Genomic DNA, 285,562 nt, shown 5'->3' with positions numbered 1-285,562 from the left:
CGAGGGGAAGCGTGGGCATGAGACTTTAGTGCGGTTTCCATTGGGGGGGAAAAGGCAGGCATGGGAAGCAGTCTCAGGATTGGCTAGTTTGAATAATTTTGGTGGGCTCTGGGCTTTAGAGGTGGTCCCTAGTCATCTGGCATCTGACCCTGGGTGATTTAGGGCAAGCAGATAGCATCCCAGACTGCAGGATTCTGATAAGAGGAGGGTATGAACTCGGGACTTGTTGGTTTGCATATCAAAGGCACCTTCCCTTTCTCCAGTAATCAGCCAACACTGGGAGAGGCAGTCTCTCCCTGGGTCCACAAAGCCCTGAGATGTCAAAGCATCATAAAATACAGAAAAATTAAAAAACATGATTCAGGGAATTCCCTGGCAATCCAGTGGTTAGGACTCCATGCTTTCACTGCCGTGCACCTGGGTTCGATCCCTGGTCGGGGAACTAAGATCCCACAAGCCATGTGGCACAGCCAAAAATAAGTAAATATAAGTTTAAAAATTTAAAAACGTGATTCATACAGTTACATACCGTATGATTCCATTTATATAACATTCATGAAATGACGAAATTACAGAAATGGGAACAGAATAATGGTTGCTGTGTTAAGGAGAGGATCAGGCTGGAGGGAAGTGGGTGTGGCTGTAAAAAGGTAACAGTGGGGTCCTTGTGCTAATGGAGATGTTCTTTTTTAAATTAATTAATTAATTAATCATTTTTTAAAACTGTATTGGGTCTTTGTTGCTGCACGCAGCTTTCTCTAGTTGTGGCTAGCAGGGGCTACTCTTCGTTGTGGTGCGCGGGCTTCTCACTGCAGTGGCTTCTCTTGTTGTGGAGCACGGGCTCTAGGCGCAGGGGCTTCAGTAGTTGTGGCTCTCGGGCTCTAGAGCGCAGGCTCAGTAGTTGTGGTGCACGGACTTAGCTGCTCCGCGGCGTGTGGGATCTTCCCGGACCAGGGCTCGAACCCGTGTCCGCTGCACTGGCAGGCGGATTCTTAACCACTGTGCCACCAGGGAAGGGAAGCCCCCTGGAGATGTTCTGTACCTTGACCTTATCAACTGTGAGATGGTTCTAGAGTTCTGTAAGGGTGTTACCGTTAGGGAAACCTGGCTACAGGTTACACAGGATCTCTCTGCATCGTGTTTTACAACTGTGAACCTACAATTATCTCAAAATTAAAAGTTTAATTTAAAAAATATACGGTAAAAGTGAACGGCCCCCTCTCCTGTCTTCTGAACCCCAGCCCCACCCCTTACCAAAGCCACTTGTATTAACATCTTCTGTGTAAATCCTTCCAGACCTTTCTTTGCATTTATTTATACACACAGGCACGAACTTAGCAGAGTGTTTCATAAATGGGATTAACGGACTGTCCCATGACTTGTGTAATAAGGCTAGTTGGCAATGAAGAAGTGACAGAAACCTTGAGAAAATGACTCTAACCACTTCATTTCAAGATGGCAAGCAAAGGAACTGGTGTGGACCACCCTGTCCCCCCCAGCTGAAGGAAAACAGATTCTAAAGAGAGACAGAGGCCCGCGGTCGGAGGCTCTCCCGAGATGCATGACTCCTGGAACATTTCTGTACATGATATCTGGCCTTGCACCTGTAAATCTGCTTTGGGGAGAGATGGGAGCCATAGGTACAGAAATAGATGAGGCTATAGGAGGCGCCTACCTGTAAACGATGACCCAGACAAATGAATAAAGAAAATGTGGTTGTACACATACAGTGGAATATTACTTAGCCTTAAAAGAGAAGACAACCCTGCCATTGGTGGCAACATGTATGAATCTGGCTCATAGAAGCAGAGATTAGAAGGGTAGTTGTCAGGGGCTGGGGGAGAGGGAAACGGGGCACACAGATCTGGGTATGCAAGAGAGTAAGTCCTAAGATCTACTGTACAGCATAGAGTTAATAACACTGTGTTGTTGACTTCAACGTTTGCTGAGACGGTCGATCTTAAGTGTTCTAATAATAATAACAATAACAATAATAAAGAAGGTGGGAGGAAACTTTTGGAGAGGATGGATATGTTTATGGCATAGACTGTGGTGATGGTTTCACAGTGCACACTTATCTCCAAGCTCATCAAGTTGTATACATTAAAAATGTACAGGGCTTCCCTGGTGGCTCAGTGGTTGGGAGTCCGCCCGCCGATGCAGGGGACACGGGTTCGTGCCCCGGTCCGGGAAGATCCCACATGCCGCGGAGCGGCTGGGCCCGTGAGCCATGGCCGCCGGGTCTGCGCGTCAGGAGCCTGTGCTCCGCAACGGGAGAGGCCACAGCAGTGAGAGGCCCGTGTACCGCAAAAAAAAAAAAAAAAAAAAAAGTACAGCTTTTTGTATGTCAATCATACCTCAATAAAGTGATTTTTAAAAAATAAACCCAAAGAGCTGGAGGGAAGAGAAGAGGGTATGAACTTGATGACAAGCACCAGAGAGCTGGGAACAACCTGGAACCTTCAAAGTACTAACACACGACACACAAATACACAATACACACCCTCTAAAGCAGGGGTCCCCAACCCCCCACTCCCCAGGGCCACACAGCAGGAGGTGAGCGGTGGGCAAGTGAGCGGAGCTTCATCTGCCACTCCCCACCGCCCCCGTCTGTGGAAAAACTGTCTTCCACAAAACCGGTCCCTGGTGCTTAAAAGTTGGGGCCCACTGCTCTAAAGCAAACTTCAGATCAAAGTGAACAAGGACACCCAAGGTCTCCCCTCAAGAAGAGAGAGAAGGTAGAAAAGCTCAATTCTCATCTTGTTTCTGCCTGTTCCAGTAAAAAGAATGGTCTTCAAACTGGCAAGGTTAACAATGCCCAATGCCAGGCATGTCACAGGAGCTGGGAACTGCTCGTCGAATTAAATGCAGAGAGGGGATTACAGCAGACCCGGGTGAAGAGAGAAACACAGCAACCTGAGGTGCTAGAAATGCGTTCTTTCCCCAGAGCCCGATGAACCACATCCCAGTGTGTTTAAGCAGCCAGCAGCCATCATCTCAGAGCTGCTGTTGGTAATTTCTAGAAATTATGAAGGGCAAGGGAGGTGTCGGAAAACTGGCCATGAACCACGCCTGACCTGATTCTCAAAAAGAAAGGAATAAAAGAAAATTCTAGAAATAATAGGCCAGTGAACGTGATGTAAATCTTTAGAAAAGGATAAGACTATTATAGAGTTTGTTCATGAATGCAGAAGGAGACACAACACAATACTGGAAACGCTCTGCAACTAAAACACACCCCACGAATCTCATTTCCATTTTCAATGAGTTATCAGACTGACGGATGCAAAGAATGTCTTAGGCAATACACTGATTTGCATAAACATGTGTAAATTAGGTGGTCATACAAGGACTAGATGATGGAACCGTAGGGAAATCCATAGCTTGTTGAACACTGCACTGAATGAGTGAGCCCGGAAGCAGAGCCATAGTGGAGGGCCACAGGGCTCTGCTCTGTTCTGGAGCCAGTCAGCACTTCTACAGAACCTTGGATAGAAGCAGAGGTATGCTCTTCAAATTTGGAAATGGTATAAACCTGGGAGGGATGCTTAACATGAATGACCATGAAGTCCCAGAACCAGTGGGTCAAACATTGCTAAAATCATTCACATTTCTTGTTGCCTCATTACAAGCCGGGGAGGCCCGACCTGGCAGAAGGAAGTTGCTGACGATGTACAGAGGTGGCAGCCTTCACAGGGGTCACTGGAGACACTGATGGGAAGAGAAGCCAGCACAGCCTGGGTTGTATTACTAACACATGGAACCAGCTCCTAGGAACTCCGTGCACCCGGCAGATTGCAGCTGGAAGTCAGCATTGCTGAAGGACAGGAGCAAGCCATAGCGCATTCCAGGGAGAGGACCTGGAAGGTGAAGGGTCTGCAAGCAGGAGGGATGAAGAGGCAACGTCAGCTGGACCTGGAGGAGGGATGGCCCAGGTGGGACTTTACCACAGGCTGCGAGTACATCAAGGGCTGCAGAGAGAAAACAAATGGTTATTGAAAACCCAACGTGACTGTGGCTGGACCTGCCTCCCAGGGAGGGTGGTGTAAACCCTGTTGGTGGGAAAATAAATCCCACCTGAGGCAGGGCTCCAGCATAGGAAGAGGGACACAGGTGCTCGGGCCACCGTGTGTGGGGGGCAGTTGGGGTGGGAGGGGGCCCTTGTTCGGAGGGAGGCCATAGGAGGATTAGGAACTGGCTCAGTAAGCTTGAATCTGGGTTGAGTCCAGGCGGTGCTGTGCTGTGGACTCTGCCTGCCTTCCTCACTGGCACACAGATGCTCCTGTGATAATGTTTGGAGGAAACGCCCTGTGTTTCTGGGTCACGGGGCTGTATGGGGACAATGTGCGGGATGCGGAGACGGTCGGTACCCAGGGCCCGGCCAGCCAAGGCAGGATGGAAGGGGAAACAGATGCTACTCCCTCCCCTCCCCCCACCATGTCCCCAGGAAGTTCCGGAGGAAGGTGGGGTCCCACCACGTGCCGAAGGGAGTTTGAGGCAAGTTTTTCCAAAGTTCAGCTGACAAAGAGGTTTGATCCAAGTTTGGTGCCGTTCCCTAGAGAGAATTAGGATGCAGAAGGAGGCCGCGGCGGGGAAAGCCTCTGACACCAGGCGCAGGGATCCAATGATGGGTTGGACCACCTGTGAGCAGCCATCCATCCCTGCGCGGTTTCAGCAGAAGACAGCCGCCACCTGATGCAGGTGTTGGAGGGGATGCTTGATGAGGAAGGACCAAAGACCAGCTTAATTGGCTGAAGTTAAAAAAAAAAAAAAAAAAAGGACGAGGAGGCTTTGGCTTGCATAACTGAAAGTCCCAAATGTTCCACACGGCTGGATCAAATGCGCAAAACATGTCTTCAAGAACCGTTATCTGTCTCTCACCTCTGCTTCCCTCTGTGCCAGCCTCAATCCAGGCAGCCCCTACCCAAGTAGTAGTAGAAACAGTGGCCCCAGGCTTCCATCCCACCGACCCAGCAAGCCCATGAGAGGGACCAAGGCTTTCCTCTTCATTTCCACGGAGGTCCCAGGACCAACCCATGTTAGACTGATGCCTCTACCTCGAATACATCAGGAGGACGGGGCTCTCTGATTGGCCAGGCCTGTGCCAGGTGACCGTCTCTGGAGCAGGTGTGAGTATGAGGGCAGAGAACAGCCCCCTGCACCTGGGGCTTGACCAGATGACGTGAGACAACTTTCCATCTCAGAGTCAAGGACTCTGTACCTCTGGGGTGTTCCAAGACCCAAAAGAGAGCCAAAGACCTAGCAAAAACTGAGCAAATCATGGGTTAGTTGACTTAGAGACACATTACCAATAAAGCAGAAACTAACACACCATTGTAAAGCAATTATACTCCAATAAAGATGTTAAAAAAAAAAACAACACACATTACCAGATTTTCTGTAGTCCCTGTTCACATTCTTATCAGACTTGATATTCAAATTAGTTAGGGTCTCTTGTGCATAATTAAATACTGCCCCTCTCCACTTTAAGAACAATTTTACTAAGATGAGGCCAGAACTTTCTTGCTTGGCGCTCAATTTTCAAAACTCCTGGCACACAGAACTAGCACAAAGTACCCTTCAGAAGAGTCTTAAGGTTTCAGACAGGGCAGAGCTAGACAAAGGTTTCAGACTATACAACAGAGGGCGTTTCAGAGGAAGGTGAAGAAACGGATCGTTATTGTGCCACAGCTGCTTGACTGTGCCGAAATGATTCCAGCTCTGATGCTGGAGGCCAAGGTAAGGGAGACTCAGAAATTACATGTGTGTCTATGTTGGTTGCTAAAGATCTAACCTTTCCAAGAACCGCTCTCAAGGTCATACCTTTTAAAACCAATGAGCATCTCAGAAAGGGTGTGAATATCTCTTGCTCTGCCCCAGGCCAGAGCAGAGCAGGGCAGGTGGTCCTGTTACAGGTGGGGCGTGAACCCTTGGGGTACACAGGATAAAGGCTTGACATGGAGCAGACAGTAAGGTCCATCAGGTAAAGCTTTTCACTAGGTCTGTTTCAATTTACACCCCATTGGGAAAAAATGTAATCCTAGTGAAGTCGGCCTGCCTGAAGAAAGGTATTCCTTAATCAATCACCAATATATACCCATTGAAGCCCCTAAGTATTCTTAACACCATCCTTTCCCTACAACCCTCCCCTGGTGCCAGCCTCACTGTTTCTTGGGTGAGCAGTCTAATGTCCCTACAGCTCCCCGGCCCCCAGAACCTGTCACCCACACTGCCACTTGCGTGAGCTTTCTCAAAGTCAAATGTGGCCACCCCTCCTCTTCTGAAAACTCTTCCATGGCTTCACCGCACTTTTTTTAAAATCTAAATTTATTTATTTATTTATTTTTGGCTGTGTTGGATCTTCGTTGCTATGCGCGGGCTTTCTCTAGTTGCGGCGAGCGGGGGCTATGCTTCGTTGTGGTGCCTAGGCTTCTCACTGCAGTGGCTTCTCTTGTTGCGGAGCACGGGCTCTAGGCACACGGGCCTCAGTAGTTGTGGTACGTGGGCTCAGTAGTTGTGGCACATGGGCTCAGTAGTTGTGGCACGCAGGCTCAGTAGTTGTGGTTCGCGGGCTGTAGAGCTCAGTAGTTGTGGCACGCAGGCTCAGTAGCTGTGGTGCACGGGCTTTGTTGCTCCGCGGCATGTGGGATCGAACCTGTGTCCCCTGCACTGGCAGGCAGATTCTTAACCACCGCGCCACCAGGGAAGTCCCCCACCTTCTTTTGAAAATTGAGATGAAATGCATATAACATAAGATTAACCATTTTAATGTGTACAGTTCAGGGGCATTAAGTACAATTCAGTGGCATTAAGTAATGTTGTGCGACCATCACCACCACCTAGTTCCAAAACGTTTTCACCATCCCAGATGGAAACCCTATACCGCTAGCAGCTGCTTTCCAGTTTTTGTTCCCCCAAGCCCCAGGCAACCACCCATTTGCTTTACTATTTCTATGCATTTACCTACTCTGGACTTTTCACGTAAAGGGGATCTTACGATATATGGCCTTTTGTGTCTGGCTTCTTTCATTTTGCGTAATATTTTCAGGTCCATCCACGCTGAAGCACGTGTCAGTATTTTATTCCTTTTTAAGGCTGAATGACATTCTATCGTGTGTCCACCACAATGCGTTCATCCATTTATCCATTTATGGCTCCACCTCATCTTACAGGACAATCCAAGCTTCCCTTGACTTGTCTCCTGATACGCCTGCCCCTGACTCGAAGCTCCTGTATTCTGAAATGTCCTATGTTTGCTGTTTCATTCCTCTCTGCTTTTACTGTCCCCTCAGCTCACTTTCATCCAGCCAAGCCCCCTTGCCCTTTAGACCCTCCAAGACGACCCCTAGCCTCCTATCTGAGCCAGGGGTCCACGCTCCGTGTTCCCAGGGCTCTGCGTGCACAACTCTTACCAGACCAAACTGAAATTATTATTCAGGGTCCGTGTCCCTAGCCTCACCCTCCACATGACAAGGAGGCTGCAGCCCTTCTGTGGTGGGGACTCGTGTCTGCTTCCCTCTGAACTCCCACGTTGTACCCACTGCCTGGTGCACAGTGGATGCTGCCCCGATCTGAAAATCCATCCCATCACAGAGAGGTGTCCAGCTTGAAACAAGACTCATTAGTCTATTGGGCCGAGGTACAGGCAGTCTATTTTAGTGACTTTTTTAAAAAAATTTATTTATTTATTCATTTTTGGCTGCGTTGGGTCTTCATTGCTGTGCTCAGGCTTTCTCTAGTTGCGGCGAGCGGGGGCTACTCTTCGTTGCGGTGCGTGGACTTCTCATTGTGGTGGCTTCTCTTGTTGTGGAGCATGGGCTCCAGCAGTTGTGGCTCGCGGGCTCTGGAGCACAGGCTCAGTAGTTGTGGCGCGTGGCCTTAGCTGCTCTTCGGCACGTGGGATCTTCCTGGACCAGGGCTTGAATCCGTGTCCCCTGCGTTGGCAGGCGGATTCTTAACCACTGCGCCATCAGGGAAGCCCTATTTTAGTGACTTTTAATTCTGAAGCACAGTGTCATACAACCTTGACAGGAAGGTCTCAGGGAACCATGTTTTTAGAAAAAACATGTTTTTGGAATTTCATTATGGACACATGAACTCAAGCTCTAACTTCTTTCAGAACACAGCGCTTGGCCTTTGAAGTAGCCTCATTACAAGATCTCCGTTATTGTCTCTGCAGGGCGCTTGGGACCCTGCTTCTGCCAGCTGCCAGCTGGCTCAGGGACACCTCCTTACAAGAGTCAGGACGGGTAACGACAAGCGGGGTAAGAGTGTATCACCTGCTTAAGCAGGTGTGTTGCTCTATAATGAAGAATTGGCTGGCCTTTGTTCCTGGGAGGCGACATTTAAATCCTTGGAATTCCCTGAGTGAGAGGCATGCCTTCGTTATTCATGGAGGGGCCATGGAGAGGACAGACCAAGCCAGAAAGACCAACCATGTGATTCGAGGGAAACTGAGTTCAATCAATCCTGCCTATGTAATGAGGCCCCAGGAGAAGCTCTGGACATTGGGTGAGTTTCCTGGTCGGTGATCACACAACCACGTGCCTGGAGGACACAGAAGCTTTGTGTCTGGGACTCTCCCAGACCTCATGCTGAGTGTCTCTTTTTGCGGCTGGCTCAGATTTGTAATAAAATTGCAGTCATCCATGTAGTACTTTCCCGAGTTCTGAACCTGAGGGAATACATCTCAGATTTGGGAGGCGGGGTGGCCTGAGACCCCTGAGACTTGTGGCTGGTGTCCTAGGGGGGCAGTCTTGTAGGACTGACCCCTTGACCTGGGAAGTCGATGCTAACTGCGGGAAGTCGGGGTCAGCATCGCACTACAGGTATCACCCCAGATGACCTCTTCCTGGGGCCTTTGATATAGAGCTGCACAGAAGTAGGTGAGATGGGCAGGGGGTGCAGGGGAAGATACTCATGCTTTATGCCTATTGGCCCTTTTGAGAAATCCTTCCTTGTTTGCTAAAAAGCAAACTCCTGGCTAGGATTGAGGGGGAAATCCAGATAAAGATGGACATTGAAGCCTTTGAACTTGGGCCAAGTCATTAGGAGGAATTTTGTACGCATTTACCTCCTTAGGTCAGAATTCAGAACCCGAGGGTGGGCAAACCAGTGTCACCATCACGTCCCCCCTTCCCCCCCCCCACCCCGGGCTGGTCTCCCCCGGAGCAGTTTATCAATGAAGGGAATTTAATGAGCAGGTGATGAGGTCCTGGTCCGCTCTTGGGTGTGTGTAGGAGGGTGTGAAAGAGAATGGGTGCTGAAAAGAGAACGGGGCGTGCAGGAAGCCAATGAAAAACACCCTGGCGCTAATCTTTGCAGTTTGCAGTGGTAGCTCGGGATGGAAGGCTGCCCAGTGAAGTCATCTGGGAAGGTGTCAGAGGCCAGGTGGGGCTGCAGATGGAGGAGGAAGTCAGAGAGAAGGGGGGGCTGCGGACGGCCCAGGAGGGAGGGACCGGCTTGAGCAAAGCACCCCTGGGAGGGTGCAGGCACCCCTGGGAGGGTGCAGGCACAGGCTGGCCTGAGGCCTGGAGCACTGGCTCTCAGAGCCCTGGGCTCAGGAGTTATTCCCATTTAACAGATGGGGAAACCGAGGCCCAGGGATGTCAAAGGAAGGCTCCTACGCTAGGCATTCACTCCCTGGGCTCCTGATGGATTTAACCACCCAAGCAGCCAAGGTCTTCCCCTTCAACCCACGACAGAGGGCCAGCCGATCAGTCTCAAAGCCTGAACATCAAGACAATTTCTAGAGCAGAAGGCATGACTCACCTTAGCAGCACCTCCTATGTGAAGAAGCTCTTCCAGGGCAACGTAAACTGCCGGAGAAGCGGCCAAGTTCTGGAAATCAGACGTGGAGAAAAGGAAACTTCCAATGACACGTGAGACCACAGGAGGTTCTCCAAAGCCCCAAACCCAGCAGGACCCAAGACACTTCCTGGATGTCAGGGTGGGACTTGTGAGCCCACCTGATTGAGGGGTGAATTGAACACCGCCTGGGCTGCTAATTCCTCGTTAGCTCGATCCTGCTGTAAGCACGGCGCTGGCCCAAGAGGGCTGCTCAGATGCCTCAACCGGGGCTACGTGGAGAGTAACTTAAAAGCTTTCTGGACCTGGAGCTGCTCTTACAAAACAACATTTTTAGGAATGAAGCAATTAATCCAAACACACATGGGTTCAATTTCCTTGAAACAGAAATGGCTTCAAAAGCAAGGGAGAAAAATGCCGAGGGACGAATCGCCTCTGAGTTTTGTGATTCCCCAAGCCTGTGGGAAGGAAGGCAGAGCTATTTCACGGCTCCCCATGGTGCCAGAGCCCTCCCCCACCCCCCCAGGGCTTGGCGGAGGGGGAGGGCTCTGGGGTAATCGCGTGCTAACCCACTGCCTTGCACCTGGGGTTGAGAAGGAAAGAGCTCATTTCCGAGGGGACGGGCGGGGACACAGGCCCCGGCTTTCATGTGGACTGTCTTTGGGCAAAAAGGGACATAAACAAAGAAATGGAACAGACAAGTCCACTGGATCCTGGGGCTCTTTCTCTGCAGAAAGCTCTCTTCCTTCTCGTTTTCCCTGAGGCGAAGGAAGGGATTTCAAAGCAAATGTCCGTTTCCCCCTTGCAAAGTTTTATGACTTGGCCTCAACGATTCACTCAGGAGACAAATGTTTTAATAGAATTATGCTGAGACCTTTAATTGACCTCCCCAAACAAAGGAAATTAAACACAAGACAATGTTTATATAAAAATTCTAAGGTCCAATGGGAAACAAGCCATCAGCTCCAAGCGCAGAAGGAAACGAGGAGTTCAAGGCTGTCCTCCATAGTGTCCCACGTTCTGGCGAGAGGGAGGGGCGCAGGCTGCGGTGCCCTCCAGGCTCAGCCACTCACGGGCCTGTTCCCAGGCAAACTGCAGTCACTCAGTTCCCATCTGGAATGTTGGGGAAGAGAAGGTGAAATAATATTGAGTTTAGAAAGCTAAATGTATATGAAAGCGTTATTTATTTTTAATGATTAAACACCGTGCAAATGTTCGTTATTGTTACCTGCCGAGGGTGTGTCGCCCACGTGCTCCGACGCCCCCGGTGATGACAGCCATGATTTATTTATTTTTCATCTGTTCCTTCCTCATTCCACTCCAACTTCTTTCCCTCCTCTGGAGAAGATAAGCTCAGAGGGTTTCCATGACATGCTCCAGCTTCACAGCTGTGAAGGACAGGACCCAGGGCAAGGCTGCAGCCCCGCTTTCCACAAAAATGAACCCACCAGGAGCACTTCCCACGTTGTATATCTGCCACTCGTACTCTCCCCACACATCCCAGCTCCCCCCATCCAACTCTGTCCTCAACATTTTCACTTGGATGCTTGAGGGCTGTTTTATTTAATTAATTAATTTATTTATTTTAACATCTTTATTGGAGTATAATTGCTTTACAATGGTGTGTTAGTTTCTCCTTTATAACAAAGTGAATCAGTTATACATACACATATGTTCCCATATCTCTTCCCTCTTGCATCTCCCTCCCTCTCACCCTCCCTATCCCACCCCTCTAGGCGGTCACAAAGCACCGAGCTGATCTCCCTGTGCTATGCGGCTGCTTCCCACTCGCTATCTACCTTACGTTTGGTACTGTATATATGTCCATGCCACTCTCTCACTTTGTCACAGCTCACCCTTCGCCCTCCCCATATCCTCAAATCCATTCTCTAGTAGGTCTGTGTCTTTATTCCTGTCTTGCCCCTAGGTTCTTCATGACATTTTTTTTCTTAAATTCCATATATATGTATTAGCGTACGGTATTTGTCTTTCTCTTTCTGACTTACTTTACTCTGTATGACAGACTCTAGGTCCATCCACCTCACTACAAATAACTCAATTTCGTTTCTTTTTATGGCTGAGTAATATTCTATTGTATATATGTGCCACATCTTCTTTATCCATTCATCTGTCGATGGACACTTAGGTTGCTTCCATCTCCTGGCTATTGTAAATAGAGCTGCAATGAACATTTTGGTACATGACTCTTTTTGAATTATGGTTTTCTCAGGGTATATGCCCAGGAGTGGGACTGTTTTAGACTTAACACATGCACACTCCTACCTGCCGCTGGTCCCCCCGGCGCTCCAGCCCGCTCCACCCAGGTCTTCCCGTCTGGATTAACAGCCGCTCCTTCTTGCTCCGGCCGGAAGGCTTGGCCTTCTCCTTGACTGCTCTGTGTAGCTCACACTCCACAGCCTATCTGCTGGCTCCCTCTCCCCTCCCACACCCGCCCCCCAGAATCCAGCCCTTCCCACCCTGGTGTAGCCTCCACCACCTCCCCCCGGATGCTCTTAGAGGCCTCCTGTGGGTCTCCTTGCCACCCTGTAGGCTCTTCTCTGACCTCGCAGCCAGTTACATCAGACCACATCATTCACCCTCCAATGGGGACCCAAGGCCTCACCCAGACCTGCCCATTCACCAAGCCCTCACCCCCTCCTCCATCTCCCCGGGCCAGGCAGTTTCCTGCCTCTGAGCCTTTGTGCTTGCAGTTCCCACTACCTTGAACTTCTTCTCCAAGACATCCCACAGCAACTCCCCCATCTCCATCCTGTGTCGGTTCAAACCTCCTTGGTAGGCTCCCCTCGATGCCCACCTCAACACTGCATTCCTTCCCCCATCCCCGGCCCCCTCTGCTCTCTCTCTGAGAGAGGGACTTGTCTGCACAGAGACTCTCACCTTCTGAGATGTACTGTATTTATGGAGTTTCTCCCCAGCTCCATGGGAGCAGGGGTTTTTTTGATCCTTATTCACTGTGGTACCTCATTTGCGTCTAGAACAGTCACTGGTTAGCATAGGCGTCTGCTGAGTAAAGGTTAAATGGATGAATGAGTGAACGAATGAGTGAATTAATGAATGAAGACAACACTGGCAAAGACCTCCTACTCTGCTAGCTAGGCGAAATGCTCAGCTGGGCTCCTTCGGCCTGTGGGGTCCTGCGTCTGCCCCTCGTGAGGGTGCTGCAAGGGCACAGAGCTCACCTGGTGCAAGCTCCCATCTGACCCAACCATCTCCTCCCCTGCTCAGCGGTCCGTGCCTGTTCACACCCCACCGAGTGACCTGGAGCGATGGGCCCAACCACCTGGGCCATGGCTGTCCACCCCTACCCACATCCCTGGGAGTCCCTTCCCCATTTCCGTGTACCTGGCCTCTTCCTGGGAGGGTTGTCTTCCAGCTATCGGGGGCTGAATTGCAGGAGGACTGGGAACTTGTCTCCCTCAGCCCCTGACTGACAGGGTGAGCTAGACCTCCTCAGCTCCCGAGCCCCTGATGGGGACCACTCTTGGCCGTGACCGTCACCTCCAAATGGTGGGCCTGGCCTGACCCCACGCCCTCACGTGGCCCCGTTCCCCTTGGTCTCACTTTGTACTCCACAGCTCTGTTTCCGGGAACACCTCCTAACAAACCCTTTGTGTGTGGATTCTCCTCCCAGGACCTGCTCCTGGGATCTCAGTCGAGGACACAACTTCCAGGGTCGTGAGAATTCAAGTTAGACTGAGGGCACGTACACACCAGGCATTACGCTGTGTGCCTTCACCTACAGAGTCCTCACAATGTTCCAAGGAAAGGACACCATGACACCCATTTAAAAGATGAGAAAACCGAGGCCCACGGTCCCATGGTCAAGGACAGCACCAAACACTCAAATATGAGTGCTTTCCCGACGTGCATGTCCGTGACTTTTACCACTCTGTACGATGCTCCCTACAAAAGGTAGCAGTGATGAAATGCCACTCTACTTACCGGAAGGCATTGGTTCAGACTATGAACACAGGTGTGCACATTCCTTTCCAACCAACACTTTTTTTTTTTTTTGGCTGCTCCACACGACAGGTGGGATCTTAGTTCCTGACCAGGGATTGAACCCATACCCCTGCAGTGGAAGCTCGGAGTCTTAAGCAGTGGACCACCAGGGAAATCCCATCCAATCAACACATTTTTAAAAACTTGGATGTATTTCCCCTTTTCACAATGAAATGGACTCAAAGTTGTGTCCCATCCCATCCCTGAAGAATTTACTACATGAGAAGAAGAAAAAGTATATCATTGCGTCGTATTTTTAACTGATCGCTCGCGTGTGCCTGTTTGGTGAGATTTATTCTCTCATTAATCACTGCCCTCCCTTCATTCACGTTAAATATAAAATTGATTAGGAAAGATCCCCATCATGGTTAAAAAAAATAATTAGCTGCTACATCATGTTGCCTGCAGTGCGACAGAAAGGAGTGATTAAATTAGGAATATTAAAACCCCATTAATCTGCGCTCAGCTTAAGCTCTGCTTGTTCATCTCACGGTGGTGCTTATTATTTCTGACACTGAAAGATATTTGAATTACCAGCTGCAACAAGGTCACTCACTGAAAGATATCAGGTCAGCCATTAGTCAAAGGCGGGAGAGGCGACCAGAAGTGAGGGCTGCCCGCATGTCAAGGAGGCCCGCCCTCACGGGTGTCACTCTGAAAAGTGGGTGACACCTCACTTCCAAGCTGGCCAGGGGTACGGGTGACCCCAGAGCCTTGACGCACTCCTGCTCTCTGTCAGCCTCCGTGGGACACCTGTGACTCTAGGGACCTGCTGGGCATCCTCTGGGCTGGCATGCTCTGCCCCTGCTTCACCAGGACCTCTGCCTCTTGTCTGTAGGTGCTTGAGAGCCCCACCCCCATGACAGCCATTTACTAAGCTGGCAAATGTCGCCTACTGGATGCTTGTACATGCCCAGCCTGTGCTGGACAGTTTCCACCTTTCATCTCATTTAGTCCATCCACAGCCCTGCACTGTGGCCACCTCTGTCGCCACTAATCAGGAGAGGGGCTAAGGTCACACAGCTGGCAAATGGCAGAACTGGCATTCAGCCCCCTAAGGGGGCACATTTAGCCGCTTTCTAGATAATTCTGCAACCTAACAGGGACTGGAGTCCACTGGGCTCCTTTTGAGAGGATGCTACAGTGCAATGGTGAATGACTGCGGTCCGGCGTACCGTCCTTGTTTTGCGGGATTCAACCATTACATCCACAGCAGTCACACGTCGCCTACCACTGCCAAGCAGCAAGCTGGGTGACAGGGAGCCTCTCCCAGAGGCCGGCTGAGGCCCTGCAGAGCCGGAGCCTGGGGAACTGGGGACAGGTCACCAACAAGGGAGGAGACCTTCTTCAGAGTAAAAATTGGGCTTATCTCAGCCTCTAGCTGTCTGCGTCTGAATTTATTTCTTCTTCCCCTTTAATATCACTTGCTGCTCTGCTACACAACCCACGTGACCCCAAAACCATTCATTCCCCTGGTCCCAGAGGGAGAGATAGGGAAGATCACTGTCCTGTCGGCAGCCTGCGTTGCCGTCTGCTGGGCCCGCTCTGCACTCAGCTGCTCCCGTGGGACCGGACCAGACCAAGAAGGGGTCTCCCCATGGAACTGGCTGCGTCAAAAGGGCAAAGGTGAGCGCGGCTCGGGGAGGGACGCCAGGGTCATCACTGGGTTTGGGGGTGGGCATTGAGGTCCAGGTCGAGGATGAACAGGGAGTGGGAATCACTGGGGAGATACTTACTGAGTGGACAGGTGAATGAATGAATGAATGAGTGGATGAGTGAATGAATGAATGAGTGAATGAATGAACGAATGAATGAAGCCAAGGAACAAGGGCTGGGAGATCAGGACTAGTTCAAGGCAGAGAGTGAGAGAGATTCAGGGCCAGAGTCTCAGAGTCAGGAATGGTACGCGGGGTGCGCCGGCCTTTCCCACCGAGTCATGGCCCCAGGGCTCCAAGGTGCAGGCCCCCGTCTTTGTCTGACCTTCCAGGCCCCAAGTCCTTGTCTGACCTTTGCACTCTTCTCGGATGCAAAACTCTGCTGTCCTGACCCTCTGCTCAGGCTGGGAGGGTCTCGTCTTCTCACTTCCCTCGAAGTCTTCCTCTCCAGGGCCAGCCAGCACTCGCTCACAAGAGAGCAGACTTCCTTCTCCTTTGAGAGGTACAGCCCTGCCCTGAGCACCCCTGACCTTCCGTCTGCAGGGCCTAGAGGACCCCACTCCTGGTCCCGGCTCCCGGCTGGCTGGTGCCCGGAGCAAGGCTATTGAATTGAATCCAAGTAGGACTGGAGACCCCCTGGGGTGCATCCCTGTTTCTCTGTGGAGGAAAGGAACCCCGGTGAGTCACTGTTTTTGCCCAAATCCCACAGCTGGCTGGCAACCGGCTGCTTAAAAGAAATTCACACAGTTTATTTAAGAGCAGAATTCCGACTTGGTAGAAAGGGTTTTCTCATAAGGGATGCCTGGAAGGGCCCAGGGCTGGTTCCTGTTACACAGTGTTCTCTGTCTCATTGTGATGCTTACCAGATGTATCAGCAAGGGACAGGCCCAGGGGAAGATGCATGTGGACTTGGGGACCAAGGCTTGTCCCATATAACCACGGTCACGTGCTGGCCACAGCGCCAAAGACAGTCCAGGACCCGTGAGCCAACAGCAGCCCTGGCCTCCAATTTTCCCTCCTAAAAGGCGGGGAAAGAGCTTCCCTTTCCCCCCTTGTTGTCTGCCTGTGACAGAGGTGGGGTTGTCCCTACCCCGGCTGTGGCCCAGGAGCGCTCAGCCAGATTGCTGGAAAAACAAAGACGCAAACCTGGAAAAACAGCCAATACTCCTAGTTGACTCCTGAACCTGGCTATTTGTAGAGGCGGTCTGCAGCAGCCTGGGGCCCTCCCCATAGGTCTCCTCGGAACCACCGCGGAATCTACACGTGGAGCATGTGACAGCTGGACAAAAAGTTTACTTGGCACGCAGGCTCTGAAACCCAGAGCCAAGGCTGCCTGGCGGAGCGGAGGATCTGATTTTGTTTTATTTGCCGCTGGCCCACCACGGTTAAGGGCACAGAGCGCATGTGTGTCGGCACCCGTTCTCCAGGATGAAGTTCAGAGCACGGCCAGACCTCAGACCTCTCGGAAAGCTGGCATCGTCCAGACTCGGGAACAGGCCAGGCCGCATTTCAGAAAAGCAAGTTTAGGGCCTTTCATCTCCAGCACAAGGAACAGAAAGAGAATTTAAAATGATCTGAGGGCACTCGGTCTGATAGGTTTGTTAGTGGCATAAAAGATCCTGGAGAAAAGGTATGTCATGGGTGACATCTGGGAAAAGGACATTACAAGAATAAGAGAAACCTCTCAGAGGCTCGGTGTAGGGCCCAGTGGGAGGAGACCAACCACGTGCAGCCCAGCTACCCCTCCATCCCCACCCGCCGCCCACCCCTCCCCGGGAGCACAAGGCCGGTCTTGTTTTCTGGCCCTGAGACCGCACAGAGCATCACATCGTGGGAAGCATGAGGTGGCCAGAAAGAAACGGCAAAGAAGCGCGGAGAGCCTCAGAGCAGGAACCCGCCCTCCCCGACGGCGGCCCGAGGCCCCTGCATGGAGCCTGAACGAGGAGTAAAAGAAAATCGATGTGTAGCTTGCTCCTGGCTAATGATACTTGATGAGGATGGAGAAGCTGATGCTTCCATGTTCTTGGCAGGGGACGAGACCTGGCTGGGCAGGGGCAGCCCTAGAAGGTGACGCTTGGGGTTTGAGAGGGGAAGGGAAGGATGATGCTGTCGAGTGGTAAAACGGGGACAGAGCTGCGGGAGGACTGGCGGCTTTGAGAGGACCCTTCACACGGGGGGTCCAAGGGGGCAGCGAGCGGGGCAGGGGAAGAGCTGTCAACACATCTGCCACTGAGGGAGCCTCACGCCAGCAGGGACTTCGGGACAGGGGAGTCTGTGCCTATACAGGGAGATATGTCTGCTGCTCGGGGATCTCGTAGCCCAGCCTGATGCTGGAAAGTCCAGGGGAAGGGAAGTGACCAGTGCTGGATAGAAAGTCCAGTCTGGACTGGAGGAGACCAAGGGACGCTTCACATGGGTCCAGTGCAGCGAGGGAGCTCAGGCCCAGCAGATCCAGAACAAGGGCCTGCACTTCCAGGTAGAGGACCCAGACCCCAGTCCCTACCCTGCCATTTACCAGCTGGGTGACCTCCTTACACTCCGGGCCTCTGTTTCTGTATCTAGAAAATGGGGTCATTGTGAGGAGTGAGGGAGCCTGGCACAGAGCAGATGCTCCACAAAAGCTGGACGAGCCCAACTCATTTACATACCGGGGGGCGTGCCCAACTCATTTACATACCGGGGGGGGCGTGCCATGCACCCTGCCTGGGGCTTTACATTTGGTTACAGTTAAAATTATATTTGAAAGTTGCAGAAAGATGAAAAACAAGATCCCCAAAGAAAATGGGAGACAGAGATCGACTGGCAATTTGGCCTGCAAGTTATAAACAGCTCTGGGAAGTATGCTGTAGAAGGGTGTGGTAGGTCGAAAAATACCCACCTGCCCCCAAGATGCGTTCACGTTCTAATCCCCAGAACTGGTGATGCTACCCTATTTAGAAGAAGGATCTCTGCGGATGTGATTAAGGGTCTTGAGATAAGGCAGTTACCCTAGACGATCGGGGTCAACCCTGAAAGCCACTGCAAATGTCCTTATAAGAGCGATGCAGAGGGAGGTTTGAAACAGCGACACAGAGGCTCTGTGACCACAGAGGCAGAGAATGGAGTGAGGCAGTCACAAGCCAGGGATGCCTGGAAGCTGGAAGGATCCTCCCTCAGAGGCTCTGGAGGGAGCCTGGTCCTGCCTACGCCTTGATTTCAGACTCTGGCCTCCAGAACTATGAAAGAAGAAGTCTGTGTTGCTCTAAGCCGCCAAGTGGACAGTAATTTGTTACAGCAGCGAGAGGAAACTTACGCAAAGGGGGGAAACAATTTCATCTCAGTTTCATTCCCCAAATGGGACTCAGCAGGAGTCAGCACCCATCCTGAGAAGGGAGAGAGTGGGAGGGGCTCTAGCAGCTATCTTCTCCCAGGTTCACTCCCGCCCCGCCCACATCTCCCAGAGCGCTCCCCAAACTGCAGTTTTAGTAACCCTGGGGAACTGGGGAACTAGAGAGGACCACAAAACACACCCAGACATGGGATAGGTCCAACCTGGGGCTCCCCTTCATTCTTGGGGTTTGGAGGTTAGCGCTTCTAGCTGTGTTCCCTTTCGTGATTCCTGGGAAAAGCCCCTGAAGTGAAAGGCCACGGAAACCTCCTCTGTCCAACCTGTAAACAGGAGAGGCAGCCACGGCCTGCAGAGGTCAGAGTGATCTGGTCTAGAAATGTGGAGGCCAGAGGAAGATGGGACGTGACCCACTCACCCTGGGAGAGACGGGGAGGCCAAGACGGGAACTAACTCAGCTAACATTGGCAGATGGTTGCCCCTGGGAATGTTAACTCCTTTGGGAAAATGCCCTGAGGCAGAAGGGCGGGGCAGGGGGCAGGTGAGACCTGCCTCCACAGCTACACCTGAACTCACAGGTGGGCCAAGAGGATTTGGGCCCAGAAAGCATCTGCTATTCCCTCGCTACCTGCCTGTCCCCACGTGGCCCCATAGGTCAGGCAGGTTCTGTGATCGGTGAAAGTCTCCCCAAAGACCTGTTGGGAAAGAACAGCTGACTTTTGGAAAGGATGGTGGTCCTAGAGGTGGGAGGGTGAAGGTCTGGAGCTGCCAGTTTTCATCATGGGAAAAGAGCCCACCTGGGAATGAAGCTGACACAGAGATCAGAGAGAGACAGACAGCACCGGCTCCTGACCACATTGTTGGAGCACCAGGATCCAGCCGTACCTGAAGCCATTGGAGTCAATGATGATTTTCCTTTTCCTTATTTGAGTTTGGTATTTTGGTTCCTTGCAACCAAAGGCTCCTGATTAGTAACAAGCCCCTGCTGTGTACTAGGAGCTCCATAGGCATCATTTGACTAAATCCCCTGGATAAGAACAGGATGGAGCTGGGGTCAGAACTCAGGCTTGGTCCAATTCAAAAGCTCGTGACCGTTTTTCTCACTCTCCACATGTGGGCTAAGCTGAGAAAATAGCTTATAAGAGAGCAAGGCTGGTGCTGCCTTGCTCTCAGCCTAAGAGGGACTTTCCTAAAATCTTAGCTTTTTCCCACTGTCAGTAAGTGACTGTAGGTGATTACTGTTTATTCGGCATCTCTTTTATTTTAATGGAACACAATTCTGATTAAAAAGCCAAGATCAAGTACAATCTACCTTGAGGTGTTATTATCCCTTGCTGGTGGCTACCCCGACATCTGGGTCTCTAACAGGCACCACTGCATACTTGGGGATAAGGTCCCAGATCCCAACAGAGTTGGCCTCTGGGGACCAGGCAAGTGGCATCAACCTTGCGCAGGAACAGTCCACACCAAGCTGTCTGAGACCCACGCACTTGAATAAGGGAATCCTGCCTTGCTTGGCGGGAAGTGTGGGTGTACCCTGCGGGGGAGAAAGGAAGTTTGCCCCCAGTAGATACAGTCCAAGAGGGAAAGCAATGTCAGGGATACAGCCCTTTAAACCATCCCGGGGCGAATCCTCCCACGACCATCCGGACCAGCAAAGGTGTCTGCAGCAAGAGGCCACCGGAAGCACAAAGGATGTGAGCTCAGCGCCCAGCCTGGCTCCAGCCCCTGCTCTGTCTTGTCATCCACCTCGTCGGTGCCCAGCTCTCCTAGAAGGAGAAGCACATCTTTGGTAACATCTGCCCTCAGCGTGACTCTCTCCTGCAACCAAAATCTGCCTCCGCCCAGCCTGTCCCTGGTTGGCACCGTCTCTGCAGCTCCCTCTGGTCCTAAAGCCCCTGATGACAAGACTCGCTTGCCTGACTTGACAACGCCGGGGCCACAGCTGTGCAGAGAGGCCTCCTGACAGCCATGGAGACAGGTTGGAGCTGGAACTCTGACTCCAGGCACCACACTCGCCTGTGCCCAAGGCCCTGGGGGACGGCGGCCAGATCATCTATTTACTCCGTCACCAGGAGCGGATCCCAGAGGCGCTCAATTAACACCTGTTGACTGGAGCAGCTCCCGGAAGCTGCTTCAGCTTGGGGACCCGAACTGCAGCGCCCACCCTGGGGGTTAGAGCAGCCTCCCTCCAACTCAAGGATACAGGAAGAGACAGCTCCTGATGCTGCATCCTGACAGAGCAGTGGTCCCATCACCGAGGGGGTCATTCTTTGCTGGGGAATGAGAGCCGCATGGTATTGCCCAGAACCGAGACTCACCTGGCCTAGGATACAACAGAGCAGAGGGCGTGGCAGAGCCTCGGGAAAGGTAGAACATACTCTGCGACTCTGGGAAGGTTTGCTCCCAGCAGGTGGAGTCTGAGAGGGAAGCACAGCCCACTCTGCTCCAAAGCAAAAATGATCCCAGCGCACAACCCTGCCGGGAAGCCTCCATCCGGGGCCTCCTGAAGACTGGCTCATTCCAGGGCCACCCACCACTCCTGTTTCTCGTCCAGAGGAGACCACTGGCCCTGCTCTCCTGGGCAGCCTACATCCAGGCTCAATTCATGAAAACTATGCAGCATTTATTTCATGGTTTCCACCAACTGCTCACCTCTGTCTCTACCACCTGTCACCAGGACGCCAGGTCCGACGGCTGGAGGTGTCCCCCAGCTCAGGGAGAAGCAGTCAGAACAATGCCAGGGGACAGAGGGCTTATGTGACCGCCCACCCCGCCTGCCCCCACCACCCGGACCTGAGGACGTGTCCTGGGGACAGGCAGCCGGAGAAAACCACAAATTAAGAGACCTCATCAGCTGTCAGCCTCAGGCCTGAGCCAGCCACAGGATGGACACTTTTATTGTGTGTTCTCTTTGGAGAAAGAGGAGGAGAAAAAAAGTTTTGAGTCTCATGCCTTTTCTATATTTTAAAAACAAAACAAACAAACAAAAACACCTATGCCTTTGCTCTCTTTCTTGCCAGCTAATCTAGCTCCAGCTGGCTTGTTAGGCAGCAGGACTGAAGTCGCAAAAAGGGACCACGAGGGCTTCCCTGGTGGCGCAGTGGTTGGGAGTCCGCCTGCCGATGCAGGGGACGCGGGTTCGTGCCCCGGTCCGGGAAGATCCCACATGCCGCGGAGCGGCTGGGCCCGTGAGCCATGGCCGCTGAGCCTGCGCATCCAGAGCCTATGCTCCGCAACAGGAGAGGCCACAACAGTGAGAGGCCCACATACGGCAAAAAAAAAAAAAAAGAGGACCACGAGCCTCGCCAGCCCTGCAGCAGGCCAGGGGTGCCCAGTTCCCCAGCCCCACGCAGGCTGGCAGCGGGAGCAGGAGATTGTCACGCAGACGCGGCCCGGGCTGCAGGCTGAGGCGTTGATGTGACCGAGGAGGACCTCCTGCACCTCCTCCAGCGACAGACGCAGGTACAGGCTGCTGAGGGCGAGAATATTCAAGGAGGGAGTGAGTCTCCCTAGAGCAGAAAAGGTGACAGGGTAATAATCGTCATCTTTAATCAGTGACAGACAGAGCCAGGGCAGCTGCTTCCGAAATAAATGCTCCCACAGCGTTTATCCAGAGAGCTGGATGCCAAGCTGTTCATTTCGGGGTAAAATCAGTCCACCCCAAACTACAAACAACAGACAGGTTGCCACCACTGTTACTCCAGGCCTCCCCCACCAGGCGCCTGGTGAAACCTCAGCCCAGTGGGGTCAGAGAAACGGTTTTGGGGTTCATCCTGAAACAGCAGGGGCGGCCCTCTTTGCTGGTCCCCTTCTGGGGTCCTAGCTGTGCTGGGTTCACTTTGGCCTGAAATGGAACAGCCAACTCCTTGCCTTGGGGGCGGGGGGATGTTGCTTTTCAGTACTAACTGCGGAAGTCCCACTGCCCGTGTCGTTACCGATGATAATTCTGCAGCTTTAGCTCTTGCTGTACTTAACCCCCTCCTGCGCGGGGCTGGGATGAGAGGCCCTGCAGCCACAAGCAGCTTCTAGGGCTGCCCTGGATTGGGTGGAACAAGAGCGGTCCCTGTGCTGAGTCCCCCCAGGAAGAGTCTCCCCCACGATGCAGGACACTAGAGCTTAATGTGGAGGCTGTGTCTCACCCTCCAGCTGCCCCCATCCTCCCCACCCAGGACAGGCGCAGCCCCCCAGACTTGAACCTGCATTGCCAGCGCCCCTTCTTGCTCAGCCCCTTTGCTGCCCTGACTGCTCAGAAAAGTGTTTCTGGCAGAAGAGGGCATCTTTGTTACTGCAGCTCCGGTCACACTTAGGTTGCTGTTGCAAAGTGCCTGCCATTTCCTTTCATGGCGGTCCCTGTGGAGGGGAGTGGGGAGATGACACTCTCTGCAAAACCAATCCACGCCAAGCCTGGTTTATTTTTTTTACCTTAAAAAGTGCAGCAGGTACACACTACCTTCATGGAGACACAGCGTGACCAGGATTTATTTCTTCCCACTTTGCCACGTAGAACTGGGCAGAGAGACAGAGCAAAAGGAATGTGGGGACAATTGCATTAGGCTCGGCCCCAACTAGGGGAGGCAGGGCAGTGAGGTGTCCACAGCTGGAGGCGCAAGGAAAAGCGGGTGCTGTGGACCCTGAGCGGGTATGGTTGGAAGCAAGCTGAGGTGGCGGGACACCAAAGTAGGACTCAGGCTGCCGCAGCCTGGCTGTGTGGCTTTGTTAAGTCACTTAACTTCTCTGGGCTTCATTTTCCTCTGTCCAATGAGATGGCTGGACTTGACCTCCTGTTTTCTTTCCAGCTCTAAAATCTAATTCGATGACTAGGAATAGACAGAAAATAAGGATTATTAGAAAGAACACATGAGGCTGCCTGCTTATTTCTTTAAATCTTGCTCTCCCAGTGTGATCTCTTCATTCGAATAATTAGGGATATCTGTTTAAGTTATTATGCTGGTCATCATAAACAGCTCAACTTTCAAACAAATTTGTTCTCTTTTTATTATCTTTGATCTAGTAATTCCACTTCAAGGAGTCTGAACAAAGGGTGAGGCATTGAGACAAAGACTCATATACAAAGATGAGCCATTTATCCTGACTAGCAAAGATAAAAAGGCAAAAATAACCCCCCACATGGATATAACCAAGATAAATTATGACATAGCCATTAAAATGTTTTCAATGATATTCTAAAACATTGGAAATTATTCATAATATAAACACAAACACACCCACGTACATGACAGATGCTGCTAATAGTACGCAGCCTTCTTTTCCTCTTGGAGGTTGCATTCAGGCTCAGCATCCTTCTCAACACAGCCCTCTGAACAGCCGCTATCGATTACAGTGGGCATTCAGATGAAATCTACTAGTCATCTCAGTATAAGGTCCTTCCGCTATAAGGATAACAGTCAAGGTCAGGAGGAAAAAGGGAGCTAAATGGAAGTTCAGTAGCTCAAATCAAAGAAGGTCAAATGCAAGGCAGGTGCAGGGTTATGATAGCCCATCAGTGGGGACCAGAGATGGTCTAGGATGAGGATGAGGCTGTTGGAAATTCAATACATTCCCTGCTGTGTTTCTCGGAACCCTAGGAGCAGAAATTTGTGCTTTTGAGACAACAAATTTAAAAGGTTTTGGGTGTCCTTGTTTCCCCACTCCTGTAGGGGGCAGAGTGTCCTTCGAGATATAGCTTCTCGAGAACACCAGGCTCCCAGGGCCAAGTGGATGAAGTGGAGGGCTTTTCTTAGTTGTTTGAGAATTGATAGACTTTTGGGGGAAACTCCTTCAGAAGGTTTGTCCCAGATCTGCAGTCACCACATGACCAAACATCGCTGTGATAACTCAGGGTGATCCCGAGGGTCTCTGGGCTGCCAAATGGGGGACCAATGGTCAGAAAAGGAAGCTAGCAAGAGCAATTTTCCTAGTCCCTCCTCACTGAGGACTGATGCTCTCAGGACGGGGAGATTAAGAGGCTGAGCCGTGGAGATTTACGGAGCTCGCAGGGCAGGCAGAGGTACTCCTGCTGCTGGGGGACCCCTGGGCCCCAACGCCCACATCTCAGATGAAGGAGCAACTTTTCCCTTCCCCCAACAGACACTCTCCACTACCCCTGTGAGACTGTTTGATTCCAAGGGCTGGATTTTCTAGATTAGGTCCTTTATTAACCCCAGGTTGGGAAGGGGGAAATGGGTGGAGACAAGAGGCTGCCTAGCATCTTCATCTCTTCTCTCCTGCCCTCCATAAATCCATTCCAAGTTGATGACATTTGCAGAGTGTATTTTCACGGGTCTCCATAATCCCTTCAGAATATTAAGGCTGCATTACTTTATCTTTGGTTACATTAACTTCAATTTTCCTTATGAGTTAGTATTTGGCTAAAAATTAATATAGTGAAGTTGAAAAGAATCTTATGATAGAAAAAAGACTAATTTCATCTCTGCTGCTCAGATCCCGGAGTACACCAGGGTTAATGTAATTAACTTACAATTTGAGCCCGGGTTGTGTACATACACTGAATCTCCCCGCTAGAAACGAGATTAGATTTTATTACTCTATATATCCTGGTTAACTTCACCGAGCCTGCTCGGTGCTGCAATGAAAACGCAGAACCATCTGGTACTGAGCCCATGCAGTTTATTTAAGGATTTAATTAAATGCTCTAAATGGAGAGCTTCTCTGAATTAACATTTTAAATGTGACTTATTGCAGGTTTAATATTGTCTTAATGCCAACCTGGGAAACTCCATCGTCAAGTTGTTGACGTTCAAATTGAATTCATTTGGGTGGCTCCAGGGGGACCCATTAATTAATCTAAACAACTAATGGGGATTGGTTCTGACTTTTGATGAAGATTATTTACTGAGACAATTTGCAATGAATAAAGAGTCACAGTAGGCAAATGCTTAATTGAATTCAAAAAAGTCTCATTGTGTTTAATATCAGGGATGCATCATGTGAGTAAGCTTTGAAATACCATGAAAGGGGAGATTGCTTCAATCTTCTTAGCTGTGCACTAATAACAAAGCAAACGGGTAATTACATTTTCCTGGGTAATTTGCTGCTTGCAAAAGGACAACAGGTCTGTCTGGCTAATTGCTTCCTTGGAAAGAAATTTCTGAAAGCATAAACTTTGCCCTTGGATGGCACGTGGCCCCACTGGTTGCCCGAAGGCAATGATGCCGACAGGTCTGGGCTGCACACAGCCGGATCCTCACCCTCCAGCTGTGAGGAACCTGCCTGGCTGGAAAAGCCCTCCTCCGCACCGCACCGCGAAGTCCCTAAGTAGCCACCGACTTTCCGCTGCTTTTCTGCCAGACACTTGAGTGTCTCAGGTGATTCCCGATGAACCAAGCAAGGAGGAGCTTGCCCACCCCACCTTGCTCTGGTTTTCACATTCTGGGTCCACACAAGGCAGACCTCTGCTTCCCGGAAATTGCAAGGTTGTCCCAGTACAACCAGTACAACCTCCATCCTGTCCATCCGTCGAGGCCCAGGGCAGCATCTCAAGATCACTCCGCTCACCGTGCTCTTTCCTTCAGTTTCTCAACGTGCAGCTCAGGACCGGCAGCACCGCTCACCGGGCGTGTTGGAAATGCGGACTCCCGGGCCCACCCTGCCCCACTGAATCAGAATCTACCTTAAACAAGAACCCCGGGGGACCATGTGCATGTCCTAATTGAGACCCCTGATCCATAGCGCTTTTTCTCTGGGGGTATATGCTGTCCGGTTGAATGAGCTTTTCTTCTCTCTGGCCCTCCTGGTGTCAGGTCCCTGGGACGAGGGCTCAGGGCTCTGCTTCTCTGGGATCTGCGGTGGCACCAGGGACCACGGAGAGCCAGTGAAAACAATGGAAGCCATTGGTGGTTTCTCCCAAAATCTCTCTTCAACCTGGCCTGGCGGGGGGTCCTGAGAGCTCACTCTATTGCACTGGGCACCACAGAGACCCAATCAGTCAAGGTCAGGGAGCACCTGCCCTCACCATGACCCCCTCTGAGCCCAGGGCTTGAGGGACACTCAGCAAATATCCATTGGGGTGAGCTTGCTGGTCATTACTACGGGATGGTCCTTCACATCCACATCCTAACGGATGCAAAGAGTCCCCGTGGGCCCCAGTTCTAGATGACGGCCTGTCTTCAAGAGAGGGGACTTGTGTCCCTGAGAAGGTCCAGCCACTCCAAGTCTTGCCACTCAGATCTCTCGCCTCCCAAATGCAGGTGTGTTGATGTTTTCATGGAAAGTACACCTGGGTTCTGATTTCATAAAACCTGACCTAAGGTGATCTTTACCAAACAAACCCATGATGCAAAGGTGATCCATGTGACAGAGGTTTTATTTGATGAAATGATGCACCCCTGCCCCCACCAGAAGAAGCCTCCTTCACATGCTTACATTTTGTTTCAGGCCACCAGTGGCTGAACTGAGAGCAGAAGGATATGGGGCATAAAGAGATAAATCAAAAGTGTTAAAAGGCCAACTGACAGCAAAGGAAACAAGAGAGAGAAAAAGCAACCTAAGAATAGGGGAGGATACTTGCAAACCACAGACTGATAAGGGGTTAATTAATATCCATAATACACAAGGAGCTCCTACAACTCAACAGCAAGAAACAAAACAAAACAAAAAACCCACAAATAGGGGCTTCCCTGGTGGCGCAGCGGTTGAGAGTCCGCCTGCCGATGCAGGGGACGCGGGTTCGTGCCCCGGTCCGGGAGGATCCCACATGCCGCGGAGCGGCTGGGCCCGTGAGCCATGGCCGCTGAGCCTGCGCGTCCGGAGCCTGTGCTCCGCAACGGGAGAGGCCACAACAGTGAGAGGCCTGCGTATCGCAAAAAAAAAAAAAAAAAAAAAGAAAACCCCACAAATAGCCCAATTAAAAAAATGGGCAAATGACCTGAACAGACATTTCTTCAATGAAGACATACAAGCAACCAACGGGGACATGAAAAGGTGCTCAACACCACTAATCATCAGGGAAACGCAGATCAAAACCACAATGAGCTACCACATCACACCTGTCAGGATGGCCACTTTAAAAAAGAAAGAATAGATAACAAGTGTTAGTGAGGATGTGGGGAAACTGGAACCCCTGTTCACCGTTGCACCCACCATGGAAAACAGTATGGCGGTTCCTCAAAAAATTAAAAATTAAACTACCAGCAATCCTACTTATGGAAATTAATCTGAAAGAATTGAAATCAGGACCTCGAGGAGATAGTTGCACTCCTGTGTTCACTGCAGCATTGTTCACAATAGTCAAGATGTGGAAGCAACCTAAATGTCCATTGATGTATGAATGGATAAAGAAGATATGGTCTACTTACACAAGAAATATTATCTGTTCAGCCTTAAGAAGAAAGGGAGTTAAGATACATGCTACCACATGGATGAACCTTGAGGACATTAGTTGGAATGAAATAAGCCAGCTTCAGAAGAACAAATACTGTGTGATTCCACTTATATGAGGAACCTACAGTAATCAAGCTCATAGAAGCAGACAGTCGCATGGTGGTTGCCAGGGGCTGAGAAGAGAGGGGGAATGGAGAGTCGCTGATCAAATAGTATAACGGTTCAGTTGTGCAAGATGAAAAAGTTCTAGACATCCACTGTACAGCTACTGTGCTTATAGTTAACAATAATATACAGTACACTTAAAAATTTGTTAAGAGGGTAAAAGAAAGAAGCCAATTGATAATAGTATTGCACCCATGTCAGTTGCTTAGTTTTAGTGAATGCGCCATGGTTACTGTAAGATGTGAACAGGAGGGATGCTGATGAAGGGCGTGTTTTGAACTAGATCATTCTTTGTCGTGGGGGCTGCCCTGTGCACGGCAGGGTGTTGAGCAGCAGCCCTGACTTCTACCCACTAGATGCCAGAAGTACCCCCACCCCCCAGATGTGACAATGAAGAATGTCTCCTTACCCCGCCAAATGCCCCGTGAGGGACATCGCTGGTCAACAGAAACTCTCTGTACTATCTTGACACCATTCTATAAATCTAAAATTATTTCAAAATAAAAAAGTTTATATCATAACACCAGAGGTATGATCCATGAGAGAAATAATTAAGAAGCTGGGTTTCATTACAGTTTAAAACTTCTGCTCTGTGAAAGACAATGTCAAGAGAATGAGAAGACAATCTACAGATTGGGAGAAAAAAATTTGCCAAAGACACATCTGATAAAGGACTGTACTCCAAAGTAAAGAAAGAACACTTAAAATTCAACGATTAAAGAAAACAACAATCCAACTTAAAAAAGGGCCAAAGACCTTAACAGACACCTCATCAAAGGAGATATACATACAGATGGCAAATAAACATATGAAAAGATGCTCCACAACATATTTCATCAGAGGAAGGCAAAAATAACAATGAGGTCTATACACCTATTAGAGTGGCCAAATCCAAAACGCTGACAGCATCAAATGCTGGTAAAGGTGTAGAGCAACAGGAACTCTCATTCATTGCTGGTGGGAATGCAAAACGGTACAACCACTTTGGAAGATGGGCAATTTCTTACAAAACAGAGTATACTCTTACCATCTAGCAATCGTGCTTTTTGGTATTTACCCAAAGGGACTGAAAACTTATGTCCACACACAAACCTGCCCACAGATGTTTGTAACAACGTATTCATAATTGCCAAAACGCGGACGCCATCAAGATGTCCTTCAATAGGTGAATGGCTAAACTGTAGCACAGCCAGACACTGGAATATTATTTGGCACTAAAGAGAAATGAGCCATCAAGCCATGAAAAGACATGGCAGAAACTTACATGCATATTACTAAGTGGAAGAAGCCAATATGAGAAGCCTACATACTGTATGGTTCATTCTGCAAAAGGCAGCTCTTTCTCTATGGAGACAGCAAAAAGGTCGGTGGTTGGCCAGGGTTAGCTCATCTTGGAACCCTGTTTTCCAGAAAATACCTATTGGTATCCCACTGAACTTGGGTTTCACATAGTACATCTTGGGAAACACTGTTCTAGACCAGTAGTTCTGAACCAGGGACGATTTGCCCCCTGGGAACATCTGGCAATATCTGAGGAGCTTTTTGGTTGTCACGGCTGTGGGTGAGGGGGTGCCATGGCACGAAGTGGGAGGGGACCAGGGATGCTCTCAACATCCTACCGTATACAGAGCAATCCCCACTATGCAGAACCATCTGGTCCCAAAGGTCAACAATGCAACCGTTGAGAACCCCTGCCCCGAGGATCAAGGGAGTATTTGCACTTGGGCTGCAATAAATTCTGCTGACATAACTGCTTATAAAGAAGAGTCCCCACGGCCCGAGTGTTGTTTATCCACAGCAACTGGCTTTGGGGGTTCCCTTTTAGCAGAGGTGGCTGTGACGGGCATGATGGAAAGAAGGGGAATCGGCCTGATAGGGCTTTGGAAACCGACGCCAAGTCCAAACTCTTGCAAAGCAGAGCTGCGAAGGGTCCTGAAAAGTTAGAGGCGTGACTGGGGAGCGGAGGGAGAGTCAGCGGGCGGGAAATTTGACTCTGCAGGCTGACACCCATTATTTTGTTTATGAAAGGGATTTCACTTGTCCCACTCTTATTCACAGGTGTATGGACCCAAAATGCCATAGCAGAGGGGAAAGACGGAACAGACGTGAGACCACAGGAAACTCTGAGCAGATCTTTGCTCTCTCCACAGGACCTGCTAGCAGGTCCACGAGAGCCCGGTAGAGAGCCCAGCCGAGGGCCTCCCCGTCCCTGAGGGCGTAGGTGGTCCACGCGCCGCGGAGCGCGGGCCCTGCCAGACGAGCACCTCTCCCATTTCCCTCCTGTGACAGCCCCGTTCCAGTGCATTAAAAGGAAGCTTTGCGTGAACTTCGGTTTTACTACATTTATCTCATTGCCAACCTTCAAAATGCCAAACGCTGCCACTTGCCCCGGGGGAACTAATTTCATCTCTTACCCTGAATGTCACCCCAGAAACTCACTTCAAACGCCACTGACTGATTGGTTTCTCCTCCTTCAGCACCGACTCGAATGCCAGGCGTCAGAGACAAAGGGACTCACCTCTGCCTCTCTGCGCTTTTGGCTTTTCCTTTACTATTAAAATCACGAGCTGCCGCTTCCCCGTCCTGAAAGAGACGTGGAAAATAATTTATTCGCAGAAAAAGCTTAACTATGATACATCCTCATTATAAAATAGTATGCGGCCACTAAAAAAAAAAGCATCGAAGCCTATTTAAGGAAATGGAAAAATGCTCACATTATGATGTTAGCTGAAAAAAAAAAAGCAGAATACGATATGATCTCAAGTTTGTAAAAATAAACAGGGAGAGAGTGAGAAAAAAAAACATAGAACAAAAAAAACAAAAAAACATTATCTCTTATCTCCAGACAGAAAAAGTATAATTTGTTTACTTTTTTGCACTGTTCTACATTTTCCAATTTTTCCACATATGTTACTTGGATAATATGTAACTAAAAGATCATTTTAAAAAGAAAGCTTAACATTGTAAATCAACTGTACCCCAATAAAAATTTAAAAAGAAAAAAAAAAGAAAGCTTAAATCCTCTCTCTCTCTTCAGGCTTAGGGCAATGATGCTTTTATAAGTTATATCCCCACAAGAAGAGCCCAGCTACCTTCTCCCCTAATTTATCTCAAAGAACCTCCCCCAGATTAGCCCACAAAGGACATCTTCACGGGACTTCTTTCTGCTAGCAGGAGTGGGCAGAAGGGGCCACTTGGGAGAACACGCATGGCTCACTGCCGCAAAGCCAGGGGCACAAAAGTACTTTAATGGCACAAACCCATTTCAATGACAGAATAAGAGCCCCATCCCACCAACTTTGACACCTATAGAGTCTTCCAGAACCCAGCCAGCCCTGCAAGATGCTCCCCAGGTCCAGGAGCATGTCCTAGACCTGATACCAGAGCTCAACAGGCAGGGAGAACGTATCTGGGTGTCCCAGTTCACGGAGTCCCCCTGAGAGATAAGTCCCCTGCCCGGGGGGCGGGGGGGGCGGCGGGCAGGGTCGAGGGGGGCGGGGCCTGGCCATGGAGAGCTGGATGAGCCAAAGACGGCCCAGATCAGAAAGAAAGAGGTTGCTGTGAGCCACCTCCCTTCAGTCCCAGATCTTGGACTGAGAGTACCGGAAATCCACCTGCTGTTTGCTCACCACCCTTGTCGCTTCGCACACCCGTTGGGGAGAGGGCGGATTCCAAGAGCGTTTCCCCAGCTCCAATCACCCAGCCCCTACTTATTGGGCACCTACAACCGTGTGGTGCGTACGTGCTGCGTGCTGGTATATGAAATACCCGGTCACTGCCTTTCTTTAACACAGCACTTCTCACACCGGACCGGCCTCAGCATCTCCCAGGGGGCTCGTTAAAACACAGGGGACCGAGCCCACCTCCAGTTTCCCATTCAGCAAGCCTGGAGGGAGGACCCCCAATCTGCATTTGTAACGAGTCCCCAGGCAGTGTGCTGCTGCTGCTGGTCGGGGACCCCACTTGGAGAACCACTGAAGAAATCCCAGTCCTCCAGGAAATCTTAGACTTGGACGGAGCGGGCAGGAGGAGGGCGTGCTCCCAAGCCTTTTTTTCTCGGGGACATGTGTGCCCAGAGCTGGAGAATCTGCCCAGCCCCAGCCGTCTCCTTGGCAGCCAGGTTGGCTGCGACTCATTGGAATTCAGGCTGCTCGTAAACACCTGCAGGTTTTGAGATTTTGCTGAGGTCCAGGGCTTCGGGATTTTGCTTGGGGAGTTTATCAGAGCTAAGTCCGTTGTAGGTAAAAAGAGGTGAGTGTGTGTGGTGGGGAGGCAGCAGGGGATCCGTGAAGATTAGTAAATTATTCACACATCTCTTTCTACCAGGACGAAAGCTCACCTTCCACTCAAGAATGCTTATCAACACCCTTAGATTTTTCATCCATTTTTAACGGAGGTAGAAAAAATATACATAATAATTTTTAATTAAGAAATTAAGCCATCCCCTTCCTAAATATTCAGTTCCGCATTTATGGCCTACAGGAGGGGGGAAGGGAGAGTCCAACCTTCGCAGGAAAATGGTTTTCATCATCCACAAAATCCGATGCCCAAAATAGCCCCACTGTTGCCCTGGCAACTAGCATTTGCCCCCCCTCCTCCTCCCCCACCCCGCCCCATCCCTTTGCATATTGCTGCATATTTCTATCCCTCTTCCCAGGCACAGTTCATAAACAGGATGGCATAATAAAGAATGTTATCACCAATGACTTACAGCCCAGCTGCGCCCAGCGAGATAGGAAGTGGCAAGCAAATACAATTTCATGCAGTGAGAGTAACAGATTGATTGGGTGCCCTTCAAATGCGATGCCGCTTCTTTAAGTCAGTCCAAATTCAGAAATAAAGTTGGTCTCGCCCTGTTCCTGGCCGAGATAGACAATACGCGCAGGGATAATGCCTGGGGGTCTCATTAGGACTGGAACGATCTAGCCCCGAGACAGGGATTATTCCAACAGACTCTCAGCCCCTCTCCCTCGCTTCCCCTCCTCTCTCTGTCAAAGGGCCAAGGCCCGGGAATGTGGGCCTTTCTGAATTAATTATCCTCTCTTGCCACGGATAACTCAGGCTCCGATGCCAGGGGCAGAGGGGGTGGGGCGGGGGCTGCAGCAGATGAAGATAAAGTACGATTTTCCTCCGTATCCGTACCTGGGTCTTCCAGCTTGCGGGGTAGCAGCGTCCATTGTAGCCTCTCTCTCTTCACTGGTTAATGCAGGGAGAGTGGGCTCTTAGCACGACCCTCAAGAGCCACTTCTGTTCTGAGAGGCTTCTTTGAGGCCTGGGAGTTGGGGACCTGCCTCTCCCTCCCGCCACGCAGGGATGTAGTGGAGGAAAGAGGGAGTCCCCAGGGTACCAGGAGCCACTTGAAAAGACTGTAATAGGGGACAGGCAGTCTCGGCAGTCCCGAGATGGGGGTGATGATGGGAGCCAGTGGGGGGGGGGGGAGGGAGTCAGGCATCCAGGGTGGATCAGGGCCTGCAGGTGCCAGCAGTTCAGTGACCTCTGCCTCCTGGACCCGCCCAGCCCCCACTGAGGACCTGCGGTTCCCCCTGGACCCTCAGGCGGAGCTGGCTCAGAACTCCAGGCCATCCTGGGACCAAGCCAGAAGGAGACCTCTGAGGAATGTTCCAAGGGCAGGGGCGATGAGCAGGCGAGAAAACGGCCACCGTCCCTCCAGGAGAGCTTAGGGGCTGCCTGGGACCCAAGCACCATCAAGACACCATTTACGGAGCCTGCCTGTGGGCCAGCCCTGTATCAGCTCCAGGGAGGGAACCAGGTAAAGCGGGCCACCCTCCTGGAGCCCACAGACGGGAAGAGACAGCGGCACTGCAGTCCCCGGCTGGCCGAGCCTGTGTCCCATGTGCCCAGCTTCCTGGAGTCATTCTCCTTGACCCGCTGCCAGCACCCTCACCTTACTGGTTCTCACTGACGGGGTTGGCGGAAAGGTCTGGCAGTGTGGGCAGGTGCTTGTATGTGCGTGGGGTCGTGGGGGGCGATTAGCTGCGCGGGAAATGAGTAGGGTTGGGGAGCTCGTCACTTTGCGTCCCCCTGGGTTCTTGGTTCTGTCCAGCCTGGGTCCCAAGATTCTCCCAAGGGAACGTTTATCTATTACCTGACACCCTCCCCAAACCGCCACTTCTGAGATGCAGGAAGCAAGAAATTCTGGAGGAGAAAACAGCCGACTCTTCGCGCATTCACGGCAGCTCCCCCTGAGTCAGCCTCGCCCTTTGAGGCTACTTCTCAGGGCCCCGCTTGCAATTTTTTATATGTGTATTTTTTGTTTGTTTGTTTGTTTTTGTTTTTTTGCAGTATGCAGGCCTCTCACTGTTGTGGCCTCTCCCGTTGTGGAACACAGGCTCCGGACGCGCAGGCTCAGTGGCCATGGCTCACGGTCCTAGCCGCTCCGCGGCATGTGGGATCTTCCCGGACTGGGGCACGAACCCGTGTCCCCTGCATCAGCAGGCGGACTCTCAACCACTGCGCCACCAGGGAAGCCCTGTGTATTTTTAATTGAGATGAATTTTATGTAACGTAAAGTTAACCGTTTTAAAGTGAACAAGCAATTCAGTGGTTTTTGGTACATTCACAGTGGTGTGCAACCACTACCTCTGTGTAGTTCCAGAACATTTGTATCACCCAAAGGAACTGCACCTACTCATTAAGCAGTTACTTCCCCTCCCCCTCCCCCCCCCCCCCGCCCCCCAGTCGCTGGCAACCACCAACCTGCTTTCTGTCTCTGCGGATTTCCCTGTTCCGGGTATTTCACATAAATGGAATCACACTGATTTCTTTGACTTAGGATAATGTTTCTGAGCTTTACCATGTATCAGAACTTTATCCCTTTTTTATGGCTGGACACCATTCCATTATGTGGATGGACCACTTTTTGTTTATGCATTCATCTGTTGACAGACACTTGGATTGTTTCCACCTTTTTTGGCTTTTGTGAATAGTGATGCTATGAACAGACACATATATGTATTTGTTTGAATACATTTCTTTTGTTCTCTTGGGTATGTATCTAGGAGTGGAATTTCTGGGTCCTAGGGTAATTCTGTGTTAAACTTTGTGAGAAACCACCAAACTATTTTCCAAAGCAGCCGCACCATTTTCCATCCCTGCCAGCAATGTGAAAGTGTTCCAATGTCTCAGCATCCCGGTCAACCCTCGCTATTATCTGTCTTGACTCTAGTCGTCCTAATGGGTGTGAGGTGGGTGGTTTTGATGTGCATTTCTCTGATGATTAATGACGTTGTGCATCTTTTCATGTGCTCACCGGTCCCTACTTGGATGTGATATTGGTTTCTCTTTTTTTCCTCCTTTGTAAAGAAGAAGTGTGGTTTTTCAATAAAGATTTTCACTCACAGGGTTAAGAACTACAAACTGGACCCTGGGGCACATGTGGCCCAGACCAGGGTCCATCGAAGAGAGAGAACTTTCTGCCTCTTTCCTCAGACCTTCCTGATCACAGAACCAGGACAGAGAACTGTAAGAGAAGACCTGAAGGTTTTGGAAAAGACTTAGCATCAAATTCTCTGCTGTTCCAGGAACCTCTTAAACGTCCCACTCATGAGTGTGAGAAGACACATCCTTGTTTTCTTCCAAGCTGAAAGGAAGTTTCTAGAGAGGAAGTTCCTTTTCATCTTTTTTACATGCAGAAGGAGGTTTGTAAATTCTATTTATCTTTCTCACCTTGATTACATTTCTAAGAAAAGCAAAACCAAATCAACTTTGTATTCTACAGATGATGAGGGTCTTTGTAGAACCGAAAGTTCACTATTAATTTTTCCCTCTCCTAAAACCTTACACCCTGACACCATAAAACATCTCCACAGGCCATCGGATGATCGGGCCCCATAATCTATGGGAACATTAAATGGAGGAAAATCGTGCTGAAAAATGACACTGGGTCTCTGCCCCTTCCCCCCTCGGTGAGGGGGGGGCCTTCACTGCTCTGTGTTTTTGTCATCCCAGGTCTGACACCTGCCTCCTCTTTGTCATTCTGCAACGTGAAAAATGCCCCTGCACCTGACACCCAGGGTCTTGCCGGCTGGCCAACACAGCCTCGCGGCTGGGCTTTGTCCCAGGGAAGAGCCTGGTGAGGACAGCTTGTCCCCTCCATCCTGCATCCTATGAAGGCGCATCAGTCAGAGATTTCACTCCAGCCCAGTGTCGGACAGGGGTGAAAGGGCTCATTTGAGTGGGTGGGCCACCCAGCTGCTTCCTGACCTTGGGCCCGTTATTTTTTTTATTTTTATTTTTGGCCACTCCATGCCACGTGGCATGCGGATCTTAGTTCCCCAACCAGGGATCGAACCCGCGCCCCCTACAGTCGTAACCACTGGACCGCCAGGGAAGTCCCCTTGGGCCCGTTATTAAAACAGGCAGGCAGGGGCTTCCCTGGTGGCGCAGTGGTTGAGAGTCCGCCTGCCGATGCAGGGGACACGGGTTCGTGCCCCGGTCCGGGAGGATCCCACATGCCACGGAGCGGCTGGGCCCGTGAGCCATGGCCGCTGAGCCTGCACGTCCGGAGCCTGTGCTCCGCAACGGGAGAGGCCACAGCAGTGAGAGGCCCGCGTACCGAAAAAAAAAAAAAAAAAAAAAAAAAAAACCAGGCAGGCAATCCAAGACACAGTCACATCCCCTCGTTTCTGCTAAAATGAGCCCCTTCACCCCCAGAACCGAGAGCATGTTTCCCTGCCACACTCCCCCGTGGGACACAGAGCTCATTTGCGCTGCTGCTTTGATGACGGGTGAGGGTCCGGGTACTGAGGACGGGGCACAGGAGGAAGAGAGGGTGGCCAGACCAACCCCTCGGCTCCATCACAGAGGACCTACTACACGCCCAGCACCGTGCTAGGTACCAAGGGGAGGCTGTGCCAAGACTCCTGGAAAGCAACAGTAATTTATAAGGTGCCTACTGGGTGCCGGCATGGTTATGCACGTCCCTGTGTGTCCTGATTGAATTTCAGCAAATAGTAATAAGACGCACACGTGAGAAAGCTAGAGAAAAAAAGAGGCGGAGCAGAGAAGCAACGAGCGAAACTGACATCAGAGGCTGGGCTGCCCCATGGTGATGGTCATGGTCGTTATAAGGACAATACTCTTGGATAACATGCACCTTGCACTTGCCGTGTGCCAGGCACGGCTCTGCGGGCTTCGTCTGTGTTGTCTCACTTAAGGCCGACAGAAACCGATCAGATACCACGGTTAACACTGACTGTGTGGGTGACGCCACTGAGCACAGTTTTGAGAATCTGTCCAGAGTCACAGAGATCGCAAGGGAGTGAGCTGAGATTTGAGCTCCAGAGCCTGAGTTTTTAACTATGAAACTACTATTCCTTCTGATGGATTGAGGAGAGGAAGTAGGGAGGGAAGAAGGAAAGAAGGAGTTCGCAGCCCGAGGACCGACCGTTTCCAAGGTGACCTCAGACCACATGGCATCAACAGGCACTGCCGGTCACGGGGTCCCGTCCAGCAGCCGCGGTGGGAGGGACAGGCCTGGCCTTCGAGAAGAGGCTCTGGCTGGTGACGGGGGCCATGGTCATCTCTACGTGGCCACAGCTGGTCCCAAAACCTGTTCTGACAACCCACACTTAGCCTGACGTCAGCATCTCAGGAAAGGAGAGCTGGGAAGGAGGTGGACCAGAGGCCTCCGGAGAAAGGTGGACACGGGCCCGAGCCTCGGACTGCAGCCCCCAGCCGTCATCACTGTGAGTCTCGGACACTGGTCAGCAGGACAGGCTACCCGGAGGAGCCACACGTGAGGGCATGGGGGGTCATGAGGATTCAAATAGACGTGCCTGGTCCCACCAGCCATCCAGGACCTTAGCAGGCACTGCTAGTGATGGCAAACTGTTTTGGGTCCTTAGGGGGTAAAACTAAACGTTAGCAAGGTCCCAGGCTGCAGGACGAGGGCTGTGGTGGCCACAGGGACGGGCCAGCTGCCTGTCCCAGAGACTTTGGCCAAATAGCCGCCTTGCCAGTCCCCGGAAAGGCCACGTGACCATGCAGGGCAGATGTCATCAATGCTGTTGGAAAGGCACACAGTGTCTTGGGGTCAAAGAAGGGAGGGGCTCTCCATGGCGGAGGGGGACGGGAAGGACCCACGGGACAGTGTATTTGCAGAGGGCTGTTGGGAAAGCCCAGGACTTCCACAGACCAAAAGGCAGGGGGTGGAGGATACTGTGAGGGGAAGCCACAGCCTAAGCAAGACCCGGGAGATGGGCACACGTCCGCTACCTTGCCGGGGGGCTCACTGGGCCCTGGCTTCTCGCCAGGGTGTGGGGCGGGCGGAGAAGGGCGGGGGCACCAGATGGAACAGGGGTGGGGCCAGTTCGTGGAAGGGGTAACCTCAAATGCAAGGCGGAGGGGCTAGCACTTGGTTCTGACCTCTGCCTCACACCCGCGGGGGGCCATCAGCCTGACCTGGAAGGAAACCCCTGACCTCTCCCTGCCTCTTGGGCCGGAAGCACAAGACGCCCACACCCGTGACCTGGTGACCAGCAGCCCTGTGGTTGAGGTCAGGTGGCAGGGCTGTCACCCTCCTGTGCCCTGGGGGAGCATTGGACCCCGAGCCCCAGTGCCACGTGGGCTTCCTAGGTTCCCCTGGGTCCTGGGCCTGGAGGTACCCGTCCCCTGGAGGTACCCCGAGCATATGGGTAAACAGCCTCCTGGACGTAATCCTTCGTCTGCCTGGTCTCCTCCTTCCTCGGGCCTGATCCATTTCTGGCTGCATCCAACTCTTTTCCTGGGACGCAAAGGTGCAGTGGTTGCTGGAGGTGGCTCAGACCATTATGAGAGCTGGATCTGTACATCTCTTCCCAACTCCACCATCAGTGAAGTCCTATTCCTAAGCTTGAAATTGGCTGTGGTGGGAGTATTTACACCAGAGGAATTGGCAAACGTCAAGGCTTCCCCCCCAGCCCTGCCGAGAGCCAGTTGTTAGAGACTTAGCAACACGCCACCACACGTACAGGATGCTAGCGAGCTTCCCACTGTGCCAGGCTCAGGGTGAGCAGAGCTGCTGATCTGGCGGGGCAAGGGAGAGACCCTCGGGCTGGGTCAGAGGGTCTTCCCAGAGAAATGGTGTTTTGCAATCAGCCTGCATCTTTTTCATGGAAGAGCTTTGCAGGTTCTGGTAATTCTTTCCTGTATAATATTCTGAGTCCCTGGAAGGCAGAAGGTCCTAACTGTGCCACTTTACTTCCCTGGACCTTCACCCCCATGTCCACAAAAGGGAAGACAGGCAGCTATACGAGTCCTTCTCAAACCTTAGTGTGCATGTGAAACACCTGGGCAACTTGCTAAATAAAAATGCAGATTCCCAGACCAACCTCAACTAACAAAATCCAACTCTTGGGAATTCCCTGGCAGTCCAGTGGTTAGGACTCCGTGCTTCCACTTTAGGGGGCCCGGGTTCCATCCCTGCTTGGAGAACTAAGATCCTGCAAGCCACGCAGCATGGCAAAAAAAAAAAAAAAAAAAAAAAAATCCAACTCTCAGGAGGTGAGGCTGGGAATCTGCATTGAGTCCAAGCCCGGGACTCTCAAAACCACTTTGGGACACGCCAGGCAGCCAGGCCTACGTGTCCCACCCCCCAGATCTCAGGGGAGTGATGACATGACCTGCTAGTTGGGCATCCATGTGCGTATTTGTTTTCTCTGCCCACAGACGCCAAAAGTGCAACAGCTGCCTGCAGGAATTTGAGCATCTTTGGCGTTCAGAGGAGCAATGGCTTCTACGATCCCCTCCAGCCTGCTGCTCAAAGATGTCGTGACTCATTGTCACCATGCCCTTAGGATGCCACTAGCCACTCACGGGGGCTTCATGAGGACTTGTTGGCTCGTGTGCCGTATGTAAAACACTTGGAAGGAACAAATAATTCCCACACAAACAGCAAAAGGGGAGGCAATTTTCATCAGCCAAGACACCATAAATCTTTATATGTTTTATGAATCTCACTTACATTTCTTGTCTGACTTGTGCATAAAACTTCTCCAGATTTATACAGCCAGCTGCATGTCATTCCCTTCCCCAGTGGGCTCTATATCTTGATGACCTTTTAGAAACCAATGACTGCTTTTCTGTTGTTATCCATAATTGGAAAAGCACTGGAGATAAGAAAATTTATGGCAATGAATGATCTACCTGAGCAAAGCTATAAAGAACGCTGGATATCTAAAAGAGGGCAGAGGGGACGGCCCGCTCTCCCTGCTTATCAAGTGTTATCTCCGCCAGCCAGGATCCTCTACAGCCGCGGAACCCACGGCACCCACAGCAGGCTCCGGAAGCCCAATGGGACTCATGCAGGGGTGGTCCAGGCACTCCCGCTAGAGACAGTGGTCCAGGAGCAATTCTATTTTCCGTAAGTGGAAGTCAAGAGATACAGTCTTCCTCCATCCAATTTCACTCCCATTTCCACACTGATATAGACTGTGTTTCCATGGCATTAAGAAATGGGCAAAAAGGGCAGAAACCTAAATAGACATTTCTCCAAAGAAGACCTACAGATGGCTTACAAGCACATGAAAAGATGCTTAATATCGCTAATGATCAGAGAAATGCAAATCAAAATTACAATGAGGTATCACCTCACACCGGTCAGAATGGACATCACCAAAAATCTACAAGTAATAAATACTGGAGAGGGTGTGGAGAAAAGGGAACCCTCCTACACTGTTGGTGAGAATGTAAATTTGTGCAGCCACTATGGAGAACAGTATGGAGGTTCCTTAAAAAACTAAAAACAGAGCTACCATATGATCCAGCAATCCCACTCCTGGGCATATACCCAGAAAAGATGAAAACTGTAATTTGAAAAGATACATGCACCCCAGTGTTCATAGCAGCCCTATTTACAATAGCCAAGACATGGAATCAACCCGTGTCCATCAACAGAGGAATGGATAAAGAAGATGTGGGGTATATATATACATACAATGGAATATTACTCAATCATAGAAAAGAATGAAATAATGCCATTTGCAACAACTTGAATGGACCTAGAGATTATCATACTAAGTGAAGTCTGTCAGAAAAAGACAAATATTATGATATTATTATACGTGGAACCTAAAAAATGATACAGATGTACTTATTTACAAAACAGAAGCAGACTCACAGACATAGAAAACAAATTTATGGTTACCAAAGGGGAAAGGTGGGAGGAGGGATAAATTAGGAGTATGGGATTAACAGATACACACCACTACCTATAAAATAGATAAACAAGGGTTTATTGTATAGCACAGGAATCTATAGTCAGTATCTTATACTAACCTATAATGGGAAAGAATCTGAAAAAAGAATATATATATATATATATATATATATATATATAACTGAATCACTTTGCTGTATATCTGAAACTAACAAAACATTGTAAATCAACTATAATTCGATTCTTAAAAATGGGCAAAAACGGAGGGGTCTGAGAGAGGGGGTGGGAGGATCACATCTCCTTGCTCCCATTAGTTTCCTGTTGGTTTACTGAGGACCTACTATGTGCCTCATGCTGTTCTGCAGGCTGGAGACCTCAGTGAACAGAAAATTCTGACATGTGCTATAACATGGATGAACCTTGAAGACCTTAAGCTAAGTAAAATAAGCCAGTGACAAAAGGGCAAATACTGTATGATTCACTTATATGAGGTGCCCAGAATAATCAAATTCACAGAGACAGAAAGTAGAACAGAGCTTACCGGGGCTGGGGGAGGCGGATAGGGAGGGGAGTCAGTGTTTAATGGGGAGAGAGTTTCCATTTGGGAGATGCAAAGTCCTGGAGATGGATGGGGGTGATGGTCGCATAACAATGTAAATATACTTAATGCCGCTGAACCATACCTTTTTAAATGGTTAAAATAGTAAATTTTATATTATGTGTATTTTACCACAATAAAAAATTAAATAACACAAATTCAATCACATCACTTAGCCCCGTCCTGCAGTGCCTGTCCAGGAGGACACTTGGAAGGAAACCCAAACTCCTTCTGCTGGAGGACAAAACCTCAGAGACCTGGCCCCAACCCCGCCCATTTCCTCTCCTGCTTCTCTCCCCTCCCCCACCTGCTCCACCCCAGAGACTTCTTTTTGTCCCTTGAATGTGCCAAGCTTGTCCCTACCTTGCATTTGCTGTTTTGCATTTGCTGTTCCCTCTACCTGGAAAGTTCTTCACAGGGTTGGCTTCTTGTTACTCAAATTTCAGTTTAAATGTCACCTCCTCAGAGAGGCCCTCCCTGACTACCCTATATAACGTAGTCCCACCCCTGCCACTTTCTAGCCCATCACCCTATTTTAACTGCACAGAACACATTTCTCTACCGGATAGTTTTCTTTTTTTAACTGATTTTTTATTGAGGTATAGTTGATTTACAATATTATGTAAGTTTCAGGTGTACAACATAGTGATTCACAATTTTTAAAGATTATATTCCATTTATAGTTATTATAAAATATTGGCTATAGTCCCTGTTCTGTACAATATATCCTTGTAGTTTGTTTATTTTCTACATAATAGTTTGTACCTCTTAATCCCCATCCCCTATCTTGCCCCTCCTCCTTCCCTCTCTCCACTGGGAATGACTAGTTTGTTCTCTGGGTCTGTGAGTCTGGGTTTTTTTGGTTATATTCACTAGTCTGTTGTATTTTTAGATTTAGATATAAGTGATATCATACAGTATTCATCTTTCTCAGTCTGACTCATCTCACTTAGCATAATACCTTCCAAGTTCATCCATGTTGCTGCAAATGGCATTATTTCATTCTTTTTTATGACAGTAATATTCCATTGTGTATATATATATATATATATATATATATATATATATATATATATATACCACATCTTCTTTATCCATTCATCTGTCGATGGACACTTAGGTTGCTTCTATATCTTGGCTATTGTAAATAATGCTGCTATGAGCATTGGGGTGGGATATTTCTTACTGTGTGTTTCTTTTCTGTCTTCGCCAATCGGCATAGATGCTCCACGAGAGCAGAAACTGTGCCTGTCTGGCTGACAGTGCTTGGCACAAATCCAACAGAATTTGGAAGGGGGATGGAAGGAAAGAAGGTGCTCAGAAATCACACACCTACACGTGGCTGTGGTCAGGGTCACGGTCAGGGTCCGGGAAGCTGGCCGGGAGATGGAGTTTTATGTGCTGGGTCTCGGACCTCGGAGCTTCCCGGCAGCCCTAGTGAAGCCTCAGCCGGCCCTCCATCCTAGAAGCTTGAGCTGGGCGGCCCCCCAGAGTTTCTCAGCTGAGTCAAGGTGGCCTGGACTTTGTTCCCCTATGCTGGCCAGGACTGGGATACAGACTGCCCCAGGTAGGCCCGGGCCTTTGCAGAGGCTACTCTCCAGCTGAAGGCAAGTCCAGGAGAAAGAATCAGCTGAGAGCCTGAGCGGGGGAATGAGCCCCCAGCCCCCCCGGGGCCTGGACCGCAGCATCTACTATACAAACCCACGTTCGCTGCAGTTATCTCCCCATCGTGGGGAGGACAGCCTCTTCCCAAATATTTACTGCTATGGAGGCTTTCTGCCTGAGGCATGCAATGCAGTGAGGGACTGAGGGAGGGGGGCAAGGGATGGGGGGGCAGGGTGGCTGCAGAGACCCCTCCTGTGCAAGTCTCACTGCCTGCCCTCCCCACCAGAGGATGCAGCTCTGGACCAAAGCCCCCAGAGGAGCGGGGATTCTTCCAGAGTCTGACCTGTTTCATCTCCGCACCAGCAGGAGCCATTTTCCCATCCAAGAGCCCATAAACCTCCTCCTCAATCTGCTACCTCAGCAGATGCCAGCCCTGTTTATCTCCCTTCCCTAGGGGGTGGGCATTTCTGACCATCCCTTTGTGGGGTCTGAGCCTGGGGTGGGGATGCACAGGGGGCAGTAGGGAGAGCACGGGGCGGGGGGTGGGGGGGTTGGTCAGTGACAGCTCTCTGTGGCACTTGATTTTCCAGTGGGGAGTGTGTGTGCATGCATGTGTGTGTGCGCGTGCGTGCGTGTGTGTGCACGTGTGTCGCTGCGGAATGCTGCCAGAGCAATTTGGTTTCCAAGGAAACGGTGTGAAGGTGCACAGGCTGTTGCCCACGCTCAGCGAGTGAGAAATGCATTTCTCGGTAGCCCCGGCTCCCAGCTGGAGCCCAGCCAATTACTGCCCACTTGGCGCAGCCGAACATGGAGGGGCTGGCCTATAGCGGAGCTGGAGAGGGGCCAGGGGCCGGGGAGCACTAAACCCCCCCACCCCGGGGAAAGGGCCTGGCTGGGCCCGTGGAGCGGAAGGAGGGCTGGGTCACAGGACAAAGGTTAACCCTCGGCCACCAACCAACCCCCCCCAGTGAAAGCCAGCAGTGCGCTATACCCACTCTCTCCCCGCCCCTCAGCCTCAGGGCTGGGGAGCCAGGCAGGCAGGCAGCAGGCCCCATTCCCCCGCTAATTATTTTCCATGATGAACATGATATTATGTCTTATACTTGAAGTAATCAATTTGGAATCACCACTTTGATGAGTTAATGGGCATTTGGTGGGTGTCATTTGAGGCTCTCTCTGCAAAGTACAATTCTTTTTTTTTTTTTTAATATTTATTTATTTATTTGGTTGCACCGGGTCTTAGTTGCGGCACGCATGTGGGATCTAGTTCCCCGGCCAGGTATCGAACCCAGGCCCCCTGCATTGGGAGCATGGAGTCTTAACCACTGTGCCACCAGGGAAGTCCCTACAATTCTATTTTTAACAGTGGCTGTATCAGGTACACGGGAGGACAGGGTAAGGATGCACGGGTGCCCAGCTCCCAGGGGTTCTCTCTCTCTCTCTCTCTCTCTCTCTCTTTCTCTCCCTCTCTCTTTCTCTCCCTCTCTCTCTCTCCCCCTCCCCCCCCCCCCTCCTTCTGCTTGCCCTGCTCACCCTGCTCCTCTGGGCTGTGGTCCCAGGGACTGGCAGTAGCCAGTGGAGTGGCTCCACTTCCTGTGCTCAAATCATGCCCCCTCCCCCAGCTAAGCCCTTGACATGTGTTATAGAATGAATACTTGTGTCCCCCCTCAAAATTCATAGATTGAATTGTAACCCCCGATGTGGTGGTATCAGGATGTGGGGCCTTCTGGAGGTGAGTAGGTCATGAGGGTGGAGCCCTCATGAATGGGATTAGTGCCTTTATAAAAGAGACCCCCAAAACTTGCCTTGTCCTTTCCACCATCAGAGGACACGATAAGAAGACGGCTACGAAACAGGAAGCAGGCCCTCACCAGACACCGAATCTGCCTGCACCTTTGTCTTGGACTTTCCAGTCTCCAGAAGTATGAGAAATATATTTCCATGATCCATGGTATTCTGTTATAGCAGCCCGTGGCAATGTGCCCACCGAATCCTCCAAACAACCCCAGAGGTAGTTTGGATTGCTAGTTCCATTTCACATGGAGAACACCGAGGCCCTGGGATTTGAAGTCAGAGAGTCTGATCTCATGCCCAGCGGATGTCTGCGTTATCCATCCCAGTATCACGACATGATGCTGATGAAATAAGCGGCAGAGAAATGTCAGCAGGGAGAACATTTTCATTGCAAAGACAGACCATAGGAGAATGAGAGGATAACCGTCAAACATGGTAAAGGAATGTGGAGAGAATTGGGTGGGAGGTGGACAAAAACTCGTCATCCACAGACACGCTTCGGATGTGCGAAGCTTGGCATCCAGTTTGGAACCATGGAGGGAAATATTGAAGAAGTAAATCTTCCAGGTGGGGAGCGCAGGGGGCTGTGCTCTCCTCACGGGCTCCCCCGCACTGGGATTTGTTCCTACTGCTTTGACTAAAAGACACCCTCTCAGCATGGAGAGATGGGACTGCTAGAGGCCACGTTGCCATCGGACGGAACCGTGGATCTGAGTGGCCCAGGAAAAGGAAGTCTCATCTCCCCTTGGGGCACCTTGGATGAGCTCCCTTGAGACAAGCCTGGCTTCCATGTATGTGCTCTCCCTCATCCCACCTGCACAAGGTCACTGGACCAAGGCCATCTTTATGCCGGTATTGAATGGATGATATGCCAGCAGCCCGGGGCCAGGGTACCACCCGCCTCGCACATCACAAGCTCCCCAATGTCCACTCTCCTGAGGTGACCCTTCCCCGACTCCTGTCATCACCTGACTAGCAAACTTTGGTCTCCCTAACCTTAGTAAGACAGACACCTATTGGTTGCCTCCTTGGCACTTATATCCCCTCTCCCCAACAGCCTCCACCTCTCAAGTCAGGGGTCTATGCCAGTCCCAGGAAGCCAACTCCATTCCTGTGTCCAGGGATAAAGCACATGATGTAGGCTAAGCCAACGAGAGTGTTTCCCATCCCTTTGCCACAGCGAGTGGTCCAAATATGGGTTCATTAACCAATGCAGCCTAATTAAAGCAAACTCAGAACCTTTACTTGGAATGTTAGAACAAGAGCCTCGCTCTTCCATACTGGGTACGATCAAGGAAGCATAGGGAGCCCTGAGGAGCTGCCAGCAGCCATCTGGGACCTGCTGACGGAAGCACTTAGAGATGAAAACCCACCTGCACGCACACACCCACGATAGCTGCCATGGTTTTCGTGCATCAGAGGGTCCTGGTTGCAGAACACACAGACCCCCTTGGGGAAAGTGGCCGGCAGATGGCCCCAGTTCAGCCTGCTCCTCAAAGCTGGGCAGCTCCCGGATCCGTTCTCTGTGCTCGAGAGCAGCAGGAGACATCTAGACAGGCCGGAGCAGACAGGCCTCCTGAGGAAGAACTCCCGTCCCCTGGCAAGGAGAGGCCAAAGGCTGCCCCCTCCAAAGCAAATCCCAGCCTCCCGATGGTTCCAGAAGTGGAGAGCCAAGTTCTCTTCATTCCCTGCTTCATTTCTGTGTCCTCTGGCCACACCGCGCCGCTCTCCAGGGTACCTGAGCCGGTAAGCCTGCAGAGCTCGTAAAAGTCCACACTCAAGTGCTTGCTGGACCCTGACAAGTTCACGGGGGTTTGCAGAACTCAGGAGAGCCAGAGTACAGTGAGATCCCCAGGGCGCCTTTCCAAGAACTGAGGTGCTGTCCGAGGGAGGAAAGGATCCAGAGAAAAGCAAGTTTGCACTTGGTGTTGTGAAATCTACTGGCTCCCACCCAAGGGCTGTGAGAAGATGCTGCAAAAGTTTGCAAACCCTCAATTCAGGATGTGACATATAGGAAATCCAGGAGGGTATGTGCAGACCCATCACTCCCATGCTCACAGTTAGGCTCGCTGAGGAGCTCCGTCTCCACTTCCCAGACACCCAGGTGCAGAGGGTGTGGCTCTCAGTGAAGCTGGCCACAGGGGCCACCAGGCTGGAGTGCTCAGAGCTGCCCCTGCGGGACTGATAGCTCTCCGGTGCTTGCTGGGTGAGAGAAAGGGCCTCTGCAGTTGGTACTGCCTGATGCATTTCACTCAGTGCTCAAAGACAGACTCGCTCATGTTCAACAGAGGCTCTAGGGGACCGCAAGGAGGAACAGAGCAGGATTCAGAGAAGCAAGAGCCTCAGGAACACATAGTGTCCCAAGGAAGGAAGAGCAGGGAACCTGGGAGATACAATTGAGGCCATCAGACCCCCAGTCTCCAAATGCGGAGACTCAACCTGCCGTCAACATTTAACAGGTTAGAAAAATAAAAAGGCCATGTGGGGACTTCCCTGGTGGTCCAGTGAGTAAGAGTCCGAGCTCCCAATGCAGGAGGTCCGGGTTCGATCCCTGGTCGGGGAACTAGATCCCGCATGCATGTCACAACTAAGAAGCCACATGCTGCAACGAAAGAGATCCCGTGAGCCACAACTAAGACCCAGCACAGCCTAAATAAATAAATAATTTTTTTTTAAAAGGCCATGTGTTGAATAGAAAATTTAAACGCTACAGGTGTGGAACAGGTTATACTTGTAGAGAACGTAGATATCACTGTTATTGATTAGAGCTCAGGCATTAGCACCTCGCCTTATCCACGTGCTGCATTTCTTGCATGGTCTTGAGTGTTCTGAAGGAAAGGTAGAAAGTCCTCAATAGAGTCAGGCTGACATCATTATTACGAAAGCAATGCATCACCTGTTTAAAAGGTTTTTCATACTTGCATATATGATTATTTCATGCTTGCATATATGACCTGGAAGCAACTTCCTAATACATTTTTAAAAATATTTCATATGAAGAGTTTTGTGGGTTTTGAACTCACTTATTAAAGATATGAAATGTATAACGCTTCCCAAGATTGCAAGAACAACTGGTTGACATAAGGAAAGATAGAAATTAAACCACCAAATTTCAATTTTAAAAAACTTTACACGATTGTCAGATGGGATTGAAAAACAACTGTCTTCGTTTATTAGCTCCAGCCACCAACTCGCTTCTTCTGGTTGGATCTGCACCTTTGTGAGGTGTCATTTTCACCTATGATCACCATGAAATAAGTGTTCAATAAACAATTTCGAAGTAGACCTTCAGGGGATCCCCTGGTGGTCCAGTGGTTAGGACAAGGTGTTTTCACTGCGGGGGGCCTGGGTTCAGTCCCTGGTCGGGGAACTAAGATCCCACAATCTGTAATGGCACTGCCAAAAAAGAAAAAAAAATAAAGTAGACCTTCAAATCACATTCAGCATTAAGCCAACGTTTTCCAAACAAACGAGTTATGGTTTATTTATTGTCCACAGAGGTACGAGGGCATTCCAGTGGAGAAAGGACAGTCTTTTCAAGAAATGGTGCTGTAACAACTGGACATCCATGTGCAAAAAAGACGTATCTCCACTCATACCTCACACCATATATAAAAACTAACTCATAATGGAACACAAGCCAAAACTTCTAGAAAGAAAACATAGGAGAAAATCTTGGATCAGGGGAAGATTTCTTAGATATAAAACAAAACGCACAATTCGTTAAGGAAAAACAGGGATGAACTGGACTTCTTCACAACTAAAATCTTCCACTCTTTGAGAGACATCGTTAAGAAAACAAAACAGACAAACCTCAGACTGGGAGCAAATATTCGCAGAACACGTATCTGCTCAAGGACTCGTATCCAGGCTAGTTAAAGAACTCTCGAAACTTAATAACAGAAAGACAAAGAACCCACCCAATTCGAAAAAAAAGGCAAAAAGTTTGAAAAGACACTGCACTAAAGTAGACACACAGATGGCAAATAAACACACGAAAAGATGTTCGACATTATTAATTATTAAGGAAATGTAAATTAAGATCACAATGTGATATCACAACACAGATACTAGAAAGCCTGGAATTTTTTTTTAATCTGACAATAGCCAAGTGTTGGTGAGGATGTGGAACTCTCACACTGCTTGTGGGGATGCAAAATGGTACAGCCACGCTGGAGGACAGTGCGGAAATTTCTTATAAAGTTAAGCATATACTTATTATGCAATGCATACTGGAAACGTGTGTTCCCACAAAAACCTGTCTGTGAGTGTTTACTTCAGCATTATTCACCATCATCCAAAACCGGAAACATCCCAAAATATCCTTCAGATGTAAAAAACAATAGTACATCCACACGATGGAACACTACTCAGCAATAAAAAGGAACAACCCATAAATGCCCACAACACAGATGACTGATTTTCAAATGTCTTTTTAAGTGAGGGAAGCCAGACTCAAAAGGCTGCATACTATCTAATTCCATTCATAGGACGTTCTGGAAAAGGCAAAATTATAGGGAAAGATAACAGATTATTTGTTTCCAGAGACCAAGAGGAGGGCAGCCCTTGACTACAAAGGAACATGAGGGAATGTTCTGGGCTAAGGGAATTAATGGTTACACATCTTAATTGTGCTGCTGGTTCCAACACATTCATCAAAGCTCACAGGACTGGGCTTCCCTGGTGGCGCAGTGGTTAGGAGTCCGCCAGCCAATGCAGGGGACACGGGTTCAAGCCCTGGCCTGGGAGGATCCCACATGCCGCGGAGCGACTAAGCCCGCGAGCCACAGCTACTGAGCCCGCGTGCCACAACTACTGAAGCCTGCGCGCCTAGAGCCGTGCTCCGCGGATAAGAGAAGCCACCGCAACGGGAGGCCCACGCACCACGGTGAAGAGCGGCCCCCGCTCGCCGCAGCTAGAGAAAGCCCATGCGCAGCAACAAAGACCCAACACAGCCAAAAATAAATTAATTAATTAAAAAAGAAAAAAGCTCACAGGACTGTCTACTAACAAGGGTAAATTTTACTGTATGCAAATTAGACCCCCAATAACCCTGCCAGATTAAAAAAAGAATACAGTAGGTCAGATTGACCACATTAAAATATAAATTTGTAACAGGAATATTACCAAGTTATTATCAATAAATATGGCATGTGATCAGGTCAGGGTGCTAACGCCGAGTCAGATAATTAACCTTAGCGATACTCAGGTTATTTTCAAAACGGTTTACCCTGCAGTTGTACTGTGTGGTCTCTACAGCCTCGCAGGCTTTCTGCTTTCTCACACGTGCAAATGTGGAAGGCAGGCGGGCTCTGCACTTGGGGACGGATGGCGGGGGCCGCAGGCGGATGTCCCAGAGCAGCATCTTTCGTGCCACTCCTGGCGGTGACGGTTTGTGCCAACCACCGAGATGGGGCGAGCAGGGGAGGAAGGGGCGTCTTCGCCTGCCAACATCCTAAAGGTTATCCATCGGGCCAAGAGAGACCCACTGAGGGCTCAGGATTGGTGGAAGCCTAGGTGAACAGGCTGGGGGCCAGATGTGGAGGGACAAGGCAGAGGGGAAGGGGACACTTAAACAAGAGAGACCGTGGCTGAGAAGGGTGCTGGGGGGACAGGTGGAAGCCACCTGAGTGATGCCACTCTGCAGCCCGCCCCGGGTTGTCTCCTCCACCGGGATTTCATGAGCAAAGCGGGCGGAGTTGAGGTCTATCTACCACAAGCCAGTTCCCCCCACTGGGGATCATCCCGGCCCAGGAGCATATAACCTCGTGACCCTGTCACTCCAACTAAAAGGGGTCACCAGCCCTTTGACCTCCGTGTATCTTGACCAAAGACAAATAAGCTCTCCTGTTTGTTTAAGGAAAATCTGCAAAGCCCAGAGCCCTGAAAGAGACCTCCTTCCTTCCACGTAGAGGAGCAGACTCCCCTCTGGCCCAGGTGCCCGGCCAGGGTGCAGGTGCTGGGGGAACAGGCAGGAGGGAGACCCAGATCTCTGTCTGCACTGGGGGCCCATCGTCTCCAAACACGGCATCTTGCTTTTATTAAGCGGATGCACATTCGCCTGGGGAGGATGTCTCTAACACTCACGGGGGTTGCCTGACTCACAGCAACCCTGGGTACAGGTGAGGCTCCAGGAGCCAACAGACAGAATGCCAAGTGGACAGACAAGAGCCCCTCCTGCCAGGTGGATGGACAGGAGCCCCACCCCAGGAACTTGGAACTGACGTTTCCTCCAGGAAACCACCCCACTTCACCCTGGTGGGTGTGGTCTGCTCCCTGCCTAGCTCCCTGCATTGTGTAATTGAGTCAGCATGCCCCAGAAACAAAACAGAATTTCCCTTCTGTGCACGTGTGTCCTGACTTCCCAAGTGAAACGCAAACCCTTCAGGGGCAGGCAGTGTGTCTTGTGCAGCTTGGTTTGGTCCACAGTGTCCAGTACCCAGGTGATGAGCCGTCAATCATTTGTACTTACTTGATTGGATTACCAGCCAGGCATCGTTCTCAGAACGATGTCAGCGTGCAACAGCGTGTTGTAGGTACGTGTATTCACTTTCTATTGTTGCCATGAAAAAAATCACCACAAACTTAAGAGGTTTAAAATAACATGAGTTTATTATCTTACAAATTCTTTAGGTTCTAATTCTGATGTGGGTCTCGCTGAGCTAAATCAAGGTGTCGGCAGGGCTGTGCGCCTTCTGGAGGCTCTGGGGAGAATCCATTTCCTTGCGTTTTCCAGCTTCTCAAGCATTCCTTGGGTCCTGGCCCCTTCCTCCTTCTTCAAAGCCGGCAACGTTGCATGTCTCTGACTCTTCGGTCGCCACATCTCCCTCTGACCACAGACAGGAAAAGGTCTCTGCCTTTAAGGACTCATCATTTGATTAGGGGGCAGGAAAATCCAAATGACCTCCCATCTCAAGGTCCTTAACCACATCTGCAAAGTCCCTTTGGCCATAGGAGGTGACATATTTGCAGGTTCTGGGGAATTAGGATGTGACACGTTCAGAAGGCCTTTATTCCGCCTATCACAGTGTACTACGAACAACAACAAAAGCGGGTGGGGCTGTTTCGGTGCTCATTTAAACGTGACTCACTCTACTAATCCAAGTTAACGCAATTGCAGGACTATTCAGAGCCTTTCCTATGCATATGAGCTTGGGAAATTTCTTTTTTTCTTTTTTGGCTGTACGGGGGCCTCTCACTGTCGTGGCCTCTCCCGTTGCGGAGCACAGGCTCCGGACGCGCAGGCGCAGCGGCCATGGCTCACAGGCCCAGCGGCTCCGCGGCATGTGGGGTCTTCCCGGACCGGGGCACGAACCCGCGTCCCCTGCATCGGCAGGCGGACTCCCAACCACTGCGCCACCAGGGAAGCCCAAATTTCAAAGAAAGACTTACAGTGTATGGCATTGGGCAGATTTATGGCTACACACCGGTGACCCCAGAATCCCTTTTTCTGCCATAACTATTGGCACTCCATGACGGAGCTCTGCAGGTCAGTGGGGTTAGGAACACAGAGTGGGGCGCTCTCACCCGTCCGGTTCCTCCTGTGCTCCCCTCCTGCCAGCCTTCCCAGGCCCAGTGAGATGTCACCCAAGGCCACACAGCAGCCGAGTTCTGGATCAGCCGGGATGGGAACCACGGCTTAGGGTGAAAACAGTAACCTGAACCTTTAATTCTGACTGCCGGTCAGACTTAACGTGGAAGCGGCAGAAACGCTACTGCCTTGTGTTGTAGGCTCTGGCTGGCCCAGATGAGATGGGCTCCCCGCCACAAGCCAGGACCCTGGGCCTCTGTGTCGGTGACTCTGACACAAGGACTGCAGGGCTCCGGGGATTAAGCTCAGCTTCTGTTAAGTCCCTGACCTTCCAGATAACATCATCCAAACTAAACCGACGGGACATCTGTGGTTCTCCGCTGCACACAAATGCTTCTCAGACTCCGCCAAGAAAGCTCTCAGCACAACTTCCCCATCTGCTGTCAGCCACTCTTCCTCTGAGCACCCGTGGGGGGTCCCACCGTCTGGGGACACACTTAGGCACACACACACCTGAAAGGCTGGAGTCAGTGCAGCCGGCTCTCTGAAACACCAGGCTTTTGTCTGAACCAACCACTTCCGACCCTGGGGAATGTTGTAAAGACTGTGTCCTGATAATTTCCTCAAGGCCAGATTCTCATCTCTGTGGGACGCCCAAGGAGATGCTCTAGAACGGGGGTCCCCAACCGGTACCGGTCCACGGCCTGTTAGGAACCAGGCCGCACAGCAGGAGGTGAGCAGCTGGGGAACGAGGGAAGCTTCATCTGCCGCCCCCATCGCTTGCATTACCGCCTGAGCCATCCCCTCCCCCGTCCGTGGAAAAACTCGTCTTCCACGAAATCAGTCCCTGGTGCCAAAAAGGTCGGGGACTGCTGCTCTAGCCATTGAGGAAGCCTTGACCTCTACGTGAGGTCAGGACCACCTACGACCATCTCTACTGCAACTGACCGCCCAGTCTTTTGAGTTCTTAATTGGCTGATACAGTTGTCCATCACCAACCCAGGGAGCCAATAGGGTGACAGTCTGCAGTCCAGGTGTGGCTGCTTTGGCTAATGGCTCCTGGAGCAAGTGCCCAGGACTCTACACAGACGTAGCATCCACACCTCTAGATATATGTTGGCGTGACTGTAATTCCTGGTGGAAGGAAAGTGCACGTTCCCTGACCCTGTTCGCATTCACCAAAGGAGCAAGTAACGTGGCTCCTGTTACGGTCTTGGGATGCACAGGTGGTTTCACTGGCCCGGCCCTCAGTGAAGGGTCCATTTCTTCTCTGATTTTTTTTTTTTTTAATTTTTGGTCACATGACAGGGCATGTGGGATCTTAGTTCCCCAACCAGGGATCAAACCCATGCCCCCTGCAAAGGAAGCACAGAGTCTTAACCACTGGACTGCCAGGGAAGGCCCCAATTCTTCTCTGACTGATGAGGTCTCTGTTCCCACAGAGGGACTGCACAAGACACCTCCTATTTGCTGAGTGTTTGTAGTCACAGTTGGGCAAAGAATGACTGAACCAACACCTCAAACCCAACCTCCTTCCCGGGGGCCAAGGCCAACAGAGTCCGAGTGGGAGAGACCTCACGCCGTCCTCATGGGTGTGGAGACACCTGCTCCAATTTGCACGAGTAGTCTCAACATCAGGAACAAACACAGCATCTCTGTTGCCTCGTCCTTCTCAGAAGCATCTTTCCATTCCCACCACATCCACATCCTGTGCAGTTTGCCTTTCAAAACCCAGGGGAGGTACTTCCTTGGTGGCGCAGTGGTTAAGAATCCGCCTGCCAATGCAGGGGACACGGGTTCAAGCCCTGGTCCGGGAAGATCCCACATGTCACAGAGCAACTAAGCCCGTGCGCCACAACTACTGAAGCCCGTGCACCTAGAGCCCGTGCTCCACAACAAGAGAAGCCAGCACAATGAGAAGCCCGCACACCGCAAGGAAGAGTGGCCCCCGCTCACCGCGACTAGAGAAAGCCCGCGTGTAGCAACGAAGACCCAGCACAGCCATAACTAACTAACTAAATAAATAAAATTATATATATAAAAAAACAACCCAGGGGAGGAGTTCACAGAAACTCCACTGACCTGGGCTCAGGGTCACAGCGCACCCTGACTCAGCCCCAGTAAGCCCGTGACCTAGGGCAAATCCTTACATCTCCCTGAGCCTCTTCTGTGAGGGGAGCGGGGTTAGGCTAGTTGGTTTCCATGGTGTCTCCCAGCTCTGCGGTCTGTGCATCCATGTCTAATACCTCTCTGTATATTCTCCCTGAGTCCAAATCTGGAAGAGAATAATACGCATGCTCGTGTTTTCCAAAGGGACACTCTCTCATTCCCCGGCTTCCTTTTACGCTGCGATTTTCTACCTGTATCTCCTAGCTCCCGGGGAAAGAATTGTTTAATCTCGTTGTATGGCGTGGTGGTTATTAGCCGCACTTTGGCCATTGAAGAAATTCCAGCCATAAATAATAATGATGATTATAGAAATAACAGGCGCAGTCCCTCCCCGTGTCAAAGCGCTGGCTGCCACTTTTTTTTTTTTTTAACGCCACTCTGTGCCAAAGGCCTTCAGAAAAGGAGTTAATTAATATCCCTTGCTGTGGACTAATTCTCATTTCAACATGTGGCTGTCATTTCCCTGTCATCATGGCTGATTTATAACAGGGTTTAATTAAATTCTCAGTACATTATTCAGCATTCTCCAAAGACAACACCAGAGAGGCCCAGGGTATTTAAAATGTCACCTGCTGAGACATATCACCTCTTCTTAAATAAATATGACAGTGATCAAACTTTGGCTAATTACAGTGACTTAGTTATTTGTTTGTATGTTTTAATATTTAATTGCTTTCATGTTCATCCAATTACCAAGCAACAGCAAATAGAAATTAACTTTTTATCAGCGTGTTCCCAGCCCAGAATAAGCACCCGGGAGCCTCTGTACAAGGGCAGCTACCCAGCCTGAGAGGATGGCAGTCACGGTCTCAGCTCAGTGCACAGGTCGATTAAATTAAGGGAGAACCTTCCCGGCTTCTGCCCCAGCTCCCAGCCTGCCTGACTTCAGGAGGGAGCATCTAACTCAAGACAGCAGTGTTATCTCCTGAACACAATCAGGAATTTAGCTCCACACTGCCACCCCATGGCCACTCCGCGCAATTGCCCCAGCTCCTTCAGACGCTTGCTTGGAGCACAAGCCTCAGCTGGTGTCTCCAAGTTCCCACACCGGCAACCTGCGTTCTCCACGCCGTGGGGGCGGTGTCTTCACGCTCCTCCAGTTTAGGGGCGGTTCGCTCCTCGTTAGATGTGCCAGCATCTTCTGCTACGCTCTGGGGACAAAGGCAGCACCTGAGAACATGTCAACTGTGTGCCCTTTATACCACGAATTCCAGCGGCCGGATGCACCATCAGCTAAGAGTCGGGAGCCAGGATGTGCACACAGCTAATCACAAGCCGTGCTCTACCAAATACTTAGACCCCAAGACAGCCCCAACCCCTCTGGCGTTATCTCCAAAGTTCCCACTCGTTCCCTCCAACACATCATTGGACACTTCGACATTTGCTTTTCTCCCAAGCCTAACCTCGGCATCTCAGAATCTCTGCAGAATATATATTTTTTTAATGGATGGAGAATTAAGCCCTTTCTGGAACTCTACAGTGATTCCAAATTGGATAAGCATGGTCTACCTCTAACCTAACCCCACAGTCTCATGGGATGCTGGCTTCAAACGTTCAACTTTCCAAATTAAAAATAATCTTTCCAAGGACTTACATCTTATCTCCCCAGCTCGGCTGTAAGCTCCTTAAGGGGTGGGCCCAGAAACTAGCAGAGAGACTAAACCATGGTAAGAGCTAAAGAAAGTACCGACAAGGCCTTCTGTTGAATGGCCCGAGAGTGGCCCTTGCAGAGCGTCTGACTCACATGGGGACAGACGGGTGTCGTGTAATGAAATCCATGTGTTCTTTGAGCAAATAATGCCTACTATGCACTAGGTGTTGGCTGTATAATGGTGACAACACGATGCAAAGTCCCTGTCCTTGGTGCTGGAGTCTGGAAGTAAACATGAATTATTGAGTGAGTTGAGGTGTTGTTGAGGGCGGAGGGGGTGATGAGTGCAGCCAAACGAGGAGAACCTGGTCTGAGGAGCCAGCGAAAGCTTCCCAGGGAAGCCATGTGTGAGCTGACAGCTAGGGAAAGAGAAAGAACCTTTTTCATTCAGCGAAGAATAGGAGGCCTTCTGGTTTATGCAAATGAACCCAGTCCAGAAGGAAGGATTCTACTTGGTCCCAGCAGGTGTTTCCCTGGTCACGGTCAGCACAACAGTGCGACAGTGAAGCACCCGTGTGAGCATCTCCCTCGGGGTCCCTGAGGCCCACGCTGGCTGTCACACCCACTGTCTTCAGATCCAGGAGATTTTTACCTTAAATTCACATCGAGTCCTTATTTCCCTTTCCTCTCAAACTAATTCCCCTTGACAGGCAAGTCCTTGGAGAAAGCAGCAAGGCTTCAAATCCCATGGCTTGCCTGAGAACTACTGAGAAACCAGGACAGGGAGAGGGCAGAGAACACAGCGCAGTGGATGGAGACGAGGCTGGGCATCAGGGGCAGGTCTGGACCTCAGGTTCACACAACAGCACTTGTTTGTGGGCACCTAGTTAGAGCTCAAGGTCAAATAAGGGCTTCAGGAGCCTAGAAACTCTAGCCTGGCCTTCTCCAGACTCTGAGTGGCCCAGATGATAATCTCCACTGACCCAGAGCGCTTGGCTTTTTTGGAAGGCCGTACAGTGTGGCACATGGGACCAGTTGTCCAATGGGCTGGGCTTTAATCCCAGTTCTCCCACTCCCTAGCTATATGATCTCGGGCACTTACTTAAAATAGACCTCAATTTCCCCATCTGTAAAATGGGAATAATTCTAGGACAAAATGTACAGGGTTGCAGGAGGATGAAATAAGATAACCCATGTAAAGAGTATGATGTAGTGCCTGATACCAGGACTAGTTCTTTGAATCACCCCAACCACCTTGTGTGGTGGCTGTCATTCCAATTTCAAGGTGAGCGATGAGAGATCAGAGCCCATATCAGGCAGCTAGGCAGTGGGAGAGTAGAGTTCAAACCCAGATACGATACCCCCTCAGATGGGCATACGTGCTTTTGTGCACACCAGTGGTTCTTAACACGGCTCTGCCGTGGACCCCTTTGACATCTGGTGAAGCCTATGGACCCATTTAAATGTATAAAATTAAAGACATAGAATTATAATGGTAACCAATGATACTGAATACCAGTTCTTAAAAGATTTTTTAAAAAGCAAGATATTATAATATATGTTCTTCTTTAGTAATGCATTAAATAAGGCATAGCTGCTGGTTTAAAACCACCATAATTTCTTAGTAATGACGAGCGTAAGAATATTTTGAGATATCTGCAACAATTTTAATACAGTGGAGAAATAGCTGTGAACGCCACGGTGCTGTGTTGAATTCCATTTACAATTGACGGAAATGCTCGATTTCAGAAGTTTCCTGAAACTAAAGATGTAAATTTGCCTCACCCAAGCTCCTGGACTTCCTGAATTCTTTCTGCAGACCCTAATAGGTCATGAACTCCAGGTCAGGGACCACAGGTCTCTATTGCTTCTCAGTGAACGTCCCCTACTATTCTTTGGGACGTGGATTCCCTTTGAACTTCTGCTGAAGACGACTGACTTACTTCCTTAGGGGAACATAAATGCTTGTCCATTTGCGTGGACACAACATTTGCCAGACAATTGCATGTGGTCCCCAGACCCTCAGACTCCCCGCTCAGACCCCAGAATAAGGAGCCCTCCTCCTTAAACAGACGTCAGGGTCCTTCTCCACTCAGCAGCTCCCTCCAACAGGAAAATTGTCATGTTATCCCCAAGCATACACAGTACTTCGAAAGAAAAAAAAAAAAGCAGTGAGCAAAACTGACCATTTGGGAGTAGAAAGAAAACATCTTTCTTGGCCATCCAAGTCAGCAGGCAGCTTCGACCCATCACATCCCATTTCCAGGTCTGATTACTTCACAGAAACCAGCTCGCGACAAGACACGGCGGTGAGGTCAGCAAAGGGCTGGATGTGGGAGTGGGGGACATGACAGAGATGCTGTTTGATTACACTAATTACTAATAATGGCCCAAACCAGGAACCCAACCACAGGTCAATTCATTTTTAAAGCCATATAATAATGCTTAGAATCGGGAATTAACTTTTATAGCCACTGGAGCAGCGGAACTTCCACTGTAACACAGATTTATTACAAATTACATTTTCTCCTCAAGTGGTTAATGTAAAGACACAGCAGAAAGGACTCCTCAATCAGACCCCCCCTCAAGCTAGGCTGGAACCCAAGGGTGGGTGTTCAAGGGGCTGCTGCCCCGACCCCCAGACCACGCTCCCCAAACGGTACATGCCACTCGCCCAGCTCAGCACCCGCTGCTCCAGGGGGATGGGAGCAGCAACCTCCTTGCTTCCCGGAGACCAGGGCACCGTGGAGGCCACGGCCCTCTGGTGCTGTGTTCTTGGCCGCCTCATTCAGAGCCTGGAAGGGGGGCGGCCGGGGGTGGTGAGCGGTGCCGACGCCCATGGTTCCCCAGGCTCCGACTTTCAGCCCAAGGAGTTTTGTGTTCAGAGAATAAGTTTTGCGTTCAGAGATAAGAATAATCTCGGCCCACAGACTCCCTACCTTTTCAGACTAGCCATTGTCAGGTGGGGCAGCTATGGAAACCCCCGCATCCTCAGTCAGGTCAGATTTCCCCAGCACCCCCTGGAGAGACCCAAGCAGCGAGTTTCCTGGGAGGATCCCGGGCAGGGTTTGGTATCGGCATCCTCACCCGGTCCAGCTCGCCTTCAGGCCTCCCTGTTAACCACAGCTGTGCACCAGTCAGCAGAGATGCATTCAGGGGCAGCGTCCGGGGCCCTACCTTGCCGTTCGTGTTTAGCAGGCTGGCATCGGGCCCGGGAATCTGCATGTGGAAGCCCTTCTGCTGGTTCTGACGATCAGCCTCTACTGGAAGCCCGTCTCTCTGAAAGGATCTCAGAGCTGCTTCTGCCATGCACTCCCCAGGGTAAGTGTAAATGGTCCACTTTGAACCCTGGGTGAACCGGCTTTTGGTCCTGAGGAACAATGAGCTCTGAGGTACCAGGCACCTGGGAACAGATCGGGGGTGTTGAGTGGGCAGCAGGGTGTCAGGGACTCCTGGGCTTCTGAAACATCAAGGTCATTTCCTTCCGAAGACTACAGGTTCTTAGGGGCAGAGCTGCCAGGCTCCGCTGCCAGGGGCTGGCTCTTGTCCAGACCCTGACCGGCAGCAGGGAGGTAGGGCAAACCCCGTACCCAAGCACAAAGGGTCTCCGGACCCCTGACCTCACTCTCTCCCATCCACCCATCTAGCCACCCCTCCCAGAGATCTCACTAGATCACTGACCTAGGGTTTTTCTTTTCCCTTTTTAAAAAGTTGTGGTAAAATATACATGACATAATATTTAGCACGTTAACCACTCATAAGAGTGCAGTTCAGGGAATTCCCTGGCAGCCCAGTGGTAAGGACTCCGAGCTTCTACTGCAGGGGGTACGGGTTCGATCCCTGGTGGGGGAACTAAGATCCCACAAGCTGTGGGGTGCGGCCCCCCAAAAAAGTGCAATTCATTGGCATTAAATACATTCGCGATGTTGTGTCACCATCACCACTACTAAAATTTTCTCGTTATCCCAACTGAAACTCTGTCCCTGTTAAGCACCACCTCCCCTTCCTCCACCCCAGCCCCGGGAACCTCTACTTTACTTTCTGTCTCTACGATTTTAGCGACTCAGTTCCTTCGTATACGTGAAATCACCCAATATTTGTCCTTCTGTGTCTGCCCTATTTCACTTAGCATAATGTTTTCAAGGTCCATCCATATTGTAAATATGCCAAATTTTCATTCCCTTTTATATTTGAATAGTATTCCATTGTATCTATAGACCACATTTTGTTTATCCATTCATCTGTCAATAGACACTTGGGCTGTTTCTACCGTTTGACTACTGTGAATAACACTGCTACGAACATGGGTGTACACATGTCTATTCAAGTCCCTGTTTTCAATTCTTCGGGGTATATACCTAGGAGTAGAATTGCTGGATCATATGGTAATTCTATATTTAACTTTTTGAGGAACCACCAAACCGTTTTCCACGGCAGCTGCACCATTTTACCTTCCTACCAGCAATGCATGAGGGTTCCAATTTCTCCACATCGCTTCCCACACTTGTCATTTTCTGTTTTGTAAATAGTAAGTCATCCTGGTCCGTGTGAAGTAACATCATATTTTCATTTCGATTCGGACTCTTCCCTAATGACTAATGCTGTTGAGTGACCTGGGTCTCATTGAGATGAGTTTGACTTTGGGAGTATTTGTGAAAGTCCCAGAGGTCCTCAGAGACACCTGGCTGGTGTGATGGTCAGGGAAGGACTTGCTCCCTGGCCTTCGAGATGCTGTCAGCTGAGCCCACCTGTGGGTGCTGGGCAGTCCACTCCCAGCCTAGCCTGCTGCCTGGCCACCTCTCCTGCCCTCCTTGGGACTAGGGCCAGACACTTAGACACGTTCATCTCGTGAGACTTTCCAAACCCGCTCAGGAAGCCTTCAGTTAGATTCCCCCAGGCCCCAAACTGGCTGGAATTTAGATTCCAACTTGAGTGTTTTTCTCCTTTAGCTAAAAACGTCTAGTTAAGAAGTAAAACTTTGGAGGTTTTTTTCCTGCCTGCTTTTGCTGTTAGAGAAAAACACTTCCCCCATTTTCTTTGACTTTAGCATTCCTGGTTCATATCACAATCACTCTGCCTGTGAAAGCCCAGGTAACAGCACCTTACCTGTGCTCCCCCCGACACACACACACACACACACACACACACACAAGCTCAGCTAGCAGGTTGCCAAACGGGAGGGCATTCCCTCCAGCGGGCTGTGTGTGACCTCAGCCATCTAAAGTACATTAAGGAATTCATCCTTCCGAGATATCTTAGAGATACGCTTTCTTAATGGAAGCAGCCATCTCTGACCTACTTGGTAAGCAGATGCGGGCTGAACGTTTTCTTAAAGCAAAGTTTCTTGACACCTATAGCACTAGTGCCTCCCTAGATAGATGACCCCATTGTCAAATGGCTTCATGTCTCAAAATCTCCAACGTGGAATTTTTTGGAAAAGCACCAGATAATATGTGAGATATAAAAATCACAAACGCCTGACCAGGGTCACGTTCCTGAACTCTGCCTCTCTCTCCCCGTCTGTAAAATGGGCATGATATGACCTCTTTCGTTTCCTACAGTAAGCAGGGGTGGAGGGCAGATGTGCTGAACGGCCAGGGCTGCGGAGATAGTGGGATCCGCTTCCCCAACTCTCAGGTGCTCTCGAGTCTAGGGTAAGCGGTAAGGGCACAAGAGCCCGAGTGGTTTGGAAATTTGAAGGAAGGCAAGGGTATCTCTGGATGTGGCACCATCACGGAATCCTCCGTGAGGAAAGGAGGGAGGTTGTGAGGACCAGTTGAGATCATGTGATTCTGAAAGGCTTGGAGACAGGACTCAGGGCCGGCTGCCCCAGGCCCCCAGAGCAGCCACGCCTGGCTGTGTCTCACAGGCCCCCTTCCCTCTCCAGTGACCGCGTGGATGGCAGGGCCACATCCTCTGGTTCCCACACTGGAGGCCCCATCAGGAAGTGGGTCACAGACACAAAAAGCTGCTTGAGGAAGGACATTAACATTCTCAACTGCTCCCCAGGGTTTGGGAAAACAAAACATAGCGTGACGGAGTAAGGGTGGGCAGGAAGCAGGTCTGTCCTCTATCAAATTCATTCCTCTGTCTTTTACTGGAATAACTTCATTCCCATTAGTAGCTAAAACTGAGGGTGATGTGACATTATCATAAAGGTAAATACAGAGCTACAGCAGGCAGCAGGTTTAAAAGCTGATTATTTATGCAACCAACTGGCAACCCCCTCTGACAGGTGGGCAGATGCAGAATTGCTTTTTAAACGTGTATTGAGATGTTGATCTGTTGGGTTGATACCATTTTTTTATTCTTAGATTAATTAATTAATTTTTGGCTGTACCTCGTGGCATGCGGGATCTTAGTTCCCCAACCAGGGATCGAACCCGTGCCCCCTGCAGTGGAAGCGTGGAGTCTTAACCACTGGACCGCTGCCAGGGAAGCCCCTGGGTTGATAACTTTTTAAAAGGCCACATTTTTAAGGAGCCGTCGTTAAGGGGGAGCTTGTTGGTCAGGGGAGTGGGGCAGGGGGCGTGGAAACTGTTCCTAAGAGCATCTTGGTGTCTCCCGGCCACACATTTGTGAAGCGCTTCCCCTCCGATCAGAGCAGAGGTTTTTAGGGACCTGGAATGTGTCTTTAGAAATACATTTTGGATTCATTTTTTTTCAACAGATTCTGCACATGTTGGCTCAGCTGCCATGACAAAGCACCAGGACAGGGCAGCTCAAACAACAGAAAGGTATCGTCTCACTGTCTGGAGGCTGGACCAAGGTCACGGTGCCCTCAGGGTCAGTTCCTCTGAGGCCTCCCCCCTTGGCTTGTTGACTGCCGACTCCTCCTTTTCCATGATCCTCCCCGTGAGTGTGTGTGTGTGTCCTAATCTCCCCTTGTTATCAGGACAGCAGTCCTATTGCCTTAGGGCCCACCCTAAGGACCTCATTTAACCCAATTACCTCTTTAAAGACCCTCTCTCCAAATACCCTCACAGCTGAGGTCCTGGGGGTTACAACATGAATATATGAACTTGGGGGGAACATGGCCCAGCCCGTAACAGAGTCCTTCTGCAAACATGCGTTGCTCAGGGAAGGAAGGGTTTCCTGGGAATGGTGTGGGGCACAGTTCCGAGAGCTCTCCTGGTTTTGACCACTGGCTTTATTTATCTTTAAGGAGAAATATGCCAGAGGGTGATTTTAAAATAATAATAAATAAAATTACTGCCTCAAAGGAAGAAGGAACATTCCAGAAAATCCCCGTCTTGGAGGACTGTCCTGATAAGAGAGGCAAGCAGCTGGTTTCCAGAGTCAACCTTAGATGCCCCACGAGGTGGCCAGGAGGGCGGGGGGAAGGGCATCCCGGACGCAGAGAGCAGGAGGCGGCACCCCCAGGTCAGCCCTCGCCCCCGTGGGCAGCCGTCCCCGCTCCTGGGGGCCGTTCTCCTGCTCTGGGAGAACAGGCGGCTCTTCCCCGCGGGGATGCAGGCAGACCAGTGCCCATCTGACATGTGTCAGGTCAGATCACCAGCTCTCCTGAAAACATCTTCCGCATCTGTCACCCTCGCCTCCAGCCACCCCACACCAGCAGGGGACAGACAGACAGCCCCCCTAATGATGCCAGGCAGGCAGCCCCCATAGCACTGTCCTCCTGGCCCCCCAAAGACCAGAGGAATAGTCACCATGAAGAGCGCGGTCCCTGGGGCCCACACCTCCACTTCAGAACGAAGCGTGGCTAAACGCGGGGCACCCAGAGCGGCGTGGCTGGAGGGGCGAGGACCCTCGCTTTCTAGCCGGCCCATCACTTCCAAGCGGCAGAGAGAAAAGGAGGGGCCCGCTTCCCAGAGGACTGCAACATCGCAGCGTCTCTGAAGCCCCGGTCCACAGCGGCCCCCACCTGTGTGTGCAGCCCACGGCCCTGTTTCCTGTATCATTGTCACTGAATTTATTCTATTATCATCGCTGCCACCTTGGCATTTCAAACTCTGCACCAGGACAGAGACACATGCTCCAGCCCCTGCGTGCCCCCTGCCCACTCCCGAACGCTCTCTGCTATTGTATGAACTGGCTTTTCAGAAGTTTCCTCAGCCGGGCCCTGGCCCTCCCACGGGCAGCTGGAGGGGCAACCAGGTGCTCTGCGTGCTGGCAGCTGCTACGGCAGGGCAGGTGGGCGGGCCTTCCTTCCCAACAGTGGTCCCTCTGCCCCCCATCCCCTCTCTCCTTTGGGGTCCCCGCCCCCTGGGAAGCTGTGGGAAAGAGGATGGTGAAATGAAGGGGCAGAGGGAGGGAAGAAATAACAGCTCATGGGCACCAAGCGTGGCTGCGTGTACAGCGGGTGGAGGAAAGAGGGGCGCCCCGAGTACCCAGGACAGGCAACTTGGAGGCCAGGGCGCTGACACAAAAACTTTGCAAGAAGTTAAAAAGCAGAGGGGAGGGAAGAGGGAAGGGCTTGCAGGGTGGGAAGTGGGGAAAGAAGAGGAGATCCTCTCTGGCCACACTGAGCCCCAGAGAGGAGCAGAGGGGCAAACCAAGGCAGGGCCCTGGCATTGCCCTCCCCACCCCCAGGGAGCTTGCCCACAGCCTGGCGCACCTGCCTCTTGGGCGACGACGGGGCACGCTGCCTGGCCACTGCCACTCAGAGTGCCACCCTCCCAGCTTTTGTTCTTCTCTTCCCAAAGTAGCCGTGCTTTGTTCTAAAGTGGGGACGAGGGCCGCAGGGACCATGCACAGGACAGAGGGTCTTCTGCTTGGAGGACATCGGGAAGAGGCTTGGTTGAAGCAGGAGCCCTTGAATGGCCCCTCGGGTTCCCCCCAGACTGTGCACACACTCACGGGCACGACTCAGGCATTGATGCTCCTGTGCCCAGATGCTGCCCCTGGGCACACAGACGGGACTCGCCGTCCAGTCGCCCTCAACAGCCCAGCCCACACCATGCTGGTCTTCTAAGTTCCTTTGCCTGCAATTAATTATAAAGCAAAATCTAAACCCTGAAGATGCCACCTCTCCTTTTCCCGTTATCCAGTGGAGTGACAGGCACAGAGGAGCCCTCAGGCTGCAGGGGAATGTAAACAGTGGTTAAAAAATACCTGGCACGGGGAGGGTAGGAGCAAGGTGCAGGGCCGCCCCAGCCTCAGAGCAGCTCCACCAGAAACGGCCGCGCCCCTGCCACGCCCGGCATTGCAGCATCCCGGGGCCCGCGGCTGGCTGCCGGCTGGTGACTGCATCCCCAGGAAGGACCCCAGGGTGGCCACGGCTCCAGTGGGAGGCTGTGGTGCTTCTGAACGTGGGAGGCACTCATGGTGGTAAACATTTCCGCGCCCTGGGATGGGGGGGCTTGGGGATGTGAGACTATTATCACAGGGGCTCGTTAGCCTCGAGCCCAGATAGAAAGCCAGAGCCTGTGACTGCTCTCTTGGTAGGATTTCTTTTTAATCCTTGTATATTACAAGAACACGAATTAAGCTCTGATGAATGTGATATTAATTAATTACATGAAAATCCACGTGGGAGAGGGATGCCCCGCAGATCCCGGGGAGGAAGGAAGGCTGCATAAACGTACTTATTGTTTCTCCCTCAAGAACGTGGAGGCCCATCGCCGGCAGCAGATGCGGCTCCTCAGGGTTGAAAGCTTCTGGCTCCGTTACAGAGGAGGAAAGCGGGGGCACCGGGGGTGACACCCACGTGGAGGAGGGGGGAGGGGAGGGAGGACCCTGGCACAGGCTGTCATCTCCTCTCACTGCCAGCATGGGGTCGACATCCACTTCATACGTCCTAAACCAGCTGCTCCCAGCCCTGAGCTCCGCAAGGCTCAAGCAAGTAGGGTCTTCACTGCTTTTTAAGAGCCGTTTAGAAAAATCTGGCTAGAGGAAGATGGTTCTCCAAAATATTTTGCAGGGGCCTCTTAAACCTCCCTCTCCAACTCTGAGTCCCTGGCGTCGGGGCCGCTGCCACAGAAACCTCCCCCCCCACCAAAAAAAAAGACACTTCTGAGGAGAAATGTAAGACTGAACTTGAAAATCAGGAGGGGGACACTGCAGCCTGGCTTTAAACCGTTCGGCTGTCAGCGGCCACTTCCCAGGTGGCTCTTGGATACTGGCACCCCTCCCAGTACCTCCAACTTGAGCACCTACACCTTCAGGAGATTTCTTCAGGGAGCTGAGCAGACCCGCGGGGCGGGGGGCCCCCAGCAGGATCCGGGCCAGATGGGGAGAGACACGGCAGGTGCAGAGAAGGGAGCCAGAGGTCAGGTCCAGAGACCCCCCCCACCAAAGGCATGAGCTGTGGGTGTAGGCAGTGGGGTTAGGTCCGTCTGAATTAGGTCCACCTGGAAGGTGAGGGAAGCAGGGGGCAGCAAGACTTGAGTCCAGGGGAGGGGAGCGCCTGCAGCAAGTACTGCTTTGACACAGCTGGAGAGGTTCCCCGCTTGAAGGGACTCTTGCATTAACGCTGTCACAACCGTCACTGCAGGGGCAGGCCTGCGGCTGCAGGTGGAAACTACTGAGTCACCAGGTGGGGGCAGGGAAGTAAGAGGGAGGAGCAGAGCACACCGGTCCCCTGTAATCCTCCCTCCTCCTCTTCCAGGAAGCCCCCTCGGCTTTCCCTCTCCTTGATATGAACATTGGTCAGATGCTGGAGTCTAACATCATGCTTAGGGACGAGGTTTCTGCTTTATTTAATATTAGGGATTCCCTATAGACGGAATGTCTGTGTTCTCCCCAAATTCATTTGTTAAATTCCAGCGCCCAAGGTGATGGTATTAGAAAGTGGGGCCTCGAGAGAGCACCAGGTCGTGAGGGTAGAGCCTTCCCAGATGGAATTAGTGTTCTGATAAAAAGGACCCCAGAGAGCACCCTTGCCCCTTCTGCCCCGTGAGGACACAAAGAGAAGGTGCGTTCTATGAACAGTAAGCAGCCTCTCACCGGCATCTTGTTGGACGCCCAGCCTCCAGAGCTGCGAGTGGAGTGTCTGTTGTCCATAAGCCACCTAGCCTATGGTATTTTTATTAAAGCAGCCCAAATCCCTAAGAGGGATTCTTTCTGCCAGACGGAACCAAGGCTTAAATGTTCTGCAGCACCAGACGTTGCGTGTGTGTTCACAAGCCATTTCCCTTACCTCACCTGGGCTGGGGACCCAGGGAAACTCAAGACACATCTGGAGGTAAAGCAGATCCTATTATTCTCTCCAAAGACCAAAGGAGAATTTTTCTGCCCATTTGCGCTGGGTATTCTCATTCAGCACCCATTCCTACCACTTTGTGTCAGGGGAGATAGAACGCTAAAAGCCACATCTCCCAGACAGCCTGGCTTTTGTAGAACACCAGATGAGGGTGATTTAGGGGCTGCCAACAGATGCACTCGTGTAATCTTTGAACAGAGAAATCTTAACTCTTTTCTGTGGTGGTGGAGATTCATGAGTGAGTTTCTCGCTCCTGAGCCCACCTTTCACTGCCTGGTCTGAAGCAGTGGTGATGCCAGGACCTCTGGATCACAGCTGCAGTGCACGAGCTTGAAATTAGTGATGCCCCCTCATTCCCACTGTTTCCACCTTCCATTAATCTTATAAGCACCTACTTTCCTATATTCAATCCCTTTTGGCTTGAAACACCCAGAGTGGTTTCTGACTTTAAAGTCACAACTTTTAACAGTTCATCGGTAAGTACACTTGCTGTCAGTTTGGGGTAGACCATCATTATTATTAGATTAAGGCTTCATTATCATGATTCAAAAGTGGGCATTGAACTGTACCATGTACCTTTTCTGTATCTGTTGAGATTGTCTAGTCCTATGGTGTTTAAACCTTAATCTGTTGGAGGTACTTCTGGGCTAGGGTGGGGTTCTGGGCTTTAAGTAGTAAACCGGACAAAATTGTCGAACAATCAACCTTTTGGGGGCACTGGGAATCAAGTAAAGACAAACGATAAGCTGAGAAGCTCTTGTTCTCGGAAAACTGCTAGAGCTTCAGGTGAGAATAGCAAGGACTGTGGTCTTCTTACCTGGGGCTGACCCCACCCTCCCTGCATGAGGTGAGCAATACAGCTGTATCGGGGTGGGGATTGATTCGGGACAAGGGGGAAAACCACAGTTTTGTAATGCATTCTGAGCTGAGACAAGCAGCAAACCAGGCAGAAATTTACCAGGGAGAACCTGGAAAGGAGAAAGCTCTGGGAGCCCTGAAATCAGTTTTCCAAAATACCTGGCTGAATGGGGAACAACGTGCACGCAGGGCACCTGAGGGAGGCCAGAGGGAGGCCGCCATAAAGGACGAGCCAAGGGAGGCTGGGCTTTGAGTCCACTCCAGAGGGAAGAGGCTTGGGGCTCCGGGTGTCCGAGCACGAACTCAAAATCATTGGCTGGGGCTTCCCTGGTGGCGCAGTGGTTGAGAGTCTGCCTGCCGATGCAGGGGACATGGGTTCGTGTCCCTGTCCGGGAAGATCCCACATGCTGCAGAGCGGCTGGGCCCGTGAGCCATGGCCGCTGAGCCTGCACATCCGGAGCCTGTGCTCCGCAACGGGAGAGGTCACAACAGTGAGAGGCCCGCATACCGCAAAAAAAAAAAAAAAAAAAAATCATTGGCAGCCCACTAAGCAATGCAGACTCAGGGGTGACTCTGAGAACGGCAGGCTGAAAAGCCAAAAATGTGAGAACAGACATGAGCGGCCATGCACCTGGGGGAACAGATCCTACAGGTGAGTCAAAAACAAAAACAAAACTCAGAAAAATAAGGAGATCCAGTGGTTAGGACTCTGATTTCACTGCCATGGGCCCAGGTTCAATCCCTGGTTGGGGAACTAAGATCCTACAAGCCTCATGGTGTGTCCAAAAACAAAAAAAGAAGGAGAATCCAGAGTTACTGCACTGTATTATTTTAAATGTCCACTTTTGATAAAAAATTATGAGACCTGCAAACAAACAGGGAAGCACGAGCCACATCCAGGGAAACACAGCAGTGGCTCTGTGCCCTGACGCTGTGGTTAGTTTCCAGGCAGCTCTTAGAAATCTGTTCAAAGAACTAAAGGATAGAGAAACTGTTAAAATGACAAATTATATGTTATGTATCTTTTACCACTATTTTTAACCTGAATATGGGAGGGAAAAAAAAGAACTAAACGAAACTACGTTCAAAGAATTAACGAAAACGTGATGACCGCTCCACAAATAGTTTTAGTAGAGAAATAGGAATGATCATTCTAGAGATTACAGGTAAAATAACTGAAATGAAAAAGTCCCAAGATGGGCTCAACGGCAGATCTGAGATCATAGAAACAACCAATAACTACCTAGAGATGGGACTGCTGATTTACAGAGCAGGCGTATGTTTCACTCCATTAAGGAACTTTCAGGAAATTAGGAGAGTTCTGCTTGTTCCACATCTTTGCCAATACTTACCATGATCAGAGCCTTAATTTTATTGGATGTGAATCAGTATCTCCTTGTGGTTTTCACTTACAATGTGATGGCAAATGAAGTTGCCCAGGTGTTGACGTGCCGACCGACCTGTATCTATAGCCTGTTATCTTCTTTTGTGTAATATTTGCTTTGGTTGCTTCGCCCATTTTTGAATGGATTGTTTTTTAATTGAATTTTAGCAATTCTTTATGTATCCTGGGTTCAAGCCTTTTGTCAGGTGTATGTTTTGCAGATATTTTCTCCCAGTTGGTGACATGCCTTTTCACTTTCTGAATGACATAGCATGGACTGCGTAAAGCAAATATAATTAGAAATTTTCAAAATTGACAAAATCATAATCACAGTGGGAAACTTCAACACACGTCTCAGGAACGGGCAGGTCAAACGTACCAAAAATAAAATAACTCCATAGGGCTTCCCTGGTGGCGCAGTGGTTGGGAATCTGCCTGCCAATGCAGGGGACACGGGGTCGAGCCCTGGTCTGGGAAGATCCCACATGCCGTGGGGCAACTAAGCCCGTGAGCCACAACTACTGAGCCTGTGCTCCGCAACGGCAGAGGCCGTGACGGTGAGAGGCCCGCGCACCGCGATGAAGAGTGGCCCTCGCTCGCCGCAACTGGAGAAAGCCCTCGCACATAAACGAAGACCCAACACAGCCAAAAATAAATAAATAAATAATAAATAAATAAATAAATAAATAATCTGGTTTATACTTAAAAAAAAAATTCAACTTCATGGCAATACACGCTGAAGAGTAACTTTTAAAAAAAAAAATAATAACTCCATAAAGAATTTCAATAGCGGTTATAACCAGTGTGAACATCCCATGGCAGCTGCTCTGATGGGCTTCATGAATTCTCAGTCTATACAGAGGCCAGTCATCCAAGACCCAAGGGCTATTTCTATCCCACAGAATAAATCTCAACGTCAAAATACGAGTTTAAGCCCGGTTTGGCAAATTCTTCTTCTTCTTCTTTTTTTTTTTGGCAAATTACTCTTTAAACGAGACCATCCAGTGCAGTAAGAATATAGGAAGATGATCTGTCCTATCCATCTTTGGCATATATATAGGTCCACCTTTCGGAGGATTACTTGGCAATATACATCAAAATTATACATGCATGCCCTTTGGCCCAGTTATTCCACCATCTGGAACCTATGCTGCTGAAACATTTGAACACCTGTGCAAATATATGCGGTCAAGAATGCTTTTGAGGGCTTCCCTGGTGGCGCAGTGGTTGAGAATCCGCCTGCCAATGCAGGGGACACGGGTTCGAGCCCTGGTCTGGGAAGATCCCACATGCTGCGGAGCAACTAAGCCCGTGCGCCACAACTACTGAGCCTGCGCTCTAGAGCCCGTGCTCCGCAACAAGAGAAGCCACCGTAATGAGAAGCCTGTGCACCGCAACAAAGAGCCCCCGCTCTCTGCAACTAGAGAAAAGCCCGTGTGCAGCAACGAAGACTCACGCAGCCAAAAATAAAACAAAATAAAAATAAATTTGTTAAAAAAAAAAAAAGAATGCTTTTGAAGGTGACATTAGGTGTGGCAATGCAGGTGGCAAAAGTTTTGCAATCTGGCTCCAAGCAAGATGTCTCCCACCCATCTGTGGACCTCCCCGGTGAGCCCCCTGACATTCCCTTATGCCCACTTCCAGGGAAAGGGCAGCCCCAGTCATGGAGACTGGTTTGACTGTTTTGTTAAATGTTCTCTGAGCTGATCGCAGTAGAATCACAAGAAGTACACAGCGCACAAGAAAGGTTCCTTCCGTATCTGTTATGAGCCCTCAAGGCTTTCACAGTATGATCCCTGCCTATGTTCTGCCCCCCGCCCACACCTGCCAGCTTCCAGCCGCCCCTCCAGCTCCATGGAATTCCTAACTCACCTTTGATCCACTTGTGCTGCTTCACGCCTTCAGGTCCTAAGGCTCACCTTCCCCTCAACTGACTGCTCCCACCTCCCCTGCTTCATCTCTTCACCCCCTTTCCATCCTTCACAACCCAGCTCCTGCATCCCCACGTCACTGCTTTGCACAGCACAGCTCCACCTGATTTGGGTGCCATGCCCTCAGCTCCTCAATGCCAACTCCATCTGGAACTGTAGTCATGATACAGTTGCCTGTCTTCCCCACCAGACAACAAAGTCCCATCTTTTATGACTTAGGCTCCCCATAGGGATCATAGTGTCTGGCACATGGAGTTTCCCCCCCAAAAATATTTCTAAGATAAACAGCGGGGCTTCCCTGGTGGCACAGTGGTTAAGAATCTGCCTGCCAATGCAGGGGACATGGGTTCCATCCCTGGTCCGGGAAGACCCCACATGCCACGGAGCAACTAAGCCCGTGTGCCACAACTACTGAGGCCCACGTGCCACAACTACTGAGCCCGAGCGCAGTAAGTACTGGAGCCCGCGCGCCTAGAGCCCGTGCTCAGCGGCAGGAGAGGCCACCACAATGAGAAGCGCCGCAACGAGGAGCGGCCCCCGCTCGCCGCAACTGAAGAAAGCCCGCGTGCAGCAACAAAGACCCAATGCAGCCAAAAATAATAAACAAATCTAAAACAATTTTTTTAAATAAACAAATAAACAGCTAATCACATGAATGCAGAGAGAGGAGCAGGAATTCCCTAGAGGTCCAGTGGTTAGGACTCTGCGCTTTCACTGCCGAGGGTGCAGGTTCAATCCCTGGTTGGGGAACTAAGAACCCGTGGCGCAGCCAAAAAAAAAGAGAGAGAGAGAGAGAGGAACAAAAGTGGGGCACTCAGTGCGTCAGGGAGCAGGAAAGGGACTGGCTGAATAATAGAACCTGGGGAGATGGGCAGATTACACCTTTCAGTGGGCTTCCATCCACACCGATGATCAAACTAGGTGAATTCAGAGCTTCGGAGGAAGGCACGGTTGCAAAGAGCAAGTTCGGTTTCCTTTGGGAGCTGCTGAACATTCAATTAACCTTTCTAATCTCCGAAAAGCAGCACAGACCCCGATCTGCACTTTCGTGTGCTCTGCAGCCGACTGGGGGTGGGGATGGCAAATGCCAGCCTTGGTTCGCAGCGTTAAAGAGAAAACTATTAAAGCAGCATATTTTTTAGAAGAGCGAGTACGAAGAAGAATTACAAGAACCCCCTAAATTACAAGTGTGGGTTACAGTAATTGCTCAATTACAGAGTTCCAACTTTATTAGACACACACCCCCTCAGCTTCCACAGTTTTCCAGGGCTGTCTCGAGCTGACAAAAGCCAAAAAGCTCTGTGGGAAGCCTGGCAGGGAGCTGAGCGGGGCTTCGGGAGCCCCCATTACGGGCAGCGCTGGAATGCAGAGATGGGCCGGGACCCGTGAAGTTTCTGTTCTGTAATAGCAAACTCCTGTGGGGGACAGCGTAGCCTGCGCTGGGGTTTGCAGGCAGAACTGGGATGTTGGCCTTTTTTGACTACAGTAAGTCCCCTGCATACGAACAAGTTCCATTCCGTGAGCTCATTTATAAGTTCAATTTGTTCATAAGTCCAGCAAAGTTAGACTAGGTACCCAACTAACACAATCGGCTATATAGTACTGTACTGTAATAGGTTTACAATACTCTTCACACAAATCATACATAAAAAACAAACACAAAAAATAAAGAGAACATTTTTAATCTCACAGTACAGTACTGTACCTTGAAAAGTACAGTAGTACCAGCTACATCACCACTGCTTTTACGTTTGCTTCCAACATCTTGGGCTTGAAATAAAGATACTGTACTACTGTACTCTATACAGCACTGTACAGTAAGTACACAAAAGCACAACCACTTGTAGAGAATGCCCACAAGTGACAATGCGCACCGGACATGTAAACTAACTTATGTGATTGGACATGCGAAGGCACGTTCGCACCTTTGAAAGTTCGCAACTTGAAGGTTCGTATGTAGCGGACTTCCTGTACGTGGAAGCAGCAGTGGCCTGTAGCCAACTGATTTGGAAATACTGAGAATTTTTCCAGGGTCTTTGAAGGCACTGGATTCAGGCCGGTCTCCATCATTATTTTCAGCATTCCCACCTGTAACATCTAAAGTTTCAAGGAGAAGTTCTCTCCTCCCCTGAGAATTACCACCCATCTCTGCACACCAGCCGTCTCCTGTTGAATATCACGTCCCCCCTCCACATACCATGTTCATATCCTCAGCGGCTCCGGACACACCAGCTGCATACAGGTGTGTCCCACCTACATTGTTCATATAGACACACATTATGCTTTTCATGCTGTCTCCAAGCACTTAAGGGAAAGACCTGATCCCACCTTCAAAACATTTAAAGTGAGTGGGGAGGTGAACCTAAAACTTTGTCAAAGTCCAGTCGCAGCTCACCTGCATATTAGATTGACAGCCCCTCACAGTCATGGCCTGATGGAGGAAGGGGCAGGTTCTTTTTCCAGGGAAAATATATCTATTTTACATACTACTGTTTTTTTACACACGATATATGGAGTAAATAAAAAATGACATACAGGGAAGTCCCTGGCAGTCCTGTGGTTAGGATTCCGCGTTTCCACTGCAGGGGGCATGGGTTCGATCCCCGGCCAGGGAGCTAAGATCCCGCATGCCACCTGGTGTGGCCAAAAATAATAAATGACATGCAAGGAAGCAGGTCACGTGTGGGAGGGTGGGGGAGAGGTTCAGGTCACAGCTGCTCCTGAAGGGCTGCTAAGCGGAGCCCAGCCCCACACTGGGTCCTTGCCTGCTTCTCAAGACTAGCGCCTACACGTCGGCCCCCTCTAAACCATCCTAGCCCCTAAGGAAGTGGCCTTCTAGGCACCTTTAAATGAAATCCTATGACGTTTCCACGGGTCCAACAGGCTTCTGCCCTCATGAGGCTTCTGCTCTAGTGCAGGAGTCTTGGGGCCTATGATGAGTATAGTTGGCCAGTGTCCCCCAAAATTCACGTCTTCCGGAATCTCAGAATGTGACCTTATTTGGAAATAGGGTCATTGCAGATGTACTTAGTTAAGTCAAGAGGAGGTCGTACTGGATTCGGGGGCCCTAAATCCAATGACAGGTGTTCTTATGAGAAGAGGTGAGACACACAGCGTAGACAGATGCAGAGACTGAAGCGGCGCTACCACAAGCCACATGATGCCAGGAGCCACCAGAAGCTGGAAGCAGCAAGGAAGGATCCTCCCCTAGAGCCTTCGGGGCGGGTGGGCTGGGTAGGGACAGGCAGGTGGGGGGCTGGGCCCTTGTCCCCTCCTTCCACCAGGCAGCTCAGTTCTCTTGTTTTTTTTTTTTTTTAATTGAAGTATAGTTGATTTATAATATTGTATTAGTTTCAGGTGTATAGCAAAGTGATTCGGTTATACACACATATATGTGTATATCTATATTCTTTTTTTTCAGTTCTTTTCCATTATAGGTTATTACAAGATAGTGAATATAGTTCCCTGTGCTATACAGTAGGACATTGTTGTTTATCTATTTTATATATAGTAGTGTGTATCTGTTAATCCCATACTCCCAATTTATCCCTCCCCTCCCTTCCCCTTTGGTAACCAGTTTTTCTTTGTCTGTGAGTCTGTTTCTGTTTTGTAAATAAGTTCATTTGTACTATTTTTTAGATTCCACATATAAGTGATATCGTAAGATATTTGTCTTTATCTGACTTACTTCACTTAGTATGATCATCTCTAGGCCTATCCATGTCGCTGCAAATGGCATTATTTCATTCATATTTATGGCCGAGTAATATTCCATTGTATATATATACCACAGCCTCTTCATCAATTCATCTGTTGATGGACACTTAGGTTGCTTCCAGGTCTTGGCTTTTGTAAATAGTGCTGCTATGAACATTGGTGTGCATGTATCTTTTCGAATTAGAGCGTTCGTCTCTTCCAGATACGTGTTATATATGCCCAGGAGTGGGATTGCTGGATCATATGGTAGCTCTATTTTTAGTTTTTTAAGGAAGCTCTGTACTGTTTTCCAGTTCTCTTGTGTGTTATAACCAGGTTTGTGGGTTACATTTTATCTTATTTTATTTTTAACTTTTTAAAATATTTATTTTATTTTTGTTTATTTTATTTTTGGCTGCATTGGGTCTTTGTTGCCACGCGTGGGCTTTTCTCTAGTTGCGGCGAGCGGGGGCTACTCTTCATTGCGGTGCGCAGGCTTCTCATTGTGGTGGCTTCTCTTGTTGCAGAGCACGGGCTCTAGGCACGCAGCTTCAGTAGTTGTGGCACGTGGGCATTAGTAGTTGTGGCTCATGGGCTCTAGAGCGCAGGCTCAGTAGTTGTGGCGCACGGGCTTAGTTGCTCCGCGCCATGTGGGATCTTCCCGGACCAGGGATCGAACCCGTGTCCCCTGCATTGGCAGGCGGATTCTTAACCACTGAGCCACCAGGGAAGCCCCACATTTTATTTTAAAACCCAGCATTAGATACAGCTCAGGACAAGAGAGACTGCCCACACACACCTTAACCCGCACCCAATACATACTGTCTTTCCTGCACATACATGACTTTATAGTCACAAGAGGCCAAATCAGCCAGCTCAGCGTCCCCCAGGAGCCCTCTGTCATGTCAGAACCCAGACCTCCTCACCCCTCTTATCAGAGCTTTTTCACAGAAGTCACACCCAAAACTTGGTTTGCAACACGAGACACAGGACACCCGGTTAAAGTTGAACTTTGTACACATAATGAATAATAGCGTAGTGTAAATCCCCTGCAATATTTGGAACGTACATATACTAAAAAAAATAAATAATAATAATCATGTGTGACTTATCTGAGATTCAGATTTAACTGGGCGTCCTGCATTTCTGTTCACTGAATCTGGCAGCCCTAGGAACTCTGCTGGGAGGTGCCTATTCACCCCCCACCCCTCACACCCCACCCAGTCACCCCTCCCACTCCCTCAATCTCTCTGTGCCTTCCAGGGACCCCGTGGTTTGGCCAGCCCTGCTCTCAGCAGCCTCTCCCAAGGCCCTCATGGATTTGGGCTGCTTCTTACTCCGGGACAGGCCCCCTCTGCTCTCACACCACATCCTGCCGAGGTGCAGGGGCCCCCTCCCTGCACCCCCATCACCCAAGGGGTACACCTGGAGCCACATCCGCCGCTGAGAGACGGGCCTGCTCCAGGCCCAGTGGGGCTGAGACACAGACATTTTGTTTTAACACTCGTTTTGCAAATTGTGGTAAACTACACATAACATAAAATCTACCATTTCAGCCACTTAAAACTGTACAGCTCAGTGGCACTAAGCCCATTTGTGCTGTTGTGCAATCATCACCACCATCCTCCTCCTGAACATTTTCTCTTCCCAAACTGAAGTTCTGTCCCTATTAAACACTCCCCCTTGCCCGCTGCCCCAGCCCCTGGCACCCTAGCCAAGGATGTTCTGAGGGTAAGAAATTCTGAAGATGTCCAGCCAGGACGAGGCTGAGAAGGAGGCCATCTGGTGCGCATCCCCAAACCCCACCCCCCGTGGGGCCCCTGATGGGAGGCAGAGGCTGATTCTAAGTGGTACCCACACTGGCTGGGCCGGTGAAGTCGCCCCTGGGGTTTCCTGAGTATCCTGGCCCTAGACTCAGCCCCTCCTGGATGGCGTCCATGTGGTCACTCCACATGGCTGTGTCCTTCAGGGGACTTAATATTTTTCCATGGAACGGGCTCTGATGACGTTACTAATCAGGGAGGTGGAGAGGCCGTGGCTGTTCTCCATGTGCCGGGACTGTTGCCTGTGCCCCTGCTACCCAAGAGCGGGGAGGGGGAGGGGGAGGGGGGAAGAGGGGGAGTAAAGGGGAGGGGTGGATGGAGAGGAGGCGGCGGCGCTGTGGGCGACCGGCAGCAGCTCCCTGGCAGGGCAGACTCTCCAAGTAATTAGTTTTTAAATCATGCAGACGGTTCAAGACCCACTCACTCTGCAGCTTTAATTATTTACACTCCCTTTTTATTCTCATCATTTACAGTCTTCCTCTCTGAACTGGAAGGAAGATGTTTTCTCCGCCGGCGTCTTGGCATTCCTGCAGCTGTGATTTCTCCAAGGCCCAGCGGAACCCCCTGCTTGCCGGGGAAGCAGCGGCTGCGCAGCTGGACAGCGCTGCCCACAGGACCCTCAAGGGCTGGCCGGGCCCCCGAGCATGGAGGATGGCCTGTAGCAGGCGTGGCCCCGGAGCCAGTCCTGGGAGCGCGGGGCAGAGGCTCTGGCTGGCCGGACCTGTGAGAGGATGAGTCCCACCTCCAGGGGTGCGGGGAGGAGAGCCTGGTGCAGGCGGGCACTCACCCTGCAGTGCTTGGCCTGGGAGAGAATCGGCCCCCATCGTGGCCTGGCCCCCGACCTCTCCCCACCTTCCAGTCTCTCTGGCCTCCTGGTTCCTCCAACTCTGAGCTCCCTCGTGTCTCAGACCTTTGCACAAAGGAGGACCTTCCTGATGCCGCCCCAGAATGGGTTGGGTCCCCCCATTATATGACCCTGCAGCCCCGAAGTTCTCCATCCAGCACTTAGCACCACAGACAATACATAACCATTGGGCCCTTGGGGCCTCCGTGTCTGGCATTTTCCAGATGGCCTATGTTGCACGTGCTAACTCTGTAGTCAGAAAGTAGTGTTTACAAATGGGGGGGCCGCACCCATAAATACAGATCCGAAGGGAGAGCCCCGAGTTGGCTGATTTCTATCTGGCTTCCTCCCCAGGTGGAGCCTACCTGCCTTGGGTCCGCGCCAGATGCACACGAGGCAAAGTAGGTCTGGGCAAACCCAAAGGCTACCTGTTGATTTTCTGACTTGTCCAAACACTGCAGCCCGGAGCAGGGGAGGAGGTGACACAGGACACCTGGGACTTGCAGCCCCATTGGGACATCTCAACCCAACCGCCCCCCACCCCCAAGCAGGTGTTCAGGCCAGCAGGAGGCTGTGGCTCCCCCCCCTGGGACTTATTGGCGACAGCCCAGCCTGGATCTTGAGGTCCTTTAGGAGCTCCTTGGGCCAGAGAGCCTGAGGCCGGGGCTCCAAGGGTCAGGAGAAGGTGGTGCGGGGTCTATGCAGGGACAAACTCGCTTAGTCTTCCCAGGATCTCCCTGGTTTTAGCACGGGAAGTACTGTGTCTTGGAAACCCCTCATTCCCAGGCAAACTGGGACATTCAGTCACCTGGATCTACAGCAGGGGATTTGATTGGTTGGGTAGAAGGCGGGAGAACTCATCACTGGGCCTTCCTGGGCTGCCCTGGGATGGGAGGTGCAGATGAGCTGGGCGGAGATGACGGCCCGGGCCCTTCTTGGTCCAGGAGTCAGGTGGGCTATTGAGGTGACAGCAGTGTAAGGGGCAGGGAGCCGGCTGGACGTGGTAAGCAGGCCCCTCGGAGGAGGCGCAAGGCTTGGAGCCGGTGTCAGCCCCGGAGGGTCAGGGCCACAGAGAGAGAAGCTGCTGGACAGGCATGGCCGGCAGGGGCGGCAACGGGGAGGGTTTTAGTCCGGAGGAGGAATGAGGGCTTCAAGTGTAGGAACTGCCAAGAGCTACAGCCGAGGAATCCAGGGATGGGGCAAAGCCGGCAGAGCCAGGAGCGCCTTCAGATGCTGGCCAGCAGGGTCGCAGCCCCGCGCGGGGGCCAACCCTCCCCTCCCCTCCCCTCCCCTCCTGAGCCCACAGCAGACGTGGGCGTCGATGACATGCCTCGGATCCTGGAAGGAGAGGCTCCGTGTGGCCACTGCCCATCGGCTCATTTGGAGATGAAATCCACTCGTCTTCTCCAGAATGAGCCAACCTGCCTGACAAAAGGGCCCGGGGGGCCCCGAGGGGCTGAGACGATCCTGAGGCCACCTGACTCGCTGGTGGCAGAGCCTCGAGCCCGTCACCAGAGTCCCAACTCAGGGCTTTCCTGCTCCCCACCTCGGCTGCCTGCCTTGTCCTGAAGCCTGAGACGGGGCAGGGGCAGGCATGGCGGGTATCGTGGGTTGAACAGTGACCCCTGACTCCCCCAATTCATGTCCACTTGGAACCTCAGAATGAGGCCTTATTTGGAGACAGGGTCTTTGCAGATGTTAAGATAAGGACGGAGATGAGGTCACCCCGGATTAGGGTGGGCCCGAGATCCAATGAGAGACAGAGAGACACAGAGGTCCCGTGAAGGAGGCAGAGATTGGAGTGACGCAGCCACTGAAGCTGGAAGAGGCAGGAAGGCTCCTCCCTGGACCTTCAGAGGGAGCCCGGCTCTGCCCACACCATGACCTTGGACGTCTGGCCTCCGGACTATGAGAGAATCCATTTCTGTTGCTTTAAGCCCCCCAGGTTGTGGTGATCTGTGACAGCAGCCCCAGGCCACCCTGCCACGAGGGACAAAGGGGCTGGTGAGGCCTGCGCACAGCTAAGAATCCGGACCCGGACCCCCAGCCTCGCTCCCCGGCTCTCGGGATGCAGAGAAAACCTCGTGTGGTAGCCTCTTACAGTCTAGTCTTTTGGGGGCCAAGTTCTCTTGGAGTAAATTGGTATGAAATGATTGTCAAATATCGACCCGCTCATAGAGCTCACTGCAATAGATTTCAATTTTAACAAGAAAAACATTTCCAGGGATACAGTGATAGAAACAGCTCACAGCACTGCCCTGTGGAAACCCTGCAAAGCCTCCTCGTAATGAATACATTAAGATTCTCTGTTCTCTTTTCAATCATCCCCTTAAATCAGTGCTTCTGAGTCCCTGAAACCTTTCTTCCCCCCCCGCCCCGGGAAAGGAGATGAAACAGTTCCCCAGCGATCACTTTCACGCTACGATCGTGCTCATCTGCACTTCCGGGGTCAGAAAAGAGAAAAAAAATCCCCACTCCAGAGCCTCCTGGGTTTGCATTTGGAACATTTATTTCAGGAAATACATTTTCAACACTTTGTTATTTATACAAAAAGAGACGAATTTCTCAAGAGGCACATAGCGAAAGGCCACTGTGGAACAGATCCCAGGGAAACTAACAATGTTTCAAAATCTGGCTACAGACAAGGAAAGCGAAGGCATCCCGGGACAGAGGCTGCGACCCCGACGCTGGAGACAGACACGTCCTTCAACATCTTGGTTTTGGCAAAAATGGCAAGTCGGCAAGTAAACTGTTTCGCTAAGGGGTCCTTCCTCTCTTGGGTGGGGAGGGAGCAAACACGCAAAGCGATGACACTCGCACGCACGCGGACCTGTGCACACACACGCACGTGCGCACATGCCAGGTCAGTCTGCACCCACCCCTCCCACCACATTTCTCACCAAGCCAGGGGTCTGCAGATGGCCGTGCATCTCCCCGTGTCTAAGCTCACAGGCCTGAGCCGTGCAGACGTGAAGCCCGCTCTGCAGCCCAGCAGTGGGCCATGCACACCCGACCCCTGGCCAATCCCTCCTTGGGGTCATTACGATGGGCTCCGGGGTGCGGGGGGGAGGTGAACAGAGGCCCAGGCAAACTTAGGGCAACACAAAGTCAGGCTTCCCTGGCCTCCCACCTCCCCGGAGGCGGCATCAGCACAGCCTGGGCGGGAGGGCTGAGTGTGCATCTGGGGTGCCCAACTGGGCATTCACTTAACCAGAGCATCTTGGGCCCAATGGATGTCTCAACAGACAGACAGACACAGGCTTCCCCAGTCACACGGGGTGGGGCAGGGCAGCCACCAAGGCCACAAGGGCCACTCTGAGCATCCCCAGCCATGGTCCCCGTGGCCCACTTCCTTTGGGCACCTGCCAGTACCTCCTCCCTTGGCTTCTGCTCCAGATTCTCTCACTCGGACCTTCCCCAAAACTCAGGCGGGTGGGGTGCACCTTTCCTCTTCCTTTGAATCCTCAATCAAATCCCAGTGGGGGGGGGGTGGGACATGAGGGGAGATGAAGACACACCTCCCTCTCTCCAACTTGTCCCAATTTCTCGTCCAAGGGGACAGCGGGGGAGAGCTGCTGGCTCGCGAGGACGGCTGAGATAAAGGCACTTCCTGCTCCAGGACAGGGGCGCAGGCAGGTGGGCGGGCAGCAGCCAATGGCCCCGCTGCATCTAAAGCAATTGGCAACTTGGGTCTCGTGGAATGAACTGCTCTCCCCTGGGGGCGGGGTGGGGTGCTCTGAGTTGCGGCCAGGGCCATGTGGGGCGGGGTGGGGTGCTCTGAGTTGCGGCCAGGGCCATGTGGGGAGGCAGGGGCAGGCAGGGGCTCCAGGTCCACGAGGACGGCTCCATCCTCCCACGGGCACCACCCTGCCACGCCGCAGAGGCTGTGTCCGAGGGGCACCAAGAGCTGGAGGCCACTCCTCCGGCCCCGGGGCAGGGTCAGGACTGAGTCAGTGGTCCTCCCGCCCCTCCTGGACCTCAGGACGGCCAGAGAGCCGGCCTCCACTCCGAGGACCACCCCCCAGCCCGGGTCCCCATAGTCAGCGGGCTAATGACAAACATACTCAGAGGGCACTCGTCATCTTGTTACTTGGCAGGTGTAAAGGGGCGGAGATGGAGGACACTTGGAGAAAATTATATAAAATAAAACGGGGCAGGTGGGTGGGGGGAGGGTGGGGGGAGACGGAAAAGACTCGGGGCGGGGACCCGGGACAGGTGGTGTCTACATCCCCTGGGCTTCTGGAGCCTTCTCCTCGACGCCATTGGCCACAGCGCTGCTGCCCTCGTGCAGACGCTTCACGCGATAGGCTTCGAAGTGGATGGTGCTGGTGATGTCCTTGATGTTCTGCATGTGCGTCCTGGGAGGGGCCGGGGGGTGGGTCTCAAGGAGGGCCACGGGCGAGGGCAGGAGGCTGGCCCTGCTCACTCGGCCTGCCCTCCCCACCCCCAATCCCCACTGCTTGGCTCCCCGGGGGTCCCCCAGTGATAGATCAAGATAGACCAAGCCTGGGCAGGGATGTGTGGCGGGGCGGGGGGGTCTCCAGGGCAACCCCAGCTGCTCTCGGGACCATGTGTTCTAACATGTCTCCCTTTCTCTGTGTCAACCCAGTGGCCAGTCCAGGGACAGGGGCTGAGTGCAGAGGCCCCCGGGCAGTGCGCAGGGCTGGAGCGTCCTTGCTCCAGTTTAGAAGAGCCAGGCCGGCAGCCAGGTGTGCTGGCAGGTAAGGGGCAGCGGCTTGCAGCAGGCGGCCGGGGTTGGGGACGCTGGCACCCCGCTAGTCCTGTGTTCAACCTTCCCTTCTCTGCAGCTCAGCAGGAGAGATTTGGAAAGGGCGCGTCAAAGGGGCCCAAGGTGGGCGTCCTTCCTCAGCCAGGCTTTCCAGCATGGCAGGGCTGCTCCTGGAAGCCAGAGCCCCCCAACCTGGAGGCCGCGAGACGGTCCCATCCCTCCTATTGACATTGTCCCTAGCATCCATCCTGCTGGCTGAGAAGCTGGGAGCCCCTGGTACCCTGGTGGGAGCCCCTACCTTCTCTGTTCACCTGCCCAGGCCCAGACCCACCCACCTGGCACCCTCGCGAATGAGCGGAGGACGGGCTACTCCTTGCCTGGGCTCAAGGAAACTGAACAGGGGCCTCCACCAGGTCAGAGGACGCGGGGATGGGAGCTGGGAACCCCCCAACACACGCCCGGCGTACGAGACCTCCGGGGGCCCTGAATCTAATGGGCTCAGGCTGCGGCGATGCAGACTGGACCCTTTCCAAGTAGAAGTAGAAAAGAATTTCACTTCTTGCTTCATTTCCAAGAAGGTGTTTTAGAAAATGGGCCTCCGAGGTCCCTCCCGGGAAGGCAGGCAGGCAGACGCGGGCGGCCATGCCGGCTGCTGCTCAAGACCTCCGCCCGGTCCCACCCCTCCCTCGGCCCCGATGGAGGCCCCTCCGGCGCTCACCTGATGAGGAGGTCCCGCAGGTAAGCAAACTCACAGTGCGTGGTGTTCTCGACTGCGGAGAGACAGAAGGGGCTTTAACGTCAGGCAAAGCCCCGTTCCCCCAGTGCTGGGCAGGCAAGCGGAGGAGGGGTCCACCGCGCACAGGGGAGCCGTGGGCACCTTGGCTTCTGCCCTCCGGAGGGTTCTGCTCTAGCAGGGAGATGGCACAGTAACCCGGCCAAGACGGCCGCGGGGGGGGAGCGCTAGGCTAAGCAGGCGGTGGCGGTGGGGCGGCTGCTATGCTGGGGGGACGGGGCGGGGGGGATGTCCCAGGGGAGACCTGAAGACGAGAGGGGGGCTGGGAACGGAATGAGGCAGGAATCAGGGCTGGGACTTCTCCCCCACATGCTCAGGACGCACACAAGGACAGCCGTGTACAGACCAGGCACCGGGGGTGACTGTTTACACTGAGCTCAAGAACCAGCAGAACTGAGCCGTACGCTGCCTGGGGAAGGTGCGCACGAGGACACACGAGAGCCTCCCAGACCGACAAGCTGCAGAGCAGCGGATAGCTCTGGGGACGCGGGAAGAGGGCAGGGAGGGTCCCCAGGCCCCCACGGGTACCCTGGAGCGTGCAGGTAGTGCCTTGGGGCTGAAGCTCGCGGCAGTCACTGCCACAGTCCAGAACTACGTGGGAACACTCCGGCGCTAGCACACCTTTTAAAGGGTGGTGAGTGGCATCACTTGGACTGAGGGAGGTGGGCAGAGAAGGCAGAAGGAGAGGCTATTCTCTGCTATTCTGTGGAGGCGTCCAGCCCGGAGGACTTAATCCCACCTTCACACACCCTACGGATAGCGACTAAGGTTCCTCTTCTGTGCTTGTAGGGAGATGGGGCTCAGAGAGCAAAAGAGATCTGCCCGGGTTCCACAGCCCGTGAGGCCTGGCTCCCTGGTCCAGGCCTCCCCATCCCAGAGCAGCAGGGCCTTTCTGAAGCTTAAAGGGTTGGTAAGCCGGCAGGCAGGGCCTCCACTGCTCCTATTGGATTTCACTTGCCTCTTGCCTGGGCTCTGCCCTCCATACCCCTGCCCTCCTTTCTCCCCCACCCCCCGCCCCTGCAGGGCTGTTTCCACACTAGAATCTTCTGCCAGCTGACTCTCATTTTTTTTTTTTTTTTTTTTTGCTGTACGCGGGCCTCTCACTGCTGTGGCCTCTCCCGCTGCGGAGCGCAGGCTCCGGACGCGCAGGCTCAGCGGCCATGGCTCACGGGCCCAGCCGCTCCGCGGCATGTGGGATCTTCCCGGACTGGGGCACGAACCCGTGTCCCCTGCGTCGGCAGGCGGACTCTCAACCACTGGGCCACCAGGGGAGGCCCTGACGCAGCCTTTTAATCTAACTTGGAGAACCAGTGAGAGCTGGTGGGAAGAACAGAGCTCTGAACCTGGCGTGAGTGTGTTTCTGCCGCCTCCTGGCTTAGGTAAGTTATTCTGGCTTCTCTGACCCTCAGTTTCCTCATCTGTAAAATGGGGATAATAATGCCACCCACCTCTCAGGGACACGAGAGGATTAAATGAGTTAACTGTGTGCTTTATGACACCTGCCTACCTCTTAAAACATTTCAGGAGGCTTCCAAGGATGAGCAAAGTACCTCAGGACGCTGCTGTACACCAAGTCAGAGGAAGAACAAAGAACTAGGACTGGTGGGGTGGGGATGAGGAGAAGCACTTAATAACTCTGGCTGAGGGCCAGCACAGAGTGGCCAGCTCTCTGGCCAGCTCCCAATTCACAAGGTCCCAGAGATCAAAAAAAAAAAAAAAAAAAAAAGTCCACCAGGCCCTGGGGAAGTTCAACTATTCTAAGATAGGGCAGAAATTCCCTCCAGGGCCTCATGAAGGCTGCTGGGATGTGAGAACCACCACCCCACCACTGTCTTTACAGGTTCCACGGGGCTGTTTCTCATCACCACCCTCAACGTGAGCTGGTGGCACCACGACAACGCACAGGTCATTCAATGCGTGGTATCCCGGCCAGAGCAGGAGAGGGGGACACAGATAACCAGCCTCGCTCATTTCCTGACAATTTCCTTTACCGCCTGCCTGCAGGGCCCTAGCTGGCCGCCAGGGGGCAGCAGAGGCCTGTCAGCTGCCGGGCTGCCCTTCCCTGCCCCTCCCAGGTCCCCATTGGCCCTTTCTTTTTTTTTATTTTTTTGGGGGCTGCCTGCCGGATCTTGGTTCCCCGACCAGGGATCGAACCCGAGCACTCTGCAGTGGAAGCGCAGAGAACTACTGGGCCACCAGGGAAGTCCCCCCCGCCCCCATTGGCCCTTTCTTATCCCGAACTTCTCCACCCTCCAAAACATACCTTCACAAAAAGGTTCCTAAACAGCAAGATTTCAGGAAGACAAGAAACGGAAGAGGTGGGGCCAAGGCGGGATGAGCCCAGGGTGAAGCCTCATTGAGACGGCCCAGGTGGGTCAGGGAGGTAAAGGAACTTAACAATTAACCCAGGTAAAATGAGCCAGGCTGGGAGCGCTCCATTGTACCATTTTCCTTATATCAGTTACTTAAAAGTATCTGCTGCCCCAAAGCTCCAACGGTCCCTGAGACATTCTCTCATTCTATTAAACTCTTGGCACATGGTACCCACTTTACGGAGGGTGAAAACAGGGGCCCTGGGGGATGAAGGGACATGCCCAAGGTCGTGAGCTGGGCATGGGTTGGGGTGGCAGCAGCTGGAGCTGAAAGCAACTGCTGGATTTTCTGCTTCCTTCTCTACGCTGGGCCTTTCAGCCAAGTGAACAAGGAGCAAAGTGGCCTATTTTACTCTGTTCTCAAGAGGGAGAACGGAACGGGGCGGGGGTGGGGGGTAAAGAAATGCCCAGGTCCACCCCACCCAGGGTCATGGCCACCGTAGTGGGTTGGATTGTGTCCCCCGAACAACGTCCAACTCCCAACCCTGGGCACTTGTGAATGGGACCCTATTTGGAAAAAGTCTTTGAAGGTATAATTAAAGTAAGGATCTCAAGAGGGGGTCATCCTGGATTTAGGGTGGGCCCTAAGGCCAGTGACAAGTGTTCTTATAAGAAGAGGGAAAGAAAGACACAGGCACACAGAGGAAGGCTGTGTGAAGACACAGCAGTGATGTGTCTACAAGCCAAGGGATGCCAAGGACAGCGGGCAGCCACCAGGAGGGCGGCAAGGAACAGATTCTCCCTCAGGGCCTCCAAAACTCGGAGGATAAACTTCCGTTTTAAGCCACCCAGACTGTGCTGGTTCGTCAGAGCAGCCCCAGAACACTAAGACGGGGGTCCCAGGAACTTCTGGGGGTGGGAAGTGGGGAGGGCATCTGGCTCTCAGCTGGACAGAGCTATATCCCAGCCCTTTCCTAAGCCCAGAGAGGCGGGGTGATTTGTCCAGGGTCACACAGCACGCCTGTGAAACCCCAGCACCAGGACCTAGAACTTGACAGTGCCCGTCATACCTCCTTCCTCCCTGGATATTTCCCCGCCCATGGGAGATGGGAGTGGAGGTGCAGCTCCGTCAGCTAACGGCTGTGGGCCCCAGACGAGCCACTTGCCCCCTCATTTCCCCCCAGCCGAGCGGTAACCATGGGACCCGTCGCCATGGCTAGGTGGGCAATGCAATAGATGAACGCAGCTCCCAGTCAGCAGAAGCAGCTTTTATTCTGACCTGTCTGGAGGCCCCAGACATCAGCTCAGCGATTACCTTCAATGGTGCCCCATTTGGTTTTCCTTCCAAGGATCCTCTTCCCGTTCACTTGGTACTCATGGTCACTGCCCACCACGGCAAACGGGATCATTTCCTGGGGGAAGGGCAGGCAGCATTGGTCACGCGAGTGTGCAAAGGCCAGTCCACTCCCTGGGCCCCTGGGTGGAGCTGCCTGGAGTCCAGGCCCCCAGCACTAAGACCCTTGCCCTGAGAAGGTTGCATGTGAACACTGGGCACCGACTCCTCCTAGCCCAGAAAATAACGTTCTCATGGCTCAAGGCCTTACCACCCGTTTCCCAGCACACCCTGGATGGGGTGGGAAGACCCCCACCCATGTCCTCTGGCAGGAAGTGAGAGGCCTCTGGGAACAGCATCCTGGTCGGTCCACTCACTCGGAATTTCTCGTTCACCAGCCGGTCCTCTGAGTCCTCGTCAAACTCCTTCTGGGGGTACACGTCGATGCCGTTGGACAGCAGGTCTGCGGTGATCTGGGGGTCCAGAGGGGAGAGATGCGGGCACCGTCCACGCAGCAAGCTGGACAAACCCAGCTTTGGGGGATCTGCTCATGCCACAACCTCCACGAAGTGAGTGGCCCCAGGCTCGGGATCAGGGGTGGGTTCTGGGGGGCTGGTGACACTGCTACTCTCCAGTTCTTGTGCCTCCCGAGTGGAGGAAGGGCAGCTGCAGACCTGCCTGCCAGGAGAGAACGCAGCCGCCCAAGGGACCCGGGTCTCTGTCCCGGGTATCTCCCTGTCCTTGTCCCCCAGCTCATCACACCCCAAAGAAAATCACTCAGGCTTGCCGAATCCTCCCCTCCCTGAGCTCTACCTCTCACTGCAGCTCACCAGCCTGCACAGGTGCACCTGCTTGTGTTAAACCATCACCACCCTTTGCAGCGACAGCTACCCACATGGATGACGTTCAGTGATAACATCCCGGTGAACAACTGTCACTTCTGCCCTGAGCGCAAATGCCTGTGTGCAGCCTTGGGAGCTCTCTCGTTCCTTTTTCCTCCAGACACACCCATTACCAGGACACCGTCCTCCCCTGAGCATGCTGGGAAAATCCCTGGCACCTGGGCTGTGAGCGGAGGCCCGCGGGGCGGTTTGGTGGGGGGGGGGGGGCGGGTGAGGAGGGCGGAGCTTTGGGGATTAGACTGAGGCGGAGGCTCTGCGGGGGCCCAGGCACCTGGGTTTTTCAAGTTCCCCAGGTGGTTCTGACGTGCGGCCCTGTTAGGAAGAAGCGGCCCAGGGCTCACCCTCTTGCTCGGACAGCGGCCCAGAGCGGGACGGTGGCAGAGAAGAAAGCGGCCAGCTGTCCCCTGGCAGAGCCCGTCCCTTCCGGACCATCTCTTCCATCTAATGAAAACCTGGCCTGTTCTGTCTGACTGGCCCTCACCCGCCTCGCTCCCACAGAGGGGCAGGGGGCCAGGGAGCTGGGCAGAGACGGAGCCCTACCCGCTGTTTGAAGTAGACCCTCTCCTCCAGGGTCAGCGTGTCGGCCTTGGCGATGACGGGGACGATGTTGACCACTTTGCTCAGGCGCTTCATGAACTCGATGTCCAGGGGCCTGAGGCTGGAGCAGAGAGACACGGCTGAGGGTGTGGCTGGAGGGACGTGGGAAGTGGGGGGCAGGAACGAGGGACAGAAAAAGGAAAAGGGCTCCTGGGACACACTAAGTCCGGGCAGCAGGGGGCGGAGGGGCAGGCCTGCTCCGAGCACCCTCGTGCATGAGCTCCCAAAGCCCCCAGTGTGTCCACTCGGAGAAGTGCTGCCCCTGCCACCGGCTCAGGTGGCCATCGTGCCGTGGGTCCTCGATACGGGGGAGAGGAAGGAGGGATGGGAGCTCACTCGGCCCCAACTCCCGGGACGGGCTGGGAGGCTGCTCTCTGGGGCGGTCCCAGCCCCCCGCCCACAGGCTCCAGTGCACCTGCGATCTGACGTGGAGAGAGGCTTACCCTCCAGCCCCTCCCTGCCCCCCACCGACGCGAAACCTCTTCTCAGCAGGTGTGTGGGCAGGGCCACAGGACCCCCGAATGGTGGGCAGCACGTCCCCACCATGAGCAGAGCTGCGTCTGCTCTCCTCCCCCCGTCAAGGGTCAGTCAGTCGCAGACATGGGGTGGGGCTGAGGCGGGTTCCGGGAGGGGGTCCGAACGAGGAGGGCGAGGGGCCACCCCAGCCCCACGGACCCGGGACCCGAGGGAGGGGACGGCGCAGCGCCCAGCTGGGTCCCTGCGGAAGCAGCAGTGCCCACCCTCAGCTCGCCGGCCGGCTCTGCTTCCCAGCGTCGGCCTCAGTGGAGCAAAGCCTGGACCAGCTGCCATGGGGCCCGCGGCTGAGCCCGCTGTCCCCCAGAGGGAGAGGCTCGGCCACGGTCCCTGCTCTGGTGCCGGGCCTGCTCACCCCTGAGCTGACCCTCGTTGCGGGCAGCTCGGGGACTCGGCCTGCTTTCCCACAAAGGCCCCGGCCGAGGCCGGCCGCCTCCTGCCGGGCTCCTTCCTGGACGTGCCTGTGGGGCTGAGGCCCCCAACCCCTGGGCTCCCTGCTCCGAGTAGAACCGAGGGTAGAACAGCTAGAAAGAGCCAGAGCCTCAGGCCGTGGCGACCAGCAGGACGCCGGGCCCCAGCTCTCCCTCTCCGTCCACCCACGCTGCCTCCCCACCCCACTGCACCTGCTGCCCGCTGGGTGCTGGGTCCACCTCCTCCCCACGTCCTGACTCAGGACAAGCCCGAGGGTGTCCACCAGCGGGCAGAGAGGCACCAAGGTATCCGGTGCAGACAGAGCCGCAGGGAGCCAAGGACAAAGGGTCTATGAGGCCATCAGGAGCCCAGCTGCCCTACAGGGGAGACCACCCTGCTCACAGGAGGCAAGGAGACCCCCCCACCCCGGCTCCGGGGCACCCAGCGCAGGCCAGCCTCGCTGACCCGTGCGTGCACCTCTAGCTGCAGACAAAACCCGCAGGAGAAAACAGCTCTCACCAAGGTGGCCTTGACCGACAGCCCTCGTCCAGCCCTGCCGGGGGCCAAGCCCATTCTCTGTGCTTTAAACCCTCCTGGTGGTCCCCGCCGGGGACTGTTATCACACCATCATCACCCCCCTTAGGGACCGGCAGCCACCCTGGAAGAGCGGGTAAGTGCTAAGGACACACAGCCAGAGTCTCAACCCGCCTGCCAGGCCTACCCGAATGGCCGGCCTGAGAAGGCAGGTCCCAGGCCCCGAACCATCCTGGGCCCGCCTGGTCCTCCACCCTCCCAGGCAAGCTGGATGGTGGACAAGTGGGTGGGATGTGGTACGGGGGCAGAGGGAGACTGGGGCACACAGGCTGCTGACCACAGCCCACCCAGCCCTTCTGCACGCAGGGCAGCCCAGCCCCGGGCCTCGGCTGTGTGCACCTACGAGTGGCCGGTGGCGGGGATGAAGTACAGGCAGCAGTGGACGCGCGTGTCTGGGATGCGCTTCTTCCGGTTGATGTTGACCTCCTCCTGCAGGTACTTCTCGTACTGGTCATTGATGAACTTCATGATGGGCTGCCAGCTGCATCGAGAGGCCCCAGTCAGCCTGCAGCAGGACACCCACCACCCAAGCTGGGGGGCAGGCCCCCGTCCCCACCCGCAGGTCCGTAATTCCCCAAGTCCCAGCCCAACGCCCGTACACGTGTGGAGGTGTCTGACATTCCAAGCAGAGACCCGCACTAGCCTCCCATGCTGACCTTTGACCTCATGGGTCGGGGGGAGGGGCAAGATTCCCAGCAGCCCCGTTAGAGCTCTTCCACCCGGGGAAGCGGCCCCCAGAGCCCCTCACCAGTTCTCATTGTTGATGTGGTCCCCGAACCCCGGTGTGTCGATGACCGTCAGCTTCATGCGGACGCCCTTCTCCTCGATATCTGCACAGAATCCCAGCCCCACCGAGCTCAGGGGGAGAACCAGGACCCGTACAGACACCCAGCCAGGCTCCCTGACCACCCTGCCCCAAAAAAGCCCACTTGGGGCGCCCGCAGGGTGATGCCAGGGAGATGACAGCCTGCAGCAGTAAAGTCCAGCAGAGCTGATGACACTTATCCTGGGCACCCCCTGCCCATGATTTTTGGTGGAAAACTCAGCTATCTCCGGGGGCTCTGACCAGGGCCTGCAGGGGTCCCGGAGAGCAGCCCCGACCCCTCACCCTTCACCCTTCGTCAACGTGCCCAGAGGTGTTGCCGAGAGTCACCAGCTCAGGGGACCTGAGGTACCCAACTTGGCATCCCTCCGCCCAGCCCCCGCCCAGCACTAACCGTGTGTGATGGACTTGATCTCAATGGTCTTAGGGATGCGTTCCTCCGAGGTGGGCTGCACTGACTTCCGGCTGATTTTGGATTTGAAGAGGGTGTTGATCAAGGTGGACTTTCCCAAGCCACTCTGCCCTGGGGAGAGAACGGGGCTGTTTGGCGTGGCGCTCCAGAGAGGGCAGGTCACGGGCCTGCGATGCAGTGATGCCTGGGCGTCGCCCCCCCAGCACACCTTGGTTGGGGGTGGGTCAGGGGGAGGTCAGGAGGCAGGAGGGTGCCTGGGTGGTGGCCGAGCTCTCACAGTGCGTTGTGGCAGAGCAGGACACGGACCCCTCGCCTTCTGACCACAGGGATGGTCAAACTGCCCCATGCGAGGTCCTGGGGTGCCCGGGAGGAGCTGAGATGCAGAACGGTGTTGGGGAGGCAAAGTGCGGGGCTGGCCCCTCCAGTGCAGATCCACTCTTAGCTGTTGGGCATACTGGGATCGACATGGGGTTTGAAGGAAAAGCCCTACAGAGCCCCCCACCCTGGGACCTCAGGATGGAGGGTCTGCATCCCCCAGGGCCGGGCTGCCCACACTGTGGGGCTCCAGTCCAAAGCCCTGGGGGCCGGGCTCCCCGCCTCCCAGGATCATCTCGGTTGAAGAGTTGGCACACTCAGGACACACAGCCTGCAGCCACGTGACCGCCAGGCTCCGTAAAAGGCCACTGCTGCAGTTCTTCCTGGCACAGGAGGCCTGACCGGGCCCCTGGACGCTGGGCAGCTCTGCCTCACTGCCAAGGGCAGGGACAGCGCTGACCAGTGCCCACATCAACACACCTGGCAGCTGAGGGGCCGAGGGGCCAGTGAGCCCCTGGGGCATCAGCCGCCCCCCGGTGTGGCCCCAGCAGCGATTCTGGCCTGGCTGTGAGCCCAAACCTCACGTCACCCACAGTCCCCTCCTACAGAAAGAGGGACGAGGGCAGAGGGCACAACAGGGAGGGGACCTGGACTCAGTCGTGACTGGAAGGCCCCCCCTCCTGCTCTAAATCACCCTGAACCTAGGGTCCGCCTCGCTGCTGCTGCCCCACGTCTCGCCCACGCAGCCCTCGCTGTGCGCCAGGCACTGTCCTAAGAGCGGCAGTTTAACCCTCACAAGCAGGTGCTGTCATTAGCCCATCAGACAGATGAGAAAAACTAAGGCCAAGTCCAGAATGAGGATTAGAAGCAGCAGTCCAGCCCCAGGGCCCCCGCCAGGACCTTCCACATCGGGGGTTAATAGCGGCAATGGCCACTGACGCTTATAAGATGCCTACTACGCACCGGGCACACACATGCACGCACACGTGCACACGCATGCACGCACCCGCGTGCACACGCATGCACGCACCCGCGTGCACACAGGCTCACACACTCCAGACTGGCAGCCCCATCACTTTGCCTCTGCGCTGAGCTGGCCTTAGGCCATGGTAACCGAAGTTATTTTTTAAAATTAAATCACACTGATTTTCCAACTTTGATAACCTTTCAAGGAAAAGTGTGAATCCCCCAGAGGGTGGCGTCGGGAATCCCTGGCCTGAGCTCTTTACCAGCCCGAGGACTGGCCCTCCTCCTCAACCATCTCCCCTTCTGCCCGATGGTTTTGTGTCCCCACCAAGCTCAGGCCAGGGGCTACATCCAATATTCCAGCCACGGCCCCTGACACCTGGGAGATGCCAACCAGGATATTATAAAGTTTATCCTGTAATTATTATTTTTATTACCACCATCCTCATAATTGCTTCTGAAATCTTCTTGAATGCCCATGACCATGCCAGGGACCGAACACATTCTCCCATGTGCCCCTCCTGGCCCTTGGGGGCCAGGACTATCCCATTTTATGGATGAGGAAACTGAGGCTGAGACAAACCCCAGGGAAGTCTGGGCAAGCATCAGGCAGCTCAGCAGGGGCAAGGCTGGGATTCTCCCCCTGTCTGCAGACCCCCCCACAGGCGCCCTTCCACCCTGGCTGCATCTTCTGCGGGGGCAATGCTGTGGGAAGGAGGGAGGAGCCATGGAGCCCGGATTGTGAGCTGAATGACCTCATCATGCCCACCTGTAAAATGGGCGCTCCCTTCACAGGGTTACTGTGAAGACTGAACAGGACCTGAGAGTCTTCGGGAACAAGGGCTGCCCACTGTTCCCCCAGCCTAGCCCCCTAACCCTGTCTGGGCCGGGCTGATCAATGACCACCCCCTCCCCGTGACCATCCATCCAGCTCTGCAGAGGCCGCAGGGGACCCTCCAGCCAGGCCTGCTGGGTGCGGGGGTCACAGCCCACCCAGGGCTTGAGCCACAGCGATGGGGATGCCTCAGCAGAAGGTAAAAGCAGAAGGTGGAGGCCACTGGTCAGAGAGCTGTCGTCTCCTGAGCCCCTGCCCGGCCCGGGGCCGAGCTGTCTCCGGGGTTCTTAACGTAATGGGCAGAGGCCCTGCTGAGGAGCTGATGGAGGCTGAGACCCTCCTGGCGGGCACGCGTACACACACACAACGCCACTCGCAATCTGTCCTGCAGGCCAGGTCTGTCACCCCCGTTTTACAAGAGAAGATGCCCCGGAGCCTGTGTGGCTGGCCCGGGGGCAGGCTGAGCAGTGGTGGGGACCGGGGACTCACCGACCACCATGATGTTGAACTCGAAGCCCTGCTTCATGGCCTTCCTGCGCATCTGCTCCAGGATAGAGTCGATCCCCACGTAGCCGAAGTCCACGGGGGCCTTCTCATTCCTCTGCGCGGGCGGCTGCTTGAGCCCGGCGTCTCTGGGGGTGTCGGCCATGTCGCCAACGCTGCCGGGAGCTGCCTCGGTGGCTGCGGGACGACGAGCGGGCGCGTTAGGGGGTCACGGGGGGCACGTGCAGGTGTCTTCTAAGCCCCCACGTCCTCAGGCGGGGAAACTGAGGCTCAGCTGCCCGGGAGACCCCTGAGAAATGCCCCGGAGCTGGAGCCGGAGGCCCAGGTTGTCCTGCAGCCACTCAGCTTGGCCCACAGAGCCTCACTCCAGATCTGAAGCCGCCAGCCCTGCCTAGGCTGGGGCCCTCCCCTCCAGGGCAGGGCTGACCCCTGAACCCTCCTCTATCTCACCTGAGCTGCACCCAGGAGAACTAGCCTGCGCACGGCGGGGAGCGCTCTTTGCCCCTCACCCTCCTGCCCTGCCCGGGGCACCCAGGTGGGCCCCCCCCATCTCCTTCACCTTTGGCCCCAACACCTGCTGCAGCCTGACGGCCGAAGGGGCCCTGGGGGTCAAACAGCCAGTGTTTGGGTGAACCCATGAGCCAGGACAAAGGAGAGGACAGCCCTCTGAAGGAAGGTTGGAGGGGGCTGGCACTGGCTCAGTCCCAGGTACCAGCCAATAGCCCTGGAGCGGCAGGAGTGCTGGGACGAGGGGCGTTCTTTTGAGGCAGGAGGGCCTGGATGCAGTGCTAGCTCCTCCAGGCCCAGCGTTCCTGGGAGATGGCAGGAAGGAGAGGGCCCCCGGGCAGCACCTGGGGGCACTGCCCCCCGCCTCCCCCCTCCTGGGACTGGATCCAGGTGGCCGTCTTCTCTCTGGCCGCCCAGCACCTGTGGGCCTCACACCCACAGGCCAGGAGGAGGTTTTGCTTTCATGTCTGCTGACGAGCTGAGCTGCTCGAAATACCTCAAGCTTCTGCGGTCTACAGGTTAGAGCCTTCCTCCTTTCCTCCCGTGCTGCCCTCAAGAATCCACATGCCCAGGCTGGAGGTCTGGGGGTGGGGGGATGCCCCCCAGAAGCCCCCCAGTCGGGACCTGAGGTGCACCCAGCCAGCAGGGCTGGTCAGGGCGCTCAGGACGGTGCAGGGTCCCCACCAGGGTCCGGCTGGAGCACTTTGGCCGCGTCCCACTGAGTCCCCGACGTGGCACATGCCCAGGCCACACCCTCCCCGGCTGGCCCCCCAGCTCCCCTTCCCTGCCCCCTTGGGTCCAAGCTCTTCCCACTAAGAAGCATTTTCGGCTTCATCCTACCTGCCAGGAAGGATCACCGTCTCTCCTCCTGGGGCACCCTGAGCTCACGGGAAGCGACCACACAGCGAGTCCAGATGCCTCCCCTGGCCCCGCGAGCCCCTCCCGCCAGCCCTTGGGGAGAGGCTGTCGGTTCCCTGGGCATCGGCTCCGGGTGCCCCATGCTCCAGGGGGCGTGCCCCACCGCCAGGGTGGGCAAGCAGCCTTCCCAAACAACGTGCCCTCCTGCCCACCCCCTCTGACCCTGCCCCAGGAAGCAGCAGGACACAGGTCACCAGATCAGGAAGGTCACTGCTGGGCTTTCAGATAAACTGCCTTTCCACTTCCCGGGGAAAAAAACGGACTCTACCCCGTCCCCAGGCTCGCACCTCTGCAGCCACATCTGTCTTCAGGAGCCGAGATGGGGGCCAGCACCCTCTCCTCCCACGCCGAGGCCCAGGCCAGTAAGACAGGAAGGATGATGGGCACCGTTTGCTTACAAATCCGAGAAATTGGGGTGTTGCTGGTTCATCCTCAAGTCAGCCAGTAACTTCCCCATCTCCTCTGCCCTTGACCAAGCACAGCCATTCCTGCTTCCCACAATGGGGGTGCTGAGCAAGGAACATAACGCAGATAAAAGCGCCAGGGGTTGCCAGGGGCGCATGCATCTCTCCTAACAACAGGCTGATGCTTGAGGCTTCGGTTCCAGGTCCACCCCCACCACCGCCCTAGGCCAGGGAAAGGCGAAGGGCCCAGGGGGTGTTCGACCGCCATTCGCGGGCCTCCTCCCTGCATGGCCTGGAAGGCCTGTGCCTCTGTTCCCTCTTCAGAAACACTCTGCCCCGGGCTCCGGCATCTTTAAATAAACAAAGACCAGAGCTGCATCTGGCCTGAACGTGTGGCTTTGGGGCTGTTTCCTGGAGACAGACGTGGGGCCTTGTCTTTCAGGACGGCAGTTCAGCCCTGCCCCACGTGACCGAAAATTGCTTCCATCTGTCTGCGGGTCTGGGAGCCATTCTGCCCGGGACTGGGCCAGCCCCCCACCCCACCCCTACATCTCCCTCCATCCCTCACCCCCTCCCGAGCAGCACAGGGGGTGGGGTGGGGGGCGTCCCCTGAACCCCCTCACTTCCCTCCACGGGCCCTGGGAGCAGCAGAGCGAGAGAGACTCCAGCCGGCCCCTCCACAGGCACCAACAACCACTGCAGAAACTCAAACCAAAGCAAACATCCTGCCCACCAGGGCCCTGCTTGAGAAATAATCATAAAAACATGACAAGCACCGTCCCTCCCGCTGAGGGAAAGGCCTGGCCTTTTGCACAGGTGAGGGTACATTCCTGCAAGGTCCCTCCTCCTCTGGGAGGCCCCCTGGTGGGCAACCCCAATTGTGCCCACCCAGATGGCCCACAGACACGGGACCCTCCCTCTATGGCCACCCAGCCAGGAGGCTTTGGGGTCTGCGGGCGAGACTAGAGGCCCTGGCAGGCCAGCTCGCCCAGAGACGCTGTCTGCGTGCGACCCCTTGCAGGCCCCCGGGGCTCCAGCCGGCTGGATGGGACGGCGGAGACCGGCGACTCCAGTACCATCCAGTGTGGCAGCCACGTGTGACTTTTCAAAAATTGTGATAAAATGTACATAACACAACACGTACCATCTTAACCAATTTTAAGTGTGCAGATCAGGAGTGTTGCAAAACTGAAACTGTCCTCATTAAGCACGAAGCCCCCAGTCCCCATCTACCTTCTGTCTCTGTGAGTTTAACTACTCTGGGCGGCCCACGTTAAGTGGAGTCACACAGTATCTGTCTTTTTGCGGCTGGCTTGTCTCACTGAGCTTAATGCCCTCAAGGTTCATCCATGTTGTAGCGCGTGTCAGGATTTCCCTCCTTTTGAAGGCTGCGTAATATTCCACTGTGTGGCTGGACCACAGTTTGCTTCCCCATTCATTCCTTGATGAATACTCGGGTTGCTTCTGTGTTTCAGCTCCTGTGAGTAGTGCTGCTGGGAACGTGGGTGTCCAAATATCTCCTCGAGACCCTGCTTTCAAACCTTTCGGGTGTAAACCCAGAAGTGGGATTGCTGGGTCAAATGGTAATCGTATGTTTAATTTTTTGGAGAATCACCAACTGTTTTCACATGTGACTGGCATGCTTGAAATGCACCTGGTCCAACGGAGGATCACAATTTTTTATTTAATTTTAATTAATTTCAAATAAAGAATGACACAGGGCATATGGCAACTATACTGGACAGCACAGAATTCTTGTCCAACCTACTCATTTTACAAATGAGGAAACTGAGGTCCCCAGAGTGATGTTTTTCTGAAATGCATTGGAAGCGGTCTGGCCAACCTGAGACCTTCACTGAATTTAATCGGCCCTGTAACTTCACATTCACTCCTGCGATATCTGATTAACATCCATGTCCCCCCACAGACCGTGAGCTCCAGTGACTGTGGCAGTGATATGTATGGACCCCCACTGAGCCTCCAGAGACCTACAAGGAGGGGACACTCAACCAATACTCCTGAATGAATGGGGTCTTAGGAGTCTCCCCTCAGCGTGGGGTGGGGAGCACAGGGAGGAGGGCTGTGCTGCCCCAGGCTGCCTGCAGACCCTCCACGAAGGCCAGACACCACCTCCTGACCCGCCCCCCAGACCTGTGTCCAATCCACCTCCTCCAGCGAGCTGCCTGCGGCTGAGGCCTCACCCTCTTCCCCATGGCCCTGTTATCTGTTTTTGTTTCACACCCAAACTTCATCAAATGCTATTAATAGGAAAGGGAAGTTCTTACCAGAAAAATAAGAGGTTTCACATTTATGTCCAAGGTGACTCTCACTTCAGGCAAGTAGAGCAAGAGGGAGCCCTGGTCTTTAAATGTGGAAAACTCACGCTCAGAGAAGTTAAGTAACTTATCCAAGGTCACACAGTACGAGCTGCTGCTACTTTTCACTGCTCCTACTTGGAGCCACACTCTGAGGAGGAAATGTAGGTTTGTGGTGGGGGTGGTGACCCCTGGGGCAGCCTCACCCCTGCTCCACCGGGTCGGCCACTCTGGGTCAGTTGCTCTCTCCCCAGGCTCCCAGGCCCAGGGCAACATCCCTGCCCACCACAGCACCACCCTCCTCTGGGGAAGAAAAGCCCAAGTGACCACCTGGGGTCGGGGTGTGTGTGGTGACCTTAACACGCCAGTTTACGCCTTCCCTCCACTTCCTAATCACTTTCTTTACCACAGTAACAGACACAACGTACAACCTTGACCATTCTGACCATGTTAAGTATTTGAGTCCGCGTCATTAAATACATTCAGGATGGCATGTAACCACCACCACTACCCACCTCCAAACGCCTTCATCATCCTGGACAGCAGCTCTGAGCCCATCAAACACTAACTCCCCCCTCCCCCTAGAGCCTCTGTTCTACGTTCTGTCTCTGTGAATCAGGCTCCACTAGGAACCTCATAAAAGTGGAGTCATGCTGTATTTGTCCTTTCGTGTCGGGCTTCTTTCACTGAGCATAATGTCCTCGAGGTTCCTCCCTGTTGCAGCCTGTGTCACAATTTCGTTCCTTTTTATGTCGGAATAGTACTTCATTGTTTATCCATTCATCCGTCCATAGACGCTTAAGTGGTTTTCACCTTTTGACTATGATGCATGATACTGCTATGAACATGGGTGGACATGTGTCTGAGTCCCTGCTTTCAATTTTTCTGGTATCCAGCTTAATTATTAACAGAACCCAGGTGGTGCTCAGAAAGGCTGCAGTTTGGACAATAGGCGACACGGTCATCCCGCAGTCAAAGTGAGGTGCAGCGCCCCCCTGAAGGCTTCGAGGCCAGGAACCAGGGGCCTCAGGTTCTCGTCCTGGCCCCACGTGGTCCTTTGCAGGTCCCTCCAGCCTGCCCTGCACTCCCCCCCAGCTCCTACCCCACAATCTCCTCAAACCCGAGGCCATGGCTCGCTCAGCGGTACCCCCAATCCTAGCCCAGGGAGTGGCAAAAAGTAGCTTTTCGAGAAATACCTAAAAGGTCCACCCACAGAGGAAAGGATAAACACAATGTGGTAAATCCACACAATGGAACATGAGTCATAAAAAGCACTGACGTAATTAGAGAAATGCAAACCCAAACTGCAATGAGGTATCACCTTACACCGGTCAGAATGGCCGTCACCAAAAAATCTACAAATAAATGCTGGAGAGGGTGTGGAGAAAAGGGAACCCTCCTACACTGTTGGAGGGTTTATCAATGTAAATTGCTAGAGCCACTATGGAGAACAGTATGGAGGTTCCTTAAAAAACTAAAAACAGAACTACCATATGACCCAGCAATCCCACTACTGGGCATATACCCTGAGAAAACCATAACTCAAAAAGAGTCATGTACCACAATGTTCACTGCGGCACTATTTACAATAGCCAGGACATGGAAGCAACCTAAGTGTCCATCGACAGAGGAATGGATAAAGAAGATGTGGCACATATATACAATGGAATATTACTCAGCCATAAAAAGAAATGAAATTGAGTTATTTGTAGTGAGGTGGATGGACCTAGAATCTGTCATACAGAGTGAAGTAAGTCAGAAAGAGAAAAACAAATACTGTATGCTAACACATATATATGGAATCTAAAAAAAAAAAAAAAAAAAAAAAAGGTTCTGAAGAACCCAGGGGCAGGACAGGAATAAAGACGCAAATGGACTTAAGGACATGGGGAGGGGGAAGGGTAAACTGTGACAAAGTGAGAGAGTGGCATTGACATATATACACTACCAAATGTAAAACAGATGGCTAGTGGGAAGCAGCCGCATAGCACAGGGAGATCAGCTCGGTGCTTTGTGACCACCTAGAGGGGTGGGATAAGGAGGGTGGGAGGGAGACGCAAGAGGGAGGAGATATGGGGATATATGTATATGTATAGCTGATTCACTTTGTTATACAGCAGAAACTAACACACCATTGTAAAGCAATTATACTCCAATAAAGATGTTAAAAAAAGCACACTGATGTCTTAGATGAATGAATAAAGGATACGTGGCATATGTATACAATGGAATACTACTCAGCCATAAGAAAAGAATGAAATAATGCCATTTGCAGGAACGTGGATGGACCTAGAGATTATCACACTAAGTGAAGTAAGTCAGACTAAGACAAATATCATGATATCACTTTTATGTGGAATCTAAAAAAATGATACAATGAACTAACTTATTTACAAAAAAGAAACAGACTCATAGACATAGAAAACAAATTTATGGTTACCAAAGGGGAAAGGGTGGGGGAGGGAAGCAGGGATAAATTAGGAGTTTGGGATTAGCAGATACAAACTGCTAATAAATAAAATAGATAAACAACAAGGTCATACCTTAGAGCACAGGGAACTCTATTTGATACCCTGTAATAAAGTAAAATGGAAAAGAATCTGAAAAAGAACGTATATATATGCTAAAGAATATATTTATGTAAAAACTGAATCCCTCTGCTGTACACCAGAAACGAACACAACATTGTAAACTAAACATACTCCAAAAAAAAAAAAAATTAAAACAAAAAAGCACTGATGTCCTGACAGGCTACAGCAGATGAACCTTGAAAACGTTACGCACGATGAAAGAAGCCAGACGTGAGAGGCCACATACGGTATGAGTCCATTTAAATGAAATGTCCAGAAGAGACAGAGAGCGGATGCGTGGCTGCCGGGGGCTGCGCCATGATGCCTGTGGGATTTCCTTTTGGGTGATGAACACGCTCTGGAACTAGGTAACGATGACGGCTTTTCAACGTTGTGAAGAAGCGCCACGGACGCACACGCTCAATGGGTGAATTGCATGGGGTGGGGATTATATCTCAATGAGCTGTTACGTTACGACAAAAACGAAGACGCTGCTGGTAGAGATGGATTGAAAAGAACCCACTGTGCCCATGAGTGCCCACCAGCCAGCGGTACGACTGGAGGACAGCTGAGGCCCAGACGCCCCCACTCAGGCCTGAGGTCGTTGCGCACCCCCCGTGCTGTCCGGCCGTGGAAGTAGCCCGTCATCTCCCAGCAAGGACGTCCAGACCAGCCAGAGGAAACCCTGGCGCTTTCTCTCCGCAGGCCGCCATTTGGAGCCCAGGCCCGCGTCCCTGGTGGGGAGCCCTTGTCCCCACAGGCTGGTGGCAGCCGGTCCCGCCGCTGATGGGGCTGCCCACCCCTCGCCCTCTCCTTCCCCACAGGGGCCTGCTGGGCCGCCTGTTCTAGGAGTTGACGGTGGGGGGCTGTAAGTCACCAGTGCCCGCTTCGGACTTCTGCTCCAAGGGAGAAATTCTCCCCCTGCCCCCAGGGCTGGGATCGCTGTCTGCGGCTCGCCGGGACCGGGGCGGTGGGACACACGTCTGGCTGGGAGGTACCGCCCAGAGAGGAGCCTGCTCCCAGGTGCAACGCCTCACAGGGGGGTTCACACTTCATCGCAGCCCCAAGGCGGCCGTGGGAGGGGGCTCGGCATGGCAGGCTTGCAACACCCAGGGGTCACCCTTCTCCACCCGCCCCCTCCCCGTTCGTCCTGCTGCTTGTCCTGCGGCCCAGAAACGTCCCCACAGGTTCCATCCTCCTCGAGCATCGGCCCCATCTGCCCAGTGCAGAGGTGGCTCTATGGGAGCAAAAGGGCCCCTGGGCCGCCCAGCCAGAAGGGGCAGCCACGTGGTACCCATGTCACAGGCAGGGACACAGCCCAGGACAAAGCTCTCAGGGTAAAGCCAGCTCAGGGCTCCTGATCTCACCCCGCCCCTCCCCAGGCACACCGGCGCCAACACCCGCACAGGCCTTGCTCAATCACCGCCCACAGTGGCCGAGCCAACCTGTCTACAGACACCCACGAGGCCACCCAACAGAAGCCAGTGTCACCAGGCAGATCCAGGTGGACCCACTCAGAGGTCTGATGTTGGGGGTCCTAGGGAGCCGACCACCACGTACTCTTCCTGCAGGAAACTGTGTCTCCAGCCAGTACCCCGCCCTCAGTGAAGCCTTCCTTCCCCGTCCCACCCTCACCCAGGTGCTCCTCGCAGCCAGGCAGTCTCCCGGCTTCATCTGGCAGCTATGCACACAGCAGAGGGGCCCCCATCCCCAGCGGCCCTGGAGTCCACCCTCTGGGACCACGGGGAAGGCAGCACTGCAGGCTGAGGGGACAGTCACAGCCCCCACCAGAGCACCTGAGCCCATGGCCAGGACCAGACAGCAGATGCTCCTTGCCCCCTGCAAAGAGGCTTCTTAAAGATGGGCGTGTCCCTGATGGAGGAAGTGCCAGGGGGGACAGAGTGACCAGAGCTGCCCCTTCCTTCCCTCCCACCTCCCTGGGTGCTGCACAGGCCTGCAGGGCCCGGCCTGGCGCCCAGATTAGCTGGCCTCACTGCTCTCTTGCTGGGCCTGCGCTCCACTTTATACAGTCTCAACAATGATAACTGAACAGGGCTTCCCTGGTGGCACAGTGGTTAAGAATCTGCCTGCCAATGCAGAGGACACGGGTACAAGCCCTGGTCTGAGAAGATCCCACATGCCACGGAGCAACTGAGCCCATGCGCCACAACTACTGAGCCTGCGCTCTAGAGCCCGCGAGCCACAACTACTGAGCCTGCGTGCCACAACTACTGAAGCCTGTGAGCCTAGAGGCTGTGCTCCGCAACAAGAGAAGCCACTGCAATGAGAAGCCCGTGCACCACAACGAAGAGTAGACCCCGCTCGCCGCAACTAGAGAAAGCCCACATGCAGCAACAAAGACCTAACGCAGCCAAAAATAAATAAAAATTAAAAAAAAAAAGATAACCGAACAGTGATGTGTGTGGTTTACTTTAACCACGTGTCCCCCCCACGTAAGATGCACGAAGCCACAAACCTCAGCCATTATGCTCACTCCTGTGCTGCCACATTCGGAGCAGGGCCTGGCATGTGGCAAGTCCAAGACTAAATGTTTGCTGAGCGAACGAACGAACAAAGGAATGACGCAAATCACAACAGCCAGCGTTTGCTGGGCTTGCTCTGCACCAGGCGCTATTCTAAATGCCTTCTGCACAACAACTTCTGCACGACAACCCTATACGTCAGGTATTGTTAGTTTCCCCATTTCACAGATGAGGAAACTGAGGCCTACAGTGCTTTTATCACTTATTATGGTCACAGAGCTAGTGAATGGCAGGCAGGGTGACTCCACAGGCCAAGAAAAGGCTAAAAGAAGTATAGGTTTCCTAGAGCAAAGACCCAGAAAGTGCCAGGTGCTGGGGTAGCGCTCTGAGGCCTCAGGGCTCCAGCGCTTCCTTCCTTTGGGTGCTCTCCCCAGGAGCTGCTGGGAGGGGATCCCACCCAGCCATCTGGAAAGGCCTGTTGAGTGCATTAGCATCTTAGTCTCCATAAACTCCTGAGAAAAGGAGCCTGCAGGCCAAGCCTGGCAGGCCAAGCTCTTCAACTCCAGCCGCCAGGCTCAGCATGGGGTCCAGGATTCCAGGGCCCTCTCAGGATTACCTACAGCTCCCTCAAAACACCGGTGCTGATGAAGGCAAACCCTGGCACATCAGAGGCCCACACACCTGGTGCCCCAGCCAGAGGTTCCAGGTGGACTGATGCCAAGCACATATCAAAATGTCCATCCTCATCCTAAACCTCCACCTCCACGAGGCCCCAGCTAGAACTGACAAAACCCCCAGGGGCCTCAAAGATGACTCCCCACTTCTCGTACAAGTGACTAAGTTGACGGAGACGCTGTTATTAACCAGCTCAGGAAATGTGGGTGAACGAAAGAGAACAGGACAGCGATGGGTCTGGAAACCAGACACATGTACAGGGCGGGTAGACCTTGGAGAAGAAACTGCCCTGGAGAAGATGTCAAAGATATGGCTATAATAACAATCTTGAGAAAGAAGAGCAGAGCTGGAGGAATCACACTCCCTGACTTCAGACTATACTACAAAGCTACAGTCATCAAAGCAGTACCATACTGGCATAAAAACAGACACATAGATCAATGGAACAGAATAGAGAGCCCAGAAATAAACCCACACACTTATGGTCAATTAATCTACAACAAAGGAGGCAAGAATATACAATGGGGTATAGAGTCTCTTCAATAAGTGGTGCTGGGAAAACTGGACAGCTACATGTAAAAGAATGAAATTGGAATATTCTCTCACACCATATACAGAAATGACTCAAAATGGATTAAGGGCCTAAAAGACCGGAAACCATAAAAGTCCTAGAGGAAAACATAGGCCAAACATTCTTTGACATAAATGGTAGCAATGTTTTTCTGGATTCGTCTCCTAAAGTAAAGGAAATAAAGCAAAAGTAAACAAATGAGACCTAATTAAACTTAAAAGCTTTTGCACAGCAAAGGAAAAAAAAATGAAAAGATAATCTACTGAATGGGAGAAAATATTTACAAATGATAATGACATATAAGGGATTAATATCCAACATATACAAACAGCTCATACAATTCAACATTTAAAAAAAAACCTGATTAAAAAATGGGCAGAAGAACTGAATAGACATTTTTCCAAAGAGGAAATGTAGATGGCCAACAGGCAGAGGAAAAGATGCTCACCATCACTAATCATCAGGGAAATGCAAATCAAAACCACAGTGAGATACCATCTCACACCTGTCAGAATGGCTATCATCAAGAGGAACACAAATAACGAATGTTGGCGAGGATGTGGACAAAAAGGAACGCTTATACACTGTTCATGGGAATGTAAACTGGTGCAGCCACTGTGGAAAACAGTGTGGACGTTTCTTGAAAAACTAAAAATAGAACTATCATATGACCCAGCAATTCCACTCCTGGGTGTATATCTGAAAAAAATCAAAAACACTAATTCAAAAAGATACATGCACCCCAGTGTTCATAGCAGCACTATTTACAACTGCCAAGACATGGAAGCAACCTAAATGTCCATTAACAAATGAATGGATAAAGAAGATGTGGTGCATATGTATGTGTGTGTACACACACACACACACACACACACACACACACAAAATGGAATACGACTCAGTCACGAAAAAGAACGAAATGTTGCCATTTGCAACAACGTGGATGGACTCGGAGGGCATTATCTCAGTGAAATAAGCCAGACAGAGAAAGACAAACGCTGTGTGACATCAGTCATATGTGGAACCTAAGAATACAACTAACTAGTGAAAAGAACAAAAAAGCAGCAGAAACAGATACAGAGAAGAAACCAGTGGTTACCAGTGGGGAGAAGGAAGGGGGAGGGACAAGATAGGGGTAGGGGATTAAGAGGTACAAACTCTTACATATAAAATAAGCTACAAGGACATATTGTACAACACAGGGAATATAGCCAATATTTTATAACTATAAATGGAGCATAACCTTTAAAAACTGAATCACTATATTGTACACCTGTAATTTATATAATATTGTACATCAACAGTACTTCAATTTTTAAAAATGGCTATAAACGATAATGGTTGAAAAAGATCCTGGGGTCCTGGTGGACCAGGACCACAACAATGATTCATTCAACAAATATTTATTGAGTACCTATTACTTAGTAACAAACAAAAAGAAAACACTATAGGCTTAAAATCAGTCTGAATGAAAACAGTGGTGTGGCACATAGGAACATGAACTTCATTTATTCAAATGTTTATCAGCCTAAAACTTCCAGGCAGATTCACAGTAGTCCCTTACATGCAAGGAACCCAGTCTGGCACAGCAATTCAGGACTTTTGTGTATGTATCACAAACCTGTTTTAGAAGCTGTTGAAAGGTAAGGACACTCTCCCTAAAAAAAAAAATACACATGAAGACAGACACATGCAAATAAATTTGGACAATCTGGGGGGATTCATCAAAGAACCTCTAGCTTTCTTTTATTTTATTATTTTTCTATTTTATTTTTATTTGTTTTTGGCTGCGTTGGGTCTTTGTTGCTGCAGGCGGGCTTTCTCTAGTTACGGCGAGCGGGGGCTACTCTTCATTGCGGTGGCTTCTCTTGTTGTGGAGCACGGGCTCCAGAGCACAGGCTCAGTAGTTGTGGCACACGAGCTTAGTTGCTCCGTGGCGTGTGGGACCTTCCCTGACCAAGGCACGAACCTGTGTCCCCTGCACTGGCAGGCGGATTCTTAACCACTGCGCCGCCAGGGAAGCCCACCCTAGCTTTCTTGATGAAATTAATTTGGTCTAATGAGAACTTAGAATTTAATCACATTATCTCTGAATTGAACTTCTCAACATACAAAGATGTTCTGGGTTCCATGGTGAGAGAAGGGTGAGAAAGAGTTTAAAAAAATGATCAGGGAGGGACTTCCTTGGTGGCGCAGTGGTTAAGAACCCACCTGCCAATGCAGGAGACACAGGTTCGAGCCCTGGTCCGGGAAGATCCCACATGCCACGGTGCAACTAAGCCCGTGCGCCACAACTACTAAGCCTGTGCTCCAGAGCCCGCGAGCCACAATCACTGAAGCCCACGTGCCTAGAGCCCCGGCTTGGCGACAAGAGAAGCCACCACAATGAGAAGCCCGCACACCGCAACGAAAAGTAGCCCCCGCTCGCCGCAACTAGAGAAAGCCTGCACGCAGCAATGAAGACCAATGCAGCCAAAAATAAATCAGTAAATAAATAAATAAATTTATTAAAAAAAAAAATCAGGGAATCCCGTGGCGGTCCAGTGGTTAGGACTCTGAGCTTCCACTGCAGGGGGCATGAGTTTGATCCCTGGTCAAGGAACTAAGATCCCACAAGCCACGTGCCACAGCCAAAAAAAAATATTTTTAAATAATAAAAAATTTAAAAAACGATCAAAGGCGGGAAAAGAGGCTATGAACAGCTGGTCTCCATCCCTGAGCCGGAGGAGAAAGCTGCGAGCCGGGGGTGGGGGGGGAGGGGGGGGTGGGTCAGGGATGTAAGGGGTGCCATTCTCTGCAGGGCTTTGAAACAGAATCCTTTCCCATTTACCGGATTCCGCTTTTCCTTGTGTCCCCGTTAAGCCAGCCAAGCCACTACAAACTCCCCATAAATGTCACAGGGGAACTTCCTGTTCCCTTCTAAAGATGGAAACACTGACTATAAACGACCGAATTTTGCAAATTTGTGCAGTCAGGGATCAAGGCGTGAATTTTTAAAGTGCACATGGCTCATCTAATTTGGTAACTAATTCCAAATCGAATTACACTTCACACTTTGTACAGGGCAGGAAGCGTCTCCCCGAAGTCTGATCGGTAAGCGTGAGGCCAGAAATCTGAGACTTTGCCCTCTGGCCTGAAACCCAGCTTAGAAATCGAGCACAAAGGTGAAGGCCTCTGCAGAGAAAGCCAGGGTTCTGCAAATGCAAGGGCTGCATCTCTCCCCGCTGGAGCCCCAGCTCTTTCCCAAGAGGAGACCCAACATGAAACTGCAGTTTTACGGTTTCTGTGTGAGGAGAGATTGGGTGGAAAGAGTTCCCACGACCCTGCGCCCTTTGCAGGACCTGGGAGAGGTCACGGCAGGAACAGCGCCGTCCTCACCCGATTCTATTCATTCAGGGGCCCAGGGCGCCCCAAAGTCCTGGAGGGGGGCGTTCTCCACTCTTACTGCCTGCCCCTTTCTCTCGCCAAACCCTTTGAAGCAAACTTCTTCTCTTTTGTCCAGGAAAGAATCTCAAGCAGCTCTTCATTTCTGCCAACACGGTTTCAATTGGCGTCGGTCTTTAGAGCCAGATTTGGACAGCGTCCAACTCCGAGCCCGCCCCCCTTCTGGAAGAGGCCCCTTCTGTTCTCTCATTTCCAGCCCGCCTCCCGCCTCCTCTTCCAGCAGAGCTCCTCACCGGGCTCAGCGGCCTATTGAGACATCAATCTTTGGTCAGAGCAGGCTCCAACCTGCACTCCATCCCATTCACTTCCTAAAAAGCGGCCTGCAGTGAAGGCCAGGGAAGAGGCCTCCGACTTCCTGTGTCAAGGGATTTATCTTTCGTTTCCTGTTCCACCGCCCACTCACCTCGCAGGATCAGGGAATGTGCCCCTGAGCCGCCTCCCACCCCAGGGAACCTTCCAGCGTGATGGGCCCCTGCCCCAAGGCAAACCCAGAATCTGGCCCTGGCCAGCCCGCCCACCACGTCCAAAGCGGCCGGCCACAGAGATTCCTCCGTTGATTCTTGGCAAATGCTTGCCAAGTTAAAGAGAGAAAGAAAAGATCTCCCCCCTCTGATGGGTGGAAAGTAGCCATTTGTCACAGGGTGGAATTTCCTCTTATCAGGGATGTCCCCCTGGGGGGGGGAGGGGCAGAGCATCCCTCCTCCAGCCCCCTCTGCTATCAGCAGGACTGTCAGCAGATGCACACCAGAGCTCCATGGCTGGGGAGGCTGGGGGCGCTGGGGGCTCCACCTCCCGCAACTGATGAGATCATTTAAAATAACACGAACTAGACAGGGGTCTCTGGGGTGCAACAGGGCGTCCTGCTGCCAGGGGCTAAGTAGGAAAAGAGCTTTTCCCCTCAAAGGTATCAAGCAATGCCCTTCTCCTGTGCAGATCCGTCCACTCAGGCTCCGGGATGCTGCCTAAGGTCTCCCCGGGCCCTGGTCCCTTCAGAGAGGCAGGGGCTAAAGGCAGGGCCAGGGAGGGGGACAAGCGGGGAGGGGGGAATTCCTGGGACAGGAGTGGAAGCCTGACCCATGACCCTTTAAGGAGGCAGGACACTTCGTACCACTGGCTGGAGGGTCTGGGAAAGTTGTGGGGGGGGAAGAAACGAAGGGTCAGCAGCTCTGGACCATTTAGAACGATGTCAGCCATCCAATGGCAGCCCCAGCTCCGGGCTGATGTGACCTGGGGGGAGCTGGAGTCATGTCCCCCCCGCCACCACCACCACCCCGGCCAACTCCGGGCAGCAGGTCAGGAAGTGTGCTCATGGCCTGGGAACCTGCAAGGCCCCTGACATGGCTCCCTCCGCGTGCGCTCTGCAGACAGCCCACCTGGACTGTGCCCACCTGCCTGCAGGGCTGCTCAGAGCCCTGCCTAGCGGGAAGACCCCACTGCTCCCCGCCCCGCACAACCTCGAGCCCCTGTTCTCCCAAGGGAGCCACTCAGGGGAGCGGATGCGCCAGAGCAGGCCTGTGAAATCTTAGGACACACCCTAAGGCACGACTTCAAACGCTCTCTGAGGTGAGGGTGAGGATGGATGGCCCGCCTATCCAAGCAGCCTCAGAGACACACACCTCCGCCTACCCCAGGCTCGCTCCAGAAAAAAGCAGTGTGTGTGGACAGCTGCCTGGACACCCCTTGGGAGACACGCTCATCACCCCTGAACCACTGCCCGGGGGAGAAGCTGGCTGCGGGCAGGGTGCACAGACACCCCTGAGCCCCCTGCGGGTCGGACACCAGAGCGAAGCAGGAAGGGCCCAGCTGCCGGCGGCCCGTGCGGCCCCCGCTGTGCGTGAAGCTTGGGTGCATCTCTGGGCTTGGGGCTCTGGCCAGATGGAGCCGCCCACGCTCTGAAGAGCAAACGCACAGGGGTCACCCCTCACCCCAACTCGCAGGATGCAGCCCTGACGGCCCAGCTTTTCCTCTGCTGATTCTCCTCTGTCTCTGGTTATTGGTTCCCAGCCGCCTCGCTGGCTCCTCCTCTACCTATCGCCCATCCTCTGGGCATCGAATGCCAAACTCTGTCCAGATTCATACACCAGTGCCAACCTGACCGGTCCCCTGAGTCCATCATGACTCAGCAGAGATGTCCCGCTACGGCAGGCCCCCTGCCCAGAACTGGGTACCTGTGGCCCCTGCCCTAGGGAAGTCTAGATGTCTCCCACCGAACATGCCCCAGACTGAACTCTGGACCTCGAGCCTACCCTCCCCACCCCACCCCCTCCCCTGTGAGTAATGGCATCTCCATGCATCCATTTATGACAGCTAGAAATCCAGGGGCCAGCCTTGGTCCCCCCGCCGCTTCCATCTCCCCAGATCCAATCATCCACCCCGAAGTCCTATCAATCCGAATCCAACACACATCTTGCAGGCAGTCGCCCTGCCTCCCTCCCTCCATGGCTCCCACAATCCAAACCATCGCCATCAACTACCCTCCCCCGCAGTCCATCCTCTCAAAGCACCAGGAAGGCCTGTTTAAAAGAAATTAATTGCATCATTCCCCTGGCTTGAAATCCTAACTAGTTCTCCCTGCACCTGGGAAAACACAAGATCCCGAGGCCCCAGAATCCTGGGGCTGGGATCCTGTTCCATCCCAGACTCCCTGTGTGACCCTGAGCAAGTAACTTAACCTCTCTGTGCCTCAATTTTCTTATGTGTGAGATGGGATAACAATACTTGCCTCGTAAGAGTACTATGAGGACCAAACCAGATACTTACAAAGCACAGAGAATGGTGCCTGGCGCTGTAAATGCTCTAATTTGCTAATAAAATACAAGCACATGCCCACCTCTCCAGTTTTGATATGTGCACCGTCTCCCTGGCTCCTTTCTGCGGCTCAAACAAGGTTCCTCAGAGAGGTTCTCCCCCAGCACTGCTCAGGGGGACTCCCGCTGGGTCCCGTGGTTCTCTTCCGGAGTGGCCCTGAGCACAACTTGAAATTGCAGATTTTATCCTCCTCTGCTGAACGCCTGGGTCTGTCTCCTTTGCTGCTCACAAAACCTTACACATTCGAGCGCCCAGTAAGTAAGATGTTGAATGAATGAATGAATGAATGAATGAATGAAAGGTGAGCTCACTGCCCTTTCCTCCTGCCCTCCTCTCTTCCCAGAGCATCGCAGGGCCGGCCACTGCTCCCGGGTCAATCCAGGTGGCGCCTCTCCAGCCCTGGCCCCTCCGCGAGGTTCCCGCAGTGCTGGCCTGCATCCTTTCCCATGGGCTTCCCCCTCATTCGGCTTTCAGTGTGTAGCAGCGTGTGAATGAGATGTGAACAATTTCCGGTTTCCGTCCTCCTTCTGCAGCCACAAAGCACCTCAGCGGAAGGATGGATGGACATCCTGGGACAGCTCCTGCCCATTCAGGACATTTTGCTCAGGAAACAGTCAGTGGGGGGATGGGGGCGCCCACTGGGGCGGGGAGACTGGGTGGTCCCTAATCCCTACCACCTTCCTCACCCACCCCTAACTGGGGCTTCAAGGCACGTGGGGTCTCTCCCAGAAGCTTGAGGCAGGCACGGCTGGTGTGCAGGGGGCTCAGGTCCGAACACCTGGACCCACCCCGGGCTCTGTGCTGACTCTGAAACCTCAGCCACGCTGCACCCATGCTGCAGCTGGCCTGGCCTGCCTGGCCGGGGCTTTGGCGAGCAGTGGGTCCCCTACGTGAAGTGGACAGGCTACCAGTCACTAGGTATCCGTTAATTTGCTGTCCAGCAGTTCAATGTGACGTATCACCAGCCCAAACTTAAGAGTGATTTGGCCAACTGCCAAAGGGTATTAAATCGAGACACAAGTAGGGGCCGGGCTGGGCCATCAGAGGAGGGCTGACCCTTGGGCTGGCCTGCGCACAGCACTTTACAGTTTACAGAGCGCTCAGATCTGTCCTTCCCTATCCTCGTCCTCACATCCTTCCTTAGAGTCTACATTTCCTGCTGTAATTAGCTGAGACTTTTGACATCAGACCAAAATAACAAGAGCTACAGTAACAACACGTTCTCCTACAAGTTGAGACGAGAGCTAAAGGAGGGAGCACGCCTGTCTCCAGGGCCTCCCACACTCGCTGGGACCCAGCAGGCTCTGCCCTGCCCGCAGGCAGACCCCAACCCACCCCCCGCACCCTCCGCATCCAGAGGGGACCTACTGTGGATCGAAAACGCCCGGCGTCTTCCACCAGATCGATCTGTGCCACGGTCAGCACAGAGCCGGGAGGGCCCCGAGGGTGGGAGCCTGTCCCCTCCCAGGTCTCCCCAGCCGGCGGCTCCGGGAAGGAGCCACATTCATATGGTAATTTCTGCCTGAGAACTGGTGAGAAGCAGAGGTCCCTCCAGCTGCCGGGCGGGGAGGGCCCAGAGGAGGAGGGAGGGAGCCAGGCCGCTCCGCCGCCTTCCCGAGACCCGAGACCGCCTTCCCGAGACCCGAGACCACGCCCGTGGGCCCTCTCCAGCGCGCTCCCGGGCTGCGAAGCTGAGAGTGGACACAGCGGGCGCCCAGACGTGTGCAGGGGTAGGCCTTTCCTGGATGCACTTGCGCGGTGGTTTAAAAAACAACCGACATGCATTCTCTCTACAGCTTACCTTTTCTGCGTGTGATGCACAGAACATCAGAAACGCTGCAGCATGTAGCTCCTGCAGATCTGGGAGAACTGCGGCCACCCTCACCCCCTCCTTGGATCCCAGAGGCAGCCCCCCACCCTACATTTCCACCCTCCCAGGAAGGAAACACCTCCTACCCCCCCCCACGCCCCCTCGGGGCCAAGGCTGGTGGAGAGAGGGGCAGGTCCCCCTGGGGGAGGGTACGCCAAACCCACCCACTCCTTCCATCGACCCACTTCCTCTCACACTGCGACTAGCTCACTGCTGCATGCTTCCCTGTCTCCCTGGAAGAGGACACACAAGCCTTCCATTTCCCCTTTCTGCCTTGTTCTGGGCCCCATGCAGGCAAAGGAAACTGGAAGTCAGCGACAGGCCCCAGCTGCGGACCCAACGGGCTTCTCTGCCCCCGCCCCGCCCCCCCAACTCATCCATGCATTGATTCCACGTCGATTCATCCTGTTCCACAGATCTTGGCTCTGGACTCAACAGTGAAAACAAAAGAACCCCCAGCAAATTGCACAGACACACAGATTCGAGACATGATATACAAGATGCTCACAGCCACTGGGGGTGGGGCCCGAGGGACCAACAGGGCACCCCCGACTCAGTGCTGGTGAGCCAAGCTTTCCCCAGTGACCCCAAGAGAAATGAAAACACACACCCGCACCCAAACCTGGACACCAATGCTCACTGCAGCGTGATTCTAAAGAGCTACAAAGTGGACACAGCCCCAATGCCCATCAATTGATGAATGGATAAACAGGATGGGATGCAGCCATCAAATGGAATACTATTCAGTCATAAATAGAAATGGAACATGGCCATGTTTACATATGGATGGACCCTGAAAACATTACACTAAGTGAAAGGAGCCAGACAGAAAAGGCCACCTCCTATAGGATTCCACAAAATACCTAGAATAGGCAAATTCATGGAGACAGAAAGCACATTCGTGGTTGCCAGGGGCCGGGAGCAGGGAGCTGGGAATGGAAAGCTACTGCTAATGGATCTCTTCGAGGGGTGATAAAAATATTCTGGAATTAGTGGTGATGGTTGCCTAACTTTGTGAATATACAAAAACCACTGAATTGTACACTTTAAAAGAGTGAATTTTCTGGAAAGTGAATTATTTCTCAATAAAGCTATTATCAACAACAAGAAGGCTGATGGCTGAGCTCCCCAGGGAATCAGAGCAGGGACTGTGTCCTCTGGTCCACGGCCAGCCCCCAGCACTGACCCAGCATCTGGCCTGTGAGGCGCCCCGCCCCCTTACAATTCCGCAGCCCAGGTGACTTTGGTGACTTCTATACCTGCCCAGCCTGCTCCTCAAACCACCAGTGCTCATAAGGACGTGAATTTTTAAAAAGGGCCCTCGGTGTCATGGGCTGGAACCTGTCAAGTCACAGAATGACCCGGGAGCAGGCCCCTTTTACAGACGGAAGCCGTAAACCTCACCCTGAAAGGAGGGGGAAGTGGAGATAAAAACACAGCCCATAAGCAATCAGAAAGGTTGAACTTGGCTCATCCTGAATCCCTGGGCAGGAGGGACAAGAGGGGAAAACCTCTGCTTCCCAAGACACCCACTCAGACCCCTTCCACATACCTGAACCAGTGGGGTGCAGCGGCCCCCCGGCAGCAGGACTCAGGCCCGGCACCCACCTGCGGCCCCGCCTGACCGGTCAGGGGCTGAGTCTGGTCAGCGACTTCAGCGCAGGCCCGGAGGAAATGATTGGGGGGAGCCGGAGCTGCTGCGGGGGCCGCTGCCGGATTTCCTGGGCCCTCTTGGTAGGAGCCACCCCAAATCTGCTAGAAGCCCAAGTCCTCTCCCTCCCCTTCCCAAACCCTAAGGATGCCAAACAAGCCACAACTAGAGAGAATTCAGTTCAGTCCCACTTTTACAGGGTTATTAGCACAGGCCGCAGAGGGAGACGGGCCTCTGCGTTGCTCAAGAGCAACTTTAATTATAACTTTCGCACTCGGGTCTCCGGGTGCCCCGTGGTGTGAATCAGCTCTTTACTCCCCAGCCGTCGTCGGAGAGCCCCACGAGGAGCCAGCTCAGGGGGCACCCACGGAGGGGGGTTTACCTCCCCTCCACCCACCCCACAAAACCGGAGGACCAACCCCCCCCCATCCCCAGCTCACATGCCTCCCCACAACCCGACGAACTGGCAGCAGGCTGAATGCAGAAACTAAGGTGCACACAGAGGTCTCCCGTCCTTCCCTCCGTGGCCCACGGGGGACCTGGCGCCCAAGCACAGTGGCACCCCTTCCGCTCAGGATTGTTGAGCAGGTGCCCCCAAAAGCACTGGTGGATGAACGCACGAGGGAGTGAAGGAGTGAATGGGGACAGAGGTGGCTGCTGGCGCATGGTGGAGGCGGGTCCCAGGAGCCTCGGGGAGACGGGACCAGGCCATCCAGTTTCACAGCGAGCCCTGGAGGAGGCTGGGGAGACAGGCAAGACTTTGGAAAGATGGAAAAGGACAGCTGAGGAACTTTGTGTCAGGCAAGCAGGAGGCAGGCATCTGCTGAGCGGGTGCCGTGCCGGGGTGGCCCTGCCGGAGGTGAGCGATTTGAGCAGAAGCCGCCACATCGGCCCTCCCCCCGCTGCCACCTGGACATGCAGCCCCACACCCCCCGGGTCCCCTCCTCTGCCCCGACCGCGCTCCTCACTAGCACTCGGCCCCAGAGGGTGGCCGTGGAGGCGGGGTGGACGGCAAGCGGCCAGAGACGACGGAAAGGCCCCTTCCCACCTGTCCTCAGCACCTCCCAGGCAGCAGGTGACACAGTGGAGATCCTTCTGTTTTCCCACTTTTTTAAACAGCTACACTTAAACCAAGGGCAAACAAAAGCCTCGTAAAACGTGTTCTTTTTCCCACGAGGAAAAGTCTGGGAGGATGACATTTTGTCGTGGACACCTAGGCCTTGGTCCCCACCTCTGTCACGTGGGGAGGGAGGGAGGGAGGCAGCTCCAGCAGTTGGTGACAAAGGTCGCTTCAATGAAACTCCTCGACATTAAGACTGGGGGCCCCGGGCACCTGGCCAGAGTAAACCTGGCCAGACAGCGCTGGTTGTGGGGTTTGGGGCCTGGCAGGCTGACTGCAAAGCCACCGGGGTGACCAGAGTGACATCAGCAGAGCATGCGCTTTGCAAAGTGGCCGCAGTGCCTCTGCTCCGTGCCCTCCGTCACCGCAGGGCCGGGGGCAGATGAGTGAGGCCAATAGGTGGTGCATTGCCCACCTGCTCCCCCATGGGGTCTGTGACACCCCCTCCGCCCTCTGCACCCCCTGCCCACCCTTGGCCCCCACCGACCCCCAAGCTGCAGTCAACAATGATTCTCCCTCTGACTCAACGGGGCCGCTATCCAGCGGCCGTTTGTCTCCGGGGCCCACAACTGACCCCCAGCAACGGGCAGCTCTTCCTCTGTCCCTGGCAGACAAGGAACAAAAGACTGGGATCCTGTCCTCACTCCCCTACGGCTCCCCCAGCACCAGAGCATGGGGGCAAGCCTGGGGTCATCTGGTCCAGTCCCCTGCCCCAGGAGAATGTATTCAAATCATGGAAGAAATGCTGCTCTTTGGTCCTTTATCTTTAAAAAAAAAAAAAAAGGCTCCAAGGAGAGCTTGTATGAAGAGAGCAAAACAAATGTCTGTTCTTATAAGGCCCTCTCGAGCTTGTCTCACAGAAACCACAAGAGTATTTGGACAAAAGATGAAACGCCACAACCACGCGGTGCGCACATCTATTCCGACAGCAACCGAGCAAGCACCTGGGGCGTCCAGGCCGCCACAAAGACCAAGAACACACAACCCAAGTGCACAGTCCAGGGAAAGACACACGGACAGGACGCGGACGTCCCCACCTGGTGTGGGATGTCCTCCACGCAGGAGGGAAACTCACTTTCCTGCTCCCAGGAAAGGAAAACCTTATCTGCTGTCAGAGCCCGGTGACAGGCCTGGTGACAGGCCTGGGAGATAAGATAAGCGATAAGGACCTGGGAGGCTGGAGGAGGTACGGGCACATTCCACCAGGGACACCAGCAAGGGCGCTCTTCCAATGCCATGGGAGTGACTGCCTCACTGGGCACTCAGTGCCTGGCACTCACAGAGCAGGACAGGGGCTGGCATCCCCTCTGGGGGACATGGCCCCAGAACGGGGTGCTGCACACCAGGCGCAAAGGAACAGAGGGCGGGGCACCCCAGCGGCTGGTGGACCTCCTTCCCTGTGGGGGTCAGCGTCGGTGACTGAACCCCAACCCGGAGCTTCCGAGGGCGGCCTGGGTGCTCAGGAGCTGACCTTTCACCCCACTCCCAGCTTCAGGAGAGCGACAAGAAATTTGGTGTTTCTGCTATGATCTGGCTACCAAACCCAGATTAAAGGGTTTAAAAATCGCATTTAAGCTGGAACGGCCTCCCTCCAAACCACGGCCCAGCCCCGCACCCCAGAAGGGCGGGTGGGGTGAAGCTGCCCCCACGAGCTGATCATTAACTCTGCTCTGAAGGTGGACCGGTGAGTCCAGATGAGGACAAGTGGCCACACAGGCCCCTGCAGAGTTGGAATCAAAGCTCCGTGGGCCTCTCGGGATTCAGCCCTTCTCCACAGGACACAGATAAAAAGAGAAGAGAGTGGCAGGCTTGAACCCCACCCATCCACCCACGCCCAGGGCGAGATGTTCCACCCGCCACCTCTGCCAGCCCCCAACATGGCTCCTGGTGAGCCCGCTGGGAGGTGGGCAGGTGGAGGGCTCGCCAGGTGGGGCAAGGCGCCCTCCCGGCTGTGATTAGACCTGCACCGTCGCTGGGCCCCCAGTCTGCTCACCCAGCAAGCTCGCCCTCGGAGCTGGCTGTGCCCGGCTGCCACCGCAGAAGTGCTCCTGGGAAGGCGTCAGAAGGCTCCACTGAGCTTCTGAGAACACGTCCCTACCTGTCCCAGGAGCCAGGCTGGCACGCAGTGAACAAATCAAAGCCCGGTGCTGGAAGGCAGAAGTCTGGGAAGAGCGTCCCGGCCAAGGGTTATGAGTTCCGCTGGAGTCACCTTCCCCGAGACTCCCCTCCTGTGGGGAGCTGGGCCACCGGGATCTCCGCACCAGGCCACATCCAACCCCGCATCTTTCTGAAGCCCAGGGGTATCAGTGATCTAAACCAGGGCTGGGGAGAGGAGGGCTGAAGAGAGGGATGGGCGGGAACAGCAGGTGTAGAAGGCCACTGCAGAGGACCCTGGCCAGGGACTTGGGGTGGCCAGCAAGCGTCTGTCCTCACCCTCACACGCTAAAATAAAGTCCTCCTTCCTACACACCTGGCCAACGGGAAAGTGAGGGAGCCCAGAGCCGCTGGCGGTATGGGAAAGCTAGCCCAAGAGTGAACCGTGCAGAGGGTGACAGGCTTCCTAAAACAGCCTAGAGACCTTTGACACCGTAGGAAGCTGGCACTGCTCCAGGCTGGTGGGGGTCTCTCCTTCTGCCGAATGCATCTCAGCCCCTTGGAAACCTCTTTCCTGCAAAGCTGCCCTATCTGACCAGAGCAGCTCAGGCTGGTGGTGACACAACAGGAAGTGGGGCGGGCACGGTGGCCCGGGGGATCAGGGAAGGGGTGGGGAGACAAGGCGCCCTAGGGACCCTGGTTACCCTAAGGGGTTCAGGGCTTCTGGGGTGAAACCCGTCCTGGAGGCCTGGGGCAGTGGGCCTGGCACTCAGGGGGTAACCCCACGGGCCCCACAAGGCTTGGGGTTGGTGGGACCCAATGACAGCACTGTCTGTGTTCTGCCTTTTGGCTTCCCCCTTCCCATCAGAACAGGGCTCTGTCTCCTCCATCTCAGATGCCCGGGGCCCTGATCCTCCCCACGCGCCAGCGGAACCGGACAGCACCCCGATCACGGTGCTGGCCACGAGGTGCGGAGTCTGGAGGAAATGCAGACACAAACCAGCAGACCCAACAGTACCGCAGGTGCCACAACCCGGAAATGATGGGGGCAGCAGGGACGCCCAGGAGGGGTGGGTGAGGGTCAGCGACCAACGCAGGTCCCCCGAGACGGGCGTAAGGAGAGGTCAGCCACAGAAGTGGCCCCCTTCCCCAGCCATGTCTTCACCCAGAAGGGACCCAAGGGGAGAGCGGTGGGAATCCCCCCTTTCCAAAGAGGCGTCATGCGGATGCTGGCTCCCCACCCCCAGAGGGTTAAACAAACTTGTTCTTCTTTCTCTTTCCTGAAAAGGAGCCCCCAGGTTGCCAAAGAGAAATGACATTTGTGTAAACACCCATGGAGGCCCTAGTTTCAAGGCAAAACAACAATGAATGAAGGGCGGGGAAAGCACACACAATTATGAGGACACAGGGCCTTTTTCTCCCTCCTTCCCAACAGGTTTTTCCATGCGGGATCCAAACTGAATCCCAACGAGGGTGCTGTCCCCACGGGCCAGAAACCCACTGTATGGACCAGAAACCCGCTGTATGCACCTCTGCCGGGCAGCACACTTTTCTCCAGGAAAGGAATTTCAAACGTCTCTTTGGTGAGCAGAGATGCTTCCCCAAACCTCGGACAAAAATGCCAGCAGATTTCACAGCAGAAGGAAAGGAGGGAGACCAGGACACAGGGCAGCAGCCTGGAGGCTGAGTCAACACCCAGGGCACATTTGGGATGAAGTTTCAGAGCAGATGGCACTGCCAGTGAAGCACCTCGGCCCCTCCAGCTTTGGTGCCTAGGGTGACGTGCCGGGCTGGCTGTGGGATTTGAGTCTGGGGGTTCTCCCAACTTCTTGGCCGGGCCGGAAAGCCCCTCGGAAGGCACGTCCCCAAGAAGCCGCTTCCTCACCCCTGCTCCTCAGCACGGCGTGACGACGTGGTGGACGCCCTCACTCCATCCTCCAGCAAAGCACTCGCATTCCAGCCCCCCGCACCGCCACCCCTCCACCGCCCCCCGGCCCGCTCCCAGGAACATCGCCCACATCCCAAACACCTCCCAGGAATCCAGACACGCTGCAGCAGAAACTCCCCAGATCGCAATGCCGGCCGCAAGATCTCTGATTCCGGCATTTCTAGCATCTGTTGAAACTAATCTCCAGCAGGTCCTCGGAGCCGCCTACCCCTAACGGCTGACCATCTGGACGGGACGATTTTAAGAGGCAGCGGTGGCCAATCCGCAGATCTTCCCAGCCCTCCTGGAAGTCAGGGAAGCCCCTTGCGAAAGGGAAATGGGCTCCAAGAAACTCCTGGCCGAGAAGGACTTAACCACTCGGGTAGCTGGCCAAATATTTACAGAGACACGGCTGTGGCACACAAAGCCCTTCTCTTCTGCTCCGCGCCCGAAAATCTGGGCCCCGAGTGAAGACCGAGATCCCACCGTCCCGCTCCTGGGGCCCGGGGGCTGTCCCGCCGGCCGGGGGGGCTGGACCCGGGGGCCCCCGGGGAGGCGCCGCTCCCGCCCGGCCCTCGAGGGGGCTGCCGGGCAGCCGGACCACCTGAGGGGCCCCTGCAAGCGGTGCGAGGCTGGAGGGAACAAAGGGAGCGAGGACTCACCCAGCAGCTGAGTCGGGCTGCGCTGGCCGCCTGAGAGCGCGGCCCGCCCACCGGGTCACATGGCTCGGAGCCGAGCAGAGGATCAAAGAGGCTTTGTGGCCGAGGAACAAGGAGCCTCCCAGAGCGCGGGCCCGAGGTAGGGAGGGACCGCGACGGCCTCCCTGCGGAGGGGGCAGGGCGAGGGGCTGCCGAGGGAGGGGGGGCAGGCGGAGAGAAGGGGCGCCCCCGGCAATCACCCCCGCCCCGGGTGCCTAGGAAATGCCAAGGAGCCCAGTTCCCAAGCCTGCCTGAGTCACCCCCAAAGGGAGTGACACGGTCCCCGGGGAAGGAGTCCGGGAAAGAGAGAAAAGGAAAGAGGCTCACCTGGCCAGCCAGCCAGGCTGCCCTGCTTTCCCAGCCCGTGCATTCAGGGCGATGCCAAGAATCTGACGCTGCCCACGGGCACCCTCTCTCCCCGCCGCCCCGCCCTCGCTCCCTCTTTGCCAGGTGCACCCCCCACCTGGTCCTGACCCCGAGCAGCTCAGATGACAGGCCGCCCTCCCCAGGAGGTCCAGGCTTCCTGGCAGCTGCGGGTGGGAGCACAGCCAGCCCTGCTGTGCGTGCGGAGGTGGCAATGACCCCGGGAGGGAGAAGAGAGGAGCGGGCAGGGGCTGGGGAGGCAGAGGTGGTGGCCAGCTCACCCAGAGCTCGCTGTTCTTCCTGGAGCCTCGGAGCTCCGACTCCCATCCGGCTCCTGCCTCTCCAGCCCCTCAGGGCCTGGGAATGAGTGACGGAGTCTCCTCCTCTCTCCCCTCCCTGCAAGCCCCTGGGAAGTGCCGAGACCCCCTCAGGGGATGGGCTGGGTGGTCCCCAGAGGAGGGAGCTTGGGATCGACCCTGTTGGGCCTGGGCCTGGGCCTGGACGCTGGGATCTGCCAAATCCAGCCTGTGTCACGACCTCTGACCCCGAGGGAGTGAGTCACTCCCAGGCACAGGCGGGGCTGACTGCGCTCAGGCCGACTCCCACAGGAGGAGAGAGCTGCGGGGGGCCGGTGTGGGGGTCTTCCTGGGGCAGGGAGTGGTTACTTCAAGTGCACAAGAGCCTGAGTGACACCTGGGAGGTCTGTCTTAGGGCCAGTGACACCAGCCAGTCCATCCTCCTGCCTCCGGGATAAAGACCTCCAGCCCGGCCCTCATGGGCCAGGCCACACCCAGGGTTTCCCTTCCCAGATGCCCCCACGTGGTGGGTGGGTAAGGCCCCAGGGCACCCGCCCCACCAGTCACATGGGCAGGCTGACCACGTCCACCACCATGTCCCTCAGCAGCCAGCTCTCCCCAGCAGTGGCCACTCCCACCCCTGACAGCCAACTTGCTCCCCAGTGGCCTCTGAGGTCTTGGGGTTTGTCACAAAGGCTTCAGGGGGCTGTGTCCCACACCCTTCCACACCCGCATGTGGAGTGGCCATGGAGAGCTGCTGCCATGGGTCTCCAGGCACTTGGCCAGAGCCGGGGGAGTGTCCGCGGGAGGGACTGCATGTCCGGAGCCCTCTTTCGCATCTCAGTGGGCACCTCAGTGGGCGGGAGGCCATGGTGGATCCGAGACATGGGCCTCAGAGTCAAAACGAGATGGAGGCCCCTTCACTCGAACTAGTTTTGGCCCACTACTCAACATCTGCTGGCCTGGACCTTCCCCATCTGTAAAATGGGTGTAATCAACTCCAGCTGCAAGAATTAAAGTGAGATGTGTGTCCAGAAACAGGAAGGGCAGCCACTCAAAAAATACAATTCCCTTTCCTCCAAGGAGGTGATTTCCTAGGCAGAGAGTGGGGAAGGCCCAGCCCCTCCTGACACCCCTGCCCACTGGGCTGGGCCCTAAAAAGCAGCTCCAGGAACCAGCACAAAGGAGGCCAGGCCAGGTGTCAGGGTTAATTAACACAGAGCCTCCGTTCCACGCCTGCCCGGCAGACGCCTTGACCCCCAGCGCTCCCCTTGGAGCCTCCTTCTCATCTCTGGCCTCACTCTGTCCCCCAGCTTTCTGGCCCCAGAATCCACTCCCAGGGCCCACCACCCCTTCCTGGGCGCCAACCAGCTGCTCTCCAAGCCCAGCCCTCGCCCTGCCCGCCGTCTCCCCCAACCCCCAGATCTCTGGCCCAGGAGGCAGCCTGGGTGCTCTGTATACGTGACAAGCTCCTCTCGTACCTTCCCCTCACTTGTCACTGACGGCGGCCCCCAGAGGACAGGAGAGGGAATCCCTGCGCCTGACGAGCCCCCCAGTCCAGGGGCTTTTCCAACACAGCACATCCGCCCCCCGGAACCGCTCAGAGCCCACTGCTGCTCAGCACACACTCGGCATCTAGAGAGAGCGACCCGACGCCTGCGCAGCTGCCCATCCAATCCTCTGGCGGAAATGGAAGGCCGTCCACAGACGGGCCAGCCACGTACATAATTTTAAAGTTTCTAGGAGCCACAGTAAAAAAGTAAGAAGAAATAGGTGACGTTAATTTTAAAGCATTTTACTTCAGCTAAAGAGCTAAAATATTATCAACCCAACATGTAATCAACATAAAAACTTTTGAGATATCTACATTCTTTTTTCTTTCCATACCAAAATCTAGCGTGCATTTTCTACTTACAGCACCTCTCGATTTGGACTGGTCACATTTCAAGTGGTCAGTAGCCACATGTCCTGGACAGTACAGCTCTTGATAGCCTCAATTTCATCCTGAGATGACACCAGATCCTTGGAGAGCCGTTTATCTGGATCATTTTTAGCACCGTGTTTGCAGCCACGCGGGGGGTGGTACAGGACACAGAGAAGCATCTACTGTGAGATACTGTTGAGGCCACTGATCCCTACATCACAGTGTCCCCTTTCTGGGAACGTATGGGGACATTACTCTCAGATTCGACCGTCAGAAAGAACAGAGTTTCTCCTAAGAGTCACTTTGCCAGATGAGCGCTAAGCATCCGTCAGACGATTCCAAAGATGTCGGTTCCTGCGACTGCCAACCCCCCCCCCTTCCAGGGTTCCCTCACTTACCTGGCTCACAGGTGCTCAGGCCAGGATGCACCCCTGACTCAAAAGCAGCGGCTCACGAGTGAGCTGGGCTGTTGGAGCTTCCCCGGGAGCGTGGAGCCAGGAACCCTTCCAGACACCCGAGCTACTGCAACTCGTGCTCCTCCGTGCACAGGCATCTAGGCACCGGCCTCCCCGAAGTACCTCAACATGCTTCTTTTTATTGACTTCAAAGTCACACAGAATTACAGTGATTAAAAAACAATCTGTAGGGCTTCCCTGGTGGCGCAGTGGTTGGGAGTCTGCCTGCCGATGCTAGGGGACGCGGGTTCATGCCCCGGTACGGGAAGATCCCACATGCTGCGGAGCGGCTGGGCCCGTGAGCCATGGCCGCTGAGCCTGCGCGTCCGGAGCCTGTGCTCCGCAGTGGGAGAGGCCACAACAGTGAGAGGCCCGCGTACCGCAAAAACAAAAAAACAATCTATAGAGACAGAAAGCGGTGGTTGCCAAGGTGGGGGCAGGCGTTGGCCGGGGAGTGACTGCTTCATGGATATGGAGTTTCCTTTTGAGGTGATGAAAATGTTCTGGAACTCGGTAGTGGTGATGGTTGCACAACAATGTGAATATGTTCACGGTAGATTAAAGAGAAAAGAATTTAACGTGTCCTTTTTTCACTTGAGCCAGTTTCTTCTCCCATCTTAGACCTTAAAACCAGAAGGGCCCTGAGACAATTCAGGAGCCCTGGGGGATGATGAATCACGCCCCCTCTTCCTGGAACCTGTGAATGTTACCTTACATGGCAGGATGGACGCTGCAGAGGTGACGAAGGATTGTGAGATGCAGAGATTACCCCGATTATCTGGGTGGGCCCCAAACATAATCACAAGGTCCTTATGAGAGGGACGCAGAGGGAAAACTGAAGAATATAGAGAAGATAACCGGGTGATGCTGGAGGCAGAGTGGAGTGATGTGGCCACAAGCCAAGCAGTGCCGGCAGCCACCAGCAGCTGGAGGAAGTGAGGACAGACTCTCCCCTGGAGTCTCCAGATGGGACCAGCCCTGCTGACACCTTGACTTAGCCCAGTGACCCTGATTTCAGACTTCTGACCTCCAGGACTGCCAGAGAATAAATCCTATTGTTTTAAGCCACTGAGCGTGTGGTAATTTGTTATAGCAGCCACAGGAAACTCATACAGCCCTGCAGTCTGGAACTCGACCCAGATATGTTAGGATGAAGAAACAAACACTCAGAGCTGGAGGGAACTTGCTCCAGGCCATGCATCCATGAGCGGGACCCTTCCCAGACCCGATGGGGTGTTGTCAGGTTTTGGGGGAGGGAGTTCGACTCACCCCCACAAAACTAAGGAAGCTCCCCTCGCTGGGCACCAGCTGACGTGCAGTGGAGAGGGGGGGTCCCATGGTGTCCTGGACAAGGATGCTGTGGGCCGTTTCCACCTGCCCATGAGCAGAGCCCACCATCCCCCCTGGGGAACCCCCAACAGAAAGGTCGCCAGGGGCGGCAGCACTGATCAGATGTCCTGCAGCAGGATCCTACTCTGGAAGCCACAGAGGGGTAGTCGGGGCTCCCACCTGCAGCTGGGCCAACTGGGTGAAGAGCACAGCAGCCTCTGCGGGAGTCGCCCGCCCTGCAGGACAGGGGCACTCATGTGACGCCCGAGACGTTGCTCTAGCATGCAGCGGCGGCGGAAGGGGAGGAAGTGGTTACACAGCATCCTCCCTCCCTCCCTCCCTGTCTCATGCACACTCACACTCACGCACACACACATGCACACACATACCGCCCCCCCACCCCAGTTCCCAGGTCCCGAACGTTCCTCCTGCCAAGCCCAAAGCCCGAGCAGCTCAGCCCACCTGCCAGCTCTCTTCCCACCCACCCCGGGCAGACCCCAAGGGAGGCAGCAGATGCTTCCTGTCAACTGCCAAGAAAAAGATCCCTCCCTCTCCTCTGTGGGCAGCTCGCTGGGCTCCCCCCCAACAGGGGGACAGGGGAAGGGCTGGGTGGGTTGGAAGTGTGGGCCTGGGGGCTGCAGTGGGCAGGGAGCATCTCAGCCACATGCCCCCAGGGGTGGGGGGGGTGGGGAGCCCCCTGCCTAGAGGCAGGCAGGCCTCAGAGAGGTGCTGGCACACACACACAAGCCCCGACCGTCCCTGGGGGTAACCCCCAAAACCCCAGAGCGAAGGCCCAGGCATGCAGGGGGAGAGAGGGGCCCTACCGCACAGCTGCTCTCTGCAGCAGAGCAATGCCTGCAGGGGCTAGTTGCCACATTGGGTTGACATCTTTCTTTTTTCCAGTTCCTTCTCAACTTGACCTAGGAGAACGTTCAGGCTGCCCCTCATCTCAAAAATAAGGCCAGCCCCCTTCCTTTGGCCCAGCTCCCTCCTCCACTGTAGGCTTGCTTTCTTCCTCCCTGAACAATCCAGCCTCTTAACAGTTGGTCTACACGGCGGCTTCCACCCTCCCACCACCCACTCACTTCTTAACCTTTGCTATCTGGCTTCTGCCCATTTCACCATTAAAACCGACCTCTTGAAACAATCCTCATGGCCAGCCTCCAGTTCCTCCGTCCCATCTGACCTCAGAGGCAGCACGTGGCATGCATTAAGCACCCCTCCTAGAAGGGCACTTCTCCGGGCGACCTTCCTCTCTCATCTCCCAAGGCAGGGGTTTAGACAGCACACGGGGGTCTCCTCTGAGATGCGAGGAGAGGAGAGGCCGGCCTTACTTCCATCACCAGCTTCAGCCACGACACCCAGACTGCCGCCGCCTCTGGCCCTGACCACCTTCCCGCCAGCCACATCTCCAAACATACTGTGTTCTAAGGACCCTATGCCCTTCATCCAGGCCCTGTAGTCTCCCAAACCCCATCTAAAATCCCCTGTTAGAAGTCACCACTTCCAGGAAGCCCTCCGGATGTTTCTCCATCAGATGTGACCACCCCCGCCCCCTTTCGTGTTTCCCACCTCACATCTTGACCCGGAGCACTTGCCTGGCTGACTTACCTCCTCCTGGGTTCCTAGGTAGTGGCCCCATAAATGTTTGTGGAACTCTGCAGCAGGAAGGCCCCATTTCCTCCTTTGTAAGAAGTGCTTCTCCCACCCCCACTGCCAGGCTGCACCTTCCCCTCGCAGGCACCTTTAATACACATTTCTTTTTCCTCTTGAAAAGCTATCATTAAATCAACAATGTGTCAGAAATTATTTGATGATATCTTAACTCTCCTTGGCAGCCAACTCTGTTACTCTGGTGTGAAGGATACTTTGTAGCTGAGCAGTAGCCCCCGGCACATTTCCAACCCCACCACCCCATCCTCCTTCCAGAATTCTGAACACCCAGCAACAAAACAATCAGATCCTGCACTGATTTCAAACAGAAACCAAGGACGTCTATCGCGTCAGGGGTGTCTGACCCTGAAGGCTTTCTCCAGGGTGTCAGGAGGGAGGACCGCCAGGCGGGGGCGCTCCAGGCTGCCATTACGTGTGACACTCTGGACCTCCTTACCCTTCACAGAAATAAGGACCGAAACAAAAGCTTTAGCAGCTAAGATGGTAAATTTTTGAGTCAAACAATACATGGTTTAGTATTTAGAAGGGGGGGGACTGAGGTTCTACCGGGGGGTAGGGGATAAGCAAGCAGAAAGGGCAGGGTATTTGCTTGGCCTCTGAAAAGAGGTTCTCAAGCCTGGTGGCACACTACCATTCCAAGGGGAGCTTTTAGGAAATACAGATGCCCGGACCCCACCCCAGTGATTCTGATTTAACTCATCTAGGGGTTGGTAATTTTAAAAAGATTTCTCAGGGGACTCTAATGGGTAGCCTAGGTTGAGAACTACCATTAGGACTGACAGACACATACACAGCCCTGAGATTTGGTGAGATCTTGACATTTTAGAGCTGGGTGTGCCCAAGAGACACACGGGCGGGGGGAGGGGGGGAGTAAGTGGGATGGGAGTGGGAGGGTCAACAGTTCCCGCAGTGGCGGGGGCGGGGGCCGGGCCAGAGGCGCCCCGGCCAATTCAGTGCGTAAGACTTGGCCTTCTTATTAAGGGTCTCCACACTGCCCACTGCCTGGCTGGCACCTGGAAGAGAACAAGAGAAGGACACCCAGAAAGGGGTCCAGGATACACTACTGCGGCATACGATGTGGGAGAGAAGGCATTCGAGTTCCTTAAATCTTATCTGCCTAAACGCAGAGCCTTCCAGAAGAATACAATTGTCATCAGTCCCCTCCCCTCCTCTATCACAGCAGAGAAGTCTGCATACCACGCCTACCAGATACTCTCACAATACTACCCTATATCCATCTCTCCTCCTAAGGGCCCATTTATCTTTCCAGAGTCCTTTGTTTTCCAGTAAGTGCTCTTCTCCCCCTCCCCTTCCCCTACTAAGAAGGTATGTATATAAGCCCCAAATTCTAACGCCCCTTTGAGTCACAGTTTTCTGTGAACTCCCTTATGTACATGCTTAAGTCTGTCGTTCCTCTTGCTAACGTGGCTCTTGTCAGTTTAATCTGCAGACCCCCAATGACTGAATCTAAGAGGGTAGAGGAAAAGTTTTCCTTCCCCAACATTTACCCAAAAAAACCCTCTTCACTGCAGACCGGCACCTTCCCCACCCCCAGCCAGCACTTTAGACCCGTTTCTCAAAGTCTGTTAAAGCAGGACAGCCTGCTCTGCAGGGTGCTCCCATCCCAAAAGGTTTCCGCAGTCAAACAGACTTGGCAATTGCTACCCTCTACAGTCATTCTTTTGGATATTTACAAATACATTTCAATATATTTTTGAACTAAATTCTACAATGTGAGTTTTTTAAAAGTTCAAAGTCTTTAACTATTTCCCAAACTCACTGGACTGTGGAACCCCCTTTGCCTCTCTAATGCGTATTAATGAGCCCGAAGAGAACACAGTTTGGGAAACCCTGGTTTAGACTTAAAAGTCCATCAGCTCTCTGCTCTTGCTCTAGGCCAGACATCGGACCAATCCAGCCTCTCTGGACACAGGTTAGGGAGGGGTGGGAATGGAGAACATGAGTCCCAAAGAGGGGGAGGGTGGTAGCTTACCTGGGGCAGCCACAGGTCTTGGAATAAGATTTTTAAGTCCAAATTCCTAAATTACCAGGGGACACAAGAATGGTCGGAGCAGCATGGTTTATAAAGGCAAAAAAATATGAAAACAACCCAGATGTCCATCAAGGGGAGCACAGAAAGCTATAGTGTGTCTGCCCGCTGACTACCATTTGGCAGAGAAAATGCACAGGCCAGAACTACAGGCACTGGTGCAGATGACCTCAACTCACAAACAGAGTAAGCTTCAGAAGGCTACTTACAGAACATGCTCCTGGTTACGTCGTTTTGCAACGTGTAAAACAATGGCATACGTTACTGAGAGAAACAGAGGCGCGTAGTAAAAGTTCTAAAGTCAACATGGGAATGATAAATAGATAAATACGGACACAGCTCGTGTTTGGTGAGAGGAAGGAAACAGGACTGTCAAATGTTTGCTTCTCAGGCTAGACAGAGGCACCCAGACGGTCACTGAGACAGTGCCTGTGTTTTTTAAATGCAAGCAATCTTCGCAGGCACTGGGGACTCAAAGCCCTGAGCTTACCCATGACTAACTGGCCAGGTGGCCCCGGAGACGAGGCGCCACCTCCCTGAGCCTCCATTTACCCAACTGAGACCGAGGGCGATGAACCCACCTGCTACTTGGCTGCTCGCGAGGAGGGTGGCTCAAACTTCCTGCCCTCCCTCGTGGGGTTTTGGGGAGGGTGGTTGGAACTAACCATGTCAAAGTGCTTTGAAAACCACACGAAGCTTCTAACCGAGGGGAGCTGGCGACTCCAGGCCCGTCTTCATGACCTGGCAGAAAATGCCCCAGCCGAGGAAGCCTTGTTTTTCCCTCGGGGCGGAGGCCTGGGTGTCAGACGTGAGGGCTGAGGGCTTTTGCGGCTGCTTAGGGCGTATGATATGAGGTTTTGTGAGCCCCAGACCCACTTTTAACTGGGGTGCCTGAAACCCCTCTTCCCTTCGGCAAAGACCCTGGGGCAGGTACAACCGCCCCTCATGGGAAACTAAGCAGCTTGTTTAATTGGGAATTGGGCCCAAACCAGCCCAGCCCAGCTCTTTCCTCTCCTTTCTCTCCTCCCAGAACTGGCAGCTCAGGAAATTCAAGGCTGCGAAACAGCGGGCACATGACCTCCGGCTGTTTACTCAGACAGGGGACACTGACCCTTCCCAGCTGGCTCCACAAACCTGGGCATCTCCTTGTGCCAGACCCTCCCTGCCCAGGGGCCAGCAGTCCCATTTATGAGCACTCCAGGGCCTGCAGTCCAAGCCACCCAAGTTCCCATTTTATCCAGGAAACCCAGGCTTAGAGGTCAGAAGGATGGGTGTTCAAATCTGACTCCACCACCTATCAGCTGAGTGACTTTAGGTAAATTTCTTTATCTCTTGCGAGTGATTTTTCACATCTGTCGAAGGGGGGAAGGGGTTCTTCCCTCACCAGAATTCAAGGAAGATGAAAAGGAAAGAGACGGCACTGAGCCATCTAAGCCCAGTACAGATGGTACAGACTGCCGCTGAGCCTGGCACCTAAGCAGACGTTCCACAGAGATGCCTCCCTGCCTCTTCTTGGTACCTCCACAGGCGTGGGAGCAGGGAAGACAGCCTGCAGGAACGCAGTGTCTGCCAGCTCCCCGGCGGAAGCACAGAGAAGAATCAGCAGAGACTACTGATGGACATGAAGAGTTTGGATTACCGATGAGTTTCATGTAACTGTGCTTTCAAAACCTTAATGGTGGATCCAAAAGATCTTCTGGGAAATTTCTCTTTTAAAAGTACATTAAAAAAAAAAAAAGGAACAAATCCTGCAAACATAAGATTCAGTGAAAGAAGCCAAAAATAAAAGTATACTGGGGCTTCCCTGGTGGCGCAGTGGTTGAGAGTCCGCCTGCCGATGCAGGGGACGCGGGTTCGTGCCCCGGTCCGGGAAGATCCCGCATGCCGCGGAGCGGCTGGGCCCGTGAGCCATGGCCGCTGAGCCTGCGCGTCCAGAGCCTGTGCTCCGCAACGGGAGAGGCCACAACAGTGAGAGACCCGCGTACCGCAAAAAAAAAAAAAAAAAAACTATATACTGTATGGTAACATTTAGATAAAGTTCAGAACCAGGCAAAACTTTCACTGGAGATGCAACATTTCTGTCTCCTGATTGTGGCGGTGATTGCATGAACCTACGTATGTGATAGAATTTCAAAGAACCATACACCCCAAAAGGTGGGGGGGGGGCGCCTGTAAAACCGGTGAAAACTGGGTACAGTGTGTAGCTGAGTTAACATTCTGGTACCACCGTCAGCTTCCTGGTTTTGAGATGTACTGTGATATGTCATTAGGGGAGAAGCTGAAAAGGGTACACAGGAACCCTCTCCTATGACTTTTGCAGTTTCTGGTGAGTCTAAGGTTATTTCAAAATAAAAAAATATGTGTTTAAGTACACTCAAGGGAGCTCCCGACTCGTTGCTCAAGGGGCTGCTGCCTGATTCATGAATCACGCAATAAACCACTTCGATCTTTCACACCCACAAAAGCATATTCAAAATGTGAAATGCCACACATATTTTATCATGATGTACCAGTTAGAAATGGGAATTGGATGATTTCACAACCTAACTGTTCATTCCTTCATCCCATGCACACGTGTAGTGCGTGCAGGCATCTCGTCAGGTATGGGGATGGGGCTGAGACTCACAGACAGTGGCCCTGCCCACTCAGATCCTGGCCTCAGGGAGAAGACACAGAGCAAGGAATCTGGCAACAATTACCAAGGGCCAGCGGCGCCTGAGAGCACTGCGCTAAGGCTGTTCTTAGAGAATCCGAAAAGAGGCCCCACCGCTGTGGGAAAGCAGACCTTCCAGGCTGAGGGACCTGCAGGCAAAGGCCTGGCAGCAAAGCCTCGGGGGAACCTCAGGGAAGCCGTTCAGGAAGCCAGGGGAGGTGTGAGCTGCAGAGGGGCAAGTGATGGGGCTGTAAAACTATCACTAAGTGTCACCTGGACTGTTTGTCCAGACCCCAGGATAGGATGATCACAGCGGTCAGGGGGAAGAGATTTGCTCACCTGGGTCCTAAGCAGCTCAGAAAATGACTATTTCATGGCCAGAGACAGGAGCCTAACTCTTGTAAGCTGCCGGCCACGGGTGCTGATGAGGAAAGGCGGGGCTTGCAATCGGGCGGCGCCTGCAGAGGAAGCCTCCACCCCAGGCAGGACACCTGGCACTTTCCCACGTGTTATCTCAGGCCACGGCCTCCAAGCCTGGGCATCCTCTGGTCCCCGGGGCTCCCAGGCTGCCAAGGCAGGGGCACCTGGAAGATGCTGCAGCAGCTGCTCCTCCAGCTGCCCGCACCGCCCCCCCAAGGCCAATCTGCTTTTCTCCCTGGCAGTCCACACCCGCCAACCTTCCACCACCACCAGGCACGCCCTGGCCACGCAGGCTCACTTCTCTGGGCCTCAGTTTCCTCACTTGCAAATCAAGCAGATGAACCCTGGGGTCTCCTGCAGCTAAAGAATGCTAAGTCTGGGGGGCGGGAAAAAGCCACAGAAAGGAGGCAGGTGCACAAGCCCACACCCTTGCCCTTCATCTGTATAAAAGGGAAACAGTTTCACAACTGGTTTCTTTCCTGCCCTGCCTGGGGGAGCATCCTGTGCACTCCAGGGCTGGGAGCGTCTAGGGGAACCCAGAATCTCCCAGGGCTCAGGATACAGAGGGAATTCCTCCTGAATCCTTCCAGAAGAGGATCACCGCTTCCTAACTGTATTTGCTTCGTGCTGCTGCTACAACACATCACCACAGCATGGTAACTCAGAACACAGGTTCCTCATCTTACAGATCTGGGCGTCGGAAGTCCAACACAGGTTCACCGAGTTGAAACCAAACGCTGGTTCCCTCTGGAGGCTCCAGGGAAGAATCCGTCTCCCTGCCTGTTCCAGCTCCTAGAGGCCGCTGCATTCCTTAGCTCCTGGTCCTCCCAGCATCCTCACAGCCGGCGTGGCCAGTGGAATCTCTCCCACACCCCATCACTGATGCTGACTCGCTTCCCTCCTCCCTCCACTTCTAAGGACCCTTGGGATTACACCGGGTCTGTGTGGATTAGCTAGGATAATCTCTCTAGATTATCCTGGATAATCTCCCTATTTTAAGGCCAGCTGAGCAGCAGCCTTGATTCCCCTTTGCCTTGTGACCAGACATTGTCACACGTTCTGGGGATTAGGACACGGGCATCTTTAGGAATCATCATTCTGCCGACCCCACTAACCCAGGTCCTGAAAGGAGACGAAGGGGAGGATGCCCAGCAGGCTGCCTGCTTGTGTTCAAATCCCGGCCCCACCACTTAGTAGCTGAGGGACCCAGTTATGCACATCTGTAAAATGGGATAATGTACCTAAGAGGGGCCGGGGGCTGCAGAAGGTCCTCCCCAGAAATTCCATCCTCAGCTCGTGACCCATGATTCTTCCAGGACAATGTTGGGGTTCACCTGGGCTCTCCCAGCGTGGTGCTTGGCTGCCCCAGAAGGGTGACAGGCCACGGCCACAGCGATGGTGGCAGCCGGCTTGTCCGCGGTCTCCTCCCTCACCAGAACCACTGGAAGCTAGTGCAGTCCGCCTCCCTCGCTGGCTCCCTGGATGCCAAGCTCCTCCCACCTCACCGTGGCACCCTCTCGAGCACAGAGAGCCCCCTTCCACCCCCGGAGATAACTGGTCACAGTAAGACAGCCTCACGTCCAGCGAGATGAATTTGGAATCCCCGAGCCCAGGTCACTCCGGCTTTGTGGCAGAGAGGTCCCGGGGGTGTGGGGTGTGGGATGTGGGCGAGGCGTCAGTGCTGTGCTCCCGGGAACCAGGCCACTGGTTCCTGACAGCCCGAACCACAGGCCTCACTTCTCTCCCAGGGGTCTTACTTTCCAACCACTGCTGCATCAGGCGTCCACGCTGGACAGGCCGAGGGGCCCCAAACCACAGCATCACAGTAGCTGCCAGACGGGGAGGCATAGAGAGAGAGAGAGAGAGAGGGGTGCTGGGCTGTGTGGCCTTGGGGAAGTCACTCTGCCTCTCTGGGCCTCTCATTTCCTCCTCCATAAACTGCGGGATCCGGGCCAGGGGAATCCCATGAATTGCCTCCTGCATCCAGAGGACAGAGAACAGCTCACCAGTCCCTTCCAGCTTTGGTCTGGAAGACAAAGCTTCCAGAGCCCAGTGGCACCCCCCCCCCCCGCCACGTAGTGGCCCCCTGGCCTTTTCCCTGGTGTCCTCCCAACACCAGGACAGTCAGCCCTCCCTGCAGGGGCATTGGCTGCCTGCAGTTCCTCCCAGGACCTGGCCTGGCTGCCGGGAAGTGGCTTTTGCCCACGCCCGCCCCAGCCTCCATGGAGAAAGGCCAGTTCTGCCAAACAGGAGGCGGTAGGTGGCAGGGGCCAAAGGGGCCAAGCCATTCTCTTCCGCAGGGGCAGGAGGGAAGTGGAGGAAAGCAGGCATGTGATTCCAGCCTGCGGTTCTCAGGGGAAGGGCGAGCCGCAGCAAAGGGAAGCAGGGGCCCCGGAGCTCAGTTGTGGGGGAAGGGAAGGGACTCTGGCCTCACCCCCCACCCCCACCCCCTGGCTCCCACCCAGGGCCTCCGACTCCTGCAGGACCCTGCCCCCATCCTATCTCAGGGGAGAAAGTGAGGCTCTCTGCGTTGCCAAATTCCAGTAATGAATCCCACATTCGTTCCTCTTTGCTTATTGGAAACCCTCCCTCCGCCTTCTGGGTTCGCTCTGAACAGCTGGTCTGCAGAAGTCGGTGGAACTGAATATGCAGGGTGGCTGGAGGTGCCTGAGCAGAGGAGCTAGCTCTCCTCGCATCCCCCGCCCACCCCTTCCTCTGAAGAGGAGGCCTCGCGGTTCCTGCCCTTTTCCTGGGAAAGCTGGAAACTCTTGTTAACTCTTTCACTTCCCGCGGGCATCCTCCCCATAGAGGCCAGCGGGGCAGGAAGGCAGCCAGGGCCGGTGGGAGCGTGGACGGCAGAGGCCGCCACCCTTCCCTGACGCCCCAGGCACGAAAGCGCACGCGGTCAGGGCTCAGAGGACACACGCTCTGTCGGGAAAGGGCTTTTCTGCTCGCGGATTCTGCAGGTGGAAGAAAGGAAGCGCCAAGAGGTCAGCGCCTCACCGATTACACAAAGGCAGGGCTCAGACACCCACGGAGCTGCCTGCAAACGTGCGCTGCTCTCAGGCACACACACAGCAAACGCAAGAGGTGAAGAGCCGTGAGACGCAAAGGCACCCGCAGAACTGTAACAGTTCATTAGCGCGAAGGCTTCCATCTCCCCCCAGCTGCCCCATCGATCCGGTATTAATGTCCTTCTGGAACGACGTGTGGGAGACTGGGCTGTGCAGACCAGCCACTGTCACCTCTGGCCCCACCCCAAGGATGGGTGGGCCATCCAAAGAGGCACCAGCTCAAGAAAGGCTGCAGCATCAGGGCCTGGGAGACGTGACTCCACCTCCGCCACTAACCCGCTGTGTGACCCTGGCCATGTCACCAGCCCCCTCTCTGAGCCTCAGAGACAAGAGGGAGTGAAACCAGAGGTCTGAGGAGGTTTAGGGTCTCTGGAGTCAGGCTTCCTGAATTCCAACCCTCCTCGGTCACACCCACCAGCTGTGTGGCCTTGGGCATGTTGTTTAACCTGTCTGTGCCCTGGGTTCCTCATCTGTGAAATGGGAATAATGACAGAATGGACTTCACAGGGCCGATAAGAGGATTAAATGAGGTACTGTACTTACTCCAGGTAAAGAGCCCTGCGACGTGCAGGCTCCACAGGCAGCCCTGGTTACTGACCACGGCTGTCCCGGCCATCAGGGATCCTGTCCGGCCTTGGCAACCTGAAGCCCTGGAGAATGGAGGCGGAGCATCCCTGGTCCTCTGCTGCCCTCCTGTCCTCTAGGCCCTCTGCTGACGGCGGCCACAGCTGGAGCCCAGCCGTGGTTCCCAGTGACCCGCCACCCTCCTGCATTAGCCGTCACAGAGGCCCCAAGCCCGCCAGGTCTAGATCAAACCATCCCTCCTTGCCCTCATCAAACCCACGCCTTACACTCCCTCCTCCCAACGAGTCTTTACTTCCTGTGTGTGTGTGATGGGAGGTTGGCGCGGGAGACACAGGGATGCCTCGGGCTTGAGGCTGCCACAGTAAGCCAGGGCGGCACGGAGATGCCCGCGGCCGTGGAGGGTCTCCCCGCGGGCCGATGGGGCCCTGCCACCCCTGCCCGCCACACCGCTCCCTCTATGCTGCATGTTCCCTGTCCCCTCTGCCCCTCCCTCCAGCGATGCCCCCAGCAGCCCTGCCGGGAGGACACAGTGAATATGGCCCAGGCAGGGGAAGTGCGGGGGAGCCCCGGGCACACGGCTAACGGGCTGGAGCCCAGAGCCCGAGCTGGTCCTGCCGCCACGCTGCGTGGCCCTGTTCTAGGGAAGCTCCTATAGGAAGCAGGCCAAAGAGGAACAGCGCAGATCAAGGGGGAAGGGGCCTGCCTCTCCCAGCGAGCACGGGCGGCTCGGCCTGCAGACACCAAGCCAAAGGCCCTTAAACAAGCGGGAAAAGTGAGAAACACACGCAGATGGGCTGCAGCTTAGTGTTTCTCCTGCCCCACACGCACACACACACGCGCACACGCGGGCACACACGCACAGTCTGGTTTTTAAGCCCAGAAGATGAGGGCTGTGCGCTGGGGAAGCCCCACCCCGCTGGTCGGGGAGGTACCACACGAGCTTCGCTCTGGCCGTCCACGGAGCAGGGGGGCGGAAGGCCCTAATCGGTACCATACGCTTGTGCAGGGAGCAGGAGGGGGGCAGGGAAGGAAGCCGACAGGCACACGAAGGGCCCAGGGAGGGCAGGCGGGGTGCCGGAAAGAGCGGGGTGCCCACCCCGCAGGGAAGGGGGTGCAGAGGGGCAGCCCGCCCCCTTCGTCTGCCGATCTGTCCCAGCGTTTCATTAGCTACAGCCTGTCGCTGGGACAGCTGGATTCCGCTCAGAGGTCAGGCTCCAGCCCGAGCCAACCCCCTCTCGCCCCACAACGCCAGCCGGTCGGTGCCGTGAGCCGCAGCTGCTGCTTCCGGCATGGCCGGCCGGCCGGCCCCCGTTTCAGCCTGGGGTGGCAGATGGGGCCTGGCTCATCCGCTTGTGGTGGCTGTGCACGCCTGGCCAGGAAGGACCGGTCGTGATGGCACTGTCTCTACTCGGACCCCAGCTAGTCAAAGGGCCTTGTCCCTCCTTGCTCCCTCTGCCGAGGGACAGTGGCCACAGAGGACACGCGGTCCCTCCCTCCTCCGGCCCCGCTCTGCCCGGCCGACCCTAATTTGGTTCAGGGGTTCACTCTCCTCCTTGAGCTGCCTGGAAACACTGCGTGCTTCGGGGCAGGAGCCATCAGGTTGGGGCTCAGCCTGTGCCCGGGGGCTAAGGGAGGGCACCCGGGGGCTTGGGGGAAAGGTTTCCCGGCTTGCGGACGAGGCCCACAGGAAGGGGGCTCGAGTTCCTCTGAATGCGGCCGTGTTGGCAAATGATGCAGCGTCTGTGACCGTGGGGACCAGCCGGGAACAAAGCCACAGCCAAGGATGGCCGAACGCAGGGTCCTCCATAGCATTCTCGGGCTGCCCAGGCTCCGGACTTCTCATTTTGTGCAGCAGCAAATTCTCTTTGGAGCTCAGGCCATTCTGAGTTGGGGTTTCTTTTACTCGAAGCCAAAGCCTCCTGTCATAGCAGCTGAGCGCACAGCAGGCCAGAGCAGCGAGGGAGGAAAGGCCCTGGCCATCAGAGCAGGAGATGACCAGGCTCCTGCAAAGGGCCGTCCAGGCACACCGCCACCAGCCCCCACTGCCCCCTGCTCAAGCGGAGGAGGACAGAAGTTTCTGGGAGGAGGGACTCCAGGGGAGCCAGCCTCCCTCTCGAGAACAGTGACTGTGCTCTGGGCCGCGGCTCCCAAGTCAGTAACTGTTCCTGCAGCCGCTGAGTGCCCCCCATGATGGCTTCCAGAAACAGCATTCCATCCACAGCTGTCAGTGTCCGGAGATCCAAGAATATTCTCAGAACAGCAGCTACGACCAAAGCTAACACGGAGTGAGTGCTCGCTAAGTGCAGGCCCTGTTCCCAGAGCCTCACACGCAGCCCCCTTAGGTCCTCAGGGCAGCCTCATTCGAGCCTCCCTATGGCTCTCCTCCTTTAACAGATTTCGAAACGGGCACAGAGGAGCTAAGCAACTTGCCCCAGGTCACACAGCAAGAAGGGATAGAGCTGGCTCCCTCCAGAGCTGGCCCCCTTGCCTGCTAGCTTTCCAGTGTCCCCCCTGAGGAGGGGGCAGTGGGGCAGCCTGTTGGGCCAGTCTCCAAGATCATCACATTCCCATTCAGAAACCCCGGGGTCAGGGAGTAGGGCGTCATCCTCAGCTCCAGGCCTGACACAGAGGAGGGCTCAGCAGGTGAATGAATGAATGAACCAACGAATGAGAGCCTGACCACGGAGGAGAGAAACAGGGATACAGACAGAACACAGTGAAAGTACCATTTACCACAATGGCGGCGGTGATGCCAGGCCCGCCCTAAGTCCTTTGCGTGTATGAGCAAGCCTGTTTCTCACACCGTCTCTTGAGCGGGCGTCTCTATTCGCCCATTTTACAGAGGGAAACAAAGTATGTTGGCCAAGGTCATGCTGCCAGGAAAGGTCATGGCCCAGACACTGGCCACACTCTCACTCACACCCCTATTTTATTCCAGATAACCCCCTGGAATAAAAAGTGAAAGCATCTAAGCATCCCCTCCCTGCCCACCACCCTGGGCTGGGGTCCACCCTCTGCCAAAACTCCTCAGCCTGTTTCCAAGTCCCACCAGCCACGAGATGGTTCTTCAACTGCCCATACCGTCCTAGGGCAATTTATCCCCATCCCTTTACGAGGCAAGGCTTGGGCCAAGAGTGAGGAAAATCTCCCAGTGAGGGGCAGTCTTGTCAGTGGCAGGGAGAAGTGTCAGATCCCACTTTTGTTCTTTAAAAAAAAAAAAAAAAAATCATTTGTATTAAGTATATGTGTAGAGAAAAGACTGGAAGAAAACCCCAAAACGTGAACAGTGCTTATTTCTGTAGAATGCAGTTATAACCGATTGTCTTATTTATGGCTTTCTAAGTAATTTATTTTTGTCGTAAGGAGGCATAATTTTTAAAATCGCAACAAAATTGTTTTTCAACCAGGAAGACAGATGCTTCTTAGCTTCTCAGAAGTGCTAACACCTGCCCACTGTATCACCTAGACAAGTGGATGGAACATTCTAAGGATCTGTCAGCCAGGCACTGGGCTGGGTCTTCCCCGGGGGGCTCCGAGGGGCCTGGACCCTCCTCCATGTGCAGAGCTGGGTCCTGGCTCTGCCGGCCCTGCCATGAGGTTACTTCCGCTGGGTTGCAGGGAGGATATGGGTTCAACCGGAGTTTGTGTCAACACAGCTCTGCTTTGCCCACAGCCTGGTGGGCGCCCCCCCACACTCCACCCGGCATGACAACCCCGGGAGAAATGTTAGCAGGGAGGGAAGACACTGTGGGTGTGATGCGAGAGACTTTGCAGGGACAGATCTGTAAAAACTCCACTATGCCCAGTCCTCTAGGAGGACTTGAGGCCTCCACTGCCCCCTACTGACCAGCCGAGGCTCAGAGAGGAAGCTGGAGGTGGAGTGCCCTGTGAGACCACAGCTGGGGGGACGGTGGTACCACCGGGGGAGGGAGTGGCGCGGGGGGCACTGGGAGGGCAGCTTCTTACCTGGACCAGCTCCTGTCTCCAAAAAAGTCACTGTCCCTCTCTCTCTCGCCACGAAATGAGGCTGCCTGGGATGGTACACCGACTTCCCGGGTGAGAAAGCCCGGCTCCGCCTGGGCAGTGCACCCCACGGCCAAGCCCTCCAGAGCAGGCTCCCAGGGTCTGCTGTTGCCGCGGAAGAGGATGTGGGGCATCGACAGAGCCCAGAAGCGCCCACGCTCAAGCCGGTCCCCGGGCTGTGCCGGGAAAGGATTTGACAGCGGTGAGTGGTGGGGGGATGGGATGGGGTGGTCACAGTTCTGCAGCAGGCGAGAAAGCAGGCAAGGAGAGCTCCCGTCCACTGTCCTAGAGACCCTCACGGCTCCAGGCTGGCCCGGACCACCCTGATGGGCCAGGCTCCTGCAAGGCACGTACAAGCTACGAGCCTCAGTGGGAAGGCAGACCGCAGCCAGCACATTCAGACCCTCCCTTCGCCCTGCGCGGGGACAGTCAGGCACAGCGACAGCCCTGGGTGGGCCCCGTGATGTCGCAGCCTCACTCCTCCTGAACAACGGGGGAACGAACGGTGCTCATGTCACGGGACGAAGCCCAGCTCACAGGTGAGTGGTCCTGGCTCCACGAGCAGCCGGCACACCAAGACCGCCCACGACTCTGGAGGCGAACCCCAAAACGGCAGCACAGAGTGGGTCCCAGAAGCCTGCCCCCAATCTGCCCCCGCCCGCCGTGTGGCCACTGCACACCCCTCCCCCTCTGGACCTGCGTTCCCATCAGCTCTCAGGATCTCTGCATGGCTTCCGCCCTCCCTGCTTAGAATGCCAACCAAACCCTGCCGAGCCTCCCTCGCCAGCTCCCTCCCTCACCAGCCCGTCTCCAGCCTTTTATTCCCCAAACCGTTCCTCCTCCAGGAAAGAGACTGTCCCCAGACATTTCCCTTAAGAAGCCACCCTTTGCTGATCACAGAAAACTGAAACGCAGCTTCCAGCCTTCCTGGCCCCTCCAAGAGGACAGACATCACCTGGGTGCCCAAAGCCCAGAGCAGCCCATCCACATCAAGGTGCCACGGCCTTTTCTGAGGTCCCCTCGGATTCTCTGCCACTACCCCAACGATGCAATCATCGCACAGCTCCTCCACCAACGGAGCCACGGCCGCCCAGGCGTCCGGCAACTTCCACACACAGCCCATGCCGGTGCCAGCCCAGCGCTCCGCCGGGCAGCTGCAGGAGCCAGTGGGCAGCCCAGGCACGGTCCGTGAGTGCTGGCGGCAGCGGCAGAGACAGCGAGCCTTCCACATGTGCCCACTGGCCCGATCAGGCCGCGGGTGCACACAGCTAACAGCCACCAACCCACACGCTCAGCCCTGGGAAGCAGGCTCACGGAGCTGGAGGCCTTGCCAGGACGCGCCCATGAAACGTGGCCGATTATGTCAATGGTGGCAACACTTAGCATTTATCATACGCTGCCTTTATGCCCAGGGCTGCGCCACGGCCACCTCTTACATTATCCCATTAAATCCCCACATGTGTCCCCCGCCACCTGCAAACGATGAGATGAACTCGGAGTAAACAACCAGCCTGGAAGAGTCAGGAGAACCAGAATCTGAACTCAGGCCCTGCTCCAGCCTCCCTCCGTCTGAGCCCACCAGGCGCCGGCCAAAGTAGGCGCTTATTAAATATTCGTGAACTGCTGGGAAGCACTCCCTCCCTCCACTGACATCCCACCCCCGCCCCCATGCTTCCAGCACTCTCCCTTCCAGCACTGCTGTCTGCAGCCCAGGCTCTTGCTGTGTGACCGGGGTCAGTGCACTAACCTCTCCGGGCTGCATCTTGAAAATGAGGACACAGCAACACCAGACTGCTTCAAAAGGTCATTGAGGGCACACAGCTTTCCTGAACCCCACGTATGCTGCCCCTACCCACCTTGCAGGGTAGAGACGGTTCGTTCCCCTTTTTCTAGATAAGGAAGCTAAAAGGTTCTGGAAGGCACCCAAGGTCACCCGGGCTGCAAGTGGGTGCACGGAGCTCAGAGCCCACACTCCTGTTTGTCAGTGGACCAGCCCACTGCAGTCACTGCATCAGCTGGGCCTGCTGGTGCTCAGAGGTGGGGCCAGTTCTCATACCTCACACTTCCTCACCAATATCCCCCCGGGGCCCTGCAAAGGCCCTGAGGTCAGAGGTCCCACTTGAATCCTGGTGCCTGCTGTGCAACTATGGGCCAGCAACTCAGCCTCTCTGTGCCTCCTGAGATGCTATGAGGGCTACAGGAGATGCATGGAGACCAATGAGCCCAGTGGCTGGCACCCTGGAAAGGCTGGACACATGGCAGGTGTGGGGTAGGGATGACAGCGACTAGGATAAATGGATCAAACCAAAAAGGCAGACGAGCCTGGGGTGGGACACTGATTAAACCAAGCCGAGCTGATCGGGACTCTGAAATGTCAAGCAGAGCTCCAAACGGTAACCGAGGTAGGGCCTGGGAGGACAAGGCCCTGGGTGCTGTCCAGGGCCCCCTCTCCCCACCCCTCGCCCGCCTGGTCTCCTCCAATTCTGCAAATGGGATCACTCAGGGCCGCCCGTGGTCTCTCCCTCACCCAAGGCAGACGTTGCCAAACCAGAGAGAAGGTTTTCCTCCTGGCCTCAGAATCCTTCTCAACACAGTGCTTCAGGCAGCCACGACCCAGGGACTGCAGCCAGCCCTGCACTTCAAACGCATTCACCCAGCTTCACCAAGAGCTAGAGCCGGGCTGGCCGGGGGAGGTGAGGCGGTATATCCCCCGTAAGGAGTAGGACGCCCGCCCCAGCCATTTCTTCCTCTGGGGGCTTCCAGAACTCAGCCTGCCCTCTCAGTTCCCATGGTTCTACCCTCACTCAGCCTCCCAGAGCCTCAGGCTGGGCAGGCTTCAGGGCCCGCTCCCGTCCCTTCCCTTCTGTTCCACTGTCCACCTGCGCTAGATTAGTCCCTCAGAAACACCCCCCTCATCCTTCCTGAGGCACCTTAGTTGGTTGGTGGTTTTAGGGCCACCCCTCATCTGACAGGGCTCCAGTGGCCTGAGCAGACAGGCCCACTCCACACTGAGCTGCATGCACAGGTGTCGTTCCCACCTCCAGCCTTTGCTCAGCCGGGAACTCAGCCTCTCTAGGGACTCCGAATCACAGATACTTCTCTCTCTGCCTCTTACTTGTGCCAGTCGTCGCTGCTCAAGGCTGTCTGCTGAGTTATGACAATGCCCCTTTGCCCTCTGTCCTAATTTGGCACCAAACCTCCCACTTTCCAAGGCCCCCCAGACACCACTTCTTCCAGGAAGTCTTCCCTGATTGTTCCAGCTGGACAGAGCCTGCCCTTCGGTGCTCCTCTAGCACTCAGTAGGTGCCCAACAGGCATGAACTGGGCACCGCCGACATGCCAGGCCCTGGGGACACAGCCAGCTTCCCCCGACTTCCTGGAGCTCACACTCCGTGTGAACAAATCAGTGGTAAGAGTTTGGGATCCCATATAAGTAGGCAGACAAGTGTATAAGCAGGGACCCAAATGAGGCAGTCAGGAAAAGATGTGGGGAATGATATCCCAGGAAGGAACAGGCTTGCTGGGGACAAACGCCTGTGTCCCCAGGAGCAGCCAGGCCAGGGGGCTGCAAACCCATGAGCAGGGAGTAGGTGTCCCAAGCACAGGAGGCACCCACGGGGAGCTTTAAGCTAGGGAGTGATGTGAACCGATCCTCCATCCAGGAAATCACTGCGACTGTCAGGCTCACCATGTCCAGCCAACGCACACCTCCAGGGGGCGTCCTTCACACACATTACAGGTGTGGACGCTCCTGGGGAAGGTGTAGGGGCCTGTAGGCCACTGCGGGGAGCAGACCGCAGGGGGCAGTTCGGGGCGGACCGTCTGCCAAGGCAAGGCCCGGGGCTGGAGCAGGCGGACGAGGCGCACACAGATTTGGGTCTGTTTTGGAGATGGCTGTGGCTGGTGGATGATTCCCAAATTTCTGAGGCCCAGGCAACTTGGTGGGCGGAGAGGGTGCTGTTTCCGAAGCAGGCGGCCTGGGGTGTGGACTCAGGAGGAAATGGCTGAGCTGGGCTGTGCTGGGCTGAGAAGGCTGGGAGGCGCCTAGTGCAGCTCAGGGAGGGGTGGGCCTGAGGAGGTGACTCTGGAGCCCCCCATCCCCAGAACCGTTGCTCAGCCCCATTCACTGTTCTGTGCCACGCCCACCTGGGCGAACACAGACCTTAACTTCTCAGAGGGAACACCTCCCCTCACGTCACACCTCCTCCTAGGTTAGGACACACAGGCAGGAGACCTGGGTCTGTCCAGATCACAGGACCGGGGGCCAGCAGAGCTACACAGAGGGCTGTGCTCCATGCATACACCCTGAGCATGGTGCAAATGTCTGCTGGATGGGTTGGCGGGGGGAAGGGCGGGGCGGGGGGGAAGGACGGGGTGGGGGTGGACCTGTGCATAACTGGAGGATGCGCAGGGCTGGGGAGGTTGCTTGACCGCATGTGGAAGTGCAGTGTGCAAAGTGGACGTTCTGCCCCGAGTGAGCTCTCCCTCCATTCCCGGGAAGTGTGACCCCGCCACCCCCCAATCCTGCCCCCAGCTGTTCCTGGCGCCCTGCCCTCCCCCAGAGCAGGCTGACCTGCACCACGTGACCCGGGCCTGGGAAGATGGACCCGGCTGTGGGAGGTCGTGTTGCCTGGGGAATGAGCGTGCAGGAGGACCCAGCTGCACAGGAAGCCGGGCCAGAGGCCTCCAGAAGCCTCAGGGTTTCGCAGGCTGGACTCCCAGGGTCTGCTGCTGTGGGGCCCTCTTCTGCCTGCAGCCGGCAGCCCTTGACCCACACCTGCAGGCTCCGGAGAGCCAGGAGGGGGGATGGGGCTGTGTCCCCAGGGTGGCTGCCCACCCGGGGTGCGACTCTGGCTGCAGCCCCCGCCTCTCCTGGCCCCATTTTAGCCATGGGGGGGGGCTGCCCCGGTGGCTGCCTGTACACAGAAGGAGCCTCGGCCGAGCTGGCTGCCCCAGGGGCACGGAAACCACGCACCTAGTTACAAACCAGCCGCGGCTCTGGAGTCAAACGGCCCTGTGTTCAGATTCAAAGCTGGATCAGCCACTTCCAGCTGTGTGGCCAAGGGCAAGTTACTCAGCCTCTCTGTGCCTTGGTACCTTCTTTACAAACCGTAACGGTAACTGTTTCTAAGGTCGTTGTGCAGAAACATCCCAGGAAGCACATATAGCAGCTTCCAGCCCAGCACTGGAGCGTGTAAGTGCGCAGGAGGCGGTCACTGTGATTAATGAAAAATTAATACAGGCTAGGAAGGGAATGACAGCCTCCCCGCGGTGTCCCTCAAATGGAAACAAATCTGTGCCGCTCTCAAAGCAGCAGAACTCAAGCCAAGGGCAGGCTCCCAGGTCTCGCTTGCAGCTCGTCAGGCAATTCCCCTGCAGAACATTCCCTCCTGGTTGCAAGCAGGGCCCAGGGCAGGACGCCACCTTCAGATAATCTCAGAGCTGGCACCGGCTTCGCAAGCACATGGTTGGACTTTCCAGATCTTTCCTCCCCTCTCTCTGACCTTCCCCTACTCACTTACCCCCAACACACTTTCTTACTCACTCTCTCCTTTCATTCCTGTTCAAAAACAAAGAATCGAGGCCAAATGTGACAGCTGGCTCCCTGGAAAAGTTTCTCTGCAGCGTGACCGGGTGGCAGTTACACTGCAGGGGGTGTGGTGCTGGGAGGGCTCCCTCCTCACTGCAGAGCCAAGGACTGGGGGCCGGCGGGGGGGGGTGGGGAACAGTGGGGGTTATGAGGCCCCAGCCCCCCCCCCCCCCGCATTAGGACCTGGCCTGGGGCCACATCTCTAAAGCCTCCTGGGCAGACTGCACACACTTGGTCACAAACGCTACGTCAAGTCGGCCATTTTCGGGGGTGGGGTACCGCTCAGGGTCAGGGTTAGGGTTAGGTTCCTGAGCAGAACTTTCAGGGCGACTGAAGCTTCTCATCTTCTACCCACGGCGTAGCCAGGAGGCAGATGTGACCTCAGAGCCCACAGGTCTTCCTGGTGCCCACCCTGGAGCCCAGCCCTGACCAGGGTCCCAGAGGGAGGACGGAAAAGCCTTAGAAGGCGCGGGGGAGGGGTTAGAGCCACGTTAGTAACTTTCTCTGCAGAGCTGTCCCCACGCCTCCCCCACAGACCCTGGTCCCCAAAAGGCTGGGTTTGGGCCCAGGAAGCTGCCTTCAGATTCAGAGGTGCCCACCGTGCTTTGGAAATGCAGGCCTGGAGGGTAGAGCTCGGACCCAACAGGTAATAAGAGTGCCCTCTGCTGTGGGGTCTCACCCCGTGGGTATCAGCTTCCCCACGTCCATGTGGCCAGCAGCCTCGCTCCCTGGGACCAACCCCAAGGAATCCTGGGGAAGGAAGGGCTGCAGGGGTAGGCGAGGGTGGGGGGAGAGAGTTTGCTAGGGTGCCCTGGCTCCTCCAGGCCCTTACTCTCACTCAGCTGCTCCTACCTCAGGCCCCCAGGCAGAACTCTGGGGGCCTGCTCCCGAAGCCCAGGCCAGAAATGAGGGGAACTGGGGACAGAAGCTCCCCTCCTCATATCCCCTGGGCCGTGCTGATGGGCTGACCTCCCAGAAAGCCGGGCGGTGGCCGCTACTGTCCTGGCCGCCCTGCCAGGCCCCGACGCAGCGTTGACAAGAGTGAAGATGCTGTGTTTCCAGCTGCTTCTCCACCTGCCTCTCCGTCTCTCTGATGCCCTGAGGGCACAGCACCGCCCCCCGCCACGGTGTCCAGCAAGCACGGACAGGGCTGGGCTGTCCAAAGCCATGGCAATCAAGAGCTGAGCCAATCCCTGGGAGTAAGACCTGTGCCCTAGGGAGGTTAGTTAGAGGAAGCCCCCAGGCAGAGACGCCCGCACTCACGGGACCCCTCCTCCGCCCATCTCAGCGCCTTGCTCAGCCCAATCAGGGGAACCACTCCAAGCCCCAGAGGGATCACTAGCCCAGGCGAGCCTGCAGAAGCCGTGCTGTACGTAAGCACAGCCTCTCTGGGACCCGCAGGGACCTGCTCCAGGGCGAGGGAGCAAACCTGGCAGGTAGGGACCACGGTCTCCCCCTCTTCCAGGGCCGACCAGGAGACTACAACCAGGGGTCTTAATTCAGCCCCTCCCAGCCAAGAAGGCACACTGCCCCTCTGCTCCGCCCCCAGCCCAGCCAGCACATCTCTGGCTCGTTCTTCAGCGACACTCACGCTGGTCTTGTGAGGAGGAATGGGGTGGGGAGGAAAAAGAGGAGAGAGGATGAGACGGGCTGGGCTGGGCTGGGCTGGGCTGGGCTGGTGGCAGCAGCCACTGCAGGCTCCCTGCAGCTGTGATCGGCGGAGAAACGGGACTTCCGATCTGTTCCCACTCACCCCGGACAAACAGCATCTTGCTCCAAAGTCCAGGGCAGCTGAGGGGCTGGAGGAGGGGGGGGAGTACCAGAGTCCCTCCTTTCTAACTGGAGTTTTCTTTTCTTTCATTTCATCATCTCATGGTACTTTCTGAAAGAAAGAGGCCAGAGGAGGGAGCCAGTCCAGGCGGCTCCGCACCCCAGCCCAAGCTTCGGGGCAGGGACCCAGCTTCATGCCTCAGCTCTGGTCCCCAGCGCCGGCAGACAGCTCCATCCCCCAGGGTTCAAATTCAGACTATTAACCACTGGGGGCCTTAGGCAAGTGGCTGGAGCTCCCTGTGCCTTGATTTCCTAATCTGGAAAATGGGGTAATTAGGGCGCCTGAAAGCTAACCTTATCCTGCTGGTGGTTATTATCAACCACTCGGCCTCCTTCTCCGGCTGAGATAAGGATTTCCCTCATTGTTGCCACAGGGATCTGGACCTGGATGGACCTGGAAAGTCTTCCAGTTTCAAAGTTCCATCCGCAAAGTGCTTGTGCCAGCTGGCCCGCGCAGGGGCCAGGGAAGGGGAACTCCAAGGGAGGAGTGAAGCGTGCAGGAGAAGGGAACAGCCAACAGGGAGGCCCCCACCAAGGCCGCACCAACCACGCAGCGGGAAGGCGGCTCAGAACACTCCCCTCCCCCCCAAGCCTCATCTGGATACGAGGCTGAACGGTCCCGGACCTTCTCGGTCCAAACAGAGCCACCCACCACCGGAGCCAGAAGTCTCACTGGCTTGAAGGCCCAGGTGGGGCTGCCCAGGCATCACGGGGGCAGGCACCAAGGCCGGGAGGCCCACGCCACCCACGGAGAGCAGAGCGCAAGTACCTGCCCCGAACGAGCACAGGGTAATAAGCAAGGGCTTGGTGGGGGGGGGGGAGGCAAACCTGCTACTAAATTAAATATCAAGAAATTCAGCTCCGACTCACTGACCTAGGCGCTCTCGCCTGAACAGAAAGTCCACTGACAGAGCCGCTGACTAAACCAGCCCACTCCCGAAAAGCTGGGACTGGGATTCAAGGTCCGCCCACCGTTCCTGCACCAGCTGGTCCCTACAGCTGCCCCACAGCCTCTGCCCAGCCGCCTGTCACCCTCCTGAGAGACACAGGAGTGGCCAGGCCCCCCGCTGCCACAGGAAGAAGTGGGGCTGCGCCTCCCCGCTCGGCCTCTTCCATCGCAGCCTCCCCAGCCCTGACCCCCACTGGAAAACCACAGCCCCCCGCCACGGCCTGGGAGCCCCAGGACGAACTCACCTGGTGGGGGCTGGGGACAGAGGTGCCTGAAACCCAGGCGGGCGGTGGAGGCCACACTGCAGGGCCTTGTTTCAGGAGGTGCCCCAACCCTCTGTAACCTGAGCCCTGGACGCCTCACCAAGCCAGCTCTTCCCATCAGGCACCAGACAGGCATTAGTCAGCAGGTAAACAGGCAGGGAGCCACAGACCTCAGGAAGGCCTGCCTTAGACCAGCCCTAAGGAGAGGGGGCATGATCCCAGGGGTGAAAATAGAGCCCCCCCTCCTGGGCTGGGCTACTGCCCTGTGCAAAGAAGTGGACCCGACTGCCAGGGGAACGGGCAGGGGTCACATCATGACTCAGGCATGCCCTGGGGTCACCAGTGACAACGGTGACCGTGGGTGTTACCCACCCCCCAGCTGGGCTCCCTATCCCCGTGCAGAGGAGGGAGTGGACACAGCAAGTTCTGCCAGGGCAGGAGGCTGCGTCTGCAAGGGCGACCCGCCCCGGGGAGGGACAGAGCCCCTCTGTTCACACAGCAGTCTCCTCACACCCTTCGGGGGTCCCCCAAGATCTCCCGTTTCTGCCCTGTCAGAGGTAAGGCAAGGCGTGAAGTCTGGGTGACTACAGATGAGAGGAAGTGGGCCTGGAGACAGTGACTTAGGAGAACGGGCTGTCAGGCCGGCCTTCTCGTTCCAGGGACCAGGCGACTGGGGGGCTCAGAGGAAGGGAGGGGCGGGCCGCTCCCTGGGAATTGACAGCCAGCCCTCCCCACCTCCAAGCTGTGGCCGCCACGGTTATAAAGTTCCAGCTCCTCCCGGGCCACAAGGGCCTCATCTCAGACCAGACACGCCCCCCGCAGCCGGTCCCACGGCCCTGCACGGGAAACAGGACGTACAGGTCTCAGATGATGGTCAGGGCTGTGCTCCCGCCAGGGCCTGGCCGAGCTGAGGCTGCCTGGAACCGAATATGCTGTTTGGCCAGCTCAGGGAGCCCCCAGAAGGAGAGCGCTTTGGGTGGAGCACCTGGAGACCTCACTGGGATAGACAGGAAAGGAGGCCCTGCTGCATCCTCGGGGCCTTGGAGGCCAGCCGGGCAGCAGGTCCGAGTGGGCAGGGCTGCCTCCCCACCGTCAGCAGAAGGCCCAGCCCAGGCCCGAGTTCTGGACCCCCTTTATTACGCCTCTTCCTCCCACTGGATCTCTGGGTGTGCAAGGGACCCTCCCCTCCCGTCACACTCCATTTAGGGGGACAGTGCCTCGGCACAGACGTCCAACAGCAAAATGACAGGCCGGAAGGGTGGTTGTACAGCTCCCCCCATCCCCACCCCACCGAGCTTTCTAGAGGAGGACGCTGCAGCGCCTTCCTGCCCCCAGGCACTCCCCACCCTGCCCCACCCTCCCCACTGCCATCCCTGGCAGGTGCGGCACTCTGCAAGTTCAAAGTCCTCAGCCCCTCAAACCTCAGCGCTCTTGGGGCGGAGACCAGGGAGTGCAAATTTCAAAGGGACCGCCAAATACCTCGGGAATCAAGATACATAATATGTCAATGCAATATTTTTTGAAAATCAAACTTTTGCAGAAAATCCGTAATGATTTTTTCCAATCCAACAGGGCGGGATTCGGGCGAGGAGAGTGCAGCGGGGCTGTGCACGTGCCTGGCCCATCTTTCTTGAAAATGTGCCTATTTGTTCATCAAGGATTTGGGGGGCGCAATTCTGATTTTTGAAAGCATTGCATAAAAATACTACTTCTCTTGACTCCTGAGTTTTCTGGCGCTCCCCCACCCCTCCGCTAAATTTTGTGCCCACCGAGGAGTGCCTCACTTGCCCTAATCTCGGGCGTGTTCTTCTTGCTTTCACCCACCGACCTCCAGGGGTCCACACCCAAGCTCGACCTTGAACCCAGGACCACCCTGGTTAGGGTCACAACCTCCCAAGCTGCCTCGCCTGCTTCACTTTCCTCTTCAGCCCTCACCACGGCTAACGGGCTTTACGTTTTACTGTTTGCTTTCTTTACCCTCTGCCTCTTCCCATCAGCACATAAGCCCCAGGAGGACAGGATTTGTCTCTGTATGTTCAGCGCGGATGAACTCCTCAGCGCCGCGAACAGTGCCTGGTACATGTCAACGCTCAACCCTTCCTGAATAAACAAACGCTCCAGGCATGATAATCTCTAGGAAATCTGATCAGGCCCTGGTGAAACACCTCTGGTGGATGGGGCCCGTAACACAGCATCCAGCCCACCTCTGGCCCGGCCCGCCTTCAGCCCACCGCCTAGGCCAGTGTGTCCCAAACTGTGGGTCCTGACGCTTTAATGGGTCCTGAAGACTAGTTAGCAGGTCATAACCAGCATTATTTTTTAACATTTAAAAAGAATACATTCATACTAGAAGAACTAGAAGAAGAAGGTAGAAACAACCCAAATGTCCCTCAGCTGATGAATGGATAAACAGGATGTGCCCAGTCCACAAATGGAATATTACTCAGCTAGGAAAAGGGATGCAGCCCTGATCCTGGCTACAACACGCAGGAACCTTGCAACACGATGCAAAGGGAAGGAAGCCAATCACAAAAGACCACACACTGTACGATCCCATCTCTAAGGAAGGTTCACAACAGGCAAATCTACGGTCATTGTTCAGGGCTGGGAGAAACGGGGGTGGGGGACAGGAGGTGACAGTTAATGGGGACAGAGATTCTTTCTGAAGTGATGAAAACGGTCTAAAATTGGATGTGGCGACGGTTTCACAACCCTGTAAATAACTAAAAACCATTGGATTGTACACTTTAAATGGAAGAACTAAATGGTATTATGTGAACTGTATCTCGATAGAGCTGTTTTTAGAAAATAAGAAAAGCTCCCCCATCCGAAGCAGCACATACAGCGAGTATGAAGGTGTAGCAGGCACGCGATAAAGGCAAGAAGTACTCCGTGGAAATACTGTTTCATTTGTATATACACCACACACACACACACACACACATCTACACATACGTGTGTCCTGGTTTGTGGTGCAAAACGTACTTCTTACTGGGGGCTGCAGTCCAAAATAAGTTTGAAAGCCACTCTCTGGGCAACATCAAACTCAGGATTCCAGAAAGCCAACGGCCCTTCACCTGCCTGGACCACTCTGCCCCCTTCAAGACCAAGGGCCCTACCCCCCACCCCCCACCTCCAAGAGGTCTCTGCTGGCAGGGTTGGGGGGGCTCCCTCCTCGGGGTGCCAAGGCCTTCTGGACTCGTCCCTCTCAGAACACTTGTCACACCGCACTGCACACATGTTTCGGAGGGAGCGTCCCCAGGACATGGGCTGTGTCCCGGCCACCAACGCATATTCTCCTCTGAGAACAGTGCCAGGCCCAGGGCAGAAACTCAGGTGCACAGATTGATGGTGGCAATCATGGGGGGCTGGCCCCTCACCACCCCCTCTACACACCACTACCTCTGAATGATCTGAGGGATTTTAAATAGCTTACAGCATGATTTTCTAGGAAAAAAAGGTGTAAAATAGGAAGAAACAAACGCTAAACTCAAACAAACCTATGGAAAAAACTTTTTAAAGGATGAGGCTCCCACAAAAATATCCAGCTCAGATGGTTTCACTAGTGAATTCTTCAAACGTTTTAACACAGAGATGATCGTGTAGCCGCTTAAAAATGTTCCAGAACACAGAGGGGGGTAAAGAAACGCATCCAAATTATTTTTGCTAAGCCAGCACGACACTGACACCAAAATTGATAAAAATAGCAACGCACACATGCCCAACACGCTGTAGACCAGGCTCACGCGTGCGTAGCCATGCAGGAGTTGCGCGTCTCTACCTCGCTGTTTAAACCCAAGTAAATTCCAATGGATTAATGATTTCAGTACATAAAAATGAAACCATAAAAGTACCCGAAGAAAACCTGAGTGAATTCTTTTGTTATGATTTTGGAATGCAGGCGGCCTCTAAGCAGGACATAAACCTCCACAAGAGAAAAGAAAAAGAATAAACGTGACAACCTAAGGGTTAAAAATCTCTGTTTAAAAGAACACACTTAAAAAAAAAAAAAAAAGAACACACTAGACACAAAATGAAAAGTTAACAACTGGGAAAAAGCACTTGTAACGGCTACGACAAAGGTGTACCAAGAACACTTAAACAAACAAACAAAAAAATTCAAGAAAATGATTAACGACCCAACTGGGGAAAAAAGGAACCTAGGACAGGAATGAGAAGTTCACAGGGAACCTAGGGCCCTTGGCCTGCAAACAGAGGAAAAGATACCCCCCCACCCCCGCAACTTAATAAGAGATGCACAAAATAAAACACCCATCAGATAGCTTTCTACCTCTCCGCCCAGGGCAAGGGACACAGTACCTCTCTCTGTCACGACCAGAAACTGATGTAGCTGTTTTAGAAGCCAATTTGGCAACATGGGTCAAAATCTTAAACGCACGCATCCTCTGGTGCAGAAATTCCACTCCTAAAGGTTTATCCAACATGTGCACATATATAAGCCAGACGATGTTCACGGAAGCCTCGTTTATCACAGAGGAAGCCGGACAAGAATGGCAGGACCATGTCAGGGCCGAGGACGCAGCTGTTACGAGGAATGTGCCCGATCTACATCCACAGTGTCATTAAATGGGGAAAACACACACGCCGACTCCAGAAGGACACACAGCGCGCCCTACCAGCCGCATGGGCTATCCTGGGGAAAGGCTGGGAGATCAGGAGAGACAGATTTCCTTTTCACATTTCATGTGACCTGGATGTTTTCTCTTCTACCAATGGTCACGCACTGCCTTTGAGAATTAGAAGAGAAAAAGGCAATGGGGGCAGACGGGGCCGAGGGAGTCAGGGATACAGACCAGAGCACGGACTACAAGCGCGGGGAGGGAGAGGCACCATGCAATGGCCAAGCTGAGCCCGTTCGTTAAATAAGGCTGCATTTGGTTTTCACTTATGAGCCTGTTTAACAAAACCTCCCGGGTGCTGGGCCTGCCCTGGCGGTCCTCACACGTTAGCACTTTCGTTCTAACAACGCTGTGCAGGAGGAATGAGGTCCATTGCGATGATGAGAAGAAGGACTCAGAGAGCATAGGTCATCAGGCCAGGGCAGTCTGAGGGCCATTTCCCCCGCGAACAAGTGGGCAAGGCCTCCCGAGTGGCTTCCCGCTGGAACATTCTGCGCTTCTAAGCTGTACCCTCTGTGTGTTATATTTTAGAAGGAGGGAGATGGAAGAGGTGACCTCCAAGGCCACTTCCACTTCCCAATTCCTTGCTGGGACCAGCGCTGGGGTCTCTGAACTGCATTGGACAGACCAGGGATTTCCAAACCGGGTTCCCTAGAGCCCTGGGGTTCCACAGCGGTGTGCCCAGTGACAGCATGGGAAAGGGGACAGGAGGCCTCCCTGCTCAGAGAACTGGACGCTCAGTCCTGGCCACGATCTGCCTTTGCTCATTCGCTACAACTGGTAACTCTGGGAGCCCCTGGGATTCCAGGGGGGCGTCTGTGACACCCACAGAAAGGCCCAGGCCAGGGAAAGCCAAAGTGGATAAAACGTGGAAAGGAAGTCATGCCTGGACCCGAGAAGGGTCCCCTCCTCACCACCCACAGCTCTCAGACATGCAGCCCCAGGTCCACATTTAGCCACATCAGGCCAGTGGGAACCACGTGGCATCATCCTTCAGGCTGCCTGCTGGAACCCAGGGTCTGGGCAGGGCCGCCCACACTTTGGGGCGCCAGGCGGGGGTCCGAGCCGCTCCTCCGGTGCTGAATGTGCCCTCTGTCCACAGAGCGTGGCTGTCCGCGCAGGCGTGTCCCCTGGACAGCAGCCCCATTGTGCCGACCCTGGCTGCCAGCAGCTGTCCTGGGCGGAGAGGCTGCGGCTGCAGACACAGCCCCTCTCCAGGCAGCTGCTCGGCTTCCCAGGTCAGGCACCCAGGAGGCCTCACCCAGCACCACGTGTCTGGGGCCCGGGCTCCATCCCTGGTCAGGGCTGCAGCCCCCAAGCTGCAGGGAGGCAGCGCGGGGACCCGCCTGCAGCGCCGGCCTCCCTGCCCGGCCCGGCCCGCTCCCGCAGCTGTGCCCAGCTCTATGTAAGGCATTCCGCAGCTGCTCGGCTGCATTCCCTGGATGGGCCCGCATTCCTCCCTCCTCACCACTGGGCTGGGCTTGGCAGACAGCTGGAGGGCCAGCGGGGGCGGTGAGTGCTTTCTCCCGGGCCCTGGAGCCACGCTCTGTCCTCCCTGCCCCCTACTCTGCCCCACCTTGAAGGAGACACACCTGGGCCTGGCCACCCCTCCACCACATCCTCCTGTCCCCCCATGCATGGGGACATCCTGCTTCAGACTGAGGTGTGCACGGGCCTCAGGGTCATCTCAGAGGAGAGCGTCTGTTCTTAAAAGGCGGAATGAGAAAGGGACCCAATCCCCAAAGGTGAGAGGGTGCCTGGATGCCCTCTGGGGTCACGACGGAACGGGGAGGAGCCCAGAGCAGAGGGGTCTGTCGGGAAGGCAGCCAGGTGGGAGCATCCCTGCAGGAGGTACAGCCTTTTTCCCACCAGAATAGAAACACGCAGCCCCACACAGAAGAAAACTCTCCGGGCTAAGGGCCCAAAGGCACAGATTCAAGTTCACGGCTCCACTTTGCCAGACACAAACGAGACCCTCAACGTGTAAGAAGCTCCTGCCATAGGCCAGGTGCTGGGAGGAAAGGGTGGACAAGGTGCAGACCCCGGCACTGGGGAGTTCACAGGCCAGGGACAGGCCCAGCGCGGACCCTGGTTAGTGAGTCGTCCTGCGAACACGGGGGGTGTCTAGGGAGCCTTTGCAGAGCTGGCCCTTCCTCCCTAAGCAGATGGCGGTCCCCTTCTCCCCCCTCTTCACGCTCTCTGATCCCCACACACACTTCTGGGGCACGTCACGGTCCCCCCTCTTCACTGGCTGACCCCTTCCCACCCTTCAGACTCAGCTCAGATCTCACGTTCCCCAAAGCCTTCTCTGCCCAGCCTCCTCTGTCCCCATGTCCCTGTGCTTGTAGCGTCCCATGATTCCCCGTGGAAGTGACATCTTCCCTGTTCTGCCCCAGCCCCTAACACAGGCCTTGTGCAGCCGGCACCCAGGTACACCCGGAAGACGGCAGGCTCACCTCGTCTGCCAAAAAGCCACGCTCACCACCAGAGGCGAAGGGGGCCTGACGTCCACCTTCCTCAAGGCTCTACCCACGACCAAAGATATCTCTAGATGTTTTTAGCCGTAGGGAAACCGGAGGAAGACATTCGCTGCGTCTGCCCCACCCCAATGTCACGCCCACATCACCAGGGACTCCAGGCACCACCGTGGACTGGATACCTGTCTTGGTTATTGGGGGCTGGGTAGGTGCAGCTGTACCTGGACAGCTCAGACCCCCTACCACCATTGTTGCCTCGGGCCAGCAAGCCCAACGCCTCCCTCGTTTGACAGATCAAGAAACTGAGGCTGGGGAGTGGGGGGCAGGTTGGGGGGGCCGCGAAGCGATGGCTCAGAACCAGTCGGCCAGTGGGGTGGAGCCAGGACACACCCAAGAACTCAGCTGGGCGCCAGTCCGGGGACACCACACTCGCCACATGGCCCGGTCACCCCAGCCTCCCCCACGGCCTCCAGTGAGCATTCAGAGACGGCAAAGAACCAGACCCACGAGTGAGCGGCCAGCGCCCGCCTTATAAGGCAGCCTCGGGGAAACTTGGCCGGTGGAACCAGGGGGGTGGCTCCCGGGGGGAGGGAGAGCGACGAGCCTGCCACACAGACATGGTTCTGGGTCCTGCAGCCCAGCCCCACCCAGAGCCACCCAGGTGGGGGCAGGGGGACCTGGAAGGGGAGGCAAGAGCCTGAGAGAGGAGCAGGGCTGGAGGCTGCCAGGTCCAGGGGCCTTGGAAACCAAGAACCCAGAACGCCAGAGTGAGCGGATCAGACCTGTGGGGTCTTGGTTGACCAGAAAAGTATCTGCTTGATCCCTGGAGAGTCCCATGGGGTCCCTGCAGCCCCTGCATCTGCCTACAAGAGCCACCACAAAGCCATCCCCATGTCACTCCTCCAACATTGTTTTATTGAGCACCTGTTATGTCCAAGTCACTCGGTATCTCATGAGAGTCTTTCAAAAAGAAAAAAAAAGACAACAGCCCCAGCCTCAAGTAACCTGGAATCCAGTTCAGGGCGTGGAAGGAATTCTGAAGAAGACATAGCAAACGTTAAGAGTGGGTATCGCTGGCTTACAGGTGAATTATAGTTTCTTTCTAATGTCTATATTTTCCAAATTTTAAAGAAACAGTACTGCGAAAAACTGTTTTTGCATTTAAAAAAAAACATCTAGCAGAGGAAAGAAGGTTCATACACAAATAATTTACATTCCAAGACAAACACACGACATTATACATGAGAAAGATGCAAAAAGGCACGGGAATCAGAGGAAGTGAGGCTACTTCCAGTTAGTGGGAGAGGTGCCATTTGAGCAGGACTTTGAAGGATGCATAGGAGTTTGAAAAGCAGTGATGTGAAGAGGAGCGGGGCTGGGGATCAGGAGATCAGTGCAGAACCGCTGTGAGGAAAGGTGGCCAGTGGGAAACCACGAAAGGACCAGAGCAGGAGGGGCTGGGGAGCAGGGAGGTATGAGCTGGACAAGAGGGTGAATCTACCGTGGAGGGCGGGGGCCCCGGCGGGTGAGCAGTGAAAGCTCATAGTGAGCATGGATTTCATCAGTGCTGTGCTTTAGGGAGGTCAATCTAGGAACAACTTAGCTGAGGTCCCAGGACACCCTGTCCTGTGCCCATGGTCACAGTCTGGAGGGCTTCCTGGAGGTAGAGGCAAAGGGCTGAGTCTGATCAGAGGGCACAGAGCTCCCTACCTCCCTGATCCTTTGACCCCGCAGCGCCAGCTGGCCCTCAGGGGTAAGGGATAGTGAGCCCATGGAGGGCAGTCAGAGCAGGCCCTGTAGGCTGGGGGGGCTCCTGGGAGCTCCCAACCCAGCCCCGCCATGGAAGGGCGGAAGGGGATGGGAGTGCCAGGTCTGCAGGAAAGATGGACAGGAAATGAGGCCGAGGGACAACCGGATCTGTGCCTGGAGGGGCTGGATAGGCCGAGACCAGAGGAGGGGGAGGGAGGGAGAAGCGGATGGAGCCTCAGAACAGGGGCTGATGGGGGGGAGCTAAGACCCGGGGCTCTGCAGAAGCCACTGCAATAGATGCAGGGAACACCCCTCCATCGGGAAGACCCTGGACTTGCCCAGGACCTCAGGACTGGATGTGCAAGCGAGCAGGTGAAGGCCGAATTTCCCAGCCCACAGAGGGCCTTACTCCCCCCCCAGCCTCCTTCTCACCCCGCATTACTTCCAGGCTCACCCCACAGTGACTTCTGTTTTAAATGAAGAGAATCCTCCCAGAGTCATCCAAGCCCCCACCTCCTCCAAACCCGAGCATCCTTCCTCTTTGCAGTATCTGTCCAACGCCCCCGCCTGGTTCAAATGCACCCAAAGGTTCTCAACCTGTGAGCCCTGGTCTCAGAGAGCCCCCTCCCCATCCAGCCAATAGGACCTACAGGAGGCGGGCTCAGCACACTTGTGAGTTCACACATGTGCACACCCATGACTGCCACATACGCCGACCCCCAGTTCGTGCTCCAGGGGTGGGAAGGCAGCACACCCCTCCCCCCCGGCCCGTGGACCTCTCCACGAAGAGCTGGACTTCCATCTGCACAGAGGGGCTGCGGGTCCACGGTGCTGACGCCCAGCTCAGACACTGAAATGCTTTTCCCTGGAAAAACCGCACAGGCCCAAAACCAGGCTCCCCAACACCTCTGGACTGCGGCCTCAGCTGGGAATGCTCTTCCCTCCCCTGTCTTTCCCTGGTTAAATCCCACCCTCTCCAAAACTCAGCTGCTGAGGCCCGGGCTCCCGGGGGCTCTCCCACAGCCCCGCCCACTTGGTTCCACGGCCGCTGTTCACATCCCGCTCCCGAGGCAGAGCTGACCTGACCAGTCCCCACGGTCCGACCTGACCAGCGGCTGCCGCTGGAGGAAGATGTTCTTAGACGTGCCCAAGGCTGCGCCCCGCCCCGCCCGCCCTGACAACCCCGGGCGGTGCCACCCTGAGCAGACACCCCCTGCCTGTCCCCCAGAGCAGGACCACCTCCTCGGGCATGCAGTGCCAACTGTCATCAAGATCTGGACGGTGACAACCGTCTCCCCAGCCACATGCTGTCTGACTCAGCTGAGCGCGAACACCTCACCCCTGTGACGGGGCCGTATCCGGCAGCAAAGGCCCTGGACCAGCAGAAGATCGTGAGGAAACAGCCTCCTGGCCGCTCCCCAAACACCAGCCATGCGTCCCGACATTGGCACCAGTGCACCTGGGGGGTGGCGTGGCTCTGCAGGGTCACGTCTGGGGAGATGCAGATTCACACACCAGGGCTGGAAGGGACCTCTTGGCCCCTGCTGCCCACAGTGTGGCCCAGTGTCACAGGAAATTCAGTCAGCCCCTCGGCCCACCAGACCTGCTCGGTCAGATGTGCACTTGGGCAGAACGCAGCTGCTCCACCACCACCCCTACCCCACCCCATCCCAAGCCCCCAAGTCCACGGACCACAGGAAAACTCTCATTCAAAAAGGAAAACCTGAAAGAATTCAAAGCAAGGAGTCGAGATACTTGCACACCCAACGTTCACAGCAGCTTCACTGACAAGAGCCAAGCAGCAGGAGGACCCCAGGTACCCATCAACAATGGATGGATAAGCAAAGTGAGCTCTACACATAATGGAATATTACTGAGCCTTAAAAAGGAAGGAAATTCTGACACCTGCCACAACATGGATGAACCCTGAAGATGTGCAAAGAGAAACAAACCAGACACACAAGGGCAAATATTTAGGATTCCACCTGCATGAGGTACCCAGAGTAGTTAAATGTGTAGAGACAAAAAGTAGGATGGTGGGTGCCAGGGGATGGGGGGAGGGGGAGTTAGTACGTTATGGGGACAGAGTTCCAGGTGGTGAAGATGAAAAAGTCGTGGAGATGGATCACGGTGACAGCTGCACGGCAACATCATGTTTTTAACGCCCATGCCTTGTACACTTAAAAATGGCTACACCAGTCAGTGTTGTTATGTGTACTTTACCACCATTAAAAATCATTTTTAAAAGGTATATCAAAATCCCAGAATGTTCTGCCTGTTCAACCCAAAGGACACTTACTGAACGTTTACTGAGCTCCGAGTCCCGGGATCAGAACTGGACCCAGCTTCCACTGGGCTTACAACCCAGCCGGCACCTTAACACAGCCCATGGGGCCAAGACCCTCCCTGCGGGGGCAGTAACAGCGTCCCACGGGACTGGCACCGCCTCCCCTGTGAGCTCCCCGTGAGCACAAGTCCGGGTCTGGACCCTCCGAGGATGGTAGCCAAGCAGAACACCCCCGAACGGAGCTGTGAATAGGAATCACGGGGCTCCCTGGCCTGGGACCCCCTCCAGGCAGCCCTGAAAATATTAGCATGCAGAGATGAGGCGTTCTCATGCTCCCTTTGCATCTGGCCACAACCCTCCCTACCTGGGAAGGAAGAAGAGGAAGACCCTCCTGTGCAGAAAACCCCTCCTCACCCCCTGCCCCGGGGGTACCAGCAGGGCAGTCACAATCCCCTCCTGAGCAGAAGCCTGCCTCCCCACGGCCCAGTGACCGCCAGCCACCAAGAATGTGACAGCCTGTCCTAGGGTCTCAAACCCATCCAGCCCCGACATGAGCCTGCCCCGGGTCCTGCCCCCAAGTCCTGGGCTCACGGCAGAGGTTACACCACGGCCCTGTGGACCAATTAACAGGGGCCCTCCACAACCCAGAGATTCTTTGCCAAGTCTCACTCAAATTCAACTTGCTGCATCTCGGTCCATCCCCCGTGGACAGAAAGAGCTGCCAGTCCCCTCCCCTGAGCCTTCGGAAGTATACGCGCCCCCCTCCTCAATATTCAGCTTCTTCCTCCAAGACTCCAGGGCAAAGCCAGCTCCCCACCCCCCAAATCACTGCAGCACGGATGACCGGCACCTGCTACTCACCCTCCTGGCTCTTGGGTGGGGCCTCGGCCACGGGCGGCTGGGGCTTGGGCTCCAGCCTGCTCTGCAGCTGAGACATCGGGGTGGGTTCCGAATTCTCCAGGGTCTGGGGTGGGATGGGGGAGGCGGGCCCCTCGGCTGGCTTGGGCACCTGGATCTCGACCCTCTTGGGGGCTGCGTCGGCGGTGGGGATGGCGGGCACCTCAGGGATCTTGGAGGTGGGGGTCTCCATCCTCCGGTGGGCTGACTCCTGGGGCTTGACTATGGTGATCTCCGTCCTCCGAGGGGTGGGCTCTGGCGTCTTGTGGCCCAGTGCCTCGGCCCGCTTGAGCCCGAACCGGGACGGCCCGGCGGTGCCGGTGTTCTCTACCTGCTTGGACGAGATGTCGATGGAGATCTCGGTGCGCCGAGACACAGGCTCAGCCTTGGGGCCCGAGAGCTCGACCCTCCGCAGGGCAGCCTTGGGGGATCGCTGGCTGAGGGAGTCTACATGGCGGGCCGCGGGCTCCGAGTTCTTCACACCCAGGTCCTGGAACTTCTGCGTGGAGCTGGCCACAGAGGCCCGGAGCAGGGGAGTCTGGACCCTCCGGGTTGGGGTGGAGTTGGGCGTCTCGACCTCCTCGACCTCAAAAGATCTTTTCAAGGCTGGAAGAGAAAGCGAGGAGAACGTGGTAAGTAGACGGCTCGGGAGCCCCTGGGAACATCCCGCTAATGGGGAACACCAGAGGGCAGCTGGCGGGGATGCTACAGCAAGGGGCCCCCGGGAAGACTCTTGCGCCCTTCACCTCTCAGGAAGAAGAGAGGACAGCCCCACTCTCCTAAGGGACTGAGGCACCAGCAGCCACGTGTTCTGGGAGAGAGAGAAAAGGCCGAAGCTTGGAGGACGCCCTCTGTCCTCTCTGTCCTGCCGTGGCCACGGTCCCGCCAGCTACATTTTCTCTAAGGATGTTCTGGCTCAAGGGAGGGGCCTTTGATTTCTTTCCCTCCTCACCTCCGCCCAACACAGACACCAGCAGCAAACACCACCACCAGCAGCAGCGGTGGAGAGATGTCCCCAGTAATAACAGCCACAACCATAACCAATCAGAATCTCGATGGGGGGACTTCCCTGGTGGTCCAGTGGTTAAGACTCTGCGCTCCCCATGCAGGGGGCCCGGGTTCGATCCCTGGTCAGGGAACCAGATTTCGCATGCATGCCGCAACTGAAAAGATCCCGCGTGCCGCAACTGAGACCCGGCGCAGCCAAATAAATATAAATAAATAAATACAAAAATTCACGAGAAAAAAAGAAAAGAATCTCAATGGGAATGTCACCACCATATCAATAACAGCGAGGACAGCCAACGCTGGAACTTTTAACACAGGCAAGGCATTGGGCTTACTGTGCATAACCACATTTACCCCCCCACCCTAACCCCATGGTGTAAAGGATGCTATAATCCCCTGATACAGATGGGAAAACCGAGGCCCAGGTGCTTAAGCCAAGTGCCCAGTGGCGTGGGGTGAGTAGCAGAGCCGGAAGATGCGTCTAACTCCCAGGGCCAGGGTTCTTACTCCTTTCTGGTGGAATAATGGAGATCCTGGGCGAAGTTCACACCGCTGCCTTTCTTAGTCCTCACACCGGCTGCTTCTGCCTCCATCCTATACCACCTGCCCCAGCCGGACCTGGGCCCACGCAGCACACTGACCACCCAACTCCCACCCCACAGCCCAGCATTTCCACCCGTCCACCCACCATCTCCGCCAGGATCTGCTCCCTCCAAGGCGGTGGGGACACTGCCTGAGAAGCCACTATCCCCACAGTTCCTGCAGCCGTGCTGCAAACGAGAACCAGCTGCTCCCGGTTATAAGGACCAGAGTGGGAAGGGGCCCGCGGGGCAGGAACATGCCCCAGCTCCTTCCCAGCCGGGCCCACAGCGCGCCCTCAGCGACCCACAGTGTCTCTCCCACCCCCCTCCCCACCTCACCTCACAGCCCCAGGAGCCCAGGATTACAGGGATCCCCCCCACAATTTCCTCCCCCAGCCCGCAGCTGGTCCCCAGCCCCCCACACCAGCTCTCAGGGCCATTCTGAGCAGCCCCTCCCTCCAGTCTTCCTTCCTCCAAATTCCAACACAGCCCTCGTCTCTTCCCCATGGACATTACCTCCTTCAGAAGACCAGGGTGTAGTGGGTGGCTGAGTGGGTGGGTGGCCAGGGGCATGTGTGCTCTGAAGCACTGGAGGCAGGGAAGCAAAGGAGACCCCAGACCCTGATACCTGGCTGCTGGAACTACCAGTTTCCCAAACGTGGCACCCCTGGGGGACCCTGTCTAAGCCCTGGGCACACCTCCTTCACAAAACCCCGGGTCACAAAGCTCGACCGTCCCAGAGGCCCTGCAGGGATGGGAAATGTCCTCCGAGGGAGGGAGCTGTGCAGATTTCGGGAGCGGGCGCCTCACCACGCACTGACTCAGGGACACACCTGCTGTCCAGCTTCACTGCGGCCAAGCAGGCATGTGTGTGCGATGTGGCCAGAGCTCCGGATTCAAGAGAATCTGAAAATCTGTGTTTTTTTAATATGCTATCTCCTGATTTTTAAATGCTGGCCCAAACAAAGCAAAACAACCCCTTTAAAAACACTGTGCGGTCAAAGGAAATCACATCCAAGGGCTGCACTCGGCCAGTGGGCCCTGCCGTGACCTCGGGTTTGATAAGGCACACGGCCAAGCGCGGCAGGGGTGTGCCTGTGCAAGGACCCCAGCTGGCGCAGCTCTGCCTCTCACCAGGGGCTGTCCAGCAAGATACGCAGGGTACAAACTGCCCATCCAAAGAAGCCTCAAGTGCCCAGGGAGAGGTCAAGTGCCTGCTAAACTGGCCAGAAAGTCCAGGGCTGAGTGCCCGGAACTCTGTCCTCTCATGGTTCCCAGGGCCTCCGAGACATCTGGTCTACCCCCGCCCCGTGAGCACTGTCCAAACTGTCCCCGATAGTGGCTCCTGTCTGTCTGTGAGCTCCCTCGAGGAGGGGTCCACACCCCACCCGCCTAGGCATGTGCACGTCCAAGAGTACTTGGTGTTAGCTCCTTGGAGCCAAGTTGGGAGAACAGGACCTAGGTGGGTAAGGGCTCTTTCCCAGGTTTGCCCCACGGGAATAAGACGACCTTTTCCTGGGAGTCCCGACAAGGTCTGTGCCCCTGTTTGGAGAGCCCCCTTCTTGGGGAGCCCATTTGAATGAACCTCCAACTGCAACTCATGAATTAAGACCCCGCGCCAAAGCAAAGGCCTCCCTGAGTCGGGAGGCCCGATTCGGCGATGACTTGGAACCAGACTGGCTGGCACACAGATCACTGCTCCCCGGAACACAAAGTCTACACAGAACGCACAAGCCCGGCGCCATCCGCCACCCTCTCCTCTCCTGGGCTGCTCTGTGCTTCTTCCTGGCACATGCCACCCCCTGGGCCCACACTGTCCGCATGCTTAGCCCTCGGCTGTACTGTCTATCCAGGCACTCACCGGCCAGCACCAACATCCCCATTCGTCTAGTTCTCTGAGAGGACAAGGGCTGTTCCCACCATCAGGACGGTCCCTGCTCAGCAAACATCCAGGGCTGCTGGGGGTTCTGGATGGCTTACGCCATCCCCCAAAACAAGCACTGCCCCCACCCAAGGATTTCAAGTTCCCCCCCCCAAAGCCAGGCTCACTCTTGCCTCCTCCCAAAGCCTGCCGTGGTGGCCCCGTGCAGTTCACGCCACTCCCTCCCGTGTCATCCCGATCATCCCAGGCTGCCGGGACTGACTTCGGGGGAGGGGGGCTCCCTGGGGAGAGAGCCGGAGTCCTCTCCTCTGTTACACCACGAGCCAGCCCTCCAGCCCTTCCTGGGCCTCGGGTGCTTCTTCTTCACAATGTAAAGGCCAGACCGGATCACAGGTTTGTAACTGTGGGCCCAGAGCAGGGAGGTACCAGGCCCTCAACCCCATCTCAGCCTGAGAAGTTTCACTTTCCTCTAAGGTTCTGTAGGGAGTTGAACAGTGTCCCCCCGCCAACCTAAAAGCTACGTCCAAGTCCTAAGCCCCAGAACCTGTGAATGTGACCTTACTTAGAAAAACTCTTTGCAGATGTAATCAAGGTAAGGATTCAAGATGAGATTAGCCTGGATTTAGGGTGGGCTCTAAGTCCGGTAAGTGTCCTTATAAGAGAAAGAAGAAGGAGATCTGAGAGACACGGAGAAGAAGGTCATGTGACAACAGAGGCAGAGACTGGAGTGATGCAGCCGCAAGCCAAAGAGGCCTGGAGCCGTCAGAAGCTGGAAGAGGCCAGGAAGGATTCTCTCCTAGAAGCTTTGGAGAAAGGTGGTGCTGCCAACACCTTGCTTTTGGACATCTGGCCTCCAGAACCATGGGAGTAAATCTCTGTGGTCTAAGCCACATTGTTTGTGGTCATTTGTTACATCAGCCACAGGGAGTTAACACAGGGACCGTTGGAGGGATGAAACCTCTGGGCTACAAGATTGTCTGGGGCCCTTCCCGCTGGTGCTGTCACGCCCACTCTGCACCCAGCCCCACTCAAGAAATGTCCAAGGACTTCCCGTGGCGGCCCAGTGGTTAGGACTCAGCGATTTCACTGCCGTGGGCCCGGGTTCAATCCCTGGTCAGGGAACTAAGATTCCGCAAGCCGCGAGGTGTGGCCAAAACGTAAAAAAAAAAGAAGAAGAAGTAGTAGAAACGTCCAACGGATGGACCAATGGAAGTGTGGCCGAGCTCCAGAACTGCTGTATCAGGCACCCAGAGGAGGAAAAGCTGACTCCTTCAGGAATCACACAAAACCCCAGACGGTGGGAGAAGTCGTCACGAGAATAACATTGCTCTCGATTTACACCGGAATATTTGGTGATGAAACCAAAGATCATTTTTTAAGACAGGCTGTGCGAGGGATGCCCTCGGAGTAGCCGCCTCTATACAGAGGATGTCATGACACAATTAGCACCCAGCTGGGAAGAGTTAGGAGACGGCTTGTCACGAAGCTGGCAGGACAGGGTCCTCCAGCATCCCATCCCCCAACGGAAGTCCTAAACACACGCTCCAGGTCCTGCCCCAACACGCACAGCCACCCCTCCCTTTCCAGGGTCAGACTCACCCTGGAAACTCCTTCCACTTCCTCCGTGGAGAATGGCTATAATCCACCACGGCAGTGGGTGCTTTTTTCCACTTTACTCTTCTCCCCCCTCCCTGCGGAGAGGCAGCCCAGGGGGTCCAAGTGCGGCCGAGGAAGCCGGCAAGAGTGCAGACTGGAGGCCCCCACGTAACCGCATCTGATGGGGGACCGACGGGCAGAAACGTGGCCTTCCACTGGACCAGGGCAGTGGGGAGTGGCGCTGTGCTGCTTCCTCTTTTGTCTGCAGGATGCTAAATGCCCTCAGAGGGCAGGCAAGAGACCCCCACACCCCCGCCCCGAAGCTGGACAGGACAAACGGCATGGCTGCGGGGCACCAAACAAACATGGGACCAGGCTGTACTGGGAGGGTCCCCGAACTGCCACTGGGAGGGAAAAGGACTGACATCTCCCACAGGGCACGGGGGGCCCACCCATCCTCACACCATTTCCCAAATAAGCACGCCCCCATTCTCCCTCTCGTGAAGTCAAGAACCCCCAAAGCCGGGCTTGAACACTTCTTGCTCCCCAAAGCCCTCCTCGGCCCCAGTCAGCCCTTCCCCGCGAGCACATGAGACTGAAGACTGCCGTGCCCTTTGGCCCACTGCTGGGAATTTACCCCCAGGAAATCATCAGACACACAGAAAGATTTATGTACGGGATGTTTGCATCAGCATTAAAACAGCAAATGCTGGAAACAATTCGAGTTTACGTAGAGTTTTCTGAACCCATATGCCAGAGCCCTGCAAAGTCATCAAAATCACGGTTCTGAAGCTGAGAAATGCTGAGAATACTAAGTAAAAATAGCAGGATCCAAGCTGCATGCACGGGCCTGGATTCATCGCACACACACATGTGCAGGGTGCACGCACATTCGAGGAAAACAGCCGCCTCTGGATGGAATTAAGGTGGCCGTTTAATTCATTACACTTTCCTGCCTTTTCCCAAGGTGGCTATGCTAATGTGGGTCACTTCATATTTTCAGGGGATAAAACCATCAGCGCTGCTCTTAAAAAACAAGCCTTGCTACGAAGAGGGGGAGGGTGTGGATAACTGCACCTCCGGCCCAGCCTCTCCCGGTCCATCAAACACCTACGGTCTCGGCCGCTGCAGAGGCCAGGCCGCCTGGCCAGATGCAAACCTCCCGTCGTCGTGCGCATGGGGGTCGAGGCAGGAGCAGCCTGGATCTGGGCCTGTTTAAGGAGGAATGTGCCGCACACAAGAGGCCATTGTGAGGGCCCCCGCTCTGACCACAGGCACGCTGCCTGCCCGCAAACCTCTCCCCGCTCCAGGAACACTTCCTGGATCACACCGCGGGCCTCAGTCTGGGGAGGGGACACGGGCTGAGCCACAAAGCCCTGCTGCAGCCTGGGACAAATGTCACGCAAAGAAATGTTAGAGAACAAGGTCAAAACAAAGCCAGGGTCAGCTCCAGTGGAAGGAGCAACGTGGCCACTGCCCAGCTCAGGGGTCTGATTCTGGGCTCAGGCTCCAGGAGCATGGCCCTGGTGAAACTGAGTGTCTTCCAGGCGGCAGCAAAGCAGGTTCTGTCCTGAGAAACAATGGCGACCTGGGAGCCAGGCTGAGACACCCAGGAAACACAGGGTGCCAGGCGAAGGACACCTCCTTGCTCCCTGGCCTGAGGCTGCAGGGAAAGGTCACAGGAAAAGTCAACCCCGAAGCTAAGTGCATGGGCCATCAGACTCACAGAGTGAGTCCGGAGCGTGTGCGACCCCTGGGGTGGGCTGGAGGCAACCCCCCAGTTCCTGCTCTCCCGCGAGGACAGGGAGCTGGGGCTGCAGCTGGGGGGACAAGCTCCCTCCAGGGCAGCAGGGAAGATGGAACAGGAATCGGTGGGCCAACGGGCCGGTCCCTGAAATAACAATCCTCCGGAGGAAAGGAACCCAAGGCCACAAAAGCAAGATCTGGTCCAGGCGAAAGAACAAATTCACTGGGGAAACCGGGCAGGGCAGGGCAAGGGGGACAATCCCAGGCAGAGGGCAGGGCAGGACAAAGGCCCTGCGTGCCTCGGATGAGCCGAGAGCTGGCCAGACGTGGGGGCCTTGCAGCCTGGATGCACGTCGGACTCTTACTTTCAGGGCCTAATGCAGGGGCTCAAACAGGGGGCGGCACAACCACAGCCACCTCCGGGCATCTGCTTCCCCATGTGCTGAGGCGCTGACACAGTGGTGCCCGGGCAGCTATCACGACTGTTGTTGGTATAACTGCCCTCTGTGTGTGCACCCCGGGGGGTGGGTGTGCACACGTGCACGTGTGGTCACCCCACTGGTGGCCGAGGCTGCACGTGCCTTACCCGTGTCCATCACACCCACGGCCAGTATCTTCCCTTGTGCTCGAGGGCCTCCCCCGGCGCCCCCCCTGGTGCCCAGGCCCGGAAGGCAGGAAGGGGTTAACAGTGCTTCCCTGGCACACAGCCTTTAGGCAGTAACTGGAGGTTAAACACTCTGGGGGGCTTGGTGCAGGGTCCCCCAGCACTCCCATGCCTGGGGACCACCTGGGATCACCTCCCACCTGAATCCTTGTCTCAGGAACTGCCTGGGGGCGGGCAGTGGAGGAGGGGCAGGGCTGAGAGGGCAGGTGAGAGCAGGTGCGGGGCGGCAGGCTCAGGGCAGGGAAGAGGATGCAGATGGGGAAAGTGGGAGGGGGTGTCCTCAGGAAGAAAAATAGTCCAAAAGGAAGGGCTTAAAATAGACACAGTGGCTAAGCAGAGCCTGGACAGGGACACCAGTAAACAGCACTGTCAGCGGGTGGCCCTGGGTTTCCCACTGAGAAACACAAGAAACCAGCCAAAGCCCAAACAAAGGAAGAGACAAGGCCCAGCCTGGCACTCACAGCTCAGAATCCTCCCCTTGGGCCTCTCCCCTGCCCTCCCTGGGCAGGCCTGGCTGGGCTGCGAACCCTGTCCAGTGCCAGCCCCGTCCTGCTTCCCGCTCCGGCTCCGGGTCCCGGCGTGCTGGCCGAGGGCACCGGCCGCCCTGGGCTCAGCTGCACACGTGGCTGAAGGCGGCACACAGCCCCTGCTCCGGGCCCTGCCCAGACGCAGGCCTGCATCTCAGCACCCTGCACAGTCCCGCAGGGATGGCCGGTGCGCTCTGGACGACAGCACCAAGATGAGCCACTTTCACTCGGCCCTGAGGGGCCATGCGGGGCACGCCCAGTGTCCCTGAGAACTGGAGGTTCCCCGGGGGGTCTTAGCGCCCAGGTGAAAGATGTGAGGTCACCCCTCCACCCTGCAACTTATTTTGAGGACTGTCTTTTACTTCGGCTGTTAGGACACGGGCACCCCAGGGGGCCTTCCTGCTTCTCACAGCCTCCCCCTCAGGAGCCCTGGCCCACGGCCCACCCTGGAACAGCGACGTGGGAAGGAGGTCTGCCGTGCCTGCCAGTTGGGTTCCCAAGTTGGGCCAAGAGAAAGCAACAGGCCCCCTCCTCCCTTCCCAGGCTGCCACTCACCGCAGGGGGACCCTCCGCGCAGCCCTTCCCGCCCATGACATTTCCAGGCACAAAAAGAGCGCAAAGGTGATCCCTGGCCCCCTCAACTCGGGACACGAACAAGACCCCTCACAACGAGCAGGGAGCCCAGTGGCAGCTGTGGTCAACAGCCAGCCCTCGGATTCCAGACCTTCTCTTAATCCCCAAATTCATTACGTTAACTTCTCCCTGGAAAAAGTTCCCTAGCGCCCTGACCAGCAAGGACACAGGCAGAACCAGCCCTCCCCAGCCCAGCTACACAGTGTAATCCACCCAGAATGGGTCCTGTCCGATTCCTTCCCAGGGCTTCCAAACCTCATGCCGTCTGCAGAGGACACCGGTCCAACAGTGGCCCCCAAAATGGTCTGAGTCCTAACTCCCAGAACCTGTGAACGTGATGTGGGAAAAGGGTATTTGCAGATGTAATTAAGGCAAGGATCTCGAAGTGAGATCATCCCCCATTAGGGTGGGCCCTAACTCCAAGACAGGTGTCCTCGTAAGAGACAGAAAGGAAGACACACAGAGGAGAAGGCCGTGTGAAGGTGCAGGGACGCGTACACAAGCCAAGGGACGCCGAGGATTCTCGGGTCACTGGAAACTGGGAGAGGGGCCTGGAAGAGGCTCTCACTCGGAGTCCCCAGAAGGAACCAATGCTGCCCACACCCGACATCCGACTTCTGGCCTCTAGACCTGGGAGCGACCAACCACACTGCTATGTTTGAAGCTCCCCAGTCTGTGGCACTTTGCAGCCGCAGGAAATTCACGCATCAAGAGAACAGATTTTTCGGCTGCCGTGGCCTTTCTCTTCAGCCTCCTCAGCCTCTGTTGATGCCAAAGCTACTTTCCGCAGTGACTCACCAGCTCGGGGAGGGGCACATGGGTGCCCTGGAATCGGGCTGGCCGGCAGGAAGGACCTCTCCCCGCTCAGCCTGCGTCAGCCATCAGGTCACCCCAGACCTTCACAGCTGCCAACGCCTGGGCCAGCAGCCCCTTCCTGCCGCTGGCTGCCCGCTGGCCTCAGAGCCTCGCCCCCGTCTTCCTGGGGCAGGGCCCTTGTGTCCAGCCCACCTGGGACGTCCCAGCTCACACCCGTTGTTCCACTGTCATCCATCAGGGCGCCCTGTTCATTCCCAACAGGATCCCCATCGGGGCAATGAATTATCTGGTTGGCCTACCTAAGGCGGGTTCATTACCCGTGTTCCCCTCCCTGCCGTCAGAGAAGGGTCTTGGGGTGACGGCTCTCAGGGTCGGGGAGCAACCTGACAGTGGAGACCCTGGCAGGCACCATGGGACAGCCACATAGCAACTTCTGCTTCAGGAAATCTCTCAACACAGAGAAAAACCACAGCAAACGCTCCGAGGAAGCCACTTCTCAGCCTGGGGCCGCTTCTCGCTCCGGCCATCTACCGGTCCCCCTGGTTCTGGCGACACCGGGGTCATTCCGGGCAGACTTTAACAGTCACCCTAAGACACTGGACTTCCTTCTTTCCTCGATGAAGTTAAAGTTATGGGAACATGAGCACATTTAGACCCATCTGTCCTCCCCCTCTTAGGCCAGCTGTGGGCTCTCTCCACTAAAAGGACAGACGGAACGGGGCTTCGGAACGGGGCTGAAGCCGCGTGTGAGGAGATGCGGGCCAGATAGGGGAAGAATTTCCTGACCCAGGGTGGGGACGCTGGGGGTGGTGGTGACCAGGCTTCCTGAAAGGCCGAGGAGGAGGGCCTAGGTGCAGCCCAGCCTGCGGGGAGAGGAGGGGACAGAGGACCTTTCTGGCCTCCGAGGGTCAAAGGTCCCCTGATAAATGGCAGCGAAGGAGGGCAGGAGGGAGCCCCTGGGAGGGGACTGACTTCGAAACCAAAGCCACGGGCTGCAGCTCCGAGGGCTCAAAGGTTACAGGGCCCTTTAATCCGCAACGCCCCTCTGGGCTGCCCCGGAAGCCCCGGCTCCAGGTTGGAGCACAGCCCCTCCCCCAACAGGAGGGTTCCGCTCCCCCAGCCCCACCCCCACCCCCGACCACAGAGCAAGGATCATCCCGTCCAAGAAAAGACTCTGCGAACAAGCTGGCCTGCTCTCAGCCGCCCGCGCCCCTGCTGGCTCTTTCCCACACGACTGAGCTGGGCGCAGAGCAGGACCCCAGAGCCCCCGGGTGCACCCGGTGGTCTCAGCTCCACGGCACCGGGCTGGGCTGCCAGGCTGCTGGTCAGCGTGACAGTCCATCCTGGTGGAGCTGCTGTTCCCTCCTCTGTTCTCAGCATAGCGGGTGGTGGCTCTTCCCTATCCACCGGGAAGAGGAACCATCCTGCTGACTGATGCAGGAAATGGTAGAAACACTTAAAAATGCAAAAAAAAAAACCCCAAAACAAAACCCTAATACCAGGGGCTGCTGGGCCCAGCTGGAGCCCTCCATTCATCACGCCAGAGGGACAGTTGCAGCTCTCTGCGCTGTGGCCTGAGGGCGGGCGCAGGCGGGTGCTGCCCAGGCCCATATGAGTTCTGGCCTAATTACAGGGGACGGTGACCCTAGAGAGCAGAGTTCAGGCCCCGGTCAGAGCAGCAGTCAGGAGTCCAGCTGCTCCCCAGGCCTCCCGAGGAATGGAGCGGGTCACAGCGCATGACCCCAAACTAGCCAAGCTCCGCTGGGCGAGAGGACGGAGCCTCCGTGACCGCAAAGCCCTGCAGGCACGAAGGCCGACTCGGGGGTCCAGGAGGGCTTGGCCTCTACCCTCAGGACACAGGGGTAGAGGGGGCTTGCAGAGAAGAAGAGTCCAGAAAACTGACAGGAGGAAGTGGGCTTGTTGTGTGACACAGGCCACGGCTGGACCTTGAGGACATTCTGGAAGGGGCTCCCAGGGGCTGCCCAGCTGTTCCAAAGAGCCCTGGTGGGGCCTGAGGGAGGCCACCTCCGGGGCTCCTCTCGAGGCCTTACCGGGCTCTCACCAGGAACGGCCAGATCCTGGCCGACTCCACACAGCCACCTGGAACTCGGGGAGAACCCTGGAAACCGAAAGCGAGCCAGGCAAGGCCTCTAGGCCCGGCTGCACCCCCAGGCAGAGGATCGGAGACGGGGCACCCTCACGCTCGGTGGATACAGACGGGGAGGCCGAGGCCCGCGGAGACCATCGGTCAAAGTCACGCCATTAAGCCCGTCCAAGCCTGGTCTCCCGGCTCGCACCCAGACACTCTGCTGCCCCCAAGGAGGGCTGATGCAGAGGGCAAATGGGGCCCCCCCAAAGACTGTTCCGTGTCCTAACCCCCAGAAGCCGTGCACGTGACCTTATTTGGAAATAGGGTCTTTAAAGATATAATTAAGAGCCTTGAGATTAGATTACCCTGGATTTAGGATGGATCCAAAATCTGAGAGTGAGTGTCCTCATAAAAGCAGAGACAGGGCTTCCCTGGTGGCGCAGTGGTTAAGAATCCGCCTGCCAATGCAAGGGACACGGGTTTGAGCCCTGGTCCGGGAAGATCTCACATGACGCGGAGCAACTAAGCCCGTGCGCCACAACTACTGAGCCCACACACCACAACTACTGAAGCCTGCATGCCTAGAGCCCGTACTCCGCAACAAGAGAAGCCACCACAATGGGAAGCCCGCACACAAGAGTAGCCCGCGCTCGCCGCAACTAGAGAAAACCCACGCGCAGCAACGAAGACCCAACGCAGCCAAAAATAAGTCAATAAATAAATTTATTTTTTAAAAAAAGGCAGAGAGAGAGACATGGAGGCACAGGGAGCAGAGACTGGGGGGATGTGTCTACTAGTCAAGGGCACCACGGTTCGCCAGCCCCTCCAGGAGCTGGGGGGAGAGGCTGGGCAGGAGGAACCAGCCCCACTCACACCTTGAATTTGGACTTTCTGGACTCAGAACTGTGCTTTAAGCCCCCAGCCTGTGGTCTTTGCTGCAGCCACAGGACACTCACATGCTCCTTCGGACTCCCAGCCCCTCACCCATCTCTGCCCCCCGCCTCTGAACTGGCCACACAGCTGTTCTGTTTTTCTGTTGCACCTTCCAGGGGCCACCCAGCCGCGGCTTCCAGGCAGCGACCCACTTATTCTTTTCTCTTTACGTTTGTTCTTTGAGCCTCTGAGTGTCCACCTGCCCCCCACAGGTTTAGGCAAAAACCTCCCGAAAGTCAGAACAGACCTGTCTTCCGGGCAGGGTGGGCACTGTGCCCCGACCATTCTCGGAGGGTGACCAGCCTTAAATATGACCCTGTAAGGCGGCCTCTGGTCCACCCACACTTTCTTCCCAAGAGAGGAAGGGCCTCTGGGGCAGGCAGTGTGGGAGCCTTCCGCCACCGGCCTGCGCAGCTGCGGGTGGACAGGTGAACTACCCACACCCCGCAGAGCCACAGGCCCAAACTGACCACCTCTCAGTTCTGCTTCTGGCCTGAGGGAGAGGGAAAAGATGAGAGCTGTATACAGTAAACTCCAAACCCGCTGTGCCACAGAGTGCTCCGAGAGGCCCACCCCCGCCCCTACCGCCCAGTACCACCAACTCAGCCCCATAACCTCTGACCTGGCTGCCAGCCACGCGGGGCCCAAGCTGCCAATCACCACCTCCCCAATTCCCACCCTGCAAAGCCCCCGGACAGCCAGGCCCTTCCGGCCACCAGCTGCAGGGGCCATGGGGCAGAGAGGGCTAAGCCGCGCCTCATACACACACCAGGAAACTGCCCGGGTCCCCTACATCACCAGGGACACAACCAACCCCCCAGCCTGAAAGCTCCTGGGTGGGGGAGGTCCGGAGCAGCAGAGAGAAAGCGCCTTCAGGAAACAGGGCTGCAGGTGGGAGTAATTCTTTTCTTAACAAAAAATGGAGAATTTCAGCCAAGTTGTCCTCAGCAGAACTGCTAGGTGGAGGAGGGTCTGGAGGGGGGCGGTGCGCGGGGGGCTCTGCAGACAGCCCAGAGCGGAGGGCTGCCAGACGATGCAGAGTTGTCACGAGTACCGTCTACGCCCCACCCGAGCCAGGCAGCTGACCCCTCCGGCCTCAGCATCCTGGTCTCTTCCAGCTGGGACACCGAATGACCCCATGAGGGCCATTTTGGGGTCTGCCACCAGCTCCAAGTTTCTCTCATCGCTCCTGCGACACAGGCCCAGCAATTCCAAACACTCAGCAGAGCTGGAGGGGCCCGGCCAGCCCACCTCCCATCTGGGCCGAGGTCGAGGACCAAGGCTCTGGCCACATTCCTCTGCAGCCGAACATGCAGCTGCCGGCGGTGCCTGCAGAGGTGGTCCCACAGCCTGCGCGCTTGGGCAAAAGCTTCACTCCACCCAGCACCCCAACCCAGAGCTGGAAAGAGCCAGTGGGACCCAGGGGTCCTGGCTCGGCCGCCATCAGCCAGGGGACTAGTCACTTTGAGTCTCTCAAACTGGGCTGGGAGATCGGGTTGGGTGAATTGTTTTTCTTTTTGACAATGAACTTTAAAAACTAATATCTATTGCTCTTTTCCTGACTCTAAAAGCAATACAGAAAATGTATGTGCAACGCAGGAAATCTGCAAAACACGGAGAAACGAGGGGAAAAACGTATATAAACCCATGACCCAGATAACCACTATCAATAGTTTGGCAAACGTCCTTCCAATCTTTTCACTGAGGGTATATATAAATATTTTGAAAGCAGGCTCGTGGAGACACGGCTCCAGGCTTTTCTCCTGCAGCATCCCGCAGCCCACATCTCTATACATTCTTGCACTCGTTATCCAAATTCCTTTGTGGTTCTAAAGTTCTGGTTCCAGATCATTCTCAGCTCCAACTGATGATGAGAATCATTCCTGGAGCTTGTTAAAAAATAGACCGGGGCTTCCCTGGTGGCGCAGTGGTTGAGAGTCCACCTGCCGATGCAGGGGACGCGGGTTCGTGCCCCGGTCCCGGAAGATCCCACGTGCCGCGGAGCGGCTGGGCCCGGGAGCCATGGCCGCTGAGCCTATGCGTCCGGAGCCTGTGCTCTGCAACGGAAGAGGCCACAACAGTGAGAAGCCTGCGTACCACAAAAAAAAATAATAATAAAAAATAAAAAATAGACTGTCCCCGCCTCCTGGAGGTTCTGTCAGGAAGGATGGGTGGGCCTGGCACCCCAGGGTATGTCTGGGGGGCAGGTGGGTGAGGACCTCTGCCCTCCCGTGGGCTCACAAGCCTTCTCTCCATCCCCCTCCTGAGAATCCTACAAGAAGGAAACCCTAAGCACCCCAGGCCAGCAGCTCTGCCCGCCCCACCTTCCCCTAAGGCACCCAAGGTCCAGCCTCAGCTGCCACATTCAGCCCCTGGGTCGGTCAGAGACCAAAGGATGTACACTGGGCTCTGCTGGGGCAAAGGCCCGTGTGACGAGGGGGCATGTCAGTCACAAGGCCCCCAAACCTGCCCAAGGCCCGCAGTACGTGCACCTTAGAGAAGGTCAAAGCCACCCAGGGCCTCCAGGCTAACTCACCTGCCCCAGGAAACAGGCAGGAGAGAGGCCCAGTGCTAGCGTCCAGTGCCCCAGCCAGCCTCCAGCCAGCCTCCCCCTCCTCCCTAGAATGGCCATCACATTCCTCCCAATAGGCTCTCACCCGCCTGAGGGCAGGAGCCAGGCTCGTCCAGGTCGGCCCCTGCTACACACTGAATGTGCTCTCCGCTGATTCACAAGTTGAATGCTACCCCTCAAGGTGATGATATTAGGAGGTGGGGGCCTTGGGGGTGATTAGGTCACGAGGGTGGAGCCCTCGTCATGGGATTAGCACTCTTATAAAAGAGACCCCTGAGAGTTCTCTCTCCCCTTCCGACCTGTGCAGACACGGTGAGAAGATGCCATCTATGAAATGAATCTGTCGGAGTCTTGATCTCGGATGTCCAGCCTCCAGAACTGAGAGAAGTACACGTGTGCTGTGTCAGCCGCCCAGTCCGTGGTCTTTTTGTTACAGACGAAGACAGTTCCACTTTCCACTAGGGCCTTGGGCCCTGCCTGGAATGTCCTATGAGTCTCTAAAAAGTGTTTGTTGCCTTGAATCTTTAATAGTCAATGTTTACTGAGTGCTCACCACACCACCCTAAGGGCTTTTGTTACATTAGCTCATTCACTTCCCATCATCTCCAGGAGACGGAGAGATTTCACTCTCATCCCCATTTTAGAGATGGGAAACCGAGGCACAGAGAGCCTAACGACCAGCCCAACATCACAGCGTGGGCAAGGGTGAAGCCGAACTGAGCCAGCATGCTGAACCGTCCCACCGCACTGCCTCCAAACCCCACCCCGCCCCCTAAAAACCAGGCTCTAAAATCGTACAGCGCCTGCTACACACCAGCACTGTACCTGTACCGTGCTGAGCCCCAGACACACACCTGCAAGATGGGCCCTGGGATTCCCACGTCACAAACGTGGTCATGGAGCTGGAAAGCAACGAGGCAGGGATGGGAGCAGAGGGAACCCCTGCCAGACCCCAGCCTCTGGACAAACAGCTGTCGCCACCCACCACTGCCAGGTAGACTGAGATTTCCATCCCGGCCAGGCAGGGTCAGCCCCGTGAGGTGGCAGAGGCAAGGGCCGGGGGCAGGTGCACCGGGGTCTGCCTTCCAGCGTGGCCTCGGGCCAGCCATGACCTGCATGACCTGTCCACCTTGCTGAGCTCCAGGAGGACCAAGAGCCCTTGATACAAGGCGCCCAGCCCGGGGCCTGGCATGTAGGAGGTGCTCAATAAGGAGACGGTTACGAAGAGCAAGAACCAGCACAGTCAAAGGAAGTACCTGTGAGAGAAGGGGGAACAGCTGGAAGGGCTGGGACTTGGGTCAGAGATAAAAAATTCAGGAGGGAGGCCAGAGCCCACCAGCTGGCTCCAGGGCAGCTGTTCGCAGGAGCCTGGCTCCATCTTCTAAATATTAGGAGAGATGTAAATATTTGAGTGCCACTCTCCTCCACTGCCCCCCACCCCGCCAAGCCCAGCCTCACTGGAGCTGCAGCCAGGGCAGGGGCAAGATTTCTGCGCTCACCAGTGTCCCCACCCCTCCCCCAGCTGCCCTCAAACTCCTCCTCCAGGGCCAGGAGCCGGGGTGGGGACAGCTACCAGGGAGGGAGGGGACACAACCCCACCTCTCCCCTCTCCTCTGCACTGCACCTGCAAAGGTATGAATGGGGCCTTCCCATTCTCACCCCCAAGGGGCCCCAGGGTTTCTTTTGTAGTTTAGCAGAAAAGCAAAGCAGCCCTTTCTGAGGTCTTCTGATGGAGGCCTGGGGAGTAAAGTTCGCCACTCCAGACCCACTCCACCCTCGCTACAGGAATACATCACGGGCCCCTCTCCCACCCGGATATGCACCACCCAAGTCCCTCCCAGCTCTCTGACCAGGAGGAAAGATAGAGTCTGGAGCCTCTTCATGCCCCAACCTATGCTTGAAAGCACAGGCCCCTCCCACCACCTCCCACCTCGGTGCCAAGGGCACCTGTGCCAGGTGTGGGCATAACAGTGTCTTCCAAACAAACTATGAGTTGACAGAAATTGCAACGGGAGCCAGCCAGCACCATCTGCCTGGAGACCTTACCTAGTAAACTCCTACCCAGCACTCTGCTTGGGTGTCCCTTCCTCCAGGAAGCCTTCCTGAACCTACCCCTCTCCTGGGCTCATGCCTGGACCCCCAGAACGTAGAACAGAGCTAGCACTTAGCTGGCGCCCACAGATAGCTGTTAAATAAACAAACGAATGAGCTGTCTCTCCCACCCTGGCCATCCTCCTCCTGGCCCACCAGAGACAGAGGGATTCCAGCACTTACTTCATTTTGAACTGAAAGGAAAAACCCAAACCCAGCTACTCCACAGAGCACTCCTCCCCTGATCTGTGATGGGGGACAGGAGGCAGGGGACAGCGGAGAAGGCCACCCCTCCGGGCCTGGGATGGAGCCAGGAAAACTGGTATGCTTTCACTGTAGATAATATCAGTCTCCAGGGGCTCAGGGCAGAGGCCTGGCCTACCCCTCACAGGGAAACTGCCCACCCACGTGGAAAGGAGGGCCAGAGAGACAGCCCTGCCCAAGGTCGGCTTTCTGCGCCCAGGGAGGGGCCAGCAGGGTCCAGGCTGAGATCCTGCCTAGGAGAGTCTGCAGAGCCAGAGACTGCTGGCCACTGATGGGCAGAACCAGAAACATCTCCATCTCACAGGAGACGGGGGAGGGGGCACGGTGAGGCAGCCCGAATCCAGGCCCACTCTGCCCCACTCTGCCTAGGACACCATGCCCCCTTCCTGCCCAAAAGTTCCATCAGTTAACGTCCCGCAGAGAGGGGGCCGTCTGTGTTCCAGTGGCTTCCTTCCCCACTCCCAGGGGGACCCTCAGCCACAGCACTTCCCACAAGGAGGTGCCCGGGATCCCCAGGCCGCCCCAGCGGCCAGCAGAGCCATAAGCCGGCGCTCCTCGTAAGGCAGGGGAAGGCTGCGGGTTGGAGGGTAGAAAGCCAGACAGAACTATCAAAAATGACTGGTCACTGGCTGCAAAAAGCTCAGAGTTCCAATCTCTCCTTGTTTGAGAGGGAAAAACCAGACCCAGGAACTCCCAGCTCAGTCTTATAAAGGCTCAGGAGGCAAGGCAAACCCCACTCCCTACCCCGGCCCTTCCCCCGCAAGACCCTCCTGAGGCCCTGGAGGTACACTTGCCCCCCATCTGTACCCAGGGAACACCCATCGAACCCCCAACCAGATGGTCCCTTGGAGGCTGTAGCCAGAGGACAAGTGGAATGGACAGGAGGTGGGGGCGGGGGTTACCTCTCCTGCCTCCCCTCCCCCATGCCACCTGGCCCTCCCAGGGTTTGAAGGCAGAGGCTCCCGCTCTTGGGGACAGGGACACAGGAAGCTCTAAGCCGTGTGTGGGGAGGGCACACCAATGTGTTCAAGGCCAGGTCCCTTGCAAAATCTCTGGATTTTGCAACTTGGGGCAGACATGGGCTTCCCCAGCTGGCCCAGAGACCCTGGTGGGCAGAGAAGGCTGGAGACTACGGGCGCTCAGCATCCCGGGAGGGGCTGTCAGAGACTCAGGAACATGAGACAGAGCGTCAACAGAGAAGAACACCAAACACAAAGATGACAGAGGCAGGTTGGAGCCTTATTCCCAGGGGCTGCCCCACCTCCCCTGCAGCCCCTGCTCTGTCCTATGGGGGGGGCTCGCTGTGTATATTCCAAGGCCACCATCCTCTTGACCCTTCGCCTAAATTTCTGGGCATTGGCAGCACTTTAAAAAACGACAACAAACTTGAAGCTTCTAGACCATCTCCTGGTCCAGGCTGAACGGAGCCCTCCGGGCTCCGTCCAGACCAAATTAAACAGCCGGAGCCCAGAAATGCCCCAGGCGCCGGGGGTGTCTAGGGGCCAAGCGCTGGGTCTGTTTGGCCAGAGAGATGACACGTCCTCAGCCCTCTGGAACCATGTGCCAGAGAGTTCCAGCCTGTTGGGTCTCATAACAACTCAGCCTCCAAATTTGGGAAAAACTGAGAGAGCGCTGGAAAGATAGCCACCGTCGGACCGTTTTTCCTCAGTGGCTTCGTCAAGAAAAAGCAAAGGAACTGGTCTCCTGGCTGGGTTTCTGGGATGAACCAAAAAACTGACATCCCCGGAGGCCCTCATCTCTGGTAAACCTGCAGCCCGGCACCCCTTACCCCCACCCCAGCCCACCCTTCTTACACACGCCACCAGGTCTACAGCACCTTGCACCCCCTGTTCCTGCCCAGCGGGAGCGCCTGGCCTGGCAGGAAGGTGGGGCTCCTGGCTTGAGGGCCACCATGGGTCCCCTGAGCCTGGCCCCCGGATCCTTGCTGCTGGCCCCGTGGTCCTGTCTGTACCCCAAGGAGACTCTTCTGATAGCAGCCAGCCCACCCCCAGCACGAGTGAGGGACGTTCAGCTGGGAACTGGGGGGCGGGGGGTGTGCAGTAATAGTGATGGCTGAGCTGAACCGTGGTAGGGGGCTTGATCTCGGAATGTGACAACACCCCTGAACTGTGAACATTCAAGGAAAAAGAGAAGGGGAGGCCCCATGCTGCTCAGCCAGTGCCAGGATGAGGGCCGCAGCACCCCTGAGGGGCATGCCAAGGCCACAGTCACCGAGCTGCGAAGTCCCCGGCCCCTGCAGGGCAAGCATGCCACCTGCACGTTAGTACTTCCTTGGCAACGTCCCAGCACGAATGAGCTGCCAGGCCACTGCTTCCACCAGCAGGACAGCCTCGCCCAGACGCGTGGCCTGAGCAAGTACCCACCATGTGCTGGGCACAGTGCTGGCCATGGCTGCCACTGAGCCTGGGGGCTCACACTCTGGTGGGCTCGTTCCTCCAGGCACAGAGGCCCCAGCCCGTGCCCAGGCACCCTGCCCCCGGCCCTCAGCCTCAGCGGGCGCAGGGGTGCAGACCTAACCAGCCCCCGGGGCGAGCTCGAGTCACAAAGCTCTGGCCTCTGAGCGCTGGCTCTCCCCACCAGCCCCAGATGGGATCATCCTCCTAGCTCCTGGTCTGCAACACAACCAGCTCCCAGTTACAACTCCCTTTCAGGAAGGCTGGCAGCCAGCAGAGCCACGGGCAGGCAGCCACACCCCACTGTCTTCAAAGTCGGATCGTCCAGCGTACGCCTGTGTCGCTGTCTGTAGGACGGGCCATTGGTCCACCCATCTGGGACGCTCTGGGGTGGGGGGATGCAGAGGAGACTGGAATGACCTCCCCAGTGAAGGAACCCTGCAGCCCACCTGACCCAAGCCTCCAAGCTCTGACAGTGAAAGAGCATGATGGGATGTCCACTGGGCCAGGGCCAGGGCTCCCACGCGGGCCGGCAGCCCAAGTATCTGCTGGACTCCGGGGGACCCCCGGGCAGGCTCCGAATCTGCTGTGCTGACCATGCTACACGGTCTCACTCACCGCCCCGTCACCACTCAGGGAGACCCTTGCCGGTGGCCTCTGAACCCCTCCCTTCCGTCACCCAGATTCCTGCATTTAGGCGTCCACGCCCACCCGTTTCTTGCAAATACCTGACCCCCCACCTCAAGCTCTGCTCCCGCGAGCAGGCACCAGGCTCAGGCTGTCAGCTGTCTCCCCAAGACGACCCGCGGGCAGCGGTGTTTATGACCCCATTCAACAGAAGGGGAAATTGAGGCTCAGGGGCCAAGACACCCTCCACCACCCAGCTGTCCAATGGCAGAGCGAGCCTGCCCTCCTAAGCATTACACCGCGCGGGGCTCCCAGCTGCCCTACCCATCACTTCCCCAAAGGCCCTCTCCCTTTGGAGGCAAACTCTGCCCACTTGTCTCTTTCAAACCGTCCTACGTGGACTTCCCTGGCGGTCCAGCAGTTGAGACTCCACGCTTCCACTGCCGAGGGCCCAGGTTCGAACCCTGGTTGGGAACTAAGATTCCACAAGCCACGCGGCACAACCAAAAAAACCAAAACAACAAAATACCTTCCTAGAGATCCATGTCCTCCAGGAAGCCTTCCCAGACTGACGCCCCACAGCACGGGGTGTCCTCCCTGCTGGACCCACCTCCCTGGCCCACGTCTGACCCTCAGCCCAGCCGATGACGGGGACGCTTCTGCCACCTGGCACGTGTGTGTCCGCCCTCTGCCTCACAATCAGGACGGTGGGTGAGCCTAGTCCCGGGCCCGGGACACGAGAGCAGCAGGCCAACGAAGCCGGTGGTGGTCAGAGCCGTCAGAGAGCCGTCCCCCCGTAGCTGAAAAGCAGGACTCGTCCCCCAAGAGTCCAGCAGAATGCCGGCAAGGCCGGCTCCTCTGGTCCACCAAGGAACCTCACGCCGCCATAGATCCTGTCTCCTGCCACCAGATGAGAACTGCGGGAGGCTGAATTCACAAGAGGTCTTGAGTCTTGCTGAAAAGCAGGACTCATCCCTCAAGAGGCCAACTGGCATTAATTAGGGGCAGATCTGCACCTGTCACAAAGCTAGGCCTTGTCCTCCTGGGAGGAAACGGGCCCCCGAATCCAGCCATCGAGGGAGCCCTTGTCCAGGAGGTGTCTGGGCTCCCAGACAAGCAGGTGCATCTGCATCGTCTCGTCTCCCCAGGAGACCCTCTCCCTGCTCTCTGCCCATTCTCACGCTCTGGGGCCTCGGGCCTGCTTGGGCTCCAGGACCTGGCTGGCAGGATCCTCGAGAAGACATTAGAGGGTTCAGAAGGGCAGACATGTCCTCTAGGCGGGAGAACAAGGCTCTGGGTCCGGAGCTCCTGGGTCCTGGGCCAGACTGTGTTTCAACCAACATCAAGGACTTTTAGGATTCTTTCTCCGTGTGCAAATCTGGTTACAGCAAACACTGCTAGGGAAAGTAGGCCAACAGCTAGCACTTGGAAGGGCTTTTGTTACACAAAGACCAGGGTTGTAATAGCGTTTGCGATAGCAGAGTTGGCCTGAGTTCACTAGAGAACACGCCGTTCCACTGCTCTGTGCCTGGCAGCCAGATAGGGGACTACGTCACCGCTCGGGCCACCCCATCACCCAGGGAGTGACGGGCGCGGAAGCCACCTGAGGCCCATCTTCAAACAGGGGGAAGCGGAAAAGGAGACTCTCTAAAAAAAAATCACATCAGCAAAACACAAAATACTTTTCTTGCCCCTAATATGAGGGTCTCCACGGAGCCCTGAGATCCTCCTTAGGGCGAGAGCAAAGACCAGTGTGGGAGGTTTGCATCCATGGAGGACACTGCCATCCTCTCAGTCCCCCGGGAGACCTGAATCCACAGACGTGTCCAAAATAGAAGACAGGCTGAATCCCCGTGCCACCTCGGTGATGGGATGAAGCTTAAAGATCTCGCCCTCAATTCTCCAGGGTGGGGAAGGGGATGGGCAGGAATAATGGGACGAAAAGAGAAGAGCGTTCCTCAGGGAAGGGGGTGGATGTGCCCGGGATGTGGGGCATCAGCAGAATTTAACGGTGGGCGCCCGCTCCATCCCCCCCACATGCATATCCACCCGGGGCAGCTATCTGTCTGCCCTGCAGGGCACGCTGCTCCAGCCCGGATACTGCCGTCGCCCCAAACCTCCAGGAAACACCCCATCAGAGCCCGTCGACCCCCGCTGCAGGATTCCAGTCTGCTCAGACGTACTGTCATCCCCAGCAACGCCGTGGCTCAGAACTCGCCTGGCTTTGGTGGTGGCCCCTGGGGCCTCCATCCTTCGGCCATCGACACGTGCTTCGAGACGGGGCCAAGTTCGCCAGCCTCAGGAACTATCGGGACTTTGACCCTACCTCGCGGAAACTGAGACGCGGAGTGGGCAGCCCGGGCGAGGCCCCCCACTGGCCCCAGAGAAACAGACCAGCACTTCGGCTCCGAACTCGACCACTCCGGCTGCCTCCCCAGGACGGTCCGGGCTCCCAGGGGATGGGCACACCTGGGCCTCCGTGGCCTCACCGTCCGACTGTGGCAAGCTGGCCCCTCTTTATGTCCCAGTCCTAACGGACCAGCTCATTCCGGCCTCCCCCGCTTCTGTCGCTGCCTGAACGCGCTCCTCCTTCTGCTGCAGTCAGACTGTGTCTCCTCCACACGACCTTCCTCTGCCCTGGCTCTGCCAGCCTGTATCACCCACTGCTGCTCTGGGTCAGACACTCGCCTCCTTTCCTGATCGCTCCTTCCCACGTCTCTCTGTTTGAGGCTATCAGCCCCAAAACCCAACTCCACTCCAAGTTCCTGGGGCTCTTAGGGAGGCCGCCTTTCTGGTCCCTAAGCTGGCCGTGCGGAGGCCACACACGCGCACCGGCGCATGTCCAGGTGCACTGGGGGGCGCTAACTCTCCTGTCTTCAGAGCACAACGGCTCTCCAGGGCACACAACGGAGAGGCTGACACACACAGGGAACCGGGGGGGGGGGGGGGTCCGAGGCCGCGCTCCCTAAGAGTGAGAAACCTCCCCCTGAAGGCACAGGGCTGCCAACTGCTGCACCAGGACAGTCTCAATGAGGCCATTGTCTCCAGCTAAATGACAGCCTGGAGAAGCCGCCTGGGAAGCAGCCGCAGAGGCCACCAGCGGCTCCAGATGGGGCACTTCGGGGTGAGGATGGAGTCGCACGCGGGGCCGGGAGGGAGGGGCACTAACTACCTACGTGGCACGAACTGTGACAGACCACACAACCCCCAAACCTCCTCCTGCCGATCCTGCTTCAGGGCTCCCATCTCATCCCCTGAAACCCCAGAAAGCTCCGCTTCCAGGTCAGGGACCGCAGGCCAACCTAACTCCCACAGGCCGCAGGAGAAAAGCACACACAGCGCGGAACCTGAAGGCGGCAGCAGTCTCCAGATGGGCCAGTTCTCCCGCTCGGACACTCAGGAGATGAAAGGCCCCTGAGGAGCTGCGGGAGGGCTGCTGGGGGCAAGCAGAAGGCGAAACAGAAGGAAGGAGACTCGGGGAACATGCTGGGTATGAGCATGCGCCCCAAGAGGTCCCGATGTTCGGGTACAAGCCATCACAGCTCTGCAGACCCACACTCCCCTTGTTCAGTGCCCAGTGTCAGAGTCGGAAAAGTGCTCCAACCACAGAGCCAGCCCCCAGCAGACCCATCCCTCGCACAGGGCAAGCCGGCCACTTGACCCCACCCCCTCCTGTCTCTCCACCCCCTGCTAAGCCAGTCCAGGCCCAGCCCAGAATCACCGCCTCTGGGGCTCTGCTGGGGACGCAGCCAAGCTCTGGTCCCGGAGAAGTGCCCCGCGCAGATGGGGCTGACCTCCGGTGGGCCACGTGCATGGCTGGGCTCTGGACCCCCAGAAGATCCCAGTCTTGATTCTGCCCTTGGGGGAGGGGCACCTCCCCGCAAGGCCTGGCACCTGGACGTCTGTTAACTCCTTTCGACCCAGTCTTCCCAAGGCCAGGTCCACCAGAGGGCTCTGCCCAAGGCTGCCTGGGAGCCCCTCCGAGGGGCGGGGGCTCCAGATCCCAGCAGAGGCAGACCCGCCCCTCAGAAATCCGGCCCCTAAGTGCTGGAGACTATTGTGTGAGCTTCCCTTCCGACCGCTTTATTTACTCCCAAGACGCAGGACGCAGAGCCACAGGCAGTCACGAGGACGCACGAAAGCCACACACACGAGCCCAGGACCCGGATGCCCTACCGCACCCGGCGGGAGAAGCCCCCCAAGTCTCTCAACACTTTGTAAACCCAGGAGGGGGGAGGGGACCAAAACGCGCTCCCAACCAGCAAGCAGGCCCCTCCTCCCCCCACAGCCGGACTCCGGGAGGACGAGGAGGATGTCCCCAGGCCCGGATGGGGGCCGATGGGACGCCCTCCTCTACACTCGCCGCGGCCTGGGCCGTGTCCACTCGGGTCCCTGCCCAGCCCGGATTCGGCTCAGCCCCGGCTCCGAAACTGGTGTGGGGGAGGGGGCTGTCCTGCGGGCGGGACGCGGGGGCGGGTAGCGAACTCCCCCAACCCGCCGCAGGGCCAGGGCCCCGAGGCCGACGGGGAGCGCGGGAGGGATAGGACTGAGCGACAGCTGAGAGGGAAACCGCGCGCCAGGGCCGTTTGAGGAAGCCCCGCGAACCCTCGAGGAGACTGTCGTCGCTCGGCAAACACAAACAACAATAAAAGGAAGGAAACCCAGCGGCAGCGCGCAGGGCGAGCGCAGGGGCCAGCGAGGGCGCGCGGTCCCCGTGTCCCCCTAACGGGGTGCTCCACGGAGGCGACGCGGGCGCGGGGCGGGGGGCGCGGCGGGAGGGCACCCCATCGGGGTCCTCCCTCCCCGTCTGCGCCCCCGTCTCGCCTGAGGTCCGCCCCGAGGGGCCCCCGAGCACGCCCGCGGCGCGGTGGCCGGCCGGCACCCACCTTCGAAGTCCGAAATGATCCCGTCCAGCTGCGCGTTGACCGCGGGGTCGGACATGGTGGCTCGCGGGCGGCGCGACGCGCGGAGGGCGGCGGCAATGAAGCGCCCCGGCCGGCACGGGCCCTGCGCGCTGGCTGGGGGGCCGCGCCCGCGCTCCCGCCGTGTAGAGCTGGCCGCCGGAGCCCCTCGGCCCCCGGGCTCGGCTGAATGAATGGGGGAGGCGGGCGGGCGCCGGCGCTCCCTGCTCCCCGCGCCGCCGCCCCGCCCCGCCCCCGCCTCCCGGGCGGATCAGGTTCCCGCACCCGCGGCCCGGCCTCCACTTCTCGCACTGGCTGCTCCGCCCGCCTGTCAAGGTTGGGCCTGGGGGGCTGGGACCCGAGCGGCCGCCGCGGGGACAGGCCGAGTCCCGGGCGCCCGACCCGAGAGCCCCCCTTCTACCCGCCTGGCCCGCGCCCAGGGGACGGCGACGGACGCGGCCCCGGCGCCCTCCCCCCCCGACGCCCCGCTGAGGCCAGATGTGGGCGGATGTGGAGGTCGGGCGGCGGCGCGGGGCCGGCGCCGAGGGGGGAAGAGATTCCTCCCCTTCCCTGGGGCGCAGGGTTCCTTCTGCGGGAGGTTTTATTTACGCAGCCAAACAAAGTTCGCCGCCGCCTTCCCGCGCGCAGCGCCTCCAAGGGTTAAGCGCTCGGACTGGCGGCCGGCAGGAGCCCAGCCTGTTGGCCAAGAGCCGAGGGGCGAGCGCCAGTCACGTGACCCGGGGCGGGGAGGGGGGGCGCCAAATCCCACCCTCTTGGGGCACCTCTCCAGCTGCTCCCTACCCCCAGCCCACCGCCCCCGAGGTCGCTGCTGCACCCTCGGGGGCGGTGTCAGAAAAGGCGCTGGCCCACCGGGGACGCGGGGCAGGGACGGAACACCCTTGTCAGAACCGCCAGGGACACGTGCCACTCCAACGCTGCACAACAAGGGGCTTCCTGAAGGCAGAGCGTAGACCCCGTGTTCTCCCTGGTAAGGCGCAGATATTTCAAAGTATCTGAAGGGAGGCGTTGGGGGAGGGGACGGGGAGCAAGGGGCCTGCCGGTGAGGCTCGGCCCCATCTGGCCCACACCTCAGGCCTGGCCTTGCCCTCCCGGCCAGTTAATTTCTACCCTTCTCCGTACATTCGACAAACATTGATTAAGCCCTATTACCTACAAGGCAGTCAGGTCCCAAGGGCTGGGGACAAAAGGATGGGCTGGAACTTGAAGAGCAGCCAGGAAGGGCCCTCCAGGTCTGGCACCAACAATGGGGGGAGGGGGTCTCTTCCAATCCCCCCAGCCAGTTAGGCACTCCTGCCTATCCTCCCATTTTCTTAGACCCAGGGCCTCTGCCCCAAGTCGGGGGCCTGTGTGAGAACAGCAGGGAAAGACGCTCTCTGAGCTGGTGGGCAATTCGGCAATACGGTGCCCTCCGGGTGGCATGCGAGTGCCCGAGAGCTTGTCCTGGGTCTCAGACTGGTCACTGCCACTCCCCTCCCAGCCCCCACGCCCCCAGTTCTGAAAGATCCCAAATGCGCAGGGGATGCTGAGGCCTGACCGCCATCCCGGTTAATCAGGGCCTCTTGCGGAGAGTGCAATGCGCTGGGCATGAGGAGATTTCTTAAGTTGATGAAATCGAGTCCTTCCTTTTTAAGAAAAGCAGTCTCTCCCTCCCCCATGCTTTGGATATTTTGAACTATTTTCAACCAAGTGAGTTTGTGGACAAGGAACTGCAAAACCACAGACATTTCAGATGTGCACACACCCTCTGCCTGGGAGCTGGGGTTTCAGAAATGGAGTCGCCACTGTCATTAATAGCACCGCGGGTGGCTTCCACACCAGCCCGGGGCATTTCTTGTCTGAAAACCAGCACCTGGGCCCACCCGACAGTCCAATCTTCTGGCCACCTGCCCACCCAGTATTTGGGGGTTTGGTGGTCCACTGCCTCTAAGAAACAGCCTAATGCCATAACCCCCTGGGAAGATGCTGGGTCTCAGAGACAGGACAGCATCCAGCCTGGGCCACAGCGTTACTCTCCAGTGTTTTTATAAAAAGCACCTGGCGCGCGTAGACACACCCATGCGATTGTTCTTCCAGGGCGCTGGCCTGGAGTTCTACCAGATTCGAATAGGTTGGCTTATTGTGCATTATTCACTTCCATTCACAGTGGAGCTAAACATACTTAAGCTTATCTCCTCAGGGAGCCCAGCCAGGGTGCATGCCTCACCAAAATGCTCCCCTGTGGGAACCCAAAGGACAATGGCAGGAGGGAGCGGACCTCCGAGGCCAGAACGTTGGCAGGACTGTGCTCCAGACCCCGTCCAGTCCATCCCCCTGCCTGCCTCTGGCCCCCCTTCACTTAACCACTGAGGCTGCCGTTGCCAGGCCTAGACACCTCCAGGTAAGGAGATTCCCCCCTGTTCCCTGAGGAAACCGACCCCGGCACTTGGCCACACTCCCAGCCAGGAAGTTCACCCTTGTATCTAACCAACCGCTCTAATTGTACATCATTTATTTCCTCTTTTTTTCTGTCCTCAGAGGAGATGGGAAACAGCTGGGCACCACCCTTCGAGTAATAATTACCTCCTCCAAACTCGAAGACAATCCAGTTGCTCCTTGGCCTTCTCTTCCTCAGCTTAAATCATCTGTCCCCGGCCCTTTAATCATCCCCCATCCTTTGATCACTCTGATGACTGTGTCCAAAGTGGGGCTCCAGGACTTTAATAAGGCCTGATCCCTGTAGGATGGGGAGAGTGCCCTGACCCCCTGTCCCAGGGCATGAGCAGTCAGGGCCGGGGTCTGGACAGACAATCCGGGTAGGGGCGCTGGGCAGATAAGATCAGCAGCAGCAGAAAAGGGAAGAAAATGAGCTTAAATTTGGCGAGAGCAAAAGAACTGCAATGCGTCCAAATTCTGTGATGGTGCGCTCTCCCAAGGCCATGGGGGAAGGCAAGACCGTTTGTAGGCCTGGCCCAAGGGGAAGGTGTGATCAGGGGAACATCAGAGGGGCCACCTACCTCACAGGTCCACCATAAGACATGTAGTGGGGTGCATGGTGGGCCCCCCAAAAGCTATGTCCATTCCGAACCTCAGAATGAGACCTGACTTGGTGTAAGGATCTTTGCAGACGAATGAAGCTAAGGGTCTTGAGACAAGATCACCCTGGATTAGAGTGAGCCCTGAATCCAATGACCAGTGTCCTTATAGAGACCAAAAAGGAGAAGACACAGAGGCGCAGAGAAAAGGGCCTCGTGAAATCAGAGGCAGGGATGGGAGTGACGCAGCCACAAATCAAGTAACACTTGGGACCCCAGAAGCTGGAAGCAACAGGACGCTTCCCCAGAGCCTTCGGAGACAGCTTGCCCTGCTGACACCTTGAGTTCAGGCTCCTGGCCTCCAACTGAGGGAGAATAATTTTTTGTCCTGTTAAGCCCCTCCCAGTTTGTGGTTCTTTGTTACAGCAGCCCCAGGACACTCCTACAGACCTTAAACTCCCATCTGAATCATCCCTTTAGGCCAAAGCTGCCTCTCGCAAAGATGTCTCAAAGCCCCAAATCCTGCAGTCGGCAGTGAACGCTGGCCAGCAGGTGGCAGTCCCGAGGGGGCTCGGGGGCACTCAGACAGCAAGTTTTCATCAGAAAAGCTGGAGGCCAGGGCTGGGTGAGAAAGGTATAAATATGAAGCCTTTCTGGAGATGGAAGGAGCAGGCCTGAAGGGAAACCCCACAGGTCCAGCCCAGGTGGAGTGACCCTTGCAAAGCATGGGGAGAACGGGAGGAGGAAGTAGATGGGCGGAAACAGCCATTTGGCTCACCCATCAGTACCCCTGACCCCACACTCCAGGGGGGTGGCATGGGGAGCAGAGGGAGGATGGTGGCTCTTTGCCCAGCGAAACCAGGCCTTTGGACCGGACAGCCCATGCAGTGGACCATCTGGCTCCTCTGGGGCAGGGGCCATATGGTCTCAGCTCTACGTGCACCTAGCGCCCCGCAGGGCCTCCCTGAGCCCCAGAGCCTCGGGTCCATCAGCTGCTGAGCCTTCCACAGCCCCCAAGCCCCTTCAGCCCACCATCTCGGTAAACGGCACCAGCATCTACCCAGCCGCTCAAGCCAAATATCAAGGCGTCACCCTCGAGTTCTCCCTTTCCCTCCCCGCCACATCCAAGCCATCAGGAAGGGTCTGCCTCAAATATCCGTGCATCAGTCTACGTCCCTCCTCAAGTTCCCCCTCTCCAGCCCACCCCCTCTGCCAGAGGTATGCTGCCTAAGGTTTAACAACCGGCAAAACAACTCTACCTGATGTGTGGCATTGGCCTATTTCTGTGGTGTAAGTATTCCCATCTTGGCCAGTTTGGGGCTACCAATGAGACACCGTTGAAACTGGGGCTGGATATCGTTTATATGTGGAATCTAAAAAATGGTACAAATGAACTTATTTACAAAACAGAAATAGAATTACAGATGTAGAAAACAAACTTATGGTTACTGGGGGGAAGGGTGGGGAGGGATAAATTGGGAGATTGGGATTGACATATACATACTACTATATATAAAATAGATAACTATTAAGGACTCACTGTAGAGCACAGGGAACTCTACTCAATACTCTGTAATGACCTGTACGGGAAAAGAATCTAAAAAAGAGTGGATATGTGTATATGTATAACCAAACCACTTTGCTGTACACCTGAGATGAACACAATGTAAATCAACTATACTCCAATAAAAATTAATTAAAAAAGCAAAAAAGAAACTGGGGCTGGGAAGAGATTGCAGTAGCTGCCGTTATATAGTGTTTCTACCATAGAGATACAGCAGAGGTGAAGAACTCGAGAACAAAGATGACCCGTTCATCTATCGTTGGACATTTAGGTTGTTTCCCTGTCCTGGCTATTGTAAATAGTGCTGCAGTGAACACTGGGGTACATGTGTCCTTTTGAATTATGGTTTTCTCAGGGTATATGCCCAGTGGTGGGATTGCTGGGTCATATGGTAGTTCTATTTCTAGTTTTTTAAGGAACCTCCATACTGTTCTCCATGGTGGCTGTATCAGCATTCCCACCGATGGTGCAAAAGGGTTCCCTTGTCTTCACACCCTCTCCAGCATTTATTGTTTGTAGATTTTTTGATGATGGCCATTCTGACCAGTGTGAGGCGATACCTCATTGTAGTTTTGATTTGCATTTCTCTAATAGTAATGTTGAACATCTTTTCAAGTGCCTCTTGGCCCTCTGTATGTCTTCTTTGGTGAAATGTCTATTTAGGTCTTCTGCCCGTTTTTTAATTGGGTTGTTTGTTTTTTTGATATTGAGCTCCATGAGCTGTTTGTGTTTTGGAAATTAATCCTTTGTCCGTTGCTTCATTTGCAAATATTTTCTCCTATTATGAGGGTTGTCTTTTCCTCTTGTTTATGGTTTCCTTTGCTGTGCAAAAGCTTTTAAGTTTAATTAGGTCCCATTTGTTTATTTTTGTTTTTATTTTCATTACTCTAGGAGGTGGGTGAAAAAAGATCTTGCTGTGGTTTATGACAAAGAGTGTTTTTCCTATGTTTTCCTGTAAGGGTTTTATAGTGTCCGGTCTTAAATTTAGGTCTTTAATCCATCTGGAGTTAAGATGTGATACGTATATACAATGGAATATTACTCAGCCATAAAAAGGAACAAAATTGGGCCATTTGTAGAGATGTGGATGGACCTAGAGTCTGTCATACAGAGTGAAGTAAGCCAGCAAAAGAAAAATAAATATCATATATTAACGCATATATGTGGAATCTAGAAAAATGGTACAGATGAACCTCTTTGTAGGGCAGAAATAGAGACACAGATGTAGAGAACAGACATGTGGACACAGAGAGGGAAGGGGAGGGTGGGACGAATTGGGAGATTAGGTTTGACATAAATACACTACCATGTATAAAACAGATAGCTAGTGGGAACCTGCTATACAGCACTGGGAGCTCAGCTCGGTGCTCTGTGACGACCTAGATGGGTGGGATGTGTGTGGGGGGGGAAGGAGGTCCAAGAGGGAGGGGATATAGGTATACATATAGCTGATTCACTTCGTTGTACGGCAGAACCTAACAGAACATTGTAAAGCAATTTTACCCCAATAAATAAATAAATAAACTCAAAAAGAACAAAGATGATGGTTAAATGTAGTAAGATACTTCGGAAGGGGTGAGCTCTGTGTATTATTTTTGTTCTTAATATAATTACTTGTAAGTAATTTAATTCATACCATATACATCTACGATTTAATTTTATAATTTTTTCTAATAGAGCGATGCATTTTTATTGTGGTAAAATATATATAATATAAAATGTGGGGCTTCCCTGGTGGCGCAGTGGTTGAGAGTCCGCCTGCCGATGCAGGGGACGCGAGTTCGTGCCCCGGTCCAGGAGGATCCCACATGCCGCGGAGCGGCTGGGCCCGTGAGCCATGGCTGCTGGGCCTGCGCATCCGGAGCCTGTGCTCCGCAACGGGAGAGGCCACAACAGTGAGAGGCCCGCGTACCGCAAAAAAAAAAAAAAAAAAAAAATCTACCATTTCAAACACCTTTAAGTGTACAGTTCAGTGGCACTAAGTGCATTCACGCTGTTGTGCAACCATCACCCCCGTCCATTTCCAAAACTGTCTTCTTCATCCCAAACTGAAACTCTACTCTCATTAAACAGGAACTCCCCGTTTCCCCCTCCTCGCCCCAGGCCCTGGCAACCACCATGCTACTTGCTGTCTCTACAAATTTGACTACACAAGGTACCTCATGTAAGGTGGAATCGTAATATTTGTCCTTGTGTCTGGCGTATTCCATTTAGTGTAATGTCTTCAACTTTTGTTATTCTAGGTACACGTTTTGGCGTGTGTCAGAAACTCCTTCTTATAGGCTGAATAGTATTCCATTGTACGCATATACCATATTTTGTTTATCCATTCATCCATCGATGGACACTTGGGATGCTTCCACCTTCTGGCTATTGTGGATCATGCTGCTACGAGCATGGGCGTACAAACATGTCTTTGAGTCTCTGCACTTAATTCTTTTGGGGGTATACTCAGAGATGGAATTGCTGGATTGTACGATAATTCCACAGAATTTAATTTTAAATAATTTATTTTCGAGCGTATGTTTTTCATAAAACATACATTGTATGAAATGGAAATCACGTATTTTATATTCTATACACTTAATATATAATTAAAATTTTAATAATGACTGTGCTTAACAACTGGCTCGTGCCCTGCCGTGGTCCCCTCCCCTGCATTCCTGCAAATCCTCCCAACTGACCTGCTTGTTCTGCTCTCACTTCCCTTCCCTAGAAATCACGGCGAGGCTTTAAAAGTGGGATGAGACTACGTCACCTCCCACAGCTTAAGGGTCGAGTGCGGATTCCTTACCGAGGTCGCCGAGGTCCCAGGTGCCTGGCCTCTACCCGCCGCTGCAGCCTCACCTATTCACTCGGCGCCCCCGGCCTCCTCCTGCATAGCTGTCCTCTCTGCCTGGACAGCCTCCCCCAGGTCTTGCCCTTGATGGCTCCCTGCCTGTCTTTTCCGTTTAAATATCAGAGCGACCACCCCAGGGCCCCCCAGGAGACCCCTTGAGCCAGTGGCTTCCTTGCCTCCAGGCCTGCAATGGAGACTCCCTGAGACTCCCCTGAGGCCCTGTTAGAGCCTGTGGAATGACAGAGTTCATTCAGTTCCCTTTGCGGGATGGCAGGGTCACGGGGACTCCTGACAGGGAACCGGCCCAAAGGGGCAGAGGGCCCTTTGGGACTCCCCTGGACTCCCTGCACTCCTGCCAGCCTCACACAGACCAGCCCAGCCCCAGCCCCAGCATTCAGGGTGACAGGCAGGGGCGTTGCCTGTACTGGACCAGGCCTCCAGGACCCGTGTCCCTTTATCACCCTGTGAAATCAGCAGCGACCATGCTTCAGACCACTGAGTCTCTCAGGCAGCCTGATTTTGAATCTTCCCTTGAAGCCCATCTGGGTACGGCTGACATTTAACCGGTGCGTAGGCTACAAAACACCCTTACGCCATCTGCCTGGCTGCTTAAATGCAGCCAGAAGGTTTCCTTTCAAAGGGGAATGCCGTGCTCTTAGCACGTGATCAATCTGTTCCCCAAACTTCCCAGTTCTCGCTCCAGCCTGCTCTGCTCGGAACATTTACAGCAAACTCTGACCACAGCGGCCTGGCCCTTATCTCGGAGGCAGGGGACTTTTTAAACAAAATCTTTCTCTTCTAAATCATGCTTTTGAGCCACCAAAGGAAGCTCCTGGCCTTCGGGCCCCAAGCCAACAGGCTTCCCCACCCCCAGCGAGCCGGAGCCCTCGACTCCAGTTGACAGACGCTCAGGCCTGAATCAGCTGCAGTTTCCCTGCGTCCTAGGACAGCATGACCAGGGGGGCAGCACTGCCCACCCCTCCCATCCTTCAGATTCGCTGCAAACTTTACTGCGATGATATTAAACCCTACGGGACCCTGGGAGCCAGGGCAGGGGAAAGCGGCCCCTAACACGGAAGGCAGAAGGACAGGGCGGAAATTAGGACCCTGCAAGATGACCACTCACCAGCTGAACTCCGGCTGTGGCTTTGGAGACTCAGTTGTTTATTCGAGCAGCCAATGGGCTTTGATTGGCAAATTCGTTTGTCTGGGACTCTGGTTTGGTGAGTGATCACCCAGATACGATGGGGGAGAAGGAAGTCTCTTCTTTTGATGACTCATGTTTTATTCCTGATTATTCCCTCTTTACACAGTCCCACAACCCTCCGTTCCCACTCCAAGCCCCCTAGACAGGGCTTTGGAATGGACTGAAGTCCCCAACTTCCTAGCAACCAGTAGAGGCTGGAGGTACAGAGATGGGGTGGCGGACGCTCAGCCTCCCACACCCCCCAGCTGATGGGAAATTCCCTCGGGCCCTCCCGATGGCTCTGCAAAGTCACACGAGGGGCCCCAGGGGACTGGCCGGCCTGGTACCGACCCAGCCTCAAAGCAGCGAGTGACTGTGCCAGGCTGTGGACTCGTCACCCCCAAGGCTGCCAGGAGACTTGGCCAGGCCACCTTCCCGGGGGACAGGACGTTCCCAGGTCCCCAGGGGCCATCACTGTCCTGGTCTCTTCGCCACTTTTCTCAAGCTGGCACCCTGCTCCGAGGGCTCGAAAGCTGAAGGCCGCTTGCCACTGCTGCAGTGTGGGGACGAGGCTGAGTCACCAGCCTGCCCTAGTTCCACATCAGCGGGAACAACGGGATCCGAGCGGGATCTAAGCAGAGAAGAGGGGACAACAGTGCCTCTGTGGCCACGCTTAAAGCACTGCAGTGACCAAGGCGATGTTGTCCCCAGGGAGCTGCCAGCCGGCCTGGCCCCTTGGACTGCGGCCACATGCTCTGACAATGCCCCAGCCCGTTGCCAGGAGCGGTGGCCGGTCAGCATGGAAAGGGCAGGGAAACAGGTTCCCTCCCCGCCTCTTCTGCACACTTCAGAAGTGTCTTCAAGGCTTATCTTGCAACCACAGACCCTGCTGGAATCCCCTCCAATGCCTGCCCCCTAAATGCTCATCGACCTACCCTTGCAAACCTCCAGTGACGGGGAGCTCAGTACCTATCAATGCTGCTCACTCTATCTTTAGCCAGTTTGGGCTATTTAAAAGAGATGGGGTTGGGGGAGGGAAGGAATGAATTAAAGTCTGCCTGACCACAGCTTTTGCCCATGGAAGAGATATCTACTTCTCTTTTCTCCAGAATACAGAAGTGAAAAGGAGATGTAGGGGCATGGACTATACTTTTACTGCGAGATCTTTCTGGGGGCCTGGAATTAGGGGTGTCCGCCCTCTTCATGGCCAAAACGTGTGTGCGGGTTCCCTGGGGGCCGGATTTTTTTCCAGCCCGTTCCCAGTCCACCGTGAATTCGAGAGGATGTTTTGTGCCCCTGGACATGCCCGTTGGCCCGCCGTGACCCCCACGGGAGCGGGTACCTGAGATGCAGGCTCCGGGTCCTGGCCGGCAGCCTTGGGAACAGACAGCTCCGCGTGGGAGGGAGGGAGGAAGAGCGGGGCGTGCTGGCGGGGCCCCTCCCGACAATCTGGTATTGCTTTTCTGGATAATGAACTCTCCTACCCCAAGTGCTGCTAGAGCCAGCCAGCAGCCAACCAACCTCAATGGACCGTTTGTCCCTCATGTGAAGTGACCTCCGGGACGTAATGGGTTTCCTATTAACTCACCCGCCTCCGCTCTTCCCCTCTCCCCCTCCAGCATGAGTCACTCGCCTAGATGACTCGGCCCGGCAGGGCCCTTGCCAAGGGTTTGTCAGTTCTGGCCGGGCCGTGTGAGGGGAGACACAGAGGACAAAGGCTGTCCAGCCGGAGGCCAGTGGCCCGGGGTTCACACAGCTTCCCGGGGACTGTCTATATCCCGGGCCCCCGAAGCCAGGGGTAGGTCCCTCTGTGCCTCCCTGGTGCCTGGGGACCCTGGCAGCCATGCCCCTTCCCATCTGCGGACAGACCGTCTTCCGGCAGACTCCTGCAGGCAGGGAGCTGAGAGGTTAACTCACGTGGGAACCGGCCGCAGCGATCAGGAGCAAGAATGCCGAGGCTGCTGAGCGCCAGTTACCGCCCTTCCCACCTGAGAAGCAGGTCTGGGGGTTTGTGTCCTGGCTTTTCTTAATCTAAACACACAGGTTCTCTCACCCACTCAGCCCTAGGCTCTGGGGAGGGAGACTCCAAGCTGGCCTCCCTGCCCGGGGTCTTGGTTCCCCCCAAGCTGAAGCCTTTCTAAAATGCAAATGTGACCGGCGACCCTCCGGATACAGTGGGAGCCCGGCAGGGCCGACAACCAGGCCTCCACCTCTGGCGGCCACCCCTGCCTCTGCTCATGCCCAGTTGCTCCCGGTTCCTGGACACACCAGGCGTCATAGCTCTGCGACTGTCCGACTCTGTTCCCTCAGCCTGGCAGGCCCTTCCCGCCCTCCTCAACCTGGCTTATTCTCAGTCCTTCTGCAGGTGCCTCCCTGGCATTTCTAGGGAGCTTCCCTGGATCCCCTGGGTGGGGGGGACTCCCTTCTAGGCCCTACCGTGGGTTTTCCCAGTGGCCAGGTCAGCCTCTGACCCAGACCATTCGCTGGAGGGGGAAGCCAGGCAGCGGGGATCAGGAGGTGGGCTTCCCAGAGCAGAGAATCAGCACCAGGGAGTGACACTGCAGGGCAGGAAGCGAGACGGGGAGCCCCCAGCCCAAGGAGGAAGGAAGCCACGAGCATCGCCCCTCCCACGCCCCAGCGGTCCTGCCAGCCAGATGGGCCACCTTCTCAGCACAGCTGTTCTTCAGCAGAGAGAAACTTCTCCCCTTCGGGAACAGGGTGGGGACATTCCAGGTGGGGCCTCGTCTGGTCAACAGGGACCATGGAGTCTGGGTCTCCGTGGCTCCTTCCATCCACGTGGCCACAGACCTGGCTCTGCCCAAGTGAGCACACATCTGGAGCTGCACGGCCCAAAGGGCAGGGCAGGGAATCTGCCTGGTTAGCTGAAGCCGCCACACAAATGGAGAATAGACCTGCTCACAGATCCAAGTGGAGACTCTGGTACCCGGGGCATCACTTCCAAGGAGGTGAACGAAGACATTCTAGGCCAGTGAATCACCAAATGTCTGCACATCTGGGCAGGCCGTGGGCCCATCCCCCTACCACTGGAGAAAAGGAAACTGACGCAGCTTACATATGGTGCATGTGGTCTTCTGGGTCAGCAGGGTGTGCAACCCAGCAGCTGAGAGGTTTGACCACTTGATTGTGAATAATCTAGAACATTTATCCAGGAAAAAGTCCAGCATTGTCCAATTGGTGACCTAAAATCTCAGAACATATGTCCCCTTTCTGCAGAACCATGTCACTTTAGTAGCGCCGCCCTCTCATCCCATCTGCCACCGAAGCGTCAGTCGTCCAGAACACGACACAGCAACAACCGTTGTTAATCCTACAGGTCTCCCAAATCTCCCCCGTTTATCACTACACCTTTAGTTCTCAGCAGGAACTGACGTTCAGAATGGTGACCCCAAGACAAAGCAAGATCTTCCAAGGAGGGCTCAGTAGGAACCCTCATAAAAACAGAAATCAGTACTCAACTTTCAGCAAGATTTTTGTTAAGAAAGGTTGAAAGACCAGGCTGAAACAGTGGCGTGCTCATAAATGTTTAACAACCTGCTCTGGTGGACGAGGGAAAGAGTGATTTATAACATTTGCCAATTGCCGTGATGTCAATACTCCCACCATGGCTGAGTTCAGGCTACCAACATGACCTCCCTGAGCACAGAGTTGGCAAGAGATGTGCACACCACTAGCTGAAACTCTCAGATCACTACAGCTTATTCTTTCTTCTTGGGAGGGTGAGAAGTCTAGGAAGCCCTTTGCTAGGCAGAACAGCAACAGCAAATAGGGTTCAACCAGCAGGCCAACCCAATCAATGGCCCACCATCATGATGTGAGGGAGGTTTCTGAGGCTGCCTCAGTGCTCGGGGAGAAAGAATGCGATGATAATTGACTGATGATGTCTGCCCCAGCCTCAGCATGGGAGATTGATGCATGTATTTGCCACTTGCCATTCCTAAGACATTTCTCTTGCCTCTAAAGTTCAGTGCAAAGGTCACCTCCTTGGCGAACTCTTTCCCAGTCTCACCTTTTTCCTGAGTAATCCCTACTGCAGAACTTACTACCACTCTGTACATACAAAGGGAGTTACTGGTGTGTGTGGCACAGACCCTAATTGCTCCCCCAGCATCTGACCTCCCTTTCTTCTACTGTAACAAAAGTTTCAGTTGGCACATGGCTTCCCAGCTAAAGAATACATTTCCCAGCCACCCCTGCTGCTAGGAGTGGTCATGCAACGAGGTTCTGGCCATTGGGAGGGGAGCTGAAATGTTTAACTTTTAAGGTACTCCTGTCCCTTCCTCTCCCCCTGGCTGGAGTGCAGATGTGATTGCAGGAGCTGAAGCAACCATCTTATTTCATGAGGTGCAGGCTGTTTGTTGGGGATGGCAGAGCAGCAAAGGAGGAACAAACTGTGTCCCTGCTGCTCTGGGCCACCATGACTGCTTACAGTTGGATTAGGAAGTGGAAGAGAAATGAACTTCTCTCCTGCTTAAGCCTCTGTTGTGTCAGTCTTTGTTATGCAGCCAGACGGCACCCTGACTGAAAAGGTATGTGCCCATCATCCCAACAATCTGGGCAGGAGAGGGCAGGGCAAGGCTCTTAGCATTATGCACTGAGGCCCTAGCAGAGTCTGATACGATAAGCGTAGTTAAAGCAAGATGAACAGTCTAGTTCACCCAAGGTTTGTTTTGTTGGCTTGTTTTGGTACTTGAAACTGGAACATAAAGATCTGAGGACGTACACTAGCTAACATAAAGCAGAGAGGACACCCAATAAACATGTGCCCAGAGTAGGCTGGGACTGCTCCAGGGAGTTAGATGTTGGGACAGATCTTGAAAGCCACCTACACAGTCAGACGCGTGCTGGACAGAACACAGCGGCAAAGGAATAAAGGAACCAGCCACGTCAGGAACAAAGCACGTGCCCAGACCATCAGGAGGTGCTGAGCCTGGGCTCCGGCCAAACGGTGGGTGCAGACTCGGGGCGGCCATTCCCCAGGACATGAGATAGAGGGCAAGTTACTTCACCTCTCCGAGCTCCCAGTGACTATGTTAAGAACAATACCTAGATTGAAAGGATTAGTGATCATAAGTGGAAAGTGTCTGACATAAAACAAGAGCTTGGTCAGTGTAGCTCTTATTATCTATAACATACGGTTTAACCCCCTTTCTTTTTTATGGGTGTGAAAACTGGACCTAGAGAGGCAGAGTGGTTTGCTGAGGGTCACACAGCTGTTACTGACAGAGGCAGGATTAGAACCCAGAGTCCCTACTCCTCCTGCAGTGCCCTTGCTGTGTAAGAAGTTGTCCTGGATGAGTATAAAGACTAGGTAATCGGTGAGAAATTCTGAAAGTGAGACTGGAGGGGGAGAAAAAGATGGAGGGGGAATAAGAACAAGAGGAAAAACAGGAGGAGGACCTTTTCTGAAAGCCGGCTCTCTCCTACATTCATTATCTCCTTGAATCCTCACGAACCCCAGGAGGTAGGCTCCCCAGTACCCCGTTTCTGCACAGGAGCGGAGGTGCGGGGAGGATGGGGGCCTGCTGAGGCTGCCAGGTACCAGTAGAGCCTCTGGGACATGGGCTCCACCTGTCCGACTCCCACATCCATCCGTGTGGACCTAAAAAGGCTCCAGGGCAGCAGGGGCCATGGCTTTGAGCCCCTGCAGGAGGTCCTAAAGGCCAGGGAGAGCAGACTGGAGGCCAGGCCAGGTGCAAGGTCCCCGCAATGCTCCGGAGAAGCTGGAGGGGTGAGGGGGTGTGGTGGGTGCTCAGAGTGTCTGTGCAGCAGAGGGATAACCGGGCCGAGAGGCAGCACGGCTTCCCCCAAACGATCCACGGCGGGCAGCCGGCACTCCAGTCCCCCAGGATGGGGGTCCTTGTTCACGGCAGTACCTCTAGGTCTGGGAATGACCTCCACCCTGCAGCGAGGACCCCACCCTGCATCGTTGGAAGATTCAGATGCTGGTTTTCTTCTGAGGATGAAAACTCAGCACCTCGACATGGGAGGAGGCAGCCTGGAGTGCTTCTAAAGGCTCCAGGGATTTTGCACGGATCCCATCACATCCCTCATTGTGAAGCCCTTTCAGACGCAGCAGCCATTGTGCGTGGGACGCAGGTCTCCACCTACCAGGTAGAAGGAACATGGGGTGGGCACGTGACCCACGAGCCACCTTCAGGCTCTTTGCACACACTGTGTGACACAAATGAACAGGCACAGCAGCCAGGACACAAGGCAAGACCCCCCACTGGCTAGTGTTCCAGAACAGAATCCTGGCAGCCAACCCCCCCCCACCCCCGCCGCCGACGGGGCTGGGGGAGGTCGGGGGATGAGGAGCCTTTGCACAAGCTCTTCGTACACATGCGGCTGACAATCACCTCCTCGTCCGTGGCGCGGAGTCTGGCCCAGAGCCCACCAGCATCAGGGCGCTGGTAATCCCCAGCTGCTCTCCTGACGCCACTCAGAGACGCTGTCCAAGGTGGAAAGGAGAGGGTCACTGTTTTCAAGGTCACACACCCCAAAGGGAAATGCCGAATCGGAGGATGGAGACAGGCACTTGGGCCAAAGCCATCAGCTGTCAGTCACGCAGGTCAACGGGGGAGCACAAACCCATTCATTTAGCACTTTTATTGAGCAACTACGAAGAGCCCAGCAGCCCAGAGCATCCGGGGAACCCAGCTCATGAGAAACATCTCGGTCCTTTCCTGGGCCTAATTGTAACAGGAAGAACTGGGCTTTTGGTGTCACACAGACCTAAAGAGGACTCCTGGCTAAACTGTTAGCTGGTGGAGTCCGGGCAAGTTACTCAACGTCTCTGAGCCTCTGTTTCCTCGTAAAACAGTCCCCGTGCCTGCCGCAGCTGGTGTCAGAAATGTGATGTCTGCAGACACCCAGCACTGGCCTGGGTCACAGGACTAGATCCATTCCTTGTGGACAAGACTTGTGCTGTGCTCTGCTCCCCGTGGGAGATACTCCAGGGGTGATCTACCCATGGCCGTCCTAAGGCACAGGGAAATCGCAGCAGGAGGCAGGCCAGGCCCCTCAGCTGCTTCTCCCAAAGCCTCCCCCAGAGGAGAAATTATCGCCTCAAGTGCCATTTCCTTCCCTGACAGCTGCCTGGATCCACAAGCAAAGCCCACTGGCCGGGCAGCCGGCTCCATGGTGCAGGAGGGGCTTGCGGGAGTGGGTTTGAACCTGACCAGTGACCTCCAGGGAGGAGGGGGTCGTTCAGCCCTTCCTCCAGCTGGAAGGGAGGCTCCGGGCTGGGCAGAGGCATTTGGAGAAATCCAGTTCCTGGGAGCTGGGCCAGACCAGAGGGACCAGGCTGCCGGAATATCCCTCAGTGCCCGAAGCACGACAGGGCCAAAGAGAGACCCACACACTGACCAGGGCCCTGGCTGGCAGGAGCCCTGCTTCACATCAGAGGAGAAACAGCAACCACTGAGTGAGCGTGTGAGTGTGTATGAGTGTCTATGAATGGGGGGTGGGTGTGGGTAAGGGAGCTACAGAATCTGGGTAAGGCCCTGTACCCCTCTATGCCTCTGTTTCCTCATCTGTAAGATGGGGCTAACACTACCTACTTCCAAGAGCTGTCATGAAATGAAAACGTATTCGTATTTATAATAGGCTTAGAACAGGGCCTGGCACAAAACCACTGCTCTAGGTTTGCTGAATAAGTAAAAGTAAGACACATGTGGGATTTCCCTGGCAGTCCAGTGGTTAGGACTCACGCTTCCACTGTAGGGGCCACGGGTTCGATCCCTGGTCGGGGAACTAAGATCCCGCATGCTGCGAGGCGCGGCCAAAAGAAAATAACAAAAGACACGTGTTAGTATGCGCTTAGAACAGAGCTTGGCATATCATACACATGCAGAGCTGGCGTTCTTGAATTCTCCCACTTGAACCAGGAGAAGCCATGCTGAGCTCTGTTCTAGGGACCCTTGAACAGGAGGGTCTCTACCTAGAGGGATTTGCCTCTATGATTAGAGTCGCCTCAAGCCTCCAAGCGCATGGGTGCGTGTCTGTTCATACATACGCATGACCCCCTTCACGTGCTTACCCAGAACCCGTCCGACATGGCTCTGAATCATGATGTCGGGGCCAGGCGAGTGGGCCACAGGGCTGAGGCTCCATTTCCATAGGAACCAGGTGAAGCGAGCTTTTGGTCGGCACAGGAAGCCAAAGAGAAAGAGCAGGGGAGAAAGGGTAGTAGGCTCGAGCCCAGCCTGGTCCCCTGCCCTAAAGACAAAGCAGAGTGCGTGGAGCCTGATGGTGGAGGGCCCTTGTCACAGACATAGTCTCAGTAATATTACACTTTGCAACTCAAGTGCTCATAAAATAACAGACGCCTGGCATTGGCAAGAACCTGAGGTCCCTTGTACTGCAATCCTGAACAATCTCCATACAGTCCCTGTTTGAATACTTCGAGGCATGGGGAACTCACTACTTTGCAGAAGAGCTCGCTTGTCTGTCAGAAAGTGAAACTTGCAAGAAAAACTCCTCTTTAGGTAATGAGTCAAACTCCACTTTCTGTTACCTTCCAAGTATCTGGTTATGGTTTTGTATTTTGGAGGAACTCAGAATAAGCCCTCTCTTTCTTCTACGTGACAACTCTCCAACTATTTGGAGACAGTGACTGTAGCTCTCCTCTTTTCTGCGTCTCCTGTGCAGGCAACCACCAGTCCCCTTCTCTGACCCGTCTCCAGCCCTCTCGCCATGCAGGCCCCTCTCCTGGGGCCCTCACTTGTCCATCCACATCCTCCTTCAGGACTGAGCCCTGGAGACGCCCCTCTGTAGGCAGGCCCTGCTGCAGGATGAACTGTGCTCCCCCAAAGATATGTTGGAACCCTACTGCCCGGAACCTGTGAACATGACCTTATTTGGAAATCAGGTCTTTGCAGATGTGATCAAGATAAGGGCACCCCGAGTTAGGGTGGGGCCCTAAATCCAGTACCTGGTCTCTTTATAAGAGAAAGGAGCGGGTGATTTGGACCCAGAGACACACAGGGGAGAAGGTCATGTGGTGACAGAGGCAGAGACTATAGTGATGTGGCCCCGGGTCACGGAGCACCAGCAGCCCCCAGGAGCCAGGAAGAGGCATGGGAAGGACCCTCCCTCTGAGCCTCCAGAAGGAATCAACCCTGATTTCGTTTTTTTTGTTTTTTTTTTTGTTTTTTTTTTTGCGGTACGCACGCTTCTCACTGTTGTGGCCTCTCCCGTTGCGGAGCACAGGCTCCAGACGCGCAGGCTCAGCGGCCATGGCTCACGGGCCCAGCAGCTCCGCGGCATGTGGGATCTTCCCGGACCGGGGCACGAACCTGCGTCCCCTGCATCGGCAGGCGGACTCTCAACCACTGTGCCACCAGGGAAGCCCTGATTTCGGCTTTTTGAGTCCCTGGATTGTGGTCATTTGTTACGGCAGCCACAGTACCGATCCAGGGCCTGAGCAAGGGTGGCCCAGTTGGCACCGTGTCCCGCGCCCCTCAACCCCTGCAGCCAAAGTCTTCATCCGTCATCTTGTCTCGCTGGCAAGATCAAGCGGCCATTCACCCCGAGTTCCGGTCAGCAAGTATCCGTGGATTTTCCCACACCCCCAGTAAAGGCAGCCCAGCCGCTCACCGAGCACCAGCTGTCAGGGGTCTCCCGCCATCCTGGTGCCCCTCATCCGGCTCACTCTGGGCAGCCCAGTGCCCTTCCCGCACCCCATCTCATCCTGGGGCCCCGGGGTAGGCCCGGAACCTGCATTTTAGCAGGTTGTCTTCATCAGCCAGCTTGGGGGGCTCTGGACCAGGTGATCTTGGCCCAGGACCCCAGGACAAGGGCCGACCTGGAGTGTGGACCCTCCTGACCTTGAGAGACTCCCTGGGGCACAGGTGGGTCTCCTGAGCCCCCCAGAGCTGGGGCACGCAACGCCAGGACAAGCTCTCAACTGCACCGGACACTTCTGGCAAAATCTCCTCTTCTGAACATAAACTGTCCCCATCCACCCCACTTTCTGTTCCTTTGAATGAACAGCAACAAAAAACATGATTTTGTGCCAAAGGTGGGGCTGAAGTTTCCCAGAGTCCAGTTTCCTGTCAGGCCTAGGTACAACCCGCAGGAGCGCTCCGTGTGTGTGTGTGTGTGTGTGTGTGTGTGTGTGTGTGTGTGTGTGTGTGTGAGTCTGTGTGAGTCTGTGTGAGTGCACGTGTGTGTGTGTGTATGTGTGTGTCCCCTTCCCCATGCAGCCTGGGGAAGGGTGGAGAAGCTCACGGAAATTCTTTCTGGTGTCAGGAAGATGGAAAAACGGAAAATGGGCACATACGTGTGCACACACACACACACACACACACACACAGAGGGAAGGCCTTCCTTTCCTTTCGCCTCGAAAGATCTCTGGGCTTGGGAAACAAGACCGGACGTCAGGAATTTGAAGATCTGTCTTGAGCACCCCGGCAACCTCCATCGGTCCTTCTAGGGGTGGAAGGCGTTTCTCCAGTTTCTGCTGCGTCTCCTGTTCCCACCCCACCCTGTTTCCTCCTCCGGGCTCCTTCCATCCCTGGGCCGCCTGCTCTGACCGTCACCCTTGCACTTGGCTGTGAACCATTTCCTCTGCACCACGCGCATGCGCACAGCGCTGGGGGGAGCAGAGAGGGAGGCTTTCTCTGCCGAGCGGAGGAAGGGGCTTCTCTTCCTGGTCCCGGGCCTTGTTCGGCCTCTGGCACAACTGCCACGGAGTTAGCAGCCAGCAGGCCCCTTCGCGTGGACCAGCTCTATCCCCCCCTCCCAGTGCCCCCGCACCTAGCCAACACTGGGACACCTGGTCCAAGCGCACTTCCTGTGCGCCAGCTCCAACCTGCACATCCCCTCCGGAAGTTTCTCAGCCACCCAGTAAACTGTTGCTAGAGACCAACTCCATCCACACCCTCCCGCAAGAACTTTTTTGCCACCAGCAGGCCGCAGGTGTCTGTGGCAGCCACAGACTCTCCAACAAGGCCTGAGCCCAAGGTGAAGCAAGGCGGGGATGACACCCCGAGCTCCTCATTTCTCCTCATGTACCTTCCCTCAGCCCCGGAGGGAGTAGCTGCTTCTTTTGTGTGTGCAGTAAAATACCCATAACATAAAAGGTACCATTTTAACAATTTTCAGGTGTACATTCCAGTGGCATTAATACATTCACATTGTTGTGTAACCATCACCAGCATCCGTCTCCAGAACTTTGTCATCTTACCAACTGAAGCTCTGTCCCCATTAAACACGAACCCCCCCGCCTTCCCGTTCCCCCAGCCCCTGGTGACCACTGTCACGTGCATCTGCTCTGGATCCTGCTCTCCGTTCTTTTGGGTATATAACTAGAAGGGGAATCGCTGGATCATGTGGTAATTCAACGTTTAATTTTCTGAGGAACCACCAAACTGTTTTCCATAGAGGCTGCAACATTCGACATTCCCACCAGCAGCACCCAAGGTTTCCAATTTTGCCACATTCTCCCCAACACGTGTTACTTTCTGGGTTTGTTTTTGTTTTTATATAACAGCCATTCTAATGAGTGTGAGGCGGTATCTCATTGCAGTTTTGATTTGCGTTTCCCTAATGATTAGTGATGTCGAGCATCTTCCCATGTGCCTGTTGCATCTGTATGTCTTCTTTGGAGAAATGTCTGTTGAGGCTCTTTGTCACTTTTTGAATTGGGTTGTTTGGTTTTTTGTAATTGAGTTGTAGAAGTTTTTAATATATTCTGGATATGAATTCCTTATCAGATATATGATTTGCAAATATTTTCTCCCATTCTGTGGGTTGCCTTTGCATTCTGTTGATAGCCATCCTTGAGTCACAGAAGTTTTTAATTTTGATGAAGCTCAATTTACCTATTTTTTATTTTGTTACCTGTGCTTTTCAGTGCCTTATACAAGAAATCACTGCCAGGGACTTCCCTCGTGGCGCAGTGGTTAAGAATCCACCTGCCAATGCAGGGGACACGGGTTCGAGCCCTGGTCTGGGAAGATCCCACATGCCGCGGAGCAGCTAAGCCCGTGCACCACAACTACTGACCCTGCGTTCTAGAGCCCGCAAGCCACAACTACTGAGCCCACGAGCCACAACTACTGAGCCTGCGTGCCACAACTACTGAAGCCCACGTGCCTAGAGCCCGCGCTCCACAACGAGAGAAGCCACCGCAATGGGAAGCCCCTGCACCGCAACGAAGAATAGCCCCCGCTCGCCGCAACTAGAGAAAGCCCGTGCACAGCAACAAAGACTCAACGCAGCCAAAAATAAATAATAAAGAAAGAAAGAAGAAGAAAAAAGAAAAAAAGAAGTCACTGCCAAATGCAACGTTCCAAAGCTTTCCCCTACGGTTTCTTCTAAAGTAGTTATTTCTCGTCTTTGCTGTTTCTATGTTCCTCAGAGTCCTCTTTCACCCTTGCAGTAAACACTTTTTACCAGTTAATAATTCATTATACTTCACTTTGCTGTTCAAATTACTGGTGTGGTTTCTGTTTCCTGCCTGGGCCCCGACTGATACACCAAGTAAGTAGAAGGAAGGAAGTAATGAAGATAAGAGCAGAAATCAAGGAAATGGAAAATAGAAGCAAAATAAAGCCCAAAGTTGGTCCTTTAAAAAGATCTACAGATCAACAAACTCATAGCAAGACTGATAAGAGAGCGAGGAAAAGAAATGAAGACTATAAATTACCAATATTAGGAATGAAGGGTTCTCCCTAAGATCCCATGGATATTAAAATGATACTAAATATTATGAACTTTATGTGAATAAATTCAACAACTTACATGAAACAGACAAATTCCTTCAAAGTACAACTTACCAAAATTGATACAAGAGGAAGTAAAAAACTTGAATGGCTCTCTCTCTCTATTAAATAAATATATATTTAAATTATATTTAATATATTTAATTAAATATTTATTTAATATATTTAATACATTTTTTTTTTTGGCTGTGCTGTGCAGCTTGAGGGATCTCAGCTAATCTACCAGGGATCGAACCTGGGCCCTCGGCAGTGAAAACACTGAGTCCTCAACACTGGACCGCCAGGGAATTCCCTAACACACGTTTTTTAATTAATTTTGTAACTTAAAAAAACACTTTCCAAGAAGAAAACTCTAGGGAAAGATGGCTTCCTTGGTGACTTCTATCAAACATTTAAGGAAGGAAATAACACCAATCTTATGCAAACTTTTACAGAAAATAGAGAGGAAGGAACACTTTGATCACCTTGAGGCCAAAAGAACCCTGACCAAGACAATAGCAAAACAAACTAACAGAAAATACCACACAATATCCCTCATGAATCTACACACACACACAAAATCCTTAACAAAAAAACTAGGCAAATCACATCCAGCAATATATAAAAAGGAAGCTCAATAGATAAATTGAGTTTCCTGGACTTATTTCTTGGTGTAATATTCAAAAGTCAATCATTGTGTGACTTCCCTGGCGGTCCAGGGGTTCAGACCCTGTGCTTCCACTGCAGGGGGCGCAGGTTCGATCACTGGTTGGGGAACTAGGATCCCTCATGCTGTGCGGCGCGGCCAAAAAAAAAAAAAAGTCAATCATTGTAATTCACCTTATTAATAGAATAAAGAAGAAAAGTGACCATTTCAATAGATACAGAAAAAGTATTTACAAAAGTCAACACCCATTCTTATGAAAAACTGGAAAATTAGGGATAGAAGGGAATGTCCTCAGTTTGACAAAAGGCATATATGGAAAACCCATACTTAACATGATACTTTCTGGCACAAGGCAAGGATGTCCATGTACCACTTCTATTCAACATTGTACTGGCAGTTCTAGCTTGTGAAATAAGGCATGAAAAATAAAGGCGTCAAGATCAGAAAGAAAGAAGTCAAACTGCCTATCTTCAGACAACGTGGCTGTTTACTTAGTAAATCATGAAACATCTACAAAACAAGTGCTAGACTAAGAAATGAACTTGACAAGGTCATGGGATACAAGATTTATACACAAAACCCACTGTATTTTTATATAATTTTTATATACTAGCAGCAAACAATTGAAAATGAAATTTAAAATATATATTCAATTTACAATAGCACCAAAAACAGTTAGAAATAAATTTAACTATTGACATGAATACCTTTTCATTGAAAACTACAGAACAACATAATTCTGTAGAGATTAGAGAAATACAAAAAAAAAAAAACTTAAAAAATGGAGACATACCATGTTTATAAGACTAGAAGACTCAATGTTATTAAAATGCCAATTATCCCTAAATTGACCTATAGATTCAGTGCAGTCTCAATCAAAATTCACATAGCATTTTTGTAGAAGTTGATACTCTACTTCTAAAATTTATAAGAAAATTCAAAGAACCAAGAATACCCAAAGCGATGTTTTGGATATATTAGGAGATCTTATTTCAAAGCGTATTATAAAGCCACATTAATCAAGTTAGTGTGGTACTGGCAAAAGAACAGACAAAATACTAATAAAACACAAGAGTCCTGAAATAGAAGCACATATACAAAATTAACTGATTTTCAACAACGGTGCCAAGGCAATTTAATGGGGTAAGAATGTCTTTTCAATAAATGGTTCTAGAACAACTGAATGTCCATACAGATAAAACAACAACAAAATAGACCTTACCCCCTACATCATACCATACAGAAAAATTAATTCAAGGGGGTTTCTAAACCCAACATAAAAGCTCTAACTGTAAAACTTCTAGAAGAAATCATTGAAAATATCTCCGCCACTTGGGGGTAAGCGAAGCTTTCTTACAAAGAACACAAAAAGTGGTAACCACAAAGAAAGAACTTTGTTAAATTAAACTTAGTCAAAATTAAATTACAAACTTTGGCTCACCAAAAGCTATATCATTAAGAAAAGAGTAGGCAAGCCACAGACTGGGAAAAAATATTTGCAATTCATGTATCTAACAAAAGACCAGTATCCAGAAAGAATAAGTCAAACAACCCAATTTTAAAATGGGCAACAGGGGGCTTCCCCGGTGGTGCAGTGGTTAAGAATCCACCTGCCAATGCAGGGGACACAGGTTCAAGCCCTGGTCTGGGAGGATCCCACATGCCGCAGAGCAGCTAAGACCGTGCGCCACAACTACTGAGCCTGCGCTTTAGAGCCCACGAGCCACAACTACTGAAGCCCGCACGCCTAGAGCCCATGCTCTGCAACAAGAGAAGCCACCGCAGTGAGAAGCCCGTGCACGGCAACGAAGAGTAGCCCCCGCTCACCGCAACTAGAGAAAGCCCACGCGCAGCGACGAAGACCCAACGCAGCCATAAACTAATTAATTAAATAATTTTTTTAAAGGAATAAGATTGTCAGAGCTGCAAGGGATTTTTTAAAAAATAAAATAAAATGGGCAACAGATTTGAAAAGACGTTTCACAAAGGAAAACATACGGAAAGCCAATAAGAACATGAAAATGTGCTCAACAGCATGGGTCATCGGACAAATGCAAATCGAAGCCAGAATGAGATCGCCACACACCCACCAGAGTGACGACGTTATGAAAGAGACAGCACCGAACGCTGGTGGGGACGCGGGGCACCCAGAACGCTCAGACGCTGCTGGTGGGAGTATCTGATACAGTCGCTTGGAGAAAAGAGCTAGCGTTTTCCTACAAATCTAAACAGATACCTATCCTCTGGCTCGACAATTCTACTCCTTGGTATCTACACAAGAGAAATGGAAACATATGTCCACAAAACCTTGTATAAGAATCTTTATTCAGGAGACCCCCAAAATGGAAACAGCCAGGGGCCCATGAACAGAAGAGCTAAAACAAAAAAATCCAGAGAAAGTTCATGCAATGAACACTATACAGCAATCACGGAACAACTACTGTTACCTGGGGCAACATGGGTACATCTGAAAAATATATACGTGGTCAAACTGGCAAAATGCATTTATAGTAGAAAAAAATCAGAAATTTGGTTGCTCCCAGGGCAGCGGAGGCAGACGCCGATCGGGAAAGGGCATGCAGGGGTGATCGTGATGTTCTACACTCTGATAGGAGCCGGGATACAGAGAGCGGTACCCTTAAGATCTGTGCGTTTCAGGGCACATACATCTTACCTCAAAGAAAGAAAAAGAACCATAAACAAAGACTGGCCTCTGGTTAGTGAGAAGCAAGCTGAAGTGTTTACAGGGTGACGTGGACTGATGCCAGCAACTGATTTTGAAACTCATGCAAAAATACCACACGGAGTGCTGGTGGCTAGAGGGAGGGGAGTGTGAGGACGCAGAGAGCAGAATGTGTCCCGCAGAATCAAGGTGGTGGGTGTGGGAGTGTTCACACCATAATCTTTCCTGTGTGTTTGAAAGTTTTCATAGTAAAAATTTGGGAAGTTTTAAAAGAGACTGAGAGATATCAACCAGAAATAGGGAAGAAAGAAGAGGTGGCAGGAGACCCCTCCCCGAAGCCCAGAGCTCTCAAACCTCGCTTTCTTGGCCCGGTTTAGGACCACCCCGGGCGAGGTCTGCAGAGCTCCAGCCCCGGTGCCAGGGGAGGCGCCGTCCTCACCTATTTCCCGTGCTCCCCACCTGTCACATCCGTCGCTGCAGCAGACGCAGTGAGTGGAAATAACACCTGGGCAGCCTCTTCTCACAAATTCAGCGAAAATGAAAACCCAGCAGGCGCTGGGCTCTTGAGGGCCTGCACCGCCACCTCCTGGAAGAAAGGCTTCCTGCACCTGAATTCCTGCCCCTTTTGGGGGTTCGGCTTCACTGCGGTCCCCTCGCTCCCTTCCAAGGCTCAGCCAGGCCCCAACTGCAGTAAATCCTCGGGTGAGATGCATGGAGGATGCACGTCTCGAGAACCCGGGCCCCTCTGTCCACACCTCCTCAGAAGGATGGATGCAGGCTCCCCTTCCGCTCCCAGCTGCTCTCTACAAGCTGGAGGGTGGCGAGGGCTACGGGGCATTCCTGGAGGTACGCACCCCCCCAACACACGTCACAGAGGCACAGCCCAAGACCACCCTCTCCAGGTGGGGAACAAGCCCCCAGCCCGCAATCACCCCCAGCCCCTTCCCTCTCTCTCGGACACGGTGACATCAGGATTAGGACACTCTAAAGACCCTTGAACTTGGAAAAACATTGAAAACAGTCATTCTAAAGCTATAGTTCTTTAGTTATTATCAGATAACAATATACCGACATCTCCCAGGGCGGGCATGGCTGAGGGCCCTGCATCCTTGGATGGAATACGCCACCTGGAGAAGGAACCTGGGCCCCGGGGGAGGGACAAGACGGCCAGAGCTGAGCTGGGCGGATGGTGGGGGGCAAAGTCCAGACTGAGGGCTGCCCATCGTGGACGTCAGGGAAAACAGGGCCAGAGAAGGACGTGGGCCTGAGCAGAGCCATGGAAAGGGAGGCCTCGGGCCGTGCACTGAGCCCCTGTGCTGACAGTCACACCTGTACTGCCCCCACCAGATGCCCCGCAGGTGGTTGAGGTCTTGCTCTCTGAGTAGCAAGCAGGGCTCTTGGGGCTTTGACCAAAACGTCCCCTCTGTGGGGTGGGGTGTCCTGTCAGGGAAGCCCTTGAATCTCCTTTGTCCCCAAGCCCCACCCAGCCTTCTCCAGGTGAGCAGAAACAGTGCCAGGAAAGGCCAGAGGGAGAATCCAGGACAGGCTGCCCAAGGGCCACCTTCAAGATGCCCCGGAAACAGGAGTGGAGAAGCAGCATCTCAGGCCACTCCGGCAGGAGGGGAGGGTCGGTGCCCTGACCCATGAGCCACATCATGGTCACACGTCCCCAGAAGCACCTCTTCCCTGACACCCGAGCCCCGGGGGCTGCAGCCAGCAGAGCAGGCCAGGTGCCCAGGCTCCCTGGGCAGCTCCTTCCTGCTGCACCAGCTCTGGATGCGGGACAGGGCCAGGCTCTGTGCGGAGGGGCCACAGGCTCAAGGGAGCGCCAGAGCAGAGAGGCACACACGGGCACTCTAACGGTGCGCGCGTCCTGAACTTCCCTGCACCTGCCTCCCTGGGTGGCAAGGGACACGGAGGGGACACAGTGGGCCCCGGGGGAGCAGCGGAGGGTCTGAAGGAGAAGAGGCAGGAGGTAGGGAGAGCAGCTGGGAGGGCCAGTCTGGGCCAGAGGAGAGGGTTGGCCCCAGAGGGGAGAGAAGGGATGCAGAGGCCAGCGAGTGGAGGAGGCACAAAGGGAGCCCCAGTGGGACCCGGGGCTGGGACAGAGCGGGAGGGGAGGAGCCGCAGCCCAAGGTCACAACAGGCTCAGCCCCCAGCCCTGCCTGCCTGGCCACCTCGCTTCTCCTGCCCCAGGAACCGGGCACCAGGCCAGAATCCCCGGGCCTCGGCTACTGCTCCATTGTGGGAAGAGGCTCTGACTCACCCCAGCTCTGAGGGCCAGTGGGATGCCCTGGAAAACATTCTGTACTTCCAGGCCTCCCCCAGAGTCAGGGGCCCAGAGCTGGGGAGAAACCTGAGGCTCAGAGGGCCCAGTGGGATGGGACGGTGTCCTCAGACACACTGGCCACTACCCCACATGGGGGCATGAGCAGGCATGTGTGATATCCCTGCCAGCGAGTCAGGACCCAGGAGATACAAAGCGAGGAGGCCCGGAGTCATGCTTCCCCTGAGGCTGTCCGCTCCGCGGGTCACCTTCCCAGGACTCAGGCCACCCCACCCTCGGCCAAGCACGCACCAAACCACAGCCTCTGCGCTCAGAGGCCACAAGCACTCCCTCCTAAAGATAGCAGCCCACGGGGCAGGACTGGGCAGGGCTGGGCCTCTTCAACCACCAGGGTCCACCCAGCAATCAGAGGTCCTCCCTCTCCAGCTGCATAGAGTGACGGTGATGGCCACCCCTCCAGGTCCCCGTGCTTCTCCTCCCTGCCTGCTACAGGCGAGTCTCAGCGGCCACGGGGCACTCTGTCCTGCCACTTTCTCCACCCAGAACACTGAGGAGAGAAACGAACTCTCGCCAGGGCCTCCGAGGCCTGGCATGACCCGGCCCCGCCTATCTTGCTGGTCTCAGACTTGCCCCTCTCCTCCAACAATGCAGTCCAGCCACTCGCACCTCCATGATGGTCTAACCTCAGGGCCTTTGCACTTGCTGTTCCCTTTGCCTGAATGTCCTTCCTCTGGATCTTGACCTGTCAGGTCCTTCTGGACACGTAAGTTTCAGCTCAATGTCACCCCCTCAAGGAAGGTGTCCATTAATACAGACCCACATACACCCACCCACCCACACACACACACACACACACACACACACACACACACACACACACCCCTACCAACAATCACATCACATCACCTGTTCTTTGCTTCTTCATCTAAAGTCATCTATTGATGTGTTTATTGGCTAGCTGTCTGACATCTAGCTCAGACTGCCAGCCCCAAAGGAGCAGGGTCCTGGCTCCTCACTGTAGGTCAAGAACCCAGGAGACGTCTCGGCTGCACGTAGTATGACCTCAATAAATATTTGCCAGATAATTGGGACGACAGGTGTCTAGTGGTCCTGCGAACAGCCACCCGCAGACATCAGGACCTGAGGTGAACGTAAAGCGGAGGACAGAGACAGAGGTCACTGATTGTTCACACTCGCTGGCGGGAGGGAGAATCGGGACCATGCAGAGGAACGGGCTCTGGGCGTGTGGGCTCCTGCCACGCAGAGCTGGGCGGCTCTTGACACCCACCTACCTGCTCCGGCAGACAGGCCCAGCCCCAAAGCATTTTCAACTTTTCATAGAAAAGTTTCAGAGCTGGTGCCTCTTTGCTAATTTCTAAGGGGTGTGTTGTTTTGTTTATTCAGCTTTGCTCAAGTCAGTTTCCTCATTTGCTAAAAAAAAAAAAAAAAAACTTAACTACTGCATCACTTCCCTGGTGGCACAGTGGTTAAGAATCCGCCTGCCAGTGCAGGGCACACGGGTTCGATCCCTGGTCCGGGAAGATCCCACGTGCCACGGAGCAACTAAGCCTGCGCGCCACAACTACTGAGCCCACGCGCAGCAACTACTGAAGCTCGCGTGCCTAGAGCCCGTGCTCCGCAACAAGAGAAGCTGCCGCAATGAGAAGCCCGTGCACCACAACGAAGAGTAGCTCCCGCTGGCCACAACTAGAGAAAGCCGCGTGCAGCAACAAAGACCCAACGCAGCCAAAAATAAATAAATACATACATACGTACATACCTTAAAAAGAAAAAAGAAAGAAGAGGGAGGGAAGATCAGAAGATCTAAGGCAGGTCCCAAGCCCGCAGGCAGAGAGGGGTCTCCAGGAGCTGAAATCTGCGTTGCTATCTGTCCTGAGTTCATACGAGGCCTGGGGCCCCAAACAGTCTCCAAACATGAGCCTCTGGTTAAGAGGAAATCTCTCCAGTTTCTCCGTTGGGTCCCACTCCCACCCCGCACCCAGCCCAATGGGAGCAGAACTGACATGAGGGCGGTGAAGGCGGGACGGTGGTCCAGGGGACTTCGGGCAAGGCGGTTTAGGTGGTAGCTTCCGGACAGAGGTTTGTGCCCGGATGGGAAGGGAGACAATGGGGATGACCAGCTCTGAGCAGGAGGCAGACGGAGTCTAGGATCGCAGAAGCAAAGAGGGAGAATGGGGCTGGAGGAGGTTTCCTGAGATGCAGCATGGGGACAGACCAACAGACACTGACACACAGACAGTCAGTCTCACATGCAGGCTGGGCACTGAAACCACTGAGAATAGGAGGCCCACCTGAGAGTGGACCCCAGGAGACCCCAGGCTGGCCTCCTCGTCAGTCCAGAAGGACACAGGCCTGGGCTGCCCCGGGCAGAGCACATGTCCAGCCATGCCCAGGGCCGGAGCTGAGGCTCCCTGGCCAGCCTGAGGGGATGGTCAAGGCCAGCCCAACCCAGGATTTCCCCACTTCCTGCCACCTCATCCAGTGAAGCCAGCCTGGGTGTGAAAAAAAAAAAAAAAATCAAGAGCCCAGGACGAAAACTTGGAGCCTAATCTCACACCATGTACAAAGTTAACTCAAAATGGATCAAAGGCCTAAACGCAAGAGCTAAAACTGTAAAACTCTTAGAAAGAAACACAGGGGGAAAGGCTTGTGACGTTGGGTGTGACGCTGAAAGCACAGGCACTAAAAGAAAACGTAGATAAATTGAGCTTCATCAAAGTGCAAAACTTTGGGGCATCAAAGGAGACTCTCAGCAGAAGGAAAAGGAAACACACGGAATGGGAGAAGATATTTACAAATCGTATGTCTGATGAGGAATTAATATCCAGAACATGTTTTTAAAAACTTCTACAACTCAATCACACACACACACAAAAAGCCAATTTAAAATCTGACAAAGGACTTGAATAGACATTTCTCCAAAGAAGACATACAGATGCCAAGAGGCACATGGGAAGATCAGCATCACTAATCATTAGAGAAATGCAAATCGGAACTGCCATGAGGTACCACCTCACACTTATCAGAATGGCTGTTACATATATATTTAAAAAAATAACATGTGTTCAGGAGGATGTGGAGAAATTAGAACCCATGGGCACCACTGGTGGGAATGTAAAATGGTATAGTTGCAGTGACAAGCAGTACGGTGGTTCCCCCCAAAATTAAACATAGAACTACCATATGGCCCAGCAATTCTGCTTCTGGGTATATACCCAAAATATTTGAAAGCAAGGACTCAAGGCAAATACCTATACATACATGTTTATGGCAGCAATTTTCATAATAGCCAAAAGGTGGAAACCGCCCAAATGTCTACCCATAGATCAATAGAGAAACAAAATGTGGTCTATCATATGATGGAATATTATTCTGCCTTAAACAGGAGGAGACTCTGACACCTGCTACAGCATGGAGGAACCATGAAGGCATTAACTGAAATAAGTCAGTCACAAAAAAGACAAATGTGCATGATTCCACGTGTATGAGGAAACTGGGATAGTCAAATTCACAGAGACAGAAAGCAGAAGGGTGTTTGCCAGGGTCAGGTCAGAGGGGGCAAAGAGGAGGTAGTGTTTAATGGAGTTCCACTTTGGGAAGATGAAAAAGTTCTGGAGATGGATGGATGGTTGCACAACTATGTGAACGCACTTAATGCCACTGAACTGTACACCTAAAAGTTATAGAAAAGCTACATTTTATATCATATGATATCGCTTATATGTGGAATCTAAAAAAATAGGTCAAATGAACTTATTTACAAAACAGAAATAGAGTCACAGATGTAGAAAACAAACTTATGGTTACTGGGGGGAAATGGGGAAAAGGATAATTAGGAGGTTGGGATTGACATGTACACACTACTATACATAAAATAGATAACTAATAAGGACCTACTGTAGAGCACAGGGAACTCTACTCAGTACTCTGTAATGACCTGTACGGGAAAAGAATCTAAAAAAGAGTGGATATGTGTATATGTATAACTGATTCACTTTGCGGTACACCTGAAACTAATACAACCTTGTAAATCAACTATACTCCGATAAAATTTTTTTTAAAAAAGGTACATTTTATGCTGTGTACATTTTACCACGATTTTTTAAAAAAGAGTCCAGAGCCGCAGGCACCCCAGGTCCTTATAGTACAGAATGGCCGCAGTGACCACTCAGGACAGTCCCAATCTCACACTATGATGTTATTGAAGGTGGTCCTTTAATGCATAACAGCGTGATTGTCATGCCATTCCTCAGTAAGACTTTACATAGAAATAAATCCTCTAATCAGGAAAAGTTTTGGACAGACCGATTTGGAGCTCAAAGAAAAAAAAATTACAAGGCACCAGGCGAAGGTGCCCTTATTGGGCAGGCTGAGCCAGGTACCAAAGCCCTCCATCCTAGGTCCACTCTGTCCCCAGGGCCTGCCCCAGGCCTCACCCCCACCAGCAGGGAACACAAGGCAACTCCGGCAAGACGGTGCCTGGAAGGGGGGGTGGGCAGGCTTCTGCAGTTCTCATGGGGCTGAGCTTCCCACACCCCACCAGGGGTAGGGGACCCCGTGGCCAGAGTGGGGGATGGCAAGTGATCTTGGGACATGGAATCAGCCTGTGCATCCAGGATGCATGGGGACTGGAGTGGGTTGAATGGTGCCCCGCCCCCCAAATTCATGTTCACCTGGAATCTGTGCACGTGGACCTATTTGGAAGAAGGGTCTTGCAGATGTCATTAGGATAAGGTTCTAGACTTTTGGTCCTCCTGGATTATCCGAGTGGGCCCTAAACCCAGGAACAAGTGTCCTTAAGAGAGAAGCAGAGGGAGATTTGAGACACAGAAGAAGGCTGTGTGACAACAGAGGCAGAGACTGGAGAGAGGCATCCACCAGCCAAGCATGCCAAGGGGCGCCGGCTGCCGCCAGAAGCCAGGAGACAGGCCTGGAAGGGATGCTCCCTCGGGGCCTCCCGAAGGAACCAAGCCTCGGAGACCTTGAATCTGGACTTCTGGCCTCCAGAGCCGGGAGAGGATCAACTGCTGTCGTTGTAAGCTCCCCAAGCGGTGGTACTTGGTTACAGCAGCCCCAGGAAACCAAGGCCCTCGTCAGTCAGAGGTGGAAGAGGCAGAGGGCCAGGAGGGCCTCGGGCCAAGCTTCTCATCTTGGAGACGAGGAGAGTGAAGCCCTGGCAGAGAGGGTCCAGGAAGCTGATGACCGCAGCAGCTGTCCAGGCCAAGAGTATGAAATGCCCGGGACCCAGAGGCAAGAGGGTGCAGCAGAGTGAGGACTGAGGCACGCCTCCCACGGTGGGGGCTGTCCAGCTCCCTGCCCTCCCCATGACCGTGACACAGGACCCCCCCCCCCGCCCCCGAGCAGAGCAGAGTGCCAGCTCTCTCCTCCCGGGTGCAGTGCAGCCCGGCCCTTCCAGGCCCCCGCGCCAACCTTCCTGACCGAGCGGAGAAACGTCCACATTCTCTGCAGACAGCTCACCGCGTGGCCCTTCCCACCCTCCCCGAGGCCTAGCTGAGCTAAGTCACAGCCCCTCAGTGGAAAGTTCCCTTCCTGGAGAGTCTCCCTGCTGAAACACAAGCACTTGGAACAAGATAAAACTGCTTGATTTGTAAAAGCCACAAAGCCAGTCCAGAACAAGGAAAAAAGGCCGACCCTTGGCTGGAAGAAGCGGCCTGTGTCTCAGCGGCCAGTCACTGCTCCGTGACTCATCCCCGCCCGGCTGACGAGCCCTCCGGCATCTTCCCAGGGCAAGGCCGCAGCCTCGAGAGGGCTGGAGGCTGCCTGACTGCAGAAGAGGACCCAGGGCCCGCGTCCCAAACCAAGTGGGAGCTAGGTGCTCGCGAGAGACGGGGGAGGGAGATCTGAGGTCTCCTGAGGCCGCCCGCACCTGCCCCAAGCCCCCTCCTCACCAGCCCCTCCTGGACAGCTGCTGGGCAGCGGCCCAGAGTCAGCCAGACACGCCTTAAATGCCAGCCCAGTGGGCCATGAGCAGTGACAGCTACTTCTGGAAGCTGGCGGGTGGGGCGTCTGGCCAGACAGGCCCCCGTCCACACACACGCTCGGCATCGTGGCCCCCAGCCCCACAGCCGCCCGGTGCGGACTGAGGCCGCCACAACTGTCTTACGTTGTCACAGAGGGGCAGTGCCCTTGAGAAGCAGGCTGCAGCCGGCGGGGTCCCCAGAACAGGCTCAGAAGCCCGCCGCTGGCTGTGGGGATGCGGCCTCAAGGCCGTGCTGATCCAACTCCCTCCCTTTACAGGTTGGGAAACTGAGCCCAGGGCTGCAGAGCGAGACTTGCCCAGGGACTGCTTAAGCTCTGAGTTACAAGTAAAGACGAAGGTCAAGGTCTAACCAGGTTTGAGAAACATGGGGAGACAGCCTGGGGACTTCTCTTTTCTGGAACCAGTTTCTAACCGAGCTTTGAAAGAAGTATTTTCTAATGAAAATGCATCCAAATGAGGATTTCATAGAAAGTACCCATTTCTCCTCAGGCACATCCTGGGAGAAGGTCCCTACTTCACCCGTCGCCGTGCTATCCTCGGCCGAGGGCGTGGTGCTCAACACTTATAAAGGCACAGAGCGGACTGTTTGTTCAGTTCATGAAAAGCTCCTCAAGTTCACTTAGCCCGGGAGGTTCCAAGATGTTGCCACTGCTTCTGATTCCTCCAAGGACCCCCTTCCAGCCTCCGTGCCCTGGCTCTCTGGTCCCCTGGTGGTCACCCAGCTGGGCCTCGGCTTGGTCATCTGTTAAATGAAGGCTGGGCCGGAGGCCCCTGGCAGCCAGGCCAATGGAGTAACCATCCTCCCTGGTCCCACAGCCTGCAGCCCTTGCCAGCCGGAGAGCAAGGCACCCTGGCTAGCGCCCCGTCCGCCCCAGCTGGCCCGCGTCACTGAGCTCAAACACACATGAGATGCGGTTCCACCAGCCGTGCCTTCCGCCATTCTCCATGGCTGCCCCACCTCCTGTGGTCAGTCGCAGTGCCCGTTTCTGTGCCCTGCAGCACAGACGTGCGCGCGCACACACGCACCCCGCCGGCAGCTCCCCTGCCTGTGGCTGCCCCATCAGCCCTGACATCACGCTGGGATCTGATCAGCCCCTGGAACAGCAGGCAAGGGGCTATCTTCAGAGGAGACACTGACATGCACCTTCCTTCCCTCTGGCCTCTTGGGGAGCCCCCCCTGCAACACACACAGTGGCAAACAACAGACCAAGCCAGTGGCACTTGGGGAGCGACATTCTTATCCTCACTTTGACCCAGGGGTCATCTTGGAGCACCTGAAGCCCAGAGGCTGATGCCCCAGGACGTCTCAGGCCTGCACAGTGTACCCCAGCACCTGGCTTGAGGGGCGTGCCGTAGCAGCAGGCCCCATAATGAATGGGAATTATTCGTGATGATATCAGATGCTGACACGGGACACCAAGCCCGAGGAAGAGGGGCTTCTAACCGGGGTGGCTTAGGAGGGGCGGCCTCTTTTCTCTCCACTGCTTCGTTCTTGCCCCGATGGGTCTGAGCCCGCTCCAAAGTGACCCACTTGGCCTCGATCCCACACAGGGTGCGGGGACAGATCCAGGGACCCGCAAGGTCCCTCCAGCCCGAGGACCAGCCGTCTGCCCTCACTCCTTGCCCCAGCGTGACATTCTGATGTTCTGATCAGTGATTCTGCCCCAGAATCTGAGCAGAGCCCACAGCTCCGCTCTTCCCGTCCTAAATCAATCCCATCCAACCGCGCGGACGATCATTGCTACCCCCTCCCTGTCCACGGTGCCCAGGTGAGTACAGGACCCGAATGACACCAGCACCTCCAAGTGGGAGTCACCTTGGTCAACTCTCCCAAGCTTCCGGCAGAACAGAATAAGCTCTCTCCGCTGTACGTGTGCATACGCGCATGCGCGCGCGCGCGCGCACACACAGGCATTTGCACATCTCATTTGGGCACCGGGAGCTCCCGGCCCTGTAATCAACTCCAGGGAAGGCACCGAAATGCTATTTCAGGGAGGAGACCAAGGCGGCCTTGAAGACGGACTTTGGCTGGCAGCGAACAAACAAACCACACAGCGGACAAACCACAGTCGGCATCCCGGTGCCGCCACCCCGGACCCCAGCGCCAGAAGCAGGTCCCCCCACCCTTTCCCAGACTTCGGCGCCCACAGTCTCGGCATTCACGGCCGTCTTAAGATGCAAAAGTGGCACATTGGGAAATGAAAGAGAAATAGTGAGGGGACGGAGAGCCGAGTTTAAATAAAAGCCCGACTTAGCGAAGCCTCACTTTTGGAACATTACGTCCCAGGACCTCAGAACAGTCAAGAGGAAAAGAAATATGTCCACAAAAATGAGTCAAAGTGACCCTTGGGTGCTTATTTCCCGAAGCATAAAGAAAGTTGTGAGTTAAGGGGAAGGGGCAGCCGGGGGAGGAGGGCCGCTTGCCTACCTGTGATCCGGTCTCTCTCCATCACTACGGATATATTTAGCAGCAGGCGGGAGTCCCGGCGTCCCCCTTTCCAGAGGCGTCCTCCCCTTTCTCACCCCGTCGCCCTCCCTCTTTCTGCCTCCTCTCCTCCTCCTCCAAAAACACTCTTTGTCTGGTCTAATTTCTTCAATCTGTTGCAATCACGAATGCATCCAAATTACCACATTTCCATGTGCTGATCATATGTTTGTGCTCCAAACTGAAGTAGCATTGTCTCTTGGAATCGGGAGGGGAAAGGCAGCGAAGGAGAGAAATAAAAGAAGAGGCGGGAGCAAGGGCCGGACGTGGGCCTTGAAAGGCTCCTGCGGTCCCCAGGGTCCTCCGGGCCGAGGACCGGCCGGCGGGGCTTTGTGCGGTGGCTCCAGAGGTGCAGCGTGCGGCGGCTTCCGGTGCCTTCTCTCCACCCCCTCCAGCCCCTCCGCCCGGGCTCGTCTCGCTGCTCCTTTTTAATATCCACTTGGAGAAGCTTAACTTAGCCTCTTGGAAACCAGCTCACAGAATCAAATTCCTGGAGACTTCCAGAGTCTTTCATTTCCCCCGGCCCGCGATGCTGCGATTTCCTTTGGTTGGAGCGTTTGAAAATCCTGGTTCCTGCCTGCCCGCCTTCCCTTCCCTCCACCTCTGCCGGCCCTTCACTCCCACCCTGACCCGGCCGGAAGGAGGGGCAGTGGCGCCCCAGGCAGGGGCCGAGGGAAGGTTCAGGAACACCTGCCGGGGTTGAGCCCGGAGAAGTCACCCCTGCAGACGCCCGGGTGTGCCGTCCGCCTGCGGAGACAGAGGCAGCTGGCCGTCCCACCCCAGCCGAGAGGGGAGCGCGGGATGGAGACTTCCTGGAAGAGTCCTACCACTTACTCATGAGTCAGTGAGTCTCCAGCTGTCCCCTGGGAGGGAGCGCAGCTCCTCGCCACTGATTTCCCCAGACTCAGCGCCTCTCTGGGAGAGGACACGGGGCCTGGCCGGGCTGGGGGCTCAGCACTGCTCCCTGCTATTCACCTGGGGTCCCGGAACTGCTCAGCTGGCAACTCAGGGGTGGAGGGGGACAGCACGTGGTCAGAGCGAGGGCTGGGGGGCACCTCCTCTGCCCTTTAAGCTTCATTCACCGCAAGGGTTCAGACTGGCAGCCCTCTACCCAAGACACAGAAGCAGGTTTTGTATGCCTAACTGACCCTGTCTAAAGAAAATGTGTATTCGTGCCAATGTTGCAAACGGGCCACCGAGAACTCCAGATTTTCCTCATCTCTCGGAAAAGGGAGGGCATATAGCCACACGGAATGAGCCTTCCTGCCTGGCCCAAGGGGCCGCCTTGAAGACTGCTACCCTCTTTAGATGAAACCGCGTTTTCTGGATTGCTGTGGTCCCCACAGCCCCGTCACTCATTTTCGTTATCTGCCAGACCCTCCTCCAGGTGACCTCTGAGTTTACAATCCTGCCCTACAGGGCCACATGAGCCACATGTCAACACAAGAGGGCCATGCACACTTCTCTGCTGGATGTCACAAAGTCCCCGTCCCCTCCTGCCCAGGGCAGGACCCCAAATGCAGTCTCCTAGGTAGCAAGGGCATCTTCTTGGGGGTTGGGGGGTGACACCTTCTGGGAGACACCAAATAGCAACACCCCACCCCCAGCAGAGTCTGCAGGACAGCTCCAAAGGTGGCTGCCTGCACAGTGACGGAAGGTGGGCACTGTGGTAGGCTGAACAGTGGCCCCAAAGATCTCACACCCTAATCCCTGGATCCTGTAAACGGGACCTTATTTGGAGAAAAAGTCATTGCAGGTGGGATTAAGTGAAGGGTCTTGAGATGGGAGATTATCCTGAATCAGGGGGTTGGGAGGGTCCTAAATGCCATCACGTGTACTCACATAGAGGGGGGCAGAGGGAGATCTGACACAGAGAGAGAGAAGGGGATGTACAGACGGATCAGAGAGAGATGTGAAGAGGCTGGCCTTGAAGAGTGGAGTGGTGCGGCCACAAGCCCAGGAAGCCTGGCAGCCCGCAGAAGCTGGAGCAGGCAGGGAACAGCTTCTCCCCTAGAGCTCCCCAGGAGCCCGGCCCTGCCGAGACTTGGATTTCAGACTTCCGGCCTCCAGAACTGTGAGAGAATAAATTTCTGTTGACTTAAGCCCCCAAGTTTGTGGTAATTTGTTACATCAGCCACAGGACACTCAAACAGACACCACAGACAGACTTAAGAGCCAGGGCTCCCTGAACGATGTTTTCTGGTGATTATATTTCATTCTAACACATTACAGTAAGCCAACCACCAACAATTAAGTTAGAACAGTGGGAAACAATGGGAATCTTGGAGGTTTTTTGATTTGTTTGTTTAATCTCCTTTCTGATTTTGAAAAAAATATTCCTTATTGTTTTTCTCTGATTATAAACGTACTATATGTTCACTGTATTAGATTTAGCAACTACAGAAAACGTATGAAAAAAGAAACCCCTTTAATGCCACAGGGCACTCTTCGACACCAATTCCCGCTGCGGTGAGCAGGCCCAGGAAGGCCCCACGGAGCGGCAGACCAGGCCAGCTGGGGGGCGGCTGGACCAGGACGAGGAGCCCAGCCGTGGCCTCAGCCATCCTGACCCCCTGCTTCAGGTGCCGGCCGCACACGCTGTGCGTTTTGTTGCTGCGGCTGGCGCAGCTGCTGAGCACAGCTTGACCTTCGGTTTTTCTCCGGCATAGTCTGGCTCAGCGTCCTCTCCCCAACCATGCCTAAAACTCCAAACATTCTGGCCCAAGCGGGGGATAATTTGAAACCGAAAACCTGGCAGCACCGATTGGCTCCGACGGGGCCGTGTTAGTCATGAGCCGCGAAGAGGCCAGGCACAGAGGTGGGGTGAGGCCAGGCAGTGGGAGAAGGGGGCGGCCGACCCCCGCTGCTCACTGAGTCCTGGCTTCAGCACTGGCCACTCAGGGGGCAACTGGTCAGCAGGTCAGGGCTCCCCATGTGGCTTCTCCTTCTAGCAGAACAAGACAGGGCTCTGAGGTTACGAAAAACTCTGTCCTGGTCTTTGATTTCAACAAGCATATTAGCATAGTAAACCCGTGAGCAGCCCCAGTGAGGGGGCTGGCTTCTGAACTCAGCACATCCCCACATTGACCAATGCCTTATGCCCTGGGGAGGCAGGACCCGCCCCCCGGGCCACAGTTCTGGGAACTCTGCTCGTGCCAGCCAGCAAGCCCCCAGCCACCGGAGCCTGCCCACGTCCTGGGATGGGTACTGTTGCCCAGCAGCCCCTTCCAGACAGTTCTAAAGGCAGTATCTCTACCCTTGAGCCCCACAGACCTGTACCCGTGATCTGCATACTCCCAGCCACCTTCTTTTTGATGTCACCATAACCAGCGAGGAGCCCAGTGCGGGGTAAGGAGGAAGAGTGAGGCCTGTTTTATCTTTAAAGACACTGCTATGCCCCTTTCCATGAAGTGCGTGTGCGCGCCCCAGCGCCTGGCTGGGACGGGACACAGAAGAGGCAATCCCAGTGACCCCTGAACTCCCATCACAAGCCAGGAGGCCTGGGCTGGCCCAGCCATGCGGAAAGGGGGCAAGCACTCCAGGTGAATCTGACACAGGCAGCAGGGGCCTCAGGAAGGGGTTGACAAGAGGGGCACAGCCTTGTTCCTGGGGTACATTCTGGGGAGGGGCCTGTGAGGAGGCGGGGGAAGAGGCATTCGGCTGAAAGGACACTTTCTGAGGCTCTGAGCTCAGAATCTCTGCCACCTCTCCCCTCCCCCTCCCCTCGTTCAGGTACTTGCGAATCCTCCATAATTAGCTCCAAGCTATAGGGGATGCCCGCCTCTCACCTAAAAAAAAAGACTTTTCCGTTCATTTCCTGCTCATCCCCAAACTCCACCACACAGTTTGCTTCCCTGAGTTAAAAATAAAGAAGCTGCATCCCCCAGACCCCTCCCGCTGACCCTCCTGCAGTCACTGCTACTGTACCTGCCAGCAAGGCGGGCAGCCGGCCGAGACCCTCCAGGGCCGGCCCCAGTCTGGCCGCCAGCAGCCTTCCAGAGCAAGACGAATTCCGGGCCCGGGGCCTGCTGCATTCCTCTCCGGAATCTTCTCTCCACTTTTTATTGCGCCTCAAGTTTCGGCTGTTCCTAAATAAATACGATCCAGCTACTCTCTGCCCTGGGGACTGCTGCAGGGTTTACTGGTGCAAACAGCCTGGGCCGGCCTGTTGCTCTGGGAGTTCTTCCAGGTCAGTGTGGAAGGAAATCTAGACAATGGAGAGAGGCGGCCCAGACAGGGCCAAATTCCACCGCTAACGGCCCTCGTGCTCAGCCATCAATCCCTGGCTGCGGCCCTGCCGGAGCTGGGGGCTGCCGCTTTATTCCTAAAGGCCCCCAGCTGCCCGTACAGAGCAAGGAGGGTCCAGGGCCGTGGAGAGCAGCGTCCTCGATAGAGTCTGCCCCAAGGCCCCTGGGTTTAAACTCTCCGGAATACACGAAAACTCCCCGAAGAGCTGGTGTCTTTCACTTCCTCCTGGGATCCCAACATTCTGTCTGCTCGGCGGCACCCAGTAAAGGCTCTCCGGATGAACGATGAATCTGAAGATCCAGCGTGTGGGCCAATCCAGACCAGTCCTGCCCAGCAGAACTTTCTGCGTTGACGTAAATGCCGTGGACCTGCCGCGTTCAATACGGCAGCCACGTGTGGCCGCTGAGAGCCTACCGTGGGGCCCCTGCTACGGAGGAACTGCGTTTTTCATTTGTATTAAATAAATAATTTAAATGTAAAGACCACCGTGCCTACTGGCTGCCTCTTCTCCTCGTCCTCCCTGGAGACGCGGAGTTCTCCATAAATTTCTTCCCCAGAAGGCAAAGAGAAAGCCTCCTTGTCAACCAAGGCAAAAGAAGGCTGGGATTTTTATTTTAAACTTGTTTTTTTGGCCAATCCCCCCCAGCTTCTCCTATCAAGTTCAATTCAACGATGTTTACTGGCTGCCTGCCCTGTGCCATAGAGCACGGGGTGGGGAGGATAGAGGAATCCCCGCCACCCACCTGCTCACGGGATGGACAGGCTGGGTCACATCACCCTGGAAAGAGAATGGCTTCCAGAGCTGTGACCCCTCCGAGCAGGGAGGGGAGAGCAGGGGTGAGAGGCTAGACAGGGGAGGGGAGCCTCACGCTGGGTTTACCGTTTATCCTATGAGAAGGGAAGCAAGGGGTCTTTTGGTCAGAGGACAACCAGGTCTGTTTTAAAGAATCCCGTGGGTGGAGGCTATCACCCAGGCCCAGGCACACAGGCGGGACTGAGTAAAGCCCCCCAAACACCAACTGGACAGGGAGGAGGAGCCTCTGGTGGGGAGAAAGGGGGTGGGGGGTGAGGGGAGACACAGAGGCCTGACTGAGACACGGCCAAGATCACGGGTGGCCCGTCCCAGGGCCACCTGGGGGGATGGTGAGTCGACAAGACCTTGGCCACCTGTTGACCTGGGGGGGCTGGGGTGGGGCAGAGGTCAAGGACGACACTGAGACTTGTCACTTGAGTGCCTGGGTGGATGGCGAGGCTGAAACGTGAGAGAAGTGGAGGAGGGGGCGTGCCAGTGGGAAGGGGGAGTAACAGCTGGGGATGCCTGCGGGGGCCCGGGTGTCAGGTGCACAGCGGCCAAAACTCTGGCGGCCTCTTCCTGGACCAGCTCCTCCACAAAGGACACTCCCTTCCCTCCCTCAGTGACAGAGCGAGCGGCTCTTCTGTGCTGCCCTGGAGAAAGGGTGGGCAACGAGCTGGAGGGGCCCTACCCGTCCTCCGGCGCCTACTGTCCACGGGGGACGACAATGAGTACAGCTGAGTGACAGGACACTGGGGTGGGGCCCTAGCCGGGCCTGGAGCAGGGCCCCTCCCTAAGGAAGGGGTGTGTGAGCCGGGACCCAAGGCGGGGGTGGGGAAGGGGGACACGGGGGCACCCCCCGTAAGGGCAGGGACACAGCCCAGACAGCGTACTAGGGAGCTCCTTGTGTGGGTGGGGTGTCGATCACAGAGGGAAGGGGCCCTAGCTTCCTGCGGCTTCTGTAACAAATCACCACAAACAGGGGCTTAAAATAACAGGAAATCGATTTTCCCATAGTTCTAGAGGCCGAAGTCCCAAATCAAGGTGTCAGCAGGGCCTGGTCCCTCCAGAGGCTCCGGGGAAAATCCCTCCTTGCCTCTCTGGCTTCTGGTGGCCCCAGGCATCCTGTGGCATGTGGCTGCAAAACTCCAATCTCTGCCTCTGTCCTCACGTGGCCTCCTCTGTGTCTCTCTTCTTATAAGGACCCCAGCCACTGAATTTAGGGCCACCCTAACCCAGCATGACCTCATCTCCAGGCCTTTAACTAACCTATAAAAGCCCTATGTCCAGCTAAAGTCACCTTCTGAGGTTCTGAGCAAATATGAATTGGTGGCAGGGGTGTGGTTCGGCACTGTTGAACCCACCACTCAAGGGATGAGGGTGGGACTGGGGCTCTGGCCACCACCCCCCAGAGGTACCTGAAGGATGTAAAGCGGGACCCGGCCACACACCAGATGTCAGGGCAGAAGGAGAAGGCCCCAGGGATCCCAGCCAGGGGACAGACGGGCTGGGCTGGGCTGGGCAGGGCGGCAAGGAGGTGAGGAAGCAGATGCAGGGAAAATGCCATGGGTGCCGTGGGAACCAGGGCAAAGGTCGGCCAGCAGCGCCCGGGGTGGCTGCTCATCGCACGGAAAGGGGGTGAGGGTGGGTGAGCAAAGAGGAAGGTCATTTGGCAGGGCCCGGGGCAAGCGTCCCAGAGCCCAGGCAGTCTGCCCAGGGGAACACACACAGGCCCCGGACCCATGACAGTGGGTCCAGCAGTGTCTGTAAGAGAGGAAAGCTTCCATGGGCCTCCAGCAACAGGCCGAGGGGGCGAAAACTCTGCCCCCCTGCGCAGAGGAATCCCCGCCTGCCCGAGGTCAGAGCAAATGAACTAAGATACACGGAGCTGCGTGGATACATCTCAGTCGTCCCGTCCCGTGAAAAAGCAAAGGGCAGCAGCTGACTCCCCTCGGACACATGATGCGACGCTGCCGGGGTCAGGAGCAGACGGCGTGTCGTCTGCAGACACACAGCACACGGTACAGACACACCCGGCAGCGAGCAGTTCTAAATTCAGACGGCTGCTCACCTCGGCCGGAACAGGGTCACCCAAGCTCTCGGGCTGCACCTGTAACACCTTATTTCTTAAGCGGGATGGTGGGTGTACAGGTATCTTACTATATTCTTCACATATTTTTATATGTCTAACAATTCTATTTCTGGGGGAAAAAAAAAAAAGGCCAGAGTGAGCTGGTCAAAGGGTGACCATGGGTGTAGTCTGGGCTGACGGACTGTGGCTCACGGCGGAAACGGCCATCTCTGGCCCAGTCCCAAACCCAGCCTCGTGAAAATCTGAAATAAAGGAGGAAACACCACGACGAGGGCCCTTGGCCTTCTGGGGAGGAGACGGGGTGCAGGGTCCAGACACGGGACAGAGGTGTCTGGGAGGAGGGGAGGGGACGGCAGCTCCGAATGGGGGCATTCTGTGAGGTCAGAGGGACTGGGGGTCCAGGAAAGAAGGCTGCCTGGACCAAGGTCTTGGCCGCAGGGAGGCAGAGGTTGGAAAAGGGACGCAGGAAGAGGAGGAGGGGTGTCTGGGCCGGAGCCCACAGAGGCCCCCAGAGAGTGGGTTTCGTGTGTCAGCAGGCGGTCCCATGCGAAACCCAGATCACAGCTTTGAGCTTGGGCAAATTATGCCTTAGGCTTCCAAGCAGAGCCGTGGTCATGGCTGCCAAGTGCTGATGGCACAGAACTGGCCTCTCTGAGCACAGGGAAGTAATGCCCAGAGGGAGGCTGTGTTCTTGCAGCCCCGGGCGCCGGCCTCCTGAGACCTCATTCCTGGAGCGCAGGCGTCTCCCCCAGCCCATCACGCCGAGGGGCCCGGAGACGCAGCCCAGCGGCTGAAAGGGAGGGACATGGAGAGGCAGACAGCGGCAGAGGCCAGGGGCTCCGAGAAAGGCTTCCAGGAACAGAGCAGCAGCCGGGCAGCGCAGTGGTTAGCAGCCCAACGTGTCTGCAGGGGGCGGAGCTCCCGCTTAACCACGGACGTGAATCACTCACCACCCCAAGGCCTCCAGCCGGCGTCACCCTTCCCTTCCCACACCCGGCCCGTCCTGTACCGCAAGGGCCTCCTACACACTCCTGTGGACGTCCAGCCTGCACATTACGTGTCCCCCGCCCCACCACTCCCAGCAAAGAGCCACCATCAGCCACCACACGGGCCCGAGGGTGCCCAGCCCACTGGCGGGGGTTGCCTCTGGAGGACACACTTGGAGAGAGGCCGGGCTGCCCCAGGGGCATTCGGGTTCAGAACTCTGGGGTCCCAGAGAGCCAGCATGGGCTCAGATTGTCTAATTTCATAACCACTAGCCACAAGTAGATATTAAGTGGGAATCATAAGTCAGTTAATTCTATGCAAATGAATGAATAAATAACATAGACAATGTATACTTCAGGTGCTCAATGGTCACGTGTGGACAGTGGCTAACATACTGGACGATGCAGACAGGGAACACTTCACTGACACAGAAAGTTCTACTGGACAGGGTTGGCCTAGAAGGTGGGGCGTGGGCTCCAGGTGGGCACATCCCCTCCTGTAGAACAGCTGCTACGTCGCCCTTATGCCCCTCTGCCCGTCCAGCCCGGGGTCTGACACCCAGCAGGTCCTCAACTCACTTCTCCCACCTCCTAGGGGAGGCGAGTCCCTTCACTTCTGGGCCCCAATGTCCTCTGACAAGAGACCACGGACCAGGCGCAGCCCCTGGGCCTGGCCACTGGACCTGACAACAAAGACACAAAGCAGGCTCCCGTGCCGGCCACGCCGGGGTCTGGGAGGCCAGAGCCGCCCGCCCGGTGGGGAGGAGCTGCACAGACCCCGCCCCCGAGGCACCGAGGTTGAGAGGCGGAGCTCCACACCCCCTCCCCACTCTGCCCACCCAGGCCAGGCCGTGGTCGGGAGAGTCTCTTTGGAGCACGTGAGCAGTACCTCCTGCCCCAGACAAACCAAGGGGGCCAAGGCTGACCTAGCCACTTACCCGGGCCAGTCGGGTCGCCAAGCTTCCGGAGACGGCCGCCGGAGGTCCGCGTGACTCCTAAGGACAGGGCAGAGGGCAAAGGTCACCTGAGGCCACTGGGCGTGTTCTCACCTCTGCTCCTGCCAGGGGCTCCAGAACCAGAAATCCGTCCCCTGTGGGGCCAGAGGCCCCAGTCCTCCCAGGTAACACCTGGCCGCGGCAGCCACCGCCGTCCGGATGCGTGCCAGGTACTGGGTCAAACCCTTTACCCACGTTCCCCCGCCTAACATAACCCTCAGTACTCCACTTTGCAGATAAGACAGCCAAGTCTCAGCGGGGTTGAGTCACTTGTCTGAAGCCACACAGCTATGAGGAGCTGAGCCCAGGATAAAGACAAGTCCCTCAAACTCCAAAACCTGGGCTCGGCTCCTGCGTGCTGGGCTGCCGGGACTGTCTGCGGGATGGAGAGGTGCTGGCACAGGTCAGGCACGGGCCAGCCCCCGTATAACCTGCATCCACCTTGTTGGGAATTGGGGTTTCCCTGTCCCGGGGTCTGTAACATGGAGGAAGCCGGGCTGGACTGGGGAACATGGAGGACAAGGCGTTCTCTCCCCCGCCCACCAGGAGGGAGCCCCAGATTAACGCGGCCTCGTGCCCCTCCACACACACCACTCGGCCCAGCATTCAATGCCTGGGGAGGCTCAGGGCAGGCAAGTCCCAACTCGAGCAGATTTGCTGAGGTGCTAAGCCGGCCAGACTCAAGAGGTTTCTAAGAGGGAGTGGCAGGCGGCCGTCCTATCATTGGCAGGTCACGGTGCTCTAGGGTCTGCTGCCTGGATGACCAGGCCGTCCTACAGAGGACGGCAGGGACACCCACGTTGGCCCAGCGGAGGCCTTCCCCATGGACAGCAAGACACAGTGGAGAAGAGCCTGCAGAGCCAGAGGGGCCCAGGTTGGACCCGCCTGCAGCCTCCGTCATCCAACATGCACCCAGAACGCTGGGGTCAGTTGTGCTAGCTCCTCCCCTGCAGTCCTCCAGACAGATTATTCATTCATTCATTCATTCCACAAGTCCACTCTTAAACTATGACCAACCAGGAGTGAATGCAGTCAGCTATGTTTCAAAAGGTTCCAGAGCCCTGAGCAGGGCAGCCTGCAGACCCGGTCTTCCTGTCCAGCTCCCCCGGGACACACGCGCTCTCCACATCTGCAGGATGACTCAACAGCTGACAAGACGGGAGAGTCTATCCTTCAGGGCCTGCTATTGACAGATACCTGCCACTAAGCCCTGGCCTCTTTCCAGGCTGGGGAGGACGCCAAGACAGCCCCAGTTTTAGCTGAACTCACCCACCATGTAAACGACACTGCAAGAGATGCATGTGACATGCGGTTCTGATGGGGGGGTGAACACCGGGGCCCGGGGTGACTGGCGAGGCTTCGAGGAGACGGGGGGCCAGGAAGGGGGGTAGCAAGCTGACCCTTGAAGGAGGGCCAGGTGGACACGGGGCTCTCACAGCCACTTCCAATGCCAAGGCTCCATGACAACCACGGGCTTTACATCCATTCTCCCACTCACTCAACATGACCATCCCATGAGGCAGGGGCCACCACCCCCATTTCACACATGAGGGGAGAGAGGTTCAGAAGCCCTGAAGCCGTCGAGCCTCCTACAAAGCCCCCAGCCCCACCCCAGCCACGACGGGGACCACGATGGTGGACTGCACGTATCAATTTAACTGGATCATGTTGGCTAAACACTACATCTGGCCCTGTCTGTGAGGGTGTTTCTGGATCAGATGAACGTTTGATTGGTGGGCGGGGTAAAGCAGGTCACCTCCCCAATGTGGGTGGGCATCTTCTAGTCCCTGGAGGGCCTGAACAGTACAAAAGGCAGAGGAAGGGAGAGTTCTCTGCCTGACCACGTGAGCTGGGGCGCCCATCTTCTGCCCCAGGACTGAACACCAGGTCCCTTGGTTCTCAGTCCTCAGACTTGGACTGAATCCACCAGCGGCTTCCCTGGGCGTTCAGCTTGCAGACGGTAGATGGTGGATTCCTCAGCCTCCATAATTTCATGAGTCAATCCTCACGATAAGTCTCTCCCTCTCTCTCCCCTATTGGCTCTGTTGCTCTGACGAACCCTGACTGTCAGCGGCCTCACACGGCAGAGATGGGAGCATCCTTCCCCAGCGCCCACTTGACACTGATGCGAAGTCTGCCCCCTGCTGAGCGATGAACGCTCCATCCTTCCTCAAAAGTCCAACCAGGTGGTGACTCCAGGCTGGTCCTGCCAGAGAGACAGGCTGGATGGACCACAGCCTCAGACCTGCGGGGAGCAGGAGGGCCCAGCGTCCAGCTCCCAGAACTGACCGCCCCTTAAGACCAGAATGGTGATTCCAGGCTGGTCCTGCCAGAGAGACAGGGTGGATGGACCACAGCCTCAGACCTGCGGGGGGCAGGAGGGCCCAGCGTCCAGCTCCCAGAACTGACCGCCCCTTAAGACCAGGATGGTGACTCCAGGCTGGTCCTGCCAGAGAGACAGGCTGGATGGACCACAGCCTCAGACCTGCGGGGAGCAGGAGGGCCCAGCGTCCAGCTCCCAGAACTGACCGCCCCTTAAGACCAGGAGAGGGCCGGTCCGGAGTGGCTCTGGTGGGGCTGCCCAGGGCTGGGGAGGAGAGGGAGGTGGGGACAGGCACAGGTCCCAGGGCTGTTGAGAGGGTAGAGGAGTGAGTGTGGGTATCCCCGGCCCCAGCTCCAGCCTCACTTCCACCATGGCTGTGACCTCCCTCCACACGCCTAACTGGGATCTGCACTGCATACAATGATACATGAGAACCCTCAACATCTGTCCCCCGACGCCACACATGCGCACCGTGAGCTACTTAGGGGTCAGCTGTCTGGGCTGAAAGTGGCACCAGTGAGCGACAGCTGAGCCCATAAATCCAGTGAGTCCCCAGTATGGAAACAGCCTGGAAAGGAATGGAGAAGGATCGGCCACACATTCCTGGGGATCCAGTCACTTCCGGCCGCGCATCCCCCCAAGGCCAGCTGGGCGCCCACCCTCGCCCCCGCCTCTGGCTTCTGGACAAAGATAAAAATGAAGAGGGTCTGTTCAGGTTAAACCCCAACCCCAGGCATCTGATCCCTAAGAACCAAAGCCACGGTCGGGGTGGAGACACGGTGATGAGGAAAACAGCATGTGTCTCAGATTTCTCCGGTCGAGTTAAGTTTTATTTACACTGTTTATTTTTCAGATTTCCCAAAACGTGCAGCTGGTGCCAGGCAGCCCCTGGCACAGAGAAGACGCCAAGCCTGCTCCCTTAATAAAGAATGGGAAGCAGCCGCCCGGGGTTCCCGCGCTCCAACCAGCGTCCCGCCCAGGGCCGCCTCCACCGCAGCCCTGGGAGAAACCCCAGAACGAGAGCAGCTGCAATTCAGTTCCTTGGACCTAACTACTGAGGTCTGTGTCGGAGACCAGCGAAGAGGTAGCCAGAAAAGCCTCCAAGACATCTAAAGGCTCAGTCCTTCCAGTGGAGAACTGAGTTATTTTTATGTGATTTTTAAATAAAACATACTCGGAAAGAGAGGAGATGATTTGAAGTTCAGCTCTCTGGCGACATCCCAGACCAAATTATTGGAGTTCTCAGAGGCCAAGGAGGCAGGAAAGCCTGCAGTCAGATGAACAGGGTTCGAATCCAGACCTTGCCAGGCGCTCCCTGCAGGCCCCAGGAAACAACCTCCCCTTTCCAAGCCTCAGCTTCCCCATCTGCAGAATGGGGACAGAGATGGGGATTACTCACAGGCGACTAAGACTAAACGAGGTCACACATGGTAGGCACGTAGCACAGTGCCTGGCACAAAATGAACCCTCAGTAGATATTATCACTATTAGCATAATATATATTACATACTAATATAAATTATTATTATACGCCAGCCACATACACCAGCCTGGACCCAGGGATCTACAATCGGAAATTAACAAAGCTTGGCTGCCCTGTGCTAACACATTAGACAAAATGTAATTATAACCAAGGCACCTTGCATGTTATAGCCAGGATACTGCTACCCCAAGAAAGGCTACCAGGAGTCCTATTGGACTCCCTCCCAACTACGGGAAGCTGAAAACCCTCCCAGCCTCCAGGATGGACTGCACATTACAGGAAGATGGGGGGTGGTGGGGGGCAGTTTCTGCAATCCAGAGAAAACAGTCAGGATTTGGGGGCACTCAGAATCCCGGTGCCCTCCCACACCTGGCCACACCAGAAACTCCCCAACTGGTGTCTGGGCTCACTTAGGCCAGGGCAAAGGCCATTTCACAAATATTCATGAACTACAGGCCAGTGACAAACACCAGTCAGGTTTCCCACGTGGAGGCCACGAGATTAAAACACACTTCAGATGAGATGAAGCAAAAAAGACAGGAGAAGGGAGTGGGGAGTCCCTGCTGGCTGGTGTCCCACTGAGAATGAAAAGGCAGCATTTCAAATAGGAAAGAAGATGGCCAGACAAAGAGATGGGGCTCCTTGGTCCTGGAGAGAAAGGGGATGATGCTGGGCAGGGGAAGGAGACCTAGGATGCCCTGGGGAGCATTTCCTGGTAGAACCAGCATTCGGGGTGGGGAGCCACCACTGCAGCCTGACGGCAGGGCCCACCTCCAGGTAAACAGTCCCATGCCCTCCCTGCCCCTTCGCCACAGAGGGGCCCCACCAGGCACAGGAGCCTGGCAGACCTGTGCTGGCCCCGCGTCTAGGAGCCTGGATGCCCAGCTTACGGGTGTTCCCCTGTGCATATAATTTGGGGAGCCTGGATAAGAGAGAGAAGGATACAGTTACTGAGAAGACCTTTTGTCTTTTCCTTTCAGCCAAATTTTTATGATCGATCCTGGTATTGTAAAATACAAGGTTAAACAGGCACTGAGACTCTAACTAGACTCCGGAGCTAGTGGATTATTATTATTACGTTAATGATGGGGAACCCACGCACCATCATCCTCTCCTACTGGAGTCGCAGTCACTGTCCCCACCCATAATCAGGGTGGCCGTCCCCAACCCTCCTGGGGCCTCACACAGCCCAGACATCTTAACCCCAGGACAGGGGCAGAACAGGAAGCAGGTGGTCTCCAGTGGAGGGTGACTCGGCCCCATGCGCGCACACGTGCACGCACACACACACGCACACACGCACACACACACACACACACCCTTCTGCTCTTGTGCCAGCCATGAGTGGTGCTGGACAGCCCTTCCCAGCCAGAAAGTCACCATTTTCTCAAAAGGGAGCTTTGCAGGAAGGGGTGCTATGCAAACTCCTGCACAAATACCCATTTTCAGTAATGACAGGAGCTTATCTACAGAAAGGAATCAATTCTCAATTTTTTCTTAAAAATCATGAGAGTCCCTCCAGAAAGGATAGGGTCACCAGGACCTCGGCCAGGAGCCTCCTGCCTCTCTGGCTGCCCCCAGGACCACAGTCTTCCCCTTTCTCCTGAGGCCAGTGGGGAGCCAGCACTGGTATCCCACTCTCAGGCCGGGGAAGCACCAGCAGCTCCTGCATATGGAGGGCTCTGCCCAGCAGGCAGCGGCATCACCAGACGGCCAAGTCCATCACATGACATCAATGCTGACCAAGGACCCACAGAGCCCTTCCCGTGAAGGTTCACCAGTTGGGCGTCTGGACTCTGGGTCCCACACCCATAAAAGACATTGCCATCTAAAATACACAACACTCAGGTAAATCTGAATTTCAGATAAACAATGAATAATTTTAAGCGCAAGTGTACCCCGCATTCCTCGCCCTTCCCAGGCTCTCTTTAGTGGCAGAAGAGCGGACCTCTGCAGGCTGAGGTCTCCAGGTCCCCAGGTCTGTAGCCTTTCGGCTGGATTCAACCTATAGGACGAGATTGGAAGGTGGGAGCCAGGGAGAACCAGGGTAGATCTCTCCTCCGCTTTCTGCCTTGGAAGGTTTCTCCAGCAGTAGTTTCTGTCTATTCTGCAGCTGCAGCTCCCGCCAGGCAGGCCCACCTTTGTCCAGCCTCCCGTCAGGTGACCCTGGTCCCTGGATTCTGATAACACGCCTTGCTCTCTCTGATCCTCTGATTGCAGGTGGTGGGGTGCGGTAGTGGCTCCCCCAGGCTCATCTCTGGGTGTCCCCGGGAAGCTACGGAACCTCAAGCACCAGAGCCCTTGTTTCAAGGCACTGAGAAGGGCCACAGCGTTTTTGTAAAACTGGCAACACAGAAGATATTTTAACCCCCATCAGTTAAGATTGCTGTCTCTTTCTTCCCTGAGTTCCTGGCCATCACCCTTTCTCCTGTGTAAGGTACCAGTGGAGGGGTTGTTGGCGTTTGGGGGCTCCTGCTAAGGAAAAGTTGAATTGGAAAGATATTTAGCTTGAATGTAGTTGGGTTTTATTTACATAGTTCACAGTTATTTCCATGCAGAGTTAAGTGACGGCTCGTCGCCCCAATGTGCAAGGCCGGGAGTACTCCTTCCATGTACTTTCCCAAATCTGTCTACTGTGCAGAATCTGAAGGGATAAGAGATGAACGTGTCCTGCAGTACCTGGTGCCGGAAAGACGTGGGCAGTGGGGGACAGCAAGATTTGAAACGCATGGAGCCAGAAGCTAGGCTATGGGAAATGATTCCAATCACCAGATATAAAGTTGTAAGCAGAGAATTCAATTCTCTTCAATGTCGACTCAAAACAGAAAGTATCTCTGGTCAGAAAGAAATGCAATAATGCATCACGTGCAGTTACAAATGGCCCATACTTGTCTATTTCTTTCTGGATGGGAATCACATAAAATGGAATTTACCAGAATTCTTGTGTTTGTAGGGTGAAAACCAGCAGCAGTACCACAAACTCTTGAGGTAAGCCACGCTTTTTCATGCATCCCAACCACCAAAAGTAAAAGTTAACTTCTGATTACCTAGGAAGATGAATTTACTTTCTATTCGTTCAACAGAAAATGATATTACATAGTCATCATATAAAGAAGTGATCAAAGAGTATGCAGCCAAAAACATGTAGGGAAAAAAAATTACTTTGGAGATCGGACAAGTAGTTGATTGATAAAAAACACTGTTATTTTTCTGGATTTGGGGACGCTTATGAAATTTGCCCGCTGTTTAAAACTTATAATTTGCTGTTACTTCTTTTCTCACTCGTAACAAATAATCCCATTCGTACCTTCAAAGAGCTGTATAAACCCCACCCAACCCTGGCTGCCTCCTTATGCTTGGTTTGGCTTTTCTATCATCTGTACATTTGAGTCCTCCTGTTCTAAATCCTGGAGTGGTTTCTGTTTCCTGGTTAGACCCCGGTTCACACGCCATGAACAGACTGCACAGGTGAGAAAGACGAGCAGACTGACAAAGTGAGGCCAATGGACCGAGGGGGAGATCGTGGATAAGGTGCAGGAAGGTTAGCGATCAGACACAGCTGACAACAGCAAAGGGAGCCGCGAGGGGACGCCCCAGAATACGGGAAAGGCTGCATCAGTCTTCAAGCCCTTCTGTTTAATGGGCACCAAGTCGCCAAAGAGGTGCACGTGTTTCACTCAACCTGTCGACGGTCGTGAGATTATAATGCAAGGATATATTAATACATAGAGAGAGGTGCAATTAGGGACTGAGGGGCAGAGGCCCTGGGAGGGAAGATGGGAGGGGAGGGGAGAGAAAAAAAATAGCGGCCTTGGAGGGTCGGCCCGACAGGCAGCACTGTTGACTGGCCTGGGGAGCCTGGAGATTCCAGAAGAAACCACTGCCCAGGTAATCCGGCAGCAGAACGAATGATCTCCAGGAGAGGTGGCTGGTCACCTGGGGGCAGATGGCCCATCGCCAAGACTAGAACATTCAGGCTGGCCCAAGGAAGCAAAGAGACACCTCCTAGGGTACCTGAGCATCCAGTAGGGGCCAAAGAAGAGAGGGAGAGAAGGAGAGGCAGGGCGGGGTGGGGGGAGCCCCTGGCCTTACACACCAGTCAGAGAGAGAAATCACAGACCGTGGGCAACGGGCAGATCTTTTAAAGGACAAGTAAACCCTGGGACTTCTCAGTGGCTCTAAGCAGGCTGATAATCAGGGCAAATGGCGTTTTCTGTTCCTTAAACCTCTTAATAAAATGCTGTGTTAAGAACACTTATTTGGGGGGCTTCCCTGGTGGCGCAGTGGTTGAGAATCTGCCTGCTAATGCAGGGGACACGGGTTCGAGTCCTGGTCTGGGAGGATCCCACATGCTGTGGAGCAACTAGGCCCGTGAGCCACAACTACTGAGCCTGTGCGTCTGGAGCCTGTGCTCTGCAATAAGAGAGGCCGCGATAGTCAGAGGCCCGCGCACCGCGATGAAGAGTGGCCCCCACTCGCCGCAACTAGAGAAAGCCCTCGCACAGAAACGAAGACGCAACACAGCAAAAATTAATTAATTAATTAAGAAACTCCTACCCCCAACATATAAAAAAATAAATAAACAACATTGGTTGGAAAAAAAAAAGAACACGTATCCAGCCAGCTCATGTCTCACAGCTATAACACGGCCACTGCAACACCTGCGGCTCAGCACGGCAGGCACCCTCCGTCAGGGTCACGGGTGCACATCACCAAGGAGGAGCGCCAACGTCAGCAGAACGTTTAAGAGCTCTGGTGAGAGGATGGCTAAGTGAATTCGGGAACATCCTCTCTGAAGAGCCGTTCAAACTGTGATCAGGGAATCCACGTGTGAGATCCGATTTCAAGTGAAAAGAGCAGAGTTAAAAACGATTTGTGCAGGGCTTCCCTGGTGGCGCAGTGGTTGAGAGTCCGCCTGCCGATGCAGGGGACGCGGGTTCGTGCCCCGGTCCAGAGCCTGTGCTCCGCAACGGGAGAGGCCACAACAGTGAGAGGCCCGCGTACCGCAAAAACAAAAACGATGTGTACAGAGAATACGCAACTCTGTGAAAAAAAAACTTATACGCCTTTGATAGTTAAATCAAACGATGCGTCCTGTGCATGTGGAAACAAGTACTAAAGGGAACAGAAAAAGCAATGTTGTAACCGATGAGATTGGAGAATTTGTCCTTTTAATTTCCTGTTCACAGTTTGGTAACGAGTAATGAACAAAGTGAACAACCAAATAAATAAAGGCAAAAGAGAAAGAAGAGATACATGGTGTATTTGAGAAAGCCTTCCTTTGAAAACTAAAGCACAGGCTTGGCGGCTAGAGTGTCAATCCCCAGCTACTAGGAAGGCGCTGCCACCAGGAGGACCCACTCCCCGTTGCTGAGGGTCTGTTGACCACACCTCAGGCGCCTAACATTGACGAGAGATCCACCACCTCCTCCCCTCCAGTCCCATGCCGCCGCCACTGCGTGTACTAGGCTGTTATTCCACCACCTGGTGTCCCCACGGTGTCTATACCGGGTCACCTCTGCACAAAAACCCACCACCTGTCCTTCTACACACACGTTGGACCCTGTAGCTAGAGTCAAAGTCACGCGCTCATTAGTGAGTTTTGCAAACCACCCTCCACAGCCCTCCAGGTGGATTAGCCTAGTCCTCAGGCTGGAAGATGACAGGGGCTGGATTTAACCCACTTCCAAGTGGCTTGGGTTACAGAAGCATTATTCTCCCGCTGGGCCCTGATCCTGGTGGAAACAGAAGGCACAGTCCGGGGAGGGCTGTGAAAGCCCCAGGATGCAGATCACATCAGATTGATCTGCAGGACAAGCCCGAGGCGGCCTGCCAGCTGCCCCTTCCCAGGTCTTTCTGGTAACCACGCTCGCTGGGAGTGATCCCCAGCCCAGGCAGACAATCTCCACTGCCCCGACACGCCTGGCCCGGCTGGGACAAGGGGCCCAGGCACGGCTCTCAGGGAGATCTAGGGTGGATGTGGCCAGCCCCCAGTTCCCAGGTGCAGCCTTGGGGTGCCCAGGGGGGCCCAGCCAAGGCTTCACTGCATGCCCTTTAAGAGTCCGGGGAGAAGCAAGCCCTCCCCAGGAGCCAGAAAGAGGGTAAGGACCCCCCATCCCTCACCGGGAAAGGAAGACTCCTCCCTCAGCCCTGCCTCTGAAACCCTGGGCTAGGGAGGGCGCCACTCCCCAGGGAGAGTGATCTGGCCCTTCTTGCCCCACCCAGCACTTCGAGGGGCACCTGGGAAGCTGGGGTCCACACATGCAGGCCGGAGCGGCCATTCAGGGTTCCTCTTCCCATCACAAAGCCAGCATCGCTCAGAGGATGACCGTGACTCTCATTCCTGCCAGAGGCAGCCTGGGCCAAGGGCCGCCCTGCGACCCGGGATCATCTTACTCTCCCCGCCGATGCCCCTTTTCCCGTCCCGGAGGCCTGCAGGCTGCCAGCAGTCACGCTTCGCAGAACCAGGTCAGATTAGGCCTGGAACAAAGCTCAGTTGTTGCAAGGCTTCCAAGATGCCGCTGACAGCAGGACGCCTGGAGCCGCTTTGCCCGCTGTGGGCAGCGGCTCAATGCCCCCCTTCACGTGGGCTGCAAAGGGACCCAGGCCCAGGGCGGGCACAGGGAGATAAGACAGAGAGAAACTGGGCTGGGAGCAGAGTGCCACACTCAGCCCAGGAGACCCGAGGCCAGGCCACCCTTCCAGAGCAGTGCTGAGAGCCACCAGCATGCAGGAAGGACTCAGGGGCACCCGGCAGACACTTCTGGAATGAATGACTGAACCTACAGGGAGACTCAAAACAGGCCAGGGACCTTGGGGAGATGGGCGCCCCCCAGCTCAACCTGGCTGCTGCAGCTTCTGGGCCCAGTTACAGCTGCCCAACAGGGAAGGAGCAGGGACAACCAGCCCAGCGGCCTCGGGGACACTTCAGTTCTCCCATCGAAGCTCAGTGCGCCATGGTCCCAGGCCTGACCGCAGTACCCCCGACCCCAGGGCCCTGTGCCCACCAGGACAGGCTTCCTTTGGTTAGTGCTTCTGGACCAGGCAACCTCTGGCAGCTGCCACTGGGACTCTCTGGCCGAGGTCTCTCCTGGAGCACAGTGGGGGCTGTGATCTTGTGCGCTGCACGCCCACACAGGTCCGCAGGGGGCTTCGCCCGGCCACTAGCACCCACCGGTCCCCCATAAATCCCCCAGCAATGCCTAGGGCCGGGGTGTCCCAAAGTAATAGCTTCAACAAGGGTGTAGGAGCTCAGCATGTCACCTCCCTCCCCACCCAACCGCTCACACCCCCCAGGCCTGGGGTCTCTCTCTCCAGCCCCCCTCCCCCCAAGGCCACCAGCTGGATCCGCCCAGGAACTGGCACTCACTTGTCGTCCCAGGGCCGGGCCCTGCACTGCTGTTTGCTGAACGCTTCTTATCAAGTACATCTTAAGCAAACTTCAGAGCCCATGCAACGCGGCTCACGGACAAACAGCAGGGCGTACGGAAACGAGGTCCCACTCCCGGGCCCCATCCATGTGGGATGAGTCTCAGAGGAGGGCAGCCCCAAAAGCTGGATGGAGGATAGGAAGTGCCTTTTTCCTGCTGTTGGGGTCCCTGGGGAGATGTCCTCTGCTGCTGACACCCACACGGGAGCTCCAGGCACGTGGCCAGCCCGCCCTTCCACCTGGACGTAAACTCCAGACCGCTGCTCCTGAGCAGCGAGCCGGTGTCCCTTCTGCACCTGTCCTGGCTTGAACTGGTCACCCGGGGGGTTCCAGGAGGAAGGTGGGCTGTCTCAAACTCAGGCACGTTGCCAGGTGCGTAGCACTCAGTTCTCGGAACCCCTCTGGGCAGGCTGGGGATAGGCTGACGGGCAGGCTGGGGATAGGCTGACGGGCAGGCGACTGTGGTCTGGGGTGAGCCGGAGGGCCGGGCAGACAGGAGCTGGCCTCCCTCCTCTGCAACAGGCCAGGAAGGATTCAGGCTCTGCCAGCTCCCCCAGAACTGGGGGATCTCGAGGTCCACGATCCTGGGCACGAGTCCAAGGGGGCCATGGACTGCCTGCCACAGGTGGCTCCTCGTCTCCGCCCAGGTCCCTGCAGGAACCGGAGTGAGCAGGCTGGGGCATGAGGAGAGGGAGGCGGGCCAGCAGGAGGGGGCGCAGGGCGAGAAGGGGAAGGAACCGGCCTTCGCACAGCACACTCCCCTCCTCGCCCTCACCCGGGGCTAGCGCTCTGGGGACGTGCTCTCCTCTCCTTCCCAGAACTCAGCTCCCGGAGCGCCGGGCGTGGGGAAGGCCTCTCGCTGGCTAATCTGTCTAATCCGCCTCCTCTGGGTGCAGCCTCCCGCCTTGCCCAGGCCTCTGAGTCGCTAGTGCAAGAGCTTTTTAACCTTTGGTAGGCCAGGTACCTCTTCGGGGATCTCCCGAAAGCCACCAGGCATCTCCGAATAATTCCCAGGTGCGCACTGGTCTGATTCTACTCCCCATTTCTGTGGCTCGGGGGCCTCGGCTGTAAGCGTCTGCGCCACTGAGAATGCCCAGGAGAGCCAGGGCCACTGAAAGGCAGGCTCCACGTGAGCTGGTATGCAACCAGAAGCCCCAAGCTCAGGACACCAGAGGGGTGCAGAGAGCAGTCCGCTCTGACACCAAGGGGCTGGGGGAGAGGCCACCCTCCTGGCCTCCAAACCAACAAAGGCCCAGGGAGGGTGCCGGCAGCCCCCAGGCAGCCTGGCAAAGGCGGTAACACGTCCTTCCAGCTGTTGATAAGGACAGTGAAGACAACAGCAGGAAGTTACGGATGGAGAGGCATTTTCAAGTGTTTTATGCAGCAATTCATTTCATCTTTACAACCAGTTGGCATCTGTCCCTGTTTAACAAATGAGGCAAAGGAGACACCCGAGATCAAGCACCTTGCCCCACATCGAGGAGGTACCAGCCTACGGTTGAATTCAGGAGCCCGTGCTATGAACCACTGGGCCACGCCGCTTGCAGCTCTGCCCCGCTGGAGCAGCAGGTGAGGCAGATCCAGGAGGAGCGCGGAGCAGAACTGGAGCTACCAGACAGAGCTCCCGCACACCCACCTGGCATCCCGCAGCCCCACTGGGCGTTCGCTCTGTTCCCCACCTAGAAGGGCCCTTTTTATTCTCCACCTTCTCAGAGCTGCTCACTCCTCAAGGCCCAGTTCAATCTTGCCTCCCCCTGAAACCTCCCACCTGGGCATTTGGAACCTGTACTGCTCGGGAGGGGGTTGGGGGGTGTGAACCAGCCGGGGGCCCCCCCTGCATCCTGCCTCCCCAATGAGAATGCAGCGTCACTGCAAGCAAGGACCACGTCTTTCCATCATCTTTGTACCGTCAAGGCCCTGGCCGCACAGGCCTGACACATAATGTGTGTCCAGTGAATGTAGACCTAAGGCACTAGGGATCCCCTCAAACATTTTGAAAATTCCCCGCTTTTCAGAGACTCATGAGTGTTCAAGCCAGCTCTACCGAGAACATATTTGATTTATTTTGGAGCCCATAAACAGGTCCAGGAGCAATCATCCCACTCAACCCAGGTGAAAAGTAAAAGCCGTCCTGGTTGGCTGTCCTTGAATTTTTGACACTGGGAAATTTTCACAGTTTGCTGCTTTCCTTAATTTCATGGCATTGATGCTGCATAGGGGTCAGTCTGACTTTTGCAAAATGCCTCTCCTCGGAACCGGGCGGTGCGGGGGGGGGGGCACTAAGAGAACCGGAGCCCCTCAGAATGGGGCCAAGTGGCCACCCCGCCCCTGGGCCGGCCCCCTCCAGCCCGACCCCATACAACTGCAACAGAGTGACCCAGCTCGCCTTGGACCATCGCCAGGAGGAGAACAAGCTGGAAGAGGTCCAAGCCTTTCCAGGCCCGTCCTCCAGGGCCCTGCCCCTTCAGGTAAACACTGGAGCCACGGAGGCTGCCTTTACAAGAGCTGATTCCTACCCACCCATGAACTCTACTTCTAACTACTGCAAAAACCTTCCTCTTCTTTTTTTTTTTCTTTTAATTTGCCAGGGCAGGAGGGGGCAGGCGTGGAGGAGAACAGACATTGAGCCTGCCCCAGGGGCCCTCTGGCATCTGTGTACGAGGGTCTCAAAGTCCCCCCAGGAAAAGGCCAAGTGAGCAGGAGGGGGGGCCCTGGTGGCCCCCACTGTCCAGACTGACCAGCAGGAGGCAAAGTTTGAGACCCAAAGGCAAGAGCCAGCTGGGGTCCCTGGGCCACACTGGGCTGCAGAACCCAGGGAAAGGGCCGCGTGGGGCAGTGATGCCCACAACCATCTCAAGTATTTGGAGCATGTTGGGGAGGGAGGCTGAGCACCAAACCCCAGCATATGCCACCTGGAAGCCCCCTCCTCCCCCACCATTACATCAACGCTCCCACGCTCCTGAGACAGAGCTGTGAGCAGGGTGTCTGAGGGCCATGCTGTTTGCAACAGGGGGTGAAAGTTGAAATTCTATGCCACTGGCCCGGAAGGCCATTTTAGGGGAAGTTCTGAGTAACCCTCTTTGAGACGAGTTATTCTTTACTTGTTTTCCTTTCTGAATGTGGAAAGCAGGAGGAGACTGGAAAAAAATGACCCAAAGGAAAGGTCAAAAAATGACCCCCAAAATGGCCCAAATGACCTCTTCAGCTCCAACTAAGTACCATGACTCTGTCCTCTTATGAAGAAAAATTAATTCATGAGTCCTTGGCAGAAAACTTCATGTCCAAATAGATTAAGGGGAGGAACATGAGGAGAAATTTTGCAGGGTTAGCAGAAGAAGAGATGCTGTTTATAATTCGACAACTGAGGAAGACAAAAGATCCTGCCTGGATCCTTTGGGGGAAAAAATCACAAAGAAAAAAAGGGAAATAAAAAAGAACAGAGGACTTCCCTGGTGGCACAGTGGTTAAGAATCTGCCTGCCAGTGCAGGGGACACGGGTTCAAGCCCTGGTCCGCGAAGATCCCACCTGCCGCGGAGCAGCTAAGCCCGTGCGCCACAACTACTGAACCTCCGCTCTGGAGCCCGCGAGCCACAACTCCTGAGGCTCACACGCCTAGAGCCCGTGCTCCGCAATGGGAGAGGCCATGGCAGTGAGAAGCCTGCACAGTGCAGCAAAGAGTAGCCCCCGCTGGCCACAACTAGAGAAAGCCCCAGCACAGCAACGAAGACCCAAGGCAGCCAAAAATAAATAAATAAAATAAAATAAAAAAGAACAGAGATCTGGATTACCCTTAACCTGCCCTTCAAGGCTCGTGGCCTCAGTTTACCCATCCATAGAATGGAACTTCAGAGTACCCAAGGGGAAAATGGTTACAAAGGATCCTGTGCACATGATAAGAACTGGTCAGGCCCCCTCCACCTATGTGAGGTCAGGCCTGCTAGTGGACCTAGGATGCCAGCACACCTGATGGCATCTTGATACCTAAAAGGTGAATCCGAGTTGCCAAGCTGGGGTGCAGCTGGATGGTCCCATTTGGCGAAGTTCCCGTTCTCCACTGGGTAGAGGAATAACAGGAGTTCACGGGAAGAAAGGATGCTGTGACCTGGACCACCAGTCCTGGAGGCTGACCCCAAGGAAATCCTCCACCCAGCCCCCACCCACGCACACTTACGCCCCGCGGAGGTTGCAGGGGGGGGAGCGGGGGTGGACCACAAAACGCCTGCACCCTCGGCTCCTGTAAAGTCAGCAATTCCAGAGAAGGTGCAAGGGGGGAGGAGGGCGAACAGGAAGGCCGGCCGGCCCAGGGCAGCGGCTCCCACAGTGGCCCCTCCAGACACCTGAGCGAGTAGTGGCCGACATACAGGGGCAGGAGACCCTCGGCCAAGGTCAGAATCGGGGCCCAACCGTGCAGGGGTCGGAGGTCTCGAGCACCCGGTCTCCCCCAGGCACCTGTGGTCTCGGACCAGCGCGCGGGCCCCGCTGCCTTGCAGCGGCGGCTTGGAGCAAAGGAGAAAGCCAAGTCCGTCGAGGGGTTCAATGCCTCCAGGACCCCGCGATCCCGATGCGGGGTGGAGCTGCGTCAACTGGCCGGCGCGAACGCCCCACACATCAAAATCTGCCCCGGGAGCCCGGAGCCCCGCGGTGTCCCCGCCTCGAGGACCTACTCGGCCACCCGCGACCGCTTCCGCTCAGGTGAGAGGGGCTCGCCCCAGGACACACCCCTCCCCAATCCGGGCGCGGCGCCCACCTGAGTACGACTTCCTCATGGTGCCGCCGTGGCTGCCGCTCCCAGGAAAGTGAGGCGGCGAGGCCGCGGGGCGCGGGCTCCCAGGTCGCAAATCCCGGGCCGGGAGAGGGAGGGATGGGGGCGGGGAGGACGGGCGGCCCTGCCCGGCCCCGGCCCCGCCCCGCCGCGCGGAGGTGAGCGCTGAGCCCCGCCCCGCGCAGCCCCATACCTGGCGGAGCCCCGCGGGCCGCGCCTCCCGACGCCCGGCCTGGAGAGGCAGCAGCCCTGAGCCCGGCCCTGCGCTCGACCCCGTTCGGCCCGGGCCAGTCCCCGCGGCCCCTGCACTGCAGCCGCGACGCAAGCGGTCCAAGGGTGGGGGTCGCCAAGGCGACAGCCGTCCTCAGCCGCCACACCCCCCTGGCGCGAATGGTTCCTTCCGGGGCGTCGCCGCCACTTTCTGGTCCGGAGTCCGGGCTGGGCGGGGCCGCGCCAGGTGGCAGCGGGAGGAGGGCGGAGGGAGCGGCCGCCGGGCCGGGCGGTAGCGCGCCGGCACACGCCCGGGGGTCGGAGCCCGGACGCCGGCTTAGTGGACCAGGGAAAGGCAGAGCAGGGCAGGCGAGGTACCATATCTGTCCCACTACTTTTCTGGTAATCCAGAGGGCCGACTGCACTGACTCCTTGAACTGGGGCCTCGGGTAACTCATCTGTAAAATGGGTGCGTTGGACCAGATGATAATTTCTGTTGCATCTGAGAAATATTGAGCACCTCCCCAGCACAGGGTACTGTGCGCGCTCAGGGCCTCGACCTAGGAGAGCAGATACAAGGACACGCGTCTTTACAGCCCGGGTAATATAAGCAGTGAGGAGAGTGTGCGTTCCTGAGCAAAAATCGTAGAGAAGAATTCTGTCTGCCTTTGTACCCTAAATAAATTTTCCATAATAAAACGACTAATATACAGAGGAAAAAGTGATGAATTTTGTCTAGAGGGTGTTGTCAGAGTCTTACTGAGGTGATTCAAAACAAGGTTTTAAAGAATGAGCAGGAATTTGCCAGGAAGCCAAGGTGATGGGGAGGCGGGCCGTTCCTGGCAGAGGGAAGGGTGTGGCCGAGCCAGAGGCGCGTAGTATCCCAGAACCTGCGGAGAGAGATACGCAGGGGCAGCGAGGCCCCTAGATGAACAAAGGGGTCGGGGAGCGCCGCAAACTGTCAGCAAGGGCGCAACGCTGCCTTCTGCCCGACAATCCAAAGAGTGTACAGGAGACCGAAAGTAGACTTAACGTCACCAAAGCACCCTCTTCCCTTTTCTTTCTCCTTTACTTTCCTTGGGGGTCTAAGCAGCATTTTCCTTTCGTGCCAGAGAGTAGAAAACCTGTATAAATAAGAACCGAGGCACATGTGGTTCCGTCAGATTGTCTGTCTCTCCTATTACCCTTCCTAAGAAATCTGTCCAGGACTTCCCTAGTGGTCCAATGGGTAAGACTCCGCACTCCCAATGCAGGGGGCCCAGGTTGGATCCCTGGTCGGGGAACTAGATCCCACATGCATGCCACAACTAAGAGGTCCGCATGCCTCAACTAAGGGTCCGAATGACGCAACTAAGAGCCCGCGTGCTGCAGCAAAGATCCCACGAGCGGCAACTGACCCGGCATAGCGAAAATAAACATAAATAAATAAATAAATAAATAAATAAATAAATAAAATGATCTCCTTTAAAAAAAAGAAATCTGTCCAGCCACAGACCTGCAGAGGGAGCAGCCCAGCCACGTGACCTCCTCTAACCCCTGGCTAGAGCTGATTGGACCAGAGTGGACACTGGACTCCACCTGGGCCAACCTCCAACTCCTTATCTGGGGACCTGGGGAGGAGGTGAAGGGAGGAGAGCAGCCACAGGCCTGCGGAGCGGAGATGAACTGTGAACAGCTGTCCTTGGATTCTGGGATATCCACACTCACACACACACCCCCAAGCGCTGCTCGTACCAGCTCCTGCAAATTTCGCTCTGGCCAAGCCAGAAGGCTGAGCTCTGTCCTCATTCTGGCCAGTAGGCATGGTGATAGCAGCCCCACACTGATGCCTGAGCTTCCCAAGGCCCAACTACCTCTCAAGAATCTGTCTAACGGGATGAACCGGTTTGCAGGGCAGAATTAGAGACTCAGATGTAGAGAACAAACGCATGGACACCAAGGGGCGAAAGTGGTCAGTGGGGGCGGTGGGGGGATGGGGGGGTGGGAGGATGAATTGGGAGATTGGGATTGACATATATACACTAATATGTATGAAATATATGGAACTCTCATGAACACCTTTTTTTTTTTTTTTTTTCTTCTAACGGTATGATAGTAGGCCATTTGATTATTTTTATGGCTTTAACTTTACAACAATGAAATATTCGTAAATTTTAAAAAGTATTTTTCTTTATTTGATGCGGGTGGGATACTGGAGAAATGAAAGATCAAACATCTATTGAGGAATCCATACTTGTCTATATATTGTGTACTTTTATTTCAAGAACTGATTTAAAATTCCTAAAAGGATGCTATAATAAGTTATTATGCCATTTTACAGACTGAATTAAGTGAATTTCAGGGAGGTATGAAACTTGCCTAAGGCTATCCAGCTACCAAGCGGTAGAAGTGAGAATTAAATCCAGGTATACCTATAAAAAAAAAAAAAAAAAGAAGGCGAGGGCAGCACCAGGGTATGGGGTTGTTAGTTTTATAGGGGTGAGTAATTTCATACGCTGATGAGTGGGAGGAGTATTCCAGCTATTTTGGGGAAGGGGTGGGGATTTCTAGGAATTGAGCCACCGCCCACTTTTTGACCTTTATGGTCATCCTTGGAACTGTCGTGGCACCTGTGGGTGTGTCGCTTAGCTTGCTGATGTGTTACAATGAGTGTATACTGAGGCTCAAGGTCTAGTGGAAGTAGACTCGTTCGCCATCTTGGACCTATTTTGTTCTAATCAGTTTATGTTGTGTCCTCGGGCTATGTAATTCTTTTAAAGGTTGTGCCCTGCCCCCTTTCCTCCTGTTTCATATTGAATATATAATATTTACCAGAGTATGTTTTAATAATTAATACATGATATATTGTATAATTAATTTATATATCATATATATAATGATATCTATAGGTATTTGTTCTAATAAGTCATTAAAAATAAATGAATTAAAAAAAAAAGAACTTGCTGTATAAAAAAATAAATAAAATAAAATTCAAAAAACTAATTTTTTTTTTTTTTTTTTGCGGTACGCGGGCCTCTCACTGTTGTGGCCTCTCCCGTTGCGGAGCACAGGCTCCGGATGCGCAGGCTCAGCGGCCATGGCTCACGGGCCCAGCCGCTCCGCGGCACGTGGGATCTTCCCGGACCGGGGCACGAACCCGCGTCCCCTGCACCGGCAGGCGGACTCCCAACCACTGCGCCACCAGGGAAGCCCTAAAAAACTAATTAATTTTAAAAAGGAATCTGTCGAATGGGCACGTTAGGGGTCGGTTGTTTCACTTAGCTCAAGTCAAAGGTGCTCTGGTACACTTCCATCCTCTGAGTAGATGGATCCTGGAGTCATGGAGGACCCTTGGGTGTCCTCTGTGTTTGGTTGGCCTCTCAATGCTAGCATTTCTGCCTGTGAGTCGTAATTCACAAGTACCTGGGCACCCAGGAATCAAGACACCTGTGTTGTAGTAATATTGCACGTAAAAAACTGCCAAAAATCTGAAGGAAAGACAAGAGAGAGGGAGGGAAGGAGGGGGAATGAGTGCTTTTTCAGGATGCATGAAGGTAAATTGTTTAAGCACGAAATTTTAATTTTATGGACAACTCTGTAAACTGTATGATGTAATCACTTGCCTCAACGAGTAGAGTATACCAAATGTTAGTGATCCTTCTTCTCGTGGCTCAAGATCATTTGTATTTTTTACACATTTAAAAAAATATATTTATTTTATTGGACTTCCCTAGTGGCGCAGTGGTTAAGAATCCACCTGCCAATGCAGGGGACACGGGTTCGAGCCCTGGTACAGGAAGATACCACGTGCTACGGAGCAACTAAGCCCATGTGCCACAACTACTGAGCCCGCGTGCTACAACTACTAAAGCCCACGTGCCTAGAGCCCATGCTCTGCAACAAAGACAAGCCACCGCAATGAGAAGCCCGCGCACAGCAACAAAGAGTAGCCCCGGCTCACCACAACTAGAGAAAGCCTGTGCGCAGCAACGAAGACCCAATGCAGCCAAAAATAAACAAAGTAAATTTTTAAAAAAATTTTATTTTATTTATTTATTTAGGCTGCACTGGGTCTTAGTTGCGGCATATGGGATCTTTAGTTGTGGTATGTATGTAGGATCTAATTCCCCAACCAGGGATCGAACGTGGGCCCCTGGCATTGGGAGTGCGGTGTCTTAGCCACTGGACCACCAGGGAAGTCCCAATATCATCTTAAATGACATGTTTAACCATTACAGACTCACATACTACTATGTTGCTCCTTCACTAAGTGTCCCGAGGCTACCATGCTATCCAATTTTTAAAATTGTTTTTCAACATTCAGCTCCCTCACCTACTGTGTGATTTGTGACAAGTCATATAGTTTCTCCGTCTCCATTTCCACTCCTATAAACGGGGATTACAATCCCTTACACAGTTTGCAAGGCGGATGTAATGATTAGGAAAGTGATGTATATTAAGTGCCTTGCTGTGCTGCTGTCGCTCAGACCGTGTGGCATCGGCTGTGAGAGTGCGAGGTGGGCAGAAGCCTGATTGTCTTGGAGGAAGTTGGCGAGAGCTTGAAGAGAAGCAAAGAGAAAGCTATTGGACGTGGGAAGAAAGGAAACCTTCATAATTTGGTGGCAGAAAGTTTAGCACAACTGTTGCCTGCAGTAGCACAGAAAATAGACACCAAGTGTATGCAGCAAACCTGATGATCTAGCTAAGAGGGTTTCCAGGCAGAATGTTGAAGGCACCGTAATAAAATTTAAAAGGAGGGGGATGAGCTAAAAGCAAAATTCCAAGTGGAATTAGGAGAGAATGCAAAGGACCAGGACAGTCTTTTCAGCCAGCAAAGGAGTCTCAAAGTCAAGGGCTTCAGAACAAAGAAGTCCAAATGGGACTAGAAGATCCTTTGTTGAGACTTCAGAGAAAAATGTCGAGATGCCTCATAAACGCTTTCACAAAGGCTCTCTGAGGATCTTCAGAGCACACCTTGCAGTAGATTCTAAACTCTCAGGGGGATCCACCTGCTGCGTCCTCATGTGAGGGTAGAGAGGGCTTAATGCAAAAAGTTTTGTGGTGCTGAGCGGAAGAAGCCAATCTGAAAAGGCTATAGACCGTATGATTCCAGCTATAGGACATTCTGGAAGAGGCAAAACTATAGACAGTTATCAGTGGTTGCCAAGGGGTGGGGGGAGGTGGGGGAGTGAAGAGGTGGAGAGCAGGGATATTTAGGGCAGTGAAACTACTCTGTATGACACTGTAATGGTGGATACATGACATGAAACATTTGCCCAAACCCACAGGATGTACAACACCAAGAGTGAACCCTGATGTAAACTACGGACTTTAGTTAGTAACCAAGTCTCAATATTGGCTCATCAATTGTAACAAATATGACACACTAATGCAACATGTTCATAAGAGGGGAGATGACAAGGGGCCGGTGCATATGGGAACTCTCTGACTCTCCATAAACCTAAAACTGCTTTTTTCTTTTTTTTTTGGCTGTACCGCGAGGCATGTGGGATTTTAGTTCCCCAACCAGGGATCGAACCTGGGGCCCCACAGTGAAGGCACCAAGTCCTAAACACTGGACCGCCAGGGAAGTCCTAAAACTGCTCTTAAAAAAGTCTATTTAAAAAAACGAAAAAGGTTTGTGGGTAAGGTTTTTATCTCATAGAATGGATTTTAAATGAACGCATAGGCACCCCCCAGGTTTTGAGAGGAATTAATTAGGTTCTTGGACTCAGGACGGGACAAAATGAAAAAGAGGCTTTTGGACTCGAACTATTCGAGGAAGGAAGCAGGCTGGGAAAGCCGTTTGGTTGCAAACTCCGTTTTCTTATGAAAAAGGAAGTATGACTCAGAGGCAGAGCCGAGGCAGGGGGAACAACCCCCGGCGTGAAGGCCTTGAAGGACGCGCCCCTCACCCAGCACCCATCTGCACTGATTTACAGGACTAGACCCTGCATCTCGGGTCTGAGCACGCACACCACGGTGGGTGAGACTTTCAGGGTCTTGGAGTCCAGTGAGCGTATTCTGCACGTGGGAGAGATGTGAGCTGTTGTGGCCGAGGGCGGGCTGTGTCAGACTGCTTTCCCTAAACAGTCCCAGCAATATCTCCCACCCGTCCTCCTCCCCCACACGTGAGCTTGGCATGCTTCTCTGTGTTCCCTCCCTTTGAATCCGGGAGGGCTTTTTGTTTGATCGTAACCCTTGAACTTGGAGCCCTGAGCCACTCCGTAAGGGTCTGATCACCCAGAGACCTCCGTATTGCAAGGAAGCCAGGGCACTGCGGTGTATTAGTTATCTATTGCCACATGACAAGTCAGCACAAACCTAGTGGCTTAAAACGACACACACTTATCGTCGCACAGTTTCTGTGGTCAGGAATCCGGGTTATCAGCTTCAGAGTAGCTCACAGGCTACAGCCGAGGTATTGGCGGAGGCTGGGTCTCATCTGAGGGCTCAGCTGGGGAAGGAGCCACGTCCAAGCTCACATGGCTGTTGGCAGACTCAGCTCCCCAAACGCTCTTAGTTGGAAAGCCTCACTTTTTAGCCGACTAGAACTCCGTTCCTTGCCAGGCGGGACTCCCAGCGTAGCAACATCAAAGCCAGTAAGAAAGATGGTCTGCTGGCAAAATGGACATTACAGTCTCATGACCTGACCGTGGAAGTGGCAGCCCAGAGTACCAGGAGGCAGAGTTCACTGGGACCATCTCAGAAGCAACCTGCCACGGGGAGGCCACAGTGGCCGCCCTGGTGGGCAGTCCTGGACTTTGAGTCGTCCCGGCCCAGACGCCAGAAATGAGAGCAGAGGGCCTTCCCGGGTGCCCTTACTGCACCTTCTCCCATGGTCAGCGGGTCTGAGGCTTCCTGCCCCAGCCACGGCCTCTGCCATCTGCCTCCGTTTCTGAGCTCTGCTGCTTCGGCTCACTTCTTCTTCTTTCTCTTCTGTCCACTTCTTTCTAGTCCTTTCCCCAGCTGATCCCTCAGGTTTCCAGACCTGAATGGTCAGATTTGGCTTTCGTGGGCCAACTGCGGGCATTGCTTTTGTCTCCTGACCCAAGAGGGGCCGGCTCATGCCGGGGGTGTGGCCACCTTTGCTCCTTAAGCTCAGCTCAGCCGCTCTCTCCCCTGCCTGACTGGGCATCTCTGCTGACTGTTCTCTGACTTGCGGTAGTCCCCAAGCTTGAACTTGTCAGATGACTGAGGCCTTGCTGCATGTGTACGATTTACGGTAAAGGTGTGGCCGCACTGACGTTCTCCTATGTAACGTGGGAATGTACGCTGCTCCCACCTTTCCAGAAAGCACTCGGCAATAAAATTTAAATGGCTTTTAAAAAGTGCCCACGTGCTTTGTTCCAGTAATTACACTGTTTTCTCGTTGGTTGATGCAACATATATTTCTTGATTACTCATTATGGCTTCTGCCCTCTACAGCTTATACTTTAGTAGGGGAAACAAACATGAACCAAATAACCACATAAGAAGGTACAATGAGGGTATACACTAAAAGGTTCGCAGCTGGTCTGGGGTCAGGGAGGGCTTCCCTGGAGAAGAGTAGATTGGGCTGAGGCCAGGAAGATGAACAGACAGGGATTAACCAGGAAAAACAAGGGGAAAGAGATTGCAGGCAGAGAACAGCAAAAGCCATGTGGTGGGAGGAAATATAGTCCATACAAGGAACCGGAAGAGGACCCAGGAGGCTGGGGCCCAGCGAGGCTGGAGAGATGGTGGAGGAACCAGGCCCGGTAGGCACGTCAAGGTCTTGGGTTTATCTTTAGGATAAAGATCCTAAAAGAAAAGGGAAATCATGGAAAGGTTCTGAGAGGGGAACAGTGGGGCTGACATGACCAGATTGGCATTTTGAAAATGCGGCTCTAGATGAACAGTGGGGAGGACTTCCCTGGCCGTCCAGTGGTTACGACTCCGCGCTTCCACTGCAAGCGACGGGAGTTCGATCCCTGGTCGAGGAACTAAGAATCCCACGTGCCGCGCGGTGTGGCCAAAAAATTAAAAAAATAAATAAGTAAACAAACAAATAAAAAAATAAAAATAGACGAACGGGGGAGCGACAGGAGGGGATGAGAGTCCAGCTGGGTGCCTGAAAGCAGTGTTCCCAGCACGAAGAGATGGTGGCTTGGACCGTGATAGGGAGATGGACAGATGTGAAGAGAGAAATCCCAGAGTATCCAAGAGGAATTCTGAAGAGAAAATCACCGGGACCTGGGGACGGGCTGCGTGGGAGGCCAAGAGGGAGGGAGGTGACAGGGTGGCTCAGGATTCTGACGGGAACAGCAGGCTGGCAGGTGGTGTCCTCGGCAGAGAGAGGAAAGAATGAGAGAAGACTGGCTGGGTTCTGGGTACGTGGTGCTGAGGAGACACCAAAGCACCCAAGGCTTCAGGGTGTGTGGTTTGGTGTCAGAGGTGGGGTCTCAGCTGGGGAGAGCTGGGAACTGAAGTGCGGGAGGGGACACGAATGCCCAGGCCCTGCCTAATGGAAACAGACTCGCCAACAAAAGGCAGACCCAAAGGTGCTGGCAGCAGTCTTACTGACAATACCGGGAAGTTTAAAACAAGCTAGTGCTCAAGAACAGGTTGAGATTTAAATAATAACAGTCCTCTTAGTTGGTAGAAGAACAGACACAACTCTGAGGGGTGCAAAACGAGGACTTCAGGAAATGTTTTGGAACTCGGGGGGGATGGTGGTCGCACATCACTGTAAATGCTCTAGGTGCCACTGAATTGCTCACTTTAAAATGGTTATTTTGTGTTATGTGAATTTCACCTCCAGAAATTTTTTAAAAAATATTTATTTAGGCTGTGCCGGGTCTTAGCTGTGGCACTCAGGATCTTAGTTGCAGCATGCGGGATCTAGTTCCCCGACCAGGGATCGAACCCAGGCCCCCCGCGTTGGGAGCGTGGAGTCTTAACCACTCGACCACCAGGGAAGTCCAAGAAATTATTTTTTTAAATGAAGGCTACAAGGGCTATAGGCACATAAAGATTATACTTGTGTAGAAAACAGAAACATAAAACATATAATTTTATAACAATAAAAGAAAAACATAAAAATAAAGGAAAGCAATACATTGAGCGCCAACAGCACTGCCCGTCAGTCGTGGGACTGTGGGTGACTTGTTCCCTTTATTGCGTTTTTCTGTGTTTTCCATAATGAACATATATTACTTTCATAATCTAAAAAAAAAATAGATATACATGCTATGTATACACATATGGACAGGAACATATCAATGGACAATATTATTTTTATCCATGGACACCTTTTCTTGAGGTCAATGTTGGCATATTGTAAAAGCCTCTGTTTTATCTTGAAATCCTTTACAACTAAACATATTGTTATTAGGACCTAAAGCAAGTTCTTCTTTTTTCTAGATTTGGGCCATTTGGCCTGCCAGTTTTCAAAGCACCTTTAACCACTCATTTCAGATGGGCAGTTCCCATGTAAGTCCTCATTATAGAGAATCCGTGACATGGAGTCTGAGGTTACCCAGTGCACACACAGTAAGTTTCCGTCCCCGTGAAGCAGGGGTCTGGGCCTGTCATTGGCTGAGTCCCACAGACCATGCAAGCCAGGGCTGACCCCCAAATCCTGGGACTCAGACTCCCTTGGCCTCCCAGATCAGGCCTCAAACAGTGACTGAGCCTCTTCCAGGGAGAGCTCCATCCTGGATTCACACAAAGGGCTTCCTCAGAGGAGACGCTGCCCCCCCTCACCAGCAGCCTGAGGAAGGGGCGGCTCTGCTGGAAGATCAGCCTGGGCAGCGCAGACCCTGATGACGCCCCCATTGCCCGCATTTCTTCAGGGAAGGCTTCAGTGGCACTCCCGGGAACAACCACTCACTAGCCTCATGTAGCTACTGCCTGCCTCCAGGGGCGGGGGGGGGTGTCAGGGGCAGTGGTGCGGGGGGGCATAATCCATGATGTTCACAGAAAAGAGAGCTCTGAGGCTACAAAGCTCTGATTGTTTAACATTAAACAATCCTGCTGGGCTGCTCTTCATTGCAGGACTTCTCAGAGCCTTTAATATGCTCATAGATGCTGCGAGTCTCCACCTCAGGGTTGCAGCATGCAGCATTTCCCAGGCTCATTGGACTCCAGGGCTCTCATCACGGGGCCCGTTACCGTTCTACGGGATGTCCTTTGGGAAAGAGTGCTTGTACACCACACTCGGTCAGATGGGGGCAGGGAGGGCATATCTCAGCCAGGGCTGGACACACACCTTAGAAGACTCTTCTGAACCTTGGCCCTTGTCCCCTCTTGCTGGCCTTGCCTACTCCTCCTCTATCCCTCTACTATCCCACAGGAGAAGGAGTCAGGATGACCTTTCTGATGGGAAAACTGCATCCCACGAATGAGGAAGGGGAGGGACTGACATTTCACCAGCGCCTTTGGCTCAAGGGGAAGCTGGGAATCCCCGAGAAGCATCTAGAGGACAGCGCAGGCAACCCCCCATCTTGGGTCTCATCTTCCTCACGGCCCATCCTGTTCACTCAACGGCAAGCACATTCCCACCACCACCCCCTGACCCCCGTGCCTTTGCTCCTGCTGTCCCTTCCCCCGGCAACACCCTTTCCAGGGACTCGAATCTGGTCTTTGGAACGGGATGGAGTTCCTCCTCTTCTTTGTCCGCCTCCTCTGCAGGGCTTCCCCTCCCACGGGGAGGTTTCCTCTGGGCTTATCTCTGTCGCAGGGAGAAGCTAGTTATCTCCCTCCATTGGAATCTCCCAGGGAGCTTTGACAGCCACCCACTCAGGCCCTGCCCCAGGCCCATTCGATCAGAATCTCTGGATCGGAATCTCTGGGACGGAGGTTTTACGACGCTCCCCGGGCTGAGCCCACGGGCCTGGTGGCAGGAAGCCAGAGGTCTGGGCTGAGATCCCAGCACGGCTGGCTCTCAGCACTATGCCTTCCTGCACAACCCCAAACCTCTGTACCTCAGTTTCCTCGTCTGCTCCGTGGGGATAAAGATGCCTGTCCTGGACCGTCCTGGGGTTGGGTGATGCCCCTGCGTCCCCAAGTGGACGGTGAGCCAGGTGTGCAGAGGCGCTTGGTACACATTTGATGGTGGGGTGAAGGGCAGCCGGTGGGAATGGACCCCACGCAGGACCCGAGAGGGAGGCCAGGTGTCTCCACTTATCATGAGAGCAATCGCGGTACAGTTCCCCAGAGTAAGCGAATCTTCATTTACTTTCATTAAAAACATAAATAAATACAGGGCCTGCCAAACAGGGCCAGTGGGAGTGTTGGGAAAGAGCTGGCAGCCCTCAGGGGCTGCAGCTGAGCATGGCCAAGGGTCATGGAGGGGAGGCGGTGGGGGAGGGGACATGACCATCCCCACAGTGCCTTCTGGCTCTCCTTGGCAAACCTACAGTCCTCTTGTGCTCTAAGTGTCCCTCATGGAGTTGCCAGATAAAATACAGGATGTCCAGTTAGCTCTGAGCTTCAGATAAGCAACAAATAATTTTTGTAGTGTAAGTATGTCCCATGTAGTATTTCGGATATACTGATGCTAAAAAATGATTGTTTATCTGAGATTAGAATTTAACCGGTCATCCTGTAATTTTCCTTGCTGAAGCTGGAAACCCTGTGGCCTCAGCTCCCAGACCTAGACGAGTAGCTTTGCGAGGGAGCTTTGACCATCCCCACAGTCAGGGTTCCCAAACACCAGGCTGGGGACGGGAGCCAGCCCGTGACAAGTCCTCACCTGTCAGAGGCAAAATGAGACAAGCGAGCACAATGCAAAGAGGTGAGGCTCTGGGCTTTGTTTTTGGCTTTTTTGGTTTTTGCCTTTTTTTTTTTTCAAGTAAAGCTGCAGATGTTCAAAGGACTGGTCTTTATTCTGAAATTTTCCCTTCCTACGTGTATAAATGTCCTACATGAGAAAAAGTCCTTAAAAAAATAAAACAATGGTGGGACTTCCCTGGTGGTCCAGTGGTTAAGACTCTGCTTACATTGCAGGGGGCCCAGGTTCGATGCCTGGTCCAGGACCTAACATCCCACATGCCCGCATGGTGTAGCCAATAAATAAATAAATTTAAAAAAATAAAATAATGGTAATAGGAAGTAGTGTGTGTCTTTTAAAATTTATCTTTTGGGGCTTCCCTGGTGGCGCAGTGGTTGAGAGTCCGCCTGCCGATGCAGGGGATGCGGGTTCGTGCCCCGGTCCGGGAAGATCCCACATGCCGCGGAGCGGCTGGGCCCGTGAGCCATGGCCGCTGAGCCTGCGCGTCCGGAGCCTGTGCTCCGCCACGGGAGAGGCCACAGCAGTGAGAGGCCCGCGTACCGCAAAATAAATAAATAAATAAATAAAACAAAATAAAATTTATCTTTTTGGCAAAATGAAGACATAGCCACTCCATCTTAAAATCTCCAATTAAAAAAACAAACAAAACTGGACTGTGAAATCCCAAAGCCAGGGGCAGTAAAATGATGGTCTCCACACCAGAGTCCGGTGGGTTCGCCCCTCCCCAGGTCCTGTCAGAAGTTACATTTCTCTGCTCGCAGCTGCCACTTCCCACCTTTCCATCCCTTCCCCCCCGCTCCCCCCTCCCCCCCACCCCCCAGCCATGAGGCCTGGCTGTGGCCTCCTAGCTGGGAACCTTGGAAAAAACCCTTGACCCCTCTGACCTTTTGCTCTCTTGCCCTTGGGATGGAGACCATGACCCAGGCCACAGGGTTGCTCAGGATCGGGTAGAGGCTGCACAGGTGTATCCACGTGCTGTGTTCTTCATGTCGTACACTTATAATCTGTGCACTTTTCTAGTGTCGATGCTATAATTCAATAAAATCGCGTATTAAAAATTAACAACTAAGTTCAATTAGCAAAGAGGCTTCAAACAGAGAGAAACTGACACGATTTATCTTGCTAGGAAATGTTCTTACCTCCAACTTTTAAGTGGGAATAGGAATGTATTATTTGTTGCCTGCATATAGCTGGCAGAGCCCACCACTATGGAATAAAAATGTTCAGCTGAGCTCATATTTGGGTCAGTTTAATGAGGTTTTATTTTTTTAAATTAACCTTCAAACCTATTACATTCCAGGACACTAAAAATTTACACTGGTTTTCCATTTTTAATGGCCTTACAATAAAAGGAAACTTTTTTTTTTTTTAAACATCTTTATTGGAGCATAATTGCTTTACAATGGTATGTTAGTTTCAGCTTCACAACAAAATGAATCAGTTATATATATACATATGTTCCCACATCTCTTCCCGCCTGCGTCACCCTCCCTCCCACCCTCCCCATCCCACCCCTCCAGGCGGTCACAAAGCACCGAGCTGATCTCCCTGTGCTATGCGGCTGCTTCCCACTAGCTGTCCACCCTACGTTTGGTAGTGTATACACGTCCATGCCTCTTTATTGCTTTGTCACCGTTTACCCTTCCCCCTCCCCATAGCCTCAAGTCCATTCTCTAGTAAGTCTGTGTCTTTATTCCTGTTTCACCCCTAGGTTCTTCATGACATTTTTTTTTCTTAAATTCCATATATATGTGTTAGCATACGGTATTTGTCTCTCAAAAGGAAACATTTAAAACTCAAAAAAAAACCAGATGGCACATTAAGTTCATTTTTCAAGTCATCCCATAGAGACATAAGAGACAGAGAAAGACACATAAACTATAAAAAGAGAAACTTAAAAGACATAACCATAATAAACAATAAGACACCCATCTCCACGTAACAGACACTAAAGGAAGCAGGGACTGGAGCCACGCTCGGCACAGGGGCTGGAGCGGGGCTCTCAGCTGTGTACCTGGAGAAGTAGGAGGAGGCAACCCTAGCTTCCAAGCCATGACACCCAGGGACTTAGCGACTGGGTCTCCAATATGCCCAACATCCCCCCAGGAGATGGGTTCTCTGAGCCGACAGGAAACGACTTCGCTGTTCTGGACTGTGACCACCAGGAGGCCAAGTGGAGGCCACTGGAAAATGGCGGAAGGTGGTGGAATGGGGAGGATTGAAGAGAAAGAAACATCTGCTCAAGGTGAGCCTACAAACCTGACCCCCCAAACTTGGGCACAGTTAATGGTAATAAAGATAATCAAGAAAAATCAACCATGGAGACATGAAATCATTCCATGAGAAATGGAAATAACAGAGGAACCTGAAAATGATTTTCAAATAAAAATATGTAGGATTATCAAATAAAATTTTTAAATTATGAAACCCAAACTGGCTTAAATGAAACAAAAATAGGTGGTCTTGAAAAAGAATCAACTAGAAATCCCAGAGGTAAAAGGTGTGATTATTGAAATTAAAAACTCAACGGAATACACTTGGTTGGACACACTGAAGAGAGAATTAGTTGGCAGACATTACTGAGAATGTGGCCCAGAAATAAATAAATGAAACAGACAAAATAAGAAGTTACAGGTAAGAAACACAAGGGTGGATCAAGAAGCTTCCGAACATGTTTAACAGGGACTTCAGAAGATGAGAATAGAAGGAATGATGCAAAAATAATAGTCTAAAAGATAACAGCCAAAATCTTTTGAACACAAAATGCAGCACATGATAAATAAACATCAATTCACACTCAGATACTGAATAGTGAAACTGTACCACATCCAAGGATAAAGAGAAAATCCAAAAAGGTATCAGAGACAAAAAGACAGATTATCCACAAAGGAATGAATAGAATTCAGCAGATTTCTTGTAGTCTGGAGAAATATTTCCAAGGGCTAAAGGAACACAATCGTCATCCTAGAATTCTATAGCCAGCTAAACTATCATTCAAGAGTGAGAGTAAAGAACAGACATTTTCAGACATGCAAAGTCTAAGAAAGAGCTCCCCTACCTCAAACCACCCCTGAAAGATTTACCAAAGGGTGAACTTTAGCAAGAAGAAGAGTCAACCCAGGAGGAAAGACTGCAAGAAACAAGGGTGAACACAGAAACATACTGGTTGATTTAGTACATGTTGATTGTGAACATAATAACTAATTTCACGTGTTATAAACAGTGGGACTGAAATTCTGAAAACAGTAAGAAAGACTATGAAGGATTATGTTCAATGGCAAGTTCAAGCTTGCAAAGAAGGATAGACATACTGAATAACCTTCCACTTTGTTATAAAAATTTACAGTTAAATATCTATATTTAAATACCTAGCAGGAATTCCCTGGTAGTACAGTGGTTAGGACTCCACGCTCTTACTGCCAAGGGTGTGGGTTCAGTCCCTGGTCGGGGAACTAAGATCCCACAAGCTGTGCAGCATGGCCAGAAATAATCAATTAAATAATTAATTAATTCCTACCAAAAGGGTGCTTCCTGCAGCTTCCAAACAGAAAAGAAAAAGAGAATGTTGGAACCCTTATCAATCCAACAGAAGATAGGAAGGGGAGACAAAGTGTCACGGTAAATAGGAAACATAAAATGAAACAACAAAGTCCAAGTATATCAATCATGCAGAAGGATACAAACAGCAAGACTGACACACAATTCTAGGTATTCCTTACGGATATTTATACATGTTAAAAAATATATAAAATTATAAATGTCAAGACATTAGGAAAGTAGTTAGCCTTGCAAAAGCAGGAAAAATGGGGTCCCAGACATGGTACAGAGTGGTCTTCAATTTTATGTGTAACATCTTATTGTTAACATTTACTGGAGGGGAAGGAGGGAGAGAGGGGCGGTCTGAATCAAACATGGCAAGATGTTCACCTTTGTTAGCTCCAGGCAGTGGACACACGTTTGTTACATGGTTCTCCACTCAGCAGCTGTGGTTGTTGCCGGGGGCAAAGGCTGAGTGTGGTGGGCAAAGGAGAAAGCCCCTATTTAGGCCCCTGCCTGGGTCTCCAGGCTGCCAGGGGGGCTCCTGGGAAGGCAGCTCCTCACTGACCAATAAGCTCAGAGGACCTGCTGGACCTCTCAGAGCCTCGGCTGTCAACTGAGAAGACAATTCCTGCCTTGCAACGTGGCTTCAAGGACCAAGAAAGGGTCTGGCACTGAGCCTGGCTCCGAGTAAGAGGTGCTCAGTGATGGTGCGAGACTCGGGACCTGGGGGTGCCTTCCTGCCTGGCAACACTGCTGCTTGCCCCTCCACTGCACACCCCTCACCTATGGGGCAGGAGCCCACGCCTAGGCCAAGAGCATTGATCCTTTCCCAGGATGTCAGGCGTGGCAGGGACAGGCACTGGGGCTGATCTGACTTTTCCAATTAGGAGATGGTTTGGGTTGGTACCTTCCAGAGAGGAGCATGGCAAGGTCAGGAAACAGAGCTGGGAATGGTTTCAGGAAATGATGAAACAGGCCAGAAATAAGATGCGAAGGTGGAAGTGGAGGTGGAAATGGAGGAGGTGATATGGATGGAGGAGGTCATAGAGATGGGGGAGGTTGAGGAGGTGATGAGAATGGTGGAGGTGATGAGGATGGAGATGATGGAGGAGGTGAAGGGATGGAGGAGATGGGGTGGTGGAGGTGATGGGATGCACGAGGGACAGGATGAAGGAGGTGGGGATGGAGGGAAGGCAGCTGAAGGAGGCCACAGCTGTAGGCTGGAGTCCACGTCATGGGAAGGGTGACCAGCTTACTGAACGGTGACCAGCTTACTGAAAATAAAGCAAAGCGCTTTATTTTTTCCTCCATCACTATTGTTCACTAGGCAGTTTGAGAAGCTTTTCCTTCATCTTCAGCACCAAGAACCATCTCATCTTTGCTAATCTAGACTCGCTGTCGCATATTCAAATAACCAGACTGATCCAACCCATAATGTCAACATCACACTCCATGCAAAGCCGCAGGGCCCGAGGCTGACTGCCCTTCACCTACGGGCTCCCCTCCACCCCCCCCACACCTCCTCTCCCCTCGCTCTGGTGGGGCAGGAGGGAGAAGGAAAGGGGGGCGAAGCCGACGCTCACTCAGCTGGTGCCGGCGCAGTTCTCTTGCCCGTCAAGTCCTGGGTCGGGGGGTGTCCCAGCAGAGCCTCTGACATGCAGATGCCTGCAGGGACCACTCCAGGCCCCACCGCAGCCCCTGGCTGGGGGCTCAACGCACTCAGGCAGCCAGCCCTCCAAAGACTCCCCACCTGGTCCACCCCGCGGTGCCACGAGGAGAATCGTGGAAATGTAGAGCGTGGCCACCCAGGCAGCCTTCAGATCGCTCCAGACGCACGAAGAGCCAGCTCTGCCTGTCTGCACACAGGAGCCCCACTCACACCGGCCAAGCCTCCCAGGAACGCCCCACTTCTCACATCCCGGGGCCCAATTCTGAAGCTCAGCAAACGCCCCGCTGAGGATCTGACCTCTGCGCGTGGTTCCCTCAGGACTCCCTCTCTCGGCTTGGGTGGGGGGAGCACGCCTCCCCCTCCCCACTCCCCACCTCTGTTCCTAAAACCTGGCCTCCAGCTAAGCCCACTGTCAGACGCTAGCATCCTCTGTGCTCTCACGGCCCTGGCTCGGCACGCCCTGTCTGTGCTTTACTAATTCATTGAAGCCTCATCACAGTCCCATTTCAGATGAGGAAACAGAAGCACAGAGAGGTTAAGTCACCCACTCAAGGTCACACATTTGCTCAGCAGCGCAGCCTTCACGCCATCCCAGGCAGCACACCTCCTGGCGCTGTTGCTCGTAACCACTATGCTGTCCCGTCTGGCCCTCTGCTGACCGCTCTGCCATCTCTTGGCGAGTCCTGCACGGCGTGGCCAGCACCCCATCTGAAATGTGCAGGCTTTGTCCATTCTTCTCTGCTTCTGGGCTTCATCCAGACCCCGGGGGCATCGGGGAAAGCCCAGTGGATATGGGGGGCCCAGCGCTGCCTGAGCGGGCGGGGTGAGGGAATAAAGGAGTGGCTATTCTCAGCCTGGACTCATAGCGTTTAAAGGCTTATTCACAGGCAAGGTCTCCTGGGAACAGGCCTCTGGGCTCCCCACCGCAGGCCCAGGACCCAGCGGCTCACTGCAGCGCCCATGCTAGGCGGCACGCTTACCCGGCTCTGGGCAGGCGGCGGTGACTCAGCCCTCAGAAATTACAGGCTTCCGAGGATCAGTGGGCGTCTGTCGGAGGAGGTGGCCCAAGAGGGGCCTAAATACAGGCTGGGGGAAGGAGAGCGGGGCAGAGCCGGGGTGGGGCAGGGCCTCTGCTGAGGGCGACCCGGATCACACCTTCTGGGAGCCACAGACGGGCCCCAGCAAAGGGAGGTGAGGGGAACACAGTAAGGACCGGGGGCGGCCCCCCACCCCGCAAGACAGGCCCCAGCAGGAGAAGGGGAGGGAGCACAGGACAGGCCTGGGGGCAGTGACTGGGGCCTGGGCTGGGCCTCAGCTCCCCCTCAGTGATGGAGGGGACCCCTCGCCCGGCCAGGTGGCAACCGAGAGAGAGATTGGCTCTGCCCGAACGCTGGCATCTGGAACCTTCCAGCGCTCTGAACTGCGACCACCTAGGGCAGGACTGGGAAGCATTCTCACTTCGTTGCATTCCTGAGCCTGCGTTGCTCTTCCAGGGCTAGGCTGTGGATTAAGGGTTTGCGAACTGGCACGGAGAGCGGGGCTGGGTCTGATTCATCTGTGTGCCCACTCCCCACACCCTGCCTCTCTCCCAGCACAGAGTTGCGCACAGAAAGGGACTGTCTATGTTTCTGGAAGGAAATGGAAAAGAATGAAAAAGCATTGGCCTCTGGGGTCTCCCTTTCCTCCTGTCCTAATCCCCCCAAAGTCACCTGCCTCCACGGCCTCCCCGCCGGCCCCCACCCCGGCGGGGCTGTTTACACACTGACTCAGTGGCCAAGATTCCACGCGATAAGGAGCTGGGAAGCTGGCGGGCTCTGAAAGGCAGCAGCCATTCCCTCTGGAACAAAGGCCCGTGACGGAGCTCTGAGTTTCGTTAGGCCCACAGAACTTTCTAGAGGTTTGTGCAGCTCCCACCTGAGCCCAGGCTCAGGCACTGGGGCAGTAGGAAAGGAGCAGAGAAAGGAGATTTGGTCTCAAGAGGTCCCTGGGCTCAGAGGGACCCGTGGGGCTTGCCGCCCAGCTTTTCTCTTTCTCACTCCAAAAGGCTGCACACCCATCCTCACAGACCCTCCACTCGAAAGGGTGACCCTCATCTGGGGCAGAGGTGGTTTTGCAGGTGTACCTCTCCCTGCTTCTCTCCATCCCTCAGCTGGGGAGCAGTTGGCTGCTTCCCCCCCGGCCAGTGCCTTTCAGTGGAGGGCAGATGAGCAGCGGGTCCTTCAGGACACATCCCGTAGCCTGGGATCCTCGCCCATCGCTCCAGAGTGGTGCCCCTCCGGGGGTGGGACGGTGGGAGAAGCTGGCTAGCCTGCGAGTCCAGCCTGTGTCTCATGGGTCCAGCAGGAAGCAGTTCGTCCACCTTTCACAGAGGAAGGCCTTGCCTGGGACAAGGTCCTGTACGCATCACTGTCCTTCAAACAGATGCTCCGTCACTCGGACAAATAATTAGGGACGTCCAGCCTGGATAGGACGGTGCAGACTAGTCTCTTCCTGCACCTCTCTGCTAAGCACAGCTATAAACCCTGGGATGATACAGGAGGCAACTAGAGGGGGTTCTGACGAGTGGAAGGAGAAGGCGAGCTGGTCAGGGACCCCAAGGCTGGGTCAGGACAGTGAACAGCAGGGCACCTCTGATCCTCCCCCTCCGCAACCCAATGGAAGCAGGTGACCCGCGGTGTGCATTTCCCAAGCTCTGACCGCGAAACAGGAGGCAGTCCCAGCAGGCTCACTGCTCTCCTGGACTGACCCAGAGTCCCACAAAACACAAGCTCCCCCAGGCAGAACCAGCAAGAGGACCGACTGGGAGTCCCTGACGTTAAGTGGCCAGGTGTCAGACGGTGCTATAGTTTTTGTTTCAATCATCACATTTGATTTAGAACCCTGGTGGGGAGGAGAGTCTATTGTATGTAACCACATTTCTGCTCTTTCCATTGTTCTTTATACCTTCCTGATGCTTTAAGATTCCTTCTTGGGGCTTCCCTGGTGACGCAGTGGTGAAGAATCCGCCTGCCAGTGCAGGGGACACGGGTTCAAGCCCTGGTCCGGGAAGATCCCACATGCCGCAGAGCAACTAAGCCCGTGCGCCGCAACTACTGAGCCTGCGCTCTAGAGTCTGTGAGGCACAACTACTGAGCCCGTGTGCCACAACTACTGGAGCCCGCGTGCCACAACTTCTGAAGCCCGCGCGCCTAGAGCCCGTGCTCCGCAACGAGAGCAGCCACCACAATGAGAAGCCCGCGCACCGCAATGAAGAGTAGCCCCCGCTCGCCGCAGCTAGAGAAAGCCCGCATGCAGAAACGAAGACCCAGCGCAGCCAAAAATAAATAAATAAATTTATTTTAAAAAAAGATTCCCTCTTTTATTATTTCCTTTGTTTTAAGAAATTCCTTTAGCCATTCTTTAGATCTGTCAGCTAGCAAAAATTCTTTTCGTTTTCCTTTATCAGAGGAGGCCATTCATTCCTGAAGGACAGTTTCACCGGATTTAAAATTCACAGTTGACAGTTCTTTTATTTCAGTACTTTTGTGGCCATGATTCCAATGACAGTCTCACTTTCAGAGCTTTGGCAGTGCTGTTTGGGTTGGGCCGGTTTATCCGGTGCTTCTGGTGCTCCCGCTGGTTTCTGCTGGTTCTGCTCAGGTGGAAAGATCCCGGGCCGGTGCTTCTCGTGGTGGGGTTTCCCTCATCAGTGTCTCCCTCTCTCCCTATGCCGGCATTTTTTTCCCCAAGTGCCCAGAAAACACTCATCAAGATAGACCGTATCCTGGACCATAAAATAAAACCTCAACAAATTTTTAAAAATTAAAATCACACACAGGATGTTCTCTGACCCTAATAGTATCAAACTAGAAATCAATAACAGAAAGACAATGGGAAAAACTCTAAACACTTGGAAATTAAACAACACACTTCTACATAATCTATGGGTCAAAAAGGAAATCTAGAAGGAAATTTAAAATACATAAAACAGCAAAAATGAAGATGCCACATACTAAAACATGTGGGATGTACCTAAAGCAGTGCTGAATGGGAAATGTATCACCCTGGATGCTTACATGAAAAAGAAGGAAGTCTCAAATCAAGTGTTTATGGAGATGAGTGCTGGGCTTGGTGCTGGGGTGACAGTGGGGCTTACCAGTACCCAAGGGGCAATTCCCTGGCGGTCCAGTGGTTAGGACTCCACACTTTCACTGCCCAGGGCATGGGTTCAATCCCTGGTCAGGGAACTAAGATCCCACAAGCCATGCAGCGCGGCCAAAAAAAAAAGAAAGAAAAAATACCCAAGGGGCTTACAACTCAAAAGAAAGCGACACAAGGACATGAAGATTTCACATGCAGTGTGGTCAGGGCTTCCATCGAGGGTGGTGCCGAGGTCCAAGAGAGCAAAGACAGTGCCAAATCCAGGCTGGGGGAACCAAGGAAGGCTTCTCAGAGGAGGTGATCCTGAGCTGAGTCTGGTAGATGAGGTAGGCCCCTAAAGTGGGGAGGGGGAGCTCTGGGATCAGGGAGCTGGACACTCAGGAGTGCCCGGCAAAGGCGAACACGGCCCGCTGAGGCCCAGTCAGCTTGGCCAGGGAGGCAGACAGTGGCAGGCAGGGCCAGGCCCAGAGCACAAGGGCCTTCCAAGACCGGTGAGGAGTTTGGGCTTGACCCCAAGGCAACTGTGGTTTGCAGATATTTTCTCCCCTTCCACAGGTTGCTCTGTCGCGCTGTTGGTTATTTCCTTTGCTGTGGAGACCCGGATTTAAAGGATGCATGGGATTAGCCCAAGCTGATAATCTCCCTACCTTCAGGTGAACTGTCTTGGGACCTTAATGACACCTGCAAAATCCCCTCACTGCAGCGTCTAGACTGGCATTTGAGCGAATCACCGGGAGAAGGTGTGAGCACATGGGGGGCTGGGAATCCTGGGGCATCTTGGAAGTCTGCCCTCAGCTGTCACTGAGTGGAGGAGGCTGTTGTCACTCAGCCGAGGGTGTCGGCTAAGATGTCACAGATACTGAAGCTGTTTATCAAGATGGCAGGATCTGGGTGAAAGGAACACAGTGAACGAGGGCCCGAAGCCCTAGGGTGTGGCAGTGGGGGCTGAGTCAGGTGGGAGCCCTGGCCTCAGTGGGGCAGGGGGAGGGGGAAGACCAGGCCTGGAAGCAGTGTGGGAGCCAGAGGTGCTGCCTGTTAGAAAGGGGGTGGGGGGCTTCCCTGGTGGCGCAGTGGCTAAGGATCCGCCTGCCAATGCAGGGGACACAGGTTTGAGCCCTGGTCTGGGAAGATCCCACATGCCGCAGAGCAACTAAGCCCGTGCGCCACAACTACTGAGCCCACGTGCCACAACTACTGAAGCCCGCGCGCCTAGAGCCTGTGCTCCGCGACAAGAGAAGCCACTGCAATGAGAAGCCCGCGCACCCCAATAAAGAGTAGCCCCCGCTCGCCGCAACTAGAGAAAGCCTGCGCGCAGTAACAAGGACCCAATGCGGCCAAAAATAAATAAATTTATTAAAAAAAAAAAAAAAAGAAGGGGGTGGGGAGGGCAGAGGAGGATGGGAATTGGGGTGGCAAGTCAGCACCCTGCAAGGAGCACCCAAAAGATGCTCCTGCCGAATCTGAGATATGAGCAGCTACGGGGCTGCCCCTGGACCTCACTGGGGGATAAGGGTCCTGGTGTCCATCTGTGAGCTCGGCAGACACAGGTCCTGCCTCTGCACTGCTCAGAGCCCAGCTCAGCATCTTCCTTGGAGGCAAACCCCAGAGGTACCCCCAGCCAAACCCAGCAGGAGATGGGCTTCTGGTGCGTCCTCTGAACTTGCTCCTCCTTCACTGTTCTCCACCCTCTTGTAATTAAGTTAAAATTATGCAATTAAAGGTTTGGTTCACTACAGTGGGCAGGTGAACAAAACAGACGTGGTGACACCTTCAGGAGCTCACAGACTGGGATAAGGTGAACATGGGACAGATGAACAATGATGGTCCAACCTGGCGAAAGCTAGGATGGGAAACAGGCTGCTAGGTGAGCACAGAGCAGTAGTACCCACCCTAATGTGGAGCGATCAGGGAAGACTTCCTGGAGGAGGTGGCCTCCTGGAGTTAAAGTTCCTCAGGTTAGGCTGAGGGAGAGAACATTCCTGGCAGAGAGCTACAGGTGACTGTGGAGCCAACCAGCCTGGGTCGGAATCCCAGACCCTCTGCCCACCCACAGGCTGTGACTTCTTTGGGCCTCAGTTTCCCTGTCTTTAAGATGGAGAAGCAACGGGGGAGGAGGGGTTAGGGGGGAGGAGTGCAGTGTCATCCGCCTGGTGCAATGAGGCTCAGTGAGGACCAGCCCTGCGAGGGAGGAGGGAGGCCCAGTCCCCGCTGACCTTTGGAATGTCCACTGAAGGTCCCAAGGCCCAGTTCTGGGTGTCAGACGCTTCCCCGTGTCGCGCAGTCTCCTGGCCTTGGTCTTTCCGGGAGTGTTTGCGGGTGGGAAGGGCTAGGTGAGCCCCTGGCACCCTCGCCAGAGGCTGGGAGATGGCCCAGTGCCCGCCGGCCTCACTCCAGCAGGTGGCGCTGTTGCCCGTCGGACCGAGGCCCGGGGCTCCCTCCTCGCGGACCAGACCGAGAGCCGAACAGAGGCGGGGTCGGGCCTGTCTTCATCTGCAAAGTGGGGAGAGCATTGTTTGTCGTCGCTCCCTACAGATAAGAGGGAGCTGAAAATTCAAGCCCATTTTCAAGTGCTTCGTTTCTAATTATCCTGGGACCACGGAATTTGGAGTTGAGAAGAGCCTTCGAGGTCTCACAGATGGAACAAACGGTCTGGCATTCCTTGACCTTTGCACGTGCCCTCCATCCGGGGCTGAGGTGCCTTCAGCTGGCTTTGGTTTCACCTTCAGAGGGATCCTCCCTCTACTCTTAGGCCTTCGTCAGGCAGGTGAGAAGGTCGGGTCTCAGAGAGGCTGAGAAACTCACACCAGGGCCCACAGCCAGTGACTAGGAGGCAGGGCTGGAAGTCTGACCCCACCAGCCCAAGCCCGATGCTCTCGACCACGCAGTCTGCAGCCCCGAGACCCTGGGAGGGCCTGGAGACCCCAGCTCCCTGCCCTGCAGCCCTCTCCTGTAGTAAGGACCTTGATGATCCATCTTCATCCTCCATTCAACCATCCCCACCCGTGAGACTCCGGGGCTACAGCACTGAACACGGCACACGGGGCCCCTGCTCTCATGGGGCCCGAGTCTGCGGGTCACTTCAGAGGAGACTGCAGGAGTACCTGAGCAGGCAGTGCCATTTAAATCAGGTGGTCAGAGATGGGGCCATCAGGCCAAGACCTGGGGGAGAGATGGCAGGTGCAAAGGCCCTGGGGCAGAGACCAGCCTGACTTGAGGGAAGGGAGGCAGGGGAGAGGGTCTGCAAAGAGGCTGAGCTGATGAGCAGGGCTGGTGTGGTGAGCTGCACACAAACCAAGTTCGTACAAGAGACCAGGCATCGGCAAGTGTAATCTTCTACCTCAGTGCTGGCCAGTGGACACTGTTCTCTTCATTTTTGTAGATAAGAGGCATGAGCTTCTGGGACTTCCCTGGTGGTCCGGTGGGTAAGACTCCATGCTCCCAATGCAGGGGGCCTGGGTTCGATCCCTGGTTGGGGAACTAGATCCCGCATGCCGCAACTAAGACCCGGCACAGCCGAAATAAATAAATATTAAAAAACTCTTAACATAAATCAAAAAAGAGGCATGAGCTTCTGAGAAATTCATTCTCCCAAGGCCTCGCAGCTAGAAAATCATGGCCTGGGATGGGCGGCCTTTCTCTCCCTGTGATGCGCTGTCTCAGAGTCTCTGCTCCCCTCGTTCCCCTGAACTTTGCAGAGTTTAACCGCCCATCCCTTGCACAGACTCCCCTCAGGCCTCGAGTCCCCCCCCCACAGTTCCTTCCTAAAGCTCTGAACTTTCCGCTCTCCTTCCCCTCAGACTCCTCCCCCCACCCCCCACCCCCCCACCCCCCACCCCCGACACACACACAGTGTTGATTACAGATGCCCTGTAATCAACAGCTGGTGCTCAGCACCTGCCCTGGGTCCTGTCACTGCCCCCTCCTGGCTGAGTTCCCTGCCCAGCCCACCATCCACTCTCACTGTTCTGATCGGCTCAGATTCCCCAGTGTTCACACCCAAAGTGGGTCACAAAAGTTTGAAGTGGATTCTTGGGAACCAAGCTTACAGGAGATCATGAACAGGTTAGCCTGAGGTTTGGAACCAAGGCTGCCAATACCCTGGGGGAGATCCTTCCGCTGAGAAAACTCAGGGGGAACAGTCACCATGCAGTGGGGGGTCTGCAGGTTCAGACCCCAGCTTGATGAGTGTAGGGGAGGGGCTGTTGAAGCCGTGTTACCTCGGATAGATTTGGGGTCAGAGACAGTATCTCTCAGGAGGGACAAACAATCAAGGAGACAGGGTGAGGACGCAGAGAGGACACTTTAGGCTCCGGGTCTGACGGCCACAGAGCCTGGCGCTGGAGGCAAAGGTGAATGAGCTGATTTCATCAGGAATCAGTGAGACTTGGGCACAAATGGTTCTGCTCCCGCCACAGGTGAGAAGTGTCCCCTGGCGTCGGCGGGTAGGAGGTCTCCCATTTCCATACGGCACACAGAGCGGCCCTGACGCAGCTAGGGGCAAGCGGGGCAGTGCACTCTGGTCTGGTGAGTCACAGCCATGAAGGTGTGCACCCCCTTCCTTCACCTGCAGATGTTAAGAAGTGGAGCTGGACAGAACGCACCTGCACACCTGCCGTAAACAGGTGTGAATGAATCACTTGGGAGATACGGGCTTATGGCAGAGGCAGAGGTTCTGACGTTTGGGGGGTTTTGCTGATACTCTGGCCTAGTGAGGCCTTGGGAAGCTCAGGTTACAGGTGGGAAGGAAAGATCGCAGAGCCAGACAAAACCCATCCTGTGTCACTTAGCCACACGGTGACCAGCACTGCCACTTGAACCACGCCGCTGCTACTCTTCCTATGACTGGGTCTCCTTGCCTAGGGCAGTGCACCTGCTCTGGGCCAGCATTCTACCCCCAGGCGTGGGCCGAGAAGCTTGGAGTTCAGCCAGCTCCCCAGGCCCAATGTCTCGGGTCTGGAAAAGTGATATTATGTGTCATGCAGCCAGACCCCAGGCTCAAGAAGGACGTGCAATTACCAGGAATCGATGAGAGATGGGAGTGTCCATGCTTTGCAGACCACGAGCACCCCCGTCCTCAGATTTTGGTCTCTAAAACCAGTCTCTACTCAAAGGAACCAGGGCTCCTTGGAGAAATGGCTGATTCCAGGTCTAGGGGCAGAGAACGTACAAAGTGATCATGGGACATCTTGTGCCAGAAAGCAAGGAAGCTTTCCAAGACTAATAGGGTCATGTCAAAAGGACACAGGAACCAGCTCCAAGAGGGTACCCCTGGCCAAAGAGGTGACCATTTGAGCATCAGAAAGAATAATGATTGAAACACACTGGATATATAAAAATCCATGAGTCCATTATAATCAACAAAGAAAAAGCAAAGACAAAACAAACAAATAAAACCTTCCTTGCCTTTCTTGGAAATTATTACACTTACTCCTTAATTTGAAAACAGGATATAAAGAGAAAAAATCATGTGTCAACACTGCCACTCAAGTAGGAACTGTATTTAAGGACAACAGAATGGTCCAGGCGATGAGGCGAATTCTTCTTTCAGAAGAACGTCACGCAATAAACGCAGAAGGAGGGATCAACTAGAAAATTCCCATTTTGTAACTCTGAGTGAAACGACTGATTCAAGCAGGGTCATCAGCAGGTGCTGGTGACGGACTGGCAGGGAACTACACGTTCTCCCTGTGCCACAGTGTCCCCCATGGGTTACCCGATGGCCCCCAAGAGGGGAGCCGTGGTTTTAAGAACGGAGAGGGCCAGCTCTCACCCCCGAGCCCAGGGACCAACCTCGGAATCCCCGAGAGGGGTGTCACCACTGGCCACTACGTGCGTCCTGATGTGACGCATCACCTACAAGACATTCCCGCCAAACGTCTAACCTTCCGCTCACACCTCGTTCAGATCTGACACCCATGTCACAGCCAACTTGGGGCGACAAAGCAAGTAACAGCAAGAGGAAACAGACAAATCCTGAAGGTCGGACACTCTGCAAATCACCCGGCCCAGTCTCTTCCACAGTCAGTGTCATAAAAACAAAAGGGGAGGCGGATCTGGTTCTAGGTTACAAGTGACATAAGAGACTTAACAACCCAGTGCAAGGCACCATCCTTGATCACATCTTGACTGCACAAGTCAGCTCTGAGAGACATCTGGGAGATAACTGGACAGATGTGAACATGGACCAGGCGCTCAATGACATTAAGGAATTACTGTTAATTTTCTTAGCTGTGATAATGGCATTTTTGTTTTGCTTGGTTTTGTTTTCTGGCTGCGCCATGTGGCATGCGGGATCTTAGTTCCCCGACCAGGGATCGAACCTGCAACCCTTGCAGTGCAAGCGTGGAGTCTTAACCACTGGACCGCCAGGGAAGTCCAATAATGGCATTGTTGAAGTAGGAAATGTCCTTTTTTTTTTTTTTTTTTTGCGGTACGCGAGCCTCTCACTGTTGTGGCCTCTCCCATGGCGGAACACAGGCTCTGGACGCACAGGCCCAGCGGCCATGGCTCACGGGTCCAGCCGCTCCACGGCATGTGGGATCTTCCCGGACCGGGGCACAAACCCGTGTCCCCTGCCTCGGCAGGCGGACTCCCAATCACTGCACCACCAGGGAAGTCCGAAAATGTCCTTTTTTGAAGATACGTGTATTCAAATACTAAGGGCGGAAATGTCACAAAGATGGCAACTTACTTTAAAATAATTTTGGAAAAACCAGATGAAGCAAATATGGCAAAATGTTAGCAACTGCTAAATCTAGAGGCTGGATGCATAGGCATTTGTAATTCTACTCTCTGTACTTTTCCATACGTTTGAAATTTCTCGTAAGAGTCTTTTTTAAACTTTCAATAAAGATCAAGTACAGATCACATGGGAGACGTGGGCGTTGGATAGCACACAATTATAGTGGCAACAATAAAGTGCAGTCAATGGCCCTGACGTACAGGGAGTGGCCGTGTTGGCAATTCCACGTGGGTGCTTGGGAGGTGGGGACGGGTACCAGAGGACGAAAGCCCTGGGGGCCCCGGGGGCACCTTCTCCGGGGCTCAGCACCCGGTCCATGGCTCACACACCCCACGGTCAGAGTGGAGACGGAGGAATTGTATGACTTGTCACAAACCACATCGTTAGTAGGTGAGGGAGCTGAGTGTTGAACAACAATTTTAGAAACTGGAGAGCATGGCAGCCTGGGGACACTTAGTGAAGGAGCAACATAGGGGCATGGGAGTGGGGAAGCCCCGGTGCTCAGACTACAGCCTCCACCTGAGACCTCCGCTCCGACCAATCACAGCACCTGCTGAGGCTTCTGGCCAGTTCAAAGTGTTCCTTGAGCCACAGGCCCCCGCAGGCCAGTCTGCGCCCTGCCTGGGGGATTCTGGTCACCCCTGACTCACCTCCAGTTTCATCGTCCCATTGGGAGGATTTGCTTTGTTTCTGGACGGGAGCTGCCTGTGTGAGGCTGGCAGGATTGTCTGGTGACGTGCGCTGCAGGCTCTCCCTGAGCCACTTTCATGGAAGAGGTGCTATTTACCCTCTCAATTCGTTTCCAGGGGGCTGGGGGTGTAGGAGTCTCGCCAGGAAAAGTATTGAGAAACTGCGTCTCTGAGAAAGGTCACTGGTCCCTGCGGCAAACGCAGCGGCCCGGCTGGTCCGTGGGTGCCCCCAGGTCACTGCCCTGGAGTGTGCACAGCCGTCCTCGGCCACAGGTGGAGGCACAGCGAGCTGTCCCCAAGGCAGCCATCCCGGGAGCCAGACCTGAGGACGGGAGTGTCGTGGGCACATGCGCTAGCAGCCCTGGCTCAGCTCGGGGGCCATGCCTCTACCCGGGATTCTCCCGAAGGCTCAGCCGTCTGGGGAGTGGGCGAGTCTGCAGTTGACCCTTTGGAAAGGCCCAAGGCATAACGTGACGCCCCAAATCAAGGGGAAGGTCTCCAGGAAGGAGCGCTGCTGTATGGGGTCAGGTTTGCTGACATCTAAGAACTAACATAGTCCAGCTATAGTTATTGGAGAATGCAGACTTCTACCATGTTATTATGTTCATCAGCTTGTCTCTCAAGTTTCAGGGGACCCTCAGGTGGGTCTGAGTCCTTTGCCTGGAGGAGCCTCGGCTGCTGGACCCCGAGGGGCTGTGTGGCCGTTCCCAGGACCACAGGCGCAGAAGCAGCTGGCGGCCCTGGCTGGCGTGCACAGCCTGGTGGAGGGCCTCACCCCGTGTTCTGCTCCCCTACTTCTGTCTTCCCTCTGAGACCAAGCAGGCCTCCTCTGGCCGTGTGTGACAACACCCGGCTGGGCTGAGCTGGAGCCCGGAACGGCTCTGGGGGCCTTGCGGCAGCCGAGACCCTGCAAGTTTCGGACTAGCTCTGATCACATCTGAGGAAGGAACCGAACCCTGAGTGTGACTGCAAGGTCCTTAGGTCACCTTGAGTCAGCGTCATCACGGGCCTCCTCCAGTGCTGAATATTTATCAAAGACTTGCTGTGTATGTGCCAGGCTCGAGGCTAAGCACACCGTGCACGTGAGCTCATTCCACCCGGAGAATAACCCTCCCATAGCTTCCCCAATGTCAAACAGGTAGCCCGTGGCAGAGCTGAGGCCCGCAGTCCCCGAGCCCTCGCCGGCTCCCTGACACCTGGGCTCCCGTGTCTCGGTCTGCAGACGTCCAGCCTGCAGGCGTGAGACGGGACACACGCAGACCCCAGGGCTGTGGGACGTGCCTGGATGAAGATTAGAAACCCCCACCTGGCTCTGACCAAGGCCATCCCAAGGGAGTCGGGAGAACAGACTAAAAACAGGAGCGAGGCTCTGCTCATCTGGGGCGACTTCCCTCTGATGTGCGCGTCGTGTGCGGGAGCCGCTGACCCCGTCTGGATGACAACGTCAAATGCGTGCCTGGACTCATGCACCCTGTTCTAGGACAGACAGACTCAGGCCTTAGGGTATGTCTGACCCCCACAGCACACGTACACACTTCTATCGCTGCCCCCAAATAACTGTATTCGTGATTTAAGGAGATTCCCCACCGTGTCTAGTTTCATTTATTAAACAGAAAATCAGGAAGTAACCACAAGAGGAATCTGGCATTACTAAAGGATTCTTTTTTTTTTTGCGGTACGCGGGCCTCTCACTGTTGTGGCCTCTCCCGTTGCGGAGCACAGGCTCCGGACGCGCAGGCTCAGCAGCCATGGCTCACGGGCCCAGCCACTCCGCGGCATGTGGGATCTTCCCGGACCGGGGCACAAACCCGTGTCCCCTGCATTGGCAGGTGGACTCTCAACCACTGCACCACCAGGGAAGCCCCTAAAGGATTCTTGCTGGGGGCTCCTTTCTACACCCTTTTCCCAGAGCACATCTTCAAATCTGATCTGATCGACTGGGAAGGTGTTTACTGAGGAGCCTGCAGTCACGTCTGAACCTTGGAGTCTGCAGTGAGTAGTTACTGATGATTAGGAGGATGAAGACGGTCCGGGAGGCTGAGCACAACAGCTGGAACAACCCGGGCACTGTCCGGAGGTGAGCGCGTTACTGTCCGGTCCAGATGTCCCGGCCTGGATCCGCAAGGCTGTGTTCTCTGTGCAGGATCAGGCAGGGGAGGGTCCATGTTGGGGCCTGGAATTCAAACTCCCTTGGCTCTTGGTCCAGCCAAGGAGACTAATTTCTGCCCGTCCCAAGCATCTGCAATCTCAGTGACTGCCGTGGGACAACTGGACCTTGGAGGAGTCCGAGTTGCACCCTTCATTAAAACCACACTCCTGGGCTTCCCTGGCGGCGCAGTGGTTGAGAGTCCGCCTGCCGATGCAGGGGATGCGGGTTCGTGCCCCGGTCCGGGAAGATCCCACATGCCGCGGAGCGGCTGGGCCCGTGAGCCATGGCCGCTGAGCCTGCGCGCCCGGAGCCTGTGCTCTGCAACGGGAGAGGCCACAACAGTGAAAGGCCCGCGTACCGCAAAAAAAACAAACAAACAAACAAAAAACCCACACTCCTCGCACCGGCTGCTGCACTTGCAATGGGCAGAGCACCAATCTGGGGGCCCAGGACCAGAAGCCAAGCTCCAGCTCCACTTCCATGGACTCGCTGTGTTACTTTGGGCAAATGTCTTAACCTCTCTGGACCTCAGTTTCTTCCTCCCACTCATGAGAGTGTTGGATTAGAACAGCAACTGGGGATGGTTTCACCCCCACAGGGGTACAGTGCACAACGTATGGAGACATCACTGGCTGTCACAACTGGGGGATGCTACCGGCACCTGGAGGGTAGAGGCCAGGGATGCCGCCAAACACCCTACAGTGCACAGACAGCCGCCACTGCAAAGAATGACCCCGCCCAGAATGTCAGTGGGGCCGAAGTTGATGCCATTTGTCAGGATGACGGGGCAGGACCAAGGTCGTAGCCAGCCCTGGCCAGGCAGGACTCGACCGGGGAGGCGGAGAAGGCTCACTGCCCAGTTCTTCCCCCGTCCTTGAGGGTTTCCAGGGAATCTGGTGACATTTCTATGGGATTCCCTCCAGCTCTGGGAGCAGCAGAGAAGATGTGAGGAGCTGGCAGCCGAGCCTGGAGCTCGTGACAGTGAACCCCGGGAACTCGGGGTCAAAATGTCACATTCGGGGCTCAGAGTAGAGGGTGACCGAGGCCTGGGCCTGCCCTCTCTCCTCCATCCTGCCTTCGTTTGTTCATTTCCTAATAGCTTCAGAGACAGGTAGGCACCCCTTTAACCTGACAGATGTTCCCTGCCTATTTCCAGAGGCAGTGGAAGCAATATTCTTTATGTTGGTTCATAAAAGCCCACGTGCCTCTTTCAGATCTGTATTGGGAATCAGACCCTGCCCAGGAAACAGCCACCTGCTCCATAAGCGCAAAACTGACCCCTAACAGGTGACCCACAGCCGAGCAGAGCCAAGGTTTCGGGGCAAAGCCTTCCCCACTTGTCTCTAGTTTGCATTTTCTCTTCAGCTTTCTCTTGTAATTTTTCCAAACCAAACAGCGTCCTGGGAAGCATACTGTAATGTTTTAAAATGAGGCAAGGGACCTCCCCGGTGGTCCAGTGGGTAACACTCCGTGCTCCCAATGCAGGGGGCCTGGGGTTCAATCCCTGGTTGGGGACCTAGATCCCACATGCCACAACTAAGACCCGGCGCAGCCCAAATAAATAAATAAATATTTTTTTAAAAAGACCACTTGATTTAAATAAATAAATAAAATGAGGCGGTAAAGGAAATCACTTGTCCTCAGACAACAGCTGGTTCGTTATCTGGCCGCCTGTTTCTGGGACTCAGCGCTGACGCAGGGATGCTGTCAGCTTTGTGTCCACGTGAGGGTGATCACGACTGTGGCCGCTGGGTATGGAAAGTGTCCACGGTCAACACCTGAGCCGACTGGCATTACCACTGCGATTTTTCAACCCTTCAAACTGTCCACAAGCGGTTGCCCAGCTAGCCCTGGCCCTCCCTGGGGACCTGCTACTGTCCGCCTCTTTCTCCCCGCCCTTCCTACCCGCCACTCGGCACCAGTCCCTAAAGGATTTCTCACGAGTGTCTCAAGGAGCTGGAAATGAGTTTGGCCCTGCAGCGGCTGAATCTACAGAGTCACTGAAGATGAATCAAAAGTCACTACATAGAAACCAACATCTGATGCATCAGAGATTTAAATGTGGAAAAATAAAACCAGGAAAGCACCTTAAGAATGTAGGAGATTTTTTTTTTTTTTTTGCTGTGCCACACAGCTTGTGGGATCTCAGTTACTCGACCAGGGATTGAACCCGGGCCACTGCAGTGAAAGCCCGGAATCCTCATCACTAGGCCACCAGGGAACTCCCCAAGAATGTAGGAGAATTTAGCATGGGGAACTCCTTTCTAAGCAAGACGTAAAACCCAGAAGCTACTAAGGAAGAGATAATAGAGTTGATCTCATAAAGATTAAAATTTTCTGTTCAAAAATAAACAAAAGAAAAAAGTCAAGGCCAAAGGACAGAAAAGACAACTGCTCCCAACTCATTCAGAGCTGGAGCCAAAAAGCTGGTGGCCTCACAGGACCCATATAGCCTTTGGGGACCTAGCCTCCCCTCCCCCCCCGACTCTGACCTCATCCTGTATTTGTCAGGACAAGCTCCTTTCTGCAGTGGTGACAGATAAACCCTGACGTCACAGAGGCGTAATGCAGTATGAATTTACCCCCACTCACGCCAAGTCCAGTGAGAGACAGGCAGCAGCCACTCCACGCGGTGACTCAGGGATCCAGTCCATCCTGGGCACGGGGCCATCACTGTTTGAGCTTGTCCAGAGGCAGCTCATCTCCTCGGTACCAGGTCCCCATCCCTAACAGCCAAGTCCTGCGGTGCCAAAATCGAAGTGCAGGTGAGGGAGAAAATAGCAGCAGGTGCTTGTCCCCAGACTCACACCTGTCCTCGCTCTCTTTCCCGTGCAGAACTCCGACTTGCCCTATTTCGCTTCCAAACACAAAGGGTCTCCTACTTGCTTGTCTGTGGGTCGGCAGAGAGCGGTTCTGAAATAGGTAATCAGGTCCCAGGAAGCTGAGCGCCACCCTCCACATACACCCACCCACCGACCACCAGGGACCCTTCCCCTCCTCCAGGCTTCTCCTACATGGCCTGTGGGGCACGGGTGCTTCAGAGACCTCTGCAGGGTCAACACAGACCCAGCGTGCGCACATACACACACGCACACACATGCACGCACACGCATGCACGCACATGCCAATGCCTGGGGCCGTGAGGGGGCAACATCCCCTCTGGGAAGCGCTGTGGGGAGAGGGCCGCCCGGCAGAGCTCAGGGTTTACCTGTCAGCGGGTGGCTCCGGACAGGACTTCTGGAAACCTGGCAGGTGCCTCCCCTCGCCCTCTGGGCTGCCCTGCCACTGGGCCAGCGCCGTCTTCCTCACCAGGCCCGGGAGGCCGGCACCCAGGGCCCAGGATTCTTCCGGGGGCCCCCGAACGTGTCTTAACTTCTCTTAAAATCAGAAGGAAACATGAGCACAGCCGTCCCTTGGTTTCTGGGGGAGTGGCTCCAGGCGCCCCCGTAGCGCCCAGACCCCGCGGTGGCGCGAGTCCCCCACCCAGAATTCCTCCCGCAGCTGCGGATTTCGCATCCGCAGATTCGCTCCAAGCAGCCACGGTCAGTTGAATCTGAGGATGCGAAACCCGCGGCCACGGAGGGCCGGCTGTGTCCCAGGGCTGAGTGTACAATGAGTCCAGAGCGGATTACGTGCACCTTTATGCCTGCAGACAGAAACGTCCTCAGCCACCCTGTCGAATAGAGGAAGGCCAACGTGCCCGGCCCGTGGGGTCAGAATAACGCCCTGACTGCGAGGCCGGAATGATGAGAACTCCACGCTCACTGCACAGAGATTTCGGGATGTGTGCCCTGTGGCAGGCACTGTCCTAAGCCCTGGCAGGGCCAGAGCCCTTGAACGCGGGCGCCTCGTCTCCGCCCACCCCACCCGGATGCCTTGTGCTGAGCGCCCCACACGGAGCGCGATGAGTGAGGCCAGCCAGAGGCCAGCATGAGGGCAGAGAGAAGGTGCCGGAAGGCCTGGGAGCAGCTCTCCCGGGCAGCCACCTTACACCCCCACCACCACCACCCAGCCCCTGGCTCCAGCAGCAAGCCGTCTGTCCTCCGGTTCTCACGGGTGCCTGAGCAGAGGGACATTTAATCATCCCCTGTGGTTGTCTCATTTCCTCCCCAGAAGAGGGAAGAAAGGGCGCCACAATGCTTTCTTACTGTTTGCCCTTTCTGATCTCCCCTGTGGTGGCTTGCCTTCCGTTGATGCCGAGCTCGTTCTTCTCCCAGAGGACCCTCCCGCGCAGGCACAGCGGGGACGGGCAGGCCCTGGTGTCTCCTCGGACCTGGGCCTGGCTGTGCTCCCAAGTCCTTGGTGCGCCCTGGCTGTACCGCACTCCCCGCGTTCGCAGAGCGCTTCCAAGTGCGTGTGACATGCGCTAGTATCGCTTGCTTGTTGTGTCTTGACAACGACCCGAGGAGATAACCTGCTTCTTCCCACTTTATGATCAGCGGCAACGACAGCGAGATGGAAGGGACGCGGGAGCTCTCCTGGCTCAGCCTTCACGGTGGGCGGATGAAATTGGGGCTGAGGAGTTGGAGTCACGGCCACCTGCTCGGGGAACACCCCCCCTCACCCCTCTGGGCTGCACCTTCTCAAGCTGCAAGAGCTGGAACCAGATCAGCCTAAGCTCTTTGCCCAGCTCTGACAGACTGGAATTTTTTTTTCTTTTTTTAGAAAATTTAATGGCTGCTTCCTTTTTTTAAAAATTTATTTTATTTATTTTGGCTACATCGGGTCTTAGTTGCAGCATGCGGAATCTTCACGGCGGCGTGCGGGCTCTTCGTTGTGGTGCACGGGCTTCTCTCTAGTTGTGGCGCGCAGGCTTCTCTCTAGTTGTGGCGCACCAGCTTAGCTGCCCTGCAGCATGTGGGATCTTAGCTCCCCAACCAGTGATCAAACCCACATCCCCTGCATTGGAAGGGGGATTATTAACCACTGGACCACTAAGGAAGTCCCCAGCCTGGAATTTTATTCTACGTAAAGAAGGATAAGCCTATTGATGGAAAAAACCCAAACCAAAACACACACACACCCCAACGAGAGATGATTCCAGATTAACCAGTTTTTGGTAAATGTCAAAGGCTTTGCAATGCCAGGACTTTGGAGCAAACTTCCTGTAGTCGGTCAAGGTTCCACAGAGAAACAGACCCAATAGGATGCATATATACAGAAAGAGGCTTATTATAAGGAATTGGCTCACGTGACGATGGAGGATGACAAGTCCCAAGACCTGCAGTGGGCAAGCTGGAGACCCAGGAGAGCTGACGGCATAACTCCCATCCGGAGGCCAGCAGGCCTGAGACCCAGGAAGAGCCAGTGCTCCAGTCCAAAGGAGAGAAAAGCCAGTATCCCATATCATGGCCATTGGGCAGGAGGAAGCCTCTGTTACTTGGGGGAGGGTCATCCTTTTTGTTCTATTCAGGCCTTCAACTGACTGCATGAGGCCCACCCACATTAGGGAAGGCAATCTGCTTTACTCAGTCTACTGAGTAAATGTTACTCTCATCGAAAAACACCCACACAGGGACTTCCCTGGTGGCGCAGTGGTTGAGAATCCGCCCGCCAATGCAGGGGACACGGGTTCAAGCCCTGGTCCGGGAAGATCCCACATGTCGCGGAGCAACTAAGCCCCTGTACCACCACTACTGAGCCTGTGCTCTAGAGCCAGTGAGCCACAACTACTGAGCCCACGGGCCACAACTACTGGGCCCACGAGCCACAACCACTGAAGCCTGCACACCTAGAGCCCGTGCTCCGCAACAAGAGAAGCCACCACATTGAGAAGCCTGCGCGCCGCAACAAAGAGTAGCCCCCGCTCGCCGCAACTAGAGAAAGCCCACGTGCAGCAACGAAGACCCAATGCAGCCAAAAATAAATTTTAAAAAACACACAAAAAACAAAACACCGTCACAGACACACTCAGAACCTTAGTTTGACCAAATATCTGGCCCATGGTCCAACCAAATTGCCACACAAAATTAACCATCACACCCCTCCCAAGGTAAGATTTCGGTAGACATGTGGGCTGGAGACTTTGCTCCCATGGCTCGGACTCCAGGGGCAGAGCTGAAAGGAGCAAAGACACGCTCATCGCCCCAGCTCGGTGACCGGGATGCGCATCTCCCATGTGGCCACAAGGTGGCGCCCGCGGAGGTAAGTCCCTGGATGGAGCCGTGACCACCTGCAGACGGCTGGAAAGGGGCTCCACCTGGGGGCTGAGGTTGGGTTTCACTCTCTGGCTGTAGCCCCAGGGACTCAGATCTAGAGTGTAGACCAGCCTTGCAAAAGGGAAGGAGAAGGACTTGGCAGCCAGACAATTCCATGGAAATCTGGAAGGCTCTACAGGTGGAGCTGAGAGAGTCCTCCTTTCTGCAGCCAGGCACTTGCCCCTCTTTGGTTCCCAGAAATAGCCCAGAAACCCTCTGTGCTTGTCTCACTTTGACACAGAGTGGTTTGGGACTGGTGCGCAGAGGCTCAGTAATTTGAATCTCCCAGGGATCGTAGCTGGCTCTCTGTCGCTGTCAAACTGGGTCCTGGTGACTGACCGAGCTCTTAAACCCAAAGGCAAGGTCAGAGTGGGAAACAGTCTAGTTGCTTCTATTTAAAGAAAGAGAAAGGACGGGTCATGGGCAGCACATGGCAAGGGGCAGAGCTTTAAAGGGACTGGCCTCAGATTTTCTCCTGGAGAACTGCAGGAGCCTTGCTGTCACTTGTCACCACCTGGGTGACTCTGCTTTGCTGTCCTGGGCACAGACACAACAAACGCAGGATCGAACACTAGCTACTGCAGGGTACGTCCCAGGCCACAGTGCCTGGGCCATAGGTGCCAGCAGTCCCCACATGGTGATTTGGGTAAAAGAAGGAAACTCCCAATTCAAGAACCTGCGTTACTTTCCTTGAAGGCAAACTAACCCACCTAAAGCCCTAACTAAAACAAAAAACCTTTCTATTGTAAGATAAAACACAGACATGGAAGGGCACACATGTCGAATCTGCGACTCAGTGAATAAGAACTGCCCCACGCCTCCCATTCCATCCCATGCAAAACCAACACTGAATGCTGTTTTCACTCTCTGCCTTTCTTCATGAACGCAAAAATCCTCTTTGGAGTTGTTACCGAAAGTGGGTATTAATGCAGGTCTTTCATAAAAGCAAAATGGTGTAAGACGAACTCTGGAAAAGCAGGCTATACCTGTATACACACATATACACATACACACACACAAACATGTTATATATGTATCCACACATATATACATCAACATGGTTATTCTTAGTATGTGACCTATGTGTGTCTATGTATGTGTATGTGTGTGGGTACACATACACACACATATATTACATACCAAGACGCTCAGAATAACCATGTTAATTTCTTGCATATGCCGTCCCCACTCTCCCCTCATTCTTTTTGGCTGTGCCCCACGGCATGTGGGATCTTAGTTCCCCAACCAGGGATAGAACCCGTGCCCCCTGCAGTGGAAGCACAGAGTCCTAACCACTGGACCGCCAGGGAATTCCCAGACACTCCATTGTTTAACATGAGTCTTGTGACTATAGCTGGTTTGTGCCTCTTTTGGGCCTTATCCCCTAGCTTTGTTGTAAATTATGTCCATAGCTTTTTCTTTCTTTTCTTTTTTTTTTAACTGTGGAGAATATATATCATAAGCTTTGCCATTTAACCATTTTCTAGGGTACAAGTCAGTTGTACGTAGGTTTCAGGTTCCACATCGGTCTTTCTGTTTTCGTGTGGGGACGACACTACAATCCTCCCAGAATCCCCTGCTTTCCAAAGCCCTAACTTTTCAAACAAAACTGATTCATTGGTTTGCTTCACACCAACACTTTACCAAGAACACCCCTGCCACGACTCAGGACTGCAATGCAGCCTGTGGTTAGGCTCTGTCGACGTCTGATGAGACCTGGTGTTAAAGGGAACGACACACTTACAGATCAATACATGTTATGGCCTGGTGGCCCGGTACAAAAACCTGACGCCCACTGTCAGGACGCCCCGTTTCACTGTGGCCCTGAGATAGTCAGAGACGGGCAGCGGGCGACAGGTGCCCACAGCCTCATCTGCTTTTCACGTTGCTCTGGCCACCACTGCGAGAACCTGACGCTAAACCAAAGGCTTGGTAAAGTGGGCCCAGGAGATGACAGAGCTCGAAGGAATTCATGGGAAAAGCCTTTCCCTTCCCTCGGGGACAGGCTGGCTGAGTCATCAGTTGCACGTCCTGCAGGTGCTGCTGAGGGAGGACTGAAGCCCGTCTCCTGTGTCGACTGCCGGGGGGCGGGCTCACAACCCAGGCTGGGCCGTGGGCATAGGGGCTCATGCAGGCGTCACCCGCTCCCGCCCCGCGGCCGGGCCGGTCCCACGGCCGCTGCCACCAAGGACGGGCCCTCGAGGCTCCTGACGGGGTAGGCACTGCTCCTGCATCTGCAGCATCCCACCCCGGCAGGCCCAGCTGCAGGAGCCGGGGACAAGGCGGCCCAGGTTTCTGAGGGTCCACGCTGGCCACCTGACAGAAGGACCCATTTTGTTACTAAAGAAACATTGCATCGTGGCTGAGTCCTGTTCGACCTCACAGAGTTTAAGGAAAACTACAGCCTGTTCTCTTCCGGGAGCAAGGGAGCTGTAAGTA

General features: G+C 54.6%; 1 protein-coding gene and 3 long non-coding RNA genes across 13 annotated transcripts; 2 read left to right on the top strand and 2 right to left on the bottom strand.

Moving 5' to 3' along the window:
- Nucleotides 1–80,948: 80,948 nt before the first annotated feature.
- SEPTIN9 (septin 9) lies at nt 80,949–246,774 on the bottom strand. 9 transcript variants are annotated; one of them, XM_033438593.2, is made up of 12 exons: nt 246,039–246,176; nt 229,999–230,055; nt 160,069–160,710; nt 94,507–94,698; nt 91,884–92,012; nt 91,415–91,496; nt 91,010–91,147; nt 89,071–89,188; nt 88,006–88,101; nt 87,611–87,707; nt 83,909–83,960; nt 80,949–82,819 (listed from the first exon to the last, which is right to left on the bottom strand). In XM_033438593.2, the coding sequence occupies exons 1-12, from the start codon at nt 246,055–246,057 to the stop codon at nt 82,684–82,686; spliced, it is 1,758 nt and encodes a 585-aa protein (XP_033294484.1). In that variant the 5' UTR covers nt 246,058–246,176; the 3' UTR covers nt 80,949–82,683. The 9 variants fall into 9 exon arrangements, with proteins under 9 accessions (XP_033294484.1, XP_049557507.1, XP_004275574.1 ...); XM_049701550.1 differs by lacking the exon at nt 229,999–230,055 and having other exon boundaries at nt 246,039–246,072; XM_004275526.4 differs by lacking the exons at nt 229,999–230,055; nt 246,039–246,176 and adding an exon at nt 220,885–221,700.
- Nucleotides 120,882–124,682, top strand: LOC125962014 (uncharacterized). Its single transcript, XR_007473294.1, has 2 exons — nt 120,882–122,994; nt 123,153–124,682. It is a non-coding gene; the product is annotated as an uncharacterized LOC125962014 (long non-coding RNA).
- Nucleotides 138,112–160,061, bottom strand: LOC125962015 (uncharacterized). 2 transcript variants are annotated; one of them, XR_007473298.1, is made up of 2 exons: nt 146,766–160,061; nt 138,112–139,598 (listed from the first exon to the last, which is right to left on the bottom strand). It is a non-coding gene; the product is annotated as an uncharacterized LOC125962015 (long non-coding RNA). The 2 variants fall into 2 exon arrangements; XR_007473297.1 differs by having other exon boundaries at nt 148,037–160,061.
- Nucleotides 186,005–191,567, top strand: LOC105748284 (uncharacterized). The gene is made up of 2 exons (XR_007473296.1): nt 186,005–187,846; nt 187,984–191,567. It is a non-coding gene; the product is annotated as an uncharacterized LOC105748284 (long non-coding RNA).
- Nucleotides 246,775–285,562: the final 38,788 nt, after the last annotated feature.

This window comes from Orcinus orca, chromosome 19 (assembly GCF_937001465.1).
Source record: "Orcinus orca chromosome 19, mOrcOrc1.1, whole genome shotgun sequence".
NCBI lineage: Eukaryota > Metazoa > Chordata > Mammalia > Artiodactyla > Delphinidae > Orcinus > Orcinus orca.
The sequence above is the reverse complement of the archived record's forward strand: the minus strand, read 5'-3'. Positions and strand labels throughout refer to the sequence as shown.

Coding starts and splice junctions, on each gene's coding strand:
- SEPTIN9 (XM_033438593.2), bottom strand. Junction 160,711..229,998: donor TGGCGACCCGACTGGCCCGG/GTAAGTGGCTAG, acceptor TTTCTCTTCCAG/CCTTGAAAAGATCTTTTGAG. Junction 89,189..91,009: donor ATCCCCGCCACCGGCCACTC/GTAGGTGCACAC, acceptor TCTCTGCTCCAG/CCTCAGGCCCCTGGACATCG.